A 287563-nucleotide genomic window follows, 5' to 3' on the forward strand; every position below is an offset into this window, starting at 1 on the left:
GAATGGTAAACACACAGCAGTTTGAGAGCAGGGAACTTATGCAATAGGGTTGCTTTGAAGGTTGGACAGCTCTTACTCTTCCCTACCATCCAAGCAACTTGGGACCCTGGATTAACTACAGCCTTATTTAGCCAAAGAAAAAGGTACAGCATGGTCATCAGCAATACAAGATTCTCCGCACTGCCGATCTCAACCCTGAGCTGGGGGTACCATCTCTGGGCAAAAAAAAAAAAAAAAAAAAAGTCCAACTCCATTAGCCATTCAGTCTTTGGCTTCACTGCCAAGACTGCTATCAAGAGTCCCAGTTGTGTCACTTCTGATGGTAGTTTTAAGATGTTGTGTCTCATCCATTGGAAACTGCAATTCATTTCAAATAGACTTCCCTGCTGATGAGCCACCCATTGCAGTCATCAGCCTGCATTTGAGGTGAAAGGCTCAGCATGTGCCATTACCAATTCAAGACTGAAGAAAAAAAAAATGTCACTGGATGTAACTCCGAAGCTTAATGTTGGCACAGTCAGCTTGAAGCAACGTTAGCAGCTACAGGCAGGGTAGAGGGCTCTTTTGGTTAAGAACCTCACTCGGCTGAGTGGGATTCATGGCTGTTACCGTATAATTGTTACGTTCTCAGCCATTTTGACTCTACAGATTACACCTCTGCAGTGTACAACTGTAGTAAGACGTAGCTATGCCATGCCAAGAAACCCAGACCATTATATCATCAGAGGTAACTCAACCAATCACCACCCTTACTCTAGAGCAGCGGTTCCCATCTATGGGGCAGGCCTCCCATGGGAGGCATGGGAACGTGTCAGTGGAGGTGTGAGCAGTGTGCTTTTTCAAAAAAAATAAATAAATTTTTTTTTGAAGAGCTCTGTCTGTCAACCCCAGGTGGCTGGGGCTCGTGCAGAAGGGCTGTGCACACCCAGGAGACAGGGATAAAGAGGACAGCTGGAGCCCTGCCATGTGGCCTCAGGCTCTTCTCCCCCCTACACCTCATGCTTTCACTGGGAGGCAGCCCAGGCTCAGGCTCTCCTCCCCCTCCCCTGCAATCCCTCACCTGGAGGTGGTGGGGCTCCAGTTGTCAGCCCCAGGGAGGCAGCAGCAGTGCAGAAGTAAGGCTGGCAATGGGACACTAGGTCTACTGTGAACAGTGGTGACAAACATCACTTTTCACATTGCCACCCTACCTTCTGTGCTGCTGCTGGTGTGGCACTGCCTTCAGAGCTGGGTGCCCAGCCAGCTGCTGCTCCTCACTCCGCCTCGAGCTGAGTGTTGTTTATATATGTCATGGGGGAGGGGGGGGGAACAAACAACTACAGACACAAGGAAAGGGGGCCTGATCAAATAAGTTTGAGAACCACTGCTCTAGAGCTAAATTGCCTGCAACAATTTCATTGGTTGTATGGGGCAGACTGCACAGAAGGTGCATTACCTCACCCAACTACCAGCCACATAAATCAATACAAGTCTCCCGCACAGCCTCCAGGCACAAATCACCACAACCAGCATATACAATAACCCCAAACACACACAGCCTCTCACCACAGAGAACACCCCTCATTTGGCACCTACCTGAATCAACACAAGTCTCCCAACACAATATCACCCCCCCCCCACAAAACAATTATCACTTTTTCACCACAGCACGCCCCCCATTCATGACGTGCACAAATCCACACAACTCTCCCTAGCACAAAAACTCACAAGTCAGCACAACCACCCAATCAGCACACACACAATAACCCAAACATGCTTAAGCCTAGAATGTCCACTGAGTCAATGTGAAGTGATGAAAATAGCTAGCAGCATGGTTGAAAGCCCTGTTTAGAATACCACCATGTTCAGACATCACTCAGATTCAGTCTTGTTAACCATCCAATTTTTAAAGTTCTCTTTTTTAAGCACATGAATTTACAAATTACACCCATGCAATAGCAAAGGCTTTCAGCTACTAACTTCGCAATAAGGAACGGTGACAATGTCAGAATTCAAAGGGTCACAGCGCTCTGCGGCTTCCTCTCTAGATTGTAAGCTCTTCAGTTAAAAGATGTTATCTTCACAGCTTGCCTGGAAAGCCCCATACCATTTATGCCATACAAATAATAAATGTGACTTAATAAAAGCATATTCTGGATGAAGGAAATTCTATGGCTGGGAGCAGTTGCAGTACCAGCCTCCTACAGGTCTGCAGAAGCTCCATATTTAGGAGTCACGAGAGAAATAATTGTTTTACCAGGACAGTTTTGTTTTTATTATTCCTATACTAGGCTTCAGTCCCACAATTAGCTCCATGTGAGCAGACCCTTGCACTTGCAGAGCCCAAGTGACTTCATTGGGGTTCCACAAAGGCACAGGGGTCAACTCATTGCAGGACCAGGGGTCTACATGACAGTTGTGCCTGCTGAGCTAGGTGAGGTATAGGACAGTTTGTTACAATCTGTGTATGGAATGGACAGTGCCAGAGGATGGACCTGAGATGGCCTTAGAAACAGCCATGAGAACACAGTGTTACCAAGAAAGGTTTTATTTTCTTTTGCCAGTAGCTTTGTTAATTGCACAAAAAAATTTGTTTTGCCATTTAAACATTATCACACATCCTATTCTGAATGACAAACGTTAATTAAAAACAAGGCAAAAAATAAAAATTCACAATCTTAATTACCTATAGGATCTGTCATTGAGGAAACAGAAGGAAACTGCTTTTCTTTACAAGCTGTTCACAAGTGTCACATTCTCTTTTTAAAAAGGAGGGGGTCAAAAAATAAAGCAAATTGCTAAAACAGAAATCCTCATAAAAAGGAACTTTACAGAATTGTCAACAATATTAAGACAACATTGACTAGCCAGTTTCATTATAGCATCTCTCAATCCACAGCTTCCCCCCTTCCCACCCACGCATGTCTCAGGCCTGCAAACAGAATGAGATTCATGTTCAGAGACTACAGACAGAGATAAATACAAGAGTCCACTGGGCCAGAACCTGAATGGCATCTGAAAGAGTCCACTTTTTGCCATTTCCTCCCCTTCATGTCTATTTCAGAGTGCGCTCTTTGCTCCCTTGTGTATCAATAATTGTACAGTCCTGCCGGAAACACCACACCCTCCAGCAGATCTGTATCCATCTAGCTAGAGAGCTGCAGTTAGACTTTTACAGGATAAATTACAGTGTTTTGCTGCTCTGCCCTGCCACTCCCATGTACATTCTGATCCCTAGTTTGAAAACATGACTGTTTCTGACAAAACAAACCTGCAGCAGTGCAGTGACCCAGGAACTATTTTCCTCTATGTATAATTCTTTGAATTCACTACAGAACACGGATCACAAGACTTAAGAGCTCCTTCTCCCAATTGGTTCCAGAGTATAATGCAGGGAGATCCTTGACTACACTGGCTCAGATCCATTCATCCTAAATTTATTCCAAGAGGCTTCTGCGGGACATTATAAGAGCCCTCCATTGTACCAGCTCAGATACCAAGTGTCCCTAACAGACACACCGTGGAGCATAAATTCTAAGATCCATCTCCTGCACACTGAAGAGGTGAGTAACTTTCCCCATATACCTCAAACTGACATAAGCTGTGCACCATCTTACAATTTTGATGTGTTTAACCAAGGATTCTGAATGCTGACTGTGGATTTATTGTGATTGTAAAGTGTGCATACAAGATGTCAAAAGCAGACTGACAGGTAGTAGCAAGTAAGGTTACATGTACATTTAACATAGGATACCTAGGTGCAGGATGACTGGTTTTCATGAGCAGACATATATATAATATAAGATTGTGCACAAACACAGTAATGGATAATCACGCAAAGTGATATCTAACAGGATCTCTTACTGCAGGGAGAGGCTTACCATAGGAGGGGATGTGTAATACAGTGTTAGCTCACAAACAGTAATGGGTCATCAGAAGAGGAAGTTTTTAAACATAAGTCACATCTACAGCTTTAGAGAGTTGGATGTTATATTACATAATGGATACCTGATAAGTTCCCATTTCTTAATCAACCAGACCCACAACTTTATAGATCCCATTGCAGGCAAGGCATCTGTTTCAATTAAAGAAATCTCGAGTCACAGGATTATCAGAGGGTTTCCCTAAACAACACTGCAGCCCCTAAACAGCCCTTAACAAAGAAGGGGGCAACAATGCCAAGGTGGGCTCCAAGGCTGTTTGTTCTTAGCCAATGCAACAAACAGGATCTGATGGTAGAGGACAAGCAGCCCTTAAGAACCTACTGGAACGCAGCCTGCTCTGCATTTGCTTTTTCACTTCAGAATTCCAGCATAAAGGGAGTCGAGAGTGATACCCAACATAAGGAGGTGGGGAATGATCTCGGCCAAGAAAGCTGGTTCCTGGTGTTTTACTAACCTTTTCATTCTCTGAGTTCAAAATGCAAAAACCCTCCTTAAAGGCTAATACTGAGAGAATTAAAATAACAAAGCTCTGTGTTTTTACAGACTCAGGCATTGTTTAGCCTCTGGCTTTCTCCACCTTCGGCACTAAAAAATTTTTCTGTGTTCTCATGAGTTCACTTCTGCAGTTCAGCTCCAACGGTTCTAGGCTCATGTTTAGCAGCACTTTAGGCCCCCATTTTATTTACTAGGCCTTCCTTAAACTTGGGATCCTGCCAAACAGTCACAGCTGCAGCAAAAGAGATATTATGCTATGCTAGTGCGGTGCCCATAACAGCAACACTCAGCATTTGTACGTGAAATTTTACATTTTCAAAGTTAACTAATCAATCCTCACAACATCCCTGTGAGGTAGGTTAATATCAAGCCTATTTTTACAGATATGGAAACTAAGGCAAAGAGCTAAAATGACCACCTGAAGGCCACAGATGAACAGCATGGACTGAAACTGTGCGACTTTCTGTCTCTTGGCCCTACGATCATTCCTCTAGCCCCTTCTGTCAGATTCATGACTCTACTTGAGATATTGGCAGAACCTAAGAAGCGTTTGTAAATAACTGTTAGGAAAAAGTGGAGGTTGCAGATGATTTTTAAAAATCCACATAAAATAAGGGCAGGAAGGACCTCAAGGTTTGCTCCTTCACCAAGAAAAAAAATCTGACTAAATTTTAATCTTTGAATTTTTACTTATGATTTTTTTAAGCAAACCCCTAAAAATCTCTTAACACTGTTTACAGGGATGTGCAGCTGTGATTAGCCTTTTAGGAGGCTGTGTTTATATCTGGGTCTCACATCCACCATGACCTGTGGTCCCTAAGCTACAGTTATCTATAGAGGAGAAGACATGAACACAGCTTGCTCTTCCCATCAGTATGAGGAGCTCCTCCATCAAGGTGCTGGGGATCAGACAGTGTTCCATGCAGCCTACATACAGCCCCATCAACTTGCAGAACTTCCATTGGGAGGTGCTTTGTTCTATAGCAGAGGGTGATGAACAGGAGCAATTCTCACCCCCGAACTGGGACTCAGGGTTCTACTAATATTCACAGGTAGATGGGATGTATTACAACTGTCCCTCGATGAGAGAGGCCAATGCATATATTACCCATGGGAAAGGAGAGAAACAATTGTAAGAAACAGCATCTTGGACAAGCGTACAAAGGATAAAAAAAAGCCAAGCAGCAGATTCTGGCTGAATTGCCTCAGAGCTTCTGAACCAGCCGCCACCATTCTGTTCCGTGACTGTCAGTGCATGGCATGGATGTTCTAATCAGACTGCAACAATCCGAGCCCCCTCCTCCCCCTTGTGCCACCAGGGGAAGGCTCACCGCAGCAGCTGCCCTTGTGGCAGATCTCAACAAAGTTTGTGTATAAAAGGAAATGGAGAGACAGAGATGGACTGGTCCAGAGTTAAAACCCAGTATCATCATAATATTAATTAATAATCATGGTATTAACAGTAAGAATGGTGCAGCTTAGTGGATGTAGGCCCTGTACACAGCAGACATATCGTTGTCTGATTGGTCCAATGCTTTTGCTCGTTTGTATACCTGGAGAAGAGAAAGGGGCAAAGGATCAGTTACACTTTTCCCTGGAAGTCTGCATCCAGCAGAACTACTGAGTAGCCATCACTAACCACAGCACTGCACACATTACACTGGGGAATTAGTACAACATAGAATAGAACACACACATCTTGCAGAAGCACTTTAAGCACTGGGCACAAATGATCTATAAAATTCCCATCAAACCCATCTCCTTAAGTCTCCATTTCATCCATCATACTATAAGATATACATCAATCCGTGCTACCTTGTCTCAAGGCAGCCTTCCCTCCTAGATTTTCCCCCTTATTGAGAAGCAGCCCCTCTCCACCCAACAAGACTCCAGCTCTGTCCTGCAGGAGACAGGTCCACACACTAAATTGAGATGCTAAGTGACTTACCTCATTGGCTGCAGCTGCCATGGGAGTAGGGTGGTTGACGGAATCACCTAGTGCAATGGCTAATCTAAGATCCTTCTGGATGTACTTCAGGTAGAAGTCAGGTTTAAAGTTTCCTTGTAGGATATCTGTAAAAAGAGGCCAAAATCAGACTATAAATCAACCCTAAAATACCTCAACAGCATGCAATTCAACATAAATCTTCACTTCCCCACCCCCAACTCCCAAGTTGCTCCTCCTCTATTCCCCACCCTGCCCTTTCTTCCAGTCACACACAATACAACGAACAATTTCACTACCACAATTGTCAAACTGAGCCCAGACTTCCAAACAGTTCCTAGGGCAGACTTCCATTCATTTGTCACCTTTCCCAGTCAACTCCTTACCACCAGTCCTAAGGAGACACTGGCTGCAGGTGCTGTGTCCTCTGAAGCCCTTACCATGCTGGGAGACATAGAATTCAACCTTTCATGTCAAGTCTGATGTAAAAGGGCCATCAACAGAAAATTCCGAGGACCATAGGCAGATAGCAAAAGGGGTGTTTACTTTTTCCCCCATCATCTCTGCCTACACCTGTTAGGTTAAGGCAACAACCATGGCCTACGACAAAACAAGAGGGAAATTTACTTTGGCACTTTTGATCCAGGAAGATGCTGGCAAGTTGTCCCTGATTGAGGATATCCAGAAGAGTTTGCTGGGACTGACCAGTCACTTGAGCCAGGGTCAGTCCTTCTGCTATCGTAGCCATGAAGCTACCTTGGACCATATTCACAATCAGCATCATCTTGGCAGCATTGCCTACTTCACCTGTGAGAGAGACATACCATTGGACGTTCCTCCGTAGCAAAGCAAGCTCCCCATATACATAACATCAGCAATCCTAGACACTTCACAAGACCCCCCAGCCCTAGTAGCTCTCCCTTCCCCTGGTCTTACAGATTGCTGATCTTTAGGGCCACTGTCTTGGGGGAGAAGGGAGAAACTTACTGTGATGAAAAGTATGGTTTGAACTAAAAAGCTTCATGCAGCCCTAGTTATAAACCTCACCCTAAACATGTTTCCAATTCCAGTGTTTCAAGCAGGAGCTTCAGCCAACTTCAGAACCCACAACCCAATTCTAGACAGACCATGTACCTGTCCAGTTTCTTGTAATATCTCATGAGAGAGAGAGAGAGGAGACAACCAGCTGATATGCTCAACCTCTTACCAGTGGTCTGCAAAGAGGATATATGTCCCCCTGAGACTCCTTGCTGGAAATCCTGCTCCTTGCATTGACTGAGAAACTGCAAGGCCCCTGGTGTTTCAATTACCTAGAAAAAAAGAGGTCTTCCCCATTGCTTGGAAACAGCTACTGCAGTCCTCATATAAACCCCTATCTCCAGCTGCTAAGATCACCAGCATCCCATCATTAGACAGCTGTTGATTTCCTGAGACTGGTGCTTCCAAGAAGCGACCACCCCTGGATACTATCACCTGGAAACAAAGAACACACTCCGTTTAGCTATGCACAAACAGAACAGACACACGCTGTTTATGCAGCAGGGCAAACAAGAACACCATGCAAGGTGCTTCTAGCACTAGATACAGAAGCATAAGGCAAAGGATACTGTCTATACATACAGATAAGATGAAGAATGGAAATGCCGCAGAACAGAAAACAGCATACAACAGAGTACTGCAAAAGGTGCCCTAGCTAGGAACTTGCCTTAGCTATGTACTTGTACCTCTGTTCATGTTTCCCCACCCTACAAAGCTGGACTAGAGGACTATGCATTTCAGTATCTGAAAAATGTGACTGTCACATGCAACTGGAAAAGTCTAAGGAACTTGGGACAACACTGAAAGTTTATATTATTGAGCGGGGGGGGGGGGGAGAAGAGATGCTAAAAAGGAGTTGGTTGAATAGAAAACCACTCCATGGACTCTGCCCTTGTTCATGATAAGATGTGTTTATTTCACCGGCACCATCCTAAATTTGGAGAAACATAAGGACTGGGGTTTGGACGTCTAAAGGATGGAATATCCTGGCATTTAAGTCCATAGAACAGTTTCTTTTAAATTTTACTTTGGCTGCCCATGAAAGCAAGTGCAGACCCAAGACCACAGGCCTTTGACAGATCTTCTAGTGATTTCCTAGACCTTTGTTCCCGACAGGAGCATGTGAGTTCATAGCACATCTGCAGTCTGAAATTTACCTTTTGTTTCACCAACAGACATGACCTTACATTTCACAAATTCAAATTTTGTGCGCTACTGTAATGCTCAGTCCTCCTGCTTTTAGGCCTGGACCAAATCCAGTTTCAAGACAAAGGTATATGGACTTGAGAGGTCAAGGTAGGAAACCAAAGTTTCTGCTAGAAGTGGTTGAAACCTTGCTTCCCTCAGATACAGATAGAAATATCTGGGTCTCCCTTGATGTAAATATTTTTAAAACCAGGCACATGAAGGAGCTTCCTTCCCATGCCCTGGAGTATTTAAAAACAAACCAACGAATAGCCAGATTCTGTCTATTGAACAAATAGAGGGAAACATTAGCCACCAATAAGACTCTCAAAGCTCTTCTCTCCCCCTCCCTCAAAGCTTCTACTGTGAAAGTTAATACAGAGGATGGGAACTCTCTCAGGAACTGGAGTTTAGTCAACTTACAGCACAGAACTGAAATTATACAGTTTGCTGTACATAATCCTTTGAGCAAACCTGTTCTGAGTTTGTTAACTGGACATCATTTGACAAGTTACTTTATTTCATTCTTTCTGGGCTTGCACTTTCCCTAGAAGAGACCTGGATATCTCCCAGTACTGCAACAAAGAAGAGTTAACCTCCTGAAACAATAAAAATTCCAACGCGGTGAATGTCAGATGTTTAGTCCAAGGCAGTTACCTGGGCCAGTTCTGTGACAGTATCTGCGTCCACTGTTGACATATCCACATAGCACTTCCCTGGGCGTATTCCCTGCAATACCCCACTTGGACCAAGTACCAGCTGTGGGAATAGACAAGGGGTAAAGCAATAGGGTGTCTGCAAAGAAACTCAAATCCTTCAATGTCAGCAGTTAAAACAAACCTGAATCTACAGTGCCAGTCTACTGAAAGAGTTCCAGAAGTGTCCATGCTCTCAATGTAAATATAAACAAATACGTGCACAGGATACAGCAATGTTTTTGTTCAAAAAATTACTAGTGTGATATCTGGCAATTGGAATGGCCCTGACTAATGTGTTCAGTGGAACCAGGAATCTGTATTCCATGACTGTCCAAAGGGTTTGGGTAGGGCAGGACAGGTCAAGACTCTAAGCTGCAGTCCAGTTAGGAAAGAAAGAGATAATCCTTACATCCTTTGCTGCCTTTGGATCTGATACGCAGGCGAAGGTGATGTCACAGGTCGAGACCACCTCAGCGGGGGTTCTTCCCAGCCGTGCCCCCTCCTGGATGAACAAATCACACTGCAAAAGTCACAGATCCAAATGTAAGGAGTAGGAAACACAAAGCAACAGGTCCTCTAAGCCACTGCCGTAACACACACACTAACCATCGTGCCCAGATGTGAGACAGGCCGGGTGTCTTAGAAGAAGGGCAGACCGCTACGGAGACTCTCACGCACAAAGTGCCTCCTGAACAATTCCTGAACCCCAGGAGGCAGGGACAGAGTACAAGAGAAGGAAAATGTTCTGAGAACATGTAAGGGGGAAGGGAGGGGTGCACCTTGTGAGAAGTCATAAAAGATTTGGATACTCCAAAGTTTGAGGGAAGGGGAGAAAATGCTGGAAGATGACTGTCAAATGGCACCTCCTCTTTTATCAGCAGAAATATCCACAGTACTGAGAACAATGTGGGGTTTATTTATTAGACTGTCTGCTTCTTCAGCTGGTCAGCCTTCTGCCACTGTCTGTGTTTGGGGGGGAGAGGGGGGTCTTTTCATCCATACGAAAAATGGCCACACTATTTTGTGCGCGCGTGTGTGTGTGTATATATATATCTATATAGATATCTATCAATATCTACATCACTATGCCATGATCTCATGAAAAAAGCAGATTATGCACACGTACCAACCTTAGTATTCAAAAACACTTTAAAGAATCTAAATCCTAGCCTGGAACTCCTCTGTCACCTTCTAGAGCATTATGAATTGTGCTGAACATCAAATGACTCCTGTTGCCAAAGACAGTAGTTTCTCTCCACGCTCAGACACTGGTGTCACACTGATGCAATTCTTTTGGGGTCAAAATATTGTGTGGTGTTTTCTTCCCCACTGGCCACCAAAAGCGGAGGAGGGAAGGGAAACAGTATATTGGATACTATGAACTAACACTATATGGCCAATTGGCTGTTCTTGAATTAGTTTCTGATGATGGAACCTGGAAAACTACCTCAGCCTCATTGCAGCAGTTCAGGTTCTCAAGATGAAGCAGATATTCCAGCTTAGCACAACAGGTGCCAGGGTGGAGAATCTCATCCAAATGGCACATCTCTCACAGAGTGAACTTGCTTAAACCTTTCTTGGCTGTCCAGGTCCACACCATGACCAGTGTGGCTGTTCTACCTGAATACAATAACCCAATGGTATTATGCATTCCGCTCCTCCAAGTAGGTGCACACATTTCTGGAAGTTAAGGCACTTAAACAGGTCCCACTGTGAAAGACTCCATCCCACACCTTCTCGCGGACACACTTACCTTCTCAGCAGTCCGGTTCCATACAGTGACCGTGTGCCCCATTTTTAGTAAGTTGGAGACAATGCCACTTCCCATCAGGCCAAGACCCAGAAATCCTATCCTGGGGAAAAGAGACAGACATCAGTGAAGAGAAGGGAACACATGGAGACAACAGATGTCAGACTTTGATGCCAGTGAAAATACTATACATCACATGATAGAGGTCTGACACATCAAGAACTTGTGCCACTGCTCTCAGGTAGAGTAAGAGCATTTTTTGAACCCACCTGTTTCCAAAGGCAGAGTTCAGGCTTATATGAAGAGCAAGCTGGTACTCGAGCACAAGGAAACAATAAGACAATAGTGGCAGTGATCTCAGCACACCAGCTGCCTAATGGGTGTCAAAATTTTTATAGTCAACATGCAAAAGTTCCTTCCCTATTACTCCACACTAGGAACTTCTTTGCAGCTATGGCTCCAGGGAACCTGTATACATCATGCCATTTTGCAGCAAAATGACATGCTAGTAGGAGACCCTGAAATACTAAGAGTGGATTTAAATTACACTTCCGAGTTTACACACTGAGAACTATGTCTCTGTCCCCCATGATGTAGCATTTCTGAATGCTGATTTGAACAGAGCCATTTCAGATGCATTTCAGTTTCAGCTTTACATTTGCCCTTTGGTTCACAGTTGGTTGTACATGCTGCTTTTGAAGCAAACCAACGTATAAGGGTCAGAATGAGCCACTAGTTCCTTCAGCAACAGCATTTGCCCATTTCCGTTTCTCACAGCTGAAGAGATGTCCCCCTCCCCTTTTCCCTGCCCCGCTTCAGGGAAAGGGTTTTACCTGAATAATTTCATCTTTACTTTGGGTCCCCTTTAGTAAGGCTGAAAACTGACATCTCCAGAGAAAGAACTGATCTAACAGCAAACAACAGACCAGAGCCTGATCGGCATTTGAACAGGACAGAAGTCACAGAGTGAAACAGGAAGCCCAGCTCTGGCTCCTGTCACTCTAGAAAGGAGAAGGGGAACGTTAGAAGAAACCAGAAGGCTCACGTGCTCCTGTGAGATGCGAGAAAGCGCCACCCTCTTCCTCTTGCATTCTAGCTGCTTGAGCTAGTGAGCAAACAAACCTGGTCGTCTGCCAGACATTACTGGAGACATTTTATCTTTGCAGCCCACACTGCATTCAGAAGCGCTGATCTGTGAAATGTTGTCATGTCACACACTGCAAATGTGTGTATCAGGGTCAGACAAAACCCAATCCCCTATGAGCATCATGAAGGCCTCTTGCTGAGCTATTCCATGGTGAAGCATCCCAACCCTCATATGTGGTGTTTCCCATGAATGAGAGTCTCACTGGGACAGAATATGGTGCAGAAACAGTGGGGGAGGGATGGGAAAGTTTATTATAAATGACAGGATAATTGCTGTTTGCATTGTCATTGTAGCCATATTGGTCTCAGGATATCAAAGAGACAAGGTGGGTGAAGTAGTATCTTTTACTGAACCAACTTTGTTGGTGGAGGGACAAGCTCTCTAGCTCACAAAGCTCTTCTTCAGGTCCGGGGAAGGTAATTCTGAAGCCTGAAAACTTGTTCCTTCCACCAACACAAGTTAGTCCAATAAACGATATTACTTAACCCACCCAGACTCTCTCAGCAGAACCAATGACTGCTTCCCCATCTCCACCTGGAAGAAGGAGGAGGTGGAGGAAGAGAAATAGAGCTGAGTGGCAGAAGGGGAGAGAAGGCAGATTCTTGGAAAAAATGAGGGCCTTACTTTTTGTCAGTAGGAGTGATGCTGCCATTAATTGCTGTGCTGTCTGCTGCCTGGATGGAGGTGGATCCTGTTTCCTGTGAAGAAAAGGCATAAGATATTCTTACTTTAGCTGAACTGCCAGACCTCAACACAATAAGAATAAGACAACGGGATGGTTTGCCTTACCTCTTCACACACCTTCAGCTTCTTAGTGATTGCCTGATAGCAGACAGCTGGCTGTATGAAAAGGAGAAAAACACATTTAGGGAAAGGGCTGGTGCTTTTGTGCTTTATCTTGCCCTGTACAGAAAGAAACTGACCATAACTTAGTACAAAGAAAAAAGAGGCAACTCATCCCCACACCATCATCTGCAATGCAGGAATTGACTGCTACCCTCCTCCCCATTAGAAAAAATAAAACCCCAAACTTTCCTGCAATGCAGGGTACCAAAATCCCTAATGTTCTTACTCAGGCTGTTCACCCTCTCTTCTAACGTAGGTACTACATGTTGCTATACAACAATCCACACCAATGGAAGGTGCAGGCCCAGAGTATAGGGGACTTACCTGTTCACACATTTGACACTGCAGAAGATGGAGACCCCTAAACCCTTCTCCCCCAGAGGATGCAGATTAGCATTTTGCAGAATACCCTGCCTCACACCTACACACAGCATGTCACTGACAGCTGGAAAAGCAGAACCCTTATTAGACAGGGTATGTCTACACTACCCGCTGGATTGGTGGGCAGTGATCAAACTATCGGGGATCAATGTATCACGTCTCCTCTAGACGCGATACATCGATCCCCAAACACGCTCCCTGTCAACTCCGGAACTCCACCAGGGTGAGAGGCGGAAGCAGAGTTGATGGGGGAGCGGCGGCTGTCAATCCTGCACTGCAAGGATGCGAAGTAAGTCAATCTAAGATACGTCGACTTCATCTACGCTATTCTCATAGTTGAAGTTGCGTATCTTAGATCGATTCCACACACACACACCCCTCCCCGCCAAGTGTAGACCAGGCCTAAGAGAGAAGGTGTATGGGGGGTTGTGTCCAGCATTCACGCTGGCTGCAGCAGCATTAGATCTGGTTCACAACTGCCTATGCCCTGGCCTCCAATGTTAGTTTATTTCAATGGTAAATATATCTTCACTTCAAAAAATAATAATAAATAAAAACAAATGGAGTGTGATAAAGGCTTTGCTTCCTGTGTTGTTGTTTGTGAGCTCATCTAGATTAAAAGATAAGAACCTGTTAGAATCTGCAGCTATCTCCTCTTAATCCAGCTGTCTCTGCCCAGATCCCTACCTGGATACAAACCCACTTCATTTATTTGACCTTCTCTTTAATCTTAATCTTTACAGCCTGATGATAAAAATCCCACATGACAACCTGAGTTCCTTGGCATTAATTGATTGCATTTCCCAGGGGCAAGAAGGTTCAATGTAATGCTCTCCCCTACCTAGTCCACTGATTAATCAGGACCTTAATCACCAAGCTTCACCCAGATGAAAGAACCAGCAGATCAATTGTCCCAGAAGACAAGAACAATGGGTTACTTGACACAGGAAATATCACCTCTCATGTGATATTATCAACATGGGGAATTCATTGCAGCTGATGGTCAGAGTTACATCGGTGTGGCTGGATAATGTTTTATTGCCTGTAAAATCTGTAGTTATAAAGTTCACTTAAGTCCAAAGGTTAGGGAGTAAGAGGACCACTATGGGATGTGAAAGGGTTTCATAACTATAGCTCCAAATGCACAGCACTGGACAACTGGCTACTGTGCATTCTGTCTGAAGCATCAGACATTAGACTCTGCAGAAGGCCAAGCTAGATGGACCAGCTGTTTGAGCCAGTCTGCCAACACCTATGTTACTATGGCTCACCTTCTCTGTCTGGCTGAGCAAGAAGTGATGGAAATGTGGGTCACCATCCTTCACAGGCTGCAATCAGAAAAGCACAGGCTAAGAAACATCACCAGAGATTTACTGAGCAACCTCAGCATTGATTCCCCTGTTCTCCCAGATGGACGGCAGCATTTCCCTATTTGGGAAACCTGATAAATTGCTTCCCTTTCTCTGCCTGCCTACTTTAGGACCTCTGACAGAGTAATTCCCAACTCAGGGAATGTGTGGGAAATAGGAAATTATGGGAGGGGAATGAGTGAATGAGAAAATGGCTGAAATATATTAAGAATGAAGTGGCATACCAGCCAGCCTAGAATCCTGGTCAGAAGAGATACTCAAGTGCAATTTGTTTAAAGCATGTCAAATTAGAAAGACTAGGAAGATTAAATTTGAGATTACACTCAGAAGATGATCTTCCATATTATATATTCCACAACATCTAAGCCGCTTGAGGTGCAATCATGCAATTTCCTAGAACTTCCCAGTTTAAAACTGGGATTTTAGGAAGACAGGAAAAAATCATTTAAAAGGTAAGGGCTTACTTGTGCTGCTAATGATAGCAGAGATAAAACTAAAACTAAAAGGATGTTAAACCGGAAATGATGAAATACTGTGTGACTGCTGACAAATAACCATGTAGAAAATATGCAGACAGGATACATAGACCCATAGGAAGGGAACTGGCTAACTGAGGAACAAAGCTTGCTCATTTATACGTCAGCCTCTCCTGCACACTGACTGGCTGATGCAGTTACACTTCAGTATCATAAAAAAGGCTAGTTATCCTTTCTACCTCATATAGGAGGAAGAAAGATCTATGATTATTATTACAGCCTAGGAAAATGTGAGAGTCAAATGAGCTGTCCCCAGTGTATCCACTCCTATAAGAGTCACTCTAGCTCCTAAATCACTTCTGGCGCAAAGAAAGCTAAGAGTTTAATTACCTCACTTACACCTGGAGGCCACTTAAATCCTGCCACTGTTCCAGTCATCACACTCTTCACTGTACTGGACTCAGGGATCGTGAGGTCCTGAGGAGAGACAAGGAGGGTGGTAAAGACTGTAGCTTGGGGTAGGCAACCTGCAGCACGCAAGCTGATTTTCAGCAGCACTCACACTGCCCGGGTCATGGCCACCGGTCCGGGGGGGTGTTCTGCATTTTAATTTAATTGTAAATGAAGCTTCTTAAACATTCAAAAACCTTATTTACTTTACATACAACAATAGTTTAGTTATATATTATAGACTTATAGAAAGAGACCTTCTAAAAACGTTAAAATGCATTACTGGCACATGAAACCTTAAATGAGAGTGAATAAATGAAGACTCGGGACAGCACTTCTGAAAGGTGGCCGACCCCTGCGTAGCTGATAGAGTCCCAAGGATTGATCATGTAGTGTTGGCTTTTATGACATACAAACAAGACAATTTTTGAAGAGCATCATGAAACACTTCCCATTTCATAAGCCTTTGGGAAATCCCTCCCCAAAGGAGGTCACACTGCACCATGCATTGCATCATCAGTGTAAGACTAGTCCAGCAGTGGGCAAAATGAAGGAGATCAGGAATCACTGACTCAGGGAGTTTAACACAGTTATGATTTCAGGAGAAATCAAGGCCACTGTACGTGGGAGGAATTAATAAATTTACACAAATGCAAAACGAACTTGGGAACCCCCATCTCCAGCATTTGGGGGTCCATTCCTCAGCCCGCGTGTGAGAGAGAGAGAGAGAGAGAGAGAGAGAGAGAGTGTGTGTGTGTAAAGAACTAATCAGTCGCCATAGACAACTTAATTGTTCTCCAGATTCTCAGCTTTCACTTTTTAAAAAATTAGTCTGCTATGAAGTGAGGAAACCTTCACAACATGAAGCAAGCATAACCTAAGCACAAATGCCTGCCTCAGTGTGCAGAGTACCTGATACAGTAGCTCAGATGTTTGTTTCATTTCAATAGCCGCTAACTCCAATGACAAGAATGATACTTAACATGTCAATATTTCAAGTATTTTACTACTCAGCAAAGCATGTAAGAAAGAGGAAGTATATTATAAGTTCCATAGCAGCATTTCCTACATGCGGTGTGCAGAAGATGTATAAATTAAGCTGCACAGGCCCCTATGACACCACATATCAGGATTCAGGAAGGAGGTGGGGCACAATTGGTTTCATTTTCCTGGAAGAGGGGGGAAGGTGTTTCCTCAGCTGTCAAGAAATGGACAAACATGACCCTCTCCCTCCCCAGATCTACTTCCTGAAAGAGCACATTATTGTCCAAACACTGCCAGTTTCATTTGTGGAACAAGGCAGCAGCTCGCATTACTTAGAACAAATATGGCAAAAATATGGCTCCTGGACCTAATCTGGCTTGTTGCTGCTGTCTTTTTGAAACAGAACAGAACTCTGGACATTACAGACCCCAGCATCTAGATCCAGGAGGCCTTCGACTCAGATCAAGGTGAAGCACTGCCTGCAGGGAGTTGTAATTTGTGGGAACGGCACTGCTGTTTGGACAGCTGAGGGTGGCTACAATCTGCTTTGTTTAATTCAGGTTAGTGGCCCTTAGGATTCTGACAAGTTATGGATGCCCAGATTTTGCCTAACTTAAAAATATTCATCTCTTTAGTTTAAAATGGAGCATATTTTAAAGAAGAGTACAGCTGTGGTTGTGAGCTTCTTGGCAGCTCAGCAATGTCACCTCTCATCATTAAGCAGCGTAGCTATCTTTATCTCTCTGCCGCCCCCCCTCCCCCTTAAGGATAAAGAAGGATTCTGTTACAAAACAGAATTGACGTTGTCATAGAAGCCAACATTTCACACCACTCAACCTATGCAGGTAGAAAATATATGTAAAGTATTTGTTCTTTTGGCCAGAAAAGTAAAATATTAGATTTTTAATGATTATTTTCACAATACGAATAACAGCAGAATTTATGCCTGGGCTTTTAAATTTAAATGATGGCATTAATAGACAGCATATTATTCTCTGGAGGCACATATTGTTATCAACTTCACGTATTAGTTAGCCTGTTGTCTCTGGCCAGACATTTGCTAGCCAGTTGATCAGCTCAATGTCATAAGAACAGCTTTCCACAGCCTCTGCTGAGTTTTGCCAATAAAATACATACTTTATAAATCCCTCCAACTCATTTATGGCAGCTGGCATGACTCCTGCAGCTGCATTCTCCGCATGTGACAAATGCCAAGACGACTGACAAGTCTTCAGGCCAATGAGAATCAAACTCATGACTGGCAACTGATTTCACATATACAACCTTCATCAATATGCACCCTCCAAGACTGGAATCATGCTCTGATCCAAGAAAGCATCTTTCATCCCCAGAAGATTGTGAAGGTCCATTTTAATCCATGTATTTATACCTGAACTTTTAAGATATGACTATCTAGAAGCACAAGGAACATGCAGAATAATTTTTTGTTGACTAACTTATTGTACATTAACCAATTAAGCCCCCAGAGCATCAATACTGCTCAGAACCCATCAATACCCACCCACCTTTTCCTCTTCTCAGAAGAAAGGAGAAACAGATAGGCCTTAACAGACTCTGGAATTCTCTTCCTGACCACTCTCTTCAGTCTGACAAAGAGGGAGTCAATAGCCCATCACTAAACCTGCTTTGCCAGCAGTACCTTCACATCTACTACCTGGTAATAGTTGGAACTTAACTGCAGAGTTATCAAGAAGAAAGGCTGTTGCTCAGACAACCAGGGCCAAATCCAATTAGAGCTTTAGAGATCAAGACTGACATCCTGAATTGTACTCCAAAGTGCATTGGAAGCCAGCAAAGAACATGAGCCACAGGTACAAAGTAATCTCTTTGAAGAACCAATGAGCAAGCAGGCTGCCATGGTGTGCAGTTTTCAGCAGCAGTCCCTTGTAGAGCATGTGCGTTACAGTAATCCATTTTGGAGGTGACAAAAAGACACAGATCACTGCAGTGAGGTCCACAATCAAAATAAAAAATTGCAACCCTCTAGCTGAGGACAGATGCATAAATATATTTGGCTGCTGCTGCAGAGACACCCAGAAACAACTGAAAATACAAAACCTGGCGTTGCACTGTATCTCAGTAACAGAGGGAATACATCCACATTCACAGAAGCTAAAATAAGCCTTAAATGCTTCTGATAGCTTCCCCCTACCCACAAGCATTTCTTCAATAACTCTCAGATGACCTGACCCAAGCCCCCAATCTCTGTTAGCACTGGGAGTAAGTGAGGGAAGAGTATCAGTCATTCAACCACACAATTCAGATTAGATGGGAGATGTACACAAGGATATCATCTCAAGGCACTAAAGCTCACATCTCCTCACTAATCTTCAAATCGGCCCTCATGCGTACACTGAGCAGGTGGGGTGGCAAGATGGAACCATGTGCAACTGCACAATGGAGCCCTCTAAGATCTCTCAGAAAAAAAATGAATGGAAACACTCAAGAAAAACTATCTAATCCTGCTAGGAATCCATAGAAATATTCATCCTTGTGGCAGGAAAAACTCCACAGTGGCCCAACACTGTAGCATTTAATTTCAGAAAGGGGAACTACACAAAAATGAGGTTAATGAAATAGAAATTAAAAGGTACAGTACCAAAAGTAAAATCCCTGCAAGCTGCATGGAAACTTTTTAAAGACACCACAATAGAGGCTCAACTTAAACGTAGACCCCAATTTAAAAAGCATGGTAAGAGAACCAAAAAAGAGCCATTGTGGTTAAACAATAAAGTAAAATAAGCAGTGAGAGGCAAAAAGGCATCCTTTAAAAAGTGGAAAATAAATCCTAATGCGGAAAATAGAAAAGAGCATCAAATCTGGCAAATGAAGCATAAACATATAATTAGAAACGCCAAAAAAGAATAAGAAGAACAGCTAGCCGAAGACTCCAAAAGTAATAGTAATTTTTTTTAAAATACATCAGAAGCAGAAAGTCTGCTAAACAAACAGTGGGGCCACTGGATGAGCGAGATGCTAAAGGAGCATTCAAAGATGATCAGGCCATTGCGGAGAAATTAAATGAATTCTTTGCATCGGTCTTCTCTGTTGAGGATAGGAGGGAGATTCCCAAACCTGAGCCATTCTTTTAGGGTGACATCTGAGGAACTGTCCCAAATTGAGGTGTCATTAGAAGAGGCTTTGGAATAAAGTGATAAACTAAACAGTAATAAGTCTCCAGGACCTGATGGTATTCGCCCAAGAATTCTGAAGGAACTCAAATGTGAAACTGCAGGACTACAAATGGTCATCTGTAACTTATCATTTAAATTAGCTCCAAATGACTGGAGGATAGCTAATGTGACACCAATCTTTAAAAAGGGCTCCAGAGGTGATCCTAGCAACTACAGGCCAGTAAGCCTCACTTCCGTACTGGGCAAATTGGCTGAAACTATCGTAAAGAACAAAATTGTCAGACACATATATGAATATAATTTGTTGGGAAAGAATCAACATGATTTTTGTAAAGGGAAATCATGCCTCACCAATCTACTAGAATTCTTCGAGGGGTCAACAAGCATGTGGACAAAGGAAATCCAGTGGATATAGCGTATTTAGATTTTCAGAAAGCCTTTGACAAGGTCAGTCACCAAAGGCTCTTAAGCAAAATAAGTAGTCATGGGATAAGAGGGAAGGTTCTCTCATGGATTGGAACCAGTTAAAAGATAGGAAACAAAGGGTAGGAATTAAATAGTCAGTTTTCAGAATGGAGAGAGGTAAATAGTCATGTCCCCCAGGGATCTGTACTGGGCCCAGTCTTATTTAACATTCATAAACAATCTAGAAAAAGGAGTAAACAATGAGGTGGCAAAATCTGCAGATGATACAAATAGTTAAGTCCCAGGCAGACTGCAAAGAGCTACAAAAGGATCTCACAAAACTGGGTGACTGGACAACAGAATGGCAGATGAAATTTAATGTTGATAAATGCAAAGTAATGCACACTGGAAAACATAATCCTAACTATACATATACAATGATGGGGTCTAAATTAGCTGTTAACACTCAAGAGAGGGATTTCAGAGTCATTGTGGATAGTTCTCTGAAATTATCCACTCAATGTGCAGTGGCAGCCAAAAAAGCAAACAATGTTGGGTATCATCAAGAAAGGGATAGATAATAAGACAGAAAATATCATATTGCCTCTATATAAATCCATGGTACTCCCACACCTTGAATACTGCATGCAGATGTGGTCGCTATATCTCAAAAAATATACTGGAATTGGAAAAGGTTCAGAAAAGGGCAACAAAAATGATTAGGCATATAGAATGGCTTCCATATGAAGAGAGATTAATAAGACTGGGACTTTTTAGCTTTAGAAAAGAGGCAACTAAGGGGGGATATGATAAGAGGTCTATAAAACCATGAGTGGTATAGAGAAAGTAAACAAGGAAGTGTTATTTACTCCTCATAACACAAGAACAAGGGGCCACCAAATGAAATTAATAGGTAACAGGTTTAAAACAAACAAGAAAGTATTTTTTCACGCAATACACTGTCAACCTCTGGAAATCCTTGCCAGAGGGTGTTGTGAAGGCCAATACTGTAACAGGGTTCGAAAGGGAGCTAGATAGATTCATGGAAGCTAGGTCCATAAATGGCTATTAGCCAGGATAGCTAGGAATGATGTCCCTAGCCTCTGTCTGCCAGAAGCTGGGACTGGGTGACAGGGCATGGATCATTTGATGATAACCTGTCTGTTCATTCCCTTCAAGGCACCTGCCATTGGCCACTGTCAGAGGACAGAATACTGGGCTTGATGGACCTTTGGTCTGATCCAAGTATGGCCATTCTTATAGTCTTATGTTCTAACAATAACCTGGTCAGCTAATAGATTCAGAAGAATCGACACAAACAGCTTTACAAATGGTACAAAACTGAACTCTTCCTTTTGGCCTGTAAACCAAAGTGACAACCATCCATACAGTCCATCAGTGAAGTCCACAGGTCATGGCAGGACATGCAGAACACAAACCTTCTCATCTTTGGGGGGCCGACCCCGCTTCCGGGGGCTCTGATCTAGTGCTCTTTTCAGGGGAGATTTTGAGCCTCGCTCTGATGAGACAGAAGATGCTCGCTTCTTCCCTTCCCCTGTGCTCTTCTTCAACTTCCCTTCAGACAAACCAGCTTTGCGTTTCTCTTCGCCAGCAGACTGCTTGCCTCTCTCCTCACTGGAATTACGCCGGTTCTTCTCTTCACTGGAGTTATGGGAAGATGCCTGAGAGATTACAGAACAGAAGGTTGCGAGGAAGGAAGAGACTGAGTGATTTTCATAAAAAACCCAGGGATAATGAGACTGCAAGGCTGATTATCAGGAAACTGATGGTACAAAGTCACATTATAGCACCAGGTCCAACAAAAATTAGCTCTTGGAAGCTGTTGAGTTTGAAGTTATTGAAGTTAGCATTTATGTCAAATGTATCAGTTTCAAAAACTGGTTCACAGAACATGCCATGTGAAGGATCACTGGGGGAATCATGTCGTCTAAAACAAAGGTTTAGGAGAAACCAGATTTAGCACTGACTTACTGTGTGGTCAATTAGCCTCTCTGCCTCAGTTTCCCCATCAGTAAAAAAAAGGACAATGATTACCTACTTCACAATGGGGTTGGGGAAATTCATGTTTGATTAAGTGCTTTGAAGATGGAGAGTACTATGCGAGTGCCAACTAGCATCATGGCCATCATGACCGTCTTGACCACTCTTTATGGAAAGTTTAAAGCTAGAGGTCACCAGCTTTAATAAAGGTAAAACAGAAGCTTGGTTATTGATCACGTCAAGTCCAACTTTGGCACATAAAGCAAGGCTAAAACCACTCACCTGGTCCTTGCCTTTGGCTTTCTTAAGGAACTCCTCCACAGCATCCACAGCCTGCTGGAAGCGCTTACCCTTGTTAATCTTGATCATTTCCTCTTTGTGGGCGTGATAAGGCTTCAGCTGTTCCACTTTGATCCAAGCACTGATAATAAATGTCAGAAAAAGTTTACTGATACATTTTCCAATCAAAACACACATCAACTTCCTCACCCAACTCCACCATGTAGCGATAAAACTGACATATACAATAGTATGGCCACATTGGACTGACTATACCAGCAAACTCACTTCTTTTCCCTCTTCCCTGATGGCTTCAACTCCTACATTCGCTGAAGTCTTTCTTCAGCCTCCTCAACAAGTAGCATACCCAACTGTGTAAATGAAATTTGCCTCTGGGCACCATTCATGTGCTCTGCCAATACACCCACATGTGAGCACACACATTTATAAGTGCATGACTGATTGCTCTTGTACTGGTGTGGGGAAAAACCCACACACGCAGTGTGGGATTTTATTCCTAGGATTGTTGCAACAGGAGACCACTTAACAGTTCTGACAAAACAATCTTTTGTCAGAGACAAGATTATTCTTGTTTAGTACTGTGTATGTATGTATGTATAAATCCCCATGAGGGCCGGAAGAATAGACAATATTTTTCAAAATTAGATTTTGTAACACATGGGTGACCACCACAAACAGAAGAACACACACCATAGCTCACTGGCCATTACACTTTTGACACACAAAGGATCAAATGCCTTATAATAAACTGACATTTTTCACTTTTGATGAAAAAAGCATTCATCCTCAATTGCTGGCAGTGTGTTTAAGAGAGGCTCGCACCACTGTATTTTATAATGTAGTAACATCAGAGCAGAGCTCTCTTCTGCTTTGTGAAGAAACTCCTAAATTTTCTCCCTATAACAACTGCTGCTGTACTTGTTTTCCCTGACACTTCTGAAATGGGTACGCTCTCATGCAGAATGATCGCCTTCTTTCACATTGTCCACCTCTTCTACCAATTCAAAATTTTCATTCCGAACTGTAGTTCCATAAAGTACCTTTCCACCTATTCTCCAACTGCCTCATAAAGCATTAAGACCACCTTCATCTATCACAAAATCTGAAAAGGGCATTTCAGCTGATCTGCTGCTGATCAGTTAAGTGGCTGCAGTGCTATTTCCCCATTACTACTGGGGAGAGTAGAGTTCTGTGCACCATTTATTGGAAACTTTTCTGAACAGGAACAGCCATCAGCATTTTTCATCAGGGAGCAGCTCAGTGTACAGCATTAGGTAGGGAAATGAATTTTAAAAATGGGCACCGTTGAACAACAAAAGATGTTAAATGTCAGTGGTAGAAGATTTAACCATTGCTGGGGATAGTCAAAATGTTTATCTTCTGCTGACAGGTGCTGCTGTTTACAGGAAGCCTTTTCAATTTCATATTTTCAAGACTCTCATCTACATAGCTGTAAACTGAAGACAAATTTTAAGACATGATGCCCCAGTAGCTCATTTTTCCAAATGAATAGAAATTAGAAATTCACCCATTATGGCATGATTCCTCTATTTTCAATTGGACCTCCTCCACATAACTGGTACATTCAGTATTGAAGTGTTTCATAATGTTTAAAAAGTTTCAGAATTTTCCCAATTAATGGCAGCTTTTCTCTCTCACCTTCCAGTTGTGCTACCACAGCAGAATACCTAGGAGCTCTTTGGCTCACTTTCCTAGTTTGTTTCTCCATGGCTTGTCCATATACTCAGACAAGCAATCTTATCCCAGTTACATATATTATCAGAATGATGGAACCAGACTGCCCAAGATCTGTTCTCATTTACTACAGTCTCTGAGAGAATCAGCTTCAAAAACAACCCATGGTGTGAGACAGCTTTCTCCATCCATCTGCCTTAAAATTGTAATTCTCCAATGCTTTTTAGAATGTTCATCTGTGCAGTTTTAAAGCCCAGAGTATTTCCCTGATCTCATCATTCTTTGCTTTTCATTTTAAAGTCTCTGGCCTCTGCATCAAGGTTTTCTGACCAGTTATAGCAAGTAGCCTGTGTTTCCTGGATCTGTTTGGGACACAGGAAAATAGCAGAGTTCCCAGTCTCATGCTTATGGATGAATTTTCTTTTCTTTCCACTTCACATTTGGATCTTGCCCCTTTGCCTGTTCCTATTTGCTCTTTTTTCAGGATGCAATGACCAGTTTACCATCTTAAGGCCTGGGTGAAGCAGCTTCCTTTCCACTACCATGGGCCACTGTATACAATGAGCCACTGGATCATTCAGTATGGGATTGCAAACATTTCACAGGTAGATGCTTTTCACATAGGACTTAAATATAGGAGAGACCAGAAACTTCAGGGCTGTTAGAACAGGTAACTGTTGCTTAGAGGTTGCAGTTAGTACAGGTTTCCCTGTGCAGGAAGCATGCTTATACACTTTCCACTTACTGCAAGCAGGTTCTTGCTCTAGAATTTCCACTGTAGCCCTGAAGGTGGAAGATCACACAATGCTTTCCATTCTGTGCACCCTACAGAATCCTTTCCCTCATCCTACATCCCCCTTCATAGCCAACTTTGAGTTAGCACAATATAATGAGTGAAGTCAGTGATTCTCAGACAACAGTCTAGAACTTGTCCAGGGAGTCTCTCTTGACCGGCATGAAACCCTTCACCTTAGGGTCTTCAAATGACAGTGAATCACTAGGAAACTGGGCAGTGTTGGTCTACGAAAAGCTAGCTAGCTCGCTCTCTCACACGTACGCGTGATAAGAATGTTGGGAAACTAGTCAATGAAGTCATTTGAGAAGCATTTCCCCCAACTTCCTTCCAGATTTGGGCCACTCAATGAAATCACTTTATTTCCACTAGTCTGTTCCTCAAAAAGTTATTGGAGGGGGAATCCATTGCATTTTCTCCTCCCAACTGCCTCTGATGTGTGTACCTGTCCACTCCCCACCTCCTTCATACATACACCAGCTCTTTGCTCACTATTCTTTTGGTAGTGGAGGGGCAAGATCTATACATTAGGCTGGGCCTAGGGGAGACACAGACACTTGGAATTGTTGGAGACAAGGATTAAAGATCTATATAAAGGACTAAGGGATAAGGGCAAGCAGGCAAGGGCTTAGAAAAGTCACAGACACAATAAGAAAAAAAAAATCTGCATTCCTCTCCCTATCTTCTCCCTTGTCTATATGCCATAGATTTATCTAATCTCTCCAGGGCAGGGACCTGTCCTCTTAAATGTCTGTAAAGCACCCAATACTGTAGAGTACTATAAAAATAAAGCTACACCACAGAACAAAGCCATTCATAGCTACACATGCATGCCTCAAAAAACAATGACATATTAGGCTGTGATCTCATAGCTAAGGAAGGTCAAGTATCCAGATAAGAGTTTTCTGAGGCATAACATAAAATAAGTGCTAACCTTACTAAACGCTAGGTTCAAGCAACCTACCCACAGGAATCCTAATTCTAGGTTCAAGCATCCTACCCATAGGAACTCTACAAGAACCTAGGCATTATAACGCTAACACTATGGTAGGAAGCCCAACATATAGGAACCCTAAACCTAGCTCCACAGACCCTACCCATAGGAACAATATCCCAGCTCCTTGCAGCCTGCTAATAGGAACCCTAACCCTAGCTCAAAGTGCCCTACCCATGAGCCGTAACCCTAAATCCACATCACCTGCCTAAAGGAACCATAATCCTATTTCCAAGTCACAGAAATATAGGAACCCTAACCCTAGTTCCAAATAGCTTATCCAAAAGACCCTAATCTTAGAGCAGAGAGACTGAGAAGAACCCTATTCCTAGCTCCAAGTACCCTACCCACAGAAACCATAACCTTAGCTCCAAGTACCCTACCTCTAGGAACACTAATTCAAGGCATTCATAGGAACCCGAACCGTAGTGCCAAGTACACCCCATCCCCAGGAACCCCAACCCTTGCACCAAGAACCCTGCCCACAGGAACCCTAGCTTTAGGATGGGGATATCTAACTATAGGAACTTCACCCTACCTGCAAGTACTCTATCTATAGGAACCCCAACCCTACCTCTGGGAACCCTAACCCTAGCTCCAAATACATGATTCATAGGAATATCCTTAGGTCGAAGTACTTTGGGCTCATAAGAACCCTAATACTAGTTCCAAGTACCCTACCCACAGGACCCTAACTCTGGTTCCAAATACCCACCCTCCCATAGGAATCCTAACGCTAGGACAAAGTACTTTCATAGGAACCCTAACCTTAGCACCAAGTACCCTACCCATATGAACCCAAACCTTAGATCACGGAGACCTACTCACAAGAATCCTAATGCTAGCTTCAAGTACCCTATCCAAAGAGACCCTAACCCAAGCTGTAAATACCCTACCCACAGGAAACATAACCCTATCTCCAAGTACCTGATCAGACCTTCAAAAGCCCCACATTCACTACCGTGCTAACTCCAAATTAGTGTTTTCTAAATGCAAGATCACTGGGGAACATTCCAACCAGCTGCAGCAGAAAGCTCTACTATCCCTGCTGAACCCTCAGGTCCAGGAAAGAACAGCAGCAGAATTTAAGCTTTGGCATCACAGAAGGATACGGGGCTTGGTGAAACTGCTAACACAGTTTTGCTAAGGCCATAATTTTTGTATCTTTCAAACAGTCTTCATATTATACTTTTATCTTGGATTGCAAGATTTGTCTTTGATTTTTCTTTGGATAGCTGAGGTTAGGAAGTGAGTCCAGATGTCCGTATTCCTGATGAGGTTATTTAGTTTGTACATTGGTACTTCAGAAAGATGTTATGGGGTGCTCCAGGATGTTAACAATAAAATTTTGATAATACGCTAACACTTAAGAATTTTTTTTTCAAGCTGTAAGGCTTGTGAGTTAAGTGAAAGAGCATGGTAGTATTTATCAGGTAGTGGTGGTTGCAGTGTACTTTCCAGTATTTCATTGAAATGGCTTCATGTCTATAGGGAATGACACTGTCATAGCACATAGCTAATGTCTATCTGCCAATGCTAATGGCTATTTTGAATTGTATGAAGCACATCTTGAGTGTCTCTCACAGAGTTTGATTTTTATGGGATTCAGTCCTGTCATTTGTCTGAGAAAGACATGTTAGGGTTCTTCTTGCCTACTTTATTTTGTGTTGTTATTGTGGGGGTGCACTAAGCCTTCCCATGACAAGTCTGTAGGCTTGGGAAATAAGATGGGCTGTGATCGTATACCTAGGAACACAGTTATATATTGGCTGGATGAGGGAGCTTATCTACACCAATATTTTGAGAGAGACCTGCTTAATATATTCCAGCAGAGCTTAGAGACCACCAACCTACTTACAAGGTTTCCATTGCTGAGAAAAGGGTATATGGGACTTCCCTTGGGATTTGGGGGATAGAAAGGAAAGACATTTCAGAGTGTTATTTCTCTGTAGAATTAGAGCAATAGCTAAAAATCACCCAAGTTCCAAAATGAACACTAAGGCAGTCTGAAACATCTCACACTCTTTCATGGAGCCAGTGAGCGAGCTATATAACCAACAATATGTGTATCATAACTACTGAATACTTCAGAGCAAGGTGCAAGTACTATATTACTACTGCAGACACTGATAAAGCCCCCATTGCTATGGTGTGGGGGTTACTCTGGGGAAATAACGTAGAATTCATGTCCCCCGCAGATTTAGTTTCCCCACAGAAAAATGACTTCTAATGGTGAAGCGAAGCGAAGCTGCAAGAGCAGTCACGTGCCCCTCCCCGGGAGCACAGGCAGGTTGGTTCAGGTGCCCAGAGCAGCCTGTAGAGATGTAAATCACCTCTGTGGGGGGAGAATGTGCAGTCATGCATGAGAGAGAGAGAGAGACACACACAGATACACATTCTGTCCCTCTCACTTGCTATTGCAGTGTGCTCCTCATGAAGGAGCAGGGCTTCAGGATGCTTCTGAGGAGATAAGCATGGGGCAGGCTCTGTCCCCTCAGGCAGAGCAGAATGTAGCAGCCTGTCCATGTAGTGAATTGTTCCCACTGCCTTTTTGAATTCACCAAGGAGTATAAAACAGGTGTAAAAGTTTTAAGGCTCTTCTACATTGCCAGAGTGGTGTAAAGGCCTTATGGCCTTATAAATGCTTATTGTCCTTTATTGATTAGAACTGGTCTACGTTTTTGAACTGAAAAAATTTCCTATCAAAATGTGCTCCATGAACTGTTTGCTACTGACCTTTCTGAAGATGGTAAGTAGCCAAAATAAATTGTGAGTTTGATTCTCCAGCCTTCACTTGCTCTTCAGTTGCCTATGATGTAGCATGGAGCATATGGCTGCACATATTTGTTGACTAATAACTAGAAATAAAGGGTCAAACCTAGCTACATTACTATTAGGCAAGGGGGTCTGGGGATTTCTTCCAATTCTCCTCACTTCCATTCTCCATCCACTGTATTGTAGTTTAAATAAATTACCAAAATAATTGAAACCAATGTGATTATATTGTGTTATTTTGACAAATAAAATATGCAGAATTTTAACATCTTGTGAGCAGAATGCCCCCAGAAGTAGCGGGTGCACTTCATGGGCCTTAAGTTAATATGCAAAAACATTTTAAGATTTGGATCACTCAAACTTGTTCTGTTCATTCTCTCTGAAGGACCTGTCATTGGCCACTATTAGAAGACAGGATACTGGGCTAGATGGATCATTGGTCTCACCCAGTATGGACATGGTTATGTTCAAACATTTCCTACATGCTAGGAAGACACCTTCTAGGAGCACTATTATATTACTTTAAGGGCTGAAACAATGGAAACTTTACCAAGAGGCTAAATGCAGAGTAACAGTCAGCAAGAAGCCTGTGAAAAGCTGGATGTTTGAATGCAGGCAGGCTCAGGTTTATACATCTTTGGCCAAAGCCAATTCTGCAATCTTGAACACCCTATCCTTGCTCACTGTAGCCTTGCCCTTGGAACAGACTAGCTTTATCATTGCGCATGAACATAAGCTTTGTGGTGAGCAAGGAGCGAAAAGGCAGACTCTTCTAAATTGGGCCCTAAGCCATTTAAGATCTTTGAGAACCTTGAATTTCACCTGAAAGTTTCACCAACAAGCACTGCAGAATGCAAGTCACAGGTATAACACGTTCCTACCCATCCACTCTGCTCAAAGGGTGGGCTGTCATATTTTACACCAGTGTTCATTTTTTAGTTGACCAGCCTTCACGCTTAATCCGAGGTAGGGCACGCTGCAGCCTCAAGATGACAAAGGCATGGAGATGACAATACTGCAGTCTTTCAGCTAGCATATGATGAAAAGATGGCATTTTTGGCCACATTTGCCATCTGGGAATCTTGAGTAGAAAGGAGCCCATCAACAGCCTGAGACTGTAGATCCTTTTGCCAACAGACAGGCAAATGTCCTCAACTGAGAGAGCAGTGAGACTTCAACAGTTCCTCAAAATGCTTTGCCCTGCCAGCCAGCATCTCCTCCATTGTGTATATATACACCGAACATAAGCCAGAATGGCTTTTGCCCAGATCCCCATCTCTGCCAAACCAAGACAATATAAGCTGTAGAGCCAAGTGTCATTAGCATATGGATGATACTATAGCTAATGCCATCTCAAAAACTTAAGCAGGCAAAACTGGGCATTAATTACACTAGAATAGTCCAGTACTAGGTCTTTGTAACCGCGCACACATAGCTTGATGGAGACTGATAGGGGTGGGGCAGGGAAGGAGGTGACAGGAGTTTTGTTTTCAGCTGACTTACTAATATTTTTCAGGCTTATTATCTTCAGCCAGGGCACTTAACTCCACCTAGATGCATCACTTTTTACTTTTGTATAGGTTTCAGAGGGGTAGCCATGTTAGTCTGTATCAGCAAAAACAACGAGGAATCCTTGTGGCACCTTAGAGACTAGCAAATTTATTTGGGCATAAGCTTTCATGGGCTATAACCCACTTCATCAGATGCATGGAGTGGAAAAACACAGTAGGCAGGTATAAAAATACAGCACATGAAAAGATGGGAGTTGCCGTACCGAGTGGGGGGGTGGGGGTGTCAATGCTAACGAGGCCAATTCAATTAGGAGGATATGCACTCCTTCTCGTCAACTGTTGGATATGGGCCACATCCATCCTAACTGAATTGGCTTCATTATCACTGAACCCCCCCCACTCGGTAAGGCAACTCCCATCTTTTCATGTGCTGTATTTTTATACCTGCCTACTGTATTCTCCACTCCATGCATCTGATGAAGTGGGTTATAGCCCACGAAAGCTTATGACCAAATAAATTTGCTAATCTCTAAGGTGCCACAAGGAATCCTTGTTGTTTTTACTTTTGTATAAGATTAAAGCCAACTATGGAATAAATCACTTTATTTTTGCAACCATGTCTCCTGCCCAGCTTGCTGGAGTTAAAGAATCTAATGTCAAATTTGGTTCTAATATGACAAAATTTTCCCATTTTTGGCATAATCAAGCAGATCTAAACATAAGCATTCTCCACAAGGTCCAGTATGAGATGGATGCCTCCTATGGCTCTGTTCTATTTCTTCTCTTGATTAGTGGAGTTTATAAGAAAATTGAAGTGGAAGGACAGTACTAATTTCTGCTCCAACTTCAAGTTGCACACACCTATCAGTTAGGGTAACCAGGATTTTTAAATCCTGTGATTATCCACCAGGAAATGATGGGTTTTTGGCTGTCCCAGTCTGCCACATGATAGCATTTTACCTAACCTGAACTCCAGAATCATGTGATAAGCCACTTTTATTTTGTAGCTTTGGCCTCCTAACTTGCTAACATTCCAGATATACGACCAGTTTTTCAAAAGCTGTCATTTGGACAAAATCCCCCTCCCCCCACCCAAACCTACCACAAAATATTTTCCTATTCTCCCAAAAAACAACATGAGTTAGTTATAACCAAGAATTACAGTGATCAAGGGGCAGCAATGAAAATATCCACTCTTCGACTACTAACAACTTTATGGCCTGATTAGTCATGATTTCTTGTGAGCTAAAGACACCATTTTTACATTATTTGAAAGCCAGTAGCCTCCATTTTATTGGTGTGCATCTTCCATTTCTAGTCTTGGCTGGTTACATGACCTCAGTCCTTAAAGGGACAGTGAAGCTTTGACATTATGCTTTGAAAAAATGACAATTAAAAAATAAAACTGCCATTTCCTGTCAGAGCATCTTGTTAATGTGCATGTCCTCACTTTTGTTTAAGTCCTTCAAAAAAGTAAAGGGTTTTTCTACTTATTGGTGTTCATAACAAGGTGTTATGTTATCCCTCTCCAATTGTTCATTTTCTCCCTTGCTAAATGACTACACAGGGAAATAGCGAAACTGACTAAAACTGACTTCAAATATAAAAAATAAACAACACAGCAGGATGGTGGTGTTTGCTAACATTTCAGTTCCAGGAATCTTAAGTTATTCACAATAACAGCAGGTATGTAATTGTCAGACTAATGCGATTTTTCTCATTTTGGCATGTGCCTTTATCACAAAACACTAATTCATAGAAAAATGTCTCACAATAACTTTACCACGCCATGTTGCACAGTCTTCCCAAATGCAAAACAAGCATATTTTATGCCATCAGACATCATAAAGTGTTCTCTTTATGAGTGATGCGAATAAAACCACTTTATATTTATGGCAGAAGAAACAAGAGAGACCACAAACTATACTTGAAAAATGGTGACAGTTGCACTAACAGGCACACCTACGCCCAGGCAAGAGATCAACTACCCAGAACTCCCTGTCACAGCAGCACCTAAAATCAAAACATGCTTGAGAAGGTCTTTGCAGCCCTCAAACACCCACACGAGAAGCTAAATCAAGGAATAATAGTTATATATAGATAATAAGGAAATCTTTCTCAGAGCTACATCTTATTATGCTAGCATAAAACTCTTCCAGGAAAGCCCTGTGATTTAAAGGCCAATATTGTCATCAGATAAAGAGAGTGGGTACGTACTGATCTTCTGTCCCAAAAAACTTCACAAAGAAGCACTTCTTTCCACGAGGCTTCTTCAGGTCTTTAGGCGGATTAACGATCTGAGGGGCAAAGATAGAAGACAGTGTTAGTTACAGAGGCAACAACAGAATTCTGTGGCTTTTTAAAGTTTCCAGTCTATGAAAAAAAATCTACTTCATGGTTCTTTGCTAAAAAATATTTTTAAAGCAAAATGGTGGTGGGGAGGGGGCTTGTACTGATAGCAAAGGTCTTCCTCCCAAGCACACAATCCATATATTTCTTTGTTACTCACAGCACTATACCTAGAGTTAGCATCAATCACCCTATCACATTATAGGTTTATCCTGCTGTTCAGGAGATAAGATTGGACTTTTGTCACAGCTGTTGTGAATTCCATGATTTTCATGGGTTGGTTTTTTTTTAAATAGTCATGACTTTGGGTGTTATGGTGCTTTTGGACCTGAGAGAGGGGGCAGTGTGAGTAAAGATGAATGAACTTCACTGTAAACTACAAAGTTATACCTGCGTTGCATGAGCTCAGGCATATTACCCAGATGCATCAGTGGAATTTTAGTGAGGTTTTACTGTTCCAAAAGATCAGCAACATGAGGTTCTCCCTATCCCCTAGGAGTAAAATATCTTTTTAAAAGTTGGAAAGCCAGGCTGGGTTTACAGAGTTTTGCTCCCATAGGGCAACTATCACCTAAGGCCTAGTCTTCAGTACAGAAACGGGTGTTTCTCTCAGTTAAAATGTGAATGAAGACAAGGTGGTTGTAATTTTAACACAAGTTACCAGAACAAGTTAAACCATAGACTCTCAGTCTTCATAAGAGTTGGCAGGTCACATTAAAATCTACAAATTTGCTTTGGATTTTAATTCAAGCTAACAAGTTAGGAACACACTTTTTTTTTGTCGTATAGACAACACCTATATTGTTAGGTCAGCACATGTACCTACACTAAAAACAGAAAATAGAACACCTTTTGGGGGGTGTATAAACAGTGCCTGCAATCTGACTTCAAAAACAAAATCTTCTTTCCATATCTTGAACTTTTATCCATAATCACCCACTGTCTTCTCCGAAAGAACATGACAAAACTGTAACTTTTAAGTACTAGTTTGGGAATCTAGACTCTCCTCTCCTGTTTATTACTTAAGACAGTGCACGTAGTCAATTTAGCCAATTTATTGTGGGAGAAGAGAAACCTGTCTTGCAGAAAGCAGTAAGGATTAAATTGCTATGACTAGGGAACACAATCAGTTCCAGATCTGACAATTTGGTTTGTACTGCTTTTCATTCCATTTGAATGAACAGCTGTTACTGACAGACTGAACTTCTGCATCAAGTAAAATCCCTGATGCATAGTCCGGTTCACAATTAAGGCCAAAAAGCGTCTTAGCTAAAAATTAAAGAAGAAAACGATAAGAATCTTAAATCTTCACTGGAATTATTTTCATGAACTGCTCCCTTCAGGACAGAAGCAGACTCACCTTTCCTGGCCAAGGAGGATACCGGCCCAGCTTCCCCCTACGGAAAAACAAAAATATCAGCCACTAGCATCAGAAAAGACAACTGCTCCACTTCTATCTGCTTCCATTGCAATTTATTTTCAAAAGTCAGAGCTTACACAATATAATCACAACGCCTACCAGGACAGAAAGAACTGTTCCGCTTGGAAGAGCACTCACCAATGCTCCCAAGTGCCATGTGAGCAGATAGCTGTGGCCACACTGAGCCGCAATGAAGTCTGCATGGGTACAGGGGACCACCCACATGGAGAACATTACAGGATCAGGGCCTAAGTCATTAAGAATAGAGGTGGTAAAGCTAGCACCTGGAAGATCAGTACTAAAGCTCTTAGAACTTTGGTAAGATTGGATGACATTTCTTTCCTCCCTTACAAATGTCTGCCTGCATCAATACGAAATCCAGAGTCTGGATTCATAACTTAAGACTTTTCAGGACAGAACAGTCTAATAAGCATCATGTTTCCAATTCATGTAGCTGTGATTCCTAAAATGTACTATTTTAGAATTTAAGGTAGGAATGCCTATATCAAAGGTTGCAAGGTTACTTCCATTATCACTCTTTTTTCAGCCGCTCATCATGCTACTAACATTTGTGAAACATACTGCAGGCCCACTAGAATCACAGAAAAGTTGATTTCCTGCCTTTGCAAGTTTCATCACAAAGTCTAAGCCAAAGTATTTCCTCACAGAAGGGGGGGAAAGGAGGGATTGCTGTCAGCATGAAAGAATAGTCTTCCTACCCCGTCACACTGGCTTCAAATGTTCACAAAACCTTATCTGGCATCAGTCACTGTCTTGCATGAGACTGGCAGAGAATCCTTAGTGCCTGCCAGTTCCTGAACTAAAATTCTCAGCAAGTAGCATGTCAACATCCATGAGGTGAGGATTCCACAGAGAGGGAAAGCTGGTGATTACAGAAACACTACTTAGGAGGACACTAACCATGACTTTCTTTTACTGTTGCATCCATCGATTCTTCTTTTATCAAGGTTATTCTGCTTTCCCATCTCCCTCCAAGCGTTATGGCTATAGTTCTTTTTGGGTAGGCCTAGCGGCTGTGCCTTGACTACATGGCCATGTATGAAACTCAAGCTGGATGATCTGCATTCAGAAACATCACTAACAGCAGTGCACTCCCAAAACACTCATTTGAAACAAGTTCAGCTAAAGGAATCAACCTTTACTTACTTTGCTATATAAATTAGACAACTTCACACCACTGTCAATGTTTCGGATGAGAAACTGCAGTTGTCAGCCTGGACCACGCACTTCTTTTTATCTGGGATATAAATATAAATGCATACACTTGCGTGTTGGGGATTAGCTATTTGTTGAAGGCCCTAGTGTGATGCTAACCCATCATTCAATGCCATGTAGAAGCACAGTGAAGCCTGTACACTTTAGGAGCAGTGCTAACAAGTTTTGAAGGAGGCCCCATCAGTCCTCCCGAGCTGGAAGTACAGAGACCATGACTCCTCAATTGTGTTTGGGGATAAAGCATGGGTTACAGGGGAAAGCTGCTCCTGTGAGCTCCAACAGGGATATCCCAACCTGGAAAAAAATTCCCATTCCTATATAGTGTTGCTTATCACATAAATCACTCCCTATAAGTGTCACCCAGATCTTAATGATCACCCCTTCCTTGCCCTGCTCACAACCCCCAGGTGACTCCTGTATATCCAGCACCATCCTCCAAGCAATCATCCCATTGCCTCATTCCTCTACCTTTACTGTTCTTTAGATGGTTGCCTCACCCTGTCTTCTAGTTCAAAAAATGCTAAGGCAACGATTCCCTATCGCTTTTACTCCTAAAGACTCCCAGGTAACAGCACATTACCCACCCCACAGGCAAAGCCTGCCCCACATTTCACCCTGAAATAGAGGCTCATTGCTCCGTACCCCACCCTGTCCTTAACCCAAAACCTCCTGATTAGTCGAGGCTCTGATGCTATTTTGCTCCCCCCGCACCGCAGAATCCCCCAAAGCCCATATAACTCCCCCATCAACTCTCTACCGCCAGTGTTGTGTAGGCAACAGGCCAGTGCCCTGCACCATCTCGCCACTGTCACCGCTCCAAACTGACACCTCTTGTTCAACTGCCCCGTTCGCTCCTGGGGCAAGTGCCCCAGCTCTCACCCTGCTTTCTGCCCTGCCCTGTCCAGAACAGCCCGGGCCGCTTCACATGGGGAAGGCGGGGCTTGCTCCCAACCCCTAGGTCAACGCTTCAGGGTGAGAGAGCCCGGCGTACCCCACCCCGGGTGCCCACCCTCACTGGTACCACCTGTACCCTCCCCCACCCCTCCCTCTGCCCGCTAAACGCCCCCACCCCCCGCTCTCTACCTCCACTCCGGTATCACCCAGCCCCACACCCCTGCAGGGCAGCTCCCGCCAGCCCCCGCGCCGCTGCCCCCGCCTCCCGGCCCCCACACTCACCACACCAAGTCTCCGAGCCGCAGACTCACAGCCGCCATCTTACCGACTCAGCCAGCAGCAGCGCGGCGCAGGGGCTGCCGGGACGGGCCGGAGGGGCACCACCCACGCCGCGGCCAGCCTGAGCGGAGGGGGTGGTGTCGCCGGGATAGGGCAGACCGCGTCACGTGATCCAGGCGTTCTGTCACCGCGCCGCTCCCTCCGCGCGTGACCGCAGTCTCCCCGCCCATTGGGTTCGGGAGTATCACGTGATCCTGCTCGGCCGCCTCAGCGCGGGGTAGCGCCTGCGGCACGTGATACGGGAGCGGGGAACGGATCCGGCCTGGGAGCGAGCGGAGGCGGCCGAGCTTGCAGCGCGGGTGAGTCCGAGCCCGAGCCCGCGCGGGGCAGAGCCTGGCGCACAGGCACTTCTCTTCGGTAGCGGTGTGACTGGGTCAAGCCGCGTCTGCTTCCCACCGGGGTCGGCGCAGGGTAGCCGGCCCAGGCCCCTCTCCTGGCCGCCCCCGGGACAGCCTCTGGCTCACCGGCTACAGGGGATCCCAGTGCCTCCCCTGGAGCCACTGTTCTCCTTTCTTTCCGCCCCCGTTACCTTTCCCTGGGCTGTATTGGGGCATCGAGCCCGAAAGGCCCTCCCTCCCCCTGAGCAGTCTGGGGTCTCCTTCCCTTGGGCTTGGGTCACGTTCACGGCCTGAGAGTGTCCCCATTCCCTGGGGCTGCACAGGGCAGCCGGGCCATAGGCTCCCCTATTCTCTAGGAGCTGAGTGGAGCATGTGAGGCAGCAGCTGGTATCTCATCCAGTGGGTTTGTGGAGTTTCGGGTTTGTGGCCCAGAAGCTCTCTGGGGATCAGCTTCTGAGCCGACTACCTGTTGTCACTGAGGTGATTTTTTGAGGCTTCTTTCTGAGCCAGAGTGTTATTTTAAATCTCGCTTATCTGAGCTGGACTGGGGGAGGGGAGTGTCATCCTCTCAAAAAAAAAAAATCCTTTTGTGTTTAAGCTGGCTCTTTATTTTCCTTTCCAGTCAGAAATGTGACGAAGTTTCTTTGGGAGGCAGTCTTGTGAGTGCTGATCTTCGGGCATGGACCAGGGATCTGACAGTAGCAAGCATGTGTCTGTGTCTAGTGCAGAGGAGGAGCAGGTGTATTTGGCTCTCCTTGCATCTTGATATCTGCCATCGAGGGCAACGCTCTGATGCAACGTGGCACAGTCCAGACCGACATTTGTGACAAAGGCGTGTTCAGGCATATTAAAACTGGTTTTCTGGAGGTTGCACTGTGCACCAGATTATTGTTTTCCTTTCTCGCCACCCTGTAGAAATGGAGTTTTGCAGCATTAAAGCAGTAACGTTACAGATGGACTGACATTAAAATGTAGGGGACTGCAAACTTCAGAGGTATTTCTGCTCTGAGAATCAGCCTTTCTCTGATGAATGCAGCAAGCTGTGAGAGAGCCACTCCTTAAAGAAACATCCAACTCCAATAATCTTTTCTGCTTCCAGTGTGCTCCTGCGTCCTTAAACATCTCTATGTTTGTCCTTGTGATTGAAATCCCCATGTATGCACATGCACAAGGTTTCACCAGAACTTCTCTGAACTAATGGAAACCATGCCATGAGACCTGCTAAGACTTGATAATAGCCATGACGGAGCCCCACAGGGTTCAGTTCACATCTTTGCCAGGTCCACTAAGCAACACTTTCTTGAAGAAGCCTCGTAAAGAGGATGCTGCAGGAGCAGAGCAGCCTCAGGACTCAGCAGCAGTTCGCATCACACTCACCCTATTTGAGCCAGATCACAAACGGTGCCCAGAGTTCTTCTACCCAGAGCTTCTGAAGAATACTCGAGGGAAAGTGAAAGGTGTTTCCTCAGGAGACAAGGTGAGCATCTAATAACCTACACTTTTCAACTAAAGATTTCAGATTTCTTCACGATAGTCTTACAACGCTCTTGGGAGCTGGGTATGTTTTATCCCTATTTTAAGGATGAGGGAAGGAAACTGAGGCACAGAGGTGAAATGACTTGTCAGTGATCACACACCAACTTGGTGATAGAACTGGGAATAGAAACCAGGTCTTCTTGCTGCTGGACAGCACTTCCTATTATATTTTTGCCTTATTAGAATTTCCCTTGAAATGGAAAAAACGCTGTTTGGAAGGTACAACAGACAATGTCATATAATGATGATTTGACTTGATCCACACTGACAGCAGCACTTTTTTGGTACCTGGATTGCTTGAAACATGAATATCCTTAAAAGAACATTGAAAGCAGATTTTCTCTATACAGCTTGTACAGTGGGAGTCTGCAGAGAGACACTCATACTGTACACAGATATTTCAATTTGAGCATTCTCTGTTGATTCGTGCTTTGTACTTACGTTGCTGTCAGTCAGCACCTGAGAAATTCGCTTGCCAGTAGTGAGTAGGAAACTTTTTCCTTAAGAGGGCTCACCAATTTCAGCAGAAACTAAACTTTGATTTTAAAGAATTTAATTTAAATGCAAAGTGCTTCAAAATTAAAACTGACCTTCTTTGTAAAGCACTTTGAGATCTAAAAGACAAAAAGTGCTCTGCAAGAGCTAGAATTGTTGTTAATGTGATCTGTAGAAATACTAATTTCCTCAGTCTGCAATGGATGGTTCCAGTGCTACTACTGATAACATCATTATTGTGTTGCTTGGGAAAACTAACAAGTTCTAGTCAGTTTCATGTCTGTTGTCTAGAACCATCTGGGCAGTCAACTGATGGTTTCATGTGTCTGCTTGTGAAAGCTCTGAGGAGCAGCAGTGGCAGGCACTGGGGCAGGCACTGGAGCTATTTACATGTGAGGACGACCTGAAGGACAGAAGCTGTGGGGAATTCGAGTGGGTAGAACATATGCTTCTGTGTGTGTGGCAGCCAGGACTCTGGGGGATGTAACAAGTTGGAGGAGAGAACAAGAGCAAATTCCTTCCTTCTAGCTGCCCAAGGGAGAAAAGAGGAATGAGCATTTAGATTAGTCAACTGCTAGCTATCGGTAATACAAAAGATGAAATCCGTGAGCAGCGTCCTGAAATGAATCCCAGCACCCTCTTTTCCCTTTTTCTCTGTAACTGTCCATGGAGGCTTGGGTTTCTCATGAAACCTCAATGAAGGGTGATGGAAGGCTTACTTCACCTTTTTGGCCTCCGTCTGGCTAGTAATTTGACTTCTTGGCCAGTGAGTGTCTGGATAAATTTTCAATCCTTGTGTATATTCTCTGTTGCTGGTTATTCCTTGCACTCTGAGAACCCCTAAAGTGGTTCTCTAATTGTGCAAAGAGCTGCAGTAGTATATCCACTGAAAACAGCTCTTCAGCATATTGAAGTTGGTGTATCTAAGCTTCTTTCCAGAGGCTCTGCTCGTGGTGGGACTTCTCAGTCAGACAGTGTGATGGAGTCGATTCTTATGTTTGCCTCTGTTCATTTTCACAGAAGAAAGACCTTGGTGATCCCTTCAATGATGAAGAAAAGGAAAGACTCAAAGTGGAAGCTCTTGCCAGGAAGTTTGAAGAGAAATACGTATGTTTTATCCGCCTCCTACACTCTCTTCTACCATAATGAGTAATTCTATTAGCTTAGTTTCCACTCAAACTTCTTGCCTCTCCACTAATCATATTTTATTAGGAATAAAGGCCATTGGTTCTTGTGATCCACTTCTGATGAGATCCTTTATCCAACTGGAAAAGAACTTTCTCTGGTTGTCTCAGTCCTATCGTTCATTAGTAAAGACAAATTCTGGCCAATAAGTGAAGGATTCTCATTTTCACTTGTTAGTGACGTGCCATCAACTAATGCAGAGTGTAAACTTTTTTTTTAAAGGAAAAATGTCCTTTGTTTGTGAATATACCTTCCTAATATGAAATGAGTATGAAAGAATGTAGTGCTATCTATTAAGTCTGTAGACATGCATCTCTGGCACCTCTGCTACCATACAGGACTTTGCCAAGCTGCACAAGAGTGTGGAAAAATAACCTATCTTGTCAGTTTCACTACTTTTTTTTTTTTTTTTTTTTTAATAAACACATGATGTCTAGGCCATCAGGTCCCAGCAGTGAAACTGACAAGAATTAGGTTTCAATTTCATTGTGTTGTTGCTTGGGAAAGCTTTCAGCATTGTTTGGAGGGTGGATACTTCTACTATTTTCTGGAGAGAAGTAATAATAAAATGGAGACTAGGGAGTGGTAGAGTAGCATGCTCCCATGCTTTCCTGCAGTCAGAAGGCTAGGTAAAAATAGCTCTGCTATTCTGAATTAAAGAGAGTCAAAAAATTTCTTTAACATGCTATTCACTCAAGCATCCAGATGGTGGTAAAATAAGGCATCATCAGAAATAGCCCCTGCAGCTCTCTATAAACAACCCTCCTGTCTTTTCAGTTGGTGGATATGCCTTAGATTTTAAGGTTAAAGAGGTCCATGACAATAACAAGCAGGGCACAAACAGTACATTCACCCAGGGAAAGTGAGAATTCTCCTGGTAGAGTGCTATCAAATTCTGTTGAATCTAAGCTTTCATTTAAAAAAAACGAACAAAACAAAACCTAGCCTTTATGGTGGTAAAAGCCACTTTCAAAATGTTAAACTCATATATAAAATGGTGCTATGCTGTCATTTTAAATCTGCACACAGATTCAGAGCTTCTGTTGATGCTCAGAACTTTGCCAAACTGCAACCAGAGTGGTGCCAGTCTTCACTGCTGCTCTGTGAATCCTGTGGACAACAGTGAAATTGATAAGAACTGGGTCAATTAACTGTGGTGTTTCTTGCAGGGATGCTAATGGTTCTTCTCTCCAGGATTTTTTGTGGGCGTAAAGCTTCAAATTTATCAGGCACTTACTAGTTAGAAGCTAATGTGAAAGACAAAGTCTCCAAACAGAGTCCAGGGATATCAGTTCAGTCGGAATGCCAGTGCTATCTCCTTTCCTGTCACCTAGACTCTTACTTCTAATGCTCTGCTGTGGTCAGAAATTTGAGTCCTCTGGCTATTGGGTGCCTGATGTGGGTGTCTGTAGGGTTGTGAGTGTGGACATGAGGACAAGGTCGATGAGACGTTCCAAAATAAATATGCTATTAGATTTGGGGGGGAGAGGTGAGAGAAAAAGGGTGGGAGGAAATATGGGTGAGGTAGGGATGGCATGGTATTTACCAGATATGTTTTTTACTGGCCTGGGAAAAACTAGTTAGTACCAGTTTAAGGCCTTTTCTATTTTAAAAACGGTGTTGTTAATGACACCACATTACACTTAGTTTGAGTTACATATTGCAGTTGTGGTTACATAAGGAAGTCGATTGGGAGGTTAATTTAGGGTTGTCCAAATATAGAGTAAAACTGCAGTGGGCATAAGTTTAATATATGTAATTGTAATAATGAACATTGTAATATCTGTGTACTTTTGGTTTGGTATTTTCTCAAGGAAATTACACCTCATGACTGGTTTCAGTTTTCAATATTTTATAAAGAAAAGCTGAAAACATTTGCTTATATGAAAACGACAATGCAGATTTGTAGGCTTGAAACATTAAACCATCAGAAGCACGCAGTTTCAGGCTACCAGTCCAGGTCCATTGGGCACAAAGCGTCCTGTAACAGAAGACCAGCTTTGATAGAGTGGATGAGCTGAGCCTATTTCTCAGTCTTGAATGGATGTATCCAACGCTTGAAAAGATTCATTCTATGCTTGCTGAACACTGATGCGATTATTTTTCATAGTTTCCTGGTTTAAACTGGGTTTAAGCTGGTATTTACCAGCTTCCTGTCCTAAAGTAGTTTTTCTTGGGAAATTGCCAACCCTGGGGACAGGAGGCAGACACCACAATAACACGGGAAGGAAGAGAGGGAGGAAAAACTGATAGGGAAGCGGGAGAAGGTAAAGAGACAGTGAAGACCACACAAGAAAATATACAGCGTGATCTGTCATAAGAAAAGAAGGTTTAACAAAAGCAAGGGCTGCCAGTAAGTAGGGTTGGCCAGATATTATCATAGTTCAGGGCAACTGCACTTGTGTTTCCCCTCAGTGGTTCAGCAAGGGCACCCACTCTTGGCTTCCAGCACTCCAGCCATTCTTTTGGAGGAGACCCACGTCCCTCTCCCTTCTGACTGGGGTATGTCCAGACTGCACATTTCCCTACCTCCACTGTGTTTCCCTGAACTGGCAGGTTGCCCAGGGACACCAGTTTGCTTTCTTTTCAGAGAACATTAATGGGTGTAATTGCTAGTTACAAGGTACCACACAGCACTTCCTATGCAGGCCCACTTTATTTGTAAGATAAAAAGCATTACAGAGAAAGCATATTAAAAGCAATAAAGGAGCCTACCTGCACGCTGATATTAACCCCAACCCTAACATGGCTTCTGGCAGGAACAGTCCTTCAAACCCCCATTCAAGGGAGTTTCCTTGTGGTGACCAGTTCATCACAACTTCAGGTCAGAACAAACATGTTCAGTTCATCCTTTATACACTTCAAAGGTCTTTGATCTGGCATTCCCAATGCATCTCAGTAGATATCTTCAGAAGGTTGGCTTGGAGGGGAGAATTTACATTCCCTTCACCCCAGGCGGCTTCCTAGGAAATCCACTTCACACTTTCCAAAAAGACCTTTGAAGTACCTAGTACCTTCCAGAGATTGCATCAGTCTTGCTTGTTAAAGCAGTTCCATATAATTTCACAGTAGTACGTAAACATTTTAATTTCTAATACAATGTGTTCCAAAGATGTTAAACTTAATTCAATAAAGTTTAACTTACGTCATTGAGGTTTGTCCAGGATACTGTCAGTCTGTCACAGATATACCTAGCAAACATCACTCAACAAATGTCATTGACTATAAAGTGAATAATTTATTCAATTAATAACTGTTGCAGTGTCTGATGAGCTCTGTAGTTGATCAAATACCCTTTGAAGAAATGTATTTGATGAATATTGCTAAAATTCCTCAAATAATACACAAAAGAGATTGTATTCTGCTGTTCCACCAGCCCTAGTATCAAATTTGTATTTTTTTTTAAATTAGAAATTGAATGGACAATATGTTAAATTCAGTACATTGCACGATAAACATTACACAGATGTTCATAGATCTTAAGGCCAGAATGGATCGTAATAATCACCTAGGCCGGAGGTTCCCAAATGTTTTTTTGCTGCTTGCTCCCCCCACCCCAGGAGATTCATGTCCTAAGAAATGGTATTTCCACCAATGCCTGGGGTTTGGGAGCCCATCCTGGCTGGGGTGCCCCACTGCTCCCCAGCCTGTAAGTATCCCAGCAGGATACAGACAGTCAGGCTCTGCCCCCACCCTAGGACTGCCCCCAGAATCACTCACAGGCTACAGGGACCTCTGGCCCTGGTGCAGTCCCCAGCATGCATGTGCAGGAGTCTGTCTAGGCAGGGAGGAACCACCTCGAAGGGGGGCGCCTGCACATCAGCCTCTGTAGAAGCGAGTGAGCTGGAATGGGGCCCCTCCTGCCAAGGAAGAGATTGTGCGCCCTTGCTCTTCCTCACTCCCTTTTTGATCTTCCAGCATGGCAGTGACAGTGGGAGCCGGTGACTCAGCTTGTGAGAGGAATTCTTACTTGATCATCAATACTTTGAAGAAACAAGAAAAGTTCCTAACCAGTCAGGTCCTTGCGCTCCTCTCCCCCGCACGATAACCTCCTGGGGCATGCCCCACAATTTGAAAACCAATCATCTAGGCTGACCTGCAAAAAAAGGCCAGAGAATTTCACTCTGGAATTCCTGTGTCAGACCTTCTAACTCCTGATTGAACTACAGCAGACCTTTTAGAAAAACACCTAATCTTGGTTTGAAGACCTGATGTGGTGGAGAATCCCATCTTCTTTGGTATCTTGTTCCAGTGGTTAATCTGTTCTGAGGGGTTGGCTTTAGGGGCATGGTCTGGGGAGGAGGCGTGACAGTGCAGGGTTTTTGTCACTTTGGGTTGGGCTCGTAGGTGTTGAGTGCCTTTTTAAAGACCGGTCTTAAGGTCTCTGTCGGCCTTTCTTATGTTGCTGTTTCGCTCATGCCAATGGAGGAGAAATAAATTCAACTCAATGTTACTCTGGTTACATGATCAGAGAGTAGCAACCCCTCCTGTTAGAGGAGGTCTGTACTCGTATGTGAGAAGCCTGGATCCAGTCCCAGCGCTCACCCAGCCAGGTCCCTTCCCGATGACATGAAGAGTGAAAAGAGGGAGCGCTACCTCAGTCTAGGCTGAGAAGTGCCAGCCTCCTGTGTCAGGACTGGTCCCTGCAATAGACTGAGGAGAGGGGGATGTCATCGATCTCTATCATTTCAGGGTGGCAAGAAACGCAGGAAGGACCGTATGCAGGACTTGATTGATATGGGGTATGGGTACGACGAATCTGATTCCTTCATTGATAATTCTGAAGCGGTGAGTAGTGAATGAAGAGCTGTACATTCAGCTGCTTCTAGGGCTGCAGGTGGGCATGTGGGAGAGTTAGTGCAGTGCAGGGAAGGAGCATGCTGGGGCAGTACAATGACAACTCCAGGGGCATCTGCAGGGTGGGAGAATCCCTAGTTCTGAGACACGCTGTCCTCCAAGGAGACTTGTTAGTGGGGAGTGGGAGCGTGCAGTCCCGCTGCTATCTAACATGGGAACAGAATAACTTACCCCACTAATAGGTGGTTCTTTCTTTTGTTCCCAGTACGACGAGCTTGTTCCAGCTTCTCTAACTACAAAATATGGAGGGTTTTACATCAACTCGGGAACGCTGCAGTTCCGACAGGCGTCCGAATCAGAGGATGACTTTATCAAAGAGAAAAAGAAGAAATCTCCCAAGGTCAGAGATTCAGCCATTAGAGAGTGTCTTCTGTCATTACATTTTGGTGGATAGATTGGATTTGCTGCGAGAGAAATAATATTTTGTAACTTTGGGTTGGGTTTCTGGCTAGTTTGAGGGGGGCTTGGTTGTGGAGATATTAGGAGCGCTTAGCCCCAGATCACTGGTTCAAATCCTATCCTGTTTGGTAGTAACCCAGAGAAAGCTCTGCCTGGGGAGAATGAGCGGGTGGTCTCCAGTCATTCCTAGAAGAGAAATGGCACCACAATTATCACCCTTCAGAGGTGGTAAATCTTAGCAGGGAAGCTCAGGCCGGAGTGGAAGTATCCTCCTCTGTTGCCCTGGAGGTGAGCCCTTCACATTGGTGCTGAGGTATGTTAGGAAGGGAGGGCTCTGCTGGGGAAGCTTGTGCTACTGCCCTATGATACCAGCTATTTGAAGGGTTTAAACCTCCAGGGCTGTCAAACAGGCAGATTTCACCAGCGCTTAACTGGCCTGAATAAAAGGGAGGTGGGAAATTCAGTTGTCTTTGTTCATGTGGTGCTGGGCTTAGCTAGAGGGATCCCAGAAAAGCGAAGATGGTGTGTGCTAGAGCAGACAGTAGCTATGTGCTGTTCTATGTGTACGTGGTGTTAGTATCCAGCAGGGGTTGATTTGAGACATTCAGCGGCTGTTAGTGGCAAATCAGAAGTAGGGCTTAGAAGGACCTCCCAGGGGCAAGAGGGCACCATTGTACAGCCCACTCCCTCTGACTCTGGCTTGTGTTTAATCCCCAGAAGCGGAAGTTGAAAGAAGGAGGTGAAAAAATGAAGAAGAAGAAGAAAGATGACTCCTATGACAAGGAAAAGAAGTCAAAAAAATCCAAGTTCCCCAAAGCTGGGTGAGAGGGAGCCCTATGTATTCATGGAGGTGATGGAAGTTCTGGGTGCCAGTCTATCCCCTGCCTCTCCAAGGCCAGATTGCATATATCTGTACTGCAGTAGTGCCCAAAAGCCCCAGTCAAGGCACTGTGGTGGTGGGGACTGGATAAGCTCCTAGGAAGATGCTTCCCTACCCCAAAGAGTTTACAGTCTAGATGGGCAAAAAGCCAGATGCAGGTTTTGGGGAAAAGGGCCCAGCATCCAAGCAAAGGGGTGGGGGCAGGAGGGGCTCCTGGCTTGTTAGATGCATTTTTTTTCATTAGCTGTGTTCTCTCTATTCATGATGGGCACAGGGATGGCTGAGGGGGACTGGCATGAGGGGGTGAGTGTAGATGAGGAAGGGAAAGGAGGATAAACGGATATTGAAATGGGGAGAGCAGGGAGGGAAGGATGGGAAGGAGCATGGAGTGTTAGGCTAGCATGGAGAGAGATGTTAGGAGGCTGGGGCGAGTGATCAGAGCTGAAATGCAAAGCAGCATGCCAGTGCCACCCCGTGGCAGATGTTTGACCCCTTGCGCAAGGCATTTCTGGTGTTGGGTGCTTGCTCACTTTAGTCTCTCTCCTTTGAAACTGGCTTGTCATTGGTGGGCTACAGATGTAACCAGTTCCTTTTGTCACTATAAGTGTTCTAATGCTTCCCAACAGCTGCAGCTTTTACTTGCTTTGATTTCTGTATCTGCTTTCTTTCCCTTGCTGGCTCTTTCCCCATTCACCCCTCCCCTCTCCGCTCTGCAGCCAGCTCGATGCCTTTTCCCCTTGGCCTCTTTCCCCCTTCCCTTCAATTATTTTCCTGCGTTTTCTTTTCTTTTGTGCTGTTTCATTTCTGTTCCAGTCCTGTCTCTCTCTTAAAAGCCATCTGACTTGTCATGTTGAGTGCTTGGAACCTTGAAAGTCAATCAAAAAAGGGAATTTGATGTGGTATTGCTACTAGAAGGGAAATGTTTAAAAGGCTTCCTTCAAATCAACTCTTATGTTTCAGTCCTTAGTGCTAACGGTTTAGGTTTCAATTTGCGCACTTCTAGTGCATCCGTTGCTGTGCTATCTGGGCTGCATGCACCTGATTAATTAAAAGCATACCCTGATGGAGCAGGAGATTTAAGCTCCACCATACGGGGTCCCATCAGCAAGAGAGGACTTGTGCATGAGCTAGATCTTGCATTGTATTAGGCCCTATCATTGGTATAAGGAATTCCACGTCTGCCCCACACCAAGAATCTCTGTTCTCCCTGCACCTCTAAGACACAGCTCACAAGAGTACCCCCTGGAGTGCTCATGGTGAGTGGGCCATAGATGGGGAGGTAGGCTCTAAGAGAGCTACGCTGTAGTGCATGAAGAATCTTAACCTTACAACCGAGACTTCAGAATGATGATGGAATCAAATGGGGAGCAAGTGGAGCACTTAGAGCAGTGTTTTGATGGGCATTCTCAGCCCTTCCTTGCTGAAAATGGCTAGTGTGCATTGGACTATCTGTCATTTCCAGTGGCCTTTCGGCTGTTTCCTCTGTGATGTAGTAATGTGTTTGAGGGTAGTCGCATTAAACATCTTCGCTCCCCACGTAACTGTTCCGTGGGAAATATATTCGTGAAGTCTGACATGAGAAAGATTGGACAAATATGTACAAGAGATATAGTGGATTGTAAAATGGGAAGTGAACTTGTTATGTGATAGAACTAGAAGGGAGAACATTTAATAGTCAGGTAAATCTAAAAAAAAAAAGGTAGTATGTTGAACAGGAATATCCCTGAGTCACTATCAGCACTTGGTGCTGTACAAAGTTGTACATTTTCAGTAACACAGCCCTAAATTCCTAGCAATGGCCTCTAGAGGTAGTAGCTCCATGTTCTGGGGGAACTAGAGCAGGTCCTGACTAAGTTTCACCTGGGGATCAGCATGTGTGATTGATGCTCTTTGTATCAGCTCAGGTATTTCCTCTCTCCTCCCTTCTTCTTGTGATATTCCCTTCCCTTTACGGGGCTTATTGTCATAAGGATGTCCTTGTTTTTCCCTCGCTTACAGCTTCACAGCACTGAATGCTAGTAAGGAGAAGAAGAAGAAGAAATATTCTGGTGCTCTGAGTGTCAAAGAGATGCTGAAGAAATTTCATAAGGAGAAGGAAGCTCAGAAGAAGAGAGATGAAGAGCAGAAGATGGTGACACCCTCACCAGCAGAAGCTCCGACCCCGCGGGAAGTGGAGACTATGTCTGATCCTTTGCTATCTCTCTTTGGCCATGCCAGTGCCAGTGACTTGCTTCAGGCTGCCACTGCTATGGACTCCCTGACCGAGCTAGATCTGGAGCATCTCTTCAATGAATCTCCAGAAGGGAGTCCTTTCCATGACATGGAAGATGGGAGTGACCCTCCTGGAATGGGCTTGGAACAGGAGTTCAAACAGCCACCTTCCCTCCCAGATGGAGTACCAGCCACACTGGAGAAACGCATCAAAGAACTGACTCAGGTATTGCCACTAAGGTAGGCATGGGGTGCACTGCCGAGTAGGTGGTGGATGGATTGTGCAGCTGATGGAGGACAAGCCTCTTTTGTTTCATACAGAGGTGGGTCTGCAGGTTTTAAGCCCCCTTGGTCAGTCTGATGGGTCTCTTTCTGAAGTAGGATTGGCTTTACTTCACATAGTTCCAAACCACTTATCGAAGTGAGGGACTGTGTGTAGAGACAAGTGTAGTCCAGGTAGGGGTCACCCCAGCTTTTGCTGCACTTCTTCTGCACTCAGTGCTTTGAGATGGTATTAAAATGCTGCTTAGCTGAAGCATGCTACGTTCAGTAGCTGGTAAGCATAACCTTTATCCTTGTCTTGGAGAGAGAGAGACTTGGTGAGCTAATAAGTCAGTTTCATCTCTAATTTCCATGACTGACTTAACCTGAGTGGACTTACAATAGGAGTCAGTGAAGCTGGGAGCCAAGTTACAGGATAATAGCCTTTAAGTCCAGTGGTGGTAAGAAAAGTGAATCTGAAGTGGCACTACATTCAGCCTCCTGTACTCTAAAACAAGCAGATGCCAGCGATAAGTTTTAGCTTCTCTTGACATCTTGTAACATTGTAGAATCCATATATCCAGGAATGAAGGTTCATTAATATTGTTAACTCAGCTCCAGTTACAGAATCTTCACCTGGAGATGCACAGAGGTGGATGCCTCAGTTAAGGTTTAACTATATCTTCACACGCACCACCTGTGTCTCTCTTACTGGCAGAGAGGCCTGAGATGGAAAGACAGAACCCAGCTTGACTTTCAGATCCCACTGTTGTGGCACTGACCATTGTGGGAGAAGGGAGAGAGTACTTTTAATTCTAGAAGACTGTGATATGGAGATTTTGAGAGGCAGTAAACACTGAGCCCCTTAAGGATACTTTAGGAAATTGCATTTTAAAAATCATTTGGTATTTCTCTCTGCTAATGTAAGAGCTGTCATGTCATTTGTTTGTGGACATGTAGTCATGGTGACATTTCTGTCCTGCTACTAACATTTAAATTTAGACTTCAGGTCCTAACCTCTGCTCTTATCCTAATGTAGAACAATGGGACAGTCACCATTTTAGAGAATGTGCTCTTACATGTCTGTTGAGGTAGTTCCTCTCCATTAGCACGGCCCTCTTAGACACCTGAACTCTGTAGTGGTGGTGAGCTGTCAGCACTGAGGCATCACAGGATAGAAAGTTCAGCAAAGAGTGGGTGATAAAATGACATGGGACTTTTCATGGAGGTAGCCATTTGTTGCTCTTTTTGTTAATGGATAACAGCTGGAATGGATGTCCCTGGAGTGTAGGTTAGCTAGTGGTGAGTAATACAGTGGCTCCCTTGACAGAGTTAATTATTACACTACTGTGAGTTAGTGTGATGGTCAGTTACGGTGTGGTTATGGGGGAACATTTCACAGTGGGAAAGCAGGGTCGCTGCTGGGATCTGTTTCTAGTGGGGCAAGAAACAGCTGCATTTTCAAATTTGCGTTTCTTGGTCAGTCAGGACTCTGGAGAACAGACCTTGTTAGCAGTTGAAGGTGGACAAAGGCCACACTTCTGGATGCACATACCCTAAAAGAGGCCAGTTTTCTGCCCATATCAGCAGCTGGGAGCACCCTTCTGTCTAAATGAAACTTTCAGGCAGTCTTCTTTTCGCTCCTTTGAGTTTTTGGTTTTAACCCTCTCCTCCCTGGTAGGATTTTCATAGTGTGGCCTCTCTTTAGAAAATAATTTTTGTTTTTCGTCTGTGCGGTGGTGCCTGTTGGCCATCTGTCTGCTGCTGCTATCAGAGATGGGAATCACTGTAGGAATGTAGGACCTCTCCTCACTCATTCATCCCTTAGCAGCCTGGAGCTTGAAGCATCAGTGTAAGGGATTTCAAAGCCAGCTGCCATTGCTAGGTCTGGCTAACTGCGTGTGTACGTCCTGGGTAACCCCAGCCACTGCTTTCCTGTATACTTCCACCCACCAGCACAGAAATGGTGCTAGGCAGCCTAAGTCACAACCTATAATTTCTTGCTATCCCTCCTCCTCCAGTTGTTTGAATTATTTTTACCATTATTTCACATTCTTATTGCTCTGATTTTTTTTTTTTTTTAGGTGGGTTTTTGTCTGCAATTTTTGTTACTCGGGAAACTTCCTGTACAGGATTCCTTGGCTGGAACTGACCCTTTTGTATGTGTTGGCCTAGCACATTTGGTTGGTCCTCTGTCTTCTGCTAGAAAGTCCTATTGCCTAGTGTCCAGACTGGCCTAGCAGGGACCAGGAGAAACCAAATTAGGGGTAAGTAAGAGGCCCCTCTCCTTCCCAGAGGCAGTCCTTGTCTCATGCTGCATATGCTACCCAAACTGCAAGCGCAGGTCTGACTGCTGCAGCATGAAATAAAGGATTGTGCTCTGGAGCCGTCTTGTGCTGAGCTGCAAGGAGAAACTCCTTTTTCCTAGGGGAAGACTGCTGTTGAAACATACCAGGTACGCTAGTTGCTAAGGAGTCATCTGCTTGGCCACAAGGGAGGGAGAGTGCTTCTCTCAATTTCACAGGTGCATTGAAGTGAGAACTATCATTGGCTGTTGAGCTGGAGGGTTTTCTGGGGCAGGGTTGGGAGTGGGGGACAGTTCTGAGAAGTGAGGGCAGGACTCCTTACATTGTCTGCTTCTGGCTTGATGGGATCATATTTACAGTCCAGCCATCTTGCCCTTCCTCCAGCCCTACATTTGTGAATTCACACTGCTCCTCATTGAGGCTTGACAGTGGGGAGGGACTCCTGTCGCTAGGTGTTTCTGTTGACATTATTAGGCTTACGCACAAAAGAAAGCGACAGAGTCCTATCAGATGTATTGGAGCATAAGCTTTCGTGGGTGAATACCCACTTCGTCAGTTGCATCTGACGAAGTGGGTATTCACCCACGAAAGCTCATGCTCCAATACGTCTGTTAGTCTATAAGGTGCCACAGGACTCTTTGTCGCTTTTTACAGATCCCGACTCAAACGGCTACCCCTCTGATATTTGACACAAAGGGAAGGCAAGCTGGGAGCTGCCGAGAAGCTGCCAAGAAATGAGATAGCATGTAGGGCCTGAGTCTCTTCTTTCCTCACTCTTGCCTCAACCAAGAAATTGTACAATTGTTTAGAAGAAAATAAATGAGAATTGTTAAAACTAGAGCTGGACCAGATCTGTGGGACGATAGTCCATCTCCTGGGTGATGCAGAGGATCTTGTCTCCAAACAGGCAGGCCAGCGTGTTGAACTCCCCAGACCTCCTCTTCACCAGTAAGAAACTGGAACTGGGCAGGAAGTAGATTTTCCATTTGCAGGAAATTCTTTTGATTTTCTAAAATATTGTTCCATTCCAAAACAGAATGAAAACAAATAATTTCAAAATTTCCCATGTAACAAAATTCTGGGGGAAAAAAATTGTTTTGGGGCAATTGAAAGATTTCATTCTGATAGCATGTAAAATAAAACAATTGAAATAAAAAGTCAGTTTGAAACAGAAAATCTAAGTGCTGCATTCCAAAAAGGTTGAAATGGAATATTTTTGAGCTTATCAAAACCACCTTTTTTTTTTCCAAATTTGTTCTATATTACATTTTGTCAGAATCAAAACATTCTCGTGAAACATTTTGCTTTTCTATGAATGGCTGGCTGAAGTCTCTGAGAGGAAGTGCTAAAGTGCTCCTGGTTTTCCTGGTTGGTTATTTAATTATAGACTGTCTGCATTGGATGTGTGGAGTTGTGTGACAAGAACACAACAAATCTGGGGCTTATGCAGCAGAGGAAGTGATGCCTTACCTGGCACATTATACGGGCTTGCATTGCTTTCAGTGCTGGTGGGTGCCACTTAGTCACACCGTGTCTCCTCTTGTACCCTGGTGCCTCCATCTGGGTTTGTTAATGAGCAGTATTGGTTCCATTTCTCTTCAGTTTCTATAACCCTCCCCTGCTGGCAGGCGCATGTGCATTGGCAGACATCTTCCAGTGCATCCATTCAAATGAAGGCAGTGGCTGGGTGGCCCAGAAATGCAGGGCTGCACCGGAGTAGTGTTCTTTTCAGATGTTCCTTGGAATGCTGCCCAGCACATTGGTATTCTACTCTGGAACACCTCTCAGGAGAGCCACATGGTTTCCTTGTAGAGGTGAGAGTAGGCAGTGCTGTAGACGCAGGTCAGAGCAAGGGGGCGAGAACACCCCCTTCCTAAGGCAGAGAGGCCCAGGACAACTAGAGGGAAAGCAGAGCATATCTTATGTTGGTGTAGTTTACTTGGAGTATGTTCCAGTGAAATAGAGCAAAACTCAGCCTCCATGTGAAGCTAGTGATTGCATCCCAGTTGAGAATGTCCCTGTGTAGAGTTAATGGCAAAGCTTCAACTAGAGGGGTCCTAGTGCAGCTAGCTGATTGGCTGGGGTTTTGGGGCAGTCCTTCCAGTTCCTGTCAAGTGGGACAAGATCCAGGCTCATTCAGGGAAGCGCATGCCATGCATAGTAGGTGCTACTTCCACTTGGAGTCGTGGTACATAACCGATGCAGAGTCTCCCTGGGATGAAGTTGCTGGTAGAGTTTTATTACCGTATCCCTGAGGCTGCTTTGAAAAACATTTGATTACTTGTGACTCTTTGTAGCTGTCTGTGAGCTAACAGCTCGTATTATTTACTGTGAACCAGGCTGCCAGAGCTGCAGAAGGAGAAGGCAAACAGAGATTCTTCACCCAGGATATCAATAACATCATACTGGAGTAAGTACCCTCATCTCTTGCCTGCCATTAATGTAGTGGAAGGGGACACAGTTCTAGGGAAGGGTGAAAGTTACATGAACATACTCCATTGGTAAATCTAGGGGGAGGAGATCTCCTCGCTCTTGGGTTGTGGGCCATGGGTGAGGAACCACTCTGTAAACTCCTCCTAGGTGAGTTCGGACTAACCCTGATGTACTCCATAATTGGCCTTAAATTGGAGTATATCAAATATTTGGGGGGGAGGGGAGGCAGGGAATTAAGAGGTGTGTCCAGTCATCCTGTTTCCATCTCCAGCTGGTGTTTGAGATAAACTGTTGAAATGTGCTGTGCTTGGTCAATTGAATCAAATCCTGATTCTATAACTGGAAATAAAGTGGCCTCTTCTAATTACAATAGCTTTTTTCCATGAGGGCTCTTAGTGGTCATATTTCTTGCCATCCAATCCATAATGGTATAGGGAGTGTCCCCTGGTTAGAAGAGGGGACTAGAAGCTGGAGCTGCTGGGTTTAATTCCTGGATATGCCACTGATTTGCTCTGTGACCTGGAGCGTTTCCCTTAACCACCCTGAATATTCGGTTTGCCCATCTGTAAAGTGGAGAGAATACCTACATGCCTTATCCAGCGTAATTTTCTCAAAGTGCTTTGAGAGCCTTGGATGAAGGGTGAAATGTGAAAAGAACTGTGTATACCCGTTCATAAGCCGAATTTTTTTTTAGTAAAAAAGAGAAGCACCAGAGAAGTGGGTTGGCTTATGAACGGGTATAGAGAGGGAGAGGTGGGACACAGCCCCTCCCCCCAACAGAGGCAGCACAGCCAGAAGGGAAGAGGCGTGACCAGAGTGTCTCCACTTCTGGCCATGCTGCTCTCCCCCCAGCCTCCGAAGCAGCTGCAGTTGCAGGGCTGGCAGGCTACAGCCGTGCCGCTCAGCCCCGCCTGCTGGTACATGCTGTGGCCATGCCACCTGGTCTGGCCCGCCGGAGCAGGCTGCGGCCGTGCCGCCCAGCCCGCCGGAGCACCTCCAGCCAGGCCAGCAGCTTATCCTCATGGCCCAGGAGCCAAAGTTTGCTGACCGTTGAATTATAGAGTCGGCTTATGAATGGATCATAAAAATTTTCCATTTTTACTTCTCCATCTTGGGGGAGTCGACTTATAAACAAACGAACCGGCTTATGATCGAGTATATTGGTAGGTTATCTCTGATTTAGTCTGCAGTGTTTCTGTTGTGATCTGTTTTGACTAGGATACTATGCAACTTGAGGAATATCTTTCTTGTTTCATTGCCTAAAGCTTTCCTGGTCATCATGATCCTGACTGCCTTGAAAGAAGTATGGAAGAAATGAGACTTTTGTCCTATATTGTTAATGATGGTGGTGGGCATGTATTGAGTGGAAAAGCGTAGACTGTGTGATTCCTGGAGTCAGCTCACCACATCCCTAGTATTATACGACTCTTTCTTCATGTCAGAATATTTCTGTTACTTTGAGGAAACCATGTTGAAGTCACAGTCAATGGTCTGTCTATCCTATTCTTCAGCATAGAGCTGCAGACCCGTGAGCTGAATAGCCAGATCCGATCCGGGGTGTATGCTCACCTGGCCTCCTTCCTTCCTTGCAGCAAAGATACACTGGTCAAGCGTGCCCGCAGACTTTATCTTTATGAACAGGTGGGTGATCTTAGAAGCACCACAATATCCTTTAATTTGCACTTTGACCATGCTCTGGAGATCAGGAATTTTCTTCTTTATATTAAGCACTATTGTCTTCTGCTGGCTATACAGTAGTCACCATGTCTAGTGGTACAGTTACAACACTGCTGTGGTCTCTGAACTATGGGATCTCTTGAATGGAAAGTTCTGTGTGAAACCTCACTGTGTCCTGTCGCTTTCTTCAGGGTGGCCGTCTGAAGGAGCCTCTCCAAAAGTTAAAGGAAGCCATTGGCCGTGTGATGCCAGAGCAGATGGCTAAATATCAGGAGGAGTGTCAAGCACATACCCAGGCCAAGTTTGCTAAGTAAGCTTTTCCTTTTCTTCTCATTATCCATTGCATCTCTTCTTAGCAGGTTCCCGCCACCTGCAGGTTGCTCTTGTGGCCTTTTACTTCTCTTCAGTCTTCTGTTTGTGTGTTTAAGCCCAGAGGGCAAATTGCTGAAGAACACAAGGGTTGTCAAGCTGTGTCCTTGCCCCTTGTGCAGTGGTCTTGCTGTAGCATCCCTGTTAGAGTACAAGAGGTTAGGGGATTCTGCTGTAGTAGCACCAGATGCTTCAGAGGAAGGTGTGAGAAACCTCCTAATATCTAGTCGTTAGAGATTGTTTTAAAATCTGAAGCATGAGGATTAGTATCTCTTCCATAGCTTATGTTAGCATTTTATAACTCCGGATTTTCTTCTTGTCCGTGTCCAGTCATTTTCTGAATCATGCAACATTGTGACATCTGTGGCAGTGAGTTCCACAGTTTACTGATTCCATTCTCTTCTCAGGATGCTGGAAGAGGAAAAGGACAAGGAGCAGAGAGACCGGGTTTGCTCTGATGAGGAGGATGATGAAGAGAAGGGAGGGAAGCGGATCATGGGACCTCGGAAGAAATTTCAGTGGAACGATGAAATCAGGTTTGGACAGACTGAGTCTTTGACTGAATCTTTTCCATTCCAGACCCATAAGTTTGATGGAGTTGGTAGTACACAGTGTGACTTTGTTTTATCTCTGGCTTTCTGAGTGTGTCTGACCCTAAATAATGAATCCATTCAGAGGCTGCTCAGAGGCTTGGTGTTGCAATTTTTAGGAGGGCAGTGCAACATTTGTTAGTCTCAGATCCTGCGTGTATTCTAAAATGCTCCTGCTTCCAGGCATGGTGATGGCTCTGCAGGATACAATAAGGGGCTTCAATGGGTAGATGCGAAGATAGTGGCTAGATGAGAGGTTAAAAATATTTGATAGTAGGGAACCTTTCTGGGAAAGAAGGAGCTACACTGAGGACATGAGGTCCTACAGACTCTAAAGTAATCAGATTGCTGATAATTAAAACGACTAGAGCTGGTTAGAATCCCAGCTGCTGCATTCTTGAGTCTGGCAAAGAATATGGGTAGGGTGGCATGGTTGAAGGGGAAAATGATAAAGGGCAAAGAGAAAACTGATCAAACCCCCCCCCCCCTTGTCTCTTTGTTCCATAACAAGGGCACAACATTAGATTAAGGGCTGGTTCCTTTAGAACATAAAGGAAACTTCGCTTCACACAGCATCTAGTGGCCTTCTAGAACAAACTGCTGCAGTTGGCTAGCAAGACAAACAGACTTAATTTCATTAATAACAGCTGAAGTTATGGCAGTGGGTAACCATATCTTTTGCCTCAGGGTATTAAGTTGTAGGAGCTGGGAAGTATCTACACACTCACCTACTCACCCACTCTGCCCAGTTGGCTGGGTGCATTACTGTGGAGGTGTCGCTTTTCTCTGAAGGATCACTGCTTGGGAACTTCTGGGCTTGGGAGCCTCAATCTGTTCCATAGTCTGACCTAGAATGGCAAATCCTAATGTGAGGAGACTGATAAAATATTCACTCAGCTCTGGTTAATTGAGTGCATTCCAGGGGAAATTGTTGTGGGTAACCTGGTCTGAAGTCTGCCCATCCCTCAGGGAGCTGCTTTGCCATGTAGTGAAGATTAAACTGGATGGCTATGAGCTGGAGAAGAACAAGGCTCAGTCTCTGGAGGATTACGTGAAGACCTTTCTAGACGCAGAGGTCAAACCCCTCTGGCCGAAGGGCTGGATGCAGTCCAGGTGAGTCAGAGTGAGCCTGTTAATACTTCACGCTCTGTTGTTCCTTATCTCAGAGGATCTTGCATGTCAGACATGAGTGTGGTCTCAGTAGTGTCCCCATCTCCCAGAAGGGAAGAAGCATCAGCATGGATAAGTGACTCACCCAAGGTGTGTTAGTGAGTCTGTTCCATAAGTGGGAATTGAACCTGAGCTCTTCACTCTTATTTGCTAGGCTGTGTTTCCTCCTTACACATTCCACTGAGGAAGCCAGCACATGAGTGGGAAGCAGAGTCTCTTTGGTGCCACTGTTGGCAGTTGTCTTGCTTGTTTTGCTCAGTAGCTTAAAAGAAGAGCAGTGGTTAAACCTCTAATATGGGGATTCTTCATCCTTTTGTCTGAAGTGAATTGGTCTGAAGGGGAAAAGTAGGTCCCAGCTTTTTATAACCATCATGGGAACCTGGATACCTGCATGCCTAGTTACTGCAGTTGTACACAGAAAGGAGGTTCACAAACGTGAAAATTTGTAACATGCTATTCAGAGAACGTGAGCTAGGCAGCGGGATTGGAAATTGGTAAGGAGGATTCTGGAGCTTAGAAGGACACTGCTGGATTTGGAGACACAACCTGAGGTTTGTAAAACATCAGCTTTTATGTGAGAGTAATAGAAATAGTTCCATTGCTGTGTTCTGAATTCCAAATAAACAAACACAGAAAACAATGAACATTTCACTATATAAACAAGCATTTCCTGCACTTAGGAGTAAGGTATCCATTGCAATTTACAACTAAGTGCATGAGCATTTAGATGTGAAATTGACTAGAAAGTGACTATGAACAAAAATTGCTTTTTCTGGTTGCTTTCCAAATGCTCAAGCAAAATTCTCTGCTCCCCAGAGCTCACAGGCTAAGGGCAGACAAGCAGGCAGGGGAAAAGGAATGGGAACATTCGGCAAACTGTATACAGTTCGTATACAAGACAACTCAATTCACTGTACACAAGAAGACAGAACTTGGTTAGGCTGATGGTGTGCTGAGACCTCTGCTTATGATGCAAGCCAATATTGTCTCTTGTTTCCTTGTATTCCCCAGTTTGTCAGCATCCACTTGTTGTCTCCTGTTTAATGTACTTAGAGGGTAAGCCCATTGGGGCAAGGGACTGGCTTTTGCTTCTGTGTTTGTACAGCACCTGTCCTAGGTGCTATGAAAATGCAAATGATGATGATCATGAAGAGGGCCTTCCATGTGGACAGAGTAGAGATTTTGTGGATGAGTTCAGACACGTGGTGGTGCATGGCCGGTGTATTTTAGGGTCTGAGCTGAGAGAGCAGCAGTTAGTGAAAGTAAGCTGGCTTTTTATTTTGTTTGTTTTAACAACCAAATACATTTAAAAACATAAACCCTGACTGCATGTTTGTAAGCTTTTTACCCAGACATCTAGAGCAGTGGCTCGCAACCTTTCCTGATTACTGTACCCTTTCCAGGAGTCTGATTTGTCTTGCGTACCCCCACATTACACCTCACTTAAAAACTATTTGCTTACAAAATCAGACATAAAAATACAAGTGTCCCAGCACACTATTACTGAAAAGTTGGTTATATTCTCATTTTTACCTTATTATAAAATAAATCAATGGGAATATAAATATTGTGTATAATATATAGAGCAGTACAAACAAGTCATTATGTGAAATTTTAGTTTGTACTGATTTCGCCAGGGATTTTTATGTAGCCTGTTGTAAAACTAAGCAAGTATCTAGATGAGTTGATGTACCCCCTGGAAGACCTCTGTGTACCCCTGGTTGAGAGCCACTGGCCTAGAGAAGCAGCTGCCATTATCCTTCTGTTAACTGAAATGGTGTTGGTATTGCCAGGCCGGTTTGTTTAGTCAATATCAGTAGCAGAGGGCTCCCTGTGAAGTTTTGTGATAATTAATAGACTTGGAGCCTGTGAAGAGAGTAGCTCCCACCCCAGAGAAGGATTTGTTGCAGTAGGAGAGGGGCATCCTGAAAAGAATTGGGTGCTAAGTTACTAGCGTTTCCTGCCTCCAGCAGTTTGGCTCACCTCAGCATGCATCATGGTACAGTAGAGCTCCATTGTGTCCCGTGATCCCTGTCATTCTAGTGAGCAGGGCTGTATAGAACTGCTCTCTCTGTTTTTCAGGACTCTGTTCAAGGAGAGCAGGCGTGTGCATGGACACCTGACATCAATCCTGTGAGTATCTTGCAGCATTTGCCCTCCTCCTTGGTTATTGTTGTACAGTGTGAGATTGGTTGCTAGCAAATAAAGTTCTCCCCATTCGTTCCTTGCCCCTATGTGAGGCCTCCAGTCTTGCTTGTTCAGCTCTCTCCAGATGCAGCTTGGCTTGCATGAGCGGAGAGCGTCTCTGGGAAGTAGTGTAGCTATTGTTTGCATATGACTTCACCTCCAACAATAGAATCGCTGGCATGTGTTCACCTTGATTCTCCTAGATAAGAACTCTAACCTGGGCTGGGCTTTCCTAGAATTTAGTGATTCAGCAGAAAGGGCCACTTGTATGCATCTACCCTTGGAGGGAGCATGAATACAGCTTGTGCTTGGTTCCGTCAGTAGGCAGATGTCACTCTGCTCTATCAGTCTTCATTAAACATGGACTTTTTCTTATTGAAGGAGGGTCTAGGATAAGCTTGGTAGCTAGGCTCATTGCAGGCAAGAAGGAGGGATACCAGTTTGCCAGGAAAACCATGTGGAGTCCAGCTGAGATGGTGCCTGCCCTAATGACTGAGAAGAATCTTACTGACAGAGTTTATCTGAGGATGCTTCTCTATCCGTGATTTCTCCTGGCATCTCAGGTAGCATTTGTGGCTGGCTTGAGCACAAATGATTGTGGCAGTTTCTCTCTGCGGCCTCTTATTATAGTTATCTGTTCCTTTGTGACTTCTGGGATGTATTATTGCAGTGCACTTAACACTGCAATAATAATACACTGAAGCGATAGCTGGTTCAGGACATGGCCGCCAATTGCTTTCAGTGACCAGTGCTCCATCAACACTTTTGCATCTTCCCCCACCTTCCTTGTGTTCCTGGATGGAAGTCAGGACTTTCCAGAGCAATAGCAAACCTCATATGATTTGAATCTTAGCAACTTGAGAAGCTGCCTCTGTTCCTGTGAATCTCAGTGGAGATCAGTTGGTGCACTCCCACTAACAGCCTCCAGTGCACTCCTTAATTGGATTGTTCTCCAGGGAAGTTCATATGTCTTTTGTCTCTCTCCAAACAGGGCAAAGAAGAAAGTTATGGCTCCTCCAAAAGTGAAGGTGAAAGTGAGTTTTGTTATCTCCCTGGCTCTCGGTGGCTGTACTTACCCATCTTAGGGTGGGGAGGGACAATGTTGCTTATGACATGCGCTGAGCTGTCCCCATATCAGGTGGTTATATCAGAGAGGGAGGATGCTTCTTAGTCTCCACAGGTCAGATGCTGCCTGTGAGAATGTGTGGGGTGCAGGTAAACTCCAGCTGGTTCCAGGGCATTTGGATACTAACATGATTGTATACGAAGCAGAGATGTAGCAAGCTCTGCAAAGGCTACATTAATAGAACAGGTATAAAAGATCTTGCTTTAGAACCACCGTGGAACACAAATATATAAACTCGCTAAGTTTCCCCTGTAACACTCTTCTTTGAGGAAGTGAAGTATTCAGCGGTGCTCATAACATGAGAGGAATTGAGTGTGTTTGTTTAGCTGAAACAGGGCAAAGCCTCCACCATCCATCTAGATTCCCCTGAGTCTGTAGGCCCCCGAAGTCTGTAGACTTGTCTTACATTTTAACAGGATTCCTCAATTCCTTGTCCCAACTGAAATCCAGTGGTCATCAAATCTCTTGCCAGTAGTTACCTCTGTCTATACTTAGGAGACAACAGCAGTAATGGCAAAGGCAGTTTCTTTACCCCATGAGAGGCTCCTCAATGAGGTATTTCCAGCCCAGCTGAGAGCAGAAAGGAATTGGAAACTGAAAGTCTGTTCTGGCAAAAGTTCCCTTCTAGCTTTGTCTGGTGTCTGCATGGGGTGGTTGTTCTCTGGGTTGGGGCTCACATGGGTAGTTTGCAGCAGGGGTATGTGAGTAATTTGAATATATTGTGCAAGTGGGAAAAAAAGAGCAACCAGCTGTGGCACTGTACAGCTGCAGTTGTTTCTCACGGGATCTGCGGGCAGGACAAGTTCCTGAGCTGTGCCTTCTCCAACTTCTGCCACCTGAATGCATGGAACAGGCAGCCTGCAAAGCTGACTTTCATTCATTTTCACCAGTAAACTCTCTCTCGCCGGGTGTCTCACTCCTTGTAACTTTCTTGCAGGAATCCTCGAGTAAGCCAGATAAGAAGACGCTGGTTTCTGTTCCACTGATCCACTCAAGTGGCCCAGTTTCTCTGCCTTCTGAGCCGCAGGGAGTGGCCATTGGCATCAGCTCCCAAACCAGAGAGCTCTTGTGTCTCAACGTTGCCCAAGCATCTAGCAGCACTACCACCCTTGCTGCCTTTAGCATGGATGACTCCCTGGATGAGGACTTAATTCGTAACCCAACCTCTTCCCTGGAAGCTGTGTCCAAGGAATTGGCTGTGCTTAACAGCCGAGCGTGTGGGAGCCCTGATTTCACTCTCCCCGGACCCCCAAAGCCTCCTTCAGAGAAGATCCCAAGCCTTGCAACTTCAGAGGAGAGGCGGAACTTTCCTAAGTCCAGCTCTTCTCCTACCCCACCCCCTGCTGGCTCTCTGCAATCACCTCTCAATTTCCTGGCCGAACAGGCACTGGCTTTGGGCCAGTCCTCTCAAGACAAAAAGGCAGAGAGTTCTAGTTACAAAGAGCTGCCCTGCCAAGTATCCCCCAGTAAAATCCTCCCCGATGCCCACCAGTCCAAACAGAAGCATCTCAGCCTGCAGCGAATGAGTCACGGGTTCCAGACATCCACCCCCGTGCCAGTTGCCCAAGTGAAAGTCTTTCACTCGAGCAGCCAGCAGCAGAAAAGCTTCATGTCCCCAGCTCCGTTTGTCAAACTGCAGAGCCCCAAGTCTGTCTCCCCTGTGCCCCCGCGTTCCCTCCTCCAGCCAATCAAGCCATCGACCAAAGCTCAGGGCTTCCATTCCTTGGTCTCATCTGCAGGCAGCACACCAGCTTCTAGCAGCTCCCACAAGAGCCCTGGCTCCTCAACAGCATCGCTAAGCTACACAGGAAAGCACTCCACCAGCTCCAGCTCTTCAGGGCCATCCTACAAATCTCCCTTCATTTCCAGCTCCCTCTCCAAGCACGGGGCTTCTTCCAGCAGCTCCACGTCAGCAGTGTCTGCACACCAGAGCTCCTCCTCGGGGGGCTTGCTGTCAGGTGTACAGACTCCGTCCCCAGGGCAGGCTTCCAGCCGGTCCTCCCCAAGCTCCATGGTCAAAAAAAACCCTGTCTCCCAGAAGCTGACTCTAGTAGCGCCACCTGGTGGTCCAAATGGAGATTCTGGTGGAGGGACTCAGGGGGTAGCCAAGTTACTAACCTCCTCCATAAAGCCAGCTGTGGTTAGTAGCACCACATCTTCTACCTCTGTGCCGGTAAGTATGTTGCTGGGTCAGCCCAACCTAATGTCATTGTGTCGAGCAATGTCTTGCTAAGATCTGCCTTAAAGTGAAAGTTTCAAAAGAATTTCAGTTGTTTCTTGAAGTTATTTATTTGTGTGTTACTGTAGCATCTAGGAACCCTTGTTATGGACCCTATTGTGCTAGACCAGGGGTCTCAAACATGCGGCCCACGGGCTTTATGCAGCCTGTGGAGTTATTTGCTCCAGCCTGCCAACTTCCCGCCCCTCCGAGTTACTTCCTGCGGCCGCCAAGCTCCCCTCTCGTACTACGCCACCCTCCATCCCCCCCCAGCACACTGCATCCCCGCTCCTCTGCCTACCTCCAGGTGCTTCCCACGCTTAGGACTTTTCAGGAGGGAGAGGGGAGGAGCGGGGATGTGGCATGCTCAGGGAAGGAGGCGGAGAAGAGGCGGGGTCAAGGCAGGGATTTGGGGAGGGGGTTGGAATGCGGGCTGGGAAGAGGCGGGATGGGTCAGGGCCTCATGGGAGGGGGGCTTTTGTATCTTTATATGAAAAGGTGTCAGTGATGCGGCCCTCAGGCCGATGGCCCTCGTGGTGACCTGAGATCCCTGTGCTAGACACTGTACAAACACTGAACAAAGACAGTCCTGCCTCAAGCTGTCTGTTTAAATTCAGGACAGAGTGTACTTAGATTCCATGGATGTGGGATTTGCTGCAGAATCCACCCTTTGCCACAAATTTGGTGCTCCAGAATCCAAGCTTTCATTTTTATTTAAAAAGAACCAAAGTTTTTAGCCCATTATGGGTTATGAAGAAAACCTTCTGAACTGTGACTTGAGTGTAATCTGTGCAGTGCCTGAATTTGCAGGCAGCCTGAAACAGTAGCTCAAAGAAATGTCCGTGTCCGCTGCCCCATTCAGCCCCATAGGATGTAAACTCTGAAATCCAGTGAGACAAATTTCCAGGGTGGATAAAAATTGTGATTTAAAAAAAATCAGCATTTATAGGAGAGAAATCAGATTTCTCATTTTCATATTGCTGATTCTTTACTTTCTTCCCATTTTATAGTTTTAAATCATAAAAGTAGATCTTTTGTACTACTTTAATTAACTTCCTAACTCTTAGATTTTCAGGTTTTACATAGAAGTTTTTTTACTAATTAGTTTCAACTACAGAAGCTTGTCTGTGCCAAAAAAGGCAAGTCCAGGCCTTCATTAAGCTTCTTCCTGTGAGAACAAAACCAGCTCAGACACAAAATGGATAAGCAAATTATGCATGCTAGATTTACAAACATCACCGCTTTCCGATAGGTTAAACTTGAACGAGTCAAGAAAGCTGTATTGCTTCAAGCAGACGATAAGTCTTCCACTAGGGTTTGCAGTTTAAAGTCAAATGGGACTGGTGCTAATAAATCATCCAGTTGCTTTTCAAAACACCACCCATAAGTGTTTAAATATGAGCTTAGGAGCCTAACTTTAGGTATCTATTTCTAAAGACGCTCTGTGTGTATATAAAGAAACACAAGTTTTTAATGCATTTAAAGTCTGAATAACATTGAGCCAAGCTTTGGTTTGAAGTATCAAAGATTTTATGCCACCGAGGCCAGTTCTACACTACAAATTTCTGCTGACACAGCTCTGTTGGCCAGGGATCACACCCCTTCACACCCTGACTGACATAGATGTGGTGGCAGAAGTCCCCAGTATAGACAGTTACATGAGTAAAACCGTGCTTTTTCTGGTGTAGCTTATTTTGTTCAGGCGGCCTGGAATAAGCTATGCCAGGAAAAGCATAGTATTGCCAATATAAATTGCATCCACACTTGTCTGGCAAAGCCCTACTAGTATACAAATATAGTTCTACTGGCAAAACATTTGTAGAGTAAGTCTAGGAGAATTTTTTTTAATAAAAATGCAATTTTAGCCCTTAATGCTGCAAATACATATGCACATGCTTAACTTTAAGCATATAGGTAGTTCCATTGAAATCAGTGGGATTACTCGTGAGTAAATATACCTCCCTGCTTAAGTGTTTGCAGGATCAGGGCCTTAATTTTTATGATTTCTTTTTTGCCTGTAGCAGTTTTATAAAATTCAAACATGTACTTGCTCTGTAGTGGCATTTAAACATGAGAGCATTTATAATTGAATTCCATATCCATTTTAATCTAAAGTTGCAATAGAACAAATTTAGTTTTCCAGACTTCAACCTGATTGCAATCCTCCCACCCTAGAGATTTCAGTATTAACACTTGTTTCACTGCTGATCGATAACTGGACACTGAAATATGTTTGTTCCACAAACTCAAACTGCCTCCCACCCTTCCCAGGGACTAAAATCCTGTAGTTGTCTCCAGCCCAGCTACCACAACCTCCTGCTTCTCCTTGATCACTTCCAGAATCCAGTGCAGCCTGTTTTGTACAGAATTCTGCAGCATACTGGAAATTCAGCGACTGTGCAAAATAAACCCAATGTAGGATCTCACTAAATAAGCGTGGAGCTACTTCTCATATTTACTACTTATGTTTAATGCAATGGACCCCACGGTTTTCACCCCCCGAAGAAAGCTTATCAATTCTAGATGTCTTCCTATAACAATCGACTGTCAAGTCAGCCATTCATATCTACTCTTTTTTCATAACACAAGAAGGGGATGGGCTGAGAGAGGGTCACCACGCAATTAAAAGGGAGCACATTTTAAATGGATTGAACAGTTTGTGTGTCTGCCATTTCTAATCAAGCTGTAGAGTTCTATGCCGTGCATGTTACTCAGACCAAGAGCTTAGTGAAGTAGAAGTAGGCATGTGACTGAAGAATATTTTCAGTTACACTGGTAGGATAAGGATACAAGTTGATTGGAAATGAGCCCTTATGCTTCAGGATATAAGCCAAGGGTTAGTAAGAAACTTCCCATGTGGCAATGTTCATGAATGACAGCCCATTGTGGAAGTGTTACGCCTTCTTCTAAAGGATCCATTCATGGCTGCAGACAGGATTCCAGACTAGATGGACCACGGGTCTGGGCCAGTGTGGTGGTGGTTCTGTTCCCAGAAACAGAACATCTGGACACTGGATTGTTTGCATTATGGAGCTGGTCTTCTGGTATCTGGCAGGCAGATGTATGGGGGAGGAGGCTTTGGACATGGAGGGGGGATTAGAGCTCTCCTCATCCAATGGGAAGGCTGATGAGGTGCCGTTGTGTTTCCATTTTGACTAACTTTTGCTGTTTCATTTCCTAGAAAGGAACTAGTGGAGCTGTGCTGCTAACAAGCTCTCCTCCCTTAAGTGTACTGTCTCCATCCTACAAGTCCAGCAGTCCAAAGCTGCCAGGTGCCCTGAGCTCCACCCCGCTGGGGATTATCTCTCCCATCCATTCCTTCCCTCTTCACGTCATCTCCTTCAGCTCAGACTCCTCCCCCAAAGCAGGAGTATCCAAGGATGCAATTGTCACGGGACCTGCCCCTGGAACTTTCCACCATGGCCTCAGCCACAGTGAGTGCTTTCCCCTGTGTGTGTTTCTCATGCCTGTGCTGTAGAATTGCAAGGCCAACAGGACTGTACTTTGTTAGACCGTTGCATATGAGCCCATCTCTCATGTTGTTGCAATGTGCTTGAAGTTCATGCATTTGTGTCTTAAGCCAGTGTTTTGGAGTCCTTTGGGCGTGTACCTATAGCTAGCTCAGAAGTCCCAGCCATCCCTGTCTTCCATTGTTCAGCAGAACTAGTACTGGAGGTGAGGCTACAGGCTCTAACTGCTGCAGCTCCTCTGCTTGTTTCCGTCCTCAACGTGCATTTGTTCTCCCCCCCCCTCTCCTTTCTCTGTTTTTCTCTCTAGGTCTTCTGGCTGGCTTGCACTCCAGCCCACAACATGCAGCACCACTCCCACACTCTGCCCTGTCCACCCATTTACCGCAGAGTTTGCCAGGTAACTTGTCAGATAGTCTTGTTTGTCTTGTGCCTTGTGAGTCATCATTTGCCTTGATGGATGCCTCATCTTGGAGTGAAAGCACCACCACCTTCAGTGTTGTCTTTACTGGTGTAGTCTCTGCTGATGCTTCATCTCACCAGCTCATGAGGTTTAGGGTCCTTAACATCCTTTGCATTTGCTGACTAGATGGTAGAAAGCTTCCATTCCGGAAAGTCAGACCCCTCCCCCCTAGATTCATTTTGGGATTTCTGAGCGTCTCAAGTGGTTTGGCTCTGTTCTTGGTGCATGGTAAAAGGCCTCGCTGCCAGGGTTAAGAGGTTTATGTGGTTTTGCATAACTTGCCAGTACTGTCTAGGATTAAATGTGCTAGTTGCATAGAGAATTGTCACCTGTTATCCAGATAAAGGGCGTTGAGCTATTTCCAGGAGGAAATACTGCTCCCATGCATAATATCATGTTAGCTGCCTCTCCTTCAGCCACTGCTTTCTCTAGTGTTGGTCACATGACTTTTTTGTGAGTACGTTCGTTGTGACCCCAGTTGGATACCTTTAGAACCAGCACAAACCATGGGAGATCTGTAAGAAGCAGGCGACTTTCCTTCTCTTGCATGGTGTTAGGTATCAGAGGGGTAGCTGTATTAGTCTGTATCCACAAAAACGAGCAGGAGTCCGATGGCACCTTAAAAGACTAACAGATGCATGTGCATCTGAAGAAGTTTTTTTTTACCCATGAAAGCTTATGCCCAAATAAAGCTGTTAGTCTTTAAGTGCCACCGGACTCCTTGATGTTTCTTTCTCTATCAGTTTCTAATTAGAACAATAGCTGCTGTGGCTTGTGTGGCACATGACAAAGCCACATAATGGCAGTAGCATTTTATGGGTCTGGGAGCAGGGGGGAACAGGGATACGGTCAGTGTTCACAAAATTAAGATCCAAGGGTAGAGTGCTGTGCAAATTTCCCCAGGCAATGCTGCAAGTGCAGCTCAGTCCTGATCGATGGCTGTTCCTGCTTTCTTAATCTTGGACAATGCACCACATAGCTCTGTTAATACAATTCAGTACTGGAGGACAGTACTTCCTGCTGCTGTGTTTCACACTTGAGCAATGTGCCACGTATGGAGGTGAGTGAGGCAGCTTATTTTTGGTGTGGCAAGGCCACTGGGGGTGGGTGACCCTCTAGTTAATTTAGCCTTGTAACATAGCTTAGTATTGTGTGATCTATCATCAAGGAATGTGTTCCTCTGCTGAGCAAAGGATATGGGCACCGTGCATTCATGAGAACCCACGTCAATCCTCTTCCCCACTCCATCACCCAAGTCCTGGCTGAGATACAGTTTCTCTCCAGTCAATATGCAATAGAGTAATAGACATGGAGGAGCAGAGAACAGGGCTTGTCTGCAGTGACTAGGTGGGTGAAATCAGTAAGTTGTATCCATGATGTAGATCAGGGGTCAGCAGCCTTTCGGAAGTGGGTGTGCCGAGTCTTCATTTATTCACTCTTAATTTAAGGTTCCGCGTGCCAGTAATATATTTTAATGTTTTAGAAGGTCTCTTTCTATAAGTCTATAATATATAACTAAACTATTGTTGTATGTAAAGTAAATAAGGTTTTTAGAATATTTAAGAAGCTTCATTTAAAATTAAATTAAAATGCAGAACTCCCCGGACCGGTGGCCAGGACCCTGGGCAGTGTGAGTGCAACTGAAAATCAGTTCACGTGCCGCTTTTGGCATGTGTGCCACAGATTGCCTACCCCTGCTGTAGATAATGGAGGAGACAAAAACCTTTTGCTTTATGTTGTGATGATAAAACAACATCCTCTAGGGAGCATTGTTTTTTAATTAAGCAGATCTTACACAATGTATTCTGTGTGTTGCTAAGAAGAAATCTTCTATTAGAGGAGAATTGGTGACTTGATCATGCTCTTACAAGTATCTATAGGAGGAGAAGATTTCTGTTGGGAGATAGCTCTGTAACAGAAAGGCCTAATGAGATCCCGTGGCCACAAGCTGAAACTACACACTTTCAGACTAGCAATAGGGGGCACATGTTTTTACTGTGGGGAGTTAACCACTGGAACAATTTACCTAGGGATATGATGGATTCTTTATCACCTGGTGTCTTTAAATAAACATATATACTCTAGCTCAACCAGAAGTTATGGTCTTGATGCAGAAATCTTTCAGTAAAATTCTATTACCTGTGTTACGCAGGAAGTCAGACAAGATGATCATAAGGGTTCCTTCAGGCCTTAAAATCTATGAATCTGTGTGGTGGAATAAACTGACTGACTATGGAAATAAATCTCATTTCTGTTGGAGAGGAACACCTCCTAAGACTGTGTTTCAGGGTAATGCAGATGTAGCCATCTGAAAACTGCATAGCCTGCAGTGTGTTGGGATGTCTCTGCCAGTGCTGGGAATTGATGGTATCTTAAATTAAAGTATGTGTAACTAACAGCTGTCCAAAAGCATCTGAGCAAATGGCATGCAGTGTGTGTTTGCCAGGTGGTCATCATTTGCTTGTTGGTGGAAATGCACATGTATTTCTCTCCCAGTGGTGATTCTACCTTTACTTGTCTCTTGTTTTGAAAGAATCTGTGTCATGAGCCCACTCTAGAACCAGCAAAACCCTCTTTGCCTTGGAGTGACTAGTACAGGTAAACTGTTAGTACCCCATGCCCGGTACCACTTCTGCCAAGCTATGCATTTCAAATACACCAGTTCACGCGTTATAGTTTGCTGCGAGGGTAATTGCGATTGGAAACTTTCTGCTTTCTTCAACTCTCTGGCTCTCTTGTCACGTCTCCTCTGTGATGCCCCTTTTCCTTGCTCTACTTCCTCCTACTGTTCTTCTCCCTTACCTCTGGTGTTTAGACTCCTATTACCGGTGGTAGTGAGTTTCTTTGGGTCCTATTTGAACTCTCAGTAACAACAATTTCCTGGTTGTCTGGGTAATCAGTAAAATCATGTATTTGTTAGCAAGTGCCCTTATCTGTGGCTAGTTTGGATGATGAGAGAATAGCTTGCTAGACTAGCTGGCCAGCAGCTCCCTCCTCCCAGCTACCTGCATCTATGGCCCTTGGTGATGCTTATGCTGGAAGTCCATAGAAGAGGTCTGCTGCTTCCAGAGACCATATAATATACAAGCACAGTGAAGACCACTCCCAGTTACCACATGTCCATAAAAATCTCTATCTTTCCCCAGTATCTTCTAGCCTGAATCCTTGGTGACTCAATAGCTTTTACATGCAATGGTATCTTGGTGCCTCCCAGCTGTGCACAGAATCCTAGTGCTGACACTGAAACCTCTTCCTTTTTTTTTTCCATTCTCTTTTCAGATGCATCTCCGCTTCATGGCAAAGGGTCCAATGTGCAGCAGCGAAAATTGTGATGCCTGCAAGAAGGGAAGGAAGCTAATGCAAGCCCAGGACAAACCAAGAGGAGTCAGCCGTGAAGACTGGATGCAGATGGCCCGCTTTCCGCCTGCTCTTTGGTTTTTTTTTTTCCTAACAGCAGCTGGAGAAACTGAGTTGAGTGAAGAGCTCATTGGCATTTTTGGTTAGTGGCATCCAGAGAGGAGCTGTGCAGGAAGCAAGCTGCCTCACGCCACACCCTGGTGAGAGAAGCACTTAGGGCACTGTTTCACTGCTGCTGGTCCTCCCTGGCAAGCGCTAGAACTTGTGGGGAAGCACTGGTGGGGCGTCTTTCTTTCAAAAAGTCAAGCGCCTTGGTGGATTTCCCCCCACCGGTGTCTAAATTTGCCAAGTACCTCTGAGTTCAGTGACCTCCTTGGTTCCCCAGGAGAGTACATGAAAGGTGCTTATTCCTGCTTTGGATTTACTTGGATAACTCAAGCACTGCTAGTGCTTTTCAAAGACATTGACTCTGTCCTAATTTTTTAATTGTACTATAAAGCAGTGCTCAAGTTAGTTGGAGGACTTAGCACTTCCTTTATGGTGTCTATCATGAATCGCCTGATATTCCCCCCCTGGAGGAGAATGAAGACTCTTAAAGAGACATTTTTAGATGCACTCACGGACATTGAAATGCTTCTACGTTTGTATTTCCTCTCAAGGGATTTTTTTGTGTGCTCAGTTTTATCATTACCTTTGAATGCATTGGATCGATTGGAACACTTCTCAGCATGTCACATGTATAGGAAGACATAATTCCAGTGCCTTTTATGGTGGAGCAAGAATGGACTAATAACATCCATTTCGACTGTTTTTTGTGTGCGCGCCTCAGTTCTTTTTTTTTTTAATCACGCTATATTTAAGATGAATTCTGTTTTTATTTAATAGAGCTTTTTATGGTTGCACATCAAAAGCTGCACTGTCTGGACTTAAATGGTGACTTGGTTACTTTAAATCTAGTACCAAATCCAGCAAGAGCACCAATTCTTATCTGAGTTTGTGCAAGTGGGTTCCAGACCCTCCCCTAAAGCCATTCTTTACTAGGGTCTTCAATAATGATCTCTCTGGTGATCTAGATTAAGAAAAGTCACTGATAATCCAGTGAATATTGCTCCCCTTGATGACTTCTGCACTAAAATCATTTCCTTGTCAGAGCTGCAGCAATGGGGATCTACTAGGATCTGAGTGTATATTTTTAGCTTTAGCCCTGTAAGCTGATTTCAGTCTGTCTGCATGTCCCCTTTGATATGCCTGCATAGATTGAGGGGGCAGTCTGCGGTTCTCAGATCGTAAACCCCATTGACTTGTAGTTGTGGTGTTGTGATCTCCCTTCTTTCAGGTCACCTTTTAACCAGGTCTAATTTATCTGGATTTCAGAGATAGTAGCACTGCTCCACAAATTAGTCATTGGTATTTCAAGTAAAAGCTTGCAGAATTTCTTCCTATGCTTTGGGAGGGATACTGAAATCAATTAGGCTGGCCAGTAGTCGCTCTAGTTTTCTCTGTTAGTAAGACCCAAGAGACATGTTTGGAAGTGGATCTGATAAAGGACTTCTCAAGATCACTTCACTGTTCATATTTTTCTTTAAAAATGCAGCTCAGAGTTAAAATTTGTTTACAAAAAAAAGAAAATATTTCTAAGTTGTAGCAAAAGAGCCAAAGACAGAATTTGCGTTACTAAGATAGAGTACAGCAGTTATCGATGGACTCTGAGCAGTGGATGTTGCATGGTTCCCATTTAGGACCTAATCCTGAAAGGTATCAAGCACCTTCAACTTCCACTGAAGCCAGTGGCAGCTGAAAGGGCATTCAAACACCTGACAGGATCCTAGCCCTTAATGAGCAACCCAAGGTACTGGTTCCACTCCCTCTCTTTGCTTTCACTTTGGTGTTTCTGCTGGGAAGCACGTTTGTGCGTCGCAGCTGGAGCAGAATGCCCTTGTTTTAGGAATTTAGCAAAGCCTTTGCCTCAGGGAAATGTTTATTCGGTGGAAATTCTGTGGGATTTATTTTCTTTACATGCTGTAATGAACGAGTGAATGAATTAAACCGCCGTGGCAAGGCAGAAATACGGAATGAGATCACAAGCCCTGGGGAGCAGAGCATCTGGGATCTCTGTCTTGACTAGGCAATGTTAGCTGTTTTCTTTATGGTGGGGGGCGAGCCTCCCACCGGCACTTACTTAGTATGGCAGTTTCTGTTGTGTGTAAGAGCTGCGATTTACTTTTTTTGTTGTGAGTGTTGGGTTGGGACTGTCTCGATGACAATGATGGGGGTGGTGTGAAAACTGTCGATCTTGTACAGAGGAATTGAATAAATTTGTTTCAAAGTTTCCAAAATGCTCTTTTCAGTCTCTTCACTTCCAATGTAATTTGACTGGAAGATCATCTTCGTGACTGTATTGCTGTCTCTAACCACTCACTGGGTGACTAATTATTAGTATGCATTTTAGCCGATGTTTTATAAATGACCAAGTCCTTTTAAAATACGGCTGTAACTCTTAAATTGCCATTGTAGTAGAATGACATCTTCTTACTCAACAGACCTATTCCTGTGTGTGTTACATCTGCTGGGAGGGACCATCCTTTTAGCTTAATAATGGTGATCTAAGGCCCAATCGAGCTCCTGTCACTGTCAATGGCAAAACTCTCTTATTGACTTTAGTGGGAGCAGGGTTAGGTGTAAAATACATTTTTAGTGTTCTTAGCCCTGCACAGTAGAGTCAGCAGAGCTCCAGGAAAGTGAGCAGAACTGTGTACCAGGTTCCAATCAGTTACACCTGTGTAAGTTTCTTAACGGCGATGGCATTGCACAGGTGGCACTCAGGACGTTATTAAGATCACATCCCCGTGGGTATCACTAAAGGCAGCATTTGGCCTGCAGAACCTGTACTACCCAGGAGGATATGTGAGGTGGGAAAAACCCAGCTTGCCTTTCAGCTCCTAAACTGAGATTGCAGGAAAAGCTCTTCCATTTGTAAACTGAGCACACGGGATCAAGAAATCCCATGATGCAATAAACATGGAGCCCCACAGGTGCTCTCTTTAGTATCCTTTTTTCATAGCAGAGCTGGATGGTAAGGCAGAAATTCCGAAACTCTAACCCAAAAGCAAAATTGGCCTGTAATTCACCTTTTCCAGTAGCTGCAAGGGTCAGGACAACATGCTAATGATCAGCTGCAGGCCTTTCTTGCTAGTAAACTTACCAACAAGCAATTTGTGTTTTTTCCAAAGATATAGGTACAACATTAATATGCACATTTCTTAAATAAATGTAAGTGTTGGGTGAAAGTTTGCCTTTGATTCTGAAATTTGGGTTCCTTTCCTTTAAGGCATTAGATCAAAAGGCAGGCATCAATTTAAAAATAAATTGATTTAAAAATAAACTGATTTAAACCACTGCATTTTTATTTTGTACTATAAATAGAATTTCCCCATATTTCCCATTCCCTTACACAAATAAATGATACATATAGCTGAACGTAACTTTAGTGAATAAAATATTGGTATGAGTGGCTTTTAACCATGAGGTAAGCATGACTATTCAGAAGGCACCTCTGCATTAGGTTACAGGAGCATGCTTTACTACATAATATTGACATCTCTTTACATATTTCTGGTGATGTCATATGAAAATACCTCCTTTTAATCTAGGAATTACTGTATCAAATTACAATTCTTTTTGTCCCCCACTCCTTTGGCATTAGAGGCACTGAGGTGATAGAAGTATGTCTGAATCAACTTTGATTAGATTTGAGTATCATGACTGTGAAGATGTAAATTTCATTTTTTGTGCACTTAACTGCCTTTCTCAGATGACAATACCACCATTCATTCAACTACATAATGAAAGTATCTCCCTAGATTTTCATACAAGTGAGTGGCTTACGAGGCTCCCTCTACTGTTCTGGGTCGTCTTGACCTTTTGTCTCTTTCCAGTGGTTCTATATACAGCTTTGCAGTATCCTCTAGAGAGAAGTACGTATTTGACATAAAAATAAAAAAGGAATGTGCAGCCTTTTTTCAGTTGCTAAATTTGAGAGCACATTAATAAACAACATCAGAAGATGATTTTTTGTTTGTTTTCTGTTGGCGTGAGTACTTAGGTAAGGTTGTAGTGGGGAAGAAAGGTTAATGTAATGTTGACAAATGCATTTTCCACCTCTGGCATGGCAGTGCTCTTATGCAATGGATGCAGCAAGCAGCATGACTTCATGGCAGCCTCATGTTGGACTGTGCAAAGGCTATAGCATTTTGGAAGACACAAAGGATTGCAGCATTCTGGAATTGTAACAAGCGCCGCTCTGAGCAAGCTGCTTAAGAAAATTTTCAATATAGAGTGGAGGGAACATTGTAACTACTTCTTTCCAGACACCAGTACCGCCAGCTCTTGGATGGACATCTCCTTGTTCAGGTAACGATTGTACTGAGCCATGCTTAACTTTCCACTCTTTAAGGCATCCTCAATGGAGAATTCTTGGCCAGACTTCCTGTCGAGGATCACAGAGGACTCCCCAGTAGGTCCCTTTATTGAGATCTCTTCCCAGTCGCATTCCTGGCTCTTCAGCTTGACAAACAAGCTCCATTCAATGAGGCCAAGTTTATGAGCTTCCTCTGGCGACATCTCTCTGCCGGTGTCAGGGTCTATGACCACAATGGAGCGCCGCAAGTGGTTCTCTCTCTGTTCTCTCTTGATGGCCACTGTCTTGAGGCGGTTCTGAAGTTGCTCAATCTCTGCATCTTTTTCTCTGGATAACTTCTTGAGATCTTCCAGCTCTCTCTCCAAGGCCTGGAATCTGGAGTCCAGATTCGCCCCACTGTCAGTCTGGGTCATGTTCCGTAAATCCCGAGCTTCCGTTGCTGTGAGCTCAATCTCGGACTGTAGCCTCCTTGTTTCCAACAGAAGATTCTGCTTTTCTAGGTGGAGCTTGTGGTTTTCCTCTCTCAAGAAATCTAGCTCCTTGGAGGATTTGGAATTGTTGAACTCCACCTCAGATAGTTTGGCCTCGAGGTGGTTGACATCTGCATCCAGCTCCCTCTTTCGCCGACTCTCCTCCTCCAGGTTGCTCTTCAGCTTTTGAATCTCATATTCGGTGTCCCCTTTGTCCACTTGGATGCTCTCTGAAAAGACTACTTTCTCCTTGACCTCCATCTTCTCCAGTGTGAGGAGCTTCTTCCTCAGGGCTTCCAGCTCAGCCTGCAGGACTTGCCTTCGGTGTTTCTCTTCCTCCAGCTCCAGCTTGAGGAGAGAGTGTTCTTTCTCTTGCTGCGGGTCTTGCTGGAGGATCACTTTCTGTTTCACGGTTACTCTCTCTGTTGTCTCCCTCTCCTGCTGTTCCAGCTCGTTCAGTCTGACCTTCAGCCTCTGCACCTCAAGTTCGGCCTCTCTGCGGGCATGCCTCTCTTTCTCGAGCTCCTCCAGCTGGCGCTCCAGCTCAGATCTCTTCCGTTGCAGCTTGCGCAGCTCCTCCCGCAGGGAGTCTATCTGTTTCAGCTCACTCTCAATGCTCTGAGAGAAGCAGTTGATCTCTGCTTTCAAGGCAGGATCTTGCTCAAACTTCACCACTTCCTGCTGGACCACTTTCTCTTTCACTTGTGAGAGTTCCTCCTCTTTCTGTCTAATCTTCTCCTCCTGGAGCAGCCTCTCCCTCTCCAAGTCAATGTGCTTCTTTTGTTCTTCTGCTAGCTGTGTTCTCAGGGACTCCACTTCCTCCCTGGTCTTGGGGTCTTCCCGGTACTGCAGTATCTCTTGGACGACTTCCTTCATCTGCACTTGAGGTTTGGTGTCTTTCAAGGTCTTAATCTCTTGCTTCAGCTGGTAGATCTCCAAATCAGCTCTCTCAATTGCTCGGGTCCTGTCTACAATTTCTTCCCGGAGTCTCCGCAATTCCTTCTCGGTCTCAGGATCAGTCTTGTACTTAATGACCTCCTTGATTATTTCTTTCACCTCCACCTGGCCACTTCTGTTCCTCAGGTAAGCCAGCTCATTCTGGCAGCTCTTCAGCTGCTCTTCCCCACCTCGGTATCGCCTCTCCTGCTCTACCAGCTCCAGACGAAGGTTGGCCACTTCGTTTTCAGCCTTGGGATCTGGGCGCATTATCTCACGTACTTTTTCTTGGACAACCACCTTAGCATTCTCCTCCTCCAGGATCTGGATCTTTCTGAGCAGCTCAGCCTTCTCCCTCTCATTGGAACGGCCCTTGGACTTCTCGTCTTCATACTGGCGTCGCAGCTCGTTTACCTTCCTCTCTGTTGCCAGGTCTTTCTCCACCTTCAGCACCTCCTTGACTGTGATCTTGCCTTCTGCAATGGCCCGCTCCTTCTCTAGCCGTTTCATCTTGTCCTGCAGGTAGCTGAGCTCCTCCTCTTGCTTCTGCCTCAGGGTGCTCTCCTTTTCCTTGTTCTCCTGCAGCATCCGGAATTCCGCCTCCAGCTGGGGGTCATTCTGCAGCTTCACCACCTCCTTCTCAGTAACCTTCTCCTGCTCCTTGTTCTTCTCATCAGATAGCATGGTGATTTGGTGGCGCAGGAGGGTGACCTCATTTTCTCTGACTCCTTCCTGCCTCTTGAGGTCCTCCAGCTCTTCTTTCAATTTCAGGATTTCATCTGCTTGTGCCTTGTCCTGCTCAATACGCAGGACTTCCTTAACGATATACTCCTGGCCCCCTTCCTTCTTCTCGTGCTCTAAGGCTCGCAGTTTCAGATTTAGGGCCTCCAGCTCATCCTGTAGCACCTGGTTCTTGCGTTCCTCTTCTGCCAGGCTCTGCTGCATTTTCTGGTAGCTCTCATCCAGCTGAGGGTCAGGCACTTTCTTCAGCAGTTCCTTCTTCAGCACAGTTTCCTGGGGCTTCTGTTTCTGTAGATGGAGGATGTCGTTCTGGATGGTTTTGATCTCCCCCTCTAGCTGCTGTCGACGCTGACTCTCGTCATCCAACTCTTTCATTATTTTCCAGACTTCCTCCTGCGGCCTCTCAGACTTGCTAGTCTGGACAGACTCCTGCATCACTTGTACCTCTGGCTGCTGTCAGTGGAATAAAGAATGCATGGTAAGGACAGCCTTTCTCATTAGCAATTACTATGTGTACCTACCTTCAGCATCTATAATGGTAAAACTACTGTGGGATAACTTCAAACTAATGCAGAGGTCCATTGGAAATGACTGAATATTGCATATTAGCAAGTACATGTCCCCCCGTCAAACTAGTGCATGGGTTCTTAACCACGGGGTCATGACTACCCCTTCCTTCTCAGCCAGACGCATCTTTGATGGAGTAGTATATGTGGGAAGGGGATCTGTAGGTGGCGCTCATGAAAAAAGTTGAAAACCATTCAACTAGTGCATCCTAAGACTTGCATAACACTCCCTCGCATCAAATCGGGAGTGTGATGAAGTCATTGGGTGGGCTAGATTGTTCTTGATGGGTGGGCTCAAATTAGGTTCCTTCTGGATGGTAACTTCCAGGATGTGACACATTAGCTAGAACTATTTCTAGCCGGTGTACAACTGTGCAATTCTGCTTTATTAAATACTCTTGTAGAATAAAATTGCTTAGCATAATCTACTTTAATGTATGCGTAAACCTCCAAAATCCTTCACTGTGGTGCAGAAGATGTGCCCATCCTAAGTCACCCAGCAGCTGTGATTTTAAGAGGAGGCATAGTGCATGTTTTGGAAGGTCAGGCTCTTAGTTTCATCTTCAGTTCCTGCTATTTATCAGTTACCTGCCTCAGGAGATTCTGGGCAAATTCCAGGTTCTGCAGCCTCTGTTTATTGACAGCATTAACTTCAGTGAATTTAGCAGCCAGAATTGCTTCCTGTGAAACAGAAAGGCATTCAGAAAAGGAAGTGGAACCAGAACTGTTAATCAAGACTTTCTGAATAGAAACAAAACAAATGGCGACATGAAGGATAGGTAGGGAAGGCACGGCAGGACAACTGGGTATTTTTCTCCAAATCTTCCCTCTACTGTGATCTTATTGTGTGGTGGGTTCTGTTCTATAGGTTCCATGCACAGAAATGGAGGTTACTTACTTGTAACTGAAAGTTCTTTGAGATGTGTATTCCATACATGGGGTATGCATGAACGTGATGGGTCTGAGTATAGAATATTTTGGAAGCAACATCCATTGGCCTGCATATGCTCCGTAGCTCTCTTTGTGCTCCCAACTGAGGGCATAATGTGCGGTGTGGGCTGTCACCTCTCCGGTTTCCTATTCTTACAACAGAGTAACGAATTCACGGGTGGGTGGGAGTGGGATACAGATTGGGATCACGCATCTCAAAAGAACCTCCAGTTACAGGTAACTAACTGCCATTTCTTCTATGTGTGATGGTCCCTTTGTGTATTCTACACGTGGGAGATTGACTACTAGTTAATCAGGTGGTAGGCGTGAGAATGCAGAAATGACAGCTGACTGTAGTACTGCTGTCCCCCTAGCCACATCTGCAGCTAATGACTGTTCCAGGGCATGATGTCTCGCCAAGGTATGCAAAGAGCTCCAAATGGCTGCCGTATCTCTAGTATGAGTATCTCTCTCAGAGATGCAGCTGAAGTAGCTTGTCCTCTGGTAGAATGAGTCTTTACCCCTTCGAGGGAGAGGAGACGGAAGGGGAATACCAGCCAGTTGGTAACAAAGGATATTCAAAATAGATCTCAGGTTGTAAGTCTACCCAATATAGGTTGACTTCTTGATCACTTTGCTGTGGAAACAAATATAGTTTAGATATCTTTCTAACCTCCTTTGTTCTTCGCAGATAAAAGGCTAAAGCCCTCTGAAGATCCAGAGCATGAAATCTTTTCTTCAGAGGCAGGTGATTTAGGAAAAAAATACAAAGTGGATGACCTGACTCATAAACCACGTTGGGTATGAATCTGGGGTGGGGCATAGAGAGACCTTTCCTTTGTAGAAGGTAGTATATGGTGCGGCCACCATAAGCTCTCTCAGTTCACTGACTCTTCTGGCTGATGTTACAGCTATCAGAAATGCTACCGTCGTGGACAGATGGGTCACAGAGCATGTGGACAGTGGCTCAAAGAGAGTCTCAGTGAGAGATGATAGAATAAAGTTGAGGTCGCAGGGAGATGCAAACTTCACCACAGAGGAAAGGATCTGAAAAGCCCCTTCAGAAATCTAGTTGTGATGTGGGTGTGAAGATCGTATTGTTATTCACTGGAGGATGGAAAGTGCTAACTGCTGCTAAATGCAACTGCAGGGAACCAGATGCAATATCTGAAGACTTATGGGTAAGTAGATACTCTTAAGATGCAGTAACTCCTGCTTTGGGTGTGTGAATTTACCCCTGTGTTGCATTTAGAAGATCCAGCAACGTGGGGATGTTCCTGGGAGGTCGCACTGAGAGCTTCAACAGATCCATGAACTGGAACTGTCTTAGCCAGTTGGGTGCAATCAGGATGACTCAAGCTCTGGCTCGGTGGATCTTCTGTAAAACCTATGGTATCAAAGGAACTGGAGGGAAAGCATACCCCAAGAAACCCTTCCTAGACATCAGGTGGACATCTTCCAAAGAGTCTTTGCCCAGGACTGCTTTGGAGCAGAACTGAGGAAGCTTCCAAAAGGTCCCAAGCTGGCATTCCCCATTGAGTGAAGATGTCGCTGAGAACCAAACAGTGAATCTACCATTAGTGGTTTGCAGAAAAGTGTCTTCTCAGACAGTCCGCTAGGGAATTTTGCACCCTGGGTAAGTACGATGAAGCAGCTGATAGGGTTATGTGATGTTTGATGCATTAATTCTAGAGGGTGATTGCTTCTATGCACAAAGAGAGAGATCTTGTTCCCTCTTATTTGTTTATATAAAATACTCTTGTCTTATTGTGACATTTGGATTGGGTGAGTGGGAGGAAGGCATTACAGGCCCAACAAACCATTGAGATTTCTAGTAAATTATGTACATTCTGGACTCTCGGGGTCCAGATGCCTTGTGCCATGGGATGGTCCATATGCACCCCTCAACCCAAGAGGGAGGCATTGGTAATGGTGGTTGCCTCGGATGTTGATGTGAGGAAAGGGGTACCTACCTGAACCTTTTCTGGTTTTGTCCATCAGACAAGAGAGCCCTAATTCTTGGGCAGAATTGTGACCGTGTCATTTATGATGCTGTTCTCTGGTGAGTACACTGAGAGAAGCAAGGCTGTAGGCATTCTAGATGTATCTTGTTGAATGGTATCACATGTGCATGAAAGCCATGTGGCAAATGAGGGAAAGACAAGTTCTGAGTGATATCCTGGGTCTGAGAGCAACTTGGTTATGAAAGTGCTCAAATCTTTTGAGAGGTAGGTAGACTCAACTACAGCAAGAGCATAATGTGTTGCCTCTATGATGTCTATGCTCCTTGTGGGGATCAACACAGAATTTTTTTTGTGTGATTGCCACAGACTTCTAGGGATGATAAAAGGCTGAGCAGAACACAGGTTGCCCTGCGGACCTCCTTTAAGCGTTGCCTCTGAGAAGTCAGTCATCAAGATATGGGAAGACTTCTCTTCTCCTCCAAGAGAAGATTGGAGGAGTGGGGGAATAGCTCAGTGATTTGAGTATTGGTCTGCTAAACCAGGGTTGTGAGTTCAATCCTTGAGGGGGACATTCAGGGATCTGAGGCAAAAAAAATAATTGGAAATAGCTCCTGCTTTGAGCAGGGGGTTGGACTAGATGACCTCCTGAGGTCCCTTCTAACCCTGATATTCTATGATTCTCCAGCAGCCGCAAGTGGAAAAACTGTTGTAAACATGCTGGGTGTTGTGGCCAGACTGAAGAGGAGGACTCTGGATTGATAATGGTCTTGGTTGAACAGGAATCTGAAGAACCTTCACCTGAAGGCTGGATATCTTTATGAAAATATGCATCTTTCATGTTGAGGGCTGCAAACAATGTCCTGGAATACAGATGGACCCAATAGGAGCAGTGAACTTGGATGAGGGAGAGCAAAAATGTACATCTCCCTGGAAGACATCTCCAACCATCCTGGAGTATGAGGAGAGTCCATTCTTGAAGCTGGTAGGGCTGGAGCCTCTCTGGTCACCCTTTGGCTCCCTTTGGGGCCAGATTGCTATCAGTACTGTCTGAGTTCCTGAAGTGGATGGAAGCACCAGCAGCTATCTATACCTCATCTTCACCACTGCAGCAAGTGCTGGAACCACTGGATCCATACCCTTATGTGCCACCTCCTCGTCAGGAACTTTTAGTTGGACCTAAGATCTTAGTATCTGTGCACATTGGCTCTCTTGACTCTGATGGTGTCAGGGAGGGATCCCTTCTTTTTGGGACTAGCTTATTAAGGACAAGTCCTCTATCTCTATCTCTATCTATGAGAGTGCCTCTTACTTTCCTGTGAAGCCTTTTCTTTAGGCTTATCAGACTTAACCTCTGTTCCCAAGCTTGTGCTCAGAGAGGCACAGCATGCTAAGAGGAGTGAGGGAGGGGAGTCTCTGGCCCACATTTGTTTGGGACTTCATTGCCTTCTCCAGGAGGTGTTTTCTGAGTCTGCTCCCGATCCTCATGAGTTCTGGGGAGAAGAGAGAAGCAGATGCTGCACTTGTCAGAAATATGAGCCTCAGCCAGGCAGTAGAGGCAGCGTTGATGTTTGTCACTCACAGAAGAGGAACGAGGGCAGGAAACAGTTTTTGAACCCTAAGACCTGGGCATAATCAGCCCACACCACCCTTTATGTCCTTGGGAGCATGAGGAAAGCTTCAGCACCCGTGCGGGCCAGCAGACAGCCATTGCGTAACCTGCGTATGGAGTACCAAGAGGGGCCATCACTCAAAGAAGAACAATCGTTTCCCTTCTTGCAACCTGCTCTACCAAACGCATGCAAAAGGTAGGACAACCGGGGACTCATGTGGACAACTTCAGCTGCATGGTGCAATATACGATGAAGGGTGAACTAAGATAGCCAAACAGTGGGTTATAAAGGTATAAAGTAGCTTGAAAACTTGCATGGTCTTTGTGTAGTATCTATGGATTACACACAGAATTTTAGCCCCTAAAACCTGTCCTTTCTGCTGAAAGTCTTGTTAGGGGAAGATTTCGTTGGAACGAAGTGCAAGCTCAGGTACCTTTTTTTCTCACCCTTCCCAAAAACCTTTGGGATGCTAGATAATTGATCCACTAATGGTGCTGAAGAATTCCCAACCCCGAATGAGGCTGAGGTCACAGAAAATCATTGTGCATACAATCACTGATGGCTCCTCAAAGCCATAACCCGGCCTTAGCCTCTCTCAACCCCATCATGGCTTTACCTCTTCTTTCACTTTGGCAGCTGGAGACTGGAATCTGGGTCTCTTGTTCATGTAGCCATTCCGTCCATTTTCCATGTCAAGAATGGATCGTAACTTCTCTGCTTCCAGTTCATAGTCCTGCAAGAGAGTGGTGATGTTAGAGAGGTGAAGATGCAAGCCGCCTGACCTGTGCGCCCCTCTGCTTGTGCATGGACCCAAACTTACACCAACCCTTGGTCTTCTGTTAGTAGCTAATTTAGAATGATGGGATCTACAGCAACAGCAGTGAGACCTTTCTATCTCATTGGGAGTTCCCGTTCAGGCATTGCCTGTCATGTCTATCCTGCTAATACACCTTCATGGTTGTATAGTGACTTTCATATGAAGTGCTTTAAAGCCACTTGTCTTCAAGAGGGAAGAATTGACCTCTTTACATATGGGGAAACTGAGACAGACATGTTAACTGATGGGACAAAGGCCGCAGAGGGAGTTGCTCTGAAAGCAGGGATTGGAACTAAGCTGTCCTTACCTTCCCCATCCTTTTGCTCCACCACTGGGCCGCAGTGTTTTGCTTTTGGCAGCCATTGCTATCCTATCTCCTATTTGGGGTCAGGAAGGAATTTCCCCCCAGGTCAGACTGGCAGAGACCCTGGTGGGAGGTTCACCTTCCTCTTCTGCATGGGGCATGATTCACTTGCAGGTTTAAACCAGTGTAAATGGTGGATTCTCAGCAACACTGAAGTCTTAAAACCATGAGTTGAGGACTTTGGTAACTCAGCCAGAGGTTAGGGGTCTATTTCATGAGTGGGTGGGGGAGGTTCTGTGGCCTGCAATGTGCAGGAGGTCAGACTAGATGATCATGATAGTCCCTTCTGACCTTCAAGTCTCTGAGTCTATTGAGAACATCTCTAGTGACAGAATCACACTTCTTACCTTTACTGCCTGCTGGTACCGCCGGGCATCAGCAGAGACTTTCTGTACCTCCTGCTCCTTTCGTGCAATATCACCCAGCAGCGTCTATAAATGGACAAACGGCACAGGAAAAGCAAGGACCAAGCAGTATGGCATTTTAGAGGGTTCCAGTTAAAGCTACACCTAAGGGATGGTCTGAATTCTCTCCTTTGTTTCCTTAGTTCTCTAAACGTGATTTGAATGGGTGCAGCTGCCCTTCACCTATTTTCTGGCTCATTGGAGGGTTCTCCCCCACTGGGACATGTGCCCCCCGGGGTAGTACTTGTGGGCAAAGTGCATTAACACTGAATAATTTTGTATTAAGGACAGCACTAGATTTCAGATTGAGGTGCATTTCCAGTGCCCTACCTCTGCATTAGCTAAGCAGGAACTCTTCGTCAAATGAACAAGGACTTATTTACCCCCACTGTATCCTTAACCCCTGTTGTAGCCGCTGCTGGCCTCTCCCCATGCAACAGTTCTGATCAGTGTTGGTGACTGTGAATGTGAAGTGTGGGGAAGAGGTAGAGAGGCTCCCTGCAGCATATGGCTCAGAGGAGAAGGAATTACCATTTGGTTCTTCAGCTTCGTTTCCACTTGTTGGATGTTGTCCGTCTCCTGTGGCTCATAGTTCGGAATGTTACAAAGGAACTGGTTGACTTCATTGTAGCCGGAGCGATAGGTGGAATAGGATGATTTTGCTTTCTGCAGGGTTTGAGATCTGGAAGAGGGGGGTATGAGATGTAATACTTCCCAAGCTAGTGCAGTTTCTGCAAATGTCTCTGGCCCCACCCTCCCCTAGACACAAATTTGGGGCCTGAGTTTTCCCCCAGGAGGAGTCATCTTCTGCAGGATCCTACGTAGTATTTCCTACGAGATCTTTTCTTCAGGTCATGTTAAAACATGCTGTGGTTTTATACTCCTTCCTCCACTTGCAGATCTAAGTCAGGGAAGATGGTTGTGAAATTCAGCTGTGCTGTATATAACAAAGCACTCCATACAGTGCCTATCTCTCACCAGTCTATCAGGGACCGCAAGCACCAGCAGTTTGTCAAACCACACTATGATTAGATCTGAGGATGCGGTGGAATCCTTGGTGATAATGGAATGTAACTATCGATAGACATGGTGGCATACAATGTGCCTGTCCAAAAAGGATCTGTGTTCTGAGAAACTTAGAATCCAAAGATGTGCATGCAATACAGCACAGACCTGACTAAGTTAAAGCATGCAGTGGGGTGGGCCCAGCACAGATTGTGTCATTGCCTAGTTGGGTATTAAGGGGATGATTGGGTGGTGGAGTATGTGGCAAGCAAGTGCTGGGAGGTTATGTCAGGCATCTGGCACAGTGTGAAGGCGGATGGGTAGTGAAGAGTGGATGAAAGAGAAAAGAAGTGCGGGTAGAGTGTAAATAAAGGAAGTAGGAGGTGGGTAAGGACAAATGTGTGCAAAGCCCTGAAGGGGCTTGATCTTGATATGGAAGGGAAATGAAGACCGGTGAAGGGAGGAAACCTAGTCAGAGGCAGGAGGGAGAGGCTGTGCTGGAGGGGAATTTATTCATTCTTTCTTCAGCCCCTGTGGATAAAATGGCCAGCCTTGTAACAACTCCAGTCTCTGCTATGAGAGCACTTAGCACCAAAGGCCACCCAGATCTGCTCAGCCTACACATGCTGAAGAACCATCCATGCCTCCTTCCCTAGACCTGTAATGCCAAACTCCCATCAGCTCTAGATGCATCCATGTTGTTCACCCATCCCTGTATCCCTAGGGACCATATTGCAATTCCTCCAGACTTGATTCCATTCCAGTCAGTTGTGTTCTGTTGTAAAAACCCATGTGCTAGGAGACAAGGGACTCCCTCTCCTAACCAGTATCTCCAGTGCTCAGCCAACAGCCTGTCCTGGAGCCTCACCTGTGATCAATTTGCTTGCTGAGGTTGTTGAAGCGCTGGTTGAGTTTGTGGAGCTCAGCTTCCTGACGTTCGAGGTCGGGGCAGTGCTCCTGAAAGCGGCTGGCAAGGGTGCTGGAGCATTTCTTTGTTTTTTTCAAATTCTGCTCTGCCTCATTAAGCAGAGACCTCTTGGACTGCAGTTCTATGCCCATGGCCTGGAATGGGAGCAGGAGAACAATAGGGTGGTTAGACAGATCCTAGGCTTTCACCAAGTATCTCTCTGACATAGCTTAGCTGCAGTTCTAGCTTTAAAGAAAGAAGTTTGCTGGTCACTCATGAGTGTTCCTTGCATTCCTACTCCTCTAACCCTGTCACCCCTGAATTCTTTGCTACCCCATGCAATTGCACCCAGATCATGGCTCACAGAATGAGGGGAATGGCAAGTATTACTTCAGCTCATGTGTTTAAACCAGTTAGGAAAAGTTGGCTTCGTGCGAGATTTCTCCAGTATGCAGGATTCTTCTTTTGATCCTAGCAATGCACTGCTTCCCAGTCCTGCAAAGACCATGGATGCAAAGCAAGAAGGAAGAGCGCTAGGCCTTCTTCCAGTGCAATGAGTGTGGTGCTCTGCATGAGAGTGCCCTTCTGTTCCAGCAGCATCCGGTGTCGGCATTGCGGGTGATGTTGGAAGATGACCAGGCTTGTGCTAATGCTGCAGAGGCTGCTGTGTCCTGGCTGTGGAAGGGTGACCCCCAGGCCTGGGGATTCTAGATAAAGGCTAGGAGCCATCCAGCAGATCTGTTGGGGAGGAAATCACCTCTCTCTTGTCCTGACTTCCCCCTTTTCTTAATTTTTAAGCTAACAGTGTTTGTGAAAAGTGCTGAAGATTTAAGTCTTTCGTCCCTGTCACTGCAATAGCTTTTGCATGCTTGCCTGCACCCTGTTCCTGAGAGACAGCCTCTAGAGGCTATCAGGCACCAGCACATTGAGTTCTTGGCCTTTTGTCATAAACAGATAAGAAAAGTTAATAGCACAGAAGTACTTTATATCTCTTTGACTGTAAAGGGTTAACAAGTTCAGTAAGCCTGGCTGTCACCTGACCAGAGGACCAATCAGAGGACAGGATACTTTCAAATCTTGAGGGAGGGAAGTTTTTGTGCTGTGCTGTTAGTTTTGGTGGTTGTTCACTCTGGGGGCTCAGAGGGATCAGACGTGCAACCAGGTTTCTCTCCAATCTCCCTGATACAGGTTCTTACAGATCCAGAATAGTGAGTACTAGGTAGCTAAAGCGAGTTAGGCTTATGTTTGTTTTCTTTATTTGCAAATGTGCATTTGGCTGGAAGGAGTTAATTGTGTATTTGGCTGGAAGGAGTTCAAATTTGTATTTTTGCTGAAAGGATTTTAATTTGTACTTGAATACTTAGGCTGGGAGAGTATTCCCAATGTCTATAGCTGAAAGACCCTGTACTTATTCTATTTTAAATTTACAAAGATAATTTTTACTGTTTTTCCTTCTTTAATTAAAAGCTTTTCTTGTTTAAGAACCTGATTGTTTTTTTTATTCTGGTGAGACCCCAGGGGACTGGGTCTGGATCCACCAGAGAATTGGTGGGGAGAAAGGAGGGAAGGGGGAGAGAGAAGTTAATTTTCTCTCTCTATCAGGATTACTTTCTCTCTCAGGGAGAATCTGGGAGGGGGAAAGAGAAGGAGGGGGGAAGGTGAATTGGCCTCTCTGTTTTGTGATTCAAGGAGTTTGAATCACACAGTGATCTTCTAGGGTAACCCAGGGAGGGGAAGTCTGGGAGAGGCAACGGTGAGGGAAAGGGTTTACTTTCCTTGTGTTAAGATCCAGAGGGTCTGGGTCTTGGGGGTCCCCGGGCCAGGTTTTGGGGGGACCAGAGTGTACCAGGCACTGGAATTCCTGTTTGGTGGCAGCACTACGGGTTCTAGGCTGGTGATTGAGCTTAGAGGAATTCATGCTGGTACCCCATCTTTTGGACGCTAAGGTTTAGAGTGGGGGTTTGTACCATGACACCTCTCCATTGAGCTTATTCACAAGGATGCAGATTGGGATAGGTGACCCATTGACTAGGACCTAGAGGTCGCTACTTAACCAAGTGGTCCCTGAGCCATTCTGTCATCCAAATTCCAGTGGTAGCCCTGCAGTCCAGTCAGTAGTGCCTGCCAGGTTTGGTAAGATAGGGGCGCTCATTTAATGGATGCACATTGGTGGCAATGAGGCAGGGACCATCCCTGTGCCATGAGCACCTTGTGCTGAGAATCCCTTGTGCTACAATGAAGTTTGTACAGAGATCACCCATTGTCAAGCAACCTCCCTATCTCAGGACTGCAGACACATTGATGAAAATGGAACGAGTCCAAGTCTTCTCCACCTTTGTTGAAGATCATCTCCGCTAACCCATTGGTGTTTTGGCTGGTCCCTTGAGCAGACACCTGGGCCAGGTTTTCTAGTGTATATCTGTTTATTGAGCATGTTGATAGGTTAGAAAACTGGCTGAAGAAACCACTTACCAAGAGCTCCTCTTTCTTATGATCTAGGGTCCCCAAGTCCTCTGGCACAGTATCCTCTATCACTAGTTTGTTTTCATATGCAGACAGCAGGTCTCTGCCTTGCTGAAGGCTCTTCTCAAGGCGATTGGACACATCCACCCTGTATATACAAGAAGAATGTTCTTGCATTCCCACGCCACAGCTGAAAAGTCTGGATTAAGGCTGGAGGAAGCCATAACCTACTTTTCCTGGGCAGCACTGAGCAGCTGGACCACTTGGTCGTACTTCTTCTTAGTGTCCTCTACCTTGTTCCTCACCAAGGCGGCACTGCCAGTGTTGGGTACTGTGTCAATAAAGGCCTCACACTCCTGGATCTTCTTTGCTTTCTCAGGCTCGATGCAGCGGACCTCATTGGAGATGTTCTGCAATGAGAAGAAAGTCCTTAGAGCCACTGAACAGGGCTCTAACGACCGGATGACGAATAAGGCAGCAGCTCCTGGCTGCCTTGGGCCAGCAGGGAGGCTTGCACTGAGGCAGGCTCCCTGTTCCAGATATGAGGGAAGGATTTTGTGCCAGGTGGGTCTCAGCCTGTAGAGACAAGGTGATATTTCTTGAGGGCATTTAGGGTCAAACAGCAGCATGTTGCTCTAGGATGGCATTTCTTTGTAGGATCATGCCATTGTGATGCAGGGATGAAGCTGTAAATTGTGTTAAGGATTTTGGACCCACACATCCGATATTCCCTTATGTACTCTATTTTGACATTCAAGACTCTGTCCCCTCCATTCACCATACCTCTATCCCACTAGTATTCTTTCAATACACTGAGGTCCCTTAAAGAATAGCCCCTAGCTGTTATGGCCATTTCATCTTACTGGGTGTTTGTTTTCTGACCCCATCACGGTGGGAAGAGAGAGCTGAATTTCCTGCCAAGACAGTGGCAAGGGTCTCATCACTCAGAGCAAGAAGCTTGGCTTGCTTTGTATGTTCAAGGAATATGCCAGAGCTGTTGGTGGAAAAGGAGAAGCCATCTAATTGCATGCAAGCAATGATGCTTTTGGGAGTTGGTGCACGAGGAGCAATTGCATCTAAGAATAGTGATGTTTTGGTACCTTTTCTTTTCTTTCCTAATACAGGGAGAGGGTTTTTTATGGAGTTAGGCTTGCAGCTGTGCATTGGCAGCCATGAGATTGGTAGCTGAATAAACACATTCAAATTACCTTAATAGTCTTAGGACAATTCCCTAGCTGGCTTTTCTGCTGTTGTGTTTCCTGTACCAAGGTTGCTTTCATGGCTCGTGCTACAGTGGTTAGCCTATGAGGTGGGCAAATGACCTTCCCTACCTTCTTCTCCATGTCTGTTACCTTAAGGTCCTTTGAGCGCTCAGCACTGTCCTGCACTGCCCGGCTGTGCTCCAACGGGGGGCGTAAGTTTGCTGTTATTGCCTTCTCCTGCTTGTCTAGTTCGCTGTTCACTTTGTCTAATCCTGCTAGCAGCTGGCGCACCTGTATGGATGCAGCATCTAGATAACCAGAGGATGTTGGGTTAGAGGCTATGGGAAATAGGGGCTGGGCTAGACTCAGACACAGAGAGAGAGAGAGCTCGGTGAAAACCAAAACTCCAGCTCTCACTATCGCAATTCTGCCACCAACCCCGGGACCTTGGGGCTATTAGAAATTTGCATCATAGCTTGATGGCTCCAGTCCGTTTCTTGATGCTGCTCCATGGTCAGCACAAAACAAGCCATTGCAGGAGGTACTTCGCCATGCACAGCTGGGGTTCACCATACAGCTGAGGCACAGAGACTAAGTGACCTGCCTGACTCCCTATTCTAGCAACGCCATCCCATTATTCCCGTGAGAAGAAAATAAGCTGGGCACTAGCGGTGGCTTGTGGCAGCTACTTTATCCCATTTTACATTTGAAGAGAACAGAAGTGCTGGGAGCTGTCAGATGTCCATAGAGCTTCAGCTAAGGAAGCAGCTGACTACAGACCAAACTATCTTCTGGCAGGATGAAGAGAAGGAGAAATCTTTTGAAGGTCCTGGCCAAGAACATACAGAGGGCCACGTGAACCAAGAATGGAAGTCAGAGCCCACTGCCACCAGTTCAAACTGAGCTCCCAATATGCTTTGGTGCTCTGACCCTACGACTCTGCAAAGGCTTTGTCAAAAGGATCCGGGTGTGAAGACTCACCTCCAACACCGTCAGCCTTCAGCCCTTCATAGCGTTGCTGTAGTGCATTCTTGCTGCTGGCTGTCTTCTGCTTCACACTCTGATACTGACTGGCAATGCTACACAATGAGACAGTGTGTGAATTGAGGTTAGGGCCTGTTCCTTCACCCTTTAAGTACCATATGCATCCAGTTGGCCAGAAACATCTGGACTGTCACCCAAGTGCCAGCTAACCTATTGCCCCTGCCATAGGGGAGAACATTTCACAAAAACCAAAGGACTTGTCCTAGTCACAAGGGTGCATCTCCCTCTCTGGACAAAGCCCTGGATGGTGGTAGCATGACGCATCCACAGTTGTTCAGCTGCACTCAGACCCTAAGGGTGGGCAAATCTGGTGTCCTTTCCAGTCCCCCTGCAGAGGAAATGGAGAAAGGGGCTGCCTTGAATTGCTCTCTAGCAACCTGGCTCTGGTGCTGGTAGATGGGCAGAGCAGGGCTATTGGGTTCTGGAAAGAGCCACTTCCTTCTCCCTTGACAATAGCAGAGTTGACATAAGATGGAAACTTGGAGGGCTGCGAGGGGAATTTAGGACAGTCCCACTAACCCCTGCTCTGTCGAAACAGCCCCTGAATCTGCCCGGTGATGTCTGTATTTGTAGCATTAAGTGTGAATGGTCACGGAGCACATCTGAATTCTGGTCACATGCCACCTGATGCATGCTGGGCATACGCTAAGAAGCTGCTGCAGCTCACAAAGTGCTTTATCAAGGAAGGTCAGTGTCCTTATTTCCATTTTCCACAGAGAGGGAGCAGTCTTGACTACTGAGGAGCTAAGTATATTTAACAGCTTCTTGCTGTGTTTCTCTCTCGGGACAGGAAGGGTTTAGGTTTCAGAAGAGCTGTGAGCACAAACTGCCTTAACCCCAGAGCTTGGCCCAGTGAAGCACTTTCCACCCCTGGGCATTCATTTCCATAATTCCATGTTTTGGTTCAGAAAGAGCAAAGTGCTACCCACGTGTGTCTTAAGCTCAGCAGGAAGGAGAAGGTCCAGTTACACCCTAGCTCAGGCTACACTGAAAAGGGCCTGACCGCACGTACTTGTCCGTGAGAGCTAGCGCTTCGGGGTCTGTGGGAGGAATCATGAAGCAGACCCCTGGGACATGGATCTTGTTTCCTGAGTTGTCTGTTACATCCCAGATGTCACCGTTGTTCTTAGTCAGGGTGTATCGGGCTCCACGGGTAACCTGGCCCTAGGGCAGAAACCAGTCACAACTGCCAGTCAGTTAATAACGACCACCACTCTGGTCTAGTGCATGCCGACCTCGGAGGGACACAGGCCAGGATGGAGTCCTGTCTGGCTATCCTGGCTAACGCGCAGCCCTATGGCTTTTCACAGGCAGGCATGTGTTTCCACCATCAGTTGGGTAATAGAGGTTCTTAGAGAAAATACAGCTGCTGTTCCCCTTTGGGGGTGGTTTGACTGACTTGCCTGCTTGCAGGTTGTGAGCTGCTAGCACCATCGCGTATGAGCAGACACACTACTGCCATCTCTGCAATCCTCAGAGTACCTCTCTGCAGCCAGGGGTGTGTTGAGCTTCCCTCAACAAACTCTAAATGGCCACAGTGAGGCTCAGGTCCCCTACCTTTCCCTGGTCCCTCCTCTGCTTGCTAGCAGGAGAAATGGCCCTGGGGTCTAGCTGCTAATCTCATCTGGATGTGGGATGGGTTAGATATAGAGTGCTTATCTTCAAACCCTGCATGTGGACCACATAAGCCCCTTCAGGACACCTTTAATCCTCCTAGTCCTGCTCCCTCCCCCTGCTTGTATCACTTTACAAGGGCTGGTTACACCAAGGAAATGCCAATGTGAGGATGGGGTTGAGGCAGCACAATGCAAATAAATGCCCTTAAAGGGGCTAGTTGGGGCTGGCAGGCTACAGCCCTGCCTTTTGTGTCTGTGCTGTTCATTTCCCTTCCTAAATTGCATGCTTGGGGCTCCGGTGTGGATAATCTCTCTCCCCTGCTCTGACAGGTTGCTTTGCTTCTGTCATCCTGTGCACTAGCTCCTCCAGCATTGGTGTCACATGGCACTCAGCCAGCAGCATGTGCAAAGGATGGTGGTGGAATTTATATCAGCAAAATGCCTGGCAAAGGGAGACAGAGAGGTGCTTGAGGGTTGAGTTTAATTAGTCACAAAAGGTGCATGCGCCCTGTTATCCTGGACTGGGCTACAACCACCAGGAAGCTGCACAGCTTCTGAATGTGACACAACAACCAACCTGGGAGTGCTTCACAGGCTACAGGTCAAGGAGGCTTTAACTTCAGGAGGCTTCTTATACAATGTAGTGTCTTACTTGAATCCCATAGAATCTCTGTAGGAGAAATGACCCTCAAGGCTAGTTGTGTCTAGCTACTGTCACAAGCTACCATCCTCCCCTGCCACATCTCCTCTTTTCCAGGCAGGGCCAAGGCCTTGGCCAGAATAAATTATATTTTAATACCTAGGCACAAGGAAAACTCTCATTCCTAACCAGGTTTCCACTGAGTGGGAGGCATGGAATGGGTGAGCCATTTTCCCTGCAGGGTCGTGCCCCCCGGAGCCCCAGGATCCGGTTGTCAGAGGGAAGGTTTACCTCCTCGCCTTCGTAGTCACAGAGTGCCTCCACAGGTATGGGCTTGAGCGGGCTCTCCCGGCGGTACTTCAGAGGCAGCACTTGCAGGCTGTGCGTCTGCAGGGACTTCACCACTGCCTCATACTTGTCCAGGGCCTTCTCCTGGTCCTAGGGGGAAAGGAAAAGCCGTGTTGAGGTGAGAGGTTTAAAAATGTGCCACTGCCACCCGTGGACCACTAGAGGGCTGTGCATGTGGCATGTTGGCCATGGAAAGGAGACCTTTAGCGCCTGAATGGGCCATGGAGACAGCTGCTGGGACAGCCTGAAATGCTCCGTCAGGCCCTGGCTGACAGAGCTGATTTGTAAAGCTTGGGCATCATCTCAGCTACTCTGGCCCTTTTAAAAGAGCTGTTTGGTGTTGAATATTCACAATGCAAAATGTCAAGAAATATGAATACATTCTCCTCAACAGTGATTCCTTTCATCCACAGAGGCTGAGGTGCTGTTCAAGCCTCAGTCTCCAGCTGGCATTTCCTATTTCCATAGGCAAGAGGCACACTGAGCGGTGGACATGAGCAACCTGAAGGGGAAAATGCGCTTGTCTGCTCCTTCCTCCCCTTAACTGCTTTGCACCATTGCAGCAACTGAGAAGTGCAAAGGAAATGCTTGTGATGTCAGTGGGGGAGGAGGGCTTGTGACGTCAGTGGGGAGAGGGAACAAGAGGAGGGACAAATATGAACTTGTCTTTGTTGTTCAGCATTCACCAGTAACACAAACACTGAGGGAATGTGTAATGAGTGAGGTGTGACAGCCAGGAGCCCAGTGCCACCTAGGGAAATAGTAGGGTGGGGCCAGTACAAATGCGGTCCCAACCAGTAAATTTCTCTAAAGGACATGTCTGTGACCAATTATCAGAAAGAAAGTTTGTTCGCTGGGTCCCAGCACCTTCCCCGCCCAGGATCATATGCTTACCCTCAGCCCAGCCCCCAACTCATGGGACCAGCGCTGAACCAGAGGCAGGAGAGGGATCTGGGGGGGTTGTCTGGTTTGGGGGCATGGGGAAGGAGGAGGGTGGCTGCCTGCACTAGGGTGGCAGCATGTCCCTTACTGCTTGTGTTGGCTCTGCAGCGCTCCAGCCTGGGAGCAGCCCAGCTGCTCTGCCTGGCTTTTCCCTGGGTAGGTGGCTCTGTGGACTAACGTTTCCCTCAGGGGTGGTTCTGCCAAGTTCCATGACAATCTAATGATGCTCCCAACCTGGCCAAATACGAGTGTGATGGGAGAACCAGTTCAGAAACAGTTCAGCCCCACGCTCCCTCGTCTCGTCATGAAAGGTGTAATAGCAGGCCAAAGGGGAAGAGGGTGTGGCCAGCAGGGAACAATAAATAGGTGAATGCAGAGGGACAGAAGTGTCCAGGCCCCAGCACCTGCCATGGGCAGAGACTAGGCAGCCCACCGGCCTGCCTGCACCCTTCTAGGCAGCACCTGCTCTGATGTCACAAAGGTTTTTCCCATCACCAAGGTTGGTGGTGTGCTCATCTGTTACTGTGCTGCTACTCACATCCAGCTCCCTGAGAAGTGACTCTAGCTGGTAACTGTCCTTGAAGTCAGGGTTGTATTTCTGGTCCAGGTCTGTGTCCACCTTCTTCAACAGCTCCTGGGCATCCGTAGCATTCTTCTGGAACTGCCAGAAGGCCAAGCAAGACTCTTGTTTAAAAGAGAGACCCCAGCTGGCAGAGAGATCAGACCCCTGCATGGGCCCACCACAGGTGAGTGCTGTGTCCCCTCTGAGCGGCAGGGGGGTGGCCTGCGAGCCTGGACTAGGGCCGAGTGAGCCCCAGGGCAACAGGGTGCGTGGGGGTGAGGTGGTTCCTTTGCAGCCCCACCCAGCACTTCCTCTGCTCAATGCTTGTTGGGGGTGGTTGAGAATCTTGCCCTGTCTTTTCATATCTCCCCAGTGTTGGGTTGATCCTCTTTGGTACTAGGCTGGAGGAGTCTTGCAGAAAGAGTCTGAAGTGTCCTGCAGATGCTGAGCTGCTTTTTCTCAGTAATCCCCCTGCCCCCAAGGGGTAGACACCTGTGTGTCCCTCTTGTCTGTTTAAACATCCTAGCGTGGATCATTCCTCTGGGTGTTACCAGACCTAGGCCCCTGCTCTTGCTCTGCCTGTCTCCCTGCTCGGAGCGTCTGTGGGGCTCCATGCAGTGCCCAATGCCGCCGGCAGGGAAGCAATGAGGGCCTTGTTCAGCCCCTGCCTCCAGCCAATGTGGAAATATCACACTGGGATTCCTCCAGCACTGCCCTGCCCCACCCTAGGGATGTGGGGAGTGCTTCGATTGTTGAGAGGCAGGACAGCCTGGCACTTGCTCCCCTCACCATGCACTGTCAGGGGCCAGCCCCAAACCTGCATGGTAGTGATTACCCTGGGGAGATGCGACGTACTTGTCTGAGACACACCCTCAGGAACTGATACCACTTCCTCATTTCCCAGCTGCTCTTGCTCTGTCCCCTCTCTCCCTCAGCTGCTTCTGGTCTCAGCACCCTCTAGAATATGTTCTTCCCTGTTCTCAGTCAAGCCCAGAGCTCCTGGGCATGAGGGCATGGAGGGCTCCAGGGACTGACTTGGTCCATGGGGTGGAAAAGGGAATTCAGACAACAGAAGGCAGTAAATGAGAAAGGGGTTGCGGGGTTCATGCTGGAGGGTTTCACAGCAGAAGCTCTGCTCTCTGGGAGTCTTATTCTGGGGTTATCTAGAGTGTCTGAGCCTCATGTTCACCAATGCATTAATCCTCACAATGCCCTTTGGAGGTTGGGAAGTATTGTCCCTTGGCACAGGTGGGGGATGAGGCACGGAGAAACTCAGGCCCAGAGCCTCAAAGGCTCTGTTTGTTTCAGAGACAGGAGTCTAAATACCTTTGAGGATCTGGGCCCGTGTGACTTGCCCAAGGTCACAGAGGAAGCCTGTGGCAGGCAGGAATTAAACCCAGCTTGCCTGTGCCCAACCATAGAAACACCCTTCTCCTCGTGAGTGGCTTCTCCATCTCTTGATAGCTTCAGAGTGAGGCTGGGGCCTCTCTGGCTGATGTGCTCTAGTCAAACACAGGTTACTATACTCAGTACAGGGTAACTCTGGCCTGTGCTACACAGTCAGCTTGCATGATCAGTGATCCCTTTGGGCCTTGAAGTCCATGAAACTCCGAGTCTAGTATCCTGGCTTTTAGCATGGGCAGATAGACACTAGAGCACATGGTGCTTGTTCCCTGCATTCGCAGATCCCTCAGAACACAGCATCTGCTCTCCCAGGGCCCACTGAAAAGTAGGAGCCTTCCTAGCCTTTGGGGTCTGGTACCTGGTGATAGTCCTCCATGAATTTCAGATGGCTTTCCTCACAGATCAGCAAGTTGAGATATTCCTTCCAGTCAGCATGGACAGCCTCCATGTGAGCCTATGACACAACGGGAGCACTGGGCATGTTACAGAGGCTTGTCACCTGCCTCAGTGGGTTAATATCGGCTCCGGAGAAGAATCCCAGGGAGGCATTTACTCGGTGACACAATCATGAATGGGGTTTGAGACCAAGAATAGTAGCAATGCATAGCAGGAGCAGCACATTAGCCAGTTTTCCTCTGGGAGCTAAATTCTCTCTTGGTGTAATGCCACTGGAGTCAATGGAGTTCCTCCAGGAGTGAACCTAACTCAACATGCTTGTTACCCAGGGGAAAGTGCCACCTTCCATCTCCACTGAATGAATCCTTGTGGGCAGCCTAAGGCCACAGCCAGAAATCCTCATGTCTGAGTAGAGCTGCTCGGGTGAGCGGGCCAGAACATGGGACACATTTTGGGGGACAAATGTGAAAAAATGTCATGTTTTACAACAAATTTTTTTTTTTTTTTAACCAGTTCTGCTTGTCATGGGAGGAACAAGATAACAGGCCTGGTGGAGGTGAGTAGTTGGATCTGTGTTTTCCCACTGTACCCGATTTATACACTTGCAATTGAGGGGAGCCTTTTGGTTAGCATTTGGCAGCTCAGGAAGCTGTGCAAAGCTGAGGAGCCATTGCAGGGTGAGTGACAATACAGGACAAAGGGCACGGGAGTTTTCTCCATGGAGTGTCATCTCAGGGTGCTGGGTCAGGGTCAAGTAGGCATTTCCTGGATGGGATGGTGTTCTCTCCAGGGTATTCAGGGAAAAGACAAACCCGTTAGCATTCTCTGGGACACTCACCTCAATAGGGTTCTTCCCAGGGTGGTTTTGGGCTAGTAGGTGGTCTCCCTCCGCATGCAGTTTGTTGACAGCCTCCTCTCTCTCTTCTAGATTGCGATTGATGAAGTTCTAGACAGAGGTAGTTAAGGTGTCAGGCTCAGAAGGGAATGCGTGGAGGGGACCTATTGCTAACACACCAGAACACAGGAACCCAGGCAACAGCAGAGAGAAGGGACCCCTTGCTTACACTCCAGATTTTACCTATCTTAAAATGAAAGGATCTGACTCCTCAGTGCACTCAAAACGGAGACTGCCTCAAGGCCAGGAAGCCCCAACCCTGCCCTGCTGCATCTTGGCCTCCTCCTTTTCCTTATAGCTGCTTGTAAAGTCTCTGAGCTGGATTCTGTCCTTGCTCCCACCAAGGTAAATCCAGAATGAGCAAGAGGAGACTCAGGCCCCATGTCAAGACAGATATTTTCATTCTTTTTTGCTTTAGGGCCCGGTCTGTTTGCATATGTAATAACATCAAGCCTTAGCTCTTACCCAGCCCTTTGCATCAGTAGATCACAAAGTACTTTACAAAGGAGGTCAGTATCATTGTCCCCATTTTACAGATGGTGAAACTGAGGCACAGAGCTGGGCTGTGAAGTCACCCAGTGACAATGCTAGTACTAGAACCCAGGTCTCCAGAGTCCCAGTGCAGTGTTCTCTCCCTTTGGCAACTCTGCCTCCGCCTAGTGGTGTAATACACCTGGCCAGTAGGAGACAGCTGGTGAGATAGGCAGGTTTTGTGTGCCGGGGAGGGTATACACATACCTCGTACTGGCGGCGCCGGCTGGGGTAGTCCAGGTTGCGGTCACTCCAGTCATAATGCATTCTGTCCTTGGCCTGCTGATCCAGCCAGTAGAGCTTGTTTGTGCAGCGCTGCATGTAATCCTGCAGGGAGTTCAAATCCTGCTGCCGCTGCTGGGACCCTGACTGTCAAAGGAGAGGATTACAGAGGGTCAAAGCTCACCACCCAGTTGAGAAGAAGAGCAGCCTAAGGAGGCCGCCTACTCAGAACTTTCCTCGGGGGGGGCGGGGGGTGTGAGGGCTCTGCACCCCCTACCCCACCAGCAATGAACATCTCTGGGCAACACGTCTCCCTCCTACACGTCCTTCACATGTGCACACACCCTCATCCCAGCTCTCTGGTGCTTAGCCACCAACATCTGGTCTCCTCAGGGCTGAGGGAGGTTCTTACCAGCAGCTTCTGGTATTTCACCTGGAGGCTGCTCATATATTCCTGCAAACAAAGGAGAGAAAAGCCAGGCATGAAAGGGCCGAAGAGCACAGCTGGAGTGACTCAAAGTCTGTAGGGCAAAAGGGGCTGGATCTAGGAGGGGACATGTCGGGGCGCTGCCACTGTAAAGTTAGGGTCCATGCGTGAAATTCAAATCTGAGTACAGGTGTGGCTTCAGGACACCCTGCAATTGGGGGTATTTGGACACACGGCTTGGTTCGGGCCCATGGCACTGCAAGCAACTTTGAGTGTTGCTCTCCCCGTGTCCTTGGAAGCTTGTCCTTCCCTTGGGTGCGTCACCTCCAGCCTGGCCTCTGGTTCCTGTTGCTTGTCCTGTACTCTGCAATCCCCTGTGTAGGAGGTGCTGGGGGAGGGGGCAGGGTAGAAAGATCGGAGGCTGGCATGTGCCACAGAGCAAAGACTGGCACAGGGAACACCAGCGAGTAAGGCAGAGAAGGACCCTACCTTGTCCCGTTCCTTGCTGATATGTGGCCTGATGGCCATCACCTCATTGTGGAAGATGTTGTGCTCTTCCACTTGGCTGTTGACTAGCGGCAGGTCGGTCCCAAAGCCTTGGCTGTTCAACGTTTCCTGGTGCACAGAGAGGTTAAGGTTAGCGACAGGCGTACCAGGAACCACTCTCCAGCTCTTCTGTCTGCCTGGCTCTCTCTGACAGGAGCTAAGGCAGAGAGACGCCCAGCCTAGGGTGCCCTCTTCTGCTTCATTGCAGTGGGGAATTTGGGAAGTCTCACAGGAATCTTTGCTCCTGGAAGACCTAGAAAGAGCCTTGGCTGCAGCACTCAGCATCACGGACGGTGCAGGGATCTCTGAGCCAGACCTCCTCTTTCCTCCCACCGCGTCACGTCAGAGCCAGGGGAACTCAGCACCTCTAGGACGAGCTTCTCAGTGCAGAGGCAGCCCATAGGTCTTGCTGCTGCAACAGGCCCTCAAGAGCAGGTGTGAACATGGCCTGCTTGCAGCTATGCAAGGGTGACCCATTCTGAGCTACAGGGTGTCAGCTGTGGCCTGGGCTTTCCCCCTCCCCCGCCTCTTTACAGCATTGCGTGATTAACAAGCTGCCTCCTCGAGTGTCCATTGCCAGGTGCTGCCAGAGGGTGGGCACCCCTGGCGAAGATCTGATCTAATATAGCAGTCTCCATGCTCCTAGGAAGCAGCCTTGGATTGCACTGTGAAGAGTCTCTTCTCTAGAGGCCAAGATGGGCCTGCTGGGAGTTTGGCTAGTGGCGTCAGTGGGAGAAGGAGCAGCCCAAGACTGCAAGGTGCTAGGGGACAAGATGGGTGGTAGCCACTGCCTGTGATGTGAATGCTAATAACCACTGCTTGGCATTTCCCCAGCATTGTACAAACCTCCGTCACTGCAAGGGCCTCTCCTCTCCCCTGCTAATGGGCCTGTTCCCCTTTGGAGGCAGCGGAGCCCGCGCAATGAGCAGAACTGCAAGGCCAGCATGGCCGTCCTAATGCAAAGTGCTAATTAAACAAGCTGCAGCTCAGGCTGGATTTGGGGATTTGCAAAGCGAAGCTGACTTGGCAGTTTGAATAGCAGCAAAATCAACAGTGTGGAGTGACCAGTTGTCTCTGTTGTTGTGCTGGATCTGGCTAATGAATACAGCAGGCATTGTAGGCCAGCCCTCAATAGATGTGAAATTGTACTTTTGTTCATAAGAACTGACCCAAAGCCCCCGGGATTGTCTGATCAAAATGCAATTCCGTTCCCAGTCACTGAGCAGCCACGAACAGCAGCGGAGGGGGTCAGAACCCATAAGGTGTGGCTGCCACACACCACTGCAGCATCCATTTATGCCAGACTCTCAGTTGGTGTGAACAACTCTCTGAACCTCAATGGATCTGTGCTGATTTATACCAGTTCAGGATCTGCCCCTTTGTTTTTCATGCTAGACAGATAGAAAAAGTAATGCATCAAAGAGAATGAGACGAGAATAAAAGAAGGTGATGGGGAAAAGACCAAGACAAAAGCTAATACCTAGCTCTTATATGGTGCTTTTTGTCTGTAGATCTCAGAGCACTTTACAAGGGGGGTCTGTGTCATTATCCGCCCTTTTCAGATGGGGAAACTGAGGCAAAGAGCAGGGAAGTACCTCAGCCAGTAGGGCAGTGACAGAGCTGAGTATGGAACCCAGGTCTCCTGAATCCCAGTCAAGTGCTTTATCCACTAGGATGTACTGCCTCCAAAGGAGGCTTTGCCCATTTTTTGTCTAATTTTAGGCATTGGTGGATGGCCACCAGCATCACTTAACTTTTAGCAGACAGGGCAAACTGTGATAAGCCTTAATTAGCAATGGGGCAGCTTACCCAGGTTTCAAGCAGGTACAAGCTACACTGGTAAAATAGTGCTTTGCCCTAGGGAGCTCCATTGGTGCAGCTTTGCCCAGTGGCTGGCCATGGATGGCTGTCCTCAGGGCAGATCCCCAGTGTAGCTAAATACTCAGTTAAGGACAGCTGCCCACCCATCCTTTGGTCCTTTTCAACTCATTCCAAAACCCTTGGAGTCCTTGATTCCACTCTGATATTCCAAGCCACCGCCATCTGCCCCCACTCAATACATTCTGCTGTGGTGTATGCCCCATGCAATGTTAAGCTGTCTTGATGGTTTGAGTGAGAGCTCCTTGGTGTGTTCTTCCATGGAGAAAAAATTCCGGCACCTATATGACAAACTTTTGGTGCAAGCCTATCTCTAGAGCTGCCCTGAGGGTCACTGCAGGCAGGCACAGGTGTTTCAGGGGCAGATGGCGGGGTCACTGTACCTGTTTCTCGTCGATCACCTTGGACCAGTTGACCTGCGGCTCCACGTCCTGCGGAGTGAAGTTGTAGATCTGGTCGTGTTTCGCACGCAGGTTTGCCACGCGCTCTTTCAGCTGCCGGATGCTGAAGAAAGGGAGAAGCAACCCAGGGGCATCAAGAATGTGGTAAGTGAGCTGGTTTGATCAATCCCTGGGCTGGCACAGAGCTGGCTCCATCAGCTCTGGGTCATCCTCCTCGCCCCCCCCGACAAGTCCCCTGTCATGTTGGGAGAAGATGGGGCATGGTCGGACTGCACTGCCATGCGATCTTTAATGACCGCTCAGGAATAGGATTTTGCATCTCACCAAAAAGTCAGCATCTGCTGCAGCATAGTGCGGGGCCACAAGGTGCAGAACTGACCTGAGGGAAGAGCAGCACCAGCACCCTTTTTTCAACCTTGCAGGGTCTCCCATCTGAGTATTGACCAGGGCTGACCCTGCTTAACATGAGAGTCCGGTCTAAGGTGCTGTAACTACAGACACACAAAAGCCCTCTTTAGCATGGGCTGTCTCTGTGGTGTAATTAGAGCTATGCGAATCACTGACTTTCCAAGTTCAGTGGCTGAACTGGAAAAAAAAAATCGTTTTGGGTTGACTAGAAACGTTTTTCAAAACTTTTCAACCAACCAAAATTTCCAGCAAACTGAATTTTTTCAATCAAACAAACATTTTGTTCTATCCTAAATGAAACGTTTCATTTTCTTTTCAGGTATTTTTTTTTAAACCTTCTCTTTAAAATGACAGTAAAAGTCCGAATGAAAAGGCTTTTAGAATTGAAAAACCAAACTCTTTTCTTTTCTAAAATGTCAGACCCAAACATTTCAAATCTTTTCAGAATTTTTTTTACTGAAACAATTAGGCGAATTCCACCCAAATCCATGAAACGTTTCCATCCACCCGGAGATGCGTTTTTTGACCAAAAAACTTTCAGCCAAAAATGTTGCCCAATTCTAGCTATATCATACAGTGCCCTCCAATAAGGAGTTACAGAAATGCCTGCTGGCCTATCGGGGGGTTAACATGTGCCTCTCTATAATGGATTCTGGCTAGCCCAACAACCTGCATGCAATTAGGGATCCAGAACCAATTCTGTCCCCACTGGACTTACTCTTCTGTGATCATGTCACCCTGTGGGTGTTTCATGTGCCTGGCAATTGCTGCATCCCCATCCAGAACATAGAGGAGTTTATCCGACTCGGTCAGTTTACTTGCTGTGTGGTCCTTGTATTGAGCAGGCTGGCCGGCCTTGAGCTTGTGTAAGTCCTATGGATGCAACGAGAAAAGGATGGTGAATTGGCAGAAAGAGCTGAAATCAACAGCACCTGAATGATGGGAAAACATAAAACTGCCCAACGCGTGGAGTTATTAAATAAGGGCTGGTCATACAGCCTGCGTTGTGAGGCACAGTGTGTAAGGAGGAGGGGCACCCATGAACAGGATAATAACCTTCACACACTGTCCTCCTCCCCAGCCACAGATGCTCAGGAGCAGGACTATAGATTGCCTGCCTGGGAGGCCAAGGATAGAATACTTTTGGGCAGGCTGGACACTGTGGCTAGGCTCATCGGAGAGAGCTGAACCCCAAGCTGGAGTTTGTTTCCTTTTCCCTTGATGTTCATGTCTGTTGTTTTTTCTCATGATCACACACCCTGGTTGCCTGTGACTAGACCTCCTCCTGAGGAATCCTTTCACTAGTTTATATGGAAATACCAGGAAGCCGTGTAATCTATTCCACTTCATAGCAGGCCTCTTCTGAAACCCGTTATCCAAGTCACAGGTAACTAGTGTCTGAGGGTTTAACCTCCTAGCTTCACAAGACTACATTTCCCCTTCTTTATGTCCCTCTCATCTAGCCATGCTGCACTGGTGTTATAGTGCCAGTGTTGTAACACGTTCCCCAGGCTAGCTCTGGGAGGGGAGGGATAGCTCAGTGGTTTGAGCATTGGCCTGCTAAACCCAGGGTTGTGAGTTCAATCCTTGAGGAGGCCATTTAGGGAACTGGGGTAGAATTCTGTCTGGGGATTGCTCCCCCTTTGAGCAGGGGGTTGGACTAGATGACCTCCTGAGGTCCCTTCCAACCCTATGATTCTATAAAGCCACTAGGCATCCCATCACAGAAGCAGATCTGCTGTTGCTGTGTATGGGGGACGTGATCCAGTAGGGTAGGCCTCACATTTATGATATATAATCTAATTTTTTTTAACAAAATCAGAGGACTAGAAATATATTTAGGACCAGTTTAAATAACACTGGTTGGGGTTTTTACGAGGGGAGGGGAATGAACAGGGTTAAACCTGCCTCTGTAGTCTGGGGAATCTCCCACCCTTCAGCATGGTGGTGGTTGTTAAGAAATGGGAAACGAAACTGACTGTAAATAGAAAGTGAAACTGACCAGCTTAATTTCACTGTCCCATGGGAGTGAAATGCAAATGGCAACAAAACTGCAGAACAGCCTGAAGTTGACAAAATTCTGCAAACTCTCTCGGCTGTAGTGATCAAAGGTGTTCTCAGTCACACAAGCAGGGAAGGCAGCAGGTGCACGTGAAAGGAAGATGGATGCAAAGAGGATTCTCCAAGAGAAGGACTGAGCTGCAGGCTTGGTGTGGACCGACAAGCTAATGGCTAAGTGCAATGGAAGGAAAGCTCCCTCACTAAGGTAATTGCAATCGAGGTCAGGATGGGGGCCCATGCAGGTGGGGGAGGGTAGATGTGCATTTAGGGAGAAGGGGCGTGGAGGAGGTGCATGCATGCATGGGATGGCACGATAGGTGTTGGATGCCTGCAGGGTGGTGTGGCAGGTTTATGGAAGGTGAGCAATGCACAGGTACACAAAGAGAGGCTGTTTAGGGATTGGATGATGTCAGGCGGCAATCCCAGAGGGAGAATGGGCAGAGGGGAGGATGTATTGGTAACTGGTGCCTACAGAAGAATCAGAGTGGGGGTGTGCATGGAAAGGAGTGTGGCTAAGTGGGGTGGGGTTTGAGTGCAGGGGCAGCTCTTACTCACATTCTGCATTCGGGAGTCAGCTTCTACAATGTTTTTTTCCACCTGGTCGGCATTTTTCTGCAGTCGCTCGATGAGCTCTGACAGCTCCTTGCTGGAGATGCTGTGGGGAGAGAAGAGCAGAGGAACTGATGCCGGTGACTACAGGAGAGTAAAGGGGGAAACCCATCTCCTCAGCTGCTGCCAGGCTCTGGGATCTCTGGAAGTGCCTCGCCCTGGTGGTGGTGAGCCATCCCTGCTCTCTGTGCCCAATGACCCTGACCCCATCTGAGGGAGGGAGAGGGCTCAGCTCAGCCTGCCAGGCACTGCAGCTGCACATGACTCACTGCTGCCTTTCGAATAGTTTCCAGAATGCTCGGCTGCCCTGCCAGGAGGGGCCACGCAGCAGGATGGGAGCACTTTGCCCTCCCCATCACAGCCAGGCCAGGCCCTGCCTCAGGAACTAGGGGCATGACCTTAAGAGGGCAAGGGGGAATGGGACTCTCGGGTGGGGCTCCCTGACTGATCGTTGTGTGCAAACCCCCATCTCTCATGGCAGAGAGGATACAGGTCCATCGGAGTGAAGGCAAACCTGCTTGTTTACTGAGGCTGCTGGACACAGATGGGACCCTGTCAGTCTCCCTGGCTTTCTAAGTCCCAAATACAGCCTGTGATGGTCAATCACCACAAGCCAGGATGTCCCCGACGTTCTGGCCCAACCTGCAGTCTGAAGTGGGCTGCTGGCTGCACTACGCCCCCCCCTTCAAGCCAGCAGCTACTCCGGGGGGCAGCACAGATACGGGTGCATCACCTCCTTGCTCCAGTCTAGCAGACGCTGCTCTGTGCATTCAGCAGAGATTAGGTCACAGCTAATCCCAGCTGGTGCAGGTTGTCCCCCACCAACCGCAGCAAGGGAGAGGAAGTGATCCTGGCCGTATGGATCCAGGTCTGGTGTTGCCTGGCCCTGAGATCACAGTTTGAGGCTGGGGTGCAGGGATACTCCTGCATGTGCTGGGTAAGAGGCAAAGGACTACCATGGATTTCTGGGTGGTTGGGAAGGACAGAGCACAGCTGAATATCAGCTGCAGAACCAGCTGGACTGGCACCAGGCACAGGAAGCAGAGCCCAGCACCACTGGATGGGCTTATGTACACATCCAGCTGGCGATGTGGCCATGCATCTGAGGTCACATCCTCCTCTAGTTACACCACTGCCTTCCCAGTGAAGTCAAGGCTGAGCTGCCCTTTTCTTCCTCAGCTGCTTGTTAATCAGCTTTCCTGGGCAAAGATGTATCTGGGTGGGCCATATGGGTATTCAGAGGGCTGCATGTTACAGAGTATAGATAGGGACATTTCCATGGGTCTGCAGGAGAGACAGGTTCACTGAGGATGGAGCCATGGAGATAGCACATCAGACCGTTAGCTGCAGATCTGACCCCTGGTGTGCACTGGAGGATTCCCTCTAGTCACAGGCTGGTCACTACAGCTGACTTAACCATCTACTGTAGCTCCCTGAGCTGCTGGCTCTGTGCGCTCCCCGCAGGTTATCGCAAGTGAGGCTTCAACCTGGATGCTGTTGGCAGCCCCTTAGCCAGGTGAGTCGAGAGGGAGCTCCTGCTCCATCTGGGCCAGTAAAAGCCATGCTCAGCAAGTCCCAGCTGGAAGTTGCCCACCCTTGGACACATCTTACAATCTGCCCTGTGAGTCTTGTGCTTGAGGCTGTTTGAGATGCGTGTCTGGAACATGATGTGATCCATGGCCTGAAAGAGCTCTGAGGTGCCCAGCTGAGCCTCCAGTGCCTGAGGACCTAGCAAACCCAGTAGCCACCAGCTCAGTAAGTGCAAAGACTCTGGTGTGGTCAGGCTCCATGACCAGCACTGTACATTTGCACTGCAGTGTATCAGCTGCAGGAACGGGCCAGCAGTGGGGACGCTGTCCTTGGCAGCTTCCTAGGTGAAGGGCACCCACGCTGTAAGGAAAGCACCTTGCTATCTAAACCAAACAAAGGGGAACGGGCCCACCCAGGTCGGCTTTGTCCATGTGGACGGTTGCCCAAGGAGCACTCCTTGAGAGAAGGACAGTTTGTCCCTGCAGGGCGGTGCGGCTGGGGGAGCCTGACTCCCCCACAAGAGAAGCCTGGCTGACGTCAGCAGGACAGCTCATGAGTGCGAGTTAGCAGGATCAGGCCCCAACTGATCTTGTGCTTGTGATTTAGTAATGTAAGGAAAGGCCCCGAGCCCCAGTGCTTGGGCTGGTGGCCAGTGCTGAAATTCATCTTCCTTTCTATGCAGTGATCCTGGTCATCTAGTGAAGGCTCCTTGTTTCTTGCCAGTGTTTGCTCATCCACTGAGTGTTTCATACACTGCTGTGCCTGGGGAGGGGTGGCATAGAGCTGGCTATACCGGCTCTGTACCTGCCAGGGAACTAGCTGCAGGTGTTAGTAGGAGCGGGGCGGGGCAGACTTTCTGGTCACTTTGCAGACATTTTGCATCAGCTTAGCCAGTGCAAAGTGGCAGCTGCTGGAGAGTGAATTTCCACCTCTGGGTATGGAAGACTCCGTGATGGCTTAGGATGGCTACATCTTCTGTCCGTTCTACTAGTTTGCAAGTGGGAAATTGGCGTTATCAACCACCCCTTACAATGGTGGCTGGTGAACCTCTGGTTTCTAAAGAACCCGCTCATTTCCTAGCAATGAGTAGAGCGAGCCCCATCTGTTGCTATTGCCTGGCTTGCCGAAGGGTCCTGAAATGCTTCACAAATTATAGACACAAACCACCTCACTCAGGTCTGAAGAGGCAACAGCACAACTCTGCACATTAGCGTCAGTCTGGAACTGAAGACCAGGGCATCCAGCCAGAGCCAGCAGGGTTAGTGAGTGAGGCGGGGTGTTATTTGCTGAGTTGGCATGCGGCCAAGGCACCAGCTGCAAGCTTGAGCAAAGTGCCAGGGGATGTTGAATAATCCCAGCCAGTTTTACAAGAACCAGCAGTGTCCACAGGCCAGAGTATAGGCCTGGTAGCTAGGAAGCCCTGAGTTTAAATCCTCTCTCTGAAACCAGTTTGTTGTGTGGCCTTAAGCAAGACATTTAAACCGCTTGGCAATAGATAGTTTCCCCTCTATAAAATGGGACTAAAGGATGGTGGAAGGCTTAACCTTGATACAGTGCTTTGACTATATTCATTGCTCGTTAAAATAATTCCAAGATCAGGGTTTCATATTCCCTCCAAAGTAGGGCACTTGTAGCAGCATAAAGTAACAACACAGCCTAGCGGAACGCTGGTCCGTGCCAGCTCCGCTGGAAGAGTGCCGGTCCCATAACCCCACTTTTAACAGCACCTGGGGTTTCCGTGGCAGGGTCCCACCCAAGGCCTGACTCAGTTCAGGAAAATGCCCTATGACAAGACCAGAGCCTCGGGCAAACGCAGCCTGGGATAAAGATGAACCAGGAAGGTATCTTAGTGGAACATGGACTAAGCCTCTCCTACTTTAGAACCAAGTATCAGAGGGTAGCCGTGTTAGTCTGGATCTGTAAAAGCAGCAAAGAATCCTGTGGCACCTTATAGACTAACAGACGTGGTTAGTGGTTAGCTCCCACGAAAGCTCATGCTCCAAAACGTCTGTTAGTCTATAAGGTGCCACAGGATTCTTTGCTGCTTTTACTTTAGAACCAGACTCTCATCTGTCCAAGCTCCTCAAAGCACTCAGCTTATCTGTCTGCTTGAGCAACACCCATTTTCTCCAAGCTTAGCAGAGGATTTTATAATGAGCTGTCCAATTCCATAAATCAGGTCAAAACTCTCTGCAGACTTTGCACAGCTATAGGGCCATGCCATGCCCTTCATCTACAGGCAGATCTCCCAGTAGCACCAATGGTTGGAGGGCAGGAGGTGGTCTCAGTGTTCTCGCTGCAGCTGTGTGATTTCAGCTGCAACACAATCTAACCTTAGTGGTCAAGAGAGCTCTCAGAGGGACACGCATCTCAACTCTCTGTTCCTGCACCATGGGCCACCCAGGACATCATGGGATGTGGCCAAGCTGACTGGCATGAGGGCTGAGCTGTGCAGCACGTACTAGCCAGGTGTAGTTAGTGCCCTTTCCAAAAGATCAGAAAAATTCACCCCTCTACCCATTGCCCACCACATGCCCCTCCTGGAATCAAGCCAGTAGGATTCTTGTGGCAGTGAACGCATATGCTAGTATTTCTACACTCCATCTAAGCACAGTGTTTGGCTCTGTCTTCCTTTATGGAAGCCAGGAAGCTTCTGTCTGTCATCAGATTGCTACCCACTGGTACTCGTTATTAGCTTAGTCTCAGCATCTGTCACTGTCTCTCTGTTTAGCAACTCTTAATTTCCAAAGTCCTAACATTGCTCTGAGGCCTCTCAAAGCAGCAGCAAATGAACGGGGTTTTAGAGAAGAAAGTAACCTTACTATTTGCCTTTCAAATCACATCACACGTGTTCAGTGCTATCGTTAATGCCAGGCCAGAATGGGGCACTCTTAAAAGCACAGAACCAGGTTTTAAGAAGAGTTGCACGCACAAAATGTATGCCCAGTTGTGCATCTAACATGCAGGCAAATGCTGCAATTGCTCAGGCAACCTGGGTGATCATAGGCACAAACAGCAATTGTGCGGACATGATTTGTGTGCACAATTGTAGAAACTGCACGTGCATGTGAAATGTTCAGTTGTGTGCCCAACTCTTCAAATATTCAGAAGTGAAAATTATCTAGGAGTGTGGTGCCGTGTGTAACTTTTTCTATGAGCTCCACAGACAAAATGGGATTCAAGATGTTGAGAAATAAAGGGCCTGAGCTACTTGCACTAGTGCTACACCCCAGTGGAGTTCCTCTGGATTTACATCACTGTCACTAAGATCAGAATCTGGCCCACTGTCTTAAGGTGGATTATGCATGAACAGGAAATAATAGACCCCACTGTGAGCACAGCGTGGTGTGACTTCATGCTCAAAAGTGTGAAAAACATGTTCAGAAATGCCTAAGTCCTATTTTCAAAAGTGACTTGGGGACAGATTTTCAAAGGTATTTCGGCACCTAAGGCTGTGTAGATAGGCACCTAATAGGAGTTTTAGAAGTGCCTGGGCACCTATCCTCTATTGATTTCAAAGGGAGTTAAGCACTGAGATGCTTTTGAAAATCCTACTAGGCACCTATGAGCATCTCTGGGCACCTAAATACCTTTGCACTTCTGGCCCCAAGCCACTTCTGAAAATGTGACTCTAGACAGCGACTCAAATGAAGTTATTACTGGTCAGAAACTTCCTCAGACATAAAGGTGAGGGTCAGTCGCTGTATAGCAGATGCACTTGATGTTGTCATCTGACTGCTCAGAGATAAGTAATGCTGCTTGCTGACTTTCTCCTGCAGCTGCAAGTAGTTCATTGCCAAGAAGAAACTGCCTCTACAGAGTCTCAAAATAGCACAAGTCCACATTGCTGTGGGGAAAGTACTTATGGGTGAGGAGTGCACCAAGGGAGGATGATAGGATATGCCTTTTGCAGCTCACCTAAGGGGAGTGTGGTTTTCCATCACAAGCCCCGGTTTCTGTGTGTGTACCCATCTGGCAGGTGAGGGAAAGACCCTGCATTATGTCTGTTTTAGAAGCAATTTGCAATACAGCCAGTGACTTCATTTCCATGGAGCCTCTCAGTGCAAGGAGTTGATTAGATTAAGGGGAGGATTACAAGGCTCTGTGTTCCCAGCAATGCAAAGCAAATGCTGTGCAGACACTCCCCAGTATTTCTGAGCAGCCCCGTTCGGATGCACTGTGTGCCTGAAAGGCGATTGAAGACGTCAGCCTCGTAAGCTTTCATTGTGTTTTGACTCCTGCCAAAAATACCTGGGTCCTGTTTTAATGTAAGAGTTCAAGGGGTTGGATTAAAATGCCTCTATAGAATTAATGTTGGCAGAATTCTTGCCATTATAGATAGGGCCCTACCAAATTCAGTCCATTTTCATAAATTTCATTCTGATCGCATTTTTTAATTGGATTTCATGGTTTCAGGTATTTAACTCTTAAATTTCAAGGTGTAGTAACAAAATATAAATATGTATTTAAAAATGGCAAAATATAATCACGTAAAGCCCTTAAGACTCAGCATTTGTCAAACTGGGGGTACCGCCTCAAAAAGGGGTTGCAAAGCTAGTGTAGAGGGGTCACAGTATTGCCACCCTTACTTCTGTGCTGCCTTCAGAGCTGAGTGGCCGGAGAGCAGCGGCTGCTGGCTGGGTGCCCAGCTCTGAAGGCAGCGCTGTGTACGTTTGTACACTTTTACCATATAGTATAGGATACTTTTATAGTATGGGGTAAAAGTATACCAAAAAAACCAGATTTCATGGAGAAGACCAGATTTCACAGTTTGTGACACATTTTTCATGGCACTGGGAACCAGGACTCCTAGACGTGCCACTGAATCTCTGAGAGACCTTAGACACATCACCTGGGCTAGATCCTGTTAGGGCTCCTTCCTTTGCTTATCTAGCACCTTACTCCACAAGGGGCCCCAGTAGACCTGATTCTCCACTTGCCTCCGTCAGTGAAACCCAGGAATGACTTCAGTGACGTCACTGGAATGATACTGGTATAAAACCAGCATGAGTGAGTGAAGAATCAGCTGACTAGACTTTGCTGGGGCCCTCGGTGGTGCAAAGTTACTGTTCACCATGGGCAAGCAGGACAGAACCTGCTCCAATATCTCTGTGGGCTACAGATGGGCAATGCAGATAAAACATCTTCCCAACCACAAAGGGGCATTTTTGAGGGTTCATGAATTAATAGTGGCTGTTAATAATACTAAGCTCCTAGAGATGGAGCACTCGATGTGCTTTGAGATCCTAGGAGGAAGAGAAAAGCAAATGATCATCTTATGATCTTATAATTCTGCGCTTTAATCATGAAAGGCTTGTACTGAGACTTACAGGCATGGTGGCTTGGTCGAGAGGTGCGTTGCATCATCCTGCCTGGATGTCCATATTTTCTAACTAGTCCCAGTTATGAATCTAAGAGACTTTAAGCAATGTCTCCCCCATCTCCCTTGACCGTCAACTCCACTGTCTAACTCCTCACCCTGTGAGCAGTATGCTGTGTTCGTTCAGTTCATTCAGCCTGGAAAGGGTGCTGAAAATCCCTCTGCAGTGATGAGGGAAATGGCGAGTTAACGGCTGTCTGGGCCTGCTAAGATCCTGCAACAGGCTGTGAGCACCAACAGAACGTGTGTTAATGCAGCTCCAAGCAGGACAGACCAAATCCTCAGCTGGTGTGTAGATCAGCATAGCCCCATTGAATTGCACTGATTTGTACCAGCTTAGGATCTGGCCCTGTGCGCCCCTGCATGGCACACAAGGTGAGACAGAGAAGGTATACACAGCCCTTTCCACTTGCACAGGCATTTGAGCTTGAGCCTGATTCTCCACTGCCCCTTGAATCATAATTTACACCTGTGCAGAATGGACATTGTGGAGCGGCTCGATTTCATACCCACTCTGCCCAGGCATAGTGAAAGCACAAGGTGCATGGCAGCTGAGAATCACTGCTATAAAACAGAAGTGGCGTGGCCATGTGGATTAGGGGAGTCATCGCTGTCCTGCCTGCCAAGCATCTTGCTAGTGACATGGGGTGGCGATGAGCATGCCCTGCAAACGTTCCAAGGCTGTGGTAGCTGCCACTCCTTTGCATGCTTTCCCCTGGCAGCCCTGAGGCCTGCCCACCGCAAGAAGAGTGCCACCAGCTACTGTCATCTTGGGCACAGCTCCAGAGTCTCTCCAAGTCACCGGCAAGACCTTTGATGCAACAATGCTGAGCAGAATCAGCCTGATCATCCGAGAGGCTTGCTGGCCAGTGAAGCTTTCTGGCTTGTGTCACAGACCATTCACCAGGATGTTCTGGCTTGGCCATGTCAGGAAACCTGCAAGAGAAACCTTTTCGTGCTTCCCAAAGAGCGGCACTCACGAGTCCTCTCTGACCACAGAGCCTTTGGGAAATGCAGCGATTCTTGGCGCCGGCCTGCTCTCTGCTGGAAATGCTCAGGCTTGTTTCATAACTACAACTGGAACAACAAATGGACGCAATGCTAATGAAAAGCAGATGTGGCACGCAGTCACTCTGGACAATGGGACCGTGCTGTGCTTTGCTTGCTTGGCTTGTATTTTTTTTTATTAAGTAGGTGGTTGGATTGCTTCCTGTGGGGAGATGGAGAAGAGGCTGTTGGTTTACTGGCTAGAGCCTTGGTAAAGGAGGAGATCATGGCCCTTTTGGTTTGGGGTTAGACTGTTTTAAACAATTCAGAGAATGGATGCACTGATCTGGTTTTCTGAAGCTGCAGCCACAGAGGGCTTAGGCTGGAGATACTCTGCTGGGCTCCCTGGCACTGCCTACTTAGAAGAGTGAGTTTGAACAGTGAAACTAAACCCTCTCCACAGTTGAGATATCCTGTCTGATTAGAGACCAGCCTCTCCTTGGTCTGATGGAACAGTGCATCCAGCGCATGGGCCAAGCACGGTGCCCCTTGCTGGGTTGTTACTCAGCTCTTGGCTTCCATGGGAGTTGTCTATGAGAGTTGAGTGCCAGAGAGTTGCTTCCTGCAGCGAAACCCACAGGAGAGGGCTCAGGTCCCTGCTGATCCATTCGGGGCAGGGTTTGCCCCCCTCTCCCAAGTGGAATGATCTGCAAGCCACATCTCGAAATCATAATGATCCCCCAATATGTGCTCCTATAGAGTTCCATGGACACCACCTCACTTTATCTGTCTCTAGGACCCTATCTTAATAGGGTCCCCACTTCAGAGGGAACTCTGTGGGTCAGCGAATACAGCCTCTAGGGGGCTAATAGAGGGGCCAGCATGTCTCTCCTTCCCCAACGGCCATCTTCTCCTAAGGCAGGGCTGCCCATTCCCTACTCCCTGCCTGCCCAGTCTTGATCCCTCTCCTAGAAAGCCTTTTGTGTGGGGTCTTGGGAAGTGGGGAGGCATGGTGCTGTGATGGCATTCGTTCCCCATCCACATGGAAGAGGGGAGATCTGGGCACAGAGGGATGCCTTCCCATGTGGCCTTGGGGGCACAATCTGGCCCTGAATAAGGACCTCCCTATGCGGGTAATGGCAAAGTTATGTTCATTGAATCTGGAATCCACCCCTCACCTGGAACAGAAAGAGACTGCCTGGGCTTCAACAACATGCATACACACTGCTGCTGTATAATGGAGAGGAAAGCTACAGTACAAGCCAATGAGACCCTCCCAAAGAGGATACAAGAGTTTTGACTAAGGAGCTGAGATACAAGGGACAGAAACTGACCCTTTGGGGAGAAGCTGAATCACCATGGGGCAAATTCTCCTCGCAGGTGGCCACTGAAGTCAGTGTAATGAGAGGACAATTTGTATGGTAATTTGTAAACTTTTTATTAGCCTTACAGGTGTTTTGTTAGAAGTAACTAGCAGAAGACAAGCACGGGAAGATTTTGTGAAGCTGGTCTTTGGAGCAGGTGAGAACACGTTTCCATGTGTTGTTGGCAGCTCTTTGCCACTCGGTTCTCTGTTTCCTTCAAGCAAGCACCTTAGCAATACAATGGGTATTTGCAGACTGCAGTTTAAACTAGGGACCAGCTCCTTAGCTTCAGTGCAGATGCTCTGATTTATACCAGCTGAGGATCTGGCCCAGGGAAATCTAAAAAACCCCTCCCACCATTTGTAAAGTGAGTGTTATGGTTGATCCCCTGACCCTAAAATCTTCCAGCCCCAAACTTGCAACAGAACATGTTACAGGACAACGAATGGGGAAAATCACCTGAATTTTAATTAAACTTTAAATCTAATCTTTGGCCTAGTGTAAAGAATTTCATCTTATTTCTATATCTCTTAATCAACAAACCTACCCAGGTAGGTAAATATTTGTAAAGAAGTGCTAGTCATGTTTATAATTTACCCTAGACCTGTTTCTCGAATAGCTTGGTCTGTCTTAGGGGTAAAGCATGACAACAGAATAATTTGTAAGGAGGTGAAGACCTGTTAAACATCATCTCTGCATCTTGTTTGCTCATCATGAGTCAGCTAAGTATCTTTAGAGAATCAGAAGAGAAGATGTGGCCTGATTGATTGCTGGTTCCGGCATCATGGATGTATACAAGCACATGATTAGGGCAGCACTGGGATACACATCATTGTTGTTATTGTAAGATAGAACCTAAGAAGTCAGTTTTCTTTACCCTATATTCTTTCCACACATCATCAGTAAGATGGTTCTCCCACTTGGAGGAGTGATCTGCCAGATGAGTTTAGGTATGCTGTACTGGAGGAAAGTATTCATTGGAGAGTTCCAAAAGACGTAAGGAAATGTTTAGTGAAACTACGGCTGATTGGAAAAAGTTCGTTCACTCAATGAACAAAACCAAAGAACCTTTTTTTTTGGTTGAAAACTAAACATTTTTTTTTTTGGATGAAAAATGAAAAAAAATTAGGCTTTTCCATTTTCTGCCAAAAATTGAATAATTTTAAGGGAAGTGTATGCTATACATGAAAATGTTCATTTACTAAAGATCCAATTTTCCACTGGGAGTAAGAAGAGTTTTGATGGAAAATTTGTGGATGAGCCCTAAGTGGAGGTTTGATCGTCTGAATGGAATGTCATGGGGGGATATAAAATCACTCTAGTTGCACAAGGATATAGGCGAGTGAGGGAGTTGGGGGATTGAAATGTAACCAGGGTGAACATCCAGCACCACAATACTAATGATCTGGAAATAAAGTTTGGAATAGATATTAAGCCCATCTGCTCCACAGCAAAAGGCAATTTATTGAGGGGGCTAGGAAGAGGCTTGTCTTATGGGCAGATTGTTACACAATTGCTGATGGCAGGTTATTTGTGTGTTTTCCTCTAAAGCATCTGGCCACCAGTATTGGAGACAGACAGGACTATGTGGCCTGCTGGTCTGATCCAGCCCAGCAATCATTATGTTCCTACAGGTAGGTCCTTTGGATAAATGAGATTAGGATCCTATAGAGCTAGTCATCATTGTTCGAAAAATTTTCCTTTTTTCATTGGAAAATGGCCTTTGAGAATGTGGAGGCTGGCTCCTCTGAGAAGGGGTCCCAGAAGTTGGCAGATGCTACCTGGAGGAATTCTGCCCAGATACAGGGCCATCCCCAGAGGGGTGCGAGGCCTGTGGTGGAAGTGACGGATTCATCCCTTCTAGGACCAACCGTGTCAGCCAATCACACCAGCCTGTAGGGCTAACCAAAGCGTGGAGCCCGGAGTGATCATCCTGATTCGCCCTCCCAAGGGACGGCTCTACCCAGACACATGAGCTGGCAAGGGACTGAAAGTGGATGGACCTCATCGTTGTACAGAACCCCTCTCCTTTCCTGGCCATCTTGCTCCTCAGCTCTGGAGACTGAAGGCTTCTATTCACCCTGGGCAGCAGCAACAAGAAGTTAACCCCCATGGCCGCACCAGTGCACCCCAGCCCCGTTCGGCAGGGATCGCTTTACGGTCGAATGGAAGTTCCGTTTTCACGCTTCATTCGGCTTTTGGCCTTTCTCTTAAGACTGGCAACAGGCAGGCGAACTAGTGCCAAACAAAGTAATGGTTCTCCTACTTTTCTCTCCTCCCCACCCAATAACTTGGCTGTCATTTTGAGAGGGTACCATGTTTGTCTGACAAAGGATTCAAGCACTTTTGGCTTTTGAAATTAACAGGACTGCTCCCATGCAAAAGCTTATATGTGTGCAGGATCAGGGCCTGACTCTGTAACATGCAGTTTCAGCCTGCCTCCTAAACTGATAAGAATTCTGTTTGCTGTTAGTTCCTTTGTATAATCGTACAGGATTTTGAACCAAAGGGTTCTCATTTGACTGATGAAATGCCTGAAGTCCAGAGGTCAGGTATTTCTGGAATGTGCACACGTTCACACACTCTGATATGATCCTGCATTCCAGTTTTACACCTGATGACAGGTGCTGGGAAATCCCTTCGGGGGGCTTTCATTGTCTTCTTGGGTTTCCGTCACTGCTCAGGATCTCATAGTGAAATATTCACATGGATGTCCCGCAGGTCGCTTTTGACCACAAGTCAGCTCTGGGCTACAACTGAATGCAATCCAACAGAAATCAGAGCAGGCTGCTGCAGGTTGCTCTAATCCATAGAAAGACTCCCAGTGGGAAATGGATCTGACTTTATAGGGGATTAGTCCAAAAATCAAAAGGTTCTGGATTTTGGTGGGAAGACACTACAATTCAGTTTTAAATGGCTCTGTATTATACCCTGTGCTAGTCTCAACAGGTGTTGAAAATCACTCCTGCAACCTTGATGTGGTCCTATGTCTTCTCTTGTTATTATTAGCGTCTAGGATTACTGGTGCAGCCCAAAGGGGGAAAATCCCTCCCTTGACAGCTGGCCCACAAAAACTGGGGAAGTTTTAGCCATGGAAAAATGACTAGCCTTAAGAACGATGTGTATGACTGTTTTCTCAGCACACGGCTACTTTTCATCACACAGGCTGAAGCTGTGTGAAAGCGCACCCGTTCCATTGAAGTGTACAGGTCAAATTCAGCTCAAGCATAAGTGACAGTCTCTCTATTGACTTCAGGGAGAATTACACTGTTGGCTCTCTATTTAGCCACAGGAAGCACAGAAATAGTAGCATTTACTGCAAGGCTTTTTGATTTGGTTTCTCTCCAGGCTATGATCCCATCAGCTCCTACGCATGTGAGTAACATTTTGGTGAAATTAAAATCTAGCACTGAGGGTCCCCAGGCTTCAGAGCCGAGCTCCAGACTGAGCCGCAGTCTCTACACAGCTCCTTTTAGCACTGCAGAGTAAGACTTGCAAGCCCAAAGCTGTCAACCCAGCTGCAGAGACTTGCTGTTACTCACTGTACAAATGTACCCTTTGAAGCCCCTGGCCAAGGGCCCTTGGGCTGTATGGGTGCTGCTGTGCATGAGAAGAGGCAGTCCCTGCCCTAAAGGACTATCTATCTATCTGAATAGACAAGACAGACAACGGAAGTATTATTGTTCCTATTTTACAGACGGGAAAGCAAAGCCCGGAGGAATCAAGTAACTTGCCCAACATCAGCTAGCCTGGCACAAAGTTGGAGTCCTAGCCCAGTGCCTTAATCACAAGACCATCTCTCCTCTCTGGGTCTCGCTGCGAATATAAGACAGGAGGGCTGGGTTTTAGGTATTTACTTGCCCTGCTTTTGTTTGAGGTGGGGAGGGGAGGAATATTTTCAAGGGAAGTAATCGACCAAATTTCTATCTTGTTCCCATCTCAAAGTTAATGAAGTAAAATGCAACAGGTAAGAGCTAGCAGAGCACAGCAGCATCTTCCTTGGGAGAGACGCACCTGGGGATGACTGGGACTAAAGCGATAACAAACTCCTGCATGTGGGTGTGAAGCTGGTGTCCAGTGTGTAGATAATTATTGTTGTTTATGGAGAAAGGTAGCTAGGAGCCTGCGGGGAAGGACAAGGAGATGACGGCCAAGGAGTGGAAGGAATGATGCACCAGGAATGGGCAGGTGTTTGGACACATGGGGTCCGTGTGGGTTTCTGCTAGCCATAGACAGGCATGCTGCTAAATGTCTTGCTATGAGAGTGGAGTTTTTCAGCACCTGTGAATGGACAGGCTCCGATGAGCCAGGGTGTCCAGTTCATCTTGTGCTCACCAAATGGTGGTTAGATAATGGTGACTGCTCCTGCTTTTCCCATTGCACTGCCCAATTATTACGTCAAAGTGAAGGGAGTGACTCCGCCTGAGCAATAGCAACGTAGAGCAGATCAAGTTTGAAACGCAGACTTGGTGACAGGGCTTCTTTCTTGTTTTGTGACGGATTCCCATCATGCAGCTTCCTCCACAGCCCAGGTGTGTTGTACCTGGACCACCTTCCCCACAGGTGGGGGAGGCAGGCAGAACTAGCCACACTTTCAGTAACTTCAAATGGAGTATGGGTGCCCTTTTGGAATGGGTTAGCTCTACATCCAATACAGGAACTTGAGCTATCCCACTGTTACCATGGTCATGGCTGGGACTAGTGCCGGAAGACTGTGTTACTGTAACGCTCATCTGTCCAATACCAATAGCACCCTTTGCATTTGAGTTTCTTCATTATGGTTCCCACACCCATTAGTTTAAGCAGCTCTCTTCTTAGCTGGCTATCCCTTAGCTTCCTCTTCTGCAATACCATTTCCACTTCCATGCTGAAGCCTCTGGTATTATGGGGCATGTAGTCTGATGCATGCTGTCCACACTACACCACTTACAACTCCTTGGGGTCCTCCGCACTGTAGAAGCTGCAGCTTCAAATCGTGACTAGCCACTGCACAGTGGGCTACTGACTTCACATGTCTGATATCATCAGGCCTGATTCTCTTCTCACAGTGGGGTAAATCGTGAGTCACTATCAATGGAACTAGTCAATGGAATTCTCCTGGCATAAAAATAGCGTAAGTGAGAGCAGAATCAGCTCCTTTCTGGTGACTCTCAATACCTACAGTACCTGGGGGGGGTTGCTACAGCTCTGCATGGTTTTATTATTTGAGCAGGCGAAAGGATTTCACTATGAAGATATCCAGGGTCTAATTCTCTGGCATAACTTCACTGAAGTCAGTGCTTTGGATTCTGCCCAAATCCACAAATTAGTACATCTGGCCTGACAGATGTTTCTGAGCAGGCTTCACTGTATTGAATAAAATCCTCTCTGTATAATGGGCTAAATTCTGCACTGACTTACACCCCCCTCACAAAAGCCACTGGAGTCAATGGCCAGATTCTCCTCTCACTTGCACGTTTGATGTTGATGTAACGCCATTGATTTCATTGGAGTTATTCCTGACTTACACAGGTGTGAGAGAGACATGACTCAGGCCCCTTGATTTCAATGGGATTTGTACAGGATGTCAGCTGGTGCTGACTTGAGCTCAAGATCTGTAGTGCTGACAATTTATCTCGATCCCAACTTCATTAACTGCCACAATCTTTTCCTTTCATGTGGAGGCTCCATCATCCTCATCCTCCATCATTCTTCAGCAAGAGAAGATGTTTCCCCAGTCCAAGGAGGCTGTTCACAAGTTTACAAAACAAATGTGGTGCCATTACCTTTAGGTCTCTGGTTGAGCTCTAAAGAGTTAAGTTGGAACTGAACTGTGTTGAAAATGAAGTGGGGAGTGTTTGACATCCATGAGCGAGATCTTTTTTATCAACTGGAAGGACTTAGGGTCCCCTGGGATCTTTTCTGTTGTCTTCAATGGGCAGGCACTCAAGGCCAAGGAGTTGCACTAGTGTAAGTGAGAGCAGAATCTAAGTGTAACCACCTGGGGGGGGGTGCCCGCCCGCTCGCTCGCCCGCCCCTCTGAGCCTGAGCCACAGATGATACGTGTCTCTTCCCACCCCAGCTACACAATCTGGCTTTTGAACTCAAGCTATAAAAAGTGTAGAACTCCCTGGTGTCAGCCAAGCCGGAGGTTAGCACTCCAGAAAGCACTATGTTGCCCGTGGATCGCTCTTCTGGCTAGTTGTTACCTGCAAGAAATGCTCAGATGGGTACTGGCTTCTTTTTGAAATTGTTTAGTTATTTCTTACTTGTATGACAGTCATGCCTAGAAGCCTCAGTCACTGGCCTCGTGCCTAGTCCATTGGACTGGGATGCAGGTTCTATTCCTACCTCTACCATTGGCCTGTTGGGTGACCTAGAGCAAGTCACCTCGATGCTCTGTGCCTCAGCTTCCCCATCTGTAAAATGGGGCTAATGATACTGACCTCCTTTTCTAAAGTGTTTTGAGATCCACTGATGAAAAATTCTACGTAAGAGGTAGGTGGTGGTGTAATTAAAATGAAAGTTGGGGCTCTCTCATGCTAGAGAATGTGCTATTTAACACTCAAACCCCTGCAGCCTGAAAGAGAGGGATGGGGCTATGTTCTGATCTCATTTCCACTGCTGTAAATGCAGAGTAGTGCCACTGGGCTCAGAAGAGTTACTCCACACTTACACCAGGGTAACTGAATTGGGAGTCAGGCCCAGAGCCTAACACAGGCCTGAGAGTCAGAAACTCCTAGATGCTGTTTTTTCATTCTCATAGTGACTCCCATTGTGTCCTTGAGCAAGTCACTTAATCTGTCCTCCCTTGGTTTCCTCATCTCTGTCAGGGGGATGATGAGATTTCCCCACCTTGGAAGCATTCTGAGGATTAATTACTGCAGATGGTGTTTGTCAGTTGTTATTTATATGTACTAAAACAGCGTTTGGTCCACATTCCAGCCTAATGACTGTAGCACTCCTCTAGGCAAGAAGACACACTTGAAAGTCCAGCACCTGCTCCGAGCCAGTTCTCCAGAATGCTGTACCGACAGGGCCCTGTGTCTGAGGTGATTGTGTGGGCACATAATTCCCTTAGTTTTTCAGCTTGGGTAATTGATCAACAGAATCTAAGGTTTCATTAACAAAAAAAGTGTCCGCCCTTTCTGGGTGGGAAGATAACCTTCCAAGTGTAAAGCAATGCACTGGCATCTACCTGCGTCTGAAGACTGCCCAGAACAATAGTTCTGAGGGAGGGGGCTGATGCTCCCATTCAGCCTGATGTGTTGTTAACTCTGAAACCTAATGCTGACTGTTTAAGAACATAAGAATGGCCATACCGGATCAGACCAAAGGTCCATCTAGCCCAGTATCTGTCTACCGACAGTGGCCAATGCCAGGTGCCCCAGAGGGAGTGAACTTAACAGGCAATGATCAAGTGAGCTCTCTCCTGCCATCCACCCATCTCCATCCTCTGACACACAGAGGCTAGGGACACCATTCCTTACCCACCCTGGCTAACAGCCATTTATGAACTTAGCCACCATGAATTTATCCAGTGTTCTTTTAAACGCTGTTATAGTCCCAGCCTTCCCAACCTCCTCAGGTAAGGAGCTCCACAAGTTGGCTGTGCGCTGCGGCTCCTAAATGTCAGTATCGTTCAGCAGGCTCATCAAGATGTTGCACTGAGTGGCAGGTATTGGGACGGGGTGCAGCAGGCAGCTAGCTGCTAGCTGCCCTCAGATTTGCCAGGGAGGGGAATGAGGAATTCAGACTCCCCCATTTAAAGTCACTTCCACCCTCCCTAATGCCAAAAGCCTCCGCTTCCTCCCAAGGGCCAAATTCCAGTGTGAAGTCCTTGCTTTCCTGAGGTCTGAAACTCCAACTATCCCCTACCCTCTTTGCCAAAATTTCCAGCTTCCCCCCGCAGCTTGTCCCATGCAGTTATGTCTCAGCACATCAACCATTGCACAGAGTAAAAGGAATTCAATTAAAAAATAAAGAGCAAGGGATAGTGCCTGAGCTGTGCAGGGCAGAGGAGGTGGAAGGAGGATGGTGGTGTGTAATTCAGGGGTCTCTCCTTGCAGGCCAGTGTGCCAATACAGTACACAAGGCCTTTCATAAAGATAAGAGCCAGTGGGCAAAAGGTTTGATCCAATGCCCAGTGTAGCCAATGGGAGTCTTTCTAATAACGTCCGCAAATACTGGATTGGCCTCTATATCCTGCCCTCTGTTACATGCGTGCAATGCCATTGATTTCAATAGGGCTGCACCCAGGAAGCAGAGCAGGGTTTAGCTTAGCGAGCGTAACCAGCCCAGTTCTGGTTTCCCTTCATTTTTTTACCATGAGAAACTCTGCTTTGAACAACAAATGGGGCATGTGTCCACATCACATCAGCATTGCACACCAGCGGCCTAAATCAGGCCTCGTTTCCACGGAGCTCATCTGCAGCGTGTATTAGGAATGGAGCACGACTGCCGGCCCTGCAGGCAAAGCGCTGTGTAGAGAGAGGTGTGGAACAATGAACAATTACCCCAACCCGCTTCATTCCAGAACTTAGCGCAATTTAAAATTGTGAGCTGCCCGAGAGGCCAGAGCAGGGCTGGGGCACACCGGTAAAGCAGAGGGAGGAAGCCGGCGCTATGGAGACTCTTGTTATAACTGTTTATTGGATCTGGTAGAGCCAGAGCCTGGCATAACTTCACCTGCCCGCTGCTGATTTACAGCAGCCGAGGATCTGGACTGGCGTCTCTAGACCCCCCAGTCGAGCACTAAGCCTCACTTACCAAACAGCAATCAGTCTTTGGAGTGAGCCCGTGCAGTACTGCCCCTCCCACCAGCACTAGTTTGGTTAAAATCATGAGATTTTTAAACAGCTCGGGGTTCCTTTTATTTGGCTTCTGAGCCTCCAGGGCACGGTTCAAGCCTTCCTCTACACCCATGGAGGCTAGACACTTACAATAGGGCCCTGGGCCCCGACACGGACTCCTAAGCTCTTCCGTAATATCAATAATAGCTGTTATATCAAAGCTGAAATTCCTGTGTCATCACTAGTCTCCACAAGCTGCTGTTCTTAGATGGAAACCACCCCACAGCATGAGACTGGTGCTAAAACCCAGTGAGTTGGCACGACACGCCTGCGCTTCATCCACAGAGCCAGGGCTGTTTAGCCTCGTCCAGCCTTCCCAAGCTGCGTGTGTCTATCCAAAGTATTCCCAGCAGGAGAGCTAGCATCCTGCTTTCTGGGTCCAGGCCCTCCCCTCCCATTGACATCCAGCAGAGGTGAGGATACCCAGCAGACCACAGGAGGCAGCTCTCTGGATCAGGCCCTATATACACCTACACCTAATACTCAAAGGGCCAAGTCTGCAGGGTCGAATGTCTCCATTTTCAGTGCCTGGGTAACATTCGTGATGAGCGCAGAGGGCCGTCTTGTTTTGGATTGCCTGAATGGTGGATGGGTGTGTCTTTAAAGCCCCATTTGGGAGGTGATGCTGTTTGACAGTGGGAGAGACCACTGAAGCTAACCCCAAACATCCATAGATATTTTTGGCTCCCCTGCAAAGTTCTGCTGCCCTACTTGTGTCCCCAGGGGGAAGTGCAAGCCAAAAGGAGCTGGTGCTGGTGGAGGTTAATTCCCAGGCAGGGTTCAGAGATGGCTCATGGACAGAGTGACCAGATGTCCTGTTTTTAAAGGGACAGTCCCGTTTTGGGAGATTTTTTTTCTTATATTGGCACCTATTATCCCCCACCCCCTGTCTTGTTTTTTCACAGTTGCTATCTGGTAACCCTACTCATGGAGGCACTCCCAGCTGGCGGTTAATTGTGCAGCTGAGCCTATTTAAGTGTAACACTTTAAAGGAAAAGAGTGCTACTCTCCTATGAGGAGAATGTAAGGGCTGCTGATCGGGGCAGAGAGGGCTGGCGTGACCTAGGAGCTCCTCTGGATTGGGTTGCACCCCTTGGCTTTCCTGTTTGCAGCACTGCCTGGAATGAATGTTCAGCTAGAGACATTTACCAAGGGGGGGGGGCAGTTCAGGTTAAACCAGACTCTCTGCATTACACTCCATCTGAAGAGAGGTGATTTGGGTTCAAACCTGAGCTTCTTAACCCCTGTCATTCCCCACCCAATCCCCCGGCCTTGCAGTGGGATAATAGCTAGCTATTGATACTGTCTTTAACGCCCAGTATTGGTGCTAACTGGGTCAGGGCTTTTCTCTCAGTCGTGGGAGACACTTCTGGGTCTCGTCGTCTCTGCAACTCGCGCATGGGCTGAAGAGAGACTGAATCCTTGGTTTTCCTTTACTGAAGGAAAACCTCTTTGTGTGAAGCAGCAATGAGTGAGTGAGCTGGGTGAGTTCAGTGGGTAGCAGTTAGGTACAAGCTGCAGGCCTGGGCAAGTAGCTCAAAAATCAAAATCTAAACCTGGGCAAAAGGCAGAGTGCGCCACCAGGCAGTGTGAGTGGGTAATGGTGAGCCAGGAGACGGGGGTGTAACAGAACCAGGGGTAAAACAAGAACCGATCAGACTCTTCCCCCACAACTTGAACTGAATTTTCAAAAGTTTGAAAAAGTTTAATTTAGCTTCCACCCTCCTCCCCCTCGCCTCCCCAAATCATTTTCCTGGCTCTTCGCTTTATAGCTTTGATCTAGCTCAGCATATCAGAAGCCTCAAACTACAGCAAGACAGCCTATTTCTCCCCAACTTCCTGGCTGATTAGGAGTACCAAAAACACTGATTCTCATAAGACAACTTCATCCTCTGTTGAGTTCCAGGCCAGGTTTGCCTACCCAAGGGGTCTGGCTAGTTTGGAGAAACTGCCGCACAAGAGTCAAACTTCTCTGCTTCGCCGAATGAATTGTAAATTCTGCACCTTCTGTAAACCATCCATCCCTAGTTCTAATTTGCAAGCTCAGATTGTGTTTGGAGGCTGGAGGGAGTCCAGGTTTCCTTCTCCTTGCTACAATGAATCATTCAGCCTTCACAGCAGTCTAACGTTGGCTCTTGGGAATTTTAGCATCATTTCCATTGTGCATGGAGGAACACTGGAACTCTATTTAACCCTGTTCCCCCTCAACCTTCTTTAGCTTTAACACATTCACTTGTTTATAATTGGAGATATAAAAAATGGAGGAAAATCCCAAAGCCATTATGCAGTCAAAATTGTCCTTGAAGTCCATGGATTCTGAAGGAGTAAAGATACCTTAGGATCTAGCTTTTATCATATTTTGTACTTGGCAAGAGAACTTCACTTGCTGCATGCTCATCCCATTATAAGCTAAAAGCAGAGGTATTTTGTCAAGTGTGGGTTAATTGCAATAGAAAGGGGAAAAATGTCACCTTGCTTCCTTCAGGGCTGGTCCAGACTGGGGGGGGGGGGGGAAATTGATCTTAGATACGCAACTTCAGCTACGTGAATAACGTAGCTGAAGTCGAATATCTAAGATCGGATTACTCACCCGTCCAGACGGCGCGGGATCGATGTTCGCGGCTCTCCGTGTCGATTCCAGAACTCCGTTGGGGTTGATGGAGTTCCGGAATCGAAATAAGCGCACTCGGGGATCGATATATCGCGTCTAGATTAGACGCGATATATCGATCCCCGAGCAATCGATTTTAACCCGCCGATACGGCGGGTAGTCTGGATGTGGCCTCAACCACAGAAGCAGCAATCAGCCTAGGAATTTAGTGGCTACTGTTGGTCAGCTCACTGGCTGTGACTGAGCTCTACTCTCTTGCCATCCCTCTGAACAACACTGTCTCTCCATTTACATCCATCTCCTGTCCCTTCCACTCAGGCAGGACATCTTTTCCCTTATAGATCCACTCTGCCTAGCCCTGCTGTCCAACAAGCTCTTTCTTGGTGTACTCAATACATCGCATGAGCAGCATCTCTCCTCTGAGGTTGCATAATATATTCAAGAGAAAAATAAAATCACCAGAGAGGTTGTATTTAATGCAGTTCCAAAGCTACATCACCTCCCCTGCTAATATCTCTGCTGCTGGGTGTCACTTACGGACTTCTTATCAAAACAGTGGCTTCCTTTCTGCGTGCAATTTCCACACACATTTCTCTACCCCCAGTTCAGTTATCAGTGCAGATCTGGTTCTTTCCACCTCTAATTACCTGCCCAAGGGGGCAAATCAGGATAAGTAGAGATGCAAGGACTCTGTTTTGCACCTGCAGTTCATTTTTGCTGCTGTAAACTCCCCCCAAAGGCCCTTTGGAAATGTTAACTCCTAGCACCTGATTCTCTTGCTTGGCTCTGTCTTGATTCTTTTTTTCATCTGGATATTATAACTTAGCACCTGGCTAGCTGTGGCCTTGTGGCTTGCCAGGCCTGCGGGAGCACGGTGTAACTCAAGCTGCCAAGAGTGTGTTTTTCAGCTGGTTCCTTCCCATTCATTTTGAAGTGGGTGTGTTTGAGTTAATGAAGGAGATTGTGTATAACACAAACACAGAGGCCCTTTCCAAGTCTCCACCCTAGATGCCTCGTCCTAACCGATCCTTTAAAAAAGAAACTAACTCACACAGATGACATGCTTGTTGGATCTCACCAGGGTTTGATGAAAGGAGCGCATCAGGGAAACCTTTAACAATTCCAAAAACATCAACACAACAAAAGAGTTTCCATTCAACTTTGCAGAGGAATCGGGCCAACTTCTCTTTCAGTTTTCTCTGGAGGTTTGTTAGGAGTGACCAGGAATGTCATCCTCCACTAGCATGGAAATTCTGAATGTGCCCAGGGATGCAGGAGGTGGGGGAGATAAGAGGTTTCTCTGAGCTCCTGGAGGAGCTCCAGATTAAAGGGAGGGTATATGGAGAAAAGAGAGAGATCATTGTTAGCAAAGCGGGGGCTGCTGGGGGAGAAGGTCCTGGAGCTGGGAGCAGAGGGTGGAGCTGATTGTGGGTGGAGGGAGGCAGGGATCCTACACCGGGGAATATTAGAAGGTGGTGGGGATCCTAGATGGGGAAGGAGTGGAATAATAGAGTGGAGGCGGGGTTAAGTCCTAGCAGATGTAATTCACCTGTTGCTCCCAAATCAACATTCCCAAAGAGGCCTGCCCCACAGCAGTGGGCCTGATCATCACAGAGGATGGGACAAGCTCTGTCACTGCTGGGGATCATGGCACAAGGGATGAGTAACTAACAAAAAGGACTGAGAGGGGGATAGATTAGCTAACAAGACCTCATGGAGAAAAGAGCCTCTGATGCAATCCAAGCAAGCTGCTCTGTAATGGGGTGGCAGGTGCTTTGTGCCATCTGTTCTCATGGATAAACTGTTTCCACCACTAGCTGGATGGCTGACGATGGGTGTCAGCAACAGGTTGACTCTACCCTAGACAGAGCTTTGCTCTCCAAGGGGGGCGTTTGCCTGCCCCCTGTAGAGACTGGATAATCCATCCACAGGCCTGTTTACCACAGGGCTCCAGTATGTACTAACAGGCACAGTTCATTGCTAACAGGTGCTTCTAGCAAACTACGGCCCGTGGGACTGTCCTGCCCGGCCCCCGAGCTCCTGGCCCGGGAGCCTCGCCCCCGGCCCCTCTGCCATTGTTCGCCCTTGCCCGCAGCCTTGCCTGCTCACTCCACCGCTGGCACAATGCTCTGGGTGGTGGGGCTGTGAGCTCCTGGGGCAGCGCGGTGCAGAGCCCAGCCTGACCTGGTGCTCTGCTGCGTGGTAGCAGCAGCATCGTGGCTGTAGCACCACCAGCCACCAGTGCTCCAGGCAGTGTGGGAAGGGGGCAGGGGGAATGGATAGAGGGCAGGAGAGTTTGGGGTGGTGGTCAGGGGGCAGGGGTGTGGATGGTGGTTGGGCGAGAAATGGTTGAATAGAAGCAGGGATCCCAGGGGAGTAGTCAGGAAGGAGGAGGGTTGGATGGGGAGTCGAGGCAATCAGGGGACAGGGAGAAGGGGTGGTTGGATGGGGCAGGGGTTCTGGGGCTGTCAGGAATTAGAGGAGGGGTTGGATGGGGGGGTGGGGGTCTGGGTTAGTGAGGCAGTGAGGGGACAGGGGTCCCAGAGGGGCCATCAGGGAACAGGGGGGGTTGGATGGGACAGGAGTCCCAGGGGCTGGCAGATAGGAGGTGGGAGCCAGGCCACGACCCTCTCCCCTAACCATACAATTTACAAAACCCGATGAGACCCTTAGGCCAAAAAGTTTGCCCACCCCTGTTCTAGCCAGACTCTGTGCCAAGGGATTAGGGCCTGATCCTGTGAAGTGCAGAACACCTTCAGCTCCTATTGAAATCAATGGGTGTTTGAGGACAGTTAGCCTCTCACAGGATCGGGCCCTTTAAACTTCCCCATGGGGGCCACCGAATATTTGCAGCACTTGCCACGGTAGCACTGTGCAGCATCCTAATAGCTCGGCCTCTGGAGTTCCCTTGCCTGCTGGCCAGAGCTGGCACAGCGCCCAGTGGGTGTCTCCTTTTGGCACTGGTCCCCTGTGCACGGAATACATCTTGTTTATCAAATTAATCAGCGTGGGTTGATGTTTTAAGCTGGACACATCGAGACATGTTCTTCTGCCTTGGAATTGGCCCTTTCAAGGAGATGTAAATAAGGTGCATGGCAGCATTGCGGGAAGGAAGGGGAGACAGAGGTGTGGCCACACCCTGGAGAGATTAAATTCTGGAATGTGCCAACAACCCCAACAAGCCCTATTTTGAAAAGCAGGGAAGCCAAAGGAAACAGCAGCGCCAGTTCTACTGGCCTAACACTGTGCAACTCCAGAAAAGCTGCATGCAAAGTAACGCTCTCTCTGCTGTGTGTCTGTGGTCTTTGCACCTCTCAGATGCCATGCTAGCACCTGCTCGCTGGACTCTTGCTCTGAAGCCCGGCTACAGATCTGTTTGGTTCTACTTTCTCCAAGGAACACGTAGGAATTGCTAATTGTTACCTTTCCACTTTATAATCTGCATCTTCCCAGCTCAAAGAGAGTCTGACTTCTACAGGCTGCAATGGCTGGCAATGCCAGTAGCCTAGTATGAAGGAACACAAAGTACTCACCTCTTCTTCTGTGCCGAGGGGCTGTATTTCCCTTTGTTTCTTTTCCTGAAGAGAGAGTTCATCGTGGTTTCCCTGGTGCTAGCAGCTGCCTCAGTGCAAAATGCTGGCTGCCAGCTCCTTCCCCAGCTGGCTAAAGGAGGTTGCTGCTAGATCCTTCAGGTACAGTGCACTTCTCGGGAAGGAAGGAATAGGGAAACTTGCAGCTGCCTCCAGTCCTGCTCTGTCACTACTCCAGGGGTGTGAGTTCTCCCACTAAACTGGGTAGGGCTCTCCCAGAGAAGGTGGTGCTTACCTACCACACATGTCACTGACACAGGCGGAGCTACATGCAATTCCCCAGTCTGCTTTTGCCTGGAGCAGAGCAGAGGTTACTAAACGTGATGATGAGCAATATAAATCTGTGTGTGTGTGAGTGAAGGGCAGGGCTTACTACAGCCACTAGCAGGAATTAAGCATTGCAGGCTATTGCCGTCCTGTTGTTAACAGAGGCAGGGAATGACTAGAGATTGAGCCCCCAGAATGTGCCTTGCAAAACAAGTGGCGATTAGAGCTGTGTAACTGATTATTTTTCAGTTCCCTGGCAATTCTGAAAAAAAGGCTTTATTTGCCAGGAGCTGGGAATGGGTGACGGGATGGATCACTTGATGATTACCTGTTCTGTTCATCCCCTCTGGGGCACCTGGCATTGGCCAGTGTCAGAAGACAGGATACCGGACTAGAGGGCCCTTTGGTCTGACCCAGTGTGGCTGTTCTTATGTTCTTAATAAGTTGTAGGTTGAGTGCAATGTTTCACTCAACCCAAAACTAAACACTTCATGCTGATTTTGAGTTTTTTAAAACCTTTATAAAACAAAATCTAAGGAAACGTCACTATGTTCTGTTCTGTTCAACTGCAAAATGGAGGAAATTGATCACAGAGTCTTGCTTCTACAAAATGGAGTACGTATATAATTAAGCAATTGAGAGCAACTGTTCTGTCTGGATTTTGCTGCCATGTGAGATTAAACAAATGAATACAGGATTGTGTAGCCCTAATCAGGGCCGAATCCAACACCGGTTAGGTCCCGAGGGCAAGTCAGTGCAGGATTTGGCGTACTGACCCTGTAACTCCACTGATATCAGGGCAGTTCATCCGAGCGTGCACCAGTGCACAGGAGATCAGCATTAGGCACATTCCCTGTGCACTGTGTGGGATGCAGGTGTCCGAACTGGTCAGGAGTGGTTGCTTGGTAGGCAGAACAGTTGAGTGGTTAGAGCAGGGGATGGGGCCTGCTCTCAGTGAGGTCACTCATTGGATGCAGAATGTGACTGTGGGCAGATTGGTAATGGCTATGTTTTCCACAGAGGCAAGGGATTTGTTCACTGGGTGTGAGCCCCAGACAGAGACAACTTCTGAGAGGTGCTGAGCATCCACAGCGCCCATTGAGTTCAGTTGGAGTTGCGGGTGCTTCGTGCCGCTGAAGAGCAGCCAAAGTGGTGGCAAGTTGGGCACCGAACAGGAGTAACTTGTCTGAGATTTCTGTCCTTACCCTGTCTGTTCCTCATGGCCTGTCTCGATGAGGACAATGATCTCAATCTACCACATTGAGAAGCTGAGAGGCTTCATTCACTAAGGGCACATGTGCACAGCAAAAAACCCCAAACGGTGCAGCAGCGAGGCTCGGAGTCCGGGTCTACAGACCAGGCTTGTAGACCTTCCATTACGGTACCAAAACATCTGTGTAGCCACCTGGAGAGTGGATTTCAGAGCCCAAGCTCCAGCCTGAGCTGGAACATCTACGTGGCTATTTTTAGTGCTTTGGCAGGAGCCTGACCCAGGTTCTGAGACCTGCTGCCGTGAGGTGGTTTTTCTTGCTGTATAGATGTACCTAAAGGGCCTGATTTTCATTCACACTCGGGCCCCTTTACATCAATTGAGCAGTGCAAAGAGGGGTAATAGAAATGAGACTCTGGCCTTAATGTCTCGAATTCTGTTCTAGTCAGGTTCTCCTACCACCCTCGCCCTAGCATCCGAGTACTAGGAAAGGGCTGGGGGCCCTGTGGCTGAAAGCTGCTACAGAAGTTCATGGCAGCAGCCCTAGTGTCACATTCCTCATCAGACTTTCCAGGGGATTCTTCTAGGAGCTGAGAGTCCGCTCCTTCTCCCCAGCATTGCCAATCATTCACGGCTGCTAGTGCTGCCAAACGTGGCCCAGGCAGTCTCCCCCGCATACGGGTCAGGGAGTGGTAGGATAATGAATGACTCTGACAGGCCAAAGGACACTGGGTTGTTTAGCTATAGGCTCATTCATCGGCAGGAAAACGTGAGCTCCAAAGAGCTGCCTGTTGATCTGAATTAAATTCAGATCCTTTTAAGAGAGCCCCATGGTTCCTCCAGGGGAGCGGGTGTGCTGATGGGTGTATGTATGTTGTACCTATGGCCTCTCTTAACACTCCTGTTAATTAATAATTTAAAATCACCTTGGCTGTGTAACCTTGGCATGCACTCCCTGCACTGCCCAACACTGGAAAAATGCAGGCCTTGGCAGCCTCAGGACTGCCCCATGGCTGCCCTCTCCGTGTGCGAGTGGGGGCCTGTGGCCCCACAGGGTTGTGCATAGAGTGGACTCTGAGTGGTCTATCGCGCCATTGCAGTATCTGAGCACCTCACGGTCTTTCCTGTAGCCATCCTCCCAATGCCCTTGGGTGCTATTGTCCACAGAATACAGATGGGGCGCTGAGTCACAGAGAGACAAGGTGACTTGCCCAAGGTCATAGAGCAAGTCTGTGGTGGAGCAAGGACTCAAACCCATCCCTCCCAAGTCCTAGGCTAGTGCCCTAATCACTGGACCTCTTGCCTCTCTATGCACAGATCTCGCCCCTCTCACATGAAAGAGAGCGTCAGCTAACCCCATTGCCCCATTTCCCCTTCTTATGCAGACCTCAGAGAGTCCTGCAGGGAGCCCAAGATCTGAATGGGGGTGAGACCGAGAAAGGAGATGTATGAAGGAGATGTGTCTAAATCTCCTAGTCTGCAGTGAAATGCTCAACCAAGGTATTTACTGCATTATTGCAAACTGCTGCATTTTGTGGTTACTCCACAGTAACCACATGCTAAACCCAGGGGCAACCAGCTATCTAGTATCACAGCATAACATGCCTCTCTCCTGGTAGTGTGAAAAGTGACTTGTGCCACCACACTGTAGGCAGCTGGCTTGTGAATTACCCCTAAGAGTGGACATAGATAGGTACCAGTGGTAGTGCTGATGTAGAAGGGATAGAGAAATCTGCTCTGCCAACTCTGTTGAACCGCTAACTAGGACTTGAACATACTGGATGGGGATGCTCCCGTATACCTGTTCTGTGTGGCTAAGTCTTTATTTCCACATCTGGAGGCACCAGCAATCTACATAGGTAAATAGGGTAACAATATATGAGCAGGTGTGTTAAAGACCGGTTCATGTGGGTTTGCTTATAATAAATATTACTTCTCACTCCTACAATATCTTCCATCAGAGGAGCTCAAACACTTCCCAGTGAAATCTTAGTCTCACCAGACCCCTGTGAGGTAGGTAAAGGTTACTTCCATTTTCCAGATGAGGAAACTGAGCCACTGAGCAATAACGGGCCCAAGCCTCTAAGTCTTTTGCTGATGTCAGTGGAAGTTAGGAGCCTAAGTACCTGTGAGGATCTGGGCCGAAGTCACTTGACCATGGCCTTCCAGGCGGTCTGTGGGAGAGGTGGGAATGTAGGTCTCCTGCCAGTGCTTTAACCTTCCCTTAACGTTAACATAGGGATGAGAAAGGACAGGGTAAATGCTGAGGCTGGGGGCCTGGGACAATTTACACCAGCTGAGGATCTGCCTCTCCATCTTCCCCCCTGTAATACACAGCACTGACTCCATTGCTAGTGCTTGATTAACAAATAATCAGCAGCAATCCTGACAAGTGAAATGAGCATGCCAGAAGCTGGTTTAGTGAACACAGAGCTCCTGCTTGTCCTTTTCCAGTGCCCCTAGTCTGTGATCAGCTATTCCATTCCACGTTGGCTGCCAGTGACAGAGTGAGGCTGGCACATGTAGCTAGCTAGAGAGAGAACTATTTCATTAGCCAGCATTTTGCAATGAAAGAGGGGATTTGAGGTGCTAACGGGAGGTGACGTCACTCTGCTACCTGGAGAGGAACTGAACAAATAGTGTGAGGTGCTGCCAAGCTAGTGATAGGGGTGGAAAGGGAAGAAATCATCACCAGGGTGGAGAGGAGGAGGAGGAGGAAGAAGGGGAAACTAGAGCCAAGCAACATGGGATGCAGAGAATGAAGCTAACTGAAAAGGGGGAGAAGGAGTCATGGGCGGCAGGTATTGGTTATCATAGGCTGAGCCTACCCAAACAGCCAGGTGTGGCCCCACCCATGCTCTGCTCCAAGTTCCCCTCCGCAGGTGTCTCTTTCCCTGTGCTATGGCCCCAGCTGGGGCTGCACTGCCTGCTCTCCTGGCGTTGCGGGGCTGCGGAGGTTGGGGCCTGGCCACCCGGCTCTGGGCCTGGGGGCGCTAGCCCAGGGCGAGGGCCAGCAGCCGCAGTGTGTGGGGGTCTAGGCTCTGGCAGGGTGTGTGGAAGGGGCGGGGCCTTGGGCAGAAGGGGCGGAGTTGGGGGTTAGCCTCCCCAAGCCAGTGGTTCACTCACAGGCCATGAGTGTGTGTAACACACTACAAATCTTTGGGCCCAATCCATAGAGGTGCTGAGTGACAGCTATAAGGAGAGCTGAGGGTGCTCAGTGAATCGCAGCCTCCGGCTCTTTGTAAGGAGGGGAGCAAACCTAACCAGCCAAACCTACCGCAGGCAAATGATCCATTTGGACTGGACCAGGCAATATACAGTATATGGGAATCCTCTCTCAGCAAGCTTTGCACAGCTCAAGGAGGATCTTCTTCTGGCAGGACAGGGCAAACCAGAGAGCAGAGGCCTGAAGATTGAGAAGCATGAAGGAGAACAACAAGGGAGATTTCCTGGGCCCACCGAGTTCATTGCCCGAGTCCGACTTGCCATCTTTCACACCTGAAAACATCACAATTTATTTCTGTCTAGTACCAAGGCAGCAGGGGACCTTAGTGACAGTTAATGTATTACAGCCTTGTAAATTAATAATGCTTTGCCTTCCGGTAGCACTTTCCAACCAAGGATTTGAAAACCCTGTGAATCAAACCTAACAATCGTCTCAAGCTCCCATGCCTGCATCCTCAATGGAGAAACAGTTGTCATTTGGCATGCTAAGAATTTCCAGTGCTGGGGAGTGTTTCCAGAGTGGTTATGCAAATCAATAGTTCTATTGGTAAGAAAGCCACAAACTCACTTCCCACATCTCCCTGTGTACCACCCCACACCCTCAGCATGCTAACATGTGAGCAGGGGGACTGAGAGCAAGAGATGGAAACTGGACTTGTTCCTTTCAGTGGCTTGGTGTATGCAACAGGACATGTGGGGGTGGCCTTATCATGCAGGAGACCCCAGTCTGCTGGAGGGTTGGTCATGCTTTGGATGGCTTCCATGACTTGCCAAGTTCATGTAGACTGCACGGCTCTCAAAGTCATAGAGCTCCAAGCAATGGCTTGTGGTGTTTGTGTTAAACACACTAGGGGTGTGTAGCAAAGTGATGTCTTATGCTTACATTTGGGCCCTTCACTGCGTGGGTCAGTGGCTTAATACCAGTGCTATGGCATAGGTGCACAGGAGTCAGGAGATGCTTTTGTTCCTCACTCTGTGGGCTAATGTGCAGTAGGGATGTGAATGAATAAGGATCATGGTGTTGCCTGTGGCTTGGTGGGACTCAGTGACATGTGCACACAAGTTTTGGAGCAGCCTTAGGGATCTGACTCCTGGCCTAGAGGAGCTCCAAAATGCTGTGGGAGAAAAATAAGTGTCTCATTGCGTACAAGCACCTGATGGTCAATACAGTGATGTAACCTTGGGGATGGCTTCTCCCCCCCACTCCCTGTTGCTGGATCAGCCCCATGTTTCCATGCACATGGGATCAGGGGCTCAGAATTAAAATGGTGGGCTCCAAGATGGAGAGGAAGGAGATCGTCAAGCTCAAACATGGTGAAAAAAACCCCAAGGCCTGGTGCAGATGTTGGGGAAACCCCTCTGTGAGAGAGAACCATTGCAAATCACATGATGCTGCCTGAGCTTGAAGGCTGAGTCAAAGCAGACCATGACATCTAGTTTTATATGGGTCCGAGTCATCCCTGGTGTACCTGAAGCCAATGAATTGACACCAAGGATGAATTTCAACTAACGGGCCGGGGATTACGCTGTGTCAGTTCAGAGTAACAAAATGGAAGTCAGAAGAGTTATTCTGGATCCACAGTGGTGTAAATGAGATCAGAATTTGGTTCTGAACATTCAGTCATTGAAGCTCAGGAAAACATCATAACCCCTTTGTCGAGTCTATTCCTCCTGTGCTGGCTCCACAGTATCCAGTATCTGTACTGGCCATCTATGTTCAACACATTCATTTCCATTGCTGTCTCTCACTACTGGCCCAACCATTGAATGAACCACAGCATCTTAGAACTGAGCTTTTATTCCTAGATCCTCATTTCAGCAGGGACAACTCCAGCTCGATGCTGACTGTGGTTACAGATTTTCCTTTAAGGCTACCAGCGTCAATTTTTATTCTAAATGGATTTAGTTATAGACAATCCTCTGAGGGATAATTCTTCATCCAATCATCCCAGCGCTGTTAAATCTCTATGGACGTCTCTTGCTGTGCTTCCAACCCCAGCACAGAGCTCGCAGTTCATCCCTCCTCCTCTAAATCTTCAGCTGATGAGTGCTCAACTCATTCTCCTCAGCCTACTTGGTGCAGCATTTCCATGGCTTTCTGGACTTCTCCAGCTGAGGTCAAAGGGCTATAAGATCAAAAGGAAGTGGAGACCCTGAAGAGGTCCAAGTGACCATGTTTTTATCACTTTGCAAGCAGGTAAGATGGAAAATGGACTAGTGTTGCAATAGGATGTTAGCATAGGGATGACGGGCACAGCCAGAGCAGCTGTGACAGTGATAAACATGTAAAAGGATAGGCTCTGACTCTGCTGTAAAACCAGTCCTTTTTATGCCATGGAGATGATAGCTGGTGAAAATGGTCCTTGGAGAATGCCCGCAGCACAGGGGGCTCTTGAGCTAGCATAGAGATGGCATAATAGCTCTGTGCCAATCCCCCGCAGTCCCTAGCATAGGGACATGGCTGGGGGAGAGAGTTGACCAGAGCACTCTGGCTAGTCTGGGCCAGTAGACCAGTGCGCAGAGGGCCATTCAAAGCTGGCATAAAGGAAGCCCGAGGGACTGCTCTAACTTGTACTGGGGACCAGGCAGACCCTGAGCCAGGCCTGGAATCAGGAAGACAAAAAAGTGTCCTGAAGCCACCTTAGCCCTCTCTTTTCACCTTCTTGGGCTGTCTCCCCCCCAGGAATACAGCTGGCTCTTTGCAGAAGCTCTGTGGTCACCTTAAGCCCAAACAAGAGACAATTGCCTGGGGATGCTATGGTGAGGCCTTAGTTGCAGTGGAAGGAATGAGGCTGTGATGGATAATGGTGGTCTGGAATGCATCCCTGTTTGGGTCTGTAGTGCATGTTATTGCAATGGGGCTACAATATTTCTCTGTTCTGACTTCCAGAGAGCAATGAATATAGTGTGATGTATTTGTAGCCAACAAGCAGATTTGAAGGGAGAGCTGTTGTTCCAAACTCCAACATCACTAACACATCTATTAGATTTTCTTATTAGTCCTGTTTGTCACGTGTAGCTAAAATATTGGAATCACAGATATGTACGACAGACCTTGAGAAGTCATCTAGTCCATCCCCCTGATCTCAGGCAGGACCAATTATACCTAGACCATCCCTGACAGGTGTTTGTCCAACCTGTTCTTAAAAACCTCTGTTGACAGGGATTCCACACCTCCCTTGGAAGCCTATTCCAGAGCTTAAGTTTTCTCATAATATCTAACTTAAATCTCCCTCGCTAAAGATGAAACCCATTATTACTTATCCCTCCTCACTCTTCTTTTCACAATACTAAACATGCCCAGTGTTTTAACCTTTCCTCATAGATCGGGTTTTCTAAACTTTTTATCATTTTGTTGCTCTCCTCTGGACTCTCCAATTTCTCCACATCCTTCTTAAAGTGTGGCACCCATAACTGGATGGACACAGTACTTCAGATGAGGCCTCAGCAGTAGGCCCACTGACAGCAATTCTTGGCCTGACGGCAGAACAGTCAATAGACATGCTCTTCCGGCATTGCCTGGGCTTCCACATGCCTGCCTGGTAGGGTTGCCAACTGTCTAATCGTGCAAACCCATGCCCTGTCCCCTGTCCTGCCCCTTCCATGAGACCATGCCCCTGTCCTGCCCCTTTTCTGAGGCCCCACTCCCTGCTCATTCCATCCCCCCTCACTCGTTCTCCCCAACCCTCACTCACTTTCACCAGGCTGGGGTAGGGGTGTGGGCTCTAGCAAGGAGTTTGGGTGCAGGCTCTAGGCTGGGGCAGGGGGTTGAGGTGCAGGAGGGGGCCAGTTATTCCCCATTTTGTACTTGTGCCTTTGATTTTCGCTTCCTAAGTGTAATACTTTGCACTTGTTTCTACTGAATTTCACCTTGTTGATTTCAGACCAAATTCTCCAATGTATTGAGGTCATTTTGAATTCTGGGAGCCTTCCTCACAACTGTGCACTGTTATGTGCTTGCTGATGTAAGCAGAGTCAGAATGAGCTCTACCCTGAGATCTGGTGGTGAGCTGTGAAAAAGGACTTCAGGGGCTGATCTTGTTTGCATGGGCACACCCACCCTGCCTAGCATGATGGGACTGCTTGCCCAAATGGTCACTTTGGCTGCTGTGGGATCCCCAGTCTCTTTGTTATTGGGGCAGGAGTAATAAAATGTTGTTATCCTCATTATGTGAATCAAGGACAGTAGAACTATACTTGCCATTTTATGATGGAGGGACTCGCTCTCAACAAAGTACCACTTGTTAGGCAGTGGACATGGGTTCCCAGTAACGTAAGAGAGGCCTGGGACAGGTATGTGTACTGGATTGTTTGGGCCCTTTCTGAGGGCATATACACCTTGTTGACCTCTCTTCTCTCACTGTGTAATAACAGAGCTAATGTTGATTCCATTAGGAGTCTTGTTACATGCTGCAGAGCTGAAATCATTGATACCTAAGTCTAAGCATTAGACTTACTTTGTGCAGGGATCGGCAACGTTTCAGAAGTGGTGTGCCAAATCTTTGTTTATTCACTCTAATTTAAGGTTTCACGTGCCAGTAATACATTTTAACCTTTTTAGAAGGTCTCTTTCTATAAGTCTATAATCTATAACTAAACTATTGTTGTATGTAAAGTAAATAAGGCTTTTTAAATGTTTAAGAAGCTTCATTTAAAATTAAATTAAAATGCAGAGCCCACCAGACTGGTGACCAGGACATGGGCAGTGTGAATGCCACTGAAAATCAGCTCGCGTGCTGCCTTCAGCATCCATACCGTAGGTTGCCTACCCCTGGACTAGTGGTTCTGAGTGCACCAGCACAGAGGCTCCCCTACTGACAGCTGAAATCCCTAAAGAGTTGAAGTTACTAAGAGCAGAAAGCTCTGAGAGCTGTGTTAAGTGTGTGGGAGGCGGGGTGGAGGCTAAAGACATATTGGTGGTCAGTTAGCAGGATAGCTAGTGGAGAAGAGTGGCTAGCGGAGAGGAGCGGCCAGTAGGGGGGCCAGTGGAGGGGCGTGGCCAGCAGGACGTCTGGCAGTCAGGTGCAGTTGATGGTAAAGGCTGCAGCAGAACCCCATGGAGAGGCGTGGCAACTGGTTGTCGACCCGAGTAGCAGAGCATGTAAGATGCTCCCATACCTCCCCCTACTTCTGCCTAGGCTGGGAGGTAAACTCTGCAGATGAAATTCTGAACTCTGGGGGTGCTCTGACCAAGGACAGAAACTGTGAGTGGGGTGACTGTTGGGTTGCTGGACTTAAGACCCTGAGGGGAAAAGGACACTGCCAGACTTACTTGGGGGTGGGTCTTTTGCTCATGGTTTGTGTTATGAATCCTGTTTGTGGTGTTACCCCAACATAATGCTGCATTGTTTCCCTCCTTTATTAAAAGGCTTTTGCTACACTCAGACTCCGTGCTTGCGAGAGGGGAAGTATTGACTCTTAGAGGCACCTGGGGTGGCATGGAATTGTCCCAGGTCACTGGGTGGGGGCTCGAGCCAGTTTTGCATTGTGTTATTGAAATGGAACCCCTAGATCGTGAACCCCGCCCTTGTTACTGCCAACTCAGACAGGCAGAAGGTTTACACTTAAGTTGGGGCAGCCAAGTGCCAATGGGCCAGATCCTCAGCTTGTGTATAATAGCCTAGTTCCATGCAAGTCAAGTTAGACCAGCTGAGGATCTGGCCCGATGACTAGTGCTTAAGGAAGCAGCGTGGGAATAAAGTCCAGGGCATCTCTTCTGAGTGGCCATCAGAGATGGATTTCCAAGCTGGCTAGAGGGTCTGTGCACCTCTGTATCGGGCTCACAATTCAGTCACCTCTTTAAGAAGAACCTCTTGAAAGACTTTGCTTTTTGCTGTGACTCATTAAGGAGGAAGGTGTCAGGAAATGCCTCATCTTGCCCCACCCTAGCAGGTGTGGTAATTGCTCCAGAGAGAGCCCATCCAGCCAAGCGCTCAGTGGAGGAGGAGAGACATTGTCAAGATCAAGAGGTACAGCCCAGGATTACTTATGAAACCTGGGTGAAGGTCACAGCTATATCCGCAGTGCAATGCTACTAGTGTCACCATGGACATGCTAGGTGCATGCATCAGACTCTAGGAATCTAGGCAATGCAGTTCAATAGCTTCATTATCTATCTTTTACCTTGCTTTGTAGTCCACTGTATACATTTCCAAATCGGAAGAGCCTCCACAATCAGTTGAATTCAGAGGCTGTGTGGGCAGAGGCCAGAAGGTTGGGACGCCTGTCTACCGCTGTGCATGTGTGTTACCAGGAATTTTCATGGAGGATTGTGGTAGTGGGAGTTCTGTCCATTGCCCAGTACTGAGAGGCTTCTGTGTTGGTGTTAAAAATGACTGGGATTGTCAGGGCCTTCATCAGATGAGGTGCAGGAAAGTGGAGACTTTGGACCAGAAGTGTACAGCATGCAAGCAGGTGTAGATCCCAGAGTGGGCTTATGTATGGCAGAAAATCCATCTGGGGTGGAGTAGGGAGGGCTGGTCCGGAGCAAGGCTGCTGCAAATTCTTCTCCACAAAGAGGCCCACAGGCAGCCAGTACAGCCCCAAGAGCATGTGGCACTGGCCAAGGAGGACGATCAATTGCAGGCAGACTCAGTGCTTCCTCACAACAGAGCTGCTGACAGAACATAAAGCTGTCCAATCCCAACGGTATCCCTGAGGAAGGACAGTGGAGGGTGAATATCCAACCCCAGACTCTCTCTTGCTGAGAAGTGTTCCCTTCTCTCTCCCACTCCCTGGTGAGCAGCGGCCCTTCCTGGCCTAGGAATCTGCATCTCCCTGGCTCAGCAAGCGTGAATCTGAGCCTCTAAGTGTGTTTGCACAAAAGGATCGAGAGTTAATCCTGTGCATGTTGGGAATGCACATGTGGGCACAGTGCCCTGTGCAAGCAGAGAGAATGAACACATGCACTGGGACTGGAATTGGTTGAAATTTTGCCTTCAAAATATTTTTGATGAAAAATGGCTTTTTTGCCAAAGTGGCAATTTCTGTGGGAAATGTCTAATTTTGATCAAAGTTGGGGAGAGAAGGAGTGGCGCGGAATCCCAACAATTGAAAAGTATTGGCTGAAAACCAAAATATGTTCAGTTTTTTTTTAATTAAAACTATTTATGGGAACTATTCTAGCAGGACCAACAAAATGGGCCAGGACCTTACTGAAGCCAAACTTCCCTTCAGTTATGACCTTAGGAATGATTGTTTTTACAAAGGGAATCCTAGGGGAAAATCCTGTACTGTCCTAGCATCATCATGCAAAAGATGAGGAAAGAAGGCCTGAAAACCATCAACCTGTGTGTGTGTGTGGGGGGGTCTGGTTGGCCAATTGACCCCCTTTTAGGGAAGTCAGGCTACCATAAAGGCTTCTTTAAGGGTGGATAGCTCATTTTGGCTCATGTGGAAATAACTAACTGCCCATTTGGCTAACAAGCACCTGGACCTGATAAAAGGTCACTGGGGCTCACAGTGAGAAGGCAGCTCCTGAGGAGAATGTTCCTAGGGCAAGGCCTTCTGGGTAGCTGCAGAGGCCAAGCCTCCAAGGAGTGTATGCTGCTATGGAGCCTCAGGGGACTCTGTATCAGGCTTAGATTGGTAGGAAGTGGCCTCAGGAGCCAGATCCTCTGGGGAGAAAGTACTGGGAGGAGTTGCTTTGCCAAAAGAGCCTGGAGGTAGATGAAGGTAGGCGGTGGCTCAGGAGAACAGTAGTGAGTCTGAAGACACAGACCTTCTAGGGAGGCCCTGGGTTCCCTGACTGACCCCTGAGAAAGGGGATGTAATTCTTTGCTGGGGCAAGGATTATAGGGCCTGGACTGGAGCTGAAGACCTGGCATAAGGCCATTGGCCTGTTTGTTCATTGGATTCTTAATTATCCTACAAGGGGTGGAGCTATAAATGGCCTGGGCTGAGATGTGGGGGTGGCCTTGACAGGGGGTGCCTGTGTCAGAGAAACTGCTGTATTATGCCTGGCCATGAGGGGATGCACTGTGTGACACCCCTCCTCCTTGCTTGAGAAGAGGAACATGACCCAGCCCTGATTTATAGAAGAACTTCTGCATAAGTCCATCCGATGATCAAATGTATGATAGGACATTAATAGCTGGTGGTGAATTGGCTTCCAGGGGGAGTGAGAATTTATCTCCTGTAATAATACTTAACTAGCTGTTAGTGCTTCTCTTCCAAGGATCTCAAAGCTCTTTACAAAGGAAGGTTAAAATCATCATCCCATTTAGTGCCTTTTGTGAAGTGCTTTGAGAGCTACAGACAGCAGGTCAGTGGCAAAAGCTGTCCTACACCACAGCTGTCCTACCTGCCATTCAGATGTCCTGGCCCCTGGGTCATACTGCCATCCATCATGCCTAGCTTGAGATCACCAGCTGTGTGGAGTGGTCGTCTGGTTCTGTAGCTTGCTTGGTGGCTCTCTGGTGTCAGTTCCCATCTGTCTATATGCAGTATAGAAATGTTTCCATCTAGATGATTGGGCAATAACATGCCCATAAGGGAAGCTTCTGCCTTGCCTCTGGTAGCTAGCACTTTATTCCACAAAGTGAGGGGAGCTTGTACCCATATACAGTCTGTCAAATATAATGCTGCCCATTTATTCACTGTAAAATGCAGAGTCCTTTTTTAAAATCCTGCTGCTATCTTATGTCAATGAGCTCCTCCGACTGGCTTATGCATTGTGTGGCAAGGCATTTCCTTTATCAGTCTTAAATCTGTTGCCTTTTAACTTTGTCGGGTATCCCTTTGTTTTTAAATGATCAGAAAGGCCTGGTAAGAATAACAAAGTGACCACTTCTACCATGTGCGTGGGTGGGAGGCGGGGGTTGTTTTCCTTTACGGCCATCTGTTTCTGTTCCACTCATGGACTGTGGGATCTCTGGCTAATCTTTGGAGTGTCTCCCTCCATGGCAATGACTTAACCCCTTCTGTGTCTGCCGTGGTGTGTTCTTAGTTTCTTTTGGCACTTGAGTTTCTGCTAAGTTGCTTGTGACTGTTGGAATTTCTAACTGCTTGAAATTTATCTGAGGAGAGGAGTGTTTATATAACCTGCCTAGGTATTTTGCTTGTACTTGCCTTGGATCAAAGGTGCCGTATAAATAAAATACCATGTACTATTTGGTGCTCCTTGTAAGAATTTTTAATCCCATCCTGACTCTTTAGAATCTGTAAGTCTTGCTCACACTGGCCTTAGCTGGGGCACTTGCAGTTGGTCACATCTGAACTTGTGACTGGTTAAATCTCCTGAGGTCTCTTATCTTAAACCTGAGGCAGCTGAGGGGGCCTTAGCTCCCAAGGATTCTGCCTGAAATTATGGGTGTTCTCAGGGCTTCTTATAAACAAGTCCCTCAAACAGAGGCACCTACAACTCAGAGGCCACTGCTGGAATTTTAGCCTCTCCTGAGATCACATGACAAGTCAGTAGTAAAGCTGTGAATTGAATCCCTGGCACCTGACTCCATTCCCTGCTTTATATTCTAAATCATAATGCCTCATAAAGGATAGGCAGAATGTTGACCGACTCTGGTCCCTGCATGCAGTTCCAGCAGCCCTCCTCTGGGAGATTTCCTCTGGTGCAGGACTTGCTTCAGGCTCATGTGTCCTTGCATAATCCCCATCCCAGCTCCAAGACTGGGGGATGCTGGGGGCATGTTGGGGGACATGAAGGATTATAACCATAGTGCACGGTACTATGGAGACTCTGTGCTCTAAATTAACCTGGGGCTGTGCAGTCACCCATGAAACCACCTTTGTCTCTACTCTCCTCCTCTGGTCAGCACCTCCTAACCTGTGACACTCAAGATGCAGCTTAGAATTGGGGCTGCAGTACTTAGTTGGTAGGCTGACAAATGCCAGATTCTTTCAGCTGTCTGAACTGATGCAGAGTTTACTTTCAGACCGTGCCAGATTGTTCTGCTATCTGGAAAGATCCTGCCAGCCTAATGCAGATACACACATCTCTGGCTCCTGGGTGCAAATCCTGTCTGTAGATTGAGGATGGGCAATGCTGTTAGAACCAACCTTAAATCTTGTTCAAACTCAAGTGAATGACACTTGCTTAAGATTTAGTGATCTCAATTCCCTGCATCTCTGCTCCAGCCAAACTAGAAGCAGGAAGGACTAAAAACTGCAGGGAAGCCTATGCTCTCTATATCAAGGAACTGTCCTGCCCTGCAGGTCAGGGATGGGGTGAGGGATGTGTGCTCTGTTGTCCAGGTTGGTTCATCCTTCAGGGATAGATAAAGGACTGTGGTGCTTGTGCTGTGAAAGGAGCCAGACTAAGGGCTTGTCCGCACAGCAAGTTACTGTGTGGCAATGGCAAGACCGGTGGATGTGCAGCAGACCAGCTTGCTGCATAGTAACATCCCATGTGGATGTGGCTACAGTGCACTGAAACTCCCAGAGTGCAGTTTGGCTTATGATCCAGGATTTTCTGTGTATTGCAGCAGTGTCCATGTGGGATGCTACTGTGCAGCAAGCTGGTCCGCTGTAGGTGCACACCTTGGCAGTCTATGCAGCAACTTACCATGTAGACATGGCTTTATTTACATACTGTTGCATGGATTCAGGTAGCTTGTGGGTGAGCCAGGTGAACTTGCAGGCACTTATACAAACTGGACCTCCCAATGTTTTGAAGTTTGCTAATCATTAGAACACCATGTTCTTTGTTCAGGGGACGTTCTGGGTGAACTGGCGCTCCAAGTGAAGAATTTTTATTGGTGCCACTCCTTCCCCATCTCCACTTCTCAGATATCAACAAAATATGGCAAGTCCCTCACCCGACTTTGCCTACCCATTCCTTGGGTCACCTCTCTTCCTAGCCTACTTATTCCTTGGCATCTCCCCTGGGTAACTTGTTTCTGGTGAGCTCCTTTGACCTGGACTTTCAGGATTAGCTGTTGAAACACAGGGGTCTTCTGGCCAGATGGCTTCTTGCTGCAGGGGAACATCCCTTTCTTTCCCATGAAATGTGGTTCTGTAGGCAGCCATCCCTCCAGGCTGTCCAGGGCAGTGGTTCTCAAACTTTTGTACTGATGATCCCTTTTCACACAGCAAGCCTCTGAGTGCGACTCTCCCTTATAAATTAAAAACACTTTCTAAAATATATTTTAACACCATTATAAATGCTGGAGGCAAAGCAGGGTTTGGGGTGGAGTCTGACAGCTTATGGCCCCCCATGTAATAACCTCATGACCCCCCGAAGGGTCCCAACCCCCAGTTTGAAAATTCCAGGTCTAGGGCCACCCCTTTGTTTGTGTTTCAGGGAGAGTAGTGTTCTGATGCTCTGACTACTGCTTCTTGATGGGCTGGATTTAAAAACTCCTTGAGTCACTATACAAGTGAATATTTTGATGGTGACAGCACTGTGGCAATGTTGATCGAACCTGGGTAAGGAGCACTTGTGCCATTGCTATTGAAAGGAGGGAGTGGACATCTTCTGCAATGAAATTTGTTTTCTTGGCAATTTCTTTCTATGTATCCCACACCCTGCATAGCCTGTCTGCTCCACCCTGAATTCCAACCTTTCAGCTTTGTCTGTAAATACTATCTCTACCAGCCGCTTCTCAATGCGTGAGATGGAATTCTCTGCAGACAACTGGCACTGGGCATGTTTGAGACCTCATGCCTAGAGACTACTCTCAACATTCCAACACACAGTGATTACATATCACACATACCAGTTGCCTCTAAAGACACTGTCTCCTTTTTCTTAGCACTACATCACATCCCCCACCCCCAGTAAAACTGAGGCTGTGGATTCATAGCAGAGCCCTGGCTTGCAGTGATTGGTGTAACTCCAACGATGTGAGTCAGCTAGTTTGGGCAGCAGTACCAATTCTGACTTTTTCATCTATTTTTTCCCAGCATTTATCTGGGGAGGTGAAAAGCAAACAGATCGCTTTGGAGTTGAGAGGATCCCAGCTCTTTTTTTTTTAAATGGAGATATACCTTTCTCATAGAACTGGAAGGGACCCTGAAAGGTCATTGAGTCCAGCCCAACTGCCTTCAGTGATAGGACCAAGTACTGATTTTGCCCTAGATCCCCAAGTCACCCCCTCAAGGGCTGACCTCATAACCCTGGGTTTAGCAGACCAATATTCAAACCGCTGAGCTATCCCTCTCTCCTTTCTTTCCCTTTTCTCTTTCCTCCAGCCTGAGTGTTCAAGAAATGTGCGCACAAATCATATTAGCAATGCACCCATTGGATCAAAGCCAGCCTGCCTTCCCCATACAAACATGAACTTTTAGAAGCTATTCAGAGTCAGAGCAGAACTTTGTGCTTCAAGCCTCTCTAAGGAGCTGAACTGGAGCACCAAATCCAAATCTACGTGAGCACTGAAGGTATTTGAATTTGTATTGCCATCTAGATTCAAACTTCTCAGCTTAGGCCTATCTGACTAGTAGAAGCCTGATCTAAATTGAGGGCCAGATTCTAATACCTTTTGAATTGTTGAGTGGGTTGTACTTTAGTAGTCCCACTGTCTTCACTGAGAATACTCAGTGTGGCAGAGTACTATTCAGTGTAAAAGTAAGGATTGCAAAATCTAGCCCCATAAACAGTGAATGCGCTGGACAGATATTCCAAATGTAGAGCACTGGGGTAGAGGTGGTTGGGGGGGGAATGGTTCAGTACCTTTTTTCTTCATGTAAAATATTTGACTTCCTGAGGGCTGGGGAGGTTTGTCAAAAGATTTAGATCAAAACCTGAAATATTTTGACTTGGAAATACTGCTGTAGTGCTTTATGGGAGTTGTAGTTCAGATGCCTCATATTCTCATTCTCCTCTATAAACTTGGCTCACTGGTCATACTACATCTCCCATGATGCACCACAATCTCCCCCTTCATGAGGTAGTTGAATCATGCATGTCAGGCGGTGGTGCATCATGGGAGATGTAGCCTGGCAGGGAAATCTGGCACATGGATAAGACTGGCACCATGAGGCAACCAAACTGCACCTCTCAGGAGGCAATGCAGTGGCACAGTCCAAATGAGATACTTTGATTTTTGGCTGAAATACTTCAGGCTTTTTAGGTGGAAAATCACTTCTTCAGGCTTTGGGCACTTTATCTTTCAATAAAATTGAAAATTTCTGCAGAAGGCAGGTGCTTCATATGACCAATTTTATTTAGTCAAAGTAATCTGCCAGCAGAACTGGTCTGGCAGAATACTGTCAACCCACCACCCTAACTGGGGTTTAACTGAGCAGTCAGTCTGCAGTCATGGGTCACTCAAGCTGGAGTCTGATTTTTGGATAGAATGTTTTGAGGGGAGATCCAATTCCTGGTCAGCAACATCTGAACATAGTATATGAAAACAGGAGCCCTGAAATACCTGTGGGGCTGCATCCTCCATTTTACAGTTTCCCAAACTTGCAGGAATGTGGCCATTCTCGTTCCAAGCCTGTTCTTCATGTGGAAACTGAGTTCTATTCAAGGCTTTTTCTCTGGGGGGAAATAGCTGGCTGACAATCAAGGGGATCTAGGCAAATGTAAATGGAGAAAGCAAAGCTGTGTCCCTAAACACCTTTGTGGGGGACCTGGGGCCTGATCCCACAACCTTTGCATGAGTAAGAACTAATCTCATGAGTAAATGAAACCTCCATGAATGGGCCATGTGGGCTGGATAAGATCCCCAAAAGCACTTACGTTGTGCCATGGCTCAACCCCAGCACCTGGAGGCTTGGCAGTTCATAGCCCCAGCACCCCTGGGCTTCCTGAGTCACATATGAATGTAAAAAATAATTGCTTGAGCCCCAGCACCTCTTTCATTACAAATTAAACACTGGGCTTCAGAATTTCTCAGGGCTCTGCATAAACACAATTCCTTCATTATAGTTGAGATAAATAAGTGGCAGCTATTTTTACCGTCCGATTGCACACGTTAATGACAACTGTCCATGCAGCCCCAAATTGGTGACATTACCATTCCCCTTCCAGCAATGGGGTTAAATATTAAACAAACACTAATCAAAAGCAAATGCTCATTTGAGCAAAACAAAACCAAGCTGGTTTGCCTGTGTCAGTGAGGCCAGTGGTGTGAGTCATTTGGCATGAGACTGCATTGTGGAATACATTCTATTCTCTCCTCTGTCCACAGCCACGGTGCTTTACGCAGGAAAGGAAATCTGCCCTATTGTTATAGTTGGTGCTTGGGCAGAGCAGCACATGTCAGTGTCATTAGTCATCTGCTTCCCCCATGGGGGGTTAGGAAGTGTGGGTGGGAAGCCAAAGGAGGAGATGTGGGCCTGACCAGCATGCAAGCTGGAAATGTGGCTTCTGTTTATACACCGCTGAGGGAGGATTGTCTAGTTCTTGCACAAGTTGTTACATGGTTGTGTGTCGGTCTGCCCATTCTCACCACTGCCTCCACGCCACCGGTGCTGCAATCCTCCACCACTCAGACTGCTGCTGCCTCGGTACATTTCTTTATCAGAGGGCAACCAAAAAACTTGTCCTCAGACCACTCTACTGAGCTCCCGGCTGTTTCTGAAATCAGTTCCAAATACCCTTCTCTCTCACATGCCATGGACTTGGTTCAGCTAACCTCATCAGTTTAGTGTCTCCTCCCCACCGTGGTACTACTCCTGGTCATCTAGTCCTTTGGTTTCCTCTGTCCATTCACACACCATCGTCTCTGTTTGGTGCAAGAGCCTTCTTCTGCTGCAGACCTCCTCTGTCCTCCACTCCCTTGTACAGTCCCTTAATCTTAATGTGCTCTGAAATCTCAACTCTTCTCCCTCTGCTACCTGTTATCATCTGGGAGCCAGACTCTGATTTCAGTTATGCTGGTGTAAATTCAGAATAAATCTATTGGCTCCCATGTAACTAGCATAGCAGTAACTATCGTTTGGCACTTTGCAAAGCATTTTGGAATTGTGTGTGTGTGTGTGTGCGTGTGTGTATGTGTGTGTGTAAGATGCTATGAAAAATAAAACTATTTTCTCTGCAAATGGCCTGAAGGCTGCCCTCAGGATGGAAAAATAGCTCGTATGCTAACAGGGCCTGTCATGATGGGAAGAAATCAATAAATCATGTGCCATTTCTGGTTACACTGCAAGTCAGTTACATTTCAGGGTTCAGTCTGATTTCTCCCCGCCGCATTCCTTTTCACCTGTTCAGAATGAAGTTGGCAACCATTGTTCTCAGCTGTGAAAGAATCAAATGTACGCTTTTTCCACCAAAGGAAAGAAATGGAATGAGAAGGTCAGCACAAAACTCCTCTTGCCACTACCTCCTGTGTGTCTCACCTGGGCATGGAACAACATCAACAATCAGCTCACCAAGTAAGAAGTCCACATGAACTGACTTTCATACTAGTTGATTACGAGCTGACTGATGTGAAAGCCTAAGACATTTTTGACATGTTCTGAACATAAGAATGGCCACACTGGGTCAGACAAATGGTCCAGCTAGCCCAGTATCTGTCTTCTGACAGTGGCCAGTGCCAGGTGCTTCAGAAGGAATGAACAGAACAGGATAATTATCAAGTGATCATTCCCTGTTTTCTAGTCCCAGCTTTTGGCATTCAGGGTTTAGGGACACCCAGAGCATGGGGTTGCATCCTGGACCATCTGGGCTAATAGCCATTGATGGATCTATCCATCAATGACTTAGTTAATTCTTCTTTGAACCCAATTATACTTTTGGCCTTCACAACATCCCCTGGCAATGAGGTCCACAGGTTGACCATGTTATGTGAAGAAATACTACTTTTTGTTTTTAAACCTGCTGCCTATAAATGTCATTGAGTGACCCCTAGCTCTTGTGTTATGTTGTCAAGATTCCTTCCCCACTCTGAACTTTAGGGTACAGATGTGGGGACCTGCATGGACACTTTTAAGCTTAATTACTAGCTTAGATCTGGTATTGCTGCCACCATCCAGAATTTTCAGTGTCTGGATCACTCCCTGTCCCCCCAAAACCTTCTCCTCCCTGGGTAGCCTTGAGGGACTTCACCAATTCCCTGGTGAACACAGATCCAAACCCCTTGGATCTTAAAACAAGGAGAAATTAACCATCCCTCCTCTTTTCCCCCCACCAATCCCTGGTGAGTCCAGATCCAATCGCCTTGGATCTAAAAACAAGGAAAAATCAATCAGGTATTAAGAAAAAAGACTTTTAATTAAAGAAAAGAAAGGTAAAATAAAACCCTCTGGGAAAGATTAGCATACCAGCTACTCTCACAGACAACAGATTCAAAATACAGAGGATGTTCCCCTGGGCACAAATTTAGTTACACAAAAAAAAAAAAAAATACCTAATTTGATTCTACCTCTAATTGCATAAGACAGGTTACAAAGAAATAAACATAAACCTATTTATTCCTTTCTAAAACTTACTACTCTGATAAGAGGCTAGTTCCTTGATCTTTTTCACTCAGGCTGAAACTGAAACTCTAAACAAAGGAAAAACTTCCCTCCTTCCTTTTGAAACATCTTGTTCCCTCATCGGTTCCTCTGGTCAGGTGTTAGCTAGGCTAGGTGAACTTTTTAACCCTTTACAGGTAAAAGAGGCATTAACCCTTAACCATCTGTTTATGACATATGTGAAGAGGTAAATAATATTCCTCTGTTCGCTTTCTCCAAACCAGTCATAATTTTACACACCTCTATCATATACCCTTTAGAAAAGTGATGATTAAGATGATCAGTCCCAGTCTTTTTAATCTCTTCTCATGTCAAAGCTGTTCCGTACCCCTAATCACTTCCATTGCCCTTCCCTTCTCTGTAATCTTTCCATTTCTAATATCTTTTCTGAGGTGCTTGCATACCATTAATTCATATAGACAAAATATAATGCCACTGTCCCTTTCCTAATAGTTCCTAACATTCTGTTAACCACTTTGAGCAGGAGTTTTCAGAGATCTGTCCACAATGACTCCAAGATCTATCTTGAGTGGTAGCAGCTAATTTAGACCCCATAATATTATATATGTATAGTTGAGATTGCAAAGTAGAGCACACTGGAAAACATTTATTAACACTGAATATAATGAACATCGAGTTGATGTCAGGCATGTCCAGGCCCTTTCTAAAAGAACACAGATTTCCTATTCCTCTGATTTTTATGAAGATTCGGCAGACATGACCTAACTTATAAAGAAAGCAGTAGGTGAGAAGGTTCTTGAGTTCTTCGGAGAAGGAGGCGTTGCCCCTCAGAGCTTCACTTCAGGCGCAGAGAGGCAAAATTGCTCTTGCAACACCAGCATTTCTAAACAGACTTAGACAGATGCTAGGTGCCCATTCCAACAAGGAATGGGGCTGTAGCCTATGATTATTGGAGACAATAGGCCAAAAATCCCCTTCAATTCAATGGCAAAGCCCTTGCTGAGCATACGTCTGCACAGCAATGAGTCTTGGTGCCTGGGTTGACAGATGTGGGCTCACACTATGGCACGAAATAGAACTGTGTATAGACTTGGGGGCTCTGACACCTCAGAAGAGGGGACGGGCATCACAGCCTGAGCTCCAGCCTGAGCCACAACACCTACAACCGTTACTTTTACCGCCCTAGTGCCAGCCAGAGTCTGTCATCCCGGGTACGGAGACTTATTGCCAGGGGCTGTCACTCACTGCATAGACGTACACTGAGCTTGAGAGGAGCAGCATCAGGTCTTTATTAACTACTGCTGCAGCTGTGTAAAATAAGATCCCGCCACTAGTTGGAAATAATCCAGCAGGGGATCGTGAAGGCTGTAGGCTTGTTTTACCCTTCTAGTGGGTGCCTTTTTTTTCTGTTTCTCTCCCATCCCTGCTCTGAGTCGAACTCCATCAGTGCGTAAGAATCAGACGTGAGACGCCACTGGGAGTGAATGCTCCTCTCCGTTACACCCAAGTGTCCCTATAAGCCTCAGGGAGTTGTATCAATGTGTGTGAAAAGAGACTTTGGCCTCTAGGGCTTGAACCAAAGCCAACTGGAGTTGATGGAAAGACAGACCCCCACTGACTGTAGGGTTAGGAAGGAATGTCTGGACAACGTGGTGAATTATATTTCTTTGCAAAATGCTTGAGAGGTGCTGCCATATCAAAATTCCATCTCCCCCAATTGATCTCCTGCCCCGATGGAGCCTTGGCTCCTCTCTGAAGGAAGTTAAGCCCTCTCTGCAGCTCAGAGGCTTCCACCTCTCTCCCACGTAAACTCTCAAGCTGAATGCTGCTGTCCAATCAAAATGATTTTGGGGATCAAGTTAAAAGCATTGCCAGCTGAAAAATCAATGATGAGACAACTCCTTCCTCCCAGCATGCCCTCCTCAAGGAGAGGAGTTAAGGGCGTTGGGGGCAGCTCCTTGTGAGAACACTGACAGCTCCTCCCAGCAGGGGCTGGCACTCATTCCTGCCCAGCCTGAAGTGGAGATAAGTTGTTTGCCCAGCAGGTTGCAGCTTGCTGTGACCATTTGTAGGCTGCTGTTTGCAGTGGTAATTATAGCTCCTGTTTGCAGGTGGAGCGAGGAGTGTAGGATTTGCTGCCTATTTGCAATCTACCTGTTTGTCAGGTGCAGCCTGGCCCCCCCAGCACTGATTCCCACAATACAGTAGTGGGAATGGGGTGATGTGCTGCCTTGAGGGAACCACAATTGTCCTGGGGCTCTCAGAGGTGTGGGGGGAGTCGCCCTGGGGAGGGTGCAATATGTGCTGGAGAACTCAGGCATGGCACAGCCAGCCGGATTTGCTCCTCTGAAGCAGAAACCGGCTGAACATGCTCCCATGACTTCAGAGCCAGGTTCCCCCTTGACGCTGACAATCTCAATAGCCTTTGACGCAAATGGAAAGCTCGTGCCTGAAGCCTGACTCATTCCAATAGGGCTGTCAATCAAGTAATGGGTGAAGAGGAATGCACATGCCTGTCCCTAAAACAAGCAGCACCCTCCGGGTAAGGGGACACACCCTGCCCTGCTAGGGGACTAGTGTCCCATCCAGCACCTGCATAACATAACACATGACCGCAGGGGCAAAAGGGATCCTCTCCAGGAACTGTAAGAGCCAAGAGGAGAGCTGGGTGAATTCCTCATTGGGGAAATATGTTCTTAATCAACTTGTCATGGCATTTCAGAGGGAGTTCCCTCCCTTCAGCCAGTCCTGGCTCTCACTAAGGAATTTCACTAGGCCCTGCTGTATCTTTAATCATTGAGCCAAAATCTGCTCAAGCATACAGCTGAGGGGGTGTGTGTAACCCAGGGTGAAATCTCCCTATGTTAGCAGGGGCTTAGCTCTAGGTCTTGTCTGAACAGAGTAAATAAAAGATGCTCAGACTTGATGCTGTGAATTGAAAAATGCAGAGTGTTCATTTTCCAGTTATCATAAGCATCCCTTGAAGACCTGGACTTCGCACATGATGTTGTTCTCCAATCACATACCCAATACCATATACAAAAAAAAACAACTTGACTCAATGCATTCAGCCAGCAAATTGGACTGAAAATCAGCCGCAGTAAGACAGATATCGTGACCGTTAATATTGCCTCACCATCATCAGTACGGACAGAGGATCATGTCCTCACCAATGCAGAAACATTCACATACTTGGGCAGCACCATGAGCCAGGACGGTGGAACAAGCCAGGACATCAGGAACAAAATCAGTAAAGCCAGGAACACCTTCAGGAGCTTAAATACAGTCTGGAAATCATCAAAATACAGAACCAAAACCAAACTCAAGATTTATCAGAGCTGCGCACAGTACTTTCAACGCTACTTTATAGTGCAGAATGCTGGGGAATGAGAAAGTATCACATGTCCAAACTGTCCATACAATCTGCCTCAGAAAAATCCTCCGTAACTTTTGGCCCAGAACAATCTCAAACCAAGATCTATCGACACAGTGCAGCCAAGAGGATCCGAGCACCATCATTGCCGGGAGGCACTGGAGATGGATCAGTCATGTGCTTCAGATGGAAACTGATTCCATCACCAGAGTAGCAATAAGATGGACACCTGAAGGCAAGCGAAAATGAGGCTGCCCCGAAAACAACATGGCGAAGGCTACTATCAAATCCCGCCCCCCACTCTTCTCTTCTGCAGACTAAATAACCCCAGTTTCCTCAGTCTCTCCTCCTAAGTCATGTGCCCCAGCCCCCTAATCATTTTTGTTGCCCTCTGCTGGACCCTTTCCAATTTGTCCACATCCCTTCTGCGTGTGTTTGGGGGGGGACGATGACCAAAACTGGACCCAATACTCCAGATGTGGCCTCACCAGTGTCGAATAGACGGGAATAATCACTTTCCTCGATCTGCTGGCAATGCTCCTACTAATACAGCCCAATGTGCCGTTGGCCTTCTTGGCAATGAGGGCACACTGCTGATTCCTATCCAGCTTCTCATCCACTGTAAACCCCAGGTCCTTTTCTGCAGAACTGCTGCTTAGCCAGTCAGTCCCCAACCTGTAGCAGTGTATGGGATTCTTTCTTCCTAAGTGCAGGACTCTGCACTTGTCCATGTTGAACTTCATCAGATTTATTTTGGCCCAATCCTCCAATTTGTCTAGGTCACTCTGGACACTATCCCTACCCTCCAGTGTATCTACCTTTCCTCCCAGCTTAGGGTCATCTGCGAACTTGCTAAGGGTGCAATTAATCCCATCATACAGATCATTAATAAAGATGTTGAACAAAACCAGCCCCAGGACTGACCCCTGGGGCACTCCACTTGATACCGGCTACCAGCTAGACATGGAGCCGTTGATTACTACCCTTGAGCCCAACAACCTAGCCAGCTTTCTATCCATTTTATAGTCAATTCATCCAATCCATACTTCTTTAACTTGCTGGCAAGAATACAGTAGGAGACTGTATCAAAAGCTTTGCTAAAGTCAAGATATCACATCCACCGCTTTCCCCATATCCACAGACCCAGCTATCTCATCATAGAAGGCAATCAGGTTGGTCAGGCATGACTTGTCCTTGGTGAATCCATGTTGACTGTTCCTAGTCTCCTTCCTCTCCTCCAAGTGCTTCAAAATGGATTCCTTGAGTACCTGCTCCATGATTTTGCCAGTACATCAAAATAAAATGAATTGCAATTAGGAAGTTGAAAGGTTTTTACCTTTATTGAAGTGTTTTGAATCTTGTAAGGAAGAGGGGAATCAAGCCTAGTGTATTTGATAGGTGTTCTTAGCTGAAGACCAGTTTGTATCAAATAATTCCATTACATTTGGCACTAACTGGCTCCTTAGCTGGCAATATCAGGAAAAGGGACAACTAAGGAGGGATATGACACAGGTCTATAAAATCATGACTGGTGTGGAGAAAGTAAATAAGGAAGTGTTATTTACCCCTTCTCATAACACTAGAACTAGAGGTCACCCAATGAAATTAATAGGCAGCAGATTTAAAACAAAAGGAAGTATTTTTTCACACCACACACAGTCAACCTGTGGAACTCCTTGCCAGAGGATGTTGTGAAGACCAAGAGTATAACAGGGTTCAAAAAAGAACTAGATAAATTCATGGAGGATAGGTCCACCAATGGCTATTAGCTTGGATGAGCAGGGATGGTGTCCCTAGCCTCCGTTTGCCAGAAGCTGGGAATGCACAACAGGAAATGGACCACTTGATGAGTACCTGTTCTGTTCATTCCCTCTGGGGCACCTGGCATTGACCATGGTCCGAAGACAGGATCCTGGGCTAGATGGACCTTTGGTTTGACCCAGTATGGCTGTTCTTATAAATGGGCTCTGGAGACTGATCAGCTGGGCTTTCTAGGTCAAGGTTGAAATACTTTGCAGGGGAAGCCTACCCAGCTACTGCACATACTGTAATTGTTTGGGGCATACAGGTCACTTCAATCTCCAGGGCTAGTTATCAGGGAACCTTTCACCAGCACTAAATCCCCATGGAGTAGGGGAAATGAAACCCTGCACTTCAGTGGGTTGCATCTCATCCATGTACGCTCAACTGCCCTGTGTAAGACTAGTAGAAGCAGGCTCCCTCTAGCTCTGTTACTGCAGTACGTGAATATACAGTTTCCTTACTGTTGTAACTGGGGAATATGAACACAGTGAGAATGATGAAAAGGTCTGTCTGATGGAAAGCAGACATCAGCCTTCCTTGCTTGTATTGCTACTTGCTGGCTGTGTGTGAAGAATCATTTGTTTAAAGAATTACAGAGGGGAAAAACTCCAACAGAAAGGAGCAGAGTTGATGGGAGTTAATGTCTTACTTGCTAACAGTGCCTGTGTGCAAAGCTGAGCTGCAAGGCTGCACCTGCTCAGAGTGCATGAAACTGCCCTCAGCTGCAGTGGGTGAGTGCTCAGACATCACACATTTCTCATCCTTTGCTCTTCTCAGGGCCACTCCCCTGATGAACAATCTGCTGGCTTCCAGGAACCAGTTCTGCCTGCTTTCTGTTGTCAAACCTCCTTCATTCCACCTCTATAAAGAAAGCAAAAAGTTACACACTCTGCAGGGGCAGATTTTGCTGCCTCTGAGCCCATCCTGGAAATGAGGCTCTAATTGGCACAGAAGAAAGCAGGCTGGGCCTTACTTACAATGGGGTATGCACACCTCTCTGCATATAGGAAAAAGCATAGTCCTTTCCATAGAGAACCCTGATTCTGAACTCATTTACACTGGGGTAAGAGCACTGAAGCCAATGCCTGATTGTGATCTCACAAAGCAATTGGTATTTGCAGCTAGGAGAGACCAGAATGTAACTAAGTGAATGTGTGTAGAGAAATGGGTCATGTCCTGCCACTGAAGTGAAAGGACAGAACTTAGACAGGATGTCCTAGGCAAAGCCTGCTTCTGCTGAGAGCTCCTTAGTCTAGCTGACTCCAGTGGCAGCTAAGGGCAGAGGAGCTGTAACTAGCAACGAAGTGAGCGAACTATACTGCAGAAACATTCCAGCTGACTTCGTAATCTTCCATTCTCCCTCAGCTGCCCCTCACCTCCCTGTTTACTTTCAGCTTGTGGATCTGAAACAAGGGACAAAGTTGTGGCAGATTTCATTCCCGCCTACACAATTAATGACTAAATATTTAATGACCTAGAAGGCGAATTGCATAGCTGAAAAACTACAAAAACTGGGAGAAAAGTGGGAGAGCCTTTAGTTTTTACTACAGTAATAGCTGCCTCACCCAACCCTCAGCAGCCTGCAGGACCAGCAAGAGACTGAGCCCTTTCTGCAGAGAGTCGTCGTGGGTTGGGGCTCGGAGCAGTTTCTGCAAACCCTGGTTCCTTTACCCCTTCCTGTGCTGAAAATCAGCTTGCACTAGCCACACCCCAGAACCCTGCCTGGTAACATTTTTGCATCACAGCAGCAAGAGGGAAAGAACTTCTTACAGCCGCTCACACTATGTAGTGTGACATGATGGCCTATCCCAGACTTGCACAAAGAGGCGTGGGGGGCTGGGCCAGAGAGAGAGAGAGAGACCGAAGGGAGCAGCTGTGTGTGTGTGGGCTATGCCTCAAGGCACCTTCCTGCCTAGCATCCCTGCTTGTCCTGTTTTGCCTCTTACCAATTTCAGTATGAATGCGACTCTAGAATGGCAGGTGCCAAGGAGATCAAATGATCCAAACGTCTCCCTCCCGCCCTAGGGCAAGACACCACCTCTTAATTTGGCCCAATAATGGTGTAGTTCCACTGGAATTGACTGAACTATGCTAGTTTACACTACGGAGGGGCTGGGCCTTTTTTGCAGATGCAATGGAACATCAGGTGTTTCAAGGCCTGTCAAAATAGATGGTGGCACTTGGATATCCCAGGGCATAGGGAACTGTGTGATAGGAGAAGGAACCTTCTGCCTCAGTGGGAGGAGGGACTCTAGGATCCCAAGCTAATCCCAAGAATTTAATAACAAATTCTCTTCCTCATGCATAATTGGATGCCAGTGGAACAATCATCCCACATAAAAGTGTCATCCTCTGACACTCTGCATGATAGTCCCCTCCTTCCCAAGCAGGGCAATCTGAGATCTTGGGGTGTGAGTGTGCCGGTCATTAGGAGGGACTATATTGCACTCACCAACGAGCCCACAAGGTGAGAAACCCAGTTGTTCCACTGCGAACCCTTTCATCACGCTGCCTGCCTACACACACAGTGTCCAGGTCCCCAAGTGCACCCCGAGGGCTAGGGCTTGTCTAGATAGGGAAACTGACCACAATAAAAATTGCTGAATAAACTCTTCTGGACTTGCTATTCTAGCATGACTCCCCTGGTTGGTTCTCTTATTCTGGAATAGCAACAACACTTTGAATTCGCACCCGACCTCATTCTGAAAGAACTTCCCTGTGTGGCCAAGCCCCGACCCTATAACTTCCCCATCTGCCCAGAGTGGGAGCAGTTCCTCCTTTACTCTGGGTGGAGGAAGGAGTTGCTTGCCTGGCTGGTGCATAGGTGGGGTGGAGCTGCAGCTCTGGATATTCCCCGCCCCCTTTGCCTGCTTCCTGGCAGTGAGGTATCTCAGCTGAGTAGGACTCTGGTCCTTAGCTGGGTGATGGTTAACCACATCCAGGTGACTGTTTCATGGCAATGGCTCTCCCTTGAGATAACCCTGCTTCTGCTGCTCTGTGCTTCTCCCTTCCTTTGTTGGTTTGTTTATAATGGGGGGCAGTGGGAGGAGAGATGGGATGGGACTCAGACAGGTGCTTAAACACCTGCTGGTGTCAGGATGAGGCGCTAGCATTCAGGTTCTGTGCCAAGGATATTTGTATGACAAGGTCTCACTACTTATTCACCAGAGGTGTAGTCAAAGAGGATCTCTGTTCCTTATGTGCTTGTTTACTGCTTAGGCCAGACTGCCAGAAATGATAAGGCCAGATCCCCGGGTGATGTAAATGAGCACAGCTCCACTTCCTTCTGACCCATAATCCCTTGTGACGATAAAGCTGTTCGAGGTGGAGATGGCTGGCATCACAAACAGGATTATGCCTGAGCATGACCAATATGTAACGGCAGGCAGACCCACCCTATGCAAGAAAGACCTGGTTCCTTAACTTAAAAGAAGCTGAGAAAGACCCATTGCAGAACTGTTAAGATGAATCCATCAGCCTTCAGTGAGTGCTACCAGGTAGGGGAAGAAATCTGTTTTTAAATCTTATCAAGTCAGTGGAATAACTCCCTAATTCGCTGTGTTTTTCCATGAAGCCTTCCCGTCGTAATCGGTCCAGAAATCTGTTCACCACCACAGTGTCACAACACTTCCCATGTAAATTAAATCTTTTAATTATGAAATTCCTACTGGACTTTATGAAGTGTTCTGCTTCTCTCTGTTCCTTGATTTACAACATGCTCTGTGCGGTAAACCCCTGTCTATTTACCTTGCACTGTATTGCTAAACAGTCGTTTATTTTCCTCCCACCTGCTGTTCTTCCCTCTTTCCACAAGAGGGAGCATAGGTCACATTTGCTCTAGTGTCTCAGCTTGTCTAGTCTATACATGAAGGCAGTTGAGTTAAAGCAGCCCTTGCAGGTAAGCAGGGCCCAAAGATTTTCTATAGTAGCTAAAATACTATTGCCTGGGGTGAGTTGTTCTTTTCTTACATTTCAGTTGCAGGAACTGTAATAATACATGAGACAGGGCTTGAGAGAGGCAAGGAGCTGTAGAGATTAGAGGACAGGAGGGGAAGCTCTCCCAATTCCTAATTCTGCCTTTGACCCTAACTTACGCGGTTTAGGGCAAACCTCATCTCTGACCCCCCTAAAATGCAGACAGTCATACATACCTATGTGCTGTGCAATACATAGGGCAATGTTACTACTTACCCCCTTGCTGATCCATCAAGTCACTTTCCTCTCATCCTCCAGTCCTTGCCCAAATGCCAACTCTTTTTACCAGAGTGCTTTTCAGCAGTAGATCACAATATCTTAACACCCCTGAGATAGGGAAGCATTAATTTATTATCCTTATTTGCCAACAGGGAACTGAGGCACAGAGAGACTAAGTGATTTGCCCAAGGTGTTGGGTCACAGGAAGTCCATGGTGGAGAAGAGAGTGAAACCCAGGTCTCCCACAGCGTAAGTCAGTGCTCTAACCACAGGACAATCCTTTCCCATCAGTGATGGGACAGTAGTAGAGTCATCTGATTCACCTGGGTTCAAAAAACTTGGCAGGCAAAACTAAAATCCTCCAGCATTTTCCTGCCTGTCGTTTGGTCTGTGTGAGCAGGGGAGACAGAAAATGAATCCCCGTAACCCATCTCTTTACAATGGTGCTCCCATCCACAGTTCCTCTGAGATTTGCGCTGGATTTTGCATGGCTAGAAACTTTTTTTTTTTAATTTGAATGTGTCAACCTGAAGGCAACTTCTGCTTTTATGGACAAAGACAGCAACGGTGGGCTTATCTTTCTCCAAAATTCAGCCTCCTAGAACCTGGCTTTCAGATGAAAGTTGGCTTCTGTGGTAAACAATTCAACTTGCTAATTCATTTCCATCTACAGACAACAGTTTGCTCACCTCAGCAGCCAGCTCTGTGTCATCACGTGTTAGGAATGGGTTTGGAATGAACATTCCTGGTGGCTCCAGTTTCTCAAGGACTTAAAAATGTTGTCAGTGCTTAGCACAGACATCTGTCTGCCAGGTCTCAGAGTCTTTGCTGCAGCCACATATATTCTCTGCTTTGTGTCTCTCCAAGCTGGCCTTTGTGGTTGGGAAGTAGTGTGGTGGTTCTTTCCTAAGCTGCTCTCTGAATGAATTCACCCTGGGTTGAATCTTCAGTGGAACTACAACAATTGACACCAGCTGAGGATGTTTTGACCTAATGTATGGGTCTCTTTTCTCGCTCCCCTCCCCACCCCCTTTCTCCATAGCTCCTGATTGAGTTATGTGGTTATTTGGAATCCATCTTTGGCAGTGTGGCTTCCCTGTACCCTTAATGTTGGGTAGACAGCAGCCACACACCAGTCGGGAATGAAGAGTCAAGCAGACCACATCATGTCTTCCAAGCGTTGACTACAAGGCCATTGATCTTAGTAAAAAGATGATGGGGAACCTCTTCAAATCTCAATGTTTGCTCAGTTGGCTCACTTGGCCACTGGCTGTACTGACAGTGCCTGACTCAAGTGGAGTTAGAATTCCTACCTCTGAGCCCAGGACACTTGCCATATTGATCACTCTCCCACAAGGCGCTCATCTGTGCTTAGCCATGAAGCTTTGGATCGACTCACAGTCAATGCTCTGTCTGCTGCAGGAATTAGCCCCATGGCTGCTGCTTTCTGGTTAATAGCCTGCTGCCTGAATTCAGAAACAGCCTTCCCTCTTCAGTGCCCATTTCTCTGACATCCCTCCTTTGCCTTGAATGTTTTCTGTTTCTTCTTTAAGCCAAATCACTTATGTCTGGTCCCCATCTCGGCCCCTTTCCTCAGTGCCTGCTTCCTTTTGGCTGCTCCTTTTTATGGTGGTGAAAAGTTACAGTTTCTTTGTGCTGCTCTCCTCTACGTAGCACCCTTTGCAAGGAAGGAGGCACTGCTGGGTAGGAAGCCTGGTCTAATGGCTTGGTCACAGTACTGAGACCTGCATTCAGCTCCTGGCTCGGTTTCAGACCTGCTGTGTGACCTTGTCCAAGTCACTTAGTCTACCATGTCTCCATTCCCTGTCAGGAGCATGGGGATGATACTGACTGTGACGGTTCTCAGAGTACCCAAGACTGGGAATTACCTCGTTATCCCTGGTCTCAGCATGAGGGAGTCTGGCGGTGTTAGGGAGCCAACTCCCCGCTTAGCACAAGCAAGAGTGTTAGTCACTTGAGCACTCTCCTCTGGGCTATGCCAGCAGCCTTTGCCTTGCAGGATAGCAATTGGTGCCCCAGTCTGAATCCCTTTGAGAAGTTCCCTAGTCCCTATCCAGCTCCGACGTTGGCTGCTCACAGAACTGCCAGGCCCACTGGTCCCAAAGGAACAGAACACGCTGACTTGCAAGATTCAGCTCAAGATCAACACCCTTGCTTAACATCATAGCACTTAACTATCTCCAGAGTGGAAACAAGAACAAGTTGATCAAGTGACAGTAAGAATACTGGAAACAGCTGGTTACATGTAAAACAAGATCATAACTGCCTTCTAGAGGCTAAACTAAACTCACAGGTTAATTTCCTGTCTAAAGAAACTTCTCACTTGGAGTTCTCACAGCATTCTCAACCAGGGTTACCTGAGATCCCAGTTTCTTGAATGGGGACATGCTGTATGTTTGCCTCCTAGGTGCAGGATGAAGGGGTGTTGTCTTGCCTTCTAGAAACACCCCCTAAGTTCATGGTCTTTACTCAGACAGGATAAGCTGCCTCCAAGCTTCTGTCCTGTGCTCCTTTCCTGTTGATTTAATGTCTCTTGGTTAACATTTGACTGCATATGTAAATGAGCAACCACTGTGCTAGCTTCCATCCCAACAAATATACAGTTTCTTGCCTCCTGCCTGGAGGAGAACCTGCTCTTTTACCTTTGCTGGTGACTAATACCTTGATAAATACTTTAAGAAAATATTTTTGTGTGTGTGTGTGTGTACACACATTTCTCCTTGTGTAGTAGCTGTGCACATACTGGTCATCAGTGTCATTCTGAGATGTGACACCATTTTTCATTTAATACATTCTTTGGGAAATCAAGAATGTACACACCAGATTAATGAGATTTCTATAGCCTCCCTCTACCCTACTAGTCAGCTGACAGTAAGATTCTCGAGTGACACTGACCTACTTTGCAGGAGTGTAGTGAGGATTCAAATCCATTGATGATGGAGTGCCATAGCAATACTCAGCTACAGTTCAATTATCTTTTCTAGTCTCCCCACCCCCAATCAGGCAGATCCAGCATCCTCCTTTCCACCTTTAGAAAAAGAGAGGTGATCAAAGGACCAGGGAGGGACAGAGGCTGGGAGATCTTCTGGAGGGTTTTCCCCAGAACCAGAAGCACTAGTGGCAGAGGGATCCCTCTGCTGTACCACCACCTGTTGCCAGAGTGTGTAACAAGAGGTGCTGTGCTGCTGGTGCCACTGGCTGTTGGAGGGGAAAGAAGGATCTGGTGGGTTACCTCACATTGCAACTCCTCATCCCTTGGTAGATCTCTGTGCTGGAAGCCGCTGTGCTAGGACACACTCCCTGTTGAGGTATAAATGCCATTAAATACAGTGACATCTATTAAAGGGGGCAGAGCTTTTCTGGAGCTTTATACAACTAATACCACTGCCTGCCATGGACTCCAGCAAGAGGAGCTTGCCAAAGGGTAATACTTCCCTGCTTACCTGCCTACACTGACGCCGATTATCCATGTAGGCTTACACTCTCTGGCAATGACACCAGTCATCCATGATCTGCCACCCACTTGCAGTGCCTCTGGAGCCTTGTAAACATGCCCAGGTATCCAGGCGAGCACTGGAGTCCACCGCCATCCTAAAACACAGCTGGCAGCTGCTTAGCCACCTGCAGAAATGCACGCTTAGGTCCCCTGGTTCATTAGAGCAGGTTGTCAAATTGCAACATCATTGTATGTGTGTATATACCACTGTTGGACATGGACACTGACGTGAGCTGCTTTGTGGTTGGTGCCTCCCTTCTGTGTAATACTGTGCAGTAATGCTGATATGCTGTGGTACTCAGCAGTGTTTTCTCCAGGAATTGAAATTGGGGGGAGAGATTTGAATTTATGGGGGGGAGGGTCAGGGCCTCTGAAGGGTGAGACATTTAGGGTGAAGATGGGCTCTATGGCACCATAGTAAAAACTAAGAAATGACCATTTTATTAGATTTAACTCCTGTTTTAAAATCACACTAATTTAAAGTTGGCTACTCAAGCTTTCTATGAAGCCCTACGTCTACATCCTTCTTGGTTTCTTGTTATAATTTTGCACAGCTCTGTTAATGAACTTCCTCAATGCAGTGCGTTCATCTTCAGTGGCTTCTCATGTGTCCTGTACTTCCATTCCTTCAATTGATATACTCATTAGTTCATTCTCGTGATCAGGCAGAAGGCAACTTCTTTCAGAACACAAAATTGTATTCAATGACGAAAAAGAAAGCTCAACTGTACCTGTTGTAACTGGGAGCAGCAAGAGATGAATTCCTACATCTTTCATCCCAGGAAACTTAGCACAAAGATCAGGTTGAGCCACTAGTGCTGATAAAAAAGAAGCTGAAGTCAAATCTTCTTTCATTCATTATATGATATTCCACTCTGTGTTCAAATGCTCTATTCTGTCCTGATCCCATGGCAGCCCCATTGCAGGTAGTGCCTCACTCCACTCAGGATCTGTAAAAGCTACAAAGAGATTGAGTAGAATCTAGAAGTCACTGTTGTGGAGATATAAGAATCAAGTCTGTGTACTTTTTCAGCTGGCTTAACAAACACTTCTTGTCCTCTTCACTTAAGGAGTCAATATAAGTACCTTCACTAGTCAACTTCTGGGTTGAAGTCTTTGCTTCTTCCAGTATTTTTTCAATGGATAGCTCTCTGATCCAAACGTAGCTTCTCTTGCTGAACAGAGATCTACTACTGTTGTAGTAGATGCCTGGATGACATTGTTTAATTACCCAAGTGGTTTCAACAGTAGACTTATGAGGGAGAGAATGGTGATAGTTTTCTCTGAACTTAGTTACAAAGGTAGTCCATCTCAGTAGATACTTTCCAAAGCCACTAATAATGGTTGTCTTAAAATTACTGCAACAGCCAAGGATCGCTCGTGAGAAAGCCAGTGGGTTTTCTCAGATTGGACTAATTTGAACTTCAGTCCCAGTGTATCTTTTATTTTTTCCAAGATGTTCAGTCTTTTTGGACTCTTGCTGAAAAAAGAATATAATGAAGACATCAAATTTATGTCTTTTTAATGCCTTTTTGAAAATTCTGCAGCTTTTACTAGTGCTAGTTGGAGTAGATGGCCTCTGCAGTGTGTATAGGGGAGATTAGTTTTACACTTTTCTCTGAGCAAAGCTTGTACTCCACCGTGTCTTCCAGAGAAGTTTGCAGCTCCATCAAATGCACAAACAGCCATCTGTTTGGGGTCCAATTAACAAGCATTTAACTCTTCTAAGAAGTGAGTTGTCACAGATGCAGCTGATGTGTCTTCTATAACCTGAACATTTAGAAGTTCATCTACTGGCCTACCAGTGACATCAAGATAGTGTACACAATGACTTAATACTTGACGTCCATTTGCATCGGTGCCTTCATCAGCCATATATGCACATTTTTTGAATGGGGTGAGAGAGTTCTTCACTTTTTCAACTGCTGAGTGTTTCATTGTTGTACTGCATGATTCGAACCAGTCAGTTGAGTTTCTTGCAGAAAGATAGTGAGCATTTGCTGGACTTAGTCAGAACCAGTGTCCAACTTTAGGATTAACAAATGATAATGCACTGAACACTGGCCTCCTGGTTGTAGTGTGCGATATCACTTTCTCTTTAAGCAAGAATGATGTGACAACCATGTATGTTTGTGTCTACAGCATTTTTAACAGGCTTGTTAAGTACTTCTAAAATTGGTTTTGACCATGACCGGCTTATAAGGCTTTCTGCATGTCACTGCAGTCCAGGGGATTGGTGTTTTGCAGCCTTTTCACATAGTTTGTCAGCATTGGCTTTGCTGATTGGTCTGGCAAACCAAGCTCCTCCACTTTTATTCTATAAATCCATGGTATGCTCACATCTTGAATATTGTGTGCAGTTCTGGTCACCCCATCTCAGAAAAGATATATTGGAGTTGGGAAAAGGTACAGAGAAGGTGAACTAAAATGATTAGGGGTATGGAACAGCTTTCTTATAAGGAGAGATTAAAGACTGGGACTTTTCAGCTTGGAAAAGAGAGGACTCAGAGGGGATATGATAGAGGTCTAAAAAATCTTGACAGGTGCGGAGAAAGTGAATAAGATCCTTCACATAACACAAGAAGTAGAGGGTCACTCAATGAAATTAATAGGCAGCAGGTTTTAAACAAACAAAAGGAAATACTTCACACAAGGCACAGTCAACCTGTGGAACTTTTTGCCAGGGGGTTGTTGTAAAGGCCAAAACTATAACAGTGTTCAGAAAAGAACTAGATAAGTTCATGGAGAATATGTCCATCAATACCTATTAGCCAGGATGGGCAGGTAAGCAAAGCCATGCCTTGAGAGCCTCTGCTTGCCAGAAGCCGGAAGTAGATGACAGAGGATGGATCACTCGATAATTGCCCTGTTCTGTTAATTCCCTTTGAAGCACCTGGCGTTGGCCACTGTTGGAAGACAGGGTACTGGGCTAGATGGACCATTGGCCTGACCCAATATGGCTGTTCTTATGTTCTTATGTAAAACTTTGTTATGATATAATAAAAATGTTTAGTACAGAAACTCCCCAAGATAATGACTTCTTGTGATAGCAACAATGTGAGAGAATGACCTTAGCAAATGTGTTTTTTAAATTTTTTTGGCCTACTAGGGAATGTATATTTATATAAGTTTCTTAATCACAAATCTAGCATTCTGGAGCAAAGTCACTAAAATGTAGTCCAACAAACAAATGTTCCTTTAATGTGTCCCTCCCTTCTCCCTCTACCACACCCCACTCATAGTTGTTGGTCTTGATCAGCGAAGACCCAGAGTTCAGAGGTGCTTTCACATGAGTTCCCCTCCCATCCTGTTGGAGTACAGGGGAGAAGGCACCTTGCTTGTTCTTCCAGCTGCTCATCACTCGCTCTGGCCGCTGTTGTTTGTCCTGACACCATTCACTCCCACCACTCCATTGTTGATGACCCTGCGCCATAACCTTTTGCTGCCGCCTGCCACTGTGACCTCTGAGAGTCGGTCTCTTGAAGTTCCACTCAGCTCTGAGTGATTTCACTTCTTAGTGGGGGAACCTCACAGCGAGTGCAGGCTGGGCTGTCTTTTCAAGAGAAAAACCGTCCTGCAGCAGGTCTAAGCACTTAGACCGGATTATTAGTGATTTCAGCTCTAGTGACCACTTAACAAAACAAAAAAGACTCTCTGTGGAGCCTAATAAGCTCTATCTTTAAATAGGGGAGAGGGGCATGTCAAATAATGCCTGTGACTTTTAGGCACAGCCCACAGCACTAAGCAAAACCCTTGTCCCATCCTCCCCCAGTCTCGCTTCACTGGGATCTGCCATCCAAACCCCTTCCTTAGTGAGTGCAGTTCAATCGAGGGTGACCAGTGCTTAATTAGTAATGAAAGAGGTGCCAGGGCTCAAGCAAGTTTTTTACTTTCATAACTGATGTGACAAGCCCAGGGCTATGAACTGCCAAGCCTAGAGGTGCCAGGGCTCAGCCCTGGCAAAAATTAAGCTTTGAGGGTGACTCCCTCAGTCAGGACAGGCTAAGTACAGTTCTGCTGCCCTTTACTCAAACAATGAGAACAACATTTCATGACTCCCCACATTCAATACTAAAATGATTTGTAACCCAGCACCAGCCAAAACTGCTCACTTGGGCAGCACAGCTCTGTCTGCTGGATATCTAGGCAGAGTAGGTGTGCTCATGTAAATACACTCTGGTCCGGAAGCCTTCTCCCCTCTCCCGGCGCATCACTAGCTGTCAGGGAGAGCTCATTCAGACCTTGCTTACAAATCATCATTTGAAATTATAAGGCTAGCCAACACTGCTAAAATGAATGTGCCAACACTGTCAGAACAAACAAGAGCCGTGTGAAGGAGCTAGTCTTTGTTCATACTTTTCAATCTATGATACTTTTTCAGGCACAAGTATTTTATCATACACTGTCCATGCTTTTAAAGTGTGTATTAATGTTTCAATTTCAGTTTGAATTTCCAACCAATGACTAAATTGGCAACACGGTAACTAGTGTGTGAGTGTTTGTGAGGGGAGAGGAGGATTGAGGAAATTCAGGGAGTGGGGTTGCACACCCACTGAGTGGGTGTAAGGAAATCCCTGGTACTCAGTCCCATTGTATAGACCTGTTCAGAGCTGTTTTTAGAAACATCCCTATCCTTACAGGACAGCAGGAGCACTCACTTTGCACGGACCTTGCATGTGCAACCTCCTTTAATAGGTGCTACTATTGCCTTTCTGGTGCATGTCTTAGGAGACTGGATATGTATCCATATGCTCCGTCGTGCACAGCATTCATGCTCTTGAAACACACACAAGATCATTCTTGCACGATCTGGGCCTGCTGTGGCAGTCCTTCATTGGACTTAAATGCCACTGAAGTCCAGGGTGATTCTAGCCTGTACAAGGGCTGGGAAGCTCAGCTACAGCTTGGCAGTGGTTTCTGTTCAGAGCTGCACCACGCCATGGGAAGCTGTAAAGGCAGGATTTTTTCCAGAGCGCCCAAGTGCATAAGGGGACATATTTCTCCCTGTGAGATTCTCCCACTTTGCAGACCAGTGCTGGGGGCGTGCTGTAGAGCTGTGGGCCAGGGCACCTTCAGGAACACAAGAGGGTAGTAGAGTCCCTCTCTTTCCCCAAGTGTAGGCATTGCATTTGGAGCCAGACCCTGTGTGGCTCCTTGTGTCTCTCCCCAGCCTCCCACCTGCCTAAAGATCAACCAGGATCTGGTCTGGTAAGACCTGCAGGTTGGGCCCTTGCCAGTTTTCCTTCAGAAGAGAGAGAGGGAGAACTCTCCAAGGATGTGCCCAGTTAGCCATTTGATCACTGCTGGTGAATTAACTAAAGGCATACATGACAACTTACCAAATATTGTGAGACTTGAGTGTGTGGGTTCCCATCCCCATAGTCTTCATGTAATTGAAGAGCATCCCAGTGCTGGAGGACAAGGGGCTCCTTGATATCTGGTGGAAAGTTTCAAGTGTATCTGATATGTGTCAAGTAAGGTGTCACTGGAAAGCTAAGAACACACAGCTTATGAACATTCTTTTGTGGCTGGCATATGCACAGTAAATGTGGCACTAAAATGTGTTTACCAGGCTGTGGAATGAGTAAACAGGTTTCTCCCAGACAAAGAACTGATGTCTCCAGCTAGGTGTCAGAATTGACTTGTAAGTGTAGGTCAAGGGCCCCTTTCATTTGCAACGAAGGGGGCAGGAACAGATCAATTTGTATTATAGAAAACACCAGTTGAGGAAGAAACTAGCATAAACCTTCCTTCACCACCAGACTCCATGTCAGCTTTCTCACAGGTCCAGTGAACTCTACAGGGGGAGGGAGGGTAGACCAACATTCAGAAAAATTGCTTTCGGTGGTTCACTGGGCTACAAAAGTGGGGCAAAGAACCCTCCCCCCTTATCTTTTCACCTAACAAGACAAAGAAACTGAGCACTTTATCTTTGGAGAGAGATCCTGACCAGAGAGGTGGTCTGCCATGTTGCTGGAAGAAGCATCTGCTAAATTTTACCTGTAAAAGCAGCGAAGAGTCCTGGGGCACCTTATACAACGAAAGCTCATGCTCCAATACCTCTGTTAGTCTATAAGGTGCCCCAGGGCTCTTTGCAACGTTACTTTATATATTTTAGGGCCGCTTTCCTGACTCGCTGGTAAGATGTCAACTGCTCATCTAACCAAAGCAGCCCTAGTGTTTAAAGGACTGAATGACCATCAGATGGTTCTGGCCCATCTAATACTCATTCAGGGCACTTTTTATTCCTGGATCACTTCTCTTAAAGCCCCTGGCCCAATTGCACTCCCAATAATAATACACCCTGCTCTTTCCTCTTCCTCCAGCTGCTATGGCGCCAACTCAGATTCACAGTGGATTTCCCTTTCAAGGGTGCTGAGAAGAAGCCCCAGATTATTATAATAAGTAGCAGCATTGGGTGGGTCACAGACAACCCAGGCTGGCTGTGCGGCTTGTGTGCACTGCCTGGCGGGGCGGGGTTCAAGCACCCTCCCCATTCATGCAGTGAGCTGCGCCTGGCAGCCAGAGGGCCAGGGAGACGCAGCGCTTTGCTGGCCCCTCCTTGGCTGGAGCCGGCGCTTCAGCCTTGGCAGCGCTTGAGCCGGAGCCTGCCCTTGCCGGCGGCTCTGCCATTCAGGCTTAAGCCGCGAGCCGCAACATCTGTCGCTAGCCCAGCCAGCGGCGGGGAGCGCTGGAGCCTCGCGGCACCTGCGGGGCCGGAGCCCGTCACATGGCCCGGCCGGCTGGGATTAGACGCGTCGCGCTGCAGCGAAAAGCCGCGGTGATTATCCGGGGGAGGCGGCTGGAGCAGAGCGAGCGCGGCCGGAGGGAGCCGCTCGCTGCACCCACATGGCCGCGGAGCGCTGCAGCGGGCGCCTCGCCCCGGAGCAGGCGCTGGCCGGGAGCTGTGCCCAGGCCGAGTGACTGCGGGCCGCGGAGCATGTCCTATCTGCGGCCCCCGGGCAGGGACCTGGAGCGCTTCGACGGGCTCTCTCTCATTTACTGGTAAGCGGGCTGCCGCCCCTGGGCTGGCCCGGCCGGGCCACTAGGAGCCGAGCGCTGGCACAAAGGGAAGGGCCGAGAATTTCTAACGCGGGTGGCGGGGAATGGACCCATCGCGGGGGGGTCCCGAGGAGAACGCATTGACTTGTGACCGGGGAAGGGCGCTGCATGGAGTCGCTTTGCAGGGCCGCTGAAAGGGGAGCAGGTGCATTCCTGTAACTCCCTTCTTCCAGCCACCCTTTACAAGGCACGATTATTTTCATAGATTCTAGGACTGGAAGGGACCTCGAGAGGTCATCGAGTCCAATCCCCTGCCCTCTTATTTAAGCCTGGTAGCCCCTACACTCCAGCCCCCTTCCTCTGTGAGATGGGTCACGGGGTTGGCTTTATAGTTGGGGGAATTGAAGTAGAGCAAGGTGAAAAGCTTTGCCAAGGGTCCCACAGAGGTGGGAATAGCTCCCCAAAGCTTTTGGCTCCCAGCCCCTGTGCTCCAACGCTAGTTTTGTGATCTCTTTCTAAGCCAGTAGTGTTTGTTTGGAACAGTAAGTGTGCACAAAACATCTAGAAAGGGCCATTGCAGCCTTGTCCCCAGTGGCTCCAACAGAGATGCACCAGTAGAAAAGGCAGCAGAACTGAATTGGTTCCCTGCTCTGAGACTCTTACACTAGAAGGGACTGAGTTTAAAAGATACGTTTGTCAGCCAGCTTCCATGTGTGATACGTAGAAATTCTAAGCTGGCACCTGGGATATGCAACTCCCTAGCTTGGGATCATAAAAACAAGAGGCCTTAGCACTAGGAGAGCTCAGTGATATTCTAGGAACCTGCACTAATACTCTCGCCAATTACTTCCACTCAGTTTGACAACTGGAGAACCACCCCCTGGAAGGACAAATGCAACTAAAAATGACTTAAAATAAAGCAGGTGTCTGTGCCGAGACAAGGGAGAGGGTTTGATAGACTCTAGAGCTGAGCTGCTGCTTTTTGAACAGTTCTTGTTCCAGGACACTAACAAGCAGAAAATGGGTCAGACTCCGAGGGTCCCTTCAGCTTGTGGAGTCATTTGTCCTTCTGCTCCCATTCAGAGCTGGTAGCATTTTCCATCCATTTTGCCTAGATGTAAATAGCGGAACATGGCCTCGGCGAAGGGGATCAGGCCCCTGGAGCCTGCTGCACAAGTCCAGTCTGAGACCGTCAATGAAATGAGTGGTGGTATCTGGTCAAAGGAAGATGCACACCATATATCCATGTGCAACTGGCAGTACCTCGCTATGGGTCTGATCCAAAGTCCAGTGAAGTGAATGGAAGGCTGTTTTGGATTGGGCAGTAGGAGGGAAACCAGGTAGCTTGGATGTTCAATTCTCTCTAAATTCTACCTGAGGTTGAGTAAACTAGTTAATTTCCCAAATGGGGCAGTTTGAAGGAAGCCTTACTGGTACAGTGCATGACTCCTGCATTCCATATGCAAATATGGTCGCCATCATAAATGGGGAATGTGCTGGAAAAATAGTGCTTAACATAGTGGGTCCAGCTGGTGTCATTCCAAGTAGGTCCATTGTCCTCAGATGAGTTATGCCAACTTGCCACCCGCTTAAATCTATCCCAATATGTAATTTAATGCTCCCGGGCTGGTAAGTACTAGTAACCCAACTGCAGAGGAGCAGATAGGTTAAGGGACTTGGCCAGAGCCCCAGAATCAGTGTCAGAACCAGGCTTGGACCCAGGAATTCTTGATTTGCTCCCTAATGCTCATACCATGCACAGAATGACACATGCAATTTTGGTTCTGACAGGACATTTGATACTGTAAGTGCTTGGTTAGAAAAGTAATTATTTGATTAAACTGGCAGTAAATATACAAGTGTGTTTAAAACCTCAGAAAGGGAGAACATGGTGTTACTGAAACCAACCAGAAATAAATGACAAGGGCCTGGTACATCCCTCAACTGGTGAGTGTGATTAAGAACATGTCTGGCTTTCTAATGTGGATGCTTCCATGAAGCAGAAAATCTGGGCAGAGGAAAGATGGCTAATATCTAATTTTAATATGGTACATAGACTTGTATGTGGGACCTGCTCCAGTGTGCATTGAAGCCAATGGGAGTGTTCCCATTGACTTGAATGGACCCAGTCTGGGTCCATAGTGTGACTGACTTCACTGGCTGATGAATTATGGATTCAGTGGGCTAGAACCTCAGCTGGTGTGACCTACTGTAGCTCTGTTGACTTCAGTGGTGCTACGCTGGTTTTCCCCCAGGTGAGGATCTGGCCCTGTTTTTCTAGTGACATGAGACATGTTCAGTTGGTTTTGCCTTTAAAAGCAATCCTGAGCTTTCTGAACAGGGCTTTCTCTTGCCTTTGCTAGAAATAATTCACCTTTTATGTCCCCATAATCCCATAAAGTTTTCATTAGATGCCTTATAAGGAAGAACCTAGTAAGAGGAAACTAACCTCTTTAACTGTTTCCAAGAAATTTGTTTTCTTTGATGGTTTAACACTTGAATGTTGAACTAAAAGTAACAGAGATTTGTGTCGCTCCCACTGGAATTCATTAGCAAATTCCTTCCAGGAGGGGTGGAGAATGTTATAAGCAAAGAATATTTTTGGTTTGCTTAGTTGCTTTTTCAGCTGCAGGAAAAATTGTTACTCCTGTAAGAACTTAAAACCCTAGAGATACTTCCACAAGGAGAGTGAAGTCTGGACTTTAATCTAGATTTCCAGTTTCCATCATGTCAATGGATGTATTGAATACATGCAAAAGGTGCATCTCAGCCCTGCAGGGTGCGCTATAATAATAAACAATCATTTGTTTTCAGGCACACAGAAATGTGTGAGGTGCCTCCAGGAATAAGCAAAGACATTGTACCTTTCCAGAATCGTTCCTTTTTAAAACCTGTGCAGTGTCATCATCTGCTCCTGAATTTGGCTTCCTCATGATTCCACCGAACCCCCTAATGCTCTTTTAGTGACACTCCAGTGTATTCAGTATTGACTATGCTGACTTTGGTGCTGGAACTCTGATTTTACACCTGTGTGGTGGAGAGTGGGATTTGGCCCAGCATCTCCAACTTGGTGGGAGTGGAAATACTTGTGAGCATAGAGAGGTCACTAGATTACTGCTTCGTAGGTAAAAAAGGTGTGGGGGGATGGCTTCTGGGCCCTACATCCTCCTCTTAGGCCTTGTCTACAAGAGCGAGCTTTGTACCAGCAATTGGCCGTAAGCAGAGCTTTGGAACAATGGTGGAAGCAAGAAGCACCCCTGGCCTCCAGATTTGCTCCTTGGCTTGTAGTGAGCATGCTCACACAGACTGAGCATGCTTAATAATATTTGCTGAAGCTGCTGCCCTCACTCTGCCCCTCCCCACCGCTATTGGCAGGTCTGAGTCATCTCTGGTGGAAGTTGCAGTGCAAACAGGACTCAAGTGTTTTTTTTATCAGCATGTCCCCATGGAAGAAAGGATGACCTAGTGGATGGGACACTAAGCTGGGCCCCGGGAGACCTAAGTTCAGTTCCTGGCTTAGTCACAGATTTTCTATGTGAGCTTGGGCAAAGCCTTTAATTTATCCAGTGCCTCTGTTCCCTGTGTACAAAATGGGTGCTTACACTTTCCTGCCTCATATGGGCACAGTAAAGGTAAAATCCACTCACAGTTGCGAGGCGCTCAGATTCTATGATAGTTAAAGAGGAAGGATGGTCCAGTGGTTAGGGTACTAGCTAGAGAGGGGGGTTCAACTTCCTGTGGGACCCTAGGCAAGTCAGTCTCTCTGGGGCTCAATTCCCATCTGTAAAATGGGCATAATAGCCCCCCCCCAAGGTGTTGTGAGGATGACGCTATTAAGGATTGTGAGATGCTCAGGTACTATGGTCATGGGGGCCATCTGAGCACTTAAAGTAGATAGAGGGGTGTACAAGTTCCTAGACCAGGGATCGGCAACCTTTGGCACGCGTCCCATCAGGGAATCCACTGGTGGGCTGGGATGGTTTGTTTACCTGCAGCATCCACAGGTTTGGCCGATCACAGCTCCCACTGGCCACGGTTCGCTGTCCCAGGCCAGTGGGGGCTGCGGAAAGCGAGGTGGGCTGAGGGATATCCTGGCTGTCGCTTCCCATAGCCCTCATTGGCCTGGAACGGCCAGTGAAAGCTGCAATCGGCTGAACCTGCGGACGCGGCAGGTAAACAAACCGTCCCAGCCTGCCAGTGGATTTGCCTGATGGGTCGCGTGCCAAAGGTTGCTGATCCCTGTCCTAGACAGACACACTGTTAGACAATGACAATCTGCCTAAATGTTTTAAAAAACACCCTCCACAAAACCCAACCCATTAGTGTATCTCCACATTCTGTGGGCATGGTGCCAAAATCACTCAGAACTCATCTGACTTCATTTTCATTGGATTGCAAATCGGGTGGGTGAAAACTTTCCTTTCCCCAGAAGTTTACTATCCTCTCCAGTACACAATTTCAGACCCAACCCTGTATCCGGAGAAAAGCTCTGTGGGATTTATCTGCCTGTAGTTGGAGAACAGCTGAAGAAAAGGAGGGGAAGAGTTTGTGCAGCAATCTGCCTAGCAGAAGCTGCTCTGTTTCTGCAACAGTATGTGTCTGATTAGTCCTGTTGATGCATTGGGAAAATTGTTGGCTCAGGGGAAAGCCAAGCTCCCTCCAGGACCCCAGTGTATGAAAAGTGCCAGATGGGCTGGGTGGTGTTCTGCTGGCCTTACACTTTGCTTAGGATTTTGTCCAGGAAGCAAGCTCTTCAGGGCAGTAAACATCACTTTGATAAATGTGGCCCAACTCTGCCACTGATTAAAAGATTAATTTGTTAGAGTGTCTGGAATGAATGAATGAATAGATTAACTAAACTGACCCATACCCTGGTACTTTTTGTACAGTCACACCTGCTGGGAACTGACACTTGGGCAACCTTTCCCTTGCACTGATGAGTGAACAGAACAAGTTCTAAAATCTGTGTCCTAGGCAGTGATTAGTGTGTGGGGACTGGAAGCCGGCACCCTTAGGTTCAGTTTCAGGCTCTCTTGCTGTGATCTTGGGCATTTAATTTCTCTTCTCCATGACTCTGTTTTCCCATCTGTAAAATGGGTGCAATACTGCTGGCCTACCTGCGGACATTGGGGCTGATTGAAAGCCCACTGAAGTCAGTTGATGGGATTTGGATCGGGCTCAATTGTGAGGCTTAATTCATGAATGCTTTATAAAACACTTTGAGATCTTCCAGTAGAAGTGAAGTCAGATTTGGAAAACTGTCATAGAATGTACACCTTAGATGCAAATATTCTCCTCTGCAACAGTGAGGATAAAACAAATGAGAAATTATCTGCCCATCAATCATGATGACTTGCCTTGGCTGGATAGATTTTTGCCTTGTCATGCTATTTGTATTGTGCTAGCATCTAGGGGCCCCGATCATGGACCAGGACCCCATTGTGCTGAGGGCTGTATTAACATGGAACAGAAACACAGGTCCTGCCCCAACGAGCTTACAATCTAAGTATAAGACAAGAGACAATGGGTGGATTCAGACAGATGGAGGGCACACAAAGAAACAATGAGATGATACTGCTCAGCACGACCAGGCAGTGATCTCGGCACACCAGACAGTGATCTCTGCCGGACCACTGTGGAGTTTGTCCCAGCAAAGGAGGGATTTGAAGGGGGCCAATGAAGTAGCTTTGTAGATGTAGATCTCCCTTGCTGAAATACAGCCAGGACCAGAACGAGCAGTAACACGGTGCAACTGGGCTGGAGAAAGGAATCAAAGATGGGAAGCCAAAGGAGTCAAGGGCAGTGCTGCTGATATAGGGAGGGGCAGGGAAAGGGTTGTGATGGGTGAGAACAAGAATGACTAAAGAGAAAGGAGAGCAGAAATGGGGAGGAAAAGGGATGAAGGAAAGAGGTGGGACAGAGTTGCTTTTGATGCAGGGGTCATTTGAGAAAAATCAGATTACCGTTCAGGAGCAACTGGAATGTTTCTGAGCTCCTTGCAAGATTGGGGTTGTGAGGAGAGAGAGATGAAGCCCGCTCAGCCACTGTGGGGTGGGGCAGCTCCTAAACAGGTCATGAGAGCTATTGTATTACTTAGGCTGCAAGCTCTTTCGGGCAGGAACTGGCCACCACTCTGATGGCCCAGCAGCTGGCACAGGGAGGCTCCATGAATGGTTGGTCTGGAAGCACTGCTTTCAGAAATGTGACTGAGTGATAATGGTTAAAGGGATCTGGTATGAAGGCCAAGACCATAACAGGATTCAAAAAAGAACTAGTTAAGTTCATGGAGGATAGGTCCATCAATGGCTATTAGCCAGGATGGGCAGCAATGGTGTCCCTAGCCTCTGTTTGCCAGAAACTGGGAATGGGCGACAGGGGATGGCTTACTTGATGATAACCTGTTCTGTTCATTGCCTCTGGGGAACCTGGCACTGGCCACTGTTGGAAGACAGGATATTGGGTCAGAAGGACCTTTGGTCTGACCCAGTGGGGCCGTTCTTATGTATGGCGTTTTCTTTCTCCAGCCAATGAAGGAAGTGTTGGAATCACCCATTGGCTTCAGTGGCAGAAGGTGGCATCAGCAGCTGACAGGCTGTCTTGCAAAAGCAGATGCTGTGTGGAAGGAGGCCTTGGTGGGCATAAAGAGAAATGGGGCAGCTGCTGGGTGAGCTTGTAAAGAAAAATGCACACAGTGTTGCCTGGGACTGGCTCCTGTTGTCAGGTGTGCCTAGGTAGCTCCATTGACTTGAGTGGAATTATTGCTGATTTAGCCCCAATTCTACAAGTTACAATGCCTGGACAAGCCCCTTCATGCTTCCTCCCATGGTACCTGAGGCCTCACAGGCCCTTTGGCTTCCTCGGGGCTTAGCATAGAGGCCCACCCATTGCAGAATCAGGCCCTTATGCCAATCCATCAGGCAGATTTGATCCCTTTCAGCCTGAGAACATGAGGCCTATCTCTCAGAAGGCAACGAGTGTTATGCCGTTTGTTCCCCACAGGGGCAGGGTTCCATCAACCACTAGAACAAGCGCTGGTCTCAATTTTCCTGATTTTTGTTTTTGATTCCTATTTTGATCAAAAGTCTTATTTGGACCAAAAAGAAAAGGAAGAAAACTTTCCCACTTCCCTCTTTTTCCCAACCAGCTCAAGGGCTATTAGAAGTTTTTCATACATCAAAAGTTCAACAAAAAAGGTTGGTGAAATGAGCCATTTTTTGCCACGGGGAAACCCAAGAAACTATTTCAACAAAATGTTCTTCATGATTTTTCTTTTCATATTTCCACTCTCTGAAGTTAGATCTCATTGGAGCCAGAGGGTCAGATCCTCGTCCTAAGGAAATCTATGGGCTTTGTCCCACTAAATCAATAGGGACTAGGATTTGGCCCAGAGGACTTTATTTTAACATCCCTGTTCTTTTCCATGTCTACACTTACCTTTGGAGTGATCGATCCAGCGGGGGTCAATTTATTGCGTCTAATGAAGATGTGATAAATCGACCGCCGAGCGCCCTCTCGTTGACTCCAGTACTCCACGAGAGTGAGAAGCATAGGCGGAGTCGACGGGGGAGCGTTAGCAGGCGGCCGACCACAGTGAAGACACCACGGTAAATAGATCTAAGTATGTCAACTTCAGCTACATTATTCACATAGCTGAAGTTGCGTATCTTAGAGTGATCCACCCCATGCTCGGTTCCAGCCATCAACTCAGCAAGTAGGTGCTTAGGGCAGCCAAGGGGAAGGGGTGGCCAAAGCGAAGGAGTGGCAAGTCGGGCTCTCTGGTGGCAATTTGGCGGCGGGTCCCTTGGTTCCTCTCAGAGGAAAGGACCGGCCGCTGAATTGTTGCTGAAGAAGAAAGCGGCGTGGTGGAGCTGCCGCTGATCGCGATCACAGCTTTTTTTTTTTCTCACCACTTGGGGTGGCAAAAACCCTGGAGCCGGTCCTGATCCCCTCATGCTGCCCAGTGTAGACCAGGCCTCTGGCAGCTGCTTCTCCTTCCCTGCTGCTTCTCTTCCTTGTACAGTGAATTTTTCAGTGGGCTTTGGATTCATTGGGACTTATCTCCCTTTGGTTTCCTGCTGTCGGCCTCTTATTTTCCCCAATTAATTTGCTGCTCATCAGGGGACCCAGACAGCTTAACCCAGAGGATAGAAAGTATTTGCAGGCTGGCAGACGGAGTCTAGACTGGATGCCTAGGGAGAAAAGGGATCTTAGTTTTCAGTTCTTCCAGTCTGGAAGGAACAACCTGCTTCTGTTAATAAGTTTATAACCAGTGAAATCCTGTGGCTGAGGGGATTCGGAAACTTGGGGACTTTGTAATCCTGTTAACCCTTAATACATCTGATTTGCTGACTGAGTTAGAGCTGATTGATTTTAGCTGGGGTATTTTATTTTTCTTAATATTATTTGTGTGTGTGTGTGTGTGTGTGTGTGAACTTGTTTACTTGAATGAATACAATATTCATATTTTTTTTAGATACAGCTGAGTTTCCACTGCATTTAAAATAGGTTTCCTTATAATTCAGGGCAAGAAAGAATGTGTGTATGTAAATCTGTGTGTTTGTGTACACACACACACACACACACGCACGCACGCACGTTCACTGGATTGGAGTCAAAATTAGATCTATAGTTCTTGATTCTCTAGTCTCTCACGTCAGTGGGGTTACACCAGTGTAACTCCAGAATTGTACCAATGTAACAATGAATTGGGCATGTTGTGTTTATTTCACTCTTTGTACAATATGTTGTCTAGGGAACTTGGTACGACAGAACTGAGGAAAATGGCTTAATAAGAGTAAAAGAAAAGATGTATGAATAGTAATAATAGGAGAAACCTATCGCGGAGGAACAAGGTATAAACTAATCATGAACTAGTGTCATGAAAATTTCCTAACCTATTGGTACGTTATTGCACTGTTAGATGCGCTATAGGGTTTTACTGTCCTCTCATGCATTTGGCTTTGGCCTTTGTCAGACAGGACAGTAGGCTAGATGGACTCTTGATGTGATTTAGATTGGCAGTTTGTATGTCTTTGTGCAGACCTAGCAAAAATGCTACATTAATGTCTTGACAGAACTATGCTGCAGGAGACCCAGGCAGAGCTGTCTGCTCACGGAAGGTCAGATAAATAGTAGCATGAATTTTGAGGCTCCCTGTACTCGGTTGGAATACTCCCTTACTCCCCGAGTAGTCTCACTGGGGGCTGTGGGAGCATTTGTGGATGTGTTACTATGCAGCCACGACTGGGTATATGAGACTCATGCCCAATGGCAATGATGAGTTTTAGAGGAAAGTGAGAGAAGAAGAGAAAATACTAGCCATCTGAAGTGTGGGGGATGCTCTGCATCATGTCTGCAGTGACCTCTGATCGTGGCTGGGATGTGGTATGGGTGAAACCTTGGAAGGGGGACTTCAAAGGGCAGCAGTGCATGTTTCCATCTTTGGAAAAACATGAGATAAGCAGACATGACTGTCCCCCAGACCTTGAAGGGCGGTAGGGGTGCTGGGAAGGGAAAGCTGTAAGGAGCTCTAAAGAGCTACAGGCCGATTTGGGCCAATAGGATGGAGGGAGCATGAGGCTGTAAAATTAAACCATCAAATCAACCTGAGAAATTGTTCAAGGAAGGAGGCTAGAGCCTTTTGTTTGTCCACAACAGCCACTTAAACTAAGCAGATCCATTTCTAAATGGCTGGGAGATTAGTTTCCAATTATAGAAAGACAGAGTTTCTGACTCCCCCAAATTCCAGCAAGCTAGAAAAGCAGATTAACCTTTTGCTTTGTGAGAGAAGGTTGGGAGCAGCAGAGCAAGGATCCTAAATGTGGGGACAGTCCCAGTCCAACTGGACTTGGGGTCCTGTTGAGGAACATGCAGCAATAACTTGCGTGGCTTTGAAAGAAAAACGAGCTTGTTAAAGCTTCCAAAAATGAGATATTTACATTCAGTTAATCTTGATCTCGAGTCAACACATCCGGCAATTTGAACTGAAACAGATGTTGGTACATACGGTATTTATAGAATGTTTATCTTACTTGGATATGTGGGTACTGCACAAATTTCCTATTTCCCTTTACCCATTGCCAGGGTAAAGTGCAAAAGTGTAACTAGATTCAAAAAAGAATTAAATAAGTTGATGGAGGAGAGGTCCAGCAGTGACTATTAGCCATGATGTCCAGGCTCTGATTACCAGATGCTAGTACTAGACAACAGGGGATGGATCACTGGATAATTGCTCAGTTCTGATCATTCCCTCTAGAGCACCTGGCATTGGCCACTGTCAGAGGACAGGGTACTGGGCTAGATGGGCCATTGGTCTGACCCTGTATGGCCGCTCTTATGTTCTTAGAGGATGTTTGGGTTGGGAGGAGAGGGAAGGGAAGCTAACCAGATGAGGCATTTTTTCTATGTGGAAATGCTGAACTTTGAAGGGGCATGTGAAGATGTGTATTTTACTTAAGGGGAAAGTCTAGCAGTTTTGAAAGCCATGTCTCAAAGTTGCTTCGGTTTGTAAACCCACATTTGTTTGAGGTTCTTCAGTCCCCAAAGAGAAGGACTGCACAGGACTTTCTATATGAAGTTGGGTTGACTACTTTTGATTTCCTCCTGAAAACAACTACACGCACTATCTTAATAGTTAGTGAAATTTGAAAATGGTATTGGGATAATGGCTGCATGAGAGGTTCTGTGTGACTTTTTTTACTTATTCAAATAATCTGCACAATCTAAATATAGACAAAAATATTATTGAGGAGCCAGATCCTGAAATCTTTGCTCATTCAGTCACCCCTTGGGTTTAGTGGGATGTTGTCTGATTAGTGACTGAATAATAACGGAACAAAAACTTAGTTAAGATGGATAGACTTGGGAGTCAAATGGATAATCAGCTGAACATGAGGAGCTCCCAGTGCAGTGATGTGGCCAAGTGGGCTAATCTGATCCTTGGATGTGTAAAGAGGGAATATTAAGTGGGAGTAGAGAGTATATATCACCTCTGTGTTTGGCATTGGTGTGACCACTACTGGAATACTGTGACCAGGTCTTATGTCAACAATTCAAGAAGAATGTTGGAAAAATCGGAGAGGGTTCAAAGAAGACACACAAGAATGATGAAAGGGTTGGGAGACATGTCTGATAGTGGAAGACTCCAGGAGCTCAATCTATTTATCTTTCCAAGAGACAGTTAAGGAGTGACTTGATCAGAATCTATAAGTACCTAAATGGGGAAGAGGAATTTCAAGAGCCCTCTCTTGTCAATCAGAAAAAGGCTGTAACAAGTTCCAAGGCTGGAAGTTGAAACCAGATCAATTCAGATTAGAAATAAGGCGCAGACTTTTCACAGGGAAGGTAATTAAGTTTACCAAGGACTGCGGTGGATTTTCCACCACCGGAAACTTTAAAATCAAGACTGGATTTTTTTTTTCTAAAAACCATACTCTAGTTGAAGCAGGGAGTCCTCTGGCCCATGCTGGGCAGGAGATCAGACTGCAAGACCAGAAGGGACCATGATGGTCACTTAATCTCTGAACCTATGAAGTTATTTTTAGCATAGTGTCGTGTGTGCAGTGCAGTGTGTCATTGTTCTGATTGAGCCGCAGCAGTTATAAGCCTAGTTTTTTCACAAGTTCCCGCCACATCCCTGTAGAGGCAGGGATGGGAAGCAAGGCTCCTTGGGCCACTTCCAAGAGAACTACTGTAAATGAACCACACCAGGTGGAATGGCCAGGGGCACAGGCAGCAGCAGGGCTAAAGCTAATGTCACACCTGCTGAAATCATTTAGTGTTCATTGCTCGTTCCTACTCATAGGTGTTGTCTTTGTGACGGCTGCCATCTTGGCCAGCACAGCAGGGATTGATGTGGGAACCCCCAGGGCTAAAAGCACAAGCTGCTAAAGCCCCTAGAGCACTTGAACGGGAGCTATAACAGACTCCTGTCCTCTGTGAAACAGGCACAGGGAGACCTAGTTTTAGCAGGTATTTAGCTGTCTGAGGGGGAACCTAGGATTTACCTCAAGCAGCTAACATGCATTAACAACAACAGCCTGGTCTTCTCTAGGATTTGAATGTGTTAATATGCACCCTTTCCCCAAGTGTAGACATGGCCTGAAGAAACACCAGTGTAGGTTGGAGGGGAGTCAGGGTCAGAGCTGGCTTTTCGATCCAGCATCGCTCTGGGTGTGTGTGTGAAGAAGAAACCTGCAGATATTGAGGATAAAATCAGAGGCCCTCCTTTCCCTAGCATTCACCACTACCCCTAAACCTCTTGAGAAAAGGAGACAAAGTGAAAGGCCCCTGAGCCCCTCCCCAAGAGATCAGTGATGAGAGCAGGATGCCTCAGGGTGGGAAGAACAGAGGCTCCATGGATATATGATGCTCATGGGAGAGGGATGCAGAATTCTGAGGCGGGGGATTTCTATATGCCCATTTCCTATATGCTCACTATAACAAAATGGTACATTCCCACAGGCACGAAACCAGCTCCTCCCCAGCAGGAGTCTGCTATTTGCTGCTTTACCAGATGCTCCTGTGTGCATCTGGGCGAGGTTAGGGCTGATTTGCTCCTGGCTCCTCTGTGTACATTGGGAATGCTGGGGGTCAGCTAACTCATGGTCCTATGTGTATCTGGGCAGTGCTGAGGGCAGGTTCACTGTCAGCCCCAAACGGCGGGTTCTAAATTCTCCCTCCTAATAGTCAGGGCAAGAGAGAGATTATTTATTTATTTTACTTTGAGTCCCAAGTGATCAGGGGAAATGTGGGAGAAGGCAAAATACCATATATATCCTAACGGCTGTGAATCCAGAATTCAAAACCATGCTGGGTTAGTTCTGTCCTTAGAAAGTTTGCAATAACCCACCCACAGCTGACTTGCCATGTCAGTAACTGAAAACCGCACTTCCCATACATTCCTTTCATTGCTGATCTGGAGGGACCCGCCTGGAACTGAAAGATCTGTTTCCAGATTGGCTGAGTCTGGCTTCCGTAGAGCCGCTCTCCAAATAGCTGTGAATTTTACCTCTCTGGGGCTTTACCCTGCAGTCCTGTGAGTCGACAGGAGCCCTGCCTGTATTAAGGATGGGAGGATCAGGCCCTGAGCTGGCCCTCTGCTGAAGCAGAAGTTGGCTTTGGCAGTCATGTCATTCACAAAGCTGTAATGTGACAATATTTCAGCGCTTCTCCGGCTGGCTGTGTTGCTGTACTGCTGGTCATCGAGAGAGGGAGGAAGCAGGAATGTTGCTACAGAAAGCAGGGCAGGCCAATCAAAGTCATGATTTCTGGTCTCTCAGAATCCTCTGTAGCCTATAAATCCTGGATTTCCCTGCACAGCTTCATCAGGGAACTGAAATTGCCTGGCTAGCGCCTGGTAAAAAGCCATTGAGAGTGCTGCTACTCCAAACCTGAATGAGGCTGTTAGACTGTTCTCAATGACACAAACTATTAGTCGTAGTAATTGGATTTCTAGTACAGTAACTCCTTGCTTAATGTTGTTGTTATGTTCCTGAAAAATGCTACTTCAAGTGAAATGATGTTAAGCAACTCCAATTTCCCATAAGAATTAATGTAAGTCGGGGGGTTAGGTTGAGGGCTTGCCCCATTCCACCTGCCCAGCGCTCCAGCTGGGATGTGGGGTCGGGGTGTCAGGGGCTTGCCCACTCCCCAGCTGGAATGCCGGGCAGGTGGAGTGGGGCAAGCCAAACAGTCTTATAATGGAACATTGCGCGACTTTAAATGAGTATGTTCTCGAATAGATCAGCAACCTAATAACGAAACAATGTTAACCAGGACAACTGTAAGTGAGGAGTTACTGTACATACACCTGCCACCTGGTTCTTGGAGTTTATTTGACACTTTGAATATAGGCCTGATTCTCATTTACACTACAGCCTTTTTACACCACTTGGGCAATGTAAAGGGGCCTTAAAGATTACATGTACCTGAGTGTTAATGAGACTCAAACCCCTGGGGAACATACTTTTCCTCACTTTTTTGAGCAGCTCCAGCAGCAAGGCTAAAACTGTGTGAGGTTCTGAGGCTTTACTGTTGTCTCTAGCACTCCCAGTGAGTGCTGCAGGGGAGAGGTAAGGCACAAGGCGGGGGAGGCAGGAGGGAAGCGGGCACTGCTGTGCAGTACTAGTTTAAACCCATGTCCGATCCCCAGCCATATGGGCACTTCCTTATGATTGGCAGTTTTAACCCAGGAGTAATCGAATTAACCCCTTCGCTACTGCTGCAAGAAATGGCGCGTGCCTTGCAGCAGTTTCCTTGGGAGATGTCCTTTGCAATGAACCTAGGGTGACCAGATGTCCCGATTTTTATAGGGGCAGTCCTGATTTTTGGGTCTTTTTCTTATATAGGCTTCTATTACCCCCCCATCCTCCTCCTGATTTTTCACATTTGCTGTCTGGTCACCCTAAACTGAATGTTGCCGATTACAGGTGTGCTGGTCAGCACAGCATTTTTCAGACGTATCTGCCTTCTCAGTCTGCACTGGAAGGGTTAAAATGTAACCGCTGGTCAGCACCCTCTCCCCCGCTCCCCTGTTCACCATCCTGCTGCTTTGAAACATGATGTTTCTGAAAGCATCTGAATGCAAGGCCAAGTTCCTCCATGCTATAACTCCATTGCCTTCAGTGGATTTACACCACAGAGGACTTTGGCCCATGCTAGACACAGCCTTCCCACTAAATAAGCTTGGTCTTTGACTCTCACTGGTTTTTAACAGAGTAGCTGGGACTAACTTAAATGGACTCTCTCCTTATTTACACCACTGAGGAGAATCTGCCCCGCAGCCTCTCTCCTGTGTGAGAAGGGGGAGGGGGAGCCAATCCTAATAGAAGATTAAAGCTGCAAACATGCAAACTGCAGCAGAGAATAGTCAAGATGAATAAAACGCTGCCTCTGCATAGGTCATGTGAGTTTCCTTCCAATGGTTAATGTGGGAATGCTGGGGCTATGACCCGCCATGTCATCCTGTACTGCTGACTGTGCCACCTAATCTGATAACAGATTGGGTGATTAGAGAGCTGGATGATGCAAATAGCTGTAGTTATGGCAACAGGGAGAAAGGCCATAGCCCTTATGGGAGGTGTGTTTATAGCAGCAGCACTGCTGGAGCTTTAGGACTGAGATGTCTGGATAGCACGTGTTCTGTAGATGAATGAAATTAATAACTGGTAATAATAATTAGTCATTATTTTATTCCATCAGAATATGTTGCTGCTCTCCAGCCTAGTGTTTTGCAATACTCCTAGCACTGCAGGTTCCTGTCACACAGGCTGATGCTTTATTTAGAAGTTACTGTTTTAGTTCTGATCAGCTAAATTCTTCAGCTCCTCTTAGTTAATAGCACATTTCCAGGAGGCTTTGCAAGTTTAAAAGTCAGGACTTTGTTACTTTGTAATGAACTGATATGTCTGTCTGTCTCTTGGAACTGCTCAGATGGCTGTCAGAAGCCCTATACTGTTATCAGTTACTGGTGATTCTCCATTGCTAAAGTGATAGGGACCTATTCTTTTGGCATTCTAACTCTGCTGTCCCTGTGAAGTTTCTAATGACACTGCTGTGTCACATTGGCTATCCATGATTTCTCTATTGTCAAAGGTTTGTTGCATTTTAATCAGGTTAAATTTCACTTTGAACAATTTAATCAATATACTTAGCAAATTTTTTATTAATTTATCTGAAATTGTTCAATGAATAATATTTCTGAAAATATTTCAGCCTATGGGTAGCTTGCAGTATCTTTTCACCCACTCACCAATGAGGGCGGAGGGGGGGGGAGAGAGAGAGAGAGAGAGAGAGAGAGAGAGAGAGAGAGAGTGTGTATGTGTGTGAGTTTGGAATTCGTTACTCAGACTTTGTGGCTGATCACCTCAGTCAGATGGGGTTATTTTTTGTTTCTTGGTTTGACTGCCTTAATCTTTGTTCAAAATACTTTTTCTTCAGCCCTAATTTATCACAAAACAAATTTAGGACCTACATTAAAATAAACTTTGCCCAAACTCAGTATTTGCTTTCTGTAGTCATTTGTGCAAACGACTTTGGTCATATCGTTTTTGTGGTAACCCCACACAGGAGAGTGGGGATGATTTTTCTGTTTGTGCTGAGAGGTGTATCTTTATGTTTTAATATCACTAAGAAAAGATTCCGGAATTTGTAGCCTGTTGTAGTAATTGAGCCTATGAATTTACTTGAATTGTAAGTTTAAATGTTCTTTGCCATCATGGCCACCATCCCCACCATCTCCTGTGACTTTGTCATCCTGATCCTGAGAGATGCCCTGACCAGACCAGAGAAGGGCCCAGCTGATCCCGTGCTCCAGCTGAATCTCGGACACCATCTAGGATGAAATGGGATTGGACTTTGCCAACAAGAATAGCTTCAGTTCATTTCAACTAACTTCTCTTTTCCCCAAAAAGATATTTGCCACCTTCTAAGAAACTGAGAAACAAAGTGATTCCCCCACCCCCCGCCCTTCATAAAAACTCTCTCCAGCTCGAGGGAAAGGGAGCAAGAGACGTTCTTAAAATGAAAGCCTTGTTAAAGCATTTGAAATGTAAAGTATTAACTGTTTCTCCTTTTCTTTATCTTTAATAAAAAGTTAAAGGATTTATGATTGTGTTTGCCATGGCACTAAGCAAACTAAAGCTTCTGTCGGCCAACCCTGGTTTAACATTAACCGGTGACTGTGTTACGTTAACATCTTTTGGTCCATTTATTCCATCTAAATTAATACAACATTTCTGACACCCAGTGTGGGGCCTGGAGGGTTAATACAGACTTAGAAGCTAACACCTTGGCAAACAAAAATTTGTTTTCAAAGTTAGTGTTAAACCAAAAAAAAAAGGTTTTTAAATCCTTGAATATGCTGGTCTTTTTGAAAAAAGTATGCAAAGCGAACTGTTTTTTTTTGTTTTTGCTTGTTAAAAAAGTTAGCTTTAAAACAGTGGTTAATGTTTTAAAATGACAAAGTATTTTTAAGAAAAAGCAAAAATAATAAAAATTAAGTGTTTTTAATTAAATTGCTAAATCAGACTTTTAAGTTGGCCTGGCTCTCGTGTTAACAAAATGCTAGCTTATACCAGGGCTGCTGCTGCATTAACTAGAAATTAAACTTCAAACCACCAAAAGGAAGAGTTGTTGCAACACCAAACATTTTGTAATTGTTTTGTCTTTAAAATGTTGTGCAATGTTTTTGTCCTGTTTTGTTGTTGGTTTGTTTGTTTGTTTTGTTCTGTGCATGTGAGACAGCAGAATGCTAGTGTGGCAGGTTAGCTTTCCTGTAAGAAGCTAAATTGCCATGATGGCCGTTTTATCCTCTCAAATGTTGGTGGTAAAAGGTAGTGGCCAAGGTCTATTAGACAGTAAAAATGCCTGCAAATCTTTACTGCCTTTGGGTGTTGCAGATGGCTCATAAATGCAAAACTAGTTCCAAAAGAACTTTGCTTTTTCTTTTTTTTCAAGAAAGCACCACACTTAAATAAAAATGCCACCCGGGCTAAAGTGTTTCTCCAGGTAAGCAAGCTTAACTGTTGGTGCATACAATTTTTATGGTTTGTGTAAATTGTATAGCTTTCACTGTGTAAGCAGCAAAAAAGGGGAAAGCTTCCTTCCCCTCCCGCCCCCCGCTATCTTTACCCATCTTGAGTGTACAGCCAAAGACACAAGATCTAGGTTGCAGTTTAACATGTTGCAAACATATAACAGCAGCAGTTTTAAGTTTTGTTTTAGCTACAAATCTAGTGAAATATAAGTTCTTACACTTTTTAGATGTTAATGAAACTTACCTGTAACTTTTGTAATACTTAATCAAGTAAAACTTATAAACCCAATTTTAAAATAAATGTACAAACCTTAAAATATAACCAAGTACACGTTACCTTTCCTCTAGATGACTAAACTATTTTTTTTTGTAACTGTAATTTTATGAAAAAATGTCCAATCCTAGGTGGAATTGGCTCATGGGAGCAACTATGTTATAATAATTTGGCCTACAAATTTACTTTAATTGTGAATTCAACCTTAAAAAGTGATTGTAGGTTCATAAAATGTCTCAATAACCCATAACGACAAATGTTAAAGGTTAAGGATACAAAAGGGAGACAAAAAAACCCCCTGAATTAGTTCAAGCAAAAAGGCCTACTACAGTAACTCAAGGAAGGAATGTGTTAAAACCATGCTAAGAAAACAGTGAATAAAATATAAACAAAATAGTATATCAAAAACTAAGCTTAATTAGTAAACAAAATAATAAAGGAATGGGCTATTCCCCCCCCTTCCTTTTTTTTAAATTAAGGACTTACAAAGAGGTCTTTAACTACTAAAACAAGCTTCACCGTCATGGCTGCCACCCGTACTGTCTGCTAAAACCCTGGGCCTTTGTCATCTTGATCCTAAAAATGTCCTAACCAAACTGGGCCAAAGAAAGACCCAGATGACATTGCCACCTTTTCTAGCTCCAGCTGCGTTCCATACACCATCTAGAATAAAATCCTACTTAAACAATAGCAGCATCAGCTCATCTTAACTAACTTCTTTTCTTCCCCTTCCCTCAAAAGACAGTAATTGCCAATCTTTAATATGAGCTAAAAATGGTTGGTTATGAATATTTTTCTTTCTTAAAAACTGTCCAGCTCCAAAAAAGGGCAATTTTTTTGCCCCAAAAGTCTTATTTTATACTTTACATTGCAAACAGGTTAATTATTTTTCCTTTATTTTTATTTAAATTGTTGTATTTTATTATTAACATTAGCCATAATATTAAACCTAAGTCTTAAACCTCTATATGCCAAACCTTGTTTAATATTAATCTGTATCTAAATTATATTAATACCTTTAGCCCATTTATTTCAGCTAGACTAATTGAACAAGCCTTGTGACACGTGCTGTTAAAGTATTTTACAGAGCACCATGAGCACTGTCATAAACAGATAGCTAAGGGTTAATGTCTCTTTCACCTATAAAGGGTTAACAAACAGTGACCTGCAAACACCTGACCAGAGGACCAATCAGAAGACAAGATACTTTCAAATCTTGTGGAAGGAAGCCTTTGTTTGTGGGTTTTGGGTTTGGCTTTGTTCTCTCTGGGTCCTGGACGGGACTAGAGGTGCAACCAGGTTTCTGCCAATCTCCCTGCTACAGTCTCTTATCTATTCAGAATTGTGAGTAAGAAAAGGCGGTCATAGTCTTTTAAGTTTTTTTTTTTCATTTACATATGTGTACTTGCTGGAAGTAGCTTAAATTGTGTTTCTGCTGGAGAAAGTTTCTTTCTATTGTTTATAAGTTGAAAGACCCTGTAACTGTTTACCATCTAAAGTGCAGAGATAAACTTTTACTTTTTCTTTCTTTCTTATTAAAAGTTTTGCTTTTAAGACCTGTTTAATTTTTTTCTCCTAGTTAAGGTTCAAGGGAATTGGCGAGGATAAGGGAAGGATAAATTTTCTCTTTGTGTTATATTCACGCAGCTTGTATTGCCTCTGGGTGAGGGGGAAGGTAACACTCCTCTCGGTGTGGTGATTCAAAAAGTTGAATCAGGCAATCTCCTAGTGTTCCCAGGGTGGGAAGGAGCTGGGAGGAAGAAGGGAGGGGGGAGGGAATGGCTTATTTCCCTTTGTTGTGAGACTCAAGGAATCTGGGTCTTGGGGTCCCCTGGGAAGGTTTTGGGGGGACCAGAGGGTATCAGACCCTAAAAAAAATTCCTGATTGGTGGCAGCGCTACAGATCTAAGCTGGTAATTAAGCTTAGGGGAATTCATGCTAGTACCCATATTTTGGACGCTAAGGTCCAGATTTGGGAATTATACTTGACAAGCACAGTGACAGATCTGGAGGATCAGAGGAAGGAGGGGGCAGGTCAGCCAGTGACCTGGCTGCACAGTGCAGCAGACCAGGCTGCGAGGTCATGCAGTTAGTGAGCAAGCAAGATGTCTGGCTCTGAAGCAACTGTCTGCTGGGTGGGAGGTGGGGCCAGTCAAGCCTGAACCTCAGACTAAGTAGTCACCTCAGGGCAAGGCATGTCAGGCCACCGACTGGCTGAAGCCCTCTGTTGGTTGCTGGCAGGGTTTCTCCATCATTAGCTTCTCTGTGTCGCTTCCCTTCTCCCTACGTCTGATTGTCACACTTATCCTGTGTCATTTCCTTGGGCAGGTCTCTCTCCTTGTGCCCTTCTTGTGCCCCGTCCTTATTGCTGTGTTTGAGTGTTTTCTGTTACCTCTTGCGTCTGTCATATGCTCCCCTATCCTACAACCAGTCAGCACTGAGAGCAGGGTGTAGTCACCTGCCAGGGAGCAAGGAGACCAAATGAACCCATTCCCAAGCTAGGTAAGTATAACCAAGCAATTCAGCCTTTTTTTTGCCTCCTTGTGCTGTGGGTCCGGAGCTGGTGCTCCCACTTGGTGTGCCTTTTTCCTCTTCCCGCTGCTTGCTCCTTAGAAGCAGGGAAGAAAGGAAGAGGGAAGTGTAGAAGACAGCCTCAAGACTAGGGGGCATGCAGAAGCTTCCTTTGAGACATGGCATTATTCTCAAATCTCCTTTCTTCAGTTCTGCTTGTGTTCTCATGCATGCCATCAGTGTCCAGGCACCCAGCGAGGGACCACTAACCCAGCTCCTGAGCTCCTGGAAGAGGCTATTTTATTTTCATGAAGGAGGTGGGAGTAGTACATTCAGGTGACATTCTGGTTTAAAAAGGACATCCTCTCCTCTTATGAGAAGTGGTGTGCCCTAGTGACTAGGGCATTGGACAGGGATGCCAGAGGACTTGGGGTCTAGTCCCAGCTCTGTTACTGGTCTGCTGTGTGACCTTGGGCATTTCACGCTACCTTTTGCGTGCCTCAGTTTTTCCATCTAAAATCCATGAATAATGATACTTTCCTCCTTTGTAAAGTGCGCGGAGAGCTGAAGATGAAAAGAGCTGTTGATTGTTATGGTAAAGCCATAAATTCTGTGCACAAGGTATGATTTTGAGTACCCTAAAGCTTTCTTTTCTGATTGGACTTCCAGGATGCCCACTTACTGCATATGGAGGAGTCCGTCTATCTGTGCATTTTCCTTAGAGAAAGGGACAGCCATTTCTAAGTTCTGCCCTTAGGATTAACTCGAGGATCTAGACTAGGGTGACCAGACAGCAAGTGTGAAAAATCGGGACAGGGGGTGGGAGGTAATTGGAGCCTATATAAGAAAAAGACCCCAAAATTGGAGCTGTCCCTATAAAATTGGGACATCTGGTCACCCTAATCTCAACTCTTTAGTGATAAATGCCTGCATCAGGCAGGGTGCACATTTATCCTGAATGGGACAATCTATTTGTTCCAGTGGGATTTTCACCAGTCTAGGTTGAGACTGAGAGAGAGTGTTACAGCCAACTGAGCATGGCAATATCCGACTATGACTTCCCACCAGAGAGAGGATCCCCACCTGCTGCATATTGCCTAAGGCCCTAATGTTTTGGACCCTGGGAATCTGATTGTGCCTGCCAGATCTGGACAGCTAAATCTCCCTTGCCCTAGAGAGTGAAGGGTGTAGTTTCTTCAGGCAGGATCTCCCATGGACAAAGCACATTGCTTGGCAAGGAGCAAGAAGAATTGCACGATTGGTATGTGAGAGAGAATCCAGAAGAACTCTTTAAAATGTGCTTCCAGAAGGAGAAATGGCAGTGAGGGAAGTGTTCTGACTGCATCTCTGCCTATTGATTTTTGTGGGGTTCAAGAAGGGACTTAAATTTGGCACCTTGAATGCCCAAGTTGTGACATTATCCATTGGACCTGGCTCTCTTCAGCTGTGTATGGAGGTATGGAGGCCACCTCTACTCCCAGTGCTGCTTGGCTATAGAATGAGGAGGAGGAGGAAATGAGAGATGTATGACAAGAAAGAATAATTTAGTGTTCACTGTACTTGTCATAGTTTATCCTCTTCCCAATCCCTCTGTCCAGTTTGTTTGTGAAGCACAGGATTTACCATGCTGCAGTAGGCCATCTTCTTGTCCACACTCCTGCTTTTGGCAGTGATCAGAATTTGATGCTGAAGAGAGAGGTGCAAAACCTTCCACGTGCAAAGTCGTCCACCATGTCCTTAGCCAACTGTGCAGGATAAGCTTCTTCCTGCAGACGGGCCCAGCCATTCAAGGAAGAGGTAGGAAAAGAGTGTGGCTCTGGACTGTATTTTCCTTAAATGACAGTCTTTTTTGCCTTCTGGCTTCCTGGGAGGAAGAGGCAATTCTACTAACTGGCTGTAGGATGGGGGAAGAGAACAACCATAACAAATGTGATTACTAGTAGGTAATTCTTTCTGTGTTTTCTGTCTTCTGTGTTAACCCCTTTGTTTCTGTCCTTTTTTTTTATTTTAGTTTTGTTGGGAAACACAGAGATAGGTTGTTCTATGTTTTGCTTTGCCACATTTTTTTTTGTGTTCCTATTATAAGACACAGGTAGTTTAAATAAAATAAAACAAAAAAGTAAATAAAGAAATCCTCCTTTCACATGTTTAGTATTAAGTCAAGCTGGTTGAAATGTTTTCATTTAAATGTTTTTAGGAAAGAAAATTTTTCATGGGAGTAAATAAGGAGACTTGGGTTCTAGTTCCACCTCTTGCCAGTGGTCTGCTGGGTGACTGCTCTGTGCCTCAGTTTCTCCACTGCAAAATGAGGATAATGATACTGACTTCCTTTTGTAAAGCATTTTGAGATCTACTGATAAGTGCTAGATAAGAGATAGGAATTATGATAATTATTGTTACACTTTCCCCTATTTTAAACTATACACACATTATTCTCAAGGAACGGCAGTTACTTTACCAATAAATGTTACTGTCAATGACTGCATATATTTTCTGTTGTCGATAATGCTTACCACTCATAGTGTTTTTCACCAATTGATCTCAAAGCACTTTACAAATGTGGGTAAGCATTATCATTCTCCCTTCAGTCTCACATGCTGAGTCAGCGCACAGCTGAGAATAGAACCCTGGAGTCCTGACTCCAGGCTTGCTCACTGGATCATGGGGCAGTTTAATAGTATCTACATTTAAAAAAAATAGAAACTGAAATAAGGATAAAAAAACTAATACAAAAATTGAAGAAAAATCCCTGGATTAGATTTCAGGTTGATGGTGTGTGATGAACTAGGCCTTTCTTTAGATGCGAATATTTTGCTTGTTTGTTAAGCCAGTTAAGGATGTCTTTTACTTTTTATTTCATTGGTCTTTTAAATGTTTTTTTGGGGGGGAAGGGCTGGAAGTGGTGTGATAACATTATCATTACTTAGGGCATGGCTACACTGGAGAGTTGCAGCGCTGATGATGGGGTTACAGCGCTGCAACTCACCCTGTGTCCACACTTGCAAGGCATGGCCAGCGCTGCAACTCCCTGGTTGCAGTGCTGGCTGTACACCTGGTCTGCTTGGGGTGTAGCGATTCCAGCGCTGGTGATGCAGCGCTGGTCATCAAGTGTAGCCACCAAAAGTGCTGTTATTGGCCTCCAGGGTATTAGGAGGTATCCCAGAATTCCTGTCCACAACAAACCAGAAGAATGGCTGAACTCCGATCTCCCCATAGCTACTATAAAAAACAAACACAGCTGCTCTTTGCTCCAGCGAGAGAGCGAGCGGAGGCAGGGGAATTGCTTTGGAATGTTCACAGCTGTTTGCTTGAGGAGAGAGGGGAGGGGTAGTGTTGAGCAGCTGCTTATATGGTCTAAAGACTATTTAGGAGTGCATAATTTGCATTTAGTGAATAAGAGACAGGTGGGGGAAAGGTCAAAACTTTTAAAATGATTGAAGGTAGGCACTATGTATCTTCCAGTCCTTAGAACTTGCAAGGCAGGGAGCTGAGAACAGTGTCAGCTCCAAAAATCCACTCTGTCTCCGCCACGCTCCCTGTCACACTCCACCCCACCCCCCTCTTCTGAAAAGCAGATTGCAGCCATTTGAATGCTGGGATAGCTGCCCACAATGCACCACTCCCAACAGCGCTGCAAATGCTGCAAATGTGGCCACACTGCAGCGCTGGTAGCTGTCAGTGTGGCCACACTGCAGCGCTTTCCCTACACAGCTGTACGAACACAGCTGTAACTCCCAGCGCTGCACATCTCCAAGTGTAGCCATACCCTTAGTGATCCAGACCATAGTGAATTGCATGTGTGTAAAATTTTCTTTGTGTGTGTGTGTGTGTGTTTGTTTTTATCTTGGCTAAACACTCTGGGCTAGATTGGCATAACTCTATTGCTTCCAGTACATACCTACTGACTTCAACAGAGCTTTGCCAAAATATTCTAGCTGAGTCTGGCCCATGAGCCATACAAAGTTAATTTTGTGACTCATTTTATTAGCAATGATTCAGGGAGTTTCCTGGCCTTGTGTAAAACAAGTCATGTAATGAGTCTTAGCGGCAGGATATAAATGCTCTATTATTGTGGTTTTGGAAGATTATTCCTGCATTAGTGGATTTGGAATTGTTACAATAACCAATAGGCGCATAAAAGGTTTGAGTCTGTTTAAAGTATCCATTTACAAATGAGTTGTTGCAGCAGGCCTGCCTGAACTAGCCTCCATCATCCATGTGTTTTTGCTGTCTGGTGAGGGAGAGCATTTTTGGAAGAGTTGGACAAGAACTGCAGAAAAATAGAGGTCCAGCGGTTACGATGCTTGTCTAGTACTTTGGAGATTTGGGCTCAAATCTCTGCTCTGTCACACAACCTCCTGTATCACTTAGTGTCTTTATGTTTGTTCCCTAGCTCTAAAATGGGGATAATAGCACAGCCTTACCTCACAGAGGTGTTGTGATGATAAATATACTTGGGAGACACTCATACTTTAATAATGGGGCCCATACAAGTACCTAGGACATTTAGATAGCTAGAAACATTATTCAAATAGCTGCCCCTCACTCCCAGATTCTCTTTGACGACTCAAGCAAATCTGTACTCACTACAGCTGGTCAACATTTTCTCAGTTTTCATCTTTTTGACAAAAATTTTCATACATGTATTTTAAAGAATAAATTCACATTTTTGGAAGACAGTTCCAACCAGCTAAAGAGCTGGTTGGAGCTTTTTATTTTAAAATATTCATCACATCAAAACACACCCCCCCTTTTTTTTTCTTTTGAAATCACAGTAAATTTTTTTGAAAAAAATCCACAATTGTTACTTTTTTTTTTTTTGAACCGGGGTAGTATTCACACCAGAAATGTTTACTGGCCCTCTTGAAAGCTCTTTGTGGATATAGGAATCATCCTGTCAACGAGAAGTAACACCATCATGTGACTTTGGGTGACAAATCATCAGCTCAGGTAATGAACGCTGAATAGAATGTACTCCAAGCAGTGCTGGTGATGAGATGAGTACATATAAACCATTCGTTGAACAATTTCCAATTTGCTCTTGGCTATCAGAGCAAAGATCAACTAAAATCAGAATCAGAACCAGGAAAGGAAAATCAGAGGAGAATCAGAACCAGGAAAGGAAAATACCTGACAAATGAACCCATAAATACACATTTGTCTCTCTAGGAGTTAATACCCACTTCAGACGCTGCCCAGTAGCAATTCAGAGCTGCACCAACTGAGATCCATTTCCCAACTGAGTTTAAAGCAAAATTCCCATTGATTTTAAAATGAACAAGGCCAGGTCCTGAGGGTGGCATAGTGGAAAGGAACATGGTGTAATTGTTAAAACAAAGGATTTGACATCAGATTACCTATTTCAGGCTCTGCCACTAACTCATTATATGACCTTGAGTTAGTTACCATAACCTTTGTGCTTCAGTTTCCCCATCTGTAAATTGGGGATCATAATACTGCCCTAACTTTGCAGATTCCTTTGGGAGCCTTAGATGAAAGAGACTATTTAAGAGCAAATTATTCCTATAAACTCTCAGCAGATATTAGCACAGCCAAAGTTGATTTACTTGGTATTAACCGGGCAGTGCTACACCCCAAACAAGATATTAAAGAGGGAAAAACTGTAAACAGTGCAGTATGTTATTACTTTCAAAGCTTTGCTGCAGATTTAAAGCCTTCAGGGACATTAGCAACATGTCCTGGCTTCAATGCTGAAGGGCAAAGTTCATGCCTTGGTTATTTAGGGGATATTCCAAAAGGCAAACAATAAATCATCAAATAATTACAGCACTGCGCTAATTATATATGAGCAGTGCTGCTTTGAGGAGGGGGCAGGGAGAGGATGAGTGTGTATATATAGATGTCTTTGCTGTTTGTTCAGGAAGGCACTTGCGATAGGCCATGCTGGTTTTGTTTGGATTGCATAAGATTTAATCTAAAGTTAGAGATGTTTTTAGTTGATCTGTGTTAATGTTGGGTGGGAATTAACATGCATAAGAGAAGATCATGAGACCTCTCCCCTTTTTCCGTCGCTTTATCGGCTTCCTGCCAAAGCAGAGTGGCTAGAGGCTAGTTGGGCTGGGCTGGAATCACACAACCCAGAGAGCGAGATGCCAGCGATCTCAATCCTTTACAGAGGCGCCGTCATTATTAGCAGGTAATACGTCTGAGCAGCAAAACTGATGAAAAATGGGTAGCGGGTCAGAAGAAGGCAAGGAGACTGCGTAGTTGGGCTGGGGTGTTTAAGAGCCTCCTTGGGGAAATACAAAATTCCTGTCTGTGCGATAGATATTTAATGTCCAATCTCCTATCAGCTGGGCAAGAGGAAGGGAAGATTCCTTTGGTTTCCACAGAAAAGTGATTCAATAAGGGAGGGAGGGGTGTCATAGCATTCCTTCTCAGATCTGAACCTTAGAGTTCGGAAAATGAGATATTAGCACCTGAATCCTCTAAGCTTAATTACCAGCTTAGATCTGATAGCGCTGCCACCACCCAAAACTATAGTGTTTTGGGGCACTCTGACCTCCCCAGCCTTCCCTGGGGACCCCAAGAACCCAGATCCCTTGGGTTCTTAAAACAAGGAGAAATAAACCATTCCCCCACCTTTCCCCCTCCCAGAATTTCCCTCTCTGGGCTATCCTGAGAGATACTGGTCCAACCTCTTAAATCACCATACAGAGAAGCATCTCCCTTCCCTTCCACAAAGAGGCAAACAGATTCAAGGAAAACAAAGAGAGATTCTGTCTCTCCCCCTCCCATCTCCCCCCCCATCGTCCTGGTGAGTTATCCCAATCCCCTGGAATAACACAAAGAAAACAAGAAAAAAAAATCAATCAGGTTCTCTAAAAAGAGATCTTTTAATAAAAGAAAGGAAAAAGTAAAGAATTATCTCTGTAACTTCAAGATGTAAATATTACAGGGTCCTATAGCTTACAGACACCAGAAAGAGACTTTCCACCCAGTACCAATACAAATCAAAATATTCCCAGCAACTACACATATAAAAGTTAACCAGCCAGATCCACAATTGCAAATAGAGTAAAACAATCAAAAAGCCTAAACCGCCTGTTTTTACTTACTATTTGAAAAGAAACTTAGAGAGCCTGTAGTAATGTCTGGTCTCTCTCAGACCCTCTGAGAGAAAATCATACAACGGACAAAGAACACACACAAAAACTTCCCTCCACCCAAATTTAAAAGTATCTTGTCTTCTGATTGGTCTTCTGGTCAGGTGTCCAGTTCCCTGCTTGTAACCCTTTACAGGTACAAGAGACATTAACTCTTAACAATCTGTTTATGACAAGGGGGGATGTGTGTCTGCTTCAGAAAGGGCTGAGACTGTGACGCAGGCTGAGAAAATCCAAAGTGCCTCCCTTAGGATAAGGGGGAAGACTTGTGCTGTCCTGTCCTGGAATATCTCCTGGCCCTTGGTACCTTTCCAGGACTTTGTTTTGTTTTCTCTCCAAGCCAAACGAGGGGAGGGAACATGAGTGACTGTGTGCTCAGGATGGAGTAAGGTATAATGGCGTGATAAGTGAAAAGGCTAAGGGTTATTAAATTGGATGAGCATAAAAGCTTTCAGTGAAATGCTATTCTGAATAATGAACTCTTTTTTGTTTGACTGCCTGCTCTCTTGGGGAAGGTTTCCTTCCTATTCCTGAAGTCCCAGCACTGCATAGGAAGTGATTAAGAAAAGAAGACTTTTTGGAAGTCCTGCACACCTAGTATGAGTCTGTCTTGTGCTCAGGGTTATTTGCTCCAAAATCAGCCCTCTCTGCTCCTTTTTGCTGTGCATTTTATATGATTAGAAAGCTTGTTCCCTCTAATGTTAACGCTGTGTGTGTTTGGGTTTTTGTTAATTTATTCCATTGTTGGGGAGATCAGATTTAGGGAACATTTTGGGGGTAATCGGCTAGTCACTTGTTTTATGAAACCCCTATTCTGACACTACATTTGAGTTCGGGTTAAAACTCAGTTTCCTCTTTGTTAATAACATGGTTTCTTCAGGCACATATCCAGGTAACTGCAAAATTCTGCGTAGTAACTTCAATACACTTAATTAGGGCCACATATTCTGCTGAAGTAAATTGGTGTAGCTCCATTGACTTCAGTGGAGTTATTCTGATTTACACTAGCTGAGAAATTGGCCCTAGATGTTTATCTAATGCCTTGAATATGCAAAATATTGTATAAATATTAAGTATGATTAATATGAAACTGAAGTAGGAGGAATGAAGATTTTTTTGATTGGAAGGTGAAATTTGATCAGAGACTTAGTCTTGGATATTATGGTCTCTGAGGTGTAGTTTCAAGCTGTGTGAAGGTACTTAGTTAGGATTTAAATCTTGGCTGTCCCTACAGGCTTTTCTGGAAAAATGCAGGGTTACTCCTCCCATAACCTGTTGGGTTTATATCCGGTTAACAGACTCTGCTGTATCCACTTCCATGTTATTGCTGAGACCAAACCATGTCAAATCTCATGCTGAATCATGAAACTCACATTTTTCCTCCAAGGTGAACTATGGGAACAGGAGAGTGCACGGCAGGAGGCTGAATTAAAGAGGACCTCGGTATTGGTTTGCCATCTAGAATAGTTGGGCACTTTTGGCTTGTTAGGTTAAAATCCACCCACTCCCATGTAACACTGCTGCTGTGAAAGTATCTCGAGGGGTCAGGAGAAGAAAAGGGACCATACTTGAATTCTTTAGTGATCCAAATAAAAACCTGTATTTTTGAGGCAAGTTGAATCTAATACTGAGGCACTCTGCAGCCCCGAGTCGTCTTTAAATAAATAAATAGAGGGCAGAAATTTCAGAGGTCTTCAGCATTGGCCTAACTCTGCTCCCATTGAAGTCAGTCCTGTCCCAAATGTCTCTCAAAAGCCTTCATGGTAGGAACTTGAGCTCGGTGATGCCTCAGGATGGGAATTTGTCTATCCTAATCTCTTGTAGTGCAATATATTGGTGTAGCACTGTTGATGTCAGGGGGACTGGATGATGGTGTGTTAATGTGACCTTATTTATATCTATGCTGAAATGTCTGAAAGGCTGGATCTCTACCTCTGTGCCTGGAAGGAAGTCAGAGGCACTATGGAACATACACGGCCTCTTGGTTCTTCCCAAGTGTTTGAAGTTACCTTGTTAATACGTTTTCTGTTTTTACTTAATATTGGGTCCCACTTATTTGCTTGGGTGTCGGAGGTCTAAAGCATCTGTTTTTTGACTAGAGATGGTCGGAATGTTTTCGCTAAAATGAAATGTCAGCAAAACATGCCGTTTCATCTGAGCCAAAACATTTTGCTGAGAGATATTCGTTTCCATGAAATCATAGGACTCGAAGAGACCTTGAGAGGTCATCTAGTCCAGTCCTCTGCACTCAAGGCAGGACTAAGTATTATCTAGACCAGTGGGGGCTGCAGGAAGTGGCGCGGGCTGTGCTGGCAGCCCTTCCTGCAGCCACCATTGGCCTGGAGTGGTGAACCGCGGCCAGTGGGAGCCGTGATTGGCTGAACCTGTGGACGTGGCAGGCAAACAAACCAGCCCAGCCCACCAGGGGCTTTCCCTGAACAAGTGGTGGCCCTAGTTTGAGAACCACTGATCTAGACCATTTCTGACAGGTGTTTGTCCAACCTTTTCTTAAAAATCCCCAATGATGGAGATTCCACAACCTCCCTGGGCAATTTATTCCAGTGCTTAACCACTCCGACAGTTAGGAAGTTTTCCCTAATGTCCAACCTAAAGTGCCCTTGCTGCAATTTAAGCCCATTGCTTCTTGTCCTATCCTCAGACGTTAAGAAGAACAATTTTTCTCCTTCCTCCTTGTAACAACCTTTTATGTACTTGAAAACTCTTATCATGACCTCTACCAGTCTTCTCTTCTCCAGACTAAACAAACCCAATTTTTTCAATCTTCCCTCATAGGTCATGTTTTATAGATCTTTTATCATTTTTGTTGCTCTTTTCTGGACTTTCTCCAATTTGTCCACATCTTTCCTTAAACATGCTGCCCAGAATTGGACACAATACTCCAGTTGAGGCTTAATCGGCGTGGAGTAGAGCTGAAGAATTACTTCTCATGTCTTGCTTACAATATCCCTGCTAATACATCCCAGAAAGATGTTCACTTTTTTTGCAGTAGTGTTATATTGTTGACTCATATTTAGCTTGTGACCCACTATGACCCCAGAGCCCTTTCTGCAATACTCCTTCCTAAGCAATCATTTCCCATTTTGTATGTGTGCAACTGATTGTTCCTTTCTAAGTGGAGTACTTATTGAATTTCATCCTATTTACTTCAGACCATTCCTCTAGTTTGTCCAAATCATTTTGAATTTTAATCCTATCCTCCAAAGCACTTACAACCCCTCCTGGCTTGGTATCATCCACAAACTTTATAAGTATACTCTCTATGCCATTATCTATATCATGGATGAAGATATTGAACAGAACTAGACTAAGAACCGATCCCTGCGAGACTCCACTCATTATGGCATTCCAGCATGACAGTGAATCACTGATAACTACTCTCTGGGAACAACTTTCCAACCAGTTATATGCTCACTTTATAGTAGTTCCATCTAGGCTATATTTCCCTAGTTTGTTTATGAGAAGGTCATGCAAGACCGTATTAAAAGCCTTACTACAATCAAGATATATATAATGTTTGGAAAGGTTTTGGGGTGAGAGAAAGACTCATAGACTTTACAGTCAGAAGGGACCATCATGATCATCTAGTCTGAGATCCTGCACATCGAGGTAGTGAATGTCCTCACTTCCACTGGAGGAGAGGGGGAAACACAAGAGACTCTAGCTCGGTGGGTGCAGCACTGGCTTGGGATGTGGGAGACTAGGTTCAGGTCCTTTCTCTGCCTGATTTGGGGTGCTCTGGGATGAAAACTCTGCTCTAGAGCAGGGAGCTGAGCTTGGATCTCTCAAGCTAGTGCCCTACCCACCTTACTATAAAGTGTGACGTGATGCAAAACCGTTTGAACAAAAACGTTGGAAGTTACCACAAAATGGAGTGGTCCTCCAGTCAGCTCTAATTTGATCAGTGCTCCTCCATGCTAATTAGGTGTGTGCTTTAAAACCTTGGAGCTGAAATCTACTCCACCTCTCACCAAATTCCTTCATTACAGAATGAGTTGGTTTAAACTGTTTTTGGCAGTAGACTTATTGGACTATTGGTCCAAATTCAGATCTAATTTGTGTACCAATGTATATCTGGAATAAATCCATTAGCCAGAGAGGTGGTGTTCCACATGGGCACCGGTCTCATTGAGAACACAAACACACATATTTTGTGTGTATGTGTGTGTCTTTCTTTCCATCCATCTGTCCATGTCTGGGTATGTATACATTAGCTTATGTCTATGTAACTTTGTGAGGTTTGATTTTTGCCCTCTACCAGCATGCACCTCATGCACTGGTTTGTATCTTTTGAAACGACGTGTTTTTTGTATGGTTTTATGGGCACAGATTGTCGGGGTGGGGGTTTCCTGTGTCTGTGTGTTTGTGTTTTGTGTGTCACTATTTTAGCCTCTTCAAACTGTATCTGGTCTATCTTCCAGGACACTCATGGGACCATATGGAATGGATCGAACAGTGCACTGCATTGATTTCTATGACTGTGCAAATGGGCTTGGTGAGTACTTTGTGTATGTGCAAGCATCACCCTGGGATATTGGAGAAAATGCACCATCAAATTTCGCTTCCAGCATCTTGAATGGCGACCTCCTCATGCAGGTACAATGCAGAGGACTGTGTCTTCTTTTGAATAGCTTCTAGAGTGTGTAAGGGAGCTATACCCTTAAGACAGTGCTGGTCTTGTAATTAATACACAAGAGTGGGTGGTGAGACCTGGATTCTATTCCCAGTTCTGCTACAAACCTCCTAGATCACCTTGGACAAATCATTGAGGCCCAAAATGTCCACTAATTGTTTTGTGTACCTCCATTTTTGAGTGGCCAGCCGGAGTCACCTTGATTGGGGCACCCAAACTAATATTTGTTAAATGTCAGTCTTTATCTCTCTGAGCCTCAGTTTCTCCACTTGTGTAATGGGCAAATACATATTTCTCCACTGTTGTAAAATATGCTGAGATCTCTGGAAGAAAAGGATTTTGTAGGTGTATTATTTTTATTATATGCTCAATGACGGGAAATTGAAGTTAGACAAATTCAGACTGGAAATATGGTGCAGTTACCTACTAGGGAGGATGTTACTCACTGGAACAACTTACCATGGGATATGGTGGATTCTTCATCACATGGAGACTGTAAATCAAGAAGGGATGTTTCTCCAAAAGATACCCCCTATTTCAACCAGAATATGAGCTTGATGCCAGATCACTGGGTGAGCTCCTCAGGGCTGGGCTATGCAAGAGGTCAGACTAGATGGTCATAATGGTCCCTTCTTGACTTAACATCTCTGGATATTCTCTTTCTGAAAACAGCCAGGATTTGGCATTGGGTGAATCAAAACGTGGGTTTGAGACTACAGAAGGACTGTATTTCACAGAGGCAGTGAGGTGCAAATGACCCTCTTCTTCCCCACAAGCCCTTTAAAACAAATGAAAACACAAAGCCCTTTAAAACAAATGAAAACATGCAACCGTTGCTCAGACAGATGCTCCTCTTGACTTCAGTGGGAGCAGGGAGGCCAGCACTGAGCGCTTGTGAAAACCCCACTCTCTCTGAACACCAGTCTGGCAATGGGGCTGTCACCATGCTATAGCCCACCCAGACATGTCCCGTCTTTGGCAGCTAGCTGGCACCCCTTTTCCACTCGGTGATGCCTGAAGCCAGACTATGGCTGCCTACTGCATGGGTATGCTGGGAGGAAGTACATGCCATAAATGCTCTGCTCCTTGGGCACCCATGCAGGGCCAGCCGTAACTTGACCTGTTCTCCCTGTTTGTTAGATTGAACTCTGACCTTCACACGAGGTGTGGATGGGAGGTCCTGTTTCTGGTGCCTGGCCAGCTGCAGATTATCCCAGTGAAAGGTGCCATGAGATAGTTTAAAGTAACCTCGTATTCCCCTCTCTTGCCACAAGCAGAGTCTGCAGTGCTGCCCAGGAGCTCAGAACTGCTGCTCTAGCCTCCTGCGCAGACATTACCTTGGCAGCATACATTTAATGGCTTGGAAGTGCTTTGTAACACTTACACTTTGAAAGGTAGGACAGAAACCCAAATTCTATTCTAGTCTCTCTTTCTGCTCATTATTTTCTGAAATTGAAATATTAGTTCACCTGCATCCTGGAATGCTACCTTCAACTAAGAGAATCACCTCTGTTGTTATAACTGGGGTGTGTGTGTAATATATGCTGCATAAAAGCTTAATATCATATAGACAGATCTTCAGCTGGTGTAGAGTAGCAGAGCTTGGAGCTAGCTGTAAAATATTTTTTTGCCCTCCCCCCCCAAAAAAAAAAAAAAAAAGATTTTTTGGTCACATTTCCATGAAAAATTTGAGGGTTTTTTGGTCCAAAAAAAAAAATCAAAATATTTCAGCCCAAAACTGAAATATTTTGATTCTGAAATGGTGCTGCGGTGCATCATGGGAGTTGTAGTTCTGGTGCCTCATGCTCCCATTCTTCTCAATGGGCTCGGCTTCATGGTCAAACCATGTCTCCCATGAGGCACCATGCACCTCTTGGTGAGAAGAGGCAGTGCATTGTGGCCGTGGTACATCATGATAGATGAAATCTGGCTGAGGAACCTGGCCTGTGGAAGAGAATGGGAGCATGAGTCACAGGAACTACAATTTCCATGAGACACCACTATGGCATTTCAGAATCAAAATATTTTGACCAGTTTTCAGTTCTGTACTTCAACAACTGAACCCCCCCAAAATAGAAATTGGCACTTCTTATGAAAATTTTTAATCAAAAACCCAATTTCCTGTTGCAAAAGAGCTCCCATGGAAAACTTTCACCCAGCCCTTTGAGTCAACTTATGCTAATTTACACCAGCTGGGGATCTGACCCATAGTTTAGTTTTTGAAAGCATGGAGCTGTTGGCTAGGATGCGGCCTAAGGAGTGGGGTGGAGGCCAAAGTTGGCCACTAGCATAAAGTAGAACTACTTTACAGCCCAGAGCAGTTGCAAATCCTCATCATGGAGGGTGAGAGCCAGAGTCACACACATTATCTTCTGTACGGTGCATACTTTAAAAAAAAAAAAAAGATTAAATGACAACAAATCCATCTGAATTCATGATGGGGAATAGTCAGTGAGACTCTTCAATAATCATAGCCAAAGAGAGAGAGGTGCTAAGAATTTCAGCTCAGCAGATGAACTAGTAAGTGGAATTGGAGCTCTCCTGAGAAACTAGCGAACGGCTGTTTGGGAGCTGTCTATTTTCAGCCATCTGAGTGAGCTGGTTGACAGTTGTGATGTCATCTCCCCTGAAGGAATAGGTCTGCTTCCTTGGAGCTTCTACTCTGTAGATGGGCTAACCTGTGCAATGATTGGGAGCTCAGAGCATTTCCATTATCCAGTGGCTCAGAAATTTCAGCTCCATAGATGAACAAACTTGATTCAGTTGCTGGGATTGGAGCTCTGGGAATGGACTAGCTAGGTCAGTGACTAGAAGCTCAGTAGACTGGCTAGCATGCATTAGCCATTCACATGTCCATAAATTATATACTCGATCCATATGTTGCTATATCACATTCTAAAACTGTATCTCTCCGCCAAACTCTACCCAAGAAGGGGCAAGAGGCCTTTGTAAAGTGTTGCAATATGATGTAGTTGGCAGTACTGAAGTCTGGTGATTCAGTTTCCAATGCAGTCCTTCAGCTTTTCTTCATGTTCTGTTGTGGGATGAGCCATGGATCATATAGTCAGGTAAACTCATCCAAGCTAAGTAGCACACTTTTTTAAAAAATCACTCTTTCAGCCAGAAACAAGAGCAATAAAGTCATTACAAGAGTACAGTACTAAAGCTAGCTCTTAGCTCAGGGGTAGGCAACCTATGGCATGCGTGCCGAAGGCAGCACACGAGCTGATTTTCAATGGCACTCACACTGCCTGGGTCCTGGTCACCAGTCCGGGGGGCTCTGCATTTTAATTTAATTTTAAATGAAGCTTCTTAAATATTTTAAAAACCTTATTTACTTTACATAGAACAGTAGTTTAGTTATATATTATAGACTTATAGAGAGAGACCTTCTGAAAATGTTAATTTATTACTGGCACACGAAACCTTAAATTAGAGTGAATAAATGAAGACTCGGCACAACACGTCAGAAAGGTTGCCGACCCCTGTCTTAGCTAGTTCTACAGGGCTCAGAATTCTTTGGAAAAGAAAGAAGCACCCGTGAATCATAGCCTTAACTCCTAACCTATTAATGGGCCAAATTCTGAACCTGGCATAATTCCAGAGTAACTACAAAGATTTAAGTATTAGTCCAGACTTACACAAGTGTAAGAGATCAGATCTAAGTACTAGGTCTGTTCTGTGGCTTTAACTTGAAACCCAAACAATCCCAAATGAAAGTCCAAACGCTCCTTAAATCGTAACTTTTAATTAGGAATAGTTCTCAGAGGCAAGTGACAGTTAAACAGCATTTCTCAGAAAAGCTGAGATCCAGTGATCCTTACTTTCATCATCTTAGAACTGAGCTGAGTGTGGTTCACCTGCAACCTGTCCCTGACCCCAGACAGAAAAGAAGCCAGAGACTGCGAGAGTAACAGAGGGAGTAAGAGAAATATAACTGAACACTGTCAGCTTAGACGTCGAACAGGAGTCTGCTCCACTGTGTCTAAGAGCAGGAATGAAGGTCACAATCCTGAGGTTTGGTGCCTGGGATGGAAGACTGAGCAATGCATTAACATGTGGAAAGCACTCAGTTTTGAGCTGCGGATCACAACCTAGGCAACAATAATAGTTAGTTAGCCCTTACAAAGTACAGTTCATCGACCCAGCTGGATACCCATGACCACCTCTGTTCTACAAATTGGGGAACTGGAGCACAACGACTGACTTTGCCTAAGGTCACGTAGCAGATGTGGCAGGGCAAGGGCTTGAAACCAAGTCTGTTGTTTGTTTGGTGCCTGATCCAATATACCTCAGTGTCTGTTTGGCACCTAGTTGTTGAGCGTCACTGAAAACCACTGGGGAGCCTGACTGCTAGACTAAACAAACATCTTATCTAAGGACCCCTTGACCCATAGTGGAGATGGAGATCCAGGAGCACTGTGAGATTATAGGCCTGAGGATTTTTTCCAATGGCACTGGAGGGAACAGGGTTTGATGCAAAAGAGCAAGTCCAGGGTCTGAATTTTGAAATATACTGTAAAGAACCTCACACAAATGCTCTCTGGGTCATTCTAAGCTGTACCCTGACCTTGACTTTCCTCCATAAACCTTTACTCTGCGAAAGAGAAACCATCGAGGACACCCGTACCAAGTCCAGGACCTTTGCCAGAAAAGAAAGATTAAAGAGATCCAAAATAGGCTAGATTATCAGGCCCTAAGTATTACTTAATAAACATTATTCTGGGACACCGATGCTATCAAATTAAAGGGGCACTGTCAATTTAATTTTGGTCCCAAATATAAGTTGGGTTAAAATAAGTCTCTTTCTTTCTAAAACCTAAAAGGATAATAGAAATGTTTCCACAATTTACAAAAAACGCCCTCTCATCTACACAGTTGGCTTTTAATTTAGTGTTTAACACCCAAACAGAGTTGCACTAAGAACCTGAAAGTGAAATGAATAGTAAATAAAAGGGAAATGATTGTTGTGGACTATCTTTGTTCAATCCAAGGAAATGCAAAATTGACTAAGCCCATATACAATGACATGTAAACCAGAATTTAAACATTCTTTTCCTTCTAGAAGCTGTTGTTAGCACACTCTAGGTCAAACAAACATTTGTTCACAATTTATGATTTTTCAGTTGACTGAATGGAACTGATGTTAAAACCTTAAAGGGATAAACACCTGTTTGCATAAGCTTATAACTTATGCCCTGATCTTGCAAAGATTTATGAGCATGCTTAACTATATTGTCACTGTTGCCAACCACAAGCATTCAAAAATCATGAGTCAGGTCCCCCCCCCCCCAAATCAGGAGATTGGCCTAAAAATCATGATTTAAATAATAGTAAACGTCAGGATAGGTGTATCTCCTGGTTTTGGAACCATAGGGTTCAGTTGCTTCACGTTCTCAAGAGTCCCTCTGCAACCATGAGGACTAGATATTTATTGTTGTTTTAAATGAAAACTGAGATTTTTTTGCAATCACTTGAATCTAGGAGCTGGGGCATTAAGAAAATCTTCAAATATCATGAGATTGGTGATAAAATCACCAGAGTTGGTGCAGTGCCTTGAGGTCAAGTGAGCAAATCTTTACACATCACTAGCTAACAAAATTCTCCTTGTTCTGGAGGGTGAGTTCTCAGTTTGGGTGCCATTGTGGTGGTTCTCTTTCTCTCTCTCCTTTTTTTTTTTTTTTTAATCCCATCTTGTGAAAAGCTTCAGTTGGCATTTTCCTGCTTTTAAATGGCCAAAATAGTGTGGTGGTGGTTGTGGATACTCCCAGGGGCGGCTCTAGGTATTTTGCCGCTCCAAGCACGACAGGCAGGCTCCCTTCAGCGGCTTGCCTGCGGGAGGTCCCTGGTCCAGCGGATTCAGCGGCAGCATGTGGGAGGTCCGCCAAAGCTGCAGGACCAGCGGACCCTCCACAGGCATGCTGCCAAAGGCAACCTGCCTGCCGCCCTCGCGGCGACCGGCAGAGTGCCCTCTGTGGCTTGCTGCCCCAGGCACGCACTTGGCATACTGGTGCCTGGAGCCGCCTCTGGATACTCCCCTCCACCTCATGCTCAGCCCTGCACATGCATAGAACCTGAGTGTCTTCTCCTTGGAACAGAACCTGGAGCAAGTGGCTCTGTATTAATGGCTTACTCTTGATTGGTATTTTGGCAGTGGGTTTCTTACTCTCTCCTTTTCCCTCTATGTCAAATAGCTGAGACATTAAACTATGAGCCGTCACTATTGCGTTAACACACTGACTCACTTCCAAAGAACTCACATAATAATTTTTACCACCATATTGGCCCCATAGATATATTCACACAATGAGTCACCAATCTTGGTTGCTTCCTAGTCGCTATTGTATTGATAAACATGATTAATAGATGCTTGGAGCGAGACGTGATTGATTGGATAATGCAAAGTTTCATAATGCATATACACATGCTCACCTTGGCACTGTCCTTTTGGGCAAGGAACTGTATTTAAAGTGCCGATACTCATTTAGTTGCTGGATTGGAATGACTTTGAGGAAGATATTCTGATCTGATGGGGAAAATTCAGAGAAGAAACCTAAATAACCCACCCTTATTATTACTATTTATTTGTACTGCACTAGAGCTTAGTAGCCAGGCCAGGACTCTGTTGTGCTAGGGGCTGTACAAACAGAGAACAAAAAGAGAGTCTCTGCCCTAAAGAGCTCACAATGCAAAATTCAACTTCTAGTCAATGTGGCGTATTCCCTATTCAACCCTTCCATCACATCTAACATGATGTAACCCTAAAGGCTGGTCCATCTCCATGTCTGGCCATGGCTTCTAGAGGCACTGTGGCAAGGAGGAGATGCAGTTCTGAGAGAGAGACCTAGGTTTGGAGTGAGTCCTGGATCTGCCTCCCGTGTTGGGTACCGCCTTCTCGCTGACTCTCTCTTGCTGCGCTCCATTCTCCTTGCCATAGGTGCCTATGCAATTCCATCTGCTGGAAAGCAATAGGGGGCTGGTGGGAACTGCAGACACCTGTGGGCAGGCGCTTGCACAAGGAGGGGCAAGCAGGGGCTTGCCCCCCAGTAATTGGTGGGGCACAGAACTCCAGCCCCAGTGCTGCAGTGGGGAGATGAGCTCCTCTGTCCCCAGGGCTGTGATGGGGCAGAGAACATGCCTCTCCAAAAGCCGTCAAAATGTTATTCCTGCACATGCCCCTGCCCTTGGGGTAGGTGGGGAGAGGCTGGCCTGGACCCCACGTAGGCTCTGCACTGGGGGTGAGTGGTGGTGGGTTGGCAGCCTATGGCTGCTTGTATGGTAGTGACGAGCGAGCAGCCCTCATCAGTGCTGAACAAGCAGGTCAGAGAAGGGCTTAAGCTAGTGGATGGCCTGTTGTTCAGCAGAGAGAGAGTCTTGGGAGCTGGGATGGGAAAGAGGAGAGAGATGAGAGTGGACTCAGTCTCCGTCTCTGTTTAGAGCCCTAGGGGTGGGTACTCCCTCCTTAGTGTTCAGGGTAAATGTGCAGTCTCCTCCTCACCCACTTCTCTGTAGCCTGGCCTTGTCCCCCTCTTCATGTCTATCTGGGTTATGTCCTGCTCCCATTTCTGGTCATTGGGGCCTGCTCCCTCTGAAATCAGTGGCACTCTCTTGCTGTTCCTCAGCTGATTTCTGTGGCAAAGCCCTTTGTACCTGTCTTTGCCACTGTAGTAATAATAATTAGGAGTTTTGCCAGTGATTTCATCAGGGCAAGTTCAGGACCACAGTCCTTCATCTTTGTGGCTATCTTCCCCTCACTGTGCATATAACTATCCAGCTCAGCCAGTCACCCAAGACATCGCCCCCTTCTCCATTAGCTCCTCCGTACTACTTCTTACTATGCTCAGCAACTCAGATAGTTCCTTGCTTGTCCATCTTTGGTGTCAGGTTTCCCACCTGCCTGTTTTGTCCTTGGCCACATTCAGCCCTGTAATTTCCATTCCATCATGCATGACCCATCCTTTGCACCTGCCTCCACAAATGGGGCACTAGGGCAGGTGAGCAGTTGAACAGCCTGAGTGTTAAGCCACACCAGTGCAAAAGGATCCTATTGTTATAAAATGCTTATCCAAGAGTAGAAATAGGGCTTGAGCTGTGTCACAATTTAGCTCTTTAGGTTTGTTTCTGTATGTAACAGGAGACTCTTCTCCAGGGGTGGTCCGAGTCTGCAGGTGGTGCAGTTTCTGCTATATTAGAAGTAGCTGCACATCGCGATGGAAAAATCTCAAGTCTCTTACTACTCAAATTGGGGACAGCATGCAGTGACTAGACCTTTCGAGTGAGAGACACAGACATGGCCCTTTGCACTGCTTTGGTTCTGATTCTTAAGAGAGAGAGAGAGTGTGAGTGTGTGTGTGAGTGTGTGTGTGAGTGTGTGTGTGGAGGCAGAGCGCATGGGGGAGTGAGTGGCTTTGGGGGAGGTCAGGGGAGGAGGCTGTTTTGTTTGCCAATATTGGAGTTAAAGTCGGTGTTTTCCCCTATCAAAGTTTGAATGTGTCTGAGACTAATACTGTGAGTAGTCACTGATTTTAATAACCGGATCAGATTTTCTGCTGACATTTTTGGGGATAAAGGAGGATTTGTAGATACTCTGGCTATATTAAACCATTATTACAATTGATTCATGGACACAAAGGAGAAATGAGTGATTACAGGTTTTTTCTTTCAGTACCTAAACAGAGGAACAGCTAGAATCTGCAGTCCTCCAATACACCTGTGTGTACATTGTGCGTGTGTGTGTGTGCATGTGTGCGTGTGTGTGACACTATAATTGTAATTCTCAGCAGTTATATAATTTTACCTTATTTCTGTCCCCTATTTGTATAATTTCTACCTGTTGTATTTCTAGCTGATACTGTGTAGAAAGGTGCGTGGGTGACTGTTGGAGTCATCATCAATATAAGTCTAAGTGCCACATAACGAGACCTCAAAGCTCTAGATACTCAGAGGAGACAGAATTCTAGATACTCAAATCTCTAGATACTCACAGGAGACAGAATTGTCCTCTCAGAGCCTGTTAATCACAGCACTTGGTCTTGGTGGAAAAGAAATTGTGTCCCCTTAGACGTTCAGGAGAAAGGTCTGCAAGTCCTGAAGGAGGCTACCTGAGGCTGTCAACATAGGATAACCATTTTTCTGCTAGGCAGGAAGGGGAAAGCAACAGCAGAACACAGGTGTCTGTATGGGGGGACTTGGTAGTTTGTAGCCCCTACACACAGAGCTGGGCTGTGCACATATCCCAGCACAGAAGGAAGTTTTGGGACAGAGCAGTGGCATGTGGCGTCAAGTGGTGACAAAGTGCCTTGTAGAGGGTCTGTAATGGTTAGGGGCACTATTCCAGCCACCTGGCTATTCCGGCAGCCAGAGAGGGACTCTGGAACTGTATCCCATCTTGTCGACTACCTCCGAGTTTGCTGCAGTAAGCCCACTCACTCAGGCTTTGTGCGGTGTGGGGAGGAAGTGAATTTCAGCCTGAGGTTTATCTGGTGTTCTGTGTGTTGTATTGCCAACCCCAAGTGTTGAACAATCCCTAGCCATGCCCACAATCATGATACCTGCTTAAAAATAATGAAGTTCTCAAAAATCATTTTTATTCATCTTTTTTTTGTTTTTGAACCTTTTAAGCTTTTCTGCACAATTGGGAGGGCTAGAAACCTTTATTTAAAAGCTGAGATTCTCATGTAATCATTTAGCTCCAGAAAATGGGCTCTTATGAAAAACACCTATTATGGAGAGGGACACAATACAATGGCTAGAGTTAACTATACTGCTGTTGTAGAAACTCGTATCTTCTATGAATTGTGCTGATACCAACCCAGACCAAAAGGGAAAAAAACATATTAAAGAAATGTTCCCGGCACTCTCCCATTGCTAGGTCTCACATAGTGCTCACCACACTGTTAATGCTTAACAAAAAATAATAAAAGAAGCTGAAGTCTTTCTGTTTCTAGTTAGTAAGAAAACTGGAAGAGACCAGCACACCCTTTCCTCAGCAAAGAGGTTTGTCAACATTTCTAACCATACTCTCTAAGTGCTCCTGACTGTGTGGGGAACTGTATGCAAGGACAAGAGGATAACATCCTTCATAGACGTTTAATGAGAAATTGAAATGGGTCACAGTGTCCTAAAATAAACTAACTTTTGCGCACACACACTCCCACCAGTGTACTTTGCCCTCAGGTGGCTTCATTATGTCTGGGCAATGCTCAGAGGCCCGAATACTGCTTGGGAGTGCATGTCTGTGGCCCCTGTGGAAGTCACGGTGAGGTGTGTGTTGACCTAAGGGCAAAATGACCCATCAGAATGAAGGTTCTCTTGGTCTCCTCCTTGCACATTATGCAGACAGGCATTCCATTCTTCTTCCAATAGATCCCCATTGCTAGTGTGGGAGAGGAATTAATTCACTGCATTTATTTAATCCCGAGCTTCCTAAATGTTGCTCCATCCTCGAGGTCCCTGCCGTGAAGGTGCTTCCTTCCTCTGAATCCAGTCTTGGGCTGTCTTCAGCTCTGATCCATGTGAGTTTCTGCAGGCACAACCGAACTGTGGGCCCCCTGGCAGTGCAAAGTGCACCGAGAGGTGGAACCAGTGCTTAATATGTGCCAGAGCTGAGCCCTGGCGTCTCTAGGCCTGGCAGTTCATAGTCCTGGCACCTTTGGCTTGCTGCCTCAGTTATGAAAGTAAAAAAATTGCTTGAGCCTTGGCACCTCTTTCATTACAAATGAAGCACTGGGTGAAGCCAGTACTGTAGGGCTCCCTCTGCACCACAGAGGGCCCACAACTGGTGATTGTCTCTCCAAGAGTAGGCAGCAGTGGCCTCTGAGGAGGAGTGGGCAAAGATCTTAGGAGATGTGTAGACTCAGCACATTTTTAGGCATCTTCCAATGGCAGGACTCCTCTGGAGTCCCACCGCTTTCGCTTGGCTGGGCATCTTGGGGATGATGGTGGACCAGACACCTCCTGCCACCCCTCAGGGCATGTTCCCCCAGGGATACAGCTGTACCCAGCTGCACACAAGGGTCTGTGCACAGTGTGCCAGTGCAGGGAGTCAAGCCCATGGTGTTCATCCAGCCCTGGTGCTCCCCACTTTGCTGCCGTGGTTCTGTCTCCACAGCGATACGGCTCAGACTGACACACATATTCTTCAAACTAGCTTTCTAAATATAGTTATTTCGTGGAACTTTGAAAATACTCTTGGCCATCTCACTGGGCAAAGCAAAGGAGATAAGTGATTTAAAATAATCTCTGGGCTAGGGCAGATAATCTCCAATTAATTAATTAGAAGTGTTATTTACAGGTGCCTATTTCGGAAAGATGGTAAAGCAGCTAGGTCATAATTTATGTGGTTTTTGTTTTGCTGGGGATTCAAGATAGCTCCGCTATCATCACTCCAAAATCATGATGATTCTTTTCCAGATGGGCCAGGTATCTAACATTATATCTGTGCCCCTTGACTTCAGGGATTGAGATTAGATTGTTTTATGGTGCTCTAGTGTGCTAGGGCTTGTGATATACACAAAGATGCAATCCCTGCCTTAAGGAAGCTTACAAAAGAATGTCAGACATGATGTAAGGAGCAAAGAGTAGTAAGATGCTAGGGATGAGTGCACTGGAGGAAAGACAGGGTAATGTTAGAGTTGGGTTGAAATGTTTAGATTTCAATGAAATTTTCACCAGTTTTTTTCTTGTTTTTATGAGAACTGGTCAATGTTTTAAACTCCAGAATTTAAAAAAGAGGGGCAATTAAAGCATTTCAAGAAAGTATTTTTCTCTTGTTCTGGTGTCTCTAAGTAACATCAGTCAAATGACAAAGTCACTCAGTGGGGCCACTGTGTAGCATGATGAAGTATGGAGTTCATTGGTTAGCTATAAATCAGTGTTTTAGCTGGCTGACTTCATGTAGCTGGCATGGCAGGAAGTGGGTGTTCCGGGAGAGTGGTTGCCTTGCATCTCTGGAAAGAAGGACGAGCCAGGCACAAACAACTGATAAAATGGGACCTGAATCTGGACCATCCCTGCTGTTGAGTTTGGTTTTGTAAAATTGAACCATAACTGATGAGTTTTTACAAAACTCAGATCCAGCTCTCTTGGCCCATCAGAAAACAGGGGCATCTGACAGGATGTCAGGCATCTTCCTGCTGTTGTGGTGTATTGTATATAGCAATGTACTAAGGGCAAAGGAAGTCCATGGAATGATTACAATTTACACCCACCAAGGATCTGTCCCTTAGAGCCTTTTCTTGGCTTCTTTTGTGCACGATGTGGGTGTGTGAGGTTGGGACGGGGGTGGAATGGGACAGGGAGGCACTTATACAAACTCAGGGAGCAGCCAGCATCTCACAATTTAACAGTTTCTGAATTCAGAGGGGGAGAACCATAGCTCCACAAACAGCACTACCCAACCCCAAGAGGTCAAACCAAGGGTATGATTACCCCAGTGACTCACCATGCATCATGCTCTCCATTTGTAAAATGGGGACACAAATCCCTCCCTCCCTTTATAAAGCACTGATAACAGCCAGCCTGCAGGCATATATTATTATTAACCTCCCATCTGCACTGGCTGGCCGCACACACTGCACATTTCTGGAGTGTGTAGTAGTTGCTGCTTCTATGTGTGGTCCCTCAGCCCCCAGCTCCAGTCCCTCTCCCCAACACACGCATGCAGCAGCAGCCATTGGTAGGTTCCTGTAGCTGCTTTGGAATCAATTGGCATTGTTCATTTCTGGCTGACTATGCTCAGAGGGTGATGGGCAATGGCTCCCCGTCCCTCAGAGCCCTCCCATGGGGCATGCCACCTAGATTCAGTTTGTCAATGCTCTTCTTTGTGGGGCCATTTGGAGGCTGGGGAGGGAACCTGGGCTGCGGTGTCTTCAATATGCTGCTGTCTCAGTTCTGGGTCTCTATTTCCTCCAGCCCAGCCAAGGTGGCCAGTGCCATTGCTCAGGGTCAGGGTGAGATGGGTTAAGGTCTGAGGTTCTGTGACCCTAAGAACCCCTCAGTGTCAACTGGCAAAGGGTTCACTGCTCTGTAATATAACTCCTAACATGCCTGACAAACTCTCTTCACCTACCACCCTGCTTTCATGGTATCTATCCATAAATGATGTCATGGAAGATTTTCAGTGAAAGCCAGGATCATGCTGATCATTAATATTGTTGTGTCCAGTCAGATATTATGTAAAAAGTTATATATGTACAGTGAAAATATGTTCCTAAAGCCTGGCTCAAGGCAGGGTTGGCAAACCGGTTTCGGCCAGACAATGGATGTATATTCCCTTGTCCACCTCGGTTCACACGAAGCTTTGTGAGCCAGCCCAATGATAGCCCTGTTTGCATATGAAGTCAACATGAGGATGTGAAGTCAGCCCACCAGGGAATTAACTTTAGGGGTCATCCTGATGCTGGGGACCAATTGTGAGTTTTGGGGGATATAAGAAGAAGGCAAAAGGACACCTTTTCATCCTGCACCTGAGGCAGTGATTGGGCAGTGAGGTTACATTCATGAAAATGGGATCCCCAGCTGCACTGGGTGGAAGTACTGTAAAGGGCACGTCGGTGAGATAAGAGAGCTTTTAGACTGATGGTTAGTATGATGGGTGCCACCTGGAACTGGGGTACCACTTAGCCCCCTGACACACCAGCCTGGGCTCCCTCTCACACTGTACTGCTGTGACAAGCTGCAAAGCCCTCCAGCCTGCACTTTCACCAGCATTCACACAGGTAGGGAGACACCCAGCTGCAGTTACACACAGGCTCTCTAACCATCAGCTTCCCAACCTGGGACCCCAGAGCAGTACTGTCTTGCCCTGGTCAAATCTGGCCAGTATATGGGTTTAATACCCAGTCCGCCTCTCCCTCAATGTGGAGAGAACAATGCACGCATGTGGTAACCAAGCAGAGATTTTCACCAAGCACTCCAGTCAAAACTCACTGATTTTGACTAAAACAAAATCCATCTTTTGTAGTTAATAAACTTAAGTGATTATAAGACCCAGTAAACAGATCAAAGCAGATTACCTGGCAAATAAACAAAAAAACACAAACTAAACTTAATATACTAGATAGATTGGATATGAATTAGGAGAGTCTCACCCTGAGAAATGATATAAGCAGGCCATGGATTCTTAAGGGACAAGTTGCACTTGCTTTACAGCTTGGACTCTCCAGGTGTTTCATTCACAGGCTAGAAATCCCTTTAGCCTGGGTCCAGCACTTCCCGCAGTTCAGTCTTTGTTCCTCAGGTGTTTCCAGGAGTTGTCTTGTGTGGGGAGTGAAGAACCACAGATGATGTCACTCCCCATCTCATATAGCTTTTGCATATAGCAGGAACCCTCTGTTCCAAAGCTTGATTCCAGACCAGTCTGTGGAAAAATACTGACATCCCAAGATGGAGGCCAGCATCATGTGGCCTGGTCACATGTCCTTGTAGAATCATAGCAGCCATCACTCACAGGCTGTCTGTAGTGTTCTCAGGAAGGCTCACCAGGTGTGAGATAAGCTTCTCCTATTGTTCTCCCTAATAGCACATTTCCCTGAATAGGCCCTTCCCAACCAGCTGTCTAGACTGAAAGCATTGTGTCTAGTGGGCATTACCCAGATGTAACTACATTTGAAATACAGATACATAGTCAATATTCATAACTTCAGATCAAAGTGATTCATGCATATAAATAGGATAATCATAATCAGCAAATCATAACTTTTCCAATGATCCCTCATATGACTTATCTTGCATAAAATGCATCATAATTTTGCTATAACCATACCATAATAATATCACTATGAAGACTATGGGGTGCAGTGTCACAGCATGTTGAAGTTGTTTGTCTTTAGAAACCATCTATGAATTTTGTTTTATGACAGGAGCTGGATATCACAGGGGAATGCTTCAAAGGGGTGCTGGGACTAGACTGCACTTACTGATAAACTACAAGTCAAGTGGGGGCTGAGGAGATTGTTTGGGTGGGTGATGGGCTGCTATTGTCAGGGAGCTGGCACCCAAGTAAGCACCAGCAAGGTCTGTCTCACTGGAGGTAGGGGATAGCCAAGTGACTCTCAGTCCTGGGTAACCCCAGAAAGCATCACAGGTTCAATTGAAACTAGACCCACTAATGGAGGTGGGGTTTGCTCAGGTTCCCAGTGAAGGAGTCTGGTTGGACTCCCTAGAACAGGAGTGGCCAGCCTGTGGCTCTGAAGCCACATGCGGCTCTTCAGAAGTTAATATGCAGCTTCTTGTATAGGCACTGACTCTGGGCTGGAGCTACAGTTGCCAACTTTCCAATATGCCGGGGGGGGGGAGGGGGAATGCTCACTGCTCAACCCCTGGCTCTGCCACAGGCCTTGCCCCCACTCTGCCCCCTCCCCTGAGCCTGCCATGCACTCACTCCTCTCCCCGCAGAGCCTTCTGCACACCACAAAACAGTTGATCAGGAGGTGCAGGGAAGGAGAGAGCGGGAGGCAGTGATCGATGGAGCTGCTGGTGGGCGGGAGGCGCTGGGAGCTGATGCGGGGAGGTAGGGGGCTGCTGATGTATTCCTGTGGCTCTTTGGCAATGTACATTGGTAAATTCTGGCTCCTTCTCAGGCTAAGGCTGGCCCCTAGAAGATCAGGGAGAGGTCAGCTGCCTAAGTTTTACATATGGCCAGAAGGCTGTGACCATTCTCTGTGCATAAGGATCTTGTGACACATCCATACCTTTGTTGTTGAGGAGTTGCACCTTGAAAGACATTCAGAACCAGAAAAGGCAGCTTGCTTGTTGAGTGGGCATCTCACTGTGGGCATGTCATCTGGCATTCCAGGAGCCTCGCTGTTTGCCAGTGGGTTTCTGGATGAAGTGTAAGGTGCTGGTTGTAACTCGAGCTGTTTGAAAAATGCAAGTTATTTTCCATGGGAAAGTTTTAGAAAAAAATCATTTAAAAAGAAAAAATGCTTGTGAATGTTCTTCATTTTTTTGATGGAAAAAATTGAAAACAGAAAAATCATTGGTTTTCAAAAACTTTTCAGTTAAAAAAAGGTTTGATTTTCGAGAACTTAAATATGTTCCTAAAAAGTTTCTGTTTTTTTGAAGAAAACTTAAACCAAAATGGACATTTTTGCAAAGATTTTTGTTTTGGTCAAACAAATATAGCGATATGGAAAAAATTCTGACTGGCTCTAGTTCTAAACTATGAAGCCAGAGTTTTAAACTGTGATGACCTGCCTGCTTCAGAAGACACAGCTGAGACCAGTGGAGAAGCTCAGACTACAAACAAGAAGAAATTATTAGCACGGCTTTCTCTGTGAGAACCCCTTTACTTTGGAACTCTTGCTGCCCTGGGTCCAGAATAGTCCCCATCCAATGGCCATCAGTTCATCTCGTCACCTGATTGTTTGTTTGGAAAAGGGTGAGAATCCTAAGGATGATTAATTGATAGAGGAGGAGAATTGTTCCTACCTTTAGTGTGCCTGGCTTGCTGGCTGCAGGTCTCCTGGGATGGGTGGAATGGCTGCAGTTTAGCTCTGGTGAGGGGAATTTAATGTCACGGACATCCGGAATGAATGAGCAGGTAGGTGTGTGCAGAAATCTAAACAAGGCCACAGTATGTTGAGATGTTTATTGCTGATGAGGAAATTCAGCCACACATCTCCCATTAATTGTAATGAAGGGAAGTAGTGTTGCTAAATCTCTTTGTTGGCTTTGCAAACCTCCATCTAGATCCCTTAGCATGGCATAAAGGTGATGGATCTCCCCCAGAGGCTGCTCAGTAAAACTATCTATTGATTTCTAAAAGCTGTCCTGTTGATTGGGATTTTTCAGAGCTGTTTGAGGAGGAAGCCACGGGGCAGAAAGAACCTGGGAGGCTGCTTTTCCAGCGGCGCTACAGCATCCCACGTTGGGGGTGTGGGACTGAGCATTCTTTAGTGTATATTCTGCCTTCTGAATATCCCAGTTCCGCCTTGGATTCAGAGCAGTCAAATGTCTGATCAGCAGTGGATCTCTGGGAAGATTTGTTAATTAAAGCCAGCATTCTTAATCCCACTGTCCACAGTCCAGAGCCCTAGAATTGGGATTTAATGAGCTCATGACAAATCAGTCTCTTCTGCCTTTTCCTGCCAAGCAGCTTATGTAGTTCGGTGTTGCTGTGTGTAAGCACCATAAAACCCCCTGCATTAAAATAACATCAGCTATGCCACATTCAGAGGCAGAAATGTGTTGTGGTAGTCCCTTAGGAAAGAAGCTGTAAAGCAGGGGATGCTCTTCCTCTGCTCTTCATGCACAGAAATCTCTTGAATGCTATGTAGGAATATTTGGTCCTGATTCTGGGCTATAGTCTTGCTCCTGTGTATGACTCCAGTGGTATAAAGGGGCTGGAAGCCAAGTGGATCCCTTCCCCACCAAGAAATTCCCCCATGGTGGTCTGGAGGAACTTACTGAGGAAGTTCATGCACTGAAAGCTCAGCTGACACTGAGAGGGCATGATTTGCTTTAGGTCATATGATCGTAACTGGCATACACAGGTTGGTGCAATGAGGAAAGAGACCTGCTGGCTGGAATTATTAGGGTACTGCTGTATGAAACCCCACTGCCTGGGAGTTCTCCATGGCACTGCCAGGACACCAGCTTTAATCAGTTAATATTACTAGAATCCTAAATGCAATGTTCCCATCTTTTCAAAATGAAAATCTAGCACTCTTCTATGGCACAGGGTTGCGAAATACTCATGTGCTTGGCATTCTGGCTCCTATCTCTGATCTGCTCTGCCCAAGTCACAAAAGCTCCGTCTAAAAGCTGGAGCCTCTCCTGCGTCTGCCAAAGGTTTTTATCTCTGGAGGCAGTGGTAGCTTCCTAACCCGCTGTGACTCAGCCACTAGAGGGTGCCATGCAACATGTGCTGAGCCGCGTATGTTAGCAGTGACATTTCTGTTCCCTGTGTTAAGTCTAGTGCTTGACTGGATTGTGGGAAAAGCTGAAGATCTCTCTCTCTCTCTCTCTCAGAGGCTCAAAATGCGGCTATCCACAATAATGGTCTCATGATAGAGCTCTCTTAGTCTGATCAGAGACATTGGAGCTGCGTGTTAGGGATTTATCCATCAGCAGAATTTGATTTGGCTGAATTTGTCTAGTTGAAATGTTGAAATGATTTGATGGGGAGGTCTCTGGAGACATTCCTGAGCTATAGTTTCCTTGGATACTCTATTCTGTGGCAACCGATTTGCGTGTGCACTGTTTATAAGTTGTGGTTCATGCTGTGTCATTGAGCACCCAAGTCATATACTTTTGTTTCTGCTCCTCACTGCATGACTCCCAAACCTAGTCAGTTTACCAGATGGGCCCACCAATCTTGCTGCTATGCAGACTACATGTTTGGAAGGCATTCCCTTTCCCCAAGCATTTCTGCAAACCAGACATTGCTCCCATGCTGTTTTGGCTGGGGGAAGCAAATGAAAGGGATGGTGAATGCCATAGAATTATAGAAAAGCAGGGCTGGAAGGAACGTGAGAGGTGAAGTTCAGACCCCATGTGCTGAGGCAGGACCAGGTAAACCTAGGCACTCCAAGAGATGTTTGTCCAGCCTGTTCTTAAAAACCTCCTGTGATGGGGATTCCACAACCACCCTTAGGTTGGATGCCTGTTCTGGTGCTTAATTAGCCTTAACGTTTTTCCTAATATCCTACCAAAATCTCCCTTGCTGCAGATTAAGCCCATTATGTCTTGTCCTACCTTCAGTGGACATGGAGAACCATTGATCACAGTCGCTTTGTAACAGCCCTTTAAAGTATTTGAAGACTGTTATCCGGTCCCCACTCAGTCGTCCTTTCTCAAGACTAAACATGTCCAGTTTTTTTAACCTTTCCTCTGAGGTCAGGTTTTCTAAACCTGTTGTTATTTGTTGCTCTCCTCTGGACTCTCCAATTTATCTACATCTTACCTAATGTCTAGCACCCAGAACTGGACACAGTACTGCAGCTGAGGCTTCATCAGTGCCTAATTGGAGCGGGACAGCTACCTCCTGTGTCTTGCATTCAGCACTCCTGTTAATACAACTCAGAATGAGATTAGCTTGTTTTTGCAACTGCACTACATTGTCAACTCATATTCAATTTGTGATCCATTGTAACCCCCAGATCTCTTCACCAGTACTATCACCTAAGCAGTTCTTCCCCATTTTGTAGTGGTGCGTTTCCTCATTGAATTTCATCTTGTTAATTTCAGACCAATTCTTTAATGTGTCAAGGTCACTTTGAATTTTAATTCTGTCCTCGGAAATGCTTGCAATCCCTTCCAGCTTGATTTCATTACTCTCCACTCCGTTATCCAAGTCATCAATGAAAATATTGAAGAGTACGAGACCCAGGACAGATCCCGTGTGGCCCATTAGATACACTCTCCCAGTTTGACAGCAAAGCATGGATAACTACTCTTTGAGTACCATCTTTCAATCAGTTGTGCAACCACCTTATAGTAACTTCAGCTAGACTACATTTCCCTAGTTTGTTTATGAGAATGTCATGTGGAACTGTGTCAAAAGCCTTACTAACAGCAAGATATATCACATCTGTTGCTATCTCCGCCCACCCCCGTCCGCCATCCACGAGGCCAATAACCCTGTTAAACAAGGAAATAAGGTTGGTTTGGCATGGTTTGTTCTTGATAAATCTATGCTGGCTATTTCTTATACCTCTATTATCCTCTATGTGCTTACAAATTGATTGTTTAATAATTTGTTCCAGAATCTCTCCAGGTATAAAGGCAGGCTGACTGGTCTATAATTCTCTGGGCCTCTTTGTTTCCCTTTTTAAAGATAGGTGTTATGTTTGCCCTTCCCCAGTTCACTGGGACCTCATCCATTGTCTGCGTTTATGAGAATAATTGCTAGTTCCTTAAGGACCTCAGGATGAATTTCATCAGGCTCTGCTGTCTTGAATACATCTAACTTTTATCTAATATTCTTTAACATGTTCTTTCCCTAGTTTGGCTTGCATTCCTTTCCCCGTATTAATATTAATTCTGTTGAGTATCTGGTCATCATTAAAATAGGCATTAAACTCCTCAGCCTTCCTGATGACATTAGTTATTAGCTCTCTTTCTCCAGTAAGTAGAGGACCTATGCTTCTCTTTGTCTTTCTCTTGCTCCTAATGTATTTAAAGAACCTCTTCTTATTGTCTTTTATGTTCCATTTTGTGTCTTGGCCTTTCTGATTTTGTCCCTATATGCTTGCACTATTCTTTTGTCCTCTTCCTTAGCAATTTGTCCATGTTTCCACTTTTTGATAGGATTCCTTTTTGATTTTCAAGTGACAGCCATATTGGCCTCTAACTAGTCTTAACTTTGCTTCACATCTGGATAGTTTGTAGTTGTCTTTAATAATGCCTTATTGAGAAACTGTCAGCTCTCCTGAACTTCTTTATCCTGTAGAATTTCTTCCCTTGAGACCTTACCTACCAGTTCTCTGAGTCTGTTAAAGTCTGCTTTTTTGAAGTCTGTTTTTCTTATTCTGCTACTTTGGTGCCTTACCATCCTAAGAATCATGACATTTATCATTTCATGGTCACTTTCACCCAAATTGCATCCAACCTTCAGATTCACAACCAATTCCTAACTGTTGGGCAGAATCAAGTCTAAAATGGCTGTCCCCCAACTTACTTCCTCCACTTTGTGAAATAAGAAGTTATCCCCAATAAGAACTTACTGGAATTTTATGTTTTGCCATATTATTTCTCCAACAGATATCAGAGTAGCTAAAGTCCCTCATTACTACCAGATCTTGTTTTGGATATTTCTGTGTTTATTCTAGAAGTCCTTCATCCACCACCTCTTTCTGATTTGGTGGTCTGTAATAGACCACAAGCATGTAGTGGTCTACCTATATTTTTGTCCCTTTTATCTTTACCCAGAAATGTTTAACTGGTCTGCCTCTCACCTTCTTCTGGTCCTCAGAAGAAGTGTGTGTATATATATATATGCTTACTCTAATGCAACATCTCCTTTCTTTTCTCCCCACTTGTCCTTCCTGAACAAGCTATACACCTCTATTCCAATATTATTTTAGTCATGAAATTTATCCAGCCAAGTCTCTGTGATGCCAATTAAGTAATAATTTAGCTTATATACTAATACTTCTAGTTCTTCCTGTTTATTTGGTATACTCTTGCATTTGTGTGTAGACATCTAAGTAGATTGCTCAGTCGGTTTACCTCTTGTTGCTATTATGACCTTATTGTAATTTTCCATCTCTCCCTCACAAAACCCTCCCAACATTTAGCTCTCTGTTAACCTCGCCAGTTTTTATGCTTACCTGTGGGTAGCTCTTCCCCTTCTTGGTCAGGTGGACCCTGTCTCTTCCCACGAGTCCTCCTTCCCAGAACAGTATCCCATGGTTGAGGAAGCCAAAGGTCTCCCATCGACACCCATCTGCGCAGCCATGCAGTCATCTCCAGAATGCATGGGTTTCTGTCTGGGTCCTTGCCTTTGACTAGGAGGATGGACGAGAACACAATCTGTGCCCCCGACTCCTTCACTATCACTTGCAGAGCCCTATAGTTGCTGCTGATCTGTTCAGTGTCATACCTGGCCGTATCATTAGTACCCACATGGATGAACAGCATGGGGTAGTGGTCACACTGATGGATGTGTCTTGGCAACCTTTCCATAATGTCTCAGATGTGGGCTCCAGGCAGGCAGCACACTCCCAGGACATCATGTCAGGTCGGCAGATGTAAGCCTCCATCCAGAAGGGAGTCACCAACCACTGGAACCTTATGTTTCCCCCTCTGAGGTGTGGTGGCCTTGAGCTTCCCAGCTTTGGGAACAAGTACCTCCTCCTCCTCGGCCATTGGGGTCTGCTCCTCACCTTCTGTTGCCAGTTGAGCACACTGGTTCTTGACCACTTTGGACAGGGGACCTGGGTCAGGGGCGGAGCACTGTCCACTGCCCAAGGTAGCCAACAGCCACTCTCCTCTCTGTAGCACAGCCACTTCCTCCTCCTCCTCCTCTGGTGTTGCCGTAGAAATCTGTAGTTGGCTTGCATCCTCCACCTCAGATATTTCCACATGTGTCCTGTTGATGAAGCCATCTAAGTGAATTTACTGTTTATACTTGAGTGAATTTTGCCATATTTGTGCAGTATTTTTCCAGCGTTGACCGGCATTATTCAAACCCTGGAGAAGTTACATCATCCCAAGTATTAGTTCCTCTTATGTGGCTTTGTGTTGGATTTGTCTTGTGTATAAAGCAAAGGCTTCATCCCCCTGGTGAAATCTGTGGAATCAAGCTGGGGGTGAAGGGGAGGTTGTATTCATGACATGGGGTGATGTTGGTTAGCTGTGTTTGGAGCTGTCACTCTCCATGACCCCTGTGGTAGCACTGTCCTGTGGAAGTTATGTCTGGTGTTAGCTGCTGTGTAATTGAGTGACTTTTCTTCCTAGGTATTAAGGTAATTGGTGGCATCAAGGAGTTGACAAGAGAAGAATATGGAGTTTATGTAAAAAGGATCCTACCAGGGGGCGTGGCTTATGCTGATGGTGAGTTACAAGCTGTGGAAAATTGAGTAGTGAGAGTATATTTGTTCACATTAAGTAATTATACTGATCCTGTTTCTGATGCTTCTTCCTAAACCTGCTTCTAGATCTGGCAAACTATTTTCATGTCTAAGGTCAAATGTGCTCTCTTATTTCTAAAGTGTTTATATAGGGTGTTTAGATGTCATTCCACCCCCTGCGCAGAGACACATCCATGCTACACAGCAGATTCTCTCCATTTTAGGATTCTCCTTTTAAAATCAGATCTCATTAGTCGTATGCTGCCTCCAGGCCAGAAAGACCTCCGGAGACACTTGCTCGATTTTGCTCGCTTTTTGCGCAGGCAAACCTCCAGTGAGTTTCTTCTGAGTAAGGAGGGAGAGAGAACTGGACAGAATTCTCAAGATTTGGCCTCTTTGAACCCAAGCAAACATTGTTTTTCCCCAACAGAATTGTGTCTTTTGATCAGTTAACCAATGTGTCTAACAATCCCAACTAATCTAAGATGTATAATCATTAGCATCTCCAGATATAGGAACAATTTTAGATCCCCGCAAAACCTTCTGCCTTTTTTGATTTTCCCTTATGCCTTCCAGGGAATTAAAGCATAGTACAAGAAGAATTCACCATTCATTCAGTGTCTCCTGGTTTCTTTGTTTAGGACGCTTGCAGCCAGGAGACCAGATCTTGGAGGTCAACGGAGATTCTTTGATTGGAGTCACGAGTGAGAGGTACAATATCCAAATGCATTCATTTCAGTTCCATAAAGTCCTGTAACACGTGTTGGGGAACAGTTGGCATGAAGAACATTGCAGTGTTGCTGCTGTCCATGTTCTGTATATAAACAATGGGCTTCTGGTTCCAGTGCTATCCATCCAACACTTCTTTCCTAGACCAGCATCCCTGTAAAATTCTTCTTCTATTAAGAAAAGCTTCCTTGTAATAGAGCAAAGAACCCCAAACTGTATTGGAAGTGACTTTAACATTCATCCAGAATGCAAACTCAACCTGAACCCACCCACCCACCCACACTCTGAGGTCAGAGGAAGTGGAGAGAACTTCATTGCCCCAATATTTTTTTACTTTGACTCTCTGTGCAATAACAGTGCACCTGACACTATGCAAACACAGCAAGAGACAAAAGTCTGATTCCGGGCTGCACCTTTAATGTAGGAAGGTAAAGGCTCTTTATACCAGTTTTGTGCTTCCAGGTTCTGGGCTGTTCTGGGAGTCGAAATGGGCCTGGGCATAAGTCAGGGTAGTCCGGAGGTCTGCTTTACCTTATGGTAGCCTTACATGCCTCACTATGAGTTACTGAGCATCCCAGAATTGTTACAGTGCTGAGTGTGCTGGACCTTCCCTCTCCTGTCTGTGATAGGCCCCCACCCTCAAACCCCATTTCCCAGCATGTCCCTCTGCTGGCAGCCAGGCAGAAGAACAGCCAATGTAGCACTGTGTTCATGGGCCCAATACAGCTCCTGCACGGGGAATCCGCTGGAGGGCCGCATTCTGACCCATGTCTCTGTGCTCCAGGGAGGTTGCAGCATAACCCAGACAACAACAATGCATGAATGAGAAAATTCAAATGTCTAGGAGGAATGGTTGAAGGTTTTACACTTTCAGAGGTGCCTGTTGTTCTTTAAATAGTGTAGCAAATTTGTGGCTGCCTTGGAATTTTTCATTGTCACTATGCTGCCCAAAACAGCCACATGGAGACTTGGAAAATAGCAGGCATAGGACCCTAATCTTCCTGCTCCGAAAGCACTGGCCCCTTTTACTTTAAGGGACAGAAAATCCCCATAAGATTTTAGTAGCATAGGGCCTATAGCTCACAGATAAGTCTCTCTCTATGTCCAACCAGTAGAGAGCAGACACATGCTCTGTGGGCTTGATTCATGACTGTGCCTGGGCTCTGTATGTGTGGTGCTCTGAATCTGGCCAGGCGTAAGGGAAGGAAGGCTTTCAAGGTAGACGGTAGTGTGGAGATACTTGCTAATAGGTTGGCCTTATTATTTGAGGGTCCCCAGCTAGTGCAGCAGTGAGGAAACTCAGGCTGTGATTTACCTTTCCTCCAGTTCTGCTGGCAGAGAAGGTAATCGGGAGCCTAGGAGATGTTCTGTCTGCCAATGGCCCTCGCCAAAAAGCCGTCATTAAAGTTTGCCCAATACATGGCTCGCTGTTGAGTTTGACATGTTGATGTGTGAGCCCTCTGCCACATAACTGTGGCCCAGTATTGCTCTCTTGTCCTCTTTTTGAACCTGATAGTCATTCTTGTCTTCCCACAGAGCTGTGGATATTCTCAGGACAGCCTCCGCCACCAGCCACATGCGCCTTCTAATAGCTCGAGATGATGATGCCAGGTGAAGTTTCATTGTATTCCACCAGGGGTAGGGGGCAGGGGAATTTGTTTGTACTCTATATACATCTATGATATTTGTGTGTATGTGTGTGTGTGATATAAAATAAATAGGAAAGTGGTCAGGGTCATTGGGTTCTTTGTAGCTGTACTCGTACTACAGCTCTAAAAGGGCCTTGGTTAGTCTCTCAGTGGTGCTGCCTGCATAGTGAGGGTCTTTTTATTTTTTCTTCTTTTCCCAGTTAAAACGTGGTGCAGGAATGATCAGCTTTACACTACACAAAAATAAAATCAAAAGTCCTAAGGAAAATGGCCAAAGTCACATTAACCCTAAAACTTCTTTTTTAAAAGCTGTAACTGAATAGAAAGCAAAGCCACCTTCTCTCAGGTCTGAATCCTGCCCCCAGCTCTGGGGAAATGGGCTGTGTGCTAGGTCTGTGGAGGAAGCGCTGCTCCACCCCTTGGGCCATTGGGCTCTTCCTCAGGAATTACTACTATCGCTGCAGTAGCTTTCATGGACACTACCTGGTCTTGGCCCCTTCCCGAGGGGAGCGGGCTGTGGAACTGTGTGGTAGCAACCTCACTTCTAAGTCCTCCCCTTTTAGGATGGAGCATAGGAATCCCTTCCGGATCTGTGTTGCATGGTGTACTAATGCCTAATTTGATTCCTCAAATCCTTCCCCGTCTGGGCTGTGGAACAGCTCTGGTTCTGTTACATCATAGGCCCACTGAGCCCAGGAAGAGGACAGCAGGATTCTCCCTTTTTCTTCTAAATGCATGTGCAGAACCGATGTAGGTGTCCACAGTCCAACTGCTGTGGGAGGGCCTGAGAAACAGTCAGCTACCTCCTCCAGGAGGAAACCTCTGCCTCCAGAGGGGGAGGTTAGCTTCGTTCCAGATCCTCTCTGCCAGTTGCTTCCCCTGAAGATCTTGCTTTCTGTGTGCGTGGTGGGAGGGATGGTTAGGGGTTGGCCCAGACTGAAGCTGATGGTGAGACATCCAAAATGAGGTGTTAGGAAAAAGAGGCTGAGAGGTGGGGTTGTATTCAAGAAGACAAGTCAGGAGTGGACAGGTTGGTTTGTGAGTGATTGGCTTAAAGATGGTAGCTAAAGCCCTGGGGGTAGCTACAAACACCTGGAGAGAGGATGCAGAGGGCAAAGAGGAATGGGCCAAGGACAGAGCCCTTCGGAATAGTTCATATTTCTCGTCTATATTTTTCTGTCCTCCCAAGATTTTAATTTTCTCCTCTGGGTCTTGGCCATTTGTTGTTAAGCTGTAAGACTACTTGTTTTGCCCCCACATGATCACTTCTGAAAGCTTCTCAAGTCCCAAATCTTGTCAGACCAAGAGGGATACCGTGCTACTGAGTGTCCTGGAGCAGTGCTGGAGTTGCCACATGTAGGGAGCCAGGAGACATACAGAAAATGTAGTAATTAAGACATAGGGCTGCCAGGTGGACAGGACAGCACAAGTAAATTGGAATATCTCAATTGCATGTGCTTAGGTCAAACAGGAGACTCAGCTGGCTACATAAGAGCTTTGGACTGTTGCTTAGAATGGAATGTTCACCTGAACACTGGCAATAAGCCAATGGGACACATCTTTAATACCCTTCAGGCTGAAGCCTGTCTGGTTGCACTTTAATGCGTGTGACAGCTATGTGCTCTCTTTTTTGTAGAGAAGCAAAAAAAAAAAAAAAAAAAAAAAGTAGTACTTTGCCAGCCGGCCAGGAGCCAAAAGCTGGGATGACTGCATATCTGCTTAGTTTCTGATTCTATAATCTCTTATTGGATCTTAATAAATGAAATCTGTACAAATAGGCATTCTGTATAAATGTTGGTTTTGAGAAATGAAGCAGGCTAGTGTATTCTGAGCCCTGGTTTTGGTCTGTTGCTGTTTCCAAGCCAGAGCTGCACATCTTGGTTAATCTCAGCATCGAGCCAAGGTGCTTAGGCCATGGCAGAAAGCTTGACTGTGTTTGTTCCCAAGGAATTCCTGTGCTGTAAACAGAAAGTCTGTAGTGAAAGTGTAACAAAGACCTGATCCTGCACTGCAGACATCAGAGGGTCTTTGTCCTAGGGTGAAATCCTGACCCCACCAATTGACTTTCGTGGATGCAGGATCTGATCCTAAGTGAGGTTGGAAGGTGAGAAGATGATAGATGCTTAAGACTAAGCCTTCATCTTGGGAACACCAGGAATGGGAAATGAGTGGTAGGGAGCTGATACAAGTCTTACAGCTCAGCCAGCAGCTAATACAAAGCTGACACCTTCTCTGAGGGAAGCACCAGGCATGGACCTGAGCCATGATGTTCAAAACCTGATCCAAACTTTCTAGTTAGAGGTGTTTGCAACTGGGTTTTCTGCTTGGGCCTGTCTCTACTTTGGCTCGGTCCTCATGAGAGAGAAAATGCTGCATTGTGATGCAAGGGGAAGGATGACAACCTCTGCTCAAATGAGAAGACTCTCAAATTGTTTTGAGCATACATCCATCACTGAAGAGGAGAATTTGTATCTCAGATAAGGCCTCCCTGCTGTAGTGGAGAAATGGTCCCTGCCTTCTCTTTGGGTGGAAAGGCCCACCCAAAATGTGGGAAATGATCTGGCAGTAACGGCTGGGAAGTTAGTCATCTGGATCCTTTGGCTTTATTTGGTCGTTAGCCTTGGATTCAAGGCTGCAAAAAAAAGGCTAAGCCACAAAATTCCAGACAGAGAAACATCATATAATGTTACCAGTGCCATGCTGCTCAAAGAACCTGACTGCAAGCTCATGGAGGTCAAGGAGAGTCTTTCCACTGATTGGACCAGGCCTTTATTTTGTGAAGTTAGTTAGTGTTTAAAACTGTAATTTCATTAATTAACCATAGATTGATTTTGGGATCTGTGATGGGGCAGATTAGGCCCAGGGAACCCCTGCTAGAGGCCCCAGGGTTCTGCCACCCCCTGTCCCAGAGACGAGCAGAAGAGAAGCCCTCCAAGTGGCCTGGAGTAGCTGTGAGCAAGCAGCCAACCAGAGTCCAGCAGAATCACATAAAAGGTGCTGCAGGGCTAGAGAAGCTCAGTTGCTGCCTGCTGCCGGAGGAGAGAAGCCTTTTTCCTGGCTGGGTGAAAGAGCAGCAGGACCATGGACAGCTCAGTACTGGGAGGAACCAGGAAAGCAAGGGAAGCACTTGGCTGGCTGCTGGGACTGCCTAAGGACTGAGCTCAGGGAAAACACCCACAGCTTAGTGGAATTGACAAAGAAATTCAGCAGGAGCTCGTTCAGATGATGTTTGTCTGCCAGAAATGTTTCCCTCTTTGCCATTAGTGAAGCAGCAGGGGAGAACTGGCTTGGTTTTGGATTGCCAAGGAGGCGGCCTTGCCAAAGTATTTTATTTCTGGATTGCAGCATCTGTCATTGTTGTGATGGACATGGCTCTGGGAAACTTGGACTAAACGTCTTTTTTTTCTCCAGTTCGTATCCTGGCTGAGCCTGGACACCTGTACATTTTTCTTCCTATCCCAGCAGTAAACTGCTATCTCTGCCCTTCCCTCTGGGCTGGCTCAGTGACTCTGGCCAGTGAGAAGAGGGAAGTGAAGCCAAGGCCACTCCCTCCCTGGAGCAGGCAGGAAACTGGTGAATAGCCCTGCTTATTCCTGTGCACCCAGACCAAAGTCTAGAGATGGGTGGGTCTCAGTCACTCCTCGTCCCTTATGCAGAGACAAAGTCAGAAGCTAGCTCTAGGCCAGAGGTGGCCAACCTGTGGCTCCAGAGCCACATGTGGCTCTTCAGAAATTAAAATGCGGCTCCTTGTATAGGCACCAACTCCAGAGCTGGAGCTACAGGTGCCAACTTTCCAGTGTGCCATGGTGCTCAACCCCTGGCTCTGTCACAGGCCCCTTTCCCTTTCCCTGCCATGCCCTCCCTCCCAAAGCCTCCTGCATGCCACAAAATAGCTGATTGGGAGATGCGGAGAGGGAGGGAGAGGTGCTGATCGGTGGGGTTGCCAGTGGGTGGGAGGCACTGGGAGTGAGGGAGGGGGAGCTGATGGGGGGCTGCTGATCTATTACTGTGGCACTTTGGCAATGTACATTGGTAAATTCTGGCTCTTTCGCAGGCTCAGGTTGGCAACCCCTGCTCTAGGCAATTAGCCATACTTGAGGAGTGGCGACAAAGAGAACATCTACATTGGATGGTGGAAACACCTGGACAGGCCCCAGTGGGCTCCTCACACTGTGTGCTCTATGTGATGGGCACCATAGCCAGACACAGCAGGGGATAACCCAACTTGGCTCCTCTGGGCAGGTTAGCAGGAGAGATTCGTCATAGTTATTGTGACAATCAGTTTGTTTCTAAGCCAGTGCCCCTGGGGGCAAGTAATCTGCCATTACCCTTGTTCATCTGCTTCAAGCTGCTCAGGCATGTTACTAATATCTTAAATTGCAGCAGATGTTTCTAAATATATACATATATGTGTGTGTGTGCATGGCTTTGTCTGAGGTTGTGGCTCTTTTGTGCATCTGTCAACGGTGCCTCCAACCACCCCAAGAAATAGATTGCTGTAAACTGATAGGACGCAGACGTCCATGGCAACCAAACTTGAAGCAATTTATTTAGTCTTCATTTGCTCTTGGTTCTCTGCTAAATCTGCCAAAGGTCATCCAGAGGGAGAGTTGGACAGTAATCAGTTTAATTTTATTTTAAAGATTTGCAGAGATTTTGCTTACATAATCGCCTCACAAAATGTTTAATACATGAATACATATCTCCAAGATTAAAAGGGATGCAGGAGGGCGGAAGGCTTTTTGTGTGTGCTTATTTATTTATTTATTTAATCCCACATGATCTTTTAGCGACGTCCTTGAGCTCTGAGGAGAAATCATCCTTCTATCCACTTTGCTGTCAGGAGTGGTCACTGACGCGGACACAACCATGGCCAGTGACCCGCTCGGCATGTTGGCCCTTTTTACATCAGCTGTCGGGCTCTGAGAATGACTCAGCCAATCTCTGGGGAACACAAGGAGCCTGATTCTGGTTTCCACAAGGGCTCCCTTACACCACTCTAGTGCCTTAGAGAAAATGAGAATCAGGCCCAGAATTCTTATAACATTAATACAACGTTATGATTAATAGTATCATCTAGGTTACATGCTATTGTTTCTGCTACCTGACTGAATGACTGAAGTATTTTAAAGCTGGTGAGTATTGAATGTGAGGATTAGCTAGAAACTCACTTTTTAAAAAATGAAATTCTTGTGGCTCTCTAAGAATAACACTGAATATCACAGGTCTCACAGTAAAGTCACAACAGTTGGTGACGTGGGGTAGCCGAAAATCAGTGTATGTGCATGCATCTAACGAAGTGGGTATTCACCCACAAAAGCTCATGCTCCAAAACGTCTGTTAGTCTATAAGGTGCCACAGGATTCTTTGCTGCTTTTAGTGTATGTGCAGATTGCTGCTTTAAGCATGCATCAGGCTTTCAGTGCTCTGAATGCCTAGTTCCTGGCATCTCATAGGCTTTATTTATAGAGACAAGCTATTAATTCTAGGGTTTTATTTAGTGTCTCAATCTCTTTTTTCCCATCTGTGGAGCAGAGGGTGAAGTTTCCAGCCACTCTGCTCTCATGTAACCTTTGACGTAGGGCTCACCCTTTGTTCTCCCCAGAACACAAGGGCATCACAACAAGGTATTATGGGATAAAACAACAATATTCTGCAGAAAGATTGGCCTCCTGCTGCTTAATCTGTAGCAAAGTCGGCCTGCAGCTGGCTGCTGCTGTGCATCCCCTCTGATCTGACTCCACTCGGCGGGTCTGTACAAGTTTCTGGGTTCTGTAACAAGGACACTTCTGCTTTCCTAGATTTCAGTATCCTTAGTGAAAAAGGGTGTTTGGGGTGGGGGGGCAGGGGAGTTGGTCTGGGAGCACATTATTAAAGAGAAAGTCCCCCTATTTTAGCCCTCTGTTAGTTAAATAAGGCTGGACATTTAAGTTCCACAGGAACCTGATAAGATTAAGTATTTTCATACTAGAGCTGGTCAAACAGTAAATCAAACTAAAAACATTGAAGATATATGTATTATTTTAACCTATTTGTGCCTGAAGGCACTGAGCAAGGTTGGATTGGATTCCTGGAGTCAGATTATTCATTAGTCAGTATGCGGACAATATCTGTGCACTTGAAAATCTCGCAAGCTTCATGAAGTTTAGTACAAAATCATCTATCTGAAGAGTCATACCAGAAAATGCATTACTTGCTGTACATTATTTACCTCAATGGGATTTTAAGCATGTGCTTAAATGCTTTGCTGAATTGAGATATTGAGCAATATCTGTTCTCTGAGCAAGGGGCCCAGACAATACCATGTGACTTAGGTGTTCGGTCATCTCACGCCAATAGCAACAGATTGGAGTGGATGGTTTGCAAACAGTTTACAGGCTGAAAATTATTCACCCAAACTATTGGGCATGTAGTGGCTTATCTTCACAGAGCTTGGGATTTGTTAATTGGAAAAAGGGCTAAAATCAAAAATAGGATTTTATGTCACGAATAGTTTGCCAGCTCTATAGTCATTACGTAAATTTGTTTGTGGGGTAGGGCTGAAATAACAAGATCTGCTCATCTGATCATATTCCATTGATTAACTACTATTGAAATTGTATTATTTTTTCAAATAAACGGATCCCTGAGGCTCTAAATACAGTTGAGGGGAATATGTAAATACAGACGAGTACAATGAACCAGCTTCTTCTAGCTAAATAATCACTGAAAATTAACTCGCATTACAACACTGATCAAAATTCAGTGCATTAGATCCTATCACCCGTGATTCAGAAAGTAAGAGAGGCTGAGGGGGTGTGCTCACCAGATCTCACCCGGCAACCTGAAAAAACAGCTCAGTCCTGCAAATAGTCACATGTAAGTAAATTTAATTTAAAACAATATAGCTACTACCCTGAGGAAGTTACTCATGCATAATTTTTTGCAGAACCCAGTCCTATAACTGCAGGTGTCCAGTGAATCATGATCCATTCAGTCAATAACTCCAGTAGTTAGAGACTTCTGAGCAAATAGCTTGTTGAGTTGGTTGCTAGAGCTATGACCAAACCTCCTTGGTTGTGAGAATTAGGGTGGTGCAAAATTGACTTAAAATATTTTGGGGATTGGGGACAAGGGAAGAATCTCCCATTGTTTCATTTTGAGAGGTTTTAAAGGCTTTGCACCATTTCTCACATAGGATTTTTGCACTGCAACAAATACAGTTTTGAGAGTTCATCTGTTTCACTTTCTCTTCTTCTCACTTGAACGCTTCTTCATCAGAATAACATTTTGAAGTGTCAAAGCTGGAAACTTAAAAAAAAAAAGAACAAAAGAAAGCAGCCCATTTGCTGGTTTTCGCTGAAAGATTGTCTCTTTTGAGTAAAAACTCACATGATTTTGAGATTTTTCATAAAGATCCGACCATTTGCTCACTGTTGCGGTGGTTTCCCCAAATCTAATGGGGAATTGCATTGAGCCAGCCTTAGCGCCAATGTCCTGACTTGGCCAGTTCCAAATTGGTAACGATAGTCGTGTACAAGGCCACTGTGACCTGACAGGGTGTCTCCCCAGCTTCGCAAGCACTCATCCATCCTCAGTCTGCTTTATTTGTCCAAACATAAGCAGCTGACAAAATCAGCTCCTTAGCTCACCCTTTGTCCTAGGGTTTCAGTCTCATCTGCCAGGGGTCTCTGATAATCCTGCTTCTTGCAGCTTCCCTGTTCCAGCCAGCTCCCTTCTCAGAGCCAGCCCTGCTCCCCTTTTGGGACTCCAGCCTGAAGGCTACCTCCCTGAGCAGCTGGGCCCTTGTTCCAGGGAACCACCACCAGACTTAGCTCCACTCCTCTGTGTTTGCTCTCCCAAGACATAGTCTACCCTCTGACAAGACTTTTTAGCCCCACATGTAGCCCTGCCTCTTTTAATTGGCTCAGTTGGGCCCACCTGCTCTGACACAGTGGAGCTAGGCCTGATCTACTTACAGGACCAGCTCCCCTGTGACAGCCATGTTACTGCTGAGGTTGAGATAGTTCAGAATGGAAATGCTTTAAAAGCAACAACCCCAAATCACAGGAAACCTGTAGCTCTAGCTGCACTAGGCTGTGGAGTTAGGCATGGGATGGGAGAGACAATGGGTACACCTACGCAGCAAACCAAGGTCTGACTGTAGCTCACTAGCTTTAACCTATCCAGTGTGGGGACAAGAGCAGTGAAGACGTGGTAGTATGGGCTTCAGCGTAAGCTAGCTGCCTGTGCACAAGCCTGTTGGGGTCGTGGGTATGCCCTGGGGTTGCTAGTCCATGCAGTAAAGGAGCGAGCTAAAGGAGGAGTGAAGCGTCCTGCCCAGGAAAAGGAGGAGACAGCGAATGGAAGGCTCACAGAGTCTCAGCTGCAGTCTGGCCTTTGTCGCGGCATAACTCAGCAGTGATACGGGATTATGAGCGAGCGGTGGGAAGATGAAGGGTTTTACTGGAAATGATATTAAAGTGAGATTTGTACCAACAGAGTTGATGGAAATTGATGCTCACTCTGATAGCTGCTGTGTTGTAAGGAGCCACCACCTGAGAAAATGCTGTTCTATCATCAGCTGCTATGTATCTTTCCCATCAACTTGCCTTGATGTGTGCGCTTGTCACCTCTCTGGGGTTGGCCTCATGGCCTCATGAAGAGCTCTGCTTTCCTGGGCTTGATATCTCAGTTCCCAGGCCAGCACTTACCAGGAGTATAGCCTGAGCTTCCAATTGCTCTGTTACAACTGCTCTAGACAATTACAGGTGCCATTGATGGACTCAAAAGGGACTAGCCTCTGGTCCTCCTTGGGCAGCACCCTGGTGCCTCTAATGTGAAAGAGGGGAGTCACACCTCAGCAGCAGCATAAATACCAGATGCTCACCAACAGACTCCTGTCTGAGCTATGCAGGCTGAAGGGACACCATTGGTGGAGAAAGAGGCAAGGAGAGGAAAGGAGAATAACAGGCCTACTCCCTTTTCCCCACCATTGTCCGTATTTATTTTCTTTAGAAGTGGGTACAAGCCATAGTGTGTGATCCAGATCTGAGCTAGAACTCCCCTAAAGTCTGGAGATCTTTGAGTCCAAGTCACTTCTGATTTTCTTCACATTTCTCCCTCTGTTGTGTCTCACTTCACCTCCTCCCCTGATATCAAATCCTCCCATTTAAAAAACTATGTCACTCTTAGAGCCATTTGTGGAATAGGTTCTGGTTTCCCCCCTGTTGCATTGGCCTTTTTCACTAGTGATCAAAAAGAGGAGCTTGAGCCAACAGCAACTGCGGTAGGAGAATTTTTAGAAAAATGAATATTTTTCTGATGCTTGATGAACGATGTGGCATTTTGAAGACTCTATTAGACTTGCAAGCTATCCTTTTAAGGCAGGGAGGGGTATTCCTGGTCCTGCTTTTAGGCTATGGGGCTCTGTAGTCTAGAATAAGGTGAGGTGAGTTGGGCCTCTCTGTTTCAGGGAGCAGCCTGTTTTGTCTCTCTCTGCTTTTGAGTTATCGTTCTGAATTCTAAAAAATAAAGCAGTTAAACTGCAACCTCCTGTCAAGAGTATCTTATGTTGTTTATTTCACTTCGCTGTTTGTATGCCATGAGCATAACAAATAGGATTCACTACATTTATTACTATAGGCAGGTAAAGAACTTGGCGCCCAAAACTGAATGGAAGAGTCCCATCCCACAGCATTTTGGCCCCCACATTCTAATGCTCTGTCTATAATCCCTAAGTGTTACCCATCATCTGTATCATGCTCACACAAGGCCGGTGCAAGCACTAGGCAAACTAGGTGGCTGCCTAAGGCGCTGAGATTTGGTGGGCGCTGAAAAATGGTGTCTAAAAATAGAACCAGATAGCAATCAAGACGCAGGCTGCAGATCACAGACTGTAGGGAGGATGTAGATAAGAACCATGCTCCCAATGAATTGCTCTCCTGCCATTTAGATAGCCAGTGATTAGGGAAGTCCTTTGATTAGATCACAGACTATAGGGAGGTGATAAGAATCACACTCCCAATGAATTGCTCTCCGACTCCTGCCATTTAGAAAGCCAGCCAAGTCATTTGATTGTGAACTGATAATTGTACAGATTGCTGTGTTGGTAGGTACATTATTACAGTATTAGCTCCTCTGTCTTGCAGATTGCACAGCAGCAGCCAGAAGGAGAGTGGAGCAGCTTGTGGTGGGAAGTGTAAGATCCCCCGCTGGGGCTGAGCTATGCTGCCAGTGTGGTGCAAGCGGGGCCAGCCTGCACTTGGCATGCTCCTCGGAGAGCGGGCTGCAGGTTTTCCAGGGCAGAGACTCTGTTCCCTGGGGAGAGAAGGGAGGGAGGCCGCAGCTGGCAGCTCTGCTGGCTCTCTTGCGTGGATGGGCAGCTAAGCCGCTTTAACCCACCTCCCTGCGCCCCAGGTTTCTACCCTCCCAACCCTGATTTGGTGTGAGGGCCTGTCATAAACAGAGTGTTAAGGGTTAATGTCTCTTGTACCTGTAAAGGTTACAAGCAGGAAACTGGACACCTGACCAGAAGACCATTCAGAAGACAAGATACTTTTAAATTCGGGTGGAGGGAAGTTTGGGTGTGAGTTCTTTGTTCTTTTTTTTCTCTCGGAGGGTCTGAGAGAGACCAGACATTACTACAGGCCCTCTAAGTTTCTTTTCAAATAGAAGGTAAAAACCAGGCGGTTTAGGCTTTTTAATTGTTTTACTCTATTTGCAATTGTGGATCTGGCTGGTTAACGTTTATATGTGTAGTTGCTGGGAATATTTTGATTTGTATTGGTACTGGGGGGAAAGTCTCTTTCCGGTATCTGTAAGCTATAGGACCCTGTATATTGACATCTTGAAGTTACAGAGATAATTCTTTACTTTTTCCTTTCTTTTATTAAAAGATTTCTTTTTAGAGAACCTGATTGATTGTTTTTTCTCTGTTTCCCTTGTTTTATCCCAGGGGATTGGGATAACTCACCAGGATGGGTGGGAAGACGGGAGGGGGAGAGATAAAATCTCTCTCTGTTTTCCTTGAATCTGTTTGCCTCTTTGTGGAAGGGAAGGGAGATGCTTCTCTGTATGGTGATTTAAGAGGTTAGATCAGTATCTCAGGATAGCCCAGGGAGGGAAGTTCTGAGAGGGGGAAGGTGGGGGAATGGTTTATTTCTCCTTGTTTTAAGAACCCAAAGGATCTGGGTTCTTGGGGTCCCCAGGGAAGGTTGGGGAGGTCAGAGTGCCCCAAAACACTATATTTTTGGGTGGTGACAGCCTGTCAGATCTAAGCTGGTAATTAAGCTTAGGGAAATTCATGCTAGTATCTCATTCCTGGACTCTAAGGTTCAGATTTCAGAAAGAATGCTATGACAGGGCCACACACTTTCTGCCTTCACAGTCCTGCCTGCCCCTCACCCCACTGCTGGAGCAAGAGCCCAGCATTCAACTCCCTAGCCTGGGCGCAGGACGGACTCGTGAAGGCAAAGCAGATCCACACGCTCCCGTTGCCCTGTTGCAAGTGCACTTGGCCCACTGCTGCTGCATGCCAGGGACTGGAGAGGAGAGCGTCCATTTTACCTTATGGCTCTTTGAATCCTACCCCGCCCGCCGTCCCCCTCCACACTCAAACCTGGTCTGCTCCCCTTCCCCTCCCCAGCCAAACCCGATCCTCCCAGTGACCGAACCCAGTCTGCTCCCCTTGCACTCCCCAGCCAAACCCGATCCTCCAAGTGACTGAACCCGGTCTGCTTCCCTCTCCTCCCAGCTAAACTTGAACCATCACTGACTGAATCCAGTCTGCTTCCCTTCCCCTCCCCGGCCAAACCCAAACCCCCACTGACCGAACCCAGTCTGCTTCCTTCCCTATCAAGCCCGAACCCCCACTGACTCGGTCTGCTTTGCTTCCCCACCAAACCCGATACACCACTGACTCAACCCGGTCTGCTTCCTTTCCCCTCCCCAGCCAAACCCGAACCCCCACTGACCGAACCCGGTCTGCTTCCCTTCCCCGCGGAAAAATAAATTCTGAATGATAATGTGTTACTCTGTGACCGTGTATTGTGTGTAATGTGTGTGATTTATTTTAAGATCCATGCTATGGTTTTCAAAGTGAAAACAATAACAGTGTCAGTGCTGTCGGGTTATTCATTTATTTTCATTAAATATGTAGACTAAATAATTAAATTAATAAATGTTCAAGCTGAACATGTATTAATTCTATGCCACATTATGCAGTATTCATTTTTGAAAGTTTTTAATAAGAGATGCTGGGAGGGGGTGGCGCAAGGTGGAAATTTTGCCCAGGGCGCAAAATATCTTTGCGCCAGCTGTGTGCTCACAACTTGTTCTTTTTACTTAAAATGTTGGCTTTAAGCTTCCTCCTCTCTATGTATGAATTACAGCAGGGTAGTCAAGGGGGGTGGTTTTAAAACATGTAATATAGCCACAGTTCCAAGGATGATAATTTCAGTTTGAGCTGGTATATTTGACAGTTATTTGCATTTCTTTAACTATTATGAAAAGACCCACAGATGGCCAATGTGTATTAAAAAAAATGTTTTTTGGCTTAGTTGCAACTCCCCTTAATAGTCAGTATTCAACTTGTATGTCAAATTAGGCTGATGGTTGGAGATGAAATTATCCTGGGCTAGTCTACAAGAGGCATTCTGACCCAGTGGTTAAAGCCCAGGGCTGGGTGCTAGGACTCATGGGTTCTAGCCTCGTCCCTCACAATGGACAAATTACACAACTACTTTGCGCTTCAATTTACCAGTATGTGTTACTGGATGAGTAATACCTGAGAGGGATGTCAGGACGCTTTTATCAACATTCATGAAGTGCTTGAAGATTGTGGGATGAAAAGGGGCATAGAAGGGGCCATAATTCAGCTGCAAATGCCAAGCAGAGAATTCCCCCTATGTAGGGAATTTGCTGCTGATGCATCTGCACTGCAGCTGGCCTCTGCCTCCAACCCCCTAACACACAGTATGGGGAATGCAAAAGTTCCGCTTTACAAAAAGAATCTTCTCTTGGTGTGAGTTTGATTATGGACTCTAAATCAGCGGCACAAGCTTGAGTTGCTTGGAAACTGCTCTGATTTACATTGGGACTACCCGTGAGCTGTATCTGGTTCCCTAATGCCTCACCCTGCGCCAAGCTGAGCTCCAGTGCTCGAGAGAATTAATCCCACAAACTGGTTAGTATGGAATAAACATAGGCATTGTTTGCATTGTAAATCCATGCAGAAGTGTATTGAGAGACTAAGTGAATCTGCTAGGCCTTGTCTTTCAGGAGAGAGTTCTCTGAGCTGCTGGAAAAGTTTGGATCTCATAGCAACACAGAATCAGCACGGAGTTCTCCTGTTCACCACGGCGGCAGTGAGTATTGACCCTCTGGGCGCTGAATACTTAACTGCATCTTGGCTGCAGAAAATGTCAGCCCAATCATGAATACTAAAAGAGAGAGAGAGACAACTTCCTTGAGTGAAACAAGAACATAACATAAGAACGGCCATACCAGGTCAGACCAAAGGTCCATCTAGCCCAGTATCTGTCTACCGACAGTGGCCGATGCCAGGTGCCCCAGAGGGAGTGAACCTAACAGGCAATGATCAAGTGATCTCTCTCCTGCCACCCATCTCCACACTCTGACACACAGAGGCTAGGGACACCATTCCTTACCCATCCTGGCTAACAGCCATTAATTTATTCAGTTCTCTTTTAAACGCAGTTATAGTCCTAGCCTTCACAACCTCCTCAGGTAAGGAGTTCCAAAAATTGACTGTGCGCTGCGTGAAGAAGAACTTTATTTGATTTGTTTTAAACCTGCTGCCTATTAATTTCATTTGGTGACCCCTAGTTCTTGTATTATGGGAATAAGTAAATAACTTTTCCATATCCACTTTCTCCACATCACTCATGATTTTATATACCTCTATCATATCCCTCCCTAGTCTCCTCTTTTCCAAGCTGAAGAATCATTCCAAGCTGAAGAGTCCAAGGGAGAATTAGTTGGTATCTAACACTTCTCCAGCTCCCTTAACTCTACCTTCAATGTGCAACAACTAAGGAAAATATTGTGCTAGTAACTTATAATCACATCTAGTTCTTGTAAAGCAGTTTTCAACAGCGGACCTCAAAAGTGTTTTAGAAAGAGGGTGAATACCACTATCCCCATTTTACACTTGGTGAAACTGAGGCAAGAGCAGTGACGTGGCTTGTTCATTCAGTGACCAACACAAGAAGTCAGTGGCAGAGGTCAGACTAGAACCCAGGTCTCCTGGCTACTAGTTCAGTGGTTTGTTTGCTGGATCACTCCACTGCTTCTTTTTGGGAAGAAGTATGTGACACTGTAACATGGTGATATTGTTAATTACCACCATCACAGGTTGGAATTTGTGGTGAGAAGGTAAAACTCTGTTAATTAGTTTAGAAATATACTGATATCATTAACGTCAATGGTAGGTATTTCTGCCTCCAGGTAAAGAACCATGAAAGGTGTTTTAATTCTTGACTGTGTAGCAGGGACAGCTGGGAAGAGTAAGGGGGGAAAATGCTTTCATTATTTGAACTGTCTTATTTTGTTTTTTAGGTAGATATTTGGAAAGTACATCCTCGGGGTCTTCGTCACGTTCCCAGAGTCCTCTGCTGCTGAGCCCTGCAAATTCTCATGGCCCCGTCATTGGACACTTGGCACATTCCCCACACTCAGGCTCGCAGTATGTACCATATTACTCAACACTAGAGCTCTTTAGGAATTTTTCAATTAAATTTTTTTTCATTGGAAAATTCTGATTTGTTGACAGCAAAACCAATTAATCTCACAATGCTGGAAAATTATGTTGGAAAACTCTGTAGTTGTCAAAAAGTATTTTTTGGGCACTTTCTAAATGAAAAATTCTGTTTCCCAGTTCAAAATGACTTTTCAGTGTGAAATTTAAGCGATTTAGATTTTTAGAGTTTCTTAAAAAGAAAAAAGATAGAAATCAAATTGAAGAATTTTGAAATTACGTGTTTCAATTGACCCAAACCAAAAACTTTTTGGTACTTTGATTCATGAATTTTTTTGAAATTTGGACTTTTTGTCCCAATTTTGAATGGTAAGAAATTTAAAACTCTCAAAAATATTAATGGGACGGGGAAACCAGCTCTAAGTTACACAGGCATCAACTGATAAAGTCTGCAGGCTTCTCTGTCTGTTTCTAGAACATTATTTGTATTGCTGTAGTGCTTATAGACCCTGAGGGCTTGGCTACACTAGAGAGTTGCAGCACTGGTGGTGGCTTTACAGCGCTGCAACTCACTCACTGTCCACACTTGCAAGGCACATACAGCACTGTATCTCCCTGGTTACAGCGCTGGCTGTACTCTGCCTCGGCCTGGGGAGTAACGACTGCAGCGCTGCTCTGCCAGTGTGGCCACCAAAAGCACTGTTATTGGCCTCCAGAGGTATTCGGAGGTATCCCAGAATGCATGTTCAGCCAGTCTGCTCTTCAGTTCAAACTGTACTGCCCTGGCCTCAGGTGACCCGCCCTTTAAATGTCCCGGGAATTTTAAAAATCTCCTTCCTGTTTGCTCAGCCAGGTGTGGAGTGCAATCAGTGAATCTTTCCAGGTGACCATGCCTCCGCGCACCAAACGAGCCCCAGCATGGAGCAATGGCGAGTTGCTAGACCTCATCAGTGTTTGTGGGGAGGAAGCTGTGCAGTCCTAGCTGCGCTCCAGCTGTAGGAATTACGATACCTTTGGGCAGGTATCAAGGGCCATGCTAGAAAGTGGCCATGACCGGGACGCGCTGCAGTGCAGGGTTAAAGTGAAGGAGCTGCGGAGTGCCTATTGCAAAGCCCACGAGGGAAATCACTGCTCTGGTGCTGCTTCCACGACCTGCCGTTTCTACAAAGAGCTGGATGCAATACATGGGGGTGACCCCACCACCAATCTGAGGATCAGTAGCTGTCTGGAGTTGCCAGCTTCCAGACTGCAGTAGCCACCCGATTCTCCACCGTCAGGGCAGCTCTCAATCTCATGTCCTTGCACTGCAGGGTGGGGGAGAGCTCAGCACACAGTCCCATGAAAGTGGCTTTTCTCATCCGAAAGTTCTGCAGCCACTGGACGTCATCCCAGATTTCCATGACAATGTGATCCCACCACTCAGTGCTTGTTTCCCGAGCCCAAAAGCAGCGTTCCACGGTGCTGAGCATTTCCGTGAATGCCAGAAGCAATTTAACATCATACGCGTCAGGCAACTCGCTATCATCGTCAGACTCCTCATCATTTTGTATCTTAAGGAATAGCTCAACTGCCAAACGTGATGTGCTGGCGAGATTCGTCAGCATACTCCTTAGCAGTTCGGGCTCCATTTCCCACAGAAATCGCGCTGCGCAGAAACCGTTGAGAGAGTCAAGATGGTGCCAAAGGTGGATGGAAAAACAGGGATTGCTGGGATGTGAAGCGATGCATCACGGGGCGTTGGGACAGGAAGCAGAATGACCTGCACACTCTGCCCCCTTCACACAACCCACAGCGCCAAAATGGCGCCAAAATGGGATGAGGTGCTCTGTTAGATAGCTGCCCATAATGCACCACTCTCAACACCACTGCAAATGTGGCCACACTGCAGCGCTGATAGCTGTCAGTGTGGCCACACTCCAGCACTTTCCCTGCACAGCTGTATGCAGACAGCTTTAACTCCCAGCGCTGCACACCTGCAAGTGTAGCAAAGCCTTGAGAGGGCTCCATTGCAGTCAGGGCCGGCTCTAGCAATTTTGCCGCCCCAAGCACAGCAGCACGCCGCGGGGGGCGCTCTGCCGCTCGCCAGTCCCATGGCTCCGGTGGACCTCCCGCAGGCATTTCTGCGAACGGTCAACTGGTCCCGCGGCTCCGGTGGAGCTGCCGCAGGTGTTTCTGCGGAAGGTCCTATGGTCCCGTGGCTCCGGTGGAGCTGCTGCAGGCGTGTCTGCAGGAGGTCCACCGGAGCTGCGGGAGCAGCGGACCGTTCACAGCCACGCCTGCAGCAGCTCCACCGGAGCTGCCTGCCGCCCTCCCAGCAACCGGCAGAGCACCCCCCATGGCTTGCCGCCCGAAGCACGCGCTTGGTGTGCTGTGGCCTGGAGCCGGCCCTGATTGCAGTATAGCTGTAGCCATATTGGTCCCAGGATATTAGAGAGAAAAGGTGGGTAAGCTACACAGACCTGAAGAAGAGCTCTGTGTGGCTTGAAAGCTTGTCTCTCTCACCAACAGAAGCTGGGCCAATAAAAGATATTACCTCACCCACCTTGGCTCTCAAAGGGTTCTAGTGGTTTGGGGGGCACAACCTGAGACACCTTTAAGGGCCTGATTTTCATAAGTGCAGTGCTCCTGCCCTCTAAAAATCAGGCCCTTTAAAGAGATCTCAACGTGGGCTCCTCAAAATTGGAGAACCCCAGATCGATAGTCACTTTATCTTTCTCCCTCTTTCTCATTAAAACTATCCTCTAATATCCAGGGCTTGTCTACGCTTAGAACGCTCCAGGAGCACAGCTGTGCCACTGCAGCGCTTCAGCGTAGACGCTACCTACTGGGATGGGAGGGTTCTCCCATTGGCGTAGGTAATCCGCCTCCCCAGAGGCAGTCCACCTAGCGTTGTGTACATGGGGACTGAGGACAGTTTAAGCACATTGCTCAGGGGCATGGATTTTTCACACCACTGACCGACAGAGTTAAACCAACTAAATTTTCTAGTGCAGATCAGGCCCCAGTGTTGTCTTTGGATACATTGACTGTCTCTGCTCATGTACTGGAGGATGTGTGATGGGTTAGATCATAGAAACCCCCCTGGGAGCTGCCAACTGATGTGCCAAGACTACCTCTGCTCTTGTTTTCCCTGCCAGCTCAGGACTCCAGCACCCTGTCTTGCTGAGCCAGACACTCCCGTCTGCTCCAACAAAGACCCAGGGTCTGAATTACTTGCCCCAATGCTGCAGGTTTACCTGAAAGCAGTTCACAGACGTGTGTTTGTTTTTAACACTCAGATACCCAACGCCCAATGGGGTCTAAACCCAAATAAAGCTTATGCAGGACAAACTCATAAATTGTTCTCCTTCTATAACACTGATAGAGAGATATGCACAGTTGTTTGCTTCCTCAGGTATTAATACATACTCTGAGTTAATTAATAAGTCAAAAGTGATTTTATTAAATAGAGAAAGTAGGATTTAAGTGGTTCCAAGTAGTAACAGACAGAACAACGTAAGTCACCAAGCAAAATAAAATAAAATGCGCAAATCTATGTCTAATCAAACTGAATACAGATAATCTCACCCTCAGAGATGCTTCAGTAAGTTTTTTCCTCAGACTGGACACCTTCCAGGTCTGGGCAGAATTCTTTCCCCTGGTACAGCTCTCGTTCCAGCTCAGGTAGTAGCTAGGGGATTCTTCATGATGGCTCCTTCTCTGTTCTGTTCCACTCATTTATATATCTTTTGCATAAGGCGGGAATCCTTTGTCCCTCTGGGTTTCCACCCGCCCCCCACCCCCCTGGAAAAGCATTGATTCCAGTTCATGTGACATCACATGTCACTGTAAGACCCCAAGCCTTCATTCCTCCCAGCCTGACTCTCAGGAAGGCCTGCCTGCAAACAGAGTCATTCAGTCAATTGTCCTGTTGATGGGAGCCATTAAGATTTCAAACCACCATTAATGGCCCACACTTTGCATAATTACAACAGGTCCTCAGAGTTATATTTCTAGTTTCAGATACAAGAGTGATACTTTTATACAAATAGAATGACCACACTCAGGAGACAATAAGCTTTGTAATGATACCTTACAAGAGACCTTTTGCATGAAGCATATTTCAGTTACATTATATTCACTCATTGTCAAATTTTTATAAAATCATATAGACTGGAGCGTCACAGGATGGATAAGCAGTCATTCAGTGTCTTTCATACTGTTGCACTCTAGGTTGTTTTTAATATTATTATTTATCACTTGTATTACGGTAGCACCTAGGAACCCCCGTCATGGACCAGGACCCCATTGTACAAACACAGAGCACAGCCACCACCTCAGAGAACTTAGCCTACTGTGCTATAGGCAGTAGGGATCTACAGAATGCACGTCCTCCATTTCCATCCCTTTAAAGGTGAGGAAGAGCCCAAAGCTTACAGAGGTCTGAGAGGCCAACATGGCACGTCTTTTACAAACATGCCCTTGATGGAGATGTCCTGCAAGGTTATGGCTGTTTTCTGCAGATCATGGCCTCGTGATCCATTGCCTCCCCCTCGGGCTGTCATTTCCACCAGTGCAAAATCAGTGGCAGTGCTACCCTTCTGACCTGGCAGCATTTCACACCTCTGCGCTGGGGGGAGGGAGAGGAAATGGCTGCACAACCAGGCCTTTTATGTCTATGAAGTGTGGCACTTTTATGTTGTGTCTATATGTTTTAGTTCCAAGCTTCCTATTTTATAAAATACAAAAGTCAGGGTCTGCTATGTGCAGGGAGGGCTCTGCTATCGGCTCCACCTATGGGAGTGACTGGCACTGTCAAGGTTTTCATTAACGTTGGTCCTCAGACTGTGGCATCCCAGATTAGGGCCTGCTGCTTTTGTTTCTTGCACTAGTGTAAATCAGGGGTAATTTCCATGAAGTCAGTGGAATGGCTACCCGCCCCCATGAGAGGAAAACCAGCCCCTTAGTTCAGACACAGAAAATCCACTTAGCAGGTGAACTCCACAATGTGCCCAATATCAGCTCTTTATTAGGGATTTGCAGAGGACAAATATTTGGAACAGAAGGCTTTAAGCTGCTTGCATAGATTCATAGATTCATAGACTCTAGGACTGTAAGGGACCTCGAGAGGTGATCGAGTCCAGACCCCTGCCCTCATGGCAGGACCAAATACTGTCTAGACCATCCCTGATAGACATTTATCTAACCTACTCTTAAATATCTCCAGAGATGGAGATTCCACAAGCTCCCTAGGCAATTTATTCCAGTGTTTAACTACCCTGACAGTTAGGAACTTTTTCCTAATGTCCAGCCTAAATCTCCCTTGCTGCAGTTTAAGCCCATTGCTTCTTGTTCTATCATTAGAGGCTAAGGTGAACAAGTTTTCTCCCTCCTCCTGATGACACCCTTTTAGATACCTGAAAACTGCTATCATGTCCCCTCTCAGTCTTCTCTTTTCCAAACGAAACAAACCCAATTCTTTCAGCCTTCCTTCATAGGTAATGTTCTCAAGATCTTTAATCATTCTTGTTGCTCTTCTCTGGACCCTCTCCAATTTCTCCACATCTTTCTTGAAATGTGGTGCCCAGAACTGGACACAATACTCCAGCTGAGGCCTAACCAGCGCAGGGTAGAGTGGAAGAATGACTTCTCGTGTCTTGTTTACAACACACCGATTAATGCATCCCAGAATCACGTTTGCTTTTTTTTGCAACAGTGTCACACTATTGACTCATATTTAGCTTGTGGTCCACTATGACTCCTAGATCTCTTTCTGCCATACTCCTTCCTAGACAGTCTCCTCCCATTCTGTATGTGTGAAACTGATTGTTCCTTCCTAACTTTGGAGCACTTTGCATTTGCCTTTATTAAACTTCATCCGGTTTACCTCAGACCATTTCTCCAATTTGTCCAGATCATTTTGAATTTTGATCCTGTCCTCCAAAGCAGTTGCAATCCCTCCCAGTTTGGTATCGTCCGCAAACTTAATAAGCGTACTTTCTATGCCAACATCTAAGTCGTTGATGAAGATATTAAACAGAGCCGGTCCCAAAACAGACGCCTGCGGAACCCCACTTGTTATACCTTTCCAGCAGGATTGGGAGCCATTAATAACTACTCTCTGAGTACAGTTATCCAGCCAGTTATGCACCCACCTTATAGTAGCCCCATCTAAATTGTGTTTGCCTAGTTTATCGAAAAGGATATCATGCGAGACCATATCAAATGCCTTACTAAAGTCTAGGTATACCACATCCACCACTTCTCCCTTATCCACAAGACTCGTTATCCTATCAAAGAAAGCTATCAGATTGGTTTGACACAATTTGTTCTTTACAAATCCATGCTGGCTGTTCCCTATCACCTTACTACCTTCCAAGTGTTTGCAGATGATTTCTTTAATTACTTGCTCCATTATTTTCCCTGGCGCAGAAGTTAAACTAACTGGTCTGTAGTTTCCTTGGTTGTTTTTATTTCCCTTTTTATAGATGGGCACTATATTTGCCCTTTTCCAGTCTTCTGGAATCTCTCCCGTCTCCCATCACTTTCCAAAAATAATAGCTAGAGGCTCAGATACCTCCTCTATTAACTCCTTGAGTATTTTAGGATGCATTTAATCAGGCCCTGGTGACTTGCAGGCATCTAACTTTTCTAAGTGATTTTTAACTTGCTCTTTTTTTATTTTATCTTCTAAACCTACCCCCTTCCAGGCATGTCTCCAGGCATGGGCTCATGCCTGGAGACATCCATACAGAGGAGAGAACTGCTCATCTATTTGGCAGCCATCTAGACCACCTCACTCCTCAATTAGCCCTGTTTACCACACAGCATAGACAGGAGGTGACCTGGCTTGGTACTCATGTATGTACTTGAAGGAGGTGTCCAGTACAACAGTGTTCAGTGACCGATAAAGCAAAAGTTCTGCAAGTTTCCACTTACGGTGACCAGATATCCTGATTTTATAGGGACAGTCCCCATTTATGGGGCTTTGTCTTATATAGATGCCTATTATCCCATGTCCTGATTTTTCACACTTGCTATCTGGTCACCCTATCTCCACTTGGGGGATGTAGAAGAGGGTAGGCAGGAATGAAATAGCCATCTTCTGTAAGAAACTCCAGCATTCAGACCACTTTAAATCTCAGATCTTGGAGACTATGAGCACGCGTGCAACTATGATATAATCTTGACTCTTACAAAGTAGTGACTCCTTCTATTCTGTACAGGCTCTTATGCTGCACTCATCACCCCGGCAGCTGGACATCTTCCAGCTGTGCACTAAACAATAGGACTTAGATCTGCACTGTATAGTTTATTCTCTTCTTCACCTCTTCCCAGATAGTGCAATGGAGGTGCTTTTCTTTTTTAACCACTATGTTCTATGGCATTTTATTTCCTGAAAAGATTTCTTTTAGACGTTTCCTTTGTTGTAAAAATATGACACGCCCACACTCTTCGCAATATTCTGTGTTGCGCCACAACACAGCCACAAGTTTAAAGGGATGGGGCTGTTTAGAAATAGGGAGAAGTTGTTATCTCTTGTGGTGATTGCATAGTTCAGCAGATCACATAGTCGTCGTATTGTATTTGGAGCTATTGGGAAAACAAAAGATCATTCACGTGACAGATTGCTTACAGGTTATTATATGGATGTGATTACAAGACTTTATCTTTGAAGAGAGAGAATCAGTTAATTACCACCTTTATTTACTAAGGATGAGTGGCCTTATCAAGTGGTTGATGCCCGCTGTTGCTCTTCCAGTAATGGCAGCCTTTCCTGCTGCTCCAGCACCTCCACGCTTTGTCCCATGCTGCCCCCCATGCATAGGGAAAACTCCCTAGCAATATTTATCAACCTACCCACAGTATTCACTGCTAAAAACTCCCTCAAACCTGCCTCTGTTGTCGTGCCTACAAATCATTCCCACCTGGCACTGATTAGGCAAGTAACTGGCTATGACTTCGGCTTTCCTGCTTAACTCCATTTTATTGTTAGCCTCCCCGCCATCCCACTGCCACCCCACTGATCTGTTTCTTCCACCCATTGTGTGCTGCCTGCCATGAAGATTGTAAGCTGTTTGGGGTAGGGAATCTCTTCTTCATTACTTGTCCGGACAGTGCTGATCACAGTGGGTCCTGGTCCTCGAATTAGGGTTCTTAAGGACTACCATAATACAAATAAACAACAATAACAGTAACAACATTTATCCCCGTAGAAGTAGCAAATACTGCCCCCCCAACCTATAAGCACCTGAAGCTTTACCCGTTTCTACTCCTAAACTCAAATCAAACATATTCTTGAGGTTCAGAATGGTTTTGATAAGTGTTTTCTTCACTCCCATTTTCAGGTAGAGTGGGGGAGAAGAGGAGGCAGAGGGAGAAGAGGTTGAGAAGGACAGGGAGAGTGCAGACTCAGGAACAAAACCAAATGTAGAACTTTTCATTCAGCAGTGGTGCTAACTTGCTAGAACTCTACTGTGTAATTACAGATGTATTCAATGACTATATAGAATAAAACAGACCACTGTTGTGTCTTCTGCTAACTCTTCTATTCCTTGCAGCTACTCCCTTGAATCAGGGATTCAGTGCATCTCCATAGCAAAATCCTCTGGGTTGGGGTTGACGATCAGTGGCGGATCTAACAGGCCAGAGGGTCCCATGATTTATGTTCAAGAGCTTATGCCAGAAGGGGACTGTTACAGAGTAAGTCAACAGCATGGAGGGCTTCTGTGACCTATGAAACAGGAGTCTTTCCTGAAAGCTCTAGCTGTTCGGAAGGAGCTCTCATTGGGATGGGTGAACAGTCTATGGCGTGGGGTAATAAGGATGTGTATTACGGGAGAATACTTTGAGCAGAGTGTCTCTCTTTTTTTGATGCACTAATCCTTGTGGCTAAAGCTTGATGCTGCACAGATGTCTCCCTTGTTTAGGATGGGCGGCTCCGGCCTGGTGATCAGCTAATTGCCATCAATAAAGACTCTTTGGTGGGCAGCACATATGAAGAGGCCAGAAAAATACTTGCAAAAACCAAATTCAGGTAGGCATGCAGAAGCAGCCCAGGCTAATAAGTTCCTTGGGTACAAAAAGCGTTTCCTATTATTGTCAATAAAGGCCATACTTTGTGACATCTGCTGAGTGTTAGGTAGGAGACCGGCACATTGTTCTAAGCTTAAGGTGCAAGAAGAACCTCCCATATCGGAGACCTTCATACTTCAGGAGGTCTTGAGTACATGAAGTTTCTCACATCATAATCAGGAATGGCCGGAGTCCTTCCCAACCTGTCAGTCTTTGTTTTGCTTTGCAATGAGTGTGTTCCATCGCACAGACCTTCCCAAAGTTCTGCAACAGAACTTGGGCTATCATAAGAATCCTGTCTGACGAAGTCAGCTCTAATATTGTTGCATGTTACACAGGCAATTAATGAGCTTAGCTCAGAGGAAAGACCACAGAGCTATTCCTGTGAAAGTTATGAAACCTTAAGCATGTGTAGTTTTTAAGCACTAACAAAATTTGGTTATTTTCAGACATGAGGGAAACACGGAAGTGGCCTTTATTCCTGGAAGGGGACGGTTACATCCCGGACTCTCGGTTCATAACAGCATCCAATCGCCACCTCCTAAGGCCATGGGGAATGGTCTTAGCTCTTGCAGGTTGAAAGTCCATGTGAGGTCACCTGAGGTACGTTGAAGTTCAGTATAAGACCACAGAGGCTGACCCCATGATTTCCGTCTCCGATTGGATTACAGTTTTTAGGGACTCTGTGATAATCTTTCCGGATTAGCTGCTTGGAAAGTCAGCAGTGTGGACTCGTATGGCTCTGTTTGCTCTCATATGGAGTTGGGTATTTTACATCTGAGATATTGTTTCTTCCGGTTTGGGGTGACAAAGGATTAGTCAATTGAAGTGATGTGTTTGAAGGTCGCTGAGATGTGTTTTCATCTCCAGAGTCCTGGTTCAAACCTGTTTTCAGATGTCACAAGTGAAAAAAGCAATTGGTGACGGTAACTCAGTGAATACCTGCCCACATTCAACAACCATCAAATTCAGCACCATCAGCACTCGTTCCTCATGAAGCGCAGCACTATGCTGTATTTCCTGAAGCTAGGGGTGACTAAGAGATTTGGCCATGACTCAAAATCAATGAGTCATGTGGTTAAGTGTGTAAGGTTACAGTGAGGGCTAGCTCTAGTCTTATAGAAGGAGCTTGTAAACTGTCGTCACTGTGTATGGGGCACTGATTCATTGCCAATATCTGGGATGTAACCTCCTAGCTTTGGTTGTGTTGTATTTCTGCACTTCTTACCCTTTTCCATACCATAGACCCAACTGGGACCCTTCTCCCATTTAATATTCTGATTGCAGCCCTCTGACCCCAGGTTGAGAGTCCCTGCTGCATTTGATCCCAGCATGTTCTTGTAGATAGCTCTGCTTTTTGTCCATTGGGTAATACTAGAGGAGCCCTTAAGATCATAGAATAGCAGGGTTGGAAGGGACCTCAGGAGGTCATCTAGTCTAACCCCCTGCTTGAAGCAGGACCAATCCCCAGACAGATTTTTGCCCCAGATCCCTAAATGGCCCCCTCAAGGATTGAGCTCACAACCCTGGGCTTAGTAGGCCCATGCTCAAACCACTGAGCTATCCTTCCCAACTATGATAATCCAAACTCCCTCAGAATCCATGGGGGTCTTGGATATGTAGGGTTTTAACAAACCCCAGTGGCTACAACACACTGGGTCATCCTTGGTGTGATTCCACTTCTCTCAGTAAAGTTACTTCAGTTTAGCCTCCTGTGTGTGCAATCATCCGGGAGATTCTTAGATCCCACAGTAATCAACATGGGACTTAGGCGCACAAACCTTTTGAGTATCTGGGTCTTTGGGACTGTTATTGACACAGTCCCCTTTTACTCCAAAACAGGACTCTTGATTGGTTCATCATTGTTGTTCATGCTCTCTCTCTAGCACAATAGATTCACATGGTGCTTCATGCAAGAGATGGTTCAGTCTGATTCCTTAGGGAGCAACTGGGACCTATTGAGCTCTTCCCCCTACTTCTGCTTTTCACTTACTCCGGTAGACTGGGCTCAGCATTTTGTCCTCTGTGCTATTTTGTTTTGTTTTTTAGACCAGACAAGAAAATCTCTTTCCTGTGCCTTCTCCATCACCAGACATTTGCCCCCCAGAGCTCACAATATCTGGTAAGTGGCATGCTTTCTTGCAATCTCCTCTGTTTGTGTAGGTGGCGAAGGTATCTAGCTCACAGGTCCTCTGTATCAGAAGTAATGAAATGAAGCTTTAAATACCCACAGCAGTGTAGGTGGAGTTTAATAGTGTAATGACAGGGTCCAGTCCATTAGGATTGATTAAAGGCAATGGTACAATTAATGTAGGGCTGTATTCAGTAGGCATTAGATACCCCCATGTCAGCTTGTCTATGGGAGCAGAGGTCTTTGCAGGGGTGACTGAGTATCTCAAGGGATTAGCAATGGGATACAGAGCCTTTCAGCTCTAGGTCACTGGTTCTGTGTTGGGTTGGTAGTGATGGAGTGTCACTGCTATTATTCAAAGGCTGTGTACAATGTAGTTTTGGGATCAGTCCAGTAGCCGGATATCCTTACTGTAGTCAGCGCTAATTGGCAGCCTTGCTGGTGGGACTGACTGGCCCTTTGAAGCTGAATTGCTATTAAAAAATAGATAAATCAGTGTTGCTTACAAAGCACAGCATGGCCCCAAATGGGAACACGATTCCATGATCATTGAGCCAAATCAGTTGCCACCAGCGATCCATGAAGAGGTAGTTGTAAAGCGTGGGAGAGAACACAGAGGCTTTGTAAGTCTGTCATAATTGTCTCAGCATTTGAGTTTCACATGTAGGAAGATACTCATCTTTCAAATTATATTTTCCTCTGTGCTCACAGACCACTACATACCTTTTGCTTTCACTTTTTTTTTTTTTTTTTTCCTTTGGTTTGAACGGAAGACTCCCTCCTTGCAGGTTTCTCTTCTGGCTGATGCTTGAGATTTACTATTTAAGATAAGAGCAGGTTAGAAACATTTCCAGTTTTGAAAAATTTCAGTGGAAACATTTTTTTCCACACACACATCAAACATATTTTTTGCGCGCACACACAAACACACATTTCTTCCACTTAAGATCCCACTTGGTATAGTTCTGAATCCCAAAGTGGCTCCATCTGTTTGCACATTAAACACTTGAGGGCAATTTTCAAGCAAACACCAAAATCAGCAAACTCAGCTTAAGCACACCAATAATCCAAGGCATGCATGAAAGTTGGGGTTTACAAATGTGCGTGTGCCAACCCCGGCCAGTGTGATTTCTGCATGCTTGTGTCAGATACATGCTAAAATGCACATGCTCTATTTTCTCCCATGGAGACTGTGCATTAGTTGAAGATGTAGAAAATTTTGATGAAGAAGAAACTGAGCCCTCTGGCTGATCCTGAGGCATTTGTGGCTTAAATAACATATTCTCAGCTCAATAATTTTTTTTTCCTTTAGGCATTTTGAGCCCCTACACTGTACGCTCAGGGATGTTTGTATTTGATTAATAAGAAAAAGAAAATGAATAATATCTACAGAAGCACATCTGATCTGTTGGGCTCATGGTTCTCCTCCCCCAAGGAGTAAATGCTTATCTGCCATGCTGCCTGTCCATTTCTACATCTGCACAATAGTGCTAATGCTGTCAGACTACTCTGCAATACAAAAACTATTTTGAGACAGACATTCATATGGAGTAATGTTCCTTGGGAACTGAGGTCCTGATTAGCCTGATACTTTGAATTGATGATATAGCGAAATAGTCTTAATCAGTATAAACGTCTCTCTTCTCCTGCCATTTGGGCAATTCATAAAAAGAATTACTGCCCTCAGTGATGTGATGGCAGGTACGGATGCACTGGGATGAATTCTGGCCTCACGTAAGTCTTCACTATTCTTTTTGGAGTCTGTGGAAATTGCAGAGATACACACAGTTCAGTGGCCCAATAGATAATCTTCAGCATGATACCGTAAACTTTATTCTGACACAGTGGGTGCACCCCACCAAGGATAAAGGTAGGGCGTTTACCCCATGCTAGCTAACACATGGTAACTAATATGTGGTAAAACATCCTAGTGTGGGCAAGACAGTTTGCACATGCGACCAGGTTTAGGGGGAACCTACAGGTTACCTCAACCAACTACTGTGTGAAAGCTACCCCTGCCTTAGCCACACTAGTTTTCACTATGTGATTGTCACCATGCTTTAGCTACCACCTGGTGAAACCCCACCTTTCTTCTAGTGCAGACAAGGCTTATGACAGACTCTTTCCCACTCCCCCGCTGCATTCTGCATTGGCATTCAAGAAGAGATCCCTTGGTTGAAACAAGAGAGAGCTGCAGGCAGGAAGCTCTATTAAGGGCCCTCCACTCTGAAATATGCTTCCCCATACTGGGTAAGCCCCCCAGACCTGCTTTGTTAACCCTCAGGACATGCTGTCAAGAACATATTTCCTCTTGAAGGTGATAGTCTGAAGGGACGGGCCAAGGCCAGCCTATGGGGGGCAGCTGTTAGTTAGTTTATCTACATAGTAGACCTGTGGGGCAGTGTAGTCCGGTGGACAGGGCCCTTGACTGTGAGGCAACCTGGGTTCTATTCCCAGCTCTGCTAATGACCTGCTATGTGACCCTTGGCAAGTCACTTCTCCTTTGTGTCCCCCTCCCATCTTTTGTCTGTCTAGGCTGTAAATTCTTTGGGGCAGTGGCTGTCTCCTGCTCTTTTTCTGTCCAGCGCCTCGTTCAGTCGGGCTGTTAGTCATACAAATAGTATAATGTAGGCTGAGAATCATTTCAGGCAGTCCATTACCGATGTCCGCTTTTTATAGCGGGTGTTATGAGTGCAGCGAAGGGCACGGAGTTCTGAATAGGCCCCATTATACATTAGAATAAACAAATCATTTTGGGGAGACAGGAGCTTAGTCTGAAATCTGAACAAGTCACTGGGGCTTGTTGACTGATCACCGGTGCCTGGCGGCCTTCAGGATTGCCTGGGATGTCTGTGTTGAGAGTTTATGAGCAAAGCCTCATGGAGCTAATCCCGATTAGCAAGGAGTTGAAGGGGAGTGATCTGCCCTTGAACCTACACAGCATGGGGCTGGGTGACCAATCCAATGAACCTGTTTATTATTTCAGGCCCTGATTCCCAGCTGCTGGCATTAGCGGGATAGATAAATATCAGGATTAGGAGGATTACGCTTGTGACAGCACCTCTGCTGCTTTTCTCCTGTGTTTCCATAAAATCTTCTCTTCACCTGAGAGTCACAGTGAGTGGCATTTTTTCAAAAATGCCTGAGTGAGTTAGGAGCATCTGTCCCACTGATTTTTTTTCAAGAGGACTTGTGCTCCTAAATCCCTTATGCTTTGGAAAATCCCCCCCACTGATTTAAAACAGCAGGAGGTCTTTAAGGCGATCTGGGTATCAATTTCTTTGTTAACCTGTGCCCCAGTTCCCAGGCAGTGCAACGATGAAAGAAAATGTCTCCTGGACACTCTTCTATGGACGCAATCCTGTATCATTGAAGTCCATGGGAATTTTGTCACTGACTCTGATGTGAACAGGGTCAGGTTTTATAAGTCCCTTTTGTTATCAGATTCAAAGAGCATCATTAGCAGGGTCTTGAAAGGAGCGGTGGCATTACCCATTTTTAGAGTCCATCTGGGCCTCCCCTTAAATGAGTAGCAGTTTCTGCAGTCTTCTTCTGGAGGGGCCTGTTGCAGGCTGCAGGAATTAACTGAATTGTGGGATTTTCCTAAGCACAGGTCCCACTGAAGTCAATGGGACTTGTGCTCCTAAGTCATTTGGGCACTTTTGAAAATGCCCCCTGGAGTGAAGAGCAGATTATCAGCGGCCGGGTCTCTCTTCCAATGCCTCAGTCATTTTCTCTGACGGAGACACTCTACCGTTTCCCTTCTTACAATACAATTTCTGTTGTGGACACAAGCACTCTCCATCCTCACCTTAACCGTACACCCTGCATATACTATGCAGCCTGCCCCAGCATAAGTGAAAGGGAGCAGGGAGCCAGTGCTTTTCAGAACAGTATCGCAGGGAGAAATCCTGTGACACGTTTTCTTGTGGTGTTTTTAACCTGTGAATTCTCTTCTTAATGGGAGTTGGGAACATTTCTCTGAGACCACACTCAGTCTAGCACTTACATAAACGTTACTTTGAATCTGGGTTAGAACTTCTGGGCTAGGGGGCCAGCGGTGGATTTTTATAAAACCTCACTGGTTGGGTTTTGGTTTTGTAAAACCGAAGCATAAATTGGGGTGGTTGGAATCCAGGTTGAATTTTATTCAAATCACCAAAGTTCAGAGTCCCAGGCCTCATATATAAACTTCTGGACAAGATTTTCAGAAGCAGCTTGTAATTTTAGTTGCCTTCATTTGTGATGCCCACGTGGAGACTTTTAAGTGTCCTGGTTTTCAGAGAGTGCTGAGCACCGATCCTCTGAAAATCCTGGCCTCTGATTTTAGCCCATCTGTACTTGCAACATATTTCATGCAATGTCAAAACCTTGAGCTTAGTTTGGGATGCTCCTTGTCAACATCTCTCTTCCCCCCTACCCGTATGCTCTTCCACTAATGATTGCTTAATGTTATTTAGCACCTGCTTCACCCTCTAGTCAGAGAGCGGCTTCAGGCAGCAAACCGAAAGTAGCGCTGGATCCCCATATTCGACTCAAGGATGGGAAACTCGAATTGGTAAGTTGAAAGGCTTCCTGCCTTGAAATTGAGATTTTGTGTTCAATAAAATGATTGGGGCTCCCAGACTGCATCTGATTACATGGTGCTGTCTCCTCATCCTTCTTTTCAGCTGCTGAATCACATTAAAAGAAGCTAAAACTACATAAGCACTTCCCTCATATTGCTTTTCCATGAAGGAAATTGCTGTAATTTGTATGAGGATGGTTAAGGGAAGAAGGACTAGGTGATGGCAAATGAGAGAGGAGGTGGGGTTAGGCGGTGGTAGATGGAAGGGGAAGTGAGGTTGGATATTAAATTGTGGTCCATGCTATGAAAGTCTAATGTTAAGATACCCTGGCAGTCCCAGGTCAAACAAGATTAGGCATTGAAACAGGTCTTTACTCATGGGTCTCTGCCTCAGAGATCATTTTGTGGGTCCCTGTCCAATTCAGCATTCCATAGAACAGCATCATTGTCCTGCTTGGAGACAGCTGCTTCTCTGCAGGAATAGGTGAGGTGCCTTTGGAGATAATGGGCCAAAAAATGCTGAAGGCCAGAGGAAAACATAAACACAAAATAGAACCGCAAAAGGAAGAACACTTTCTGTCTTCAGATCTTATAGGCAGCAAACCAGGATGCAAAGGCAGACTCAGTCCTGGTCTGAAGGCTAGAGATGGTTGACATTTTTCAGAGAAAAAGTTTATTATTCAAAAATAGCCCTTTTTGGGTGTTTTTAGAAATATTTCAGTTTTTCAACAAAATCAGAAATGAAAAAAAAATTATCATATTTGGTTTTCTCTTGCTTGCTTGCTTTCATAAATGGCTGAAATCCTGTTTTGTTTTCCTGTCATTTAAAAAAAATGGAAACCAGGCCCAAAAAAACCTGCAAAAAACCATTACAAATGAAAAATTGGTCAAGTGTGAACCCAGAATGGAAAAATATTCTGATTAGTTCATTTATTTATTTATTTTTGCAAACCTGTTTTTTCCCCTTTTTCTTCTGGCTCTAATGAGGAGGACAGTTGTCTTGTATTGTCTTAGTGGGAGTGTCATCCTGGTATGCCACATCTCAGCTGGGACCATTGTCTTTACCATAATATTGCTGGATTGAAATTACCTTCCAGAAAAATGACTGGATAAAACTGTACTCCATTTTTGTCCTTTGTTTGTACAGCACCTGGCAGAGTGGGGCCCTGGTTCAGCAGTAGGGATCCTAGGTGATACTTACAAATAATAATAATGGCTGAGCTCCAAATCCCAGTGGTAATGGTTTGATACAGACTTCATTGCACTTGTGAATATAGAGTATTCTATTTTATGGGTGAATGTGGCATCCATACATACCAATAGGCAATAGATTATTCTGTGGTGTCCAGCCCCAACCCACTAGTAACTGGCCTTGGTAATAGTGTAAAACACCTTAAAGAGACTATGAGGCATAACTACCTAAAAATGGTGCTGATCAGGTTATTGCATGCAAGAAGCTAGTAAGTTCTCTTGCTGTATGTTTGTATAGCAAGGAGAAAGGTCATTATTTGCAACTCCACAGCCTCCTGACCTTTGTCTTGGTGGTCCCTACTGCGGTGGTGTCTCCCCTGTTTGCTGGATCACCAGATGTGAGTACGTACCTCTTGAAGATGGGGTGAGGTGCTTTGGCTCCTATGGGAATGCTGAGTTTAGAAGTGGAGGTTGTGGTGCATGGAGCAGATTGAACAGATTCTTATGAGTGGGTGCTGTGCCAGGTAGTGTGAGCACATCTAGGTGCTGGGTGAGCAGCTGACTGACTCAGCGACAGAAGTCTGTGCTCTTACAGACTTCCAGAGCCTCTGCTGTAGTTTGCAAGGGGCTGCAGGGAATGAGGGGAGATGCTGCACTGGTAAATATGGAGTCCAGAACCCAGGGAAATGGAACACATAGGTGCAAATGGGAGGAGCATAACCCAGCTGTTTCATCTTCATGTTGTTCTGACATGGCTTGTTCATGGAATCAAGAGCACCCTGCTGTTTGGTGCATGAGTGTCCATCTCAGCCTGGTCCATGCAGGCTACCATACTACAGTTTCCACTAGGGACTTACTCCTGTAGTTCACGCTGATGAGGCTCATGTTTTTAGCTCTGGAGGGCACATGGTGAATCCATGATGATAACCATGGTGATGGTCAGTGCACAAGCTCTCTTGGCAGCTGCAGGGCAGGTGAAGGATCAGGACTGGGAGTGCCAAGTGAGAGGATCTCGATCTTGAAGAATGATGGAAAAGTTGGAGAATGATTGCAATAGGGCTTTGTCCAACCCTGGGCATTGCCTTATTTACTTTGTTTTGTAATTTTCTGTCTTTGCTCAATGGATATAAACTGGACACTAGGAAGTTTAGACTTGAAATTAGACGAAGGTTTCTAACCATTAGAGGAGTGAAGTTCTGGAACAGCCTTCCAAGGGGAGTATAGGTGGCAAAAGACATATCTGGCTTTAAGACTAAGCTTGATAAGTTTACGGAAGGGATGGTATGATGGGATAGCTTAATTTTGGCAATTGATCTTTGATTATCAGCAGATAAGTATGCCCATTGGTCTGTGATGGGATGTTGGATGGGATGGGATCTGAGTTACTGCAGAGAATTATTTCCTGAGTGCTGGCTGGTGAGTCTTGCCCACATGTTCAGGGTTTAGCTGATCGCCATATTTGGGGTCAGGAAGGAATTTTCCTCCGGGGCAGATTGGCAGAGGCCCTGGAGGTTTTTCGCCTTCCTCTGCAGCATAGGGCATGGGTCACTTGCAGGTGGATTCTCTGCAGCTTGAGGTCTTCAAACCACAATTTGAAGACTTCAGTAACTCGGACATAGGTTAGGGGTTTGTTATAGAAGTGGATGGGTAGGGTTCTGTGGCCTGCTTTGTGCAGGAGGTCAGACTAGATGATCATATTGGTCCCTTCTGACCCTAAAGTCTATGAGTCTATAAGCCATCTAGAAGTATTTGGTGGAAAAAATGTTTTTGTTTTTTTAGGCTGTTAATCTCTGGCAATATGCTATTTATTTTAAATTTGGTGGTATATTCTCAAATCAATGTACAGACTGTACCTTGGTGTACCATGGGTATGCACTGAGATCCCATGGACACACATGTGGACCTACGAATATATCTAGGTTTCTCAGCTTGAATCTTTCCCAATTCTGTTGCACAAACATTATATTCAGGTTCATGATGTCAGGTGTCAGTGAAAGGCATTGGGGTTAGTATGTCACTTGCTTTCAGGAGAGATTAAAATACCACGAACCTAGTTTGACAGAATCTGGTGCCTGCCTGTTTGCATAGAATAAATCTATAGCACTGGGTCATGTGACCTAATCTGCACCTACATCATCTAGTGCTGGATTCAGTCTGCTCTAGCTGATTCCCCTTTATTCTAATCCAGAGCCTGACCTGGGTGTACAGAGCTATTAATAGAAACGTGAGTCATAATGGGAGGTAATGGGAGATACAGACACAGTGCTCAAAACATTGATTACATTATTAGGATCACAGAGTTCATCCAGTGCAATTAGGTTCAAGTCCTAATCTGATTAATGAGATAGAGGGATAATAGGCTTCTACCAAACTATCTGAACAGGACTCGAGAAAAAATGACACTGTTGCACCATATCTGAGTTCAGTTTCCGGTCAAGAAGTATGTGCACCATTCCTCCAAAATTCTGAGATATAGAGGGTGCCAGACCTGAAACAAGGACGACACAGTGTGGCAGCATCACATGGATTAGAACCTACAGGCATTTGAATTCTCCCGGCTTGGCTTTCTGTCCAGAGAGCCCTTAAAATCTCCCATGTCCTCCTATAGTAAGGTTATTGTTGGCGCTAGTGTTATACATCTATAGAGAGCTTTTGATTCAGAAGGACCTCCTTCCGCTATCTATGAGTCCAATCCTGCTCTCATTGAAGTTGAGCATTTTTTACCACAATGGTCTAAATTCTCATTACACTAACCTACACCCATTTCATGGCCCCTTCATACTGCTAGAGCCATGTAAGTGGGCCTTAGTGTAAGGGGACGTCTACACTGAAACTGCTACAGCTGCAGCTGCGCTTCTGTACCCCTACAGTGTAGACACTACCTACGCTGATGGGAGGGGTTTGCCTGTTGGGGTAGGTAATCCCCCTCCTCAAAAAGCAGTAGTTAAATTTACAGAAAAATTCTTCCATCGTCGTAGCACTGTCTGCACCGGGGGTTGGATAGGCACACCTACGTCTCTCAGGGGTATGAATGTAGATGTAGTTCCCAGTGTAGACCAGCCTTAAATAAGAATCAGGCCCAATATAACAATGTGTCAAGTTGTGCTTGAAGTGCTGAGGATCTAAAGGATGTTGTGGGGTTTTCCCAGTTAAAGTGTTTTGATAAAACATTCCAGTCCTCTTCAAAGGATGCAGACTGGAACTTACTGGTGACTAAATGGTGAGGCCTAATTAACTTGAGAGCGTCCCTGGGGTTTCTTATTCTCAATCATTTTATATCAAATATAAACACCCCGCTCACCTGTACTGTATTTCTTGTAGTGTGATGGATACAGTCTAGAAATGTACCACCCACCCCAAAGTTATTTCCTCACCCAGGCTTTTGTATAGGTACAGTGGCTGTCATGAGTATCTGGTTCTGTTGTTCCTTTTGGAGCTGATACAGCTTGCTCGGCAAGACATACCTTTTCCAGGCATAGACGCTAGAGTTTGCTGCCACCTCATGGTGTACGAAGCAGTTGCCTTTTCAGTTTGGGAATTCCAGGAAAGTCAGGACTGTAGCAGGTGGGCACAACCTTTCCTGCTAGAAATGCACAATGCTTCTCAGTTAGAATTCAGAGTTGTATTTTCTCATTGGTCTCTACCTATTCTGGCTTTAACACAAAGTTGCTTCATGTATAAAGAGCACAGCACACTTTGCCTTGCACTTTACAAGCTGTGTTTCTGAATGCCATTTTATTTCCCCCAAGAGGGATTCTCCAAGGTTCTGGGCCAAGCTGGAGAAAATCCAGAATTTCCCATATGTCTAGTGGTTAGAGAAGGGGACAATACATGGCTTCTAATTTAGGCTCTGTCGCTGACTTGCTGCAGAATGGGACCGTGCATTAGTCACTTAGTCTCCATGTCCCTCAGTCCTGTCATGTATAAAATAGAAATAACTTGGATTTGTTTGTCTTGTGTTGCTGCAGTGAGGTTTGATTAATTAATGTTTGTGTCTTCTACACAAATTAAAGAAACAATAATAATAATAACTTAGCTCTTTGACTGGAAGGCGCTATGGAAGTGTAAAGTATTATGACAAATGCCTTCTGCAGAAAAAAGCAGTGAGACTTGTATTGTTTGCACGCTTAAACCATGCCGAAGACTCATGCTGGGGAGTGAGAGAGCGAGCATAAATGGGCCCTGAAAGGAAGGTGAACTCTTAGCAGCACAGCCTCAGCTGGTGGAAATTGTCCATTGGTTTCACCGGAGCGATGACAGTTTACATCAGTTGAGGATCTGTCCCATACCCTATATGAAGTGCTCAAGGGAAGAGATCAGAAGAGATGCAACATGGTTCCAGATCTAGATGAGGAGGTGACATGGAGACCTAGGCCAGACCTGCCCCTGAAAAGTCAGGTTTACGGTGTGAATGATGATGAACTTGATGATAAATCCAGCTCAGACTGCCCTCCCTCCAACTCTTTCCAGAAAACTTGCATTCCTGTGGGGGTTATTCCGTGGACTTGTTGCTTCTGTTTAAAGGTGCTGCAGTATCTGGGTCTGGATGTGACCGAGGAGAAGAAGAAGCAATTACGGCAGAGTCTGATCACAGATTCGCAGGGAACAGTGGCCTACGGAGGTGAGCAGGGTGCTGCTATGTGCAATATGAGACAGAAGGCACATTTCATCCCTGGTATAGCACCATTGACTGCTCTAGGACATGAGACATGCCACCTAGAATAAAGAAACAGACACGACAAATCCTGTTTCTTGGCAGGGAGTTAGACTAGATGTCCCTTGCGATCCCTTCTAACCCCATGGTTTGGTGCCCAGACAGGTTTTAGTTCAGATGCTATTTTTTCAGTAACTGGTCACACAAGAAAAAGGCCTCTGACTGGTCCACATATAAAATGGGAGTAACAGAGAGGGAGTGCACAGGCCCCTTCTCCTCAAACTTTCAGCCTGCTCACCAGCAATGGCAAAGGGAACCTGCAAAAACAGAATGACAAACCTGCTTTATGAGGTTTGGTCATGTAACTCTTTTGTCTCCTCACTGAAGTTCCGCATTGCTTCCAAGTAGTTTCTCTGATGAAAATGCTAGGTGGTGGTTGTGTTTTTTTTTTTAATCCTAAGCAATGTTTTCTAGAAAATTGGATAGAGGTCTCTAAACCATGGCTAGCAAAAGCATGCTGCATACGGACCATGTATTCAACATACAGAGATTTGGGATGGGATAGAGAACCTTCTCTCTGCTGGCTGTGGTTGGGTTTGCTATAATGTTTGTAGTGATGGACATGAAATGTGTTACCTTCTTCTAGATAATCTGTGGCTTTTGTGAAAGTTGGCTGTGTAAACTCAGTTCCAGGCACTCTCTCCTCATACTGTGACTATTCACTCTCTTTTTCCCTCATAGATTTTCTTCAAGCACTCAGGGATCTGCTGCAAGATGAGCTGGAGGAGGCTGGACTTGACGCCAGTTCTGTGCTCTTCACTCAGCATGAAGTGGCCAGTTTATTGGATACATCTGCTTTTCACTCTCTGGTCAGCCTTAGCCAAATATTGTTTCTTGCTTCTCTTCCTAGCCTACTGCACCCTGCCTTGGTTCCAAAGCTCCTCTCAGATCAAAGACCTTCTGGGTCTTTCTGTGAGCTGATGTAAGAGAAAGGTATATACCATAAGATGATTTGGGACCAAGTAGCTGTGTCCTGAATTCTTGGTCTGGATGCTAGCTGTAAACTGTAGAAGAAAACGCGACAGTGCTGTCTTTCTCCAAAGGGCAGACAAGGCAAAGACAAATGGGCTAGCTTTCACTTATGCTTTAGTTATAGAAAAGAGAGGGTAGAATTTCATCCCTTAATCATAAAGCTTAAAGGAAATCCCATAAAAGACCTGATTTCCTATGCTTAATGAATAAAAAAAAACCCTATGTAATGGTTTTAAGAAAGCTGCTGATGTCAATTTTCTAGCCATACAAAAGAAAAAAAATTACCATAGTAAAGCCATTCAAGATATTTCATTGCCTAAAGGGGCCATCTTATGTCACTTTGATGGTGATACAGAAGGAAAATTAGCCATGGTGAATCCATTCCAGCTATTGTCACTTCAGTAACGCAGTGAGAATTACAATTGTTCCAGCTGTCTCATGGCGTGCAGCCTGAACTCCTATGGAATACAAAACCACAATTAGATTATTTATTGTGACACTTGTGTCGTTTTGTAAAAACACAAACTGTCTTTGAAAATTATTTTGAATAATGATTGGTTGGGGTATGTCAAAAGTATTCATGCGTTGTAACCCCATGCTCATGGTGAAAGATAGGCCGAACTCACTCACTGTGTGCACCAATGTGTTCCAGTCTTTTGATTCCGTCAGCTGTACCAACGGTGAGGAACTGGAACAGCTTCAACTGGAAATAACAGATCTGCGGCAGGAAGTCCAAAGGCTGAAGGTAAGGCTTATTTTTTGAGCATGTTTTTCCATAACGATTCAAATATAGTGGATGTAACAATGTGACAATTAGGCAGGTCTTCTGTGTGTATCACGCCTTTACGTTTCTAGGCATTTGTTGGAGGCAACCACCATTTTGCGTTTAGTTCAATGCGCGTTGTTACAGAGGAGACACGTGTACTGTGCTTCCTCTCATCGAGACTTCATTTTTGTTCTTTCTTCGGTTTTTTTTTCCTTAAAAAAATGTTTAATGTGCTGAAAGGGTATGGTCACTCTTTTTTTTAATGGAAAACCCTAAAAGAAAATAAACATTTTTAAAATATCCAAAACATAACACAAGTAATTCACATCTCATATTAAACCTAAATACACCCCCCACCCTCCCGATATAACCTAATATTGGCAGCTCAGCTATTAAAAGCATGATGGTGACAAGGTGCATTTTTCAGATACATACAAGCTGTAGCCAATGAAAGGCAATTGCAGAGTAAGAGTGCATCTAAAAATATGGCTGTTGTAAAGGAGAGCTGCAAGTCCATAGTTGCATCTAGTGAATTAATTCAAGACCTATTTCCTGCGTTATTCAGGAGATAGCCAGGTGATCAGTGTTCCATTGTTGCCTTTTCATCTGAGTGAATATGCTATCAAACATGATGCCTGACCAAGTGAAAATCTTCCTCCTAGTCTCTTCTGAAGGAGGTGGAAAGCAGCAAGAAGTCAATGGAATATGAACTTCAGAGACTGAACCAGGTTAGTTTAGAGGTTACTTGTGAATTGTCCAGTGGCGGCACTAGCCTGGCTCCATGGACGCAATTGCACCCACAGAAATCAGGCCCAGATGTGCTCTTCTACAGGCAGGATGGCCGGGGGTAGGGGTAGGGGCAAAATCACACCCTCAAGTGTCCTGCACCTGTTGTTTCCATTACCTTAGCCAAAGTGCAATAGGCAGGCTCTGTTTTAATGTTCTCTGGGATACGTCTACGCTGCAATAAAGAACCCACGACACCGAGTCTCAGAGTCTGGGTCAATTGACAGGCTCTTGAGGCTCGGGCTGAAGGCCTGAAAATTCACAGTGTAGACATTTGGGCTGGAGCCTGGGCTCTGAGACCCATCCCCCTTGCGGGGTTTCAGAGCCAGGTTCATGCCCAAATCTAAACGTACATAAGAACGGCCACACGGGGTCAGACCAAAGGTACATCTAGCGCAGTATCCTGTCTTCCAACAGTGGCCAATGCCAGGTGCCTCAGAGGGAATGAACAGAACAGATAATCATCAAGTGATCCACCCCTGTCACCCATTCCCAGCTTCTGGCAAACAGAGGCTAGGAACACCATTCCTGCCCATCCTGGCTAATAGCCACTGATGGACTTATCCTCCATGAACTTATCTAGTTCTTTTTTGAACCCTGTTATAGCCTTGGCCTTCAGAACATCCTCTGGCAATGAGTTCTACAAGTTGACTGTGCATTGTATGAAAAAATACTTCCTTTTGTTTGTTTTAAACCTGCTACCTATTAATTTCATTTGATGATCCCTAGTTACTTGTGTTATGAGAAGGAGTAAATAACACTTCTTTATTTACTTTCTCCACACTGGTCATGATTTTATAGACCTGTGTCATATCCCCCCTTAGTTGTCTCTTTTCCAAGCTGAAAAGTCCCAGTTTTATTAATCTGTCCTCATATGGCAGCCGTTCCATACCCCTAATCTTTTTTTTTGTCCTTTTCTGAACCTTTTCCAATTCCAATATATCTTTTTTTGAGATGGGGTGACCACATCTGCATGCAGTATTCAAGATGTGGGCGTACCATGGATTTATGTAGAGACAATATGATATTTTCTGTCTTATTATCTATCCCTTTCTTAATGATTCCCAACATTCTATTCCCTTTTTTTGACTGATGCTGCACATTGAGTGGATGTTTTCAGAGAACTATCTGCAGTGACTCCAAGATCTCTATCTTGAGTGGTAACAGCTAATTTAGATCCCATAATTGTATATGTATAGTTGGGATTATGCTTTCCAATGTGCATTACTTTGCATTTATCAACATAGAATTTCACTTGCCATTTTATTGCCCAGTTACCCAGTTTTGAGAGATCCTTTTGTAGCTCTTCACAGTCTACTTGTGACTTAACCATCTTGAGTAGTTTTGTATCATCTGCAAATTTTGCCACCTCACTGTTTATCCCTTTTTCCAGATCATTTGTGAATATGTTGAATAGGATTAGTCCCAATACAGACCCCTGGGGGACACCACTATTTACCTCTCTCCATTCTGAAAACTGACCATTTAATCCTATCCTTTGTTTCCTATCTTTTAACCAGTTATCAGTCCATGAGAGGACCTTGCCGCTTATCCCATGACAGCTTACTTTGCTTAAGAGACTTTAGTGAGGGACGTTGTAATAGGATTTTGAAAATCTAAGTACACTATATCCACTGGATCCCCCTTGTCCACATGCTTGTTGACCCCCTCAAAGAATTCTAGTAGATTGGTGAGGCATGATTTCCCTTTACAAAAACCATGTTGACTTTTCCCCTACAAGTGATGTCATCTATGTGTCTGACAATTTTTTTCTTTACTATAGTTTCAACCAGTTTGCCCGGTACTTAAATCAGGCTTAACAGCCTATAATTGCTGAGATCACCTCTGGAGCCCCTTTTAAAAATTGGTATCACAGTCGCTATCCTCCAGACATTTGGTACAGAAGCTGATTTAAATGATAGGTTACAAACCACAGTTAGTAGTTCTGCGATTTCACATTTGAGTGTCTTCAGAACTATGGAGTGAATCCATCTGGTCCTGGTGACTTATTACTGTTTAGTTTATCAGTTTGTTCCAAAACCTCCTCCAATGACACCTCAGTCTGGGTCAGTTCCTCAGATTTGTTACTTAAAAAGAATGGCTCAGGTTTGGGAATTTCCCTCACATCCTTAGCCATGAAGACCGATGCAAAGAATTCATTTAGTTTCTCCGCAGTGGCCTTATCGTCCTTGAGTGCTCCTTTAGCATCTCGACCATCCAGTGGCCCCCTAGGTGTTTTGCAGGCTTCCTGCTTCTGATGTACTTAAAACAAAATTTTGCTATTACTTTTTGAGTCTTTAGCTAGTTGTTCTTCAAATTCTTTTTTGGTCTTTCTAATTATATTTGTACACTTCATTCGCCAGAGTTTATGTTCCTTTCCATTTTCCTCAATAGGATTTAACTTCCACTTTTTCAGGGATGCTTTTATGCCTCTCACTGCTTCATTTCCTTTATTGTTTATCCACAGTGGCACTTTTTTTGTTCTCTTACTATATTTTTTAATTTGGGGTATACATTTAAGTTGAACCTCTATTTTGGTGTCTTTAAAAAGTTTCCATGCATCTTGCAGGGATTTCACTTTTGGCGCTGTACCTTTAATTTATGTTTCACTAACTTCCTCATTTTTGTGTAGTTCACCTTTCTGAAATTAAATGCTATAGTATTGGGCTGCTGAGGTGTTTTCCCCACCACAGGGATGTTAAATTTAATTATATTATGGTCACTATTACCAAGTGGTCCAGCTATATTCACCTCTTGAACTTGCTCCTATGCTCCACTTAGGACTAAATCAAAAATTCCCTCTCCTCTTTTGGGTTCCAGGACTAGCTGCCCCAAGAAGCAGTCATTTAAGGTGTCAAGAAACTTTAACTTGCATCCCATCCTAAGGTGACATGTACCCAGTCAATAGGGGGATAGTTGAAATCCCCCATTATTACTGAAGTTTTTATTTTTATAGCCTCTCTAATCTCTCTGAGCATTTCACAGTCACTATCACTATCCTGGTCACGTGGTTGGTAATATATCTCTACTGCTGTATTCTTATTATTAGAGCACGGAATTACTATCCATAGAGATTCTGTGGTACCATTTGGTTCATTTAAGATTTTTACTTCATTTGATTCTACGCTTTCTGTCACACATAGTGCCACTCCCCCACCAGCACGACTTGTTCTGTCCTTCTGATATATTTTATACCCTCGTATTACTGTGTCCCATTGATTGTCCTCATTCCATCACGTTTCTGTGATGTCTATTATGTCAATATCCTCATTCAATACGAGGCATTCTAGTTCACTTATCTTATTATTTAGACTTCTAGCATTGGTATATAAGAACTTTAAAAACTTGTCACTTTTTAGCTATTTCCCATTACATGATGTAATTGAATGGGACTCTTTCATTTGACAGCTTCTCATCAGATCCTACCCGTATTTTATCATTTTTCATCCTCTCCTCCTTACTAGGATATAGAGAATCTCCATTAATAGATCCTCCCTAAGGGATGTCTCTGTCTGAACCACATGCTCCTCCGCACCTATCAGCTTTCCCCCAGCCCTTAGTTTAAAAACTGCTCTATGACCTTTTTAATTTTAAGTGCCAGCAATCTGGTTCCATTTTGGTTTAGGTGGAGCCCATCCTTCCTGTATAGACTTCCCCTTTCCTAAAAGTTTCCCCAGTTCGTAATAAATCTAACCCCCTCCTCCCTACATCATCATCTCATCCACGCATTGGGACCCTGCAGTTCTGCCTGTCTAACTGGCCCTGCATGTGGAACTGGAAGCATTTCAGAGAATGCTACCATGGAGGTCCTGGACTTCATTGACTCAACATCTACATGGCAACTTTTAGCCCTGCAGTCCAAGCCCTAGAGATGGATCTGGTGACCTGGTCCAGCCGCAGCCATGCTGCAACTCCTTTATTGCAGTATAGACATACCCTGGGAGGTTCATACGTGTGTGGGTTCCAGCCCTTTGCCACAATGACATGGAAGTTGCAAAGGAAAAATATTCATAATAGATGAAGATTTTCTGCATGGTACCATGGGAAGAACAGCAGCAGCTTTACTATGAGCAGCTCCAGGAACACTGATGGGTTGATATATCGGTGGCTGGTGGGGAAGCTGTGTTAACAAACTCCCTGCCAATTCCAGAAGGCGCTGGACTTTCTGTCTGAGAACCGGACCCTGCACAGCAAGCTGCAGGTGGCGGAGGTGGTGCAGCAGCAAGCCCACAGTGCAGAGCAGGACTATGAGGAAGTGATCCACCTGCTAGAGGCTGAAATTACTGAGCTGAAAACTCAGCTAGTAGGGAAGAAAACAAAGCATGTCTCCGAAGCAGAGGTAATGTACCCCCATGGCCCAGGAGGGGATGGCTGGGGACTCAATGGACCAGCTGGAAAAGCCTCTGGCTCTTACTTTTGAAGCAAAATGTAATTGATAGATTTATTGTAATTTGTAAAACGGAGGCTGGTAGAGTCCCAAAGCTCATGTTGATATTTAATATGATCTCCAGTGACCAGATCAAAAGAAAAGGCATCCTCCACAACAATTAATACCCAGGCTAGCTCCTCTGTTAATCATTGCTCCACTGACGCTGCATGTGCACTAGCTGAGAATCTCACCCCACCCTCCATCCCTAAGCTCCAAACTCAGGCAAAAACCTCAGAAGAGAGATGTGTCTTGTACCAGACCTGAAGGTCAATGACAGTGTTAGTGGGCTAGCATGGGGAGCAGATTCTGGAATGGGGGCCTTCCATTAAGAGTGCCCAGCCCCCAGGTGGTTCAATGTAGGGTCTACTACCCAGCTGATCATAACTATCATGAGTAACGGAGAGAGCCACATGGGAGCCAGGTCTCAGACTGAGACCACACTAAGGCAAATTAAGGGGCAGGCCAGTAGATGTGAGATGTGTCTTTGCCAGCTGCTCCTACTTAGGAAGGGCAGTCCTTGTATTTTAATTAAGTACATTATTTCTACTTACTCTGCCCCTGCAAAAAGTCTCTCTCATAGTCCAATGGAATTTAAAGGTGCATCTTCCCTTTCTGTCCTGTAATTGGGCCCGTTTGTCGCAGCTGTGGGAGCCTATAGCATGTTCATGCCCCTGTCTTTTTCCAAGCAGCCCTGAGAACAGTACTGGAATGAATGTAGCCCTGCTGCCACTCTGTGGGAAGTTCTATCATCACTGAGGACCTAGCTGCCGTCCGTGTGCTTCTGTTTTCAAGCCTGTTGTTAAGTTGGTGCCTCCAAGTGCTTAAAGTGGGTCGACGCTAACTCCCTTCTCTTCCCACCTCCTTCTTTCCACCTCAGGGAGACATTCTGGAGCTGAAAAGACGGCTGTCCCTAGCAGATGGCCAGTTGCAGAAATCTGAAGTCATGCGGAAGCGCTTGGAAATCTGCAACAGGAAGCTGCTCCTGTTTGTGCAGGTGAAGTATTGAAATGTGGCCACTGTCTATGGGAGCCGTACTTAGCTGGTTTACTCTGCCTTCTGTTACCATGGCAGTCAAAACCACTTCCTGTTCTAGATGTTAGATCCTTTATTCTTCCATTGGATCCTGGAAAGATGCCCTCTGTTAGTGTCAGGAGAACCTACTCAGTACAAACCTCCCTAGAACTTACATGTGTGGGAGCTCAGTATACCTAAGGGACTAAAATCTGCCCTCTTTTACTCGTATGCAACCCTCAAGAAACCCAGAGACTAGGCCCAGAATTCTGATGGTCCCTGTTGTATTCCACTGAGGGTTTAGCATGTGCACCATGTGTCCCGAGTTGGAGAATGTGAAGGTGGCGTCTGTTGGTCTGGGCATGTGCCCAGGCTCGCCTTGTGGTTTCATCCAAGGTGATAAAGGGTGGGGACCACATCTCCAGTTTGTTCTCACCACTGCTAAAAATTCTGTGCCTTCATCTCTTATGCACCTTTATATACATTGTAAATAGTTTTTAGAATTTTAGAGTTTTATAGAACTTTTTAGCTGTTTTAACATTGTTTTAGTGAGCAACGTAGATCAATCAGGGGTTTGTTTCTCTACCCGCTCCTTCCTATCCACTGTACCAATGAGCAGGTACTAGACTACGTGCAGAACACTGGGCTTCAAACTCTGTGCCTCCTGCCAACGTTCCCTTTTGGTTAGTGACAAACACCAACGCTGCCTCTAATGTTTGGGGGAAGCTCACAGTGCATCCAGGTGTACTATCTGCCAGTCCTTCCCCATCCGTACCCAAGAAGGCTGGCTCCCGCCTCTGGAAATACCTCATGAAAGTTGCCATGAGGCCTCTCTTGGATCTAGGCCAAGGGACTGACCCCCCCATATTATTGGCCTGAAACTGCCGGGAGTGTGCCTCCTGCTGCCAAACCCAAATCTGGCACCAGCGGTACACCCACCATAGAACCCATGCTGGGGCCCAGTTGGGAGGTAAAGAAGCCATATCTGTAAGCATTGGAATAAGTCTTCCAAAAAAACGAAGAAAGTGGATAGTCCTTCCATGAGTTTGAGCCAGGGAGAAAGTATGCTGTAAACCACACAACAAAAAGTCCCACAAGCAGGTGATCCAGCAGTCCTGAGCACTAGACCACAGGGACTGTCAACATCGGTGCTCCCAAAGATGCAGGATCTGCCCACTCTGGGGAAATCTGCAGCACGACAACCAGTTCCGAATAAAGAAAGGATACCTCTAACACCAGGGAAATTGAGAACAGTGTTTGAGCCCAGGATGTCTTCGCCATAATGGAACTGGGTTCACCATGCTTGTTGGGACCCAATACTTTTAGAGAGACTATTTTCCCCACTCATGATATACCACCACTGTGAGACCCCTCGCCTCCCGCTCCGACGGTCTACATACTTTCACTGGCTCTGACGGTATCACCAATGGAACTGGAGCCCACCTTCTCATCCTCTGATAAGTTGTATGCCGGAGAGGGACCGTCGATGTTGTACCAACTGTACATGTACTCAGAAAGGCTATCCCAATCTTGGCAACACCCTCTACTCCAACCACCATGGAGCCACTGGTTCCCCATGCCAAGGGGACTACCTCAATACCCTCTGGATCCAGCCTTCTGGCCTTATTGGGACCCTGGTCCTAATACCCCCCCCTCAGAACCTTCCCAATCCACAATGGAGCTTTCATCTGTCTCCCCATTGAGGGCCCCTTCTAGAAGGCACTTGGATCTGTTGCTGGAGGAGGAACCCCTGAGCCTGGCGAGATTTCCTTCCTCTTCTCCTGAGGAGGCAAGGATTACAGCATCCCCTTCACCTCCACACAACTTTAGGCAGTTCCAAGAGCTACAGTGCAGAGTCATGGGGGAACTCCACGTTCCCCTAGAGGAAATCCAGGATACCCAGCACCAACTAGAGTCACGTTGCCTATTAATGATGCCATTCTTGAACTGGCCAGGACAGTATGGAACACAGCAGCCATGTGCCCGCTTACCCCGAAAGGGGCAGAAAAAGTCTACTATGTTCTGGCTAAGGGGTCTGAGTTTCTTTTCTCACATCCAACCATCCTCCCTCACCCTCCCCAATCTTCCTGGTGGTCCAAGCAATGACTGAATGAGCCAGACAACAATGCCCGTGCTCCACACCATCCAACAAGGAAGGCAAATGTTTGGATCTTTTGGGGAGTAAAGTCTTTTCCTCAGCCAGTCTCCAATTCAGGATTTTGAACTATCAGGCGTAACTAGCCAAATATGACTTCCTGAATTACAGCAAACTGGAGGAATTTGCTGATGGACTTGCACAACTGAATCGGATCTGTTTCCAGGAGATTTAGAAAGGGAAGCTGGTGGGCAGAACAGAGCTCCAGTTGGTGGTGGATGCGGCCGATACTTCTTCCCGCGCACTGGCTACGAACAAAGTTGTGCATCAGGAATCTTGGTTTCACTCTTCCGGTTTCCCTTCGGAGGTGCAAAACACTGTTGCAGACCTCCTCTTCGATGAATCCCATCTTGCCTTAATCAAAAGATGGATGATTCCATACATACCCCCAAGGACTCCAGAATCACCCTTCGCTCACCAGGCATTTACTCGCCTGCCCCAAAGCGTAAGTTCCACCGCCTGCCACCCACACATCGCTACAGGTCCCCTGAGTTTTACTATCAGAGATCTTACAGGCCACCAGGAAAATGACAGAAACCCAAGAGATCCCACCCTCTACCTCACAGCTTCCACCTCTGGCTAAAGACATTTCTGAGTCAATCTCAAGAGCTGTCAACCACTTTGCCTACCACCTCACGATCACCCTACCCTCTTCGAGGGTCATCTAGCTCTCTTCTTCCAAGCTCAGAGTGCAATAACAATGGACAAATGGGTGCTGAATATCATCCACCATGGCTGTATGATCGAATTCATCATGCTGCCTCCACTAAATCCCCACTCTTAATCCTTCCTCAGGGACTACTTTCACGACAGCATCCTCACCCAAGAGGTGAACCCCCTACTACAGTGGGGAGCGGTAGAATGCATTCCCCCAGAATATCAAGGGACAGGGTTCTAGTCAACTTACTTCCTGATACCCAAGAAGAAAGGCGGATGGAGACCAATCCTGGACCTCCAATATCTCAGCTGCTTCATTCGCAAGCCCGTTTCAAATGGTCATGTTGGCAGCGATCATCTCATCCGTAGAAAGAGGCTTGCGTTATATGACTCTCGATATGCAAGATGCTTATTTTAACATCAATATCCATCCAGCCCATGGGCGCTTCCTGAGATTGACAGTTGGCAACCACCATTTCCAATACAGGCTGCTCCCCTTTAGAATAATCCCCACCATTCCCAAAGTCTTCACCAAGGTTTTCTCTGTCATAGCAGCCTATGTCAGATGTTATTGAGTCTTGGTAGTTCCATATCTCAATGACTGGCTCTCAGCCACATAGTCCAGGCACAAAGCCCAAGTTTCAACTTCAACGTTGCTTGGCCTTCTTTCGTCCCTCAGGTCAGTATCAATGTCAAAATCGACCTTTGGCTCCATACAATACCTGGACTTTATAGGGGCCACCATCAGCTCAGTAACAGCACAGGCCTAGCTACCAAAGGACAGGTTCCAGACACTGTGAGATCTCAGAACTCTCATTGTCAACCATCCGTATGTGCCAGCCAGGACTTGCCTGTCACTCTTTGGCCACATGGCTTGTGCATGTGCACATGTCACCGCCTTCACTTGACTCCATCTTTGCTGCCTCCAGTTTACTCTCTCAACTGTCATGCCATGGACCTCATGCTGACAGTTCCCCACAAGGTTCTCTCACCTTTCCAGGGGTGGACAGACCCACATCATGTCTGCATAGGGGTTCCCTTCCTCCCCAGATAAGACGATCATCACTGATATATCCCTCATAGGCTGGGGAGCACACGTGGATGATCATGTGACACAGGGAACGTGGACTCCTTGGAAATCCAAGATGCACATCAACATCCTGGAACTCTGAGCTGTAAGGAAAGCATATTAAGGCTTTCTCCCACTCATCCATTCCTGTCAGGTTCTTAGCATGTCAGACAACACCATCACTGTTTTCTCCATCAACAAAAGGGGGTATCAGATCAACCCCTTTATGTGCAGAAGCAGTCCATCTCTGGAATTGGTGCATCACCCACCAAATCCTCTTTTCCGCAGCCTGTCTCCCAGGGACACCGAAAGTGATTGCTAACTTTCTCAGCAGGCATTTTGCAATGGACCACAAGTGGGAACTCCGTGGCTCAGTAGTTCACAACATCTGCAGCTGATGGGGGATGCAAACCAGAGACCTTTTCACCTCCCACATAAACAGCAAATGCAACAAGTACTGCTCCAGGGGATGTCTCAGCTGCCACTCTCAGAGTGATGCTTTCATACTCTCCTGGTCAGACCAAAGCAACTACAGTATGCCTTCCCTCCTCTACCACTCTTACCTTGAGTACTCCACAAGATCAGGCGAGACAGTGCAGCTGTCATTCTGATCGCCCTCTACTGGCCCAGACAGTTCTATTTTCCCAGCCTCCTTCGTATGTCAACCCGTCCACCAATTCCTATCCCCACCTTCTCCAGTCTGCTGACACAGTACAACGGTGAGATCAGACACCCCAGTTCACAGGTCCTCCATCTCATAGCATGGTATTTGGATGGGCATCTGCTCTAGAACGGACTTGTTCCTCAGCCATGTAAGACATGCTTTCCAGCAGCAGGAAAGAATCTACTAGATACTATTACTGGGCCAAGTGGAAACACTTTGCCTCCTGGGCCTAACAAAAGGGAATTTCACCAGAATCAGGATCCCCCTCCTCCTGGACTATCTCCTGTCTTTGAAGGCACTGTGTCTCACCCTCAACTCTGAAAGTCCACCTAGTGGCGATTTAGTACATTCCCCCGGCCCCCAAGGAGAAGGGCACTCTGTCTTTACATACCCGCTAGCATGAAGGTTTTGGAAGGGCCTCATCAGAACCTTCCCACCATCCAACCCATTGCTCCCCAGTGGGACCTGAACCTAGTTCTATCCGTACTAACGAAAGCACCCTTTGAAGCATTGGCATCATGCTCTATGTCAAGAGTGGGCAAACTGCGGCCTGTGGGCTGCATCTGGCCCGTCTGATGTTTTAATCCGGCCCTTGAGCTCCTTTTGGTGAGCGTAGTCGGGGGCTTGCCCCGCTCCACGCATACCATGGCTCTGTGCAGTTCCTGTAAGCAGTGGTATGTCCCTCCTCCAGCTCCTACACGTAGGGGAAGCCAAGGGGCTCCGCACGCTGCCCCCGCCATGGCCAATGGGAGCTGTAGGAGCAGCACCTGTGGATGGGGCATTGTTCAGAGCTGCCTGGCCGCACCTCCACATAGGAGCTGGAGGGGGGATGACAGTGCTTCTAGGAGCTGCAGAGGTGGTGCCTGTGGACAAGGCAGCGCCCAGAGCTTCCTGGCCTCACCTCTGCCAGAGGAGGGACATGTCACTGCTTCCGGGAGCTACTTGAGGTAAGTGCCACCCGGAGCCCGCACCCATGACCTCTTCCCACACCCCAGCCCCCTGCCCCAGCCCTGATCCCCCCCTGAACCCCTCAGTCCCAGCCCAGAGCACCGTCCTGCACCCCAAACCACTCACCCCCAGCTGCACTCCAGAGCCTGCACCCCCAGCCAGAGCCCTCACCCCCTCCCGCACCTCAACTCCAATTTCGTTAGCATTCATGGCCTGCCATACAATTTCCATACCCAGATGTGGTTCTTGGGCCGAAAAGTTTGCCCATCCCTGCTCTATGCCCTTCTCCGTGAAAGCTGCCTTCCGTTATGTTATCACTTCTGCGAGAAGAGTCGGTGAACTCAGAGCCATGATGGCAGACCCACTTTCCCATGAAGATAGAGTCTCCCTGCACCTGCATCCCAAATTCTTGTCAAAGGTAATCTCCCACTTTCACATTAATCCAGTTACTTAGGCTTTCTCTACACTACTGACCTTACAGCGGCACATCTGTACCACTGCATCTGCGCTGCTGTAAGGTCTCCCATGTAGCCGCTCCATGTCTGCTCTCCTGCTGGCATAATTAAACCACCCTCAATCAAGTGGCAGTAGCTATTCTGGCAGGAGAGCGTCTCCCACCAACATAGCACTGTCCACACTGGCGCTTTTGTCGGTGAAACTTATGTTTGTCGAGGGGTGTTTTTTCACACCCCTGACCGACAAAAGTTTTATTGACAAGAGTGCTAGTGTAGACAGAGCCTTATCTTATTTTTTCTGAAGCCACATGCATCTACGGAGGAATGATGACTCCACTCTGAAGACATCTGACGGGCCTTAGCCTTCTACCTGCAGAGGACAAGACTCATCAGGAAGTCCCCCAGACTGTTTGTTCCTGTAGCAGAAAGCAGGCAGTCTCCACCCAGAGACTCTCCAAGTGAATTTCAGGTTGCATTACACTTTGCTACCAACTGTCTGGTCTAACTCCCCTGGGGTGTGGGCTCATTCCACAAGAGCCCAGGCTTTGATCCTGGCCTCCCTCCAGGACAGGCTGCTTTGTAAAGTAGCCATGTGGGGTTCTGTGCACACCTTTACCACGTGCTATGCCTTAATACAGGACTCGGTGGCAGATGCTTCCTTTGGCACAGCAGTCCTCCGCATGACCATTCCATCTTCATCCTTACACCCTCCTCTGGCTTAGGTATTGCTTGTTAATCATCCTCAGGGGAACACAGTAGGGACCATCATTCCAAGAAGAACTGGTGGTTGCTTACCTGTAACTGGAGGTTCTTTAATATGTGTGGTCCCTAACTGTATTCCACTTCCTGTCCTCCTTCCCTTGTTATGGATCTGTTTGGTTCGCTGTGGAGAAGGAACTGGAGACTCAGTGAAACCATGAAGCGAGCCAGGGTTCCTGCTCAGATCAACGGACACTACTTTCAGATTCTCTGACTCTGGGCACATGGTGTGCATGTGTAAACCCTCCATGGAAATACATATAGGAACCACATATCCCGAAAAACCTCCAGTTACAGGAAAGTAAACTCCTCTTATCTGACAGTAGCACCCAAAGGCTTCAATCAGGGCCCATCGTATTAGGTGCTGTAAGAACACACACAGGCTACATTTTACAGATCCAAGTCCTAGAATAACTAGGTGTGACTCAATCCAGAAGGCCTTTGTATAGTAGACACTAGAGGCCAAATTATCCCTCCCTTCCTGCAGTAGTGAACACTGACCCTGTGGAACCAATGCAGTTCTGCTGTGGAAAGGGGGACAAGATCTGGGGAACCCACACAGGAAGTCCACACCCTGAGCACCATGGAGTTTCCTTCTTGCAGGCTCTCTGCATCCACCCCACAGAGGAATGCTGGGATGCCATCGTGGGGCAGAACAGGGCTGGTGGATCTACCTGCCATTGTCCCCCATGGAGGAGGAACAAGGGAGTTGTGAAGGATGCTGCAGCACTGACTGTAGCTGTATCTTTGTGCTGTTCCACACGGCAGTAAGAGGGAATTCTTACCTCTCCAGCTCCTGCGGTTTTCCACAAGATGCAGCCCAGCTACTCGGGCTGTGTCCTGGTTCTGGAATTTTGCCATTGGCCTGTGACCTACAATCTAGTCTATGTGTTAGGTATTATTTTAACCTTATCTTCTGATAGCTGACTAGTCATTTTTCTTACCACATGTCATATGTCAACTGGAAAATCAATTTTGTTCCCCCAACACTTTTCCAGAGGTCTGCTCTAGACTCATGCCTAAAATGTCTTTCTCTGTTTCATTTGCTCTTCCTCCACTGTCATGGCATGTAGAAATCTGACATTCTAAATGTGCATTGAAATGGCAATGTGATGTACTTGGGACACTGGCCAGCACCGAGGGAGCTGTCTTTGACTCAGCATACCTGCTACAAGCCTGACCAAAGTCCATTGAAGTCAGTGGGAATCATTCCATTTGAGGAAACAGTAAAATGAAAGGAAAAGCAGATTCTATATCAGTTGTGCTGAAGAAGGAGGAAATTAGACTTCTATAGGGCTATAGAGCTACAGCTGTAGATAGTGGCTTATATAGACATTGATGCTAGATATTGGAGTATGTAAGTACTGGTTTGACTTTGCCTCTTCCTTGCTGCTTGGAGTGGCTTATCCCTCTTCTTGAATGGGTTGGGCCCTGGCTTCTTTTTTGTGATGTCTGGTGCCTTCAGCCAAGGTTACTTTGCGGTGCCCGAGACATGAGAGGTGCCGTCGCTTGGGAAAACTGAATCATGTTAACCATTGCTGGCAAGGAGCATAAAACCTCATCCACAAGACACAAAGTACATCAGCACAAAGCCCAGCAAAGAATTGATGCTCCTAACAATAACTACATAACAAAGGGGGACTTTACTGGGAGCAGGAATATAGGATCTGGAAAGCAAAGACTTAGGGTTAACTAATAAGTACTAACACTCAACAAATTGTCCAGTGTCCTCCCTGGCACCTTCCCAGGAATTTGAGATGCCGGGGATAAGTCTAGAGACAGGTGCTGCAGTGCTGTGAATGTTGGCTGGCTTAAACAAATCAAAGGATTCTCTTACAATGTCTTTGCCCCTCTCCTGGCTCCATGGGCTGGAGTACTGTGGAGTTCTTGTCTGGCTCTCGTGAATCAGGCTCCCTGAGCTGTTCTGCTTCTTGCTCAGCTAGCAAAGCTCAAAACTGAAACAAAGCTAGTTTCTTTGTCTCTCACTAAGTCAGGCTGTCCCCTGACGCTGAGAGGCTGAGGCGCCCCAGAGTGTCACTGGCCCAGCAAAATGCTTGTCCAGATCACACCACACAGAAGCCTCTCTATTGGCCTCAGCAGGAGTTTAGTCCATTCCATCCCCACCTGTGACTCCAAGCATGTTTGAAATGGAATCAGAGAGCCCTGGACACCATGATTATTACAGTCTGCAGAGTAATTAGTACCCCTTAGAGGCTCAGTCCAGAGTTCCAGGATCTGGTGAACTCCAAGTGGGTGGATTGCACAAACATCACTGAACTTGGAGGGACATACCAGCAGCTCAGAATGCCTTCCTCATATATATTACTTACTGCTTTTTGGGAATTCTCTTTCTGTGCACGTTAGTGGCTCCATCCATGAGTGGGCATTCATTCAAGAGCAGGACCAAGGCACAGAGTGTGAATAATGGGGATAGTGGGCATTCTGAAGTGCAGCCTGAAAAACTATTCTTTAAGAGTGGGTTTTTAACCTTGCATCTGATATATTTTAGTGTCTGTATTAATTTACATTATGTCTGTATATTTGCATAGGGTACGAGTTTTGCTTCTGTTGCAAAAGGCCTTGAGATATTAGCTTCAAGGGCAGTGAATAAACAGAAGCTCATTACTGTCATACTAAATCTGAGCCTCAGCAAAAATGCATGGGGTTTGTTCTCTGGAATTTGTCAGTCCTGTAAGTTTGAGATCTTCTTTTTCCCCCCACAGAATGTTCACGGGGTCCTGAGCACGCCCAGCCAGCTACCAGATGAGACAAGGTGGGGAAAGGCTTCTGAGAATTTGAATGTGTGCATAAAACGACCGTGTTTTGATCTTTGTCTGGCTGATGTGTTTACAGGAGAAGTGGGCAAACTATGTTGGACTGTTCTACCCAGCCCCTGAGCTCCTGGCCCGGGAGGCTCGCCCCTGGCCCCTCCCCTGCTGTTCTCCCTCCCCCTGCAGCCTCAGCTCACTGTGCCACAGCGGTGGGGTGATGAGCTCCGGGGGCAGCGCAGCTGCAGAACTTGGCCTGACTCAGTGTTCTGTGCTGCTCAGTGCATGGCTGGCTCCAGCCAGGCGGTGCAGCTGCCTGTCCTGGTGCTCTGGGCGGCATAGTAAAGGGGCAGGGAGCAGAGGAGGGGGATTGGATGGAGGGCAGGGGAGTTCGGGGGGTGGGCAGGGGCCAGGGGTGTGGATAGGGGTCGGGGCGGTCAGAGGGCAGGGAACAGGGGGGTTGAATGGGGGCAAGGGATCCAGGAGTGGTCAGGGAGAAGGGGTGGTTGGATGGGGCAGAGGTCCCGGGGGGGTGGCAGTCAGGAAGGAGAGGGGGGTTGGATGGGGTGGCAGGGGGTGGTCAGGGAACAGGGGGGGTGGATGGGGAAGGGGTTCAGTAAGGAATGAGATGAGGGGTTGGAGGGGTGGCTGGTGCAGTCAGGTGGGGGTTCCGGGGGCGGTCAGGGGACAGGGAGAAGGGGTGGTTGGATGGGGCAGGGGTCCCGGGGGGGCAGTCTGGAAGGAGAAGGGGGTTGGACTGGGTGGCAGGGGGGCAGTTGGGGGTGGTCAGGGAACGGGGGGGTTGGATGGGGCAGGAGTCCCAGGGGGCCATCAGGGGCAAGAAGCAGGGGGATCGGATAGGGGTCAGGGGCCGGGCCACACCTGCCTTTCTGGGGAGGCGCAGCTTCCCCTAGCCGGCCCTCCATACAATTTCTGAAACCTGATGCAGCCCTCAGGCCAAAAAGTTTGCCCGCCCCTGGTTTACAGGGTGTCAGTTTCTGCTGTTACTCCTCATCTAGTAACAAAGGTATCAGGGTGTCAGCTGCTGCTGTTGCTTCTCATCTGGGTAAACAAAGGTATTGAGTAAATACAGTCACTTGGTGACTGAAACAGATGGAATAGGATAGTCTTGTGGTTAAAATACCAGACTGGGCCTCAGGAGATCTGGGTTCTGTTCCAAACTCTTTCTGAGTGACCTTGATTAAGTTATTTAGGCAAAAGAGTGGTTGCCTAGGCTTAGGTACCTAAATAAGTGGCCTGATTTTCAGAGGTCTTGAGCAGATTACGTCTGACTTGCAGATCCTAGCTCTGCAAAACTTGCCTAAGACTAGCCTGTGTTTGGTTTTGGGCCCATCTCCATTTTTATCCTCTGTTACTGAAATTGGGAGTTATGCTGTCTCTTATTCATCTTTGCTGATGAGGGTCTGGCAAATGAACTGAGGTGTATCTCTAACTCTGTAAAGGTTACAGGGACATTGTTAAGGTTTGTAGCCCTACCCTACAAATTGAACATATCTTTTTTTAATATTTGTTGGAAAAACCCATATCATTCTTTGCACTGATGTCCAAAACAAATGAATCAGAAATCTGATTTGTTATTGTTTAAAAAAAATCAGCATTCCAGGGCTAATGAGCAACCTTATAATAATACACCAGTATGCGTGACAGGAGGATGGTAGATTTCAATTTCAAATAATTCGAAGCCAACTATACATACAAAATTATGGGCTCTAAATTACCTGTTATCACTCAGGAAAGAGATCCTGGAGTCATTGTGGCTAGTTCTCTGAAAACATTTGCTCAGTGTGCAGCAGCAGTCAAAAGGTATGTCTACACTGCAGTTAAAAACCCACAGCTGGGCCATGCTCCCAGGGCTTGGTCTAACGGTCTGTTCAGTTGAGGTGTAGATGTCTGGGCTTGGGCTGAAGCCAGACTCTAGGATCCTGCGAAGTGGGGAGGGACCCAAACTTGGGCTGCAGCCTGAGCCCAAATGTCCACACCGCAGTTAAGCAGCCCCTTAGCCTGAGCCTCATGAGCCTAACTCAGCTGGCACAGGCCAGCCGCAGGTATCTAATTGTACTGTAGACATACCCAAAAAGGCAAACAGAATGTTAGGAACCACTGGGAAAGGGATAGATAATAAAACGGAGAATATCGTAATACTACTTTATAAAGCCATGGCACAGCCACACCTTTACTCCTGAGGGAATTCTGCGCCAAAAAATTAAAATTCTGCACACAATATTTTAAAATTCTGCAAATTTTATTTGTCAATAAATAAATATGGCTCCAGCATGGCAATGGGGAGCACTGACTGCATTGAGGTGGGAGATCACCCTGAAGTCCCCACATTCCCCAGTACAGCGACTTGGCAGTGAGGCTGCACCTGACCCTGACACAGTGCAAGAGCTGGGCCTGCCCCAGAAACACCCCGGGGTCCTGCCCATCTGCGCCAGGTGCATCTGGTGTGGGTGAGCAGGCTCAGCCCAGTAGGATCCAAGTGCAGAGGGGCTTAGTGTGGGAGGATCCGGGTGTGTGTGTGAGAGGTTTCTGTGTGGGGCAATCTGGGTGCGGGCAGCTCAGTGGGAGATCTGGATCTGGCTTGTTGGAGGGTTCCGGGTGCAGGGGAAATGGAACTCAGCAGGGGATCCAGGTGAAGGTGGTTGGGGCTCAGGGGTGTCTCAGGGGAGGGGTTGGGTGTGGGGGCTCAGTTGGGGTGCTGGGGGAGTGGAGGTCGATGGGATGGTGGTCCAGGTGCAGCTGGTTAGGGAACAGTGGGGTGGGGGTCTGGGTGTGGGGTGCTTATCAGAGGGGTCCAGGTGTAGGGAGGTAGGGCTTGTCGGGGTGAGGGGTTGATGGACCTTCTTAACAGGGGAACCCCAGCTGCTGCCGAGGGGATGCCGCATGCCAGGATCCTGCTTCCCCCCGCGATTCCCCTATCCCCTTTTCTTCTCCATCCCCCTCCCCCTCCCCTCACTCCCACGTTCTCCTCCCCCATCCTATTCCACCCGTCCTTCTTTCCCCACTGCCTCTTCCCTCATTTCCCCCACTCCCCTAACCGAACACTCCCTGTTGCACAGAGTAGAAAACAGGAAAGCTCCCTGCACACAGAAGGGGAGAATGACTGGCACTGGGACCCAGGAGGCGGTGTTCAGCTGCAGAGTCAGCAGAGCTGAGACAGACTCCTTCAGCTGGGCGGCTCTGCTCTTGCAGAAGGGGGGGGGGGGCGCGGCAGTGGCATATTTAACCCTGTGTGCCCCTGGTTGCCCCCTGCCCCCTCCCTTCCCCCTGCTCTACCTCCCTCCCGTGTGGCTTCCCTTTGCTTCCCTGACATTTTCTGCAGGGAAACATAGAAAATCCGGGGGGGCAGGGGGGCGGATTTTCTGCAGGCACACAGTCATGCAGAATCCCCCCAGGAGTAACCCCTTGAATACTGTGTGCAGTTCTGGTCATCCCATCTCAAAAAAGATATGTTAGAATTGGAAAAGGTGCTGAGAAGGGCAACAAAAGTGATTAGGGGTATGGAACAGCTTCCATATGAGGTGAAATTTAACAGACTGGGACTGTTCAGCTTAAATTAGAGACGATTGATGGGGGATATGATACAAGCCTATAAAATCATGGATGGCATGGAGAAAGTCAATAGGGAAGTGTTATTTACCTCTTCACATAACACAAGAACAAGAGTCACCCAATGAAATTAATAGGCAGCAAGCTTAAAACAAACATAAGGAAGTACTTCTTCACACAATGCACAGTCAGCCTGTGGAACTCATTGCCAGGGGATGTTGTGAAGGACAAAAGTATAATGAGGTTCAAAAAAGAAATGAATAAGTTCATGAAGGCTAGATGGCATCAATGACTATTAGCCAATATAGTCAGGGATGCCACCCCCTGCTCTGGATGTCCCCAAACTTCTCACTGCTAGAAGCTGGGACTGGATGACAGGGGTGGAACTCTCGATAATTGCCCCTATCAGTTCATTCCGTGTGAAGCATCTGGCACTGGCCACTGTTGGAAGCCAGAATACTGAGCTAGATGGACCATTGATCTGACCCAGCATGGCTGTTTTTGTGTTTCCAAGGTCATGATATTGTTTGAAACTCTTTAACAGTGTCCTTGCATTAACTAATTACATCACCACAACGCCAATACATCTAAAAGAGAGAAACTCCTGTGTTACTGGCAGCATGAGATGAAATACACAGTACGTTGTAATTTAGTGGGGGGTTCTCTCATGAGTTGCTAGTCAGACCTTTTGCTGTGATGCTCATTTTATTCTGGTACGATTGACACATCTGCTTTTATTTTTAAGAGTCAACAGTCGGACAGAGGAGGATAAAACAGAAGCAATCTCGGATGCGTCTCTTCCATCTCCAGATCTCCTGGACCTGTTGATATCAGAAGCTAAAGAATTGTTGGAGCCCATCCTCACTGACATGACAAAGGATGGTAAATTTTGTATAAGCCTTCTCAGTGATGAGGCAGCTGTAGAGGCCCAAATTCAGACGGGAGTCTGAAGTGAAGAAAGTCTAGATTTAGGGGACTTATTGTTGGTATAATTTACACTTTCCCCCCTTACCTGTTAAACCAGTTTAGTTTCCCTTAAACTTACTTAGATTTACACCTGCTTACTGATGGGCAATTCATTTACATCTCACTCTCCATATGGATCATCTCTGATTTTGACCTATGGAGTTGGAGGGGAGGGAGTCTAGCTTGGTGTAACTCCTACGGAGGAACCAGGAAAAAGGAGTTTAGCAGGAAAAGCAGCTAACAGAAAGGTGCAAGATGTTCTTGGCATGAAGTTCTATCAGCTTAGACCCCCTGCTTCTGGGTAAGTGGGTGTAAGTCAGGCTACGGGATTCAAACTTCAGTGTGTGGGAGTTTAAGTTAACTGTCTTGCCTAGCAATTCTGAACTTAGATAATGGTCCCGAACCATTTCCAGCGAGCAGGGTAGGTATATACTTTATGCAGTTACTGTGCTCCCAGTGCTGGTTGCATTGTACCTTGCTGTTAAGGAACAAATAATGATGTTTTCTGACCCTTTGTTAACCGGTGGCTGTGTTCCTGGGTCTGCAGTATTGCCATACAACTGGGATGAGTGCCTGACTGAGGAGGGATGCCTAAACTACAAGGAGTAAGTGTCAGGTCTGCTTGGGCCTCTCATTTCTGCTTAGTTTTGGTGGAGGTATTTGCAAACATCTCAGCTTTCAGAAGAACACTGTCCACATACAGTTGTGGTAGATTGTTGAGATCTTCCTGGTTATAAAGATTAAAAAGCTTCTTTTAAAGACACGGCTCATTTTGTATCCCTTTGTCGTTTTCATCCAGAAAAGCGGCAACACCTCGTACACCTTCCTGAAATAGAACGCAACAGCTCACTCACTCACACTCTGAAACGTAGATCTGCTTCATCCAAATCTCGTCTCCTGATCTCGTTCAGTCTGAAACACTAGATCAGCTTAATTACAATCCATTACAGCCTGTGCAGTAGTCAGCTCCTGGATTTTATATCACATGTCTTAAGTATATTCCATATCAAAGTTATGTTCTAGGGAGCCAGTGGGCAGCATAGCAATGCCAAGTCACTAGGCAAGGAGTGCTGGTATAGGACTGGCTGTTGAAAGTACGAGCAGAGAACCCATGCACTAGAACAGGAATAGGTAGACATCAGGGGGTCCATGGACTGGCACAGATGTGTCAATAAAGAAAACACAGAGACAGCAGAGGTGAGAGGGGCCATATTCCTTCTTCCGTACTATAGAGACCCAGCTTTCAGAGAATACTGACGTCAGGGAAACGAGTGCCTTCCGAGGCAAGCCATTTGTCCTGCAAGGGAGTTTCAGCAGGGAGCAGGGCAAATTCTAGTGCCAGTTCCTGTTGTGTTTTTTATGGCCTGCCTTTCTTCTGGCTCCAGGGCTTGTCTGATTGACATCTTCCTAGGTGACTATATGGGTCTTCAATATGAATAGAGCCCTGCTGAGGGTGTGAATATTACTTGCTCCAAGAACTACATATATAAACACACACATTTAATTCTGATGCACTCCAGCTATCACTCAGCAGAGTACAATCCACATGGGTTGTATTTAGGTACCAGTTCTACAGATCACTTACACCCTTCAGTGGGAACACTCTCATGCTTTAAAGTTAAACATATGCTTACGTGCTTTGCTGAATTAGGGCCTAATTTTTGAGACCATAATAATGTATGCTTCATTGTCTCAGGCTAAAGCTTTATCTGGCCATCTCAACTGAATCCTAAAAATCTCCAAGCACCTCTGTTGAGTGTGTGCAAAACAGATGCACTGGCACATTTTACGGGGCAATTAAATAGTCCTGCAGAACATGTGACCTTTATATTTTTCATAAATCATCCCTTTCTTTAACATAGAATCCTGTTTTTATATTAAGTTGCCATGTGTGTTCTTCTCCCACACCTTTGTAAAATCTGATTTCTATTTCCAGCCATCTTCATCAGAAAACCACATGGCCCCCTCCTCCGACCCACAGCAAGAGTGATGAGCCACAGCCCTTGAGCACAACCAAGGAACTGCCTGAGAAGACTACATAAATCTCCTGAGATGCACTCCTATGCATAACCATGTATATTCATAACACAGATGCTCTGCTGGGAGACAGACAGGATGCAGAATGGATGGTTCAGTGTCCAAGCAGAGCAGAAAATCCATGAGTTTTCTGCTAAAACACTGATTCTTCTGACTAGCCAGCTAAGACTTAAGCAGCAAACCCACCTGCATGGCTACCTCTGAATTATTATACAAGGCTGTTCTCTCTTGGTTCTTCAGATTTATAGACAACAGGAAAGTTATCACTGAGGGGATGTGAATGCATGGACTCCACAGGCAGGCAGCCTTTAGAGCTGGCATTCTATACAGTAAGAGGAGCATGGGCTAACCAGAGGACACGTGGGTCCTGAAAGGATTTATTTTGGGATTTCATATGGGAAAAACCAAAGTAAACTTAAAAACAACAAGGGATCTGGTGGCACCTTAAAGACAGCTTTATTTGGGCATAAGCTTTCGTGGGTAAAAAACCACTTCTTCGGATGCTTAGTGGACTGTACTGAAACCAACATACTCTGTAGTGCCTATAGCTGTCTTGGGATACATATCGTGCTTTTTGTAAAGCTTATCTGAGCTGCAATGCTTGAAGTGGAAAGAAGAAACCCGGAGGTAGCTGACAATGTCAATCATGTGGTACCCGTAAGCTGTGCTGAGCACAGAAAGGACACCATAGAGCATGTTTCAGTAAAGGTGTGGTTTAATGTTTGGAAACTAGACCCACGTGGTTCGAGGTTTTATGTGGTTAGCAATGAAAATGGTAGAGATCTGAGATGAAAGCACAGTCTGGGAAATAAAATGAAAACACTGCTTAGAGGGCGTTTGATTTCTGAGCTGGTGAGGTTTGGAGTTGGTCGGTTTGAGTCTCTGGGATGAGTTTAACCTGCTTGGGCCAGCTGCTTCTTAACTTCAGGTTTTCCCTTCTGTATTACAGATATTGGCAACTAATAACAAGTTGAACTGAGCTCACGTTATAAATGGGCACGTTCTAGCCTTTTTCCCAGGAACTTTTAAGCATAGCTTCAAATTTCCTCTTTGGGACTTAAAACCACACAGGTCCCACACATTGTAAAAGGAAGACCCGTGCATAATAATAATACCCTATTGTGACAAGTTTGGTCACAAGGACCCCCTTGGGACTGTCACCTGATGTGCTGAAACTACCTCTGAACCC

At 46.0% G+C, this 287563-nt stretch overlaps 4 protein-coding genes across 14 annotated transcripts; 2 read left to right on the forward strand and 2 right to left on the reverse strand.

The window, feature by feature from the left end:
* Positions 1 to 2511: 2511 nt before the first annotated feature.
* Positions 2512 to 36587, reverse strand: GLYR1 (glyoxylate reductase 1 homolog). Of its 6 annotated transcripts, XM_030577379.1 has the most exons (17): positions 36499 to 36580; positions 35254 to 35344; positions 34027 to 34063; positions 32535 to 32614; positions 22532 to 22670; positions 21688 to 21930; positions 15645 to 15731; positions 14680 to 14736; positions 12971 to 13021; positions 12806 to 12879; positions 11038 to 11137; positions 9694 to 9804; positions 9244 to 9345; positions 7674 to 7836; positions 6991 to 7170; positions 6367 to 6491; positions 3180 to 5971 (listed from the first exon to the last, which is right to left on the reverse strand). In XM_030577379.1, exons 5-17 carry the CDS (start codon positions 22616 to 22618, stop codon positions 5897 to 5899), a joined length of 1455 nt encoding a protein of 484 aa, XP_030433239.1. In that variant the 5' UTR covers positions 22619 to 22670; positions 32535 to 32614; positions 34027 to 34063; positions 35254 to 35344; positions 36499 to 36580; the 3' UTR covers positions 3180 to 5896. The 6 variants fall into 6 exon arrangements, with proteins under 6 accessions (XP_030433240.1, XP_030433239.1, XP_030433236.1 ...); XM_030577380.1 differs by lacking the exons at positions 6367 to 6491; positions 6991 to 7170; positions 7674 to 7836; positions 35254 to 35344 and adding exons at positions 2512 to 2971; positions 6173 to 6179 and having other exon boundaries at positions 4649 to 4650; positions 4865 to 4869; positions 36499 to 36586; XM_030577376.1 differs by lacking the exon at positions 35254 to 35344 and having other exon boundaries at positions 9244 to 9342; positions 36499 to 36587.
* Positions 36588 to 36765: 178 nt separating this feature from the next.
* UBN1 (ubinuclein 1) lies at positions 36766 to 74147 on the forward strand. Of its 5 annotated transcripts, none has more exons than XM_030577369.1 (18): positions 36766 to 36854; positions 37516 to 38370; positions 39945 to 40031; positions 44802 to 44897; positions 45172 to 45306; positions 46083 to 46186; positions 48244 to 48682; positions 53363 to 53433; positions 54968 to 55097; positions 55325 to 55443; positions 55910 to 56038; positions 57062 to 57205; positions 59345 to 59395; positions 60441 to 60483; positions 61513 to 62748; positions 65975 to 66227; positions 66571 to 66660; positions 70003 to 74147. In XM_030577369.1, exons 2-18 carry the CDS (start codon positions 38134 to 38136, stop codon positions 70053 to 70055), a joined length of 3417 nt encoding a protein of 1138 aa, XP_030433229.1. In that variant the 5' UTR covers positions 36766 to 36854; positions 37516 to 38133; the 3' UTR covers positions 70056 to 74147. The 5 variants fall into 5 exon arrangements, with proteins under 5 accessions (XP_030433229.1, XP_030433231.1, XP_030433230.1 ...); XM_030577371.1 differs by having other exon boundaries at positions 60441 to 60477; XM_030577370.1 differs by having other exon boundaries at positions 37520 to 38370.
* PPL (periplakin) lies at positions 71581 to 128286 on the reverse strand. The gene is made up of 22 exons (XM_030577368.1): positions 128043 to 128286; positions 103753 to 103852; positions 101855 to 102009; positions 100711 to 100831; positions 98393 to 98518; positions 97889 to 97930; positions 97462 to 97623; positions 96667 to 96774; positions 95791 to 95886; positions 94005 to 94127; positions 92468 to 92614; positions 90933 to 91084; positions 89858 to 89955; positions 89027 to 89184; positions 87906 to 88084; positions 87684 to 87822; positions 85173 to 85366; positions 83831 to 83981; positions 83243 to 83326; positions 82331 to 82447; positions 77799 to 77891; positions 71581 to 77097 (listed from the first exon to the last, which is right to left on the reverse strand). Exons 1-22 carry the CDS (start codon positions 128102 to 128104, stop codon positions 74434 to 74436), a joined length of 5271 nt encoding a protein of 1756 aa, XP_030433228.1. The 5' UTR covers positions 128105 to 128286; the 3' UTR covers positions 71581 to 74433.
* Positions 128287 to 168941: 40655 nt separating this feature from the next.
* On the forward strand, positions 168942 to 287199 carry LOC115659231 (syntaxin-binding protein 4-like). Of its 2 annotated transcripts, none has more exons than XM_030579150.1 (22): positions 168942 to 169016; positions 200901 to 200974; positions 223517 to 223612; positions 224271 to 224340; positions 225895 to 225969; positions 239268 to 239353; positions 240567 to 240693; positions 249246 to 249387; positions 249615 to 249721; positions 250209 to 250362; positions 251809 to 251881; positions 256351 to 256448; positions 262173 to 262269; positions 263044 to 263171; positions 263987 to 264079; positions 264763 to 264828; positions 269037 to 269225; positions 270193 to 270309; positions 279757 to 279806; positions 284117 to 284253; positions 284885 to 284942; positions 286274 to 287199. In XM_030579150.1, the coding sequence occupies exons 1-22, from the start codon at positions 168952 to 168954 to the stop codon at positions 286377 to 286379; spliced, it is 2208 nt and encodes a 735-aa protein (XP_030435010.1). In that variant the 5' UTR covers positions 168942 to 168951; the 3' UTR covers positions 286380 to 287199. The 2 variants fall into 2 exon arrangements, with proteins under 2 accessions (XP_030435010.1, XP_030435011.1); XM_030579151.1 differs by lacking the exon at positions 168942 to 169016 and adding an exon at positions 183847 to 183918.
* The last annotated feature ends 364 nt before the right edge of the window (positions 287200 to 287563 follow it).

Source organism: Gopherus evgoodei, chromosome 10 (assembly GCF_007399415.2).
Source record: "Gopherus evgoodei ecotype Sinaloan lineage chromosome 10, rGopEvg1_v1.p, whole genome shotgun sequence".
Classification (NCBI taxonomy): domain Eukaryota; kingdom Metazoa; phylum Chordata; order Testudines; family Testudinidae; genus Gopherus; species Gopherus evgoodei.

Coding starts and splice junctions, on each gene's coding strand:
- LOC115659231 (XM_030579150.1), top strand. CDS start 168,952: ATGTCCTATCTGCGGCCCCCGGGCAGGGACCTGGAGCGCTTCGACGGG. Junction 249,722..250,208: donor CTTGCAAAAACCAAATTCAG/GTAGGCATGCAG, acceptor GGTTATTTTCAG/ACATGAGGGAAACACGGAAG. Junction 263,172..263,986: donor CATCTGCTTTTCACTCTCTG/GTCAGCCTTAGC, acceptor AATGTGTTCCAG/TCTTTTGATTCCGTCAGCTG.
- GLYR1 (XM_030577375.1), bottom strand. CDS start 36,536: ATGGCGGCTGTGAGTCTGCGGCTCGGAGACTTGGTGTG. Junction 15,732..21,687: donor GGCCCCCCAAAGATGAGAAG/GTTTGTGTTCTG, acceptor GTCTCTCCTCAG/GACCTCACGATCCCTGAGTC. Junction 13,022..14,679: donor TGCTCAGCCAGACAGAGAAG/GTGAGCCATAGT, acceptor CTTTTCATACAG/CCAGCTGTCTGCTATCAGGC.
- PPL (XM_030577368.1), bottom strand. CDS start 128,104: ATGAACTCTCTCTTCAGGAAAAGAAACAAAGGGAAATACAGCCCCTCG. Junction 89,956..90,932: donor GCGCTAGCTCTCACGGACAA/GTACGTGCGGTC, acceptor CTCATTGTGTAG/CATTGCCAGTCAGTATCAGA. Junction 77,892..82,330: donor CTGCCAAAGTGAAAGAAGAG/GTAAAGCCATGA, acceptor TCTGTTTCACAG/GAAGCAATTCTGGCTGCTAA.
- UBN1 (XM_030577369.1), top strand. CDS start 38,134: ATGACGGAGCCCCACAGGGTTCAGTTCACATCTTTGCCAGGTCCACTA. Junction 57,206..59,344: donor AAGGGCTGGATGCAGTCCAG/GTGAGTCAGAGT, acceptor TCTGTTTTTCAG/GACTCTGTTCAAGGAGAGCA. Junction 66,228..66,570: donor CCACCATGGCCTCAGCCACA/GTGAGTGCTTTC, acceptor TTTTCTCTCTAG/GTCTTCTGGCTGGCTTGCAC.